The sequence below is a fragment of the Cryptomeria japonica genome, chromosome 2, assembly GCF_030272615.1.
Source record: "Cryptomeria japonica chromosome 2, Sugi_1.0, whole genome shotgun sequence".
NCBI lineage: Eukaryota > Viridiplantae > Streptophyta > Pinopsida > Cupressales > Cupressaceae > Cryptomeria > Cryptomeria japonica.
This window is the reverse complement of record NC_081406.1, coordinates 603,559,264-603,847,621: the sequence shown is the minus strand read 5'-3', so window position 1 is coordinate 603,847,621 and position 288,358 is coordinate 603,559,264. Positions and strand designations below refer to the sequence as shown.

Here is a 288,358-nt window from a genome sequence, read left to right as displayed (position 1 = left end):
TTGGCATCTACTTGCATTACTTCTTCATATTCTTCTGGTTCACCAGAATTCGTTAATAAAATAGAATACAAAGAAGGAGAAAATCTTTCAGGGGGTCTACTTATCCTTGTACAACGTCTAACACTTGCAAGAGTTTGTGGGACAATCTGTTGTTGCAGAGCATCAGGTACCTGTGGCATTTCATTTTCAAGAATCTCATCCAACACTACATATTCTTGTTTGTCCTGTTCATGCTTCTTTTCCTGCATCTGTTCTTTATGCATGACCTTCTCATTGAATATAACATCTCTACTTCTAATTATTTTTTCATTTTCAAAATCCCATAACCGACAGCCATATTCATCTATCCCATATCCAATGAAGGTACATTTCTGAGATTTAGCATCAAGCTTGGTTCTGTTTTCTTTATCAACATGGACAAAAGCTTCGCAACCAAAAGTTTTTAGAAAATAATAATTTACCTTTTTACCAGTCCATGCCTCCTCTTGAATACCACCATCCAAAGGGGTTGAAGGTCCTCTATTTATCAAATAGATAGCAGTATGTATAGCATCTGCCCAAAAATGTAAGGGCAATCCAGCATGCAATCTCATGCTCCTCGCGCGTTCCATGATTGTCCTTTTCATTCTCTCTGACACACCATTTTCCTGTGGAGTTCTTGGAACTGTCTTCTTCTTTTGAATCCCATTTAAGGAGCAGCAATCTTCAAATGCTTTGCTGCAATACTCACCTCCATTATCCGATCTGAGACACTTCAACTTTTTTTTTGTCTAATTCTCAACCAAAGCTTTCCATTTCTTAAAAATTTCAAAAACATCTGATTTTTGTTTTAGGAAATATACCCATGTTTTTCTGGTTGAGTCATCAATAAAAATAACATAATAACAAGAGCCACCAAGAGATGATACCTGAGTCGGTCCCCATACATCTGAATGTACAAGCTCTAACTTCTCACTCTTCTTCTCTTTCCCAACCTTGAGAAATCTGACTCTTTTTTGTTTACCATAAACACAGTTTTCACAGAACTCTAAATCAATCTTCTTTAGTCCTGGCAATAGATTTTTGGAGTGAAGGGTTTTCATTCTTTTCTCACTCATGTGCCCAAGCCTATGGTGCCACATTATCGAATCTGTTCTTGCAACATTTATTGTTGTTGTCCCTGCAGTAACTTTATCTGTAGCAGCTAAGGTAGAGTAAGTGTTACCAGTACACAGATATAATGTGCCTACTTTCGTACCTTTAGCTACTACTAATGATCCTTTAGTGACCTTCCACATACTGTCTGAGAAGGTAACTATGCAACCTTCACTACCTAGTTGCCCTGCCGAAATTAAATTTCTTCTTAAATTAGGAACATGTCTTACCTCCTGCAGAAACCAGTCATTACCATTCTGCAACTTGATCTTTATCTTTCCTTTTCCAACAATTTGATAGGGCTCATCATCACCCAAATATACCTGTCCAAAATCACCTTGAACATAATCTAGAAAATATTTTTTATGGGGTGTAGCATGAAATGAAGCCCCATAATCTATTACCCAGGAATCATTAACATTATCCAAACATAAGATTAAAGCATCTTGTAAAGTATTACTTGCAATATTAGCTTCCTTACTGTCATTTTTATTTTTGTCTCCTTCTTTGTTTTTTCGAGACCAACAGTCTTTCTTTAGATGACCAGGCTTTCTGCAGTACCAGCAATCTTTCTTTCCTCTAGATTGAGAGTGTCCTTTCTTTGACTTCCCTCGTGACTTCTCATTCCCAAGGCCTTTTCCTCTTTCCTTTGATCTTCCTCTGTTATCCACATTCAAAACACTACCCGATGATGTTGGAGTCTCACCCGTGCTTTTCCTTTGCATTTTCTCGCTTAGGATAACACCAACAATATCATCAAATACCAAAGTATTTTTACCAGAGATAGAGTTACTTACAACCATAACCAAGCTATTCCAGCTTTCTGGCAAAGAACATAAAATCAAGAGAGCCCTAACCTCTTCTGCAAAGGTAATTTTTACCGAAGACAATTGACTAGTAATTGTATTAAATTCATTTAAGTGCTCCGCTACAGATCCTCCTTCACTCATTTTCAAATTAAACAAATGCTTCATAAGAAATACCTTATTCGAAGCTGACAGTTTCTCATACAACTTAGCCAATGTTGCCATCAAATCTACAGCCATTTTTGCTTCTGTTATATTGAATGCTACAGACGGTGCAAGGCACAATTGAATGGATCCCAGTGTCTTTCTATCTAAAATGTCCCACTCTTCATCTGACATTGTGGTCACTTTCTTTGCCTTTCCTTCCAATGGCCACCACAAATCCTTTTGATACAGGTAATCCTTCGTCTGCATTTTCCATAACTGATAATTCTAGCAGTTAAACTTTTCGACCTTGAATTTGGAATCCTCTATTGCTCCCACTCAAATCTGAAAGTCCTGCCAATTTACAGAAAACCTCGCTCTGATACCAATTGTTAGGGTTTCAAGTAGATCCGAAGCAAATATGAACTAACAATTATATGCAGATTTAAATACAAAAGATAAAGAAATAAAACAGGACATAGATAACACAGAGATTTAATGTGGTTCACCCAGAATGAGTTACGTCCACCATACACAGTCGTCCAATCTTTCTTATTATCCAACAAAAATAGTACATCAACCTTTACAATGCCTTAAGCATCCCAGTCGCTTATAACATGCATTTTTAGGGTAAAAACAAAGTCGACCTTTTTAGGGTTTTATTACAATGTCAGTTTTCATCAAAAAAATACCCTAAAAAAAATTTCTCGGGGGCTCCCGCCCCCAAACCCCCACTTTTCTCGGGGGCTGCCGCCCCCAAACCCCAGCCCGGCCTCGAACCCCAACGAGGATATGTGCTGAGTGTACAGTACTTTGCTGATTAGTCGCCACATTTTAACAAGAAGTATCTTTCTTCTCAAACTTAGCATTAGAATCAAACTTCTTCTTTTTCTTCTACTTTTCTTCTTTGTAGTCCTAATGGATGTGACCTAGTTTACTGCAATTCTAGAATATGACTTTGGATTTTCCAGGAGATTTCGATCTCCCTTTGGATTTGAACTTATTGCACTTCTCATTCTTCTTGCCTTTTTCCCTATATCTTCCTCAAACATATAGGGCTTCCTTCGAACTAATGGATACCTTCCTCTAGATCTCTTCACCAAGTAGGGCACCCACCACATCTTCAAACTTCAAAACAACAGAAGTACTACCGATAGCCATAACAAGATAATCCCACAAATTGAGCAAAGAACAAAGCAAGATCTAGCATTTCTCCTCTTCGTCCATCTTAACACCAATAGAAACAAATTGAGCCACCAACATATTAAATGCTTCCAGGTGATTTGCAATTCAACCACCCTCTTCCATCTTCAAGGAATATAGTTTCTTCCTCAAGAAAATCTGATTCAATAAGGATTTCGCTTGATACATTTCACCAAGCTTCGTCCATAACTTCTTTGTAGTATTCTCTTCATGGACATTGATTAGAACAAAGTATGAAAGGCACAATCTTATTAGACCCTTGGCTTTTCAGTCCATAACATCATATTAAGTAGTTGTAGTAGGATCTGAAAAATCTTGAGACGTTCGCATCAACAGCATCCCATAGATCTCGATCTATTAATAGATCTTCCATCTTCAACTTTCACATCTCAAAATTATTTCCATTAAATTTCTCTACCTCTATTCTCCCCGATGAACTTGCCATTTGAAAATTTCTGCAACAAGATCAAAAAGTGTCTTTTGCACAAGCTCCCACTCAAATCTGGATTAGTTTAAAAAACTCAACAACCCACAACTGAAACCAAAGGTGATCAAGCTCTGATACCACTTGTAAGAAATTTAAGTAGAGGAACAACTTCCTACACTAACCTTGAGAGGAGGGTAATGCAAAGGCTTTTACAGATCATTACAACAGTTACATAAACTTAACAGAAATAGACACAACAACATGCATACCACAACATAATGATTTACATGGAGAAAACCCTTTCGGGAGAAAAACCCCACACTCTAAACGTCACCCAATATAATATTAAACAATTAAAAACATATTACAATATACTTGCAGAGAAAGCTCTTCACAGGAGTACCACTAATTAGAGATTAAGAGGTAACTCAATAGCCATAAGACTCTTACACAGAACCTCTATCTTACCCACCTCATATATAGGAGATACAATACTAGAAACCATCAAACAGTATTATAAAACCATGGGCTAAAACCACCCAATAAAGTGGAGCCGACCTTATCTCCTATCTAAATGCCCTATCACGTGTCAAAACACACATCAACACATGTCCCTCCCTTTTACAACTCATTTATGAGTTTGATGCATTTTATATTTCCTATTTGAGGAGTACAAACTTCTGGAGGCCATAAATTGTGAACCGTGTGTCTGCTTGATGAAATGTTCAAAGCGTCGGAAAGCTCGCGAAGTGCTCTATCACCTTGCAAACCGCTATGTCATTTACATGAACTTTTTAGGGCATTTTGGAGCCTCTAAAGTCCTCAAAATTAAATTTAAATCTTTCATCGAACCCTTCCCAAATGAAAACTTTCATATCTTCAAAACTAGTTGTGATCTTGCGACAAAACTTTACCGAAATGCTTATCTATCCAATCAAAAGCCTTGGGGAGAATTTCACACTATTTCATGCTCAAATGAAAACTTACTATAAATAGTAACCCCGTGTAAATGCAAGGTTGAGACACCATTTTTATCAACAGAGAGTAGGTGGAGGTTGTAGAGGAGGTGACTATAGAGATCACAAATGACGAGGGGCAAGGAGAGCTAGAGGCAAATAGTGTGGTGAGCCTCGAGGAGGTGCATTATTAGGGTGAGGCCATGGAGATCGACGAGCCTACTAGAGTTGCTCCACAAGGTAGGAAAACAAGAGTGGAGAGAGATCAGCTTGTAGTGGTGTCAATGGTGATACCTCCTAAGTAGAGAAAACTGAGGTAGGGATAGAGGGTGGATGTGGATGTCTAAGCAGCACAAATTTCACTGGACATCAAGAACCTATTAAGACAAATTGATTATTTGCAACACTAGCTAAAGAAGGCCAAGAGATAGGGGGTGAGCTCAACACAAGGGGAGAACCAAGGGGAGAGGATATAGGCATTGGATTCTACATTACAATTATTACAACAAATTTATTAGGTAAGTGCGCAAAGATGGGGGACCAAAAAGTTGTCTTAAGATGCCACTTTTTTAAATCAACAAAGTCTAAACTTCAATGAGAAAATTAAGATAGTTATACTCAAAATGTGAAGATGCAATAAGAACAAGAGTTGTAGTACTTCAAGTCTACTTTCTAAACTACTATTTTTTTTTTAAATGGTGGACATTAAGAGTTTTGAAAAAGGGGAAGCACACGAAGTGGTCCTATCTTTTTAGAAAAAAAATAACACGACACCTAGTGTGCTCCCCCTAAAATGTTCTTTTTTTTTGGAATTTCTAAAATTGCTCCAATGAGAAATTAGCTAACACCATGTAGTTTATGCTAGATTTTTCGGCTAATTTTTTAATGAATATAAGATTTTCTACTAATTTTCGAAGTGCACGCATTTTGAAAAATAGAAATTTGAGGCTTGCTCCCCCCTAAAATTTGTGAAAAATAATCAAAAATCAATTTTTAAATTGTGTAGAATGGAGTTTAGTTTCTAAAAATATAATTTGTTTCAAATTTTGATGAACAAGTAAAAATCTATGCCCAAAATACGACATGTTGATTTTTGACAAAAAACGGACATACTAACAAAAGAAATTAGTGACAAAGATGTTAACATAATCAAAATGTGAAAAGAATTATATGGTTGGATAGTTAAGAGAGATATTAACACTATCATGGTGTTTATTTTTGTTTGCATTGAAACACATGCAAACCTAATTGAGAGGACAAACAAAAATGTGAGAATTTTTTGCATGTTTGCAAAAGAACGCGTCTTAGGTCTAAGAAGGATGTCCTAGCCTTTAGGTTGGATGCCCAAGACAAATCCAAGCCCAAGGCTTGGCTTTTCGCAAGGCAGTTACTTTGGCGCATGCCAAATATGGCAACGCCAAACTCAAAAAATATACTTTATGTTTGTTGCGCGCCACATTTGGCGAGCACCAAATATGGCACACACAAAATGTATTGCATTAACAATTTTTCAATCTCTCTTTCTATCCCTCTCTCTATTCATCAGTGGATTATATACACAAAATATAATAGTTAAGTATAAGTCACAACTATATTTTATGTATATATTGGAAGGATGTTTGAGAGTGCTTTCAAATCTCTAGGAGTTATAATGTAGATTCTAGTTTTTAGAATATTCATATAAATTTTAGTAATCAACATGCTTGTATCAACATTCTCTCTCTCTAGTCTCTCCCTCTCTTTCTATACATTCCAATCTATCTCTCTATCTCTCAACCCGTACCTTCCTTTCTCTCTCTCTGGTATCTCCCTCTCTTTCCTTGCATCTCTCTCTCTCTCTCTCTCTCTCTCTCTCTCTCTCTCTCTCTCTCTCCCTCTCTTTGTATTAACCTCCCTCTCTCACATACTCTCTCTGATCTCTTCCTCTCTTTCCATCAACCTATCTCTCTATATTTCTCTCTCTTATGTCTCTCCCTCTCTTTCCCTCAACTCCTACCTTCCTCTCTCTCTCTCTCATTCCCTCCCTTTCTCCCTCCCTCTCTCTCACTTGGGCTCTCTCTCCCTTTGGTCTCTACTTCTATTTCCATCCCTTCCTCCCTTCCTCCCTTTCTCTTAGGCTCTTCTCTCTCTAGTCTCTCCATCTCTCTCACTTGGGATATCTCTCTTTCCCTCCCTCCCTCTCTCAACCCCTTCATAAAGGGAGGGAGAGACTTGAGAGACAAAATTCCCAAGATAGAGGGAGGGAGAGAGGGAAAGAGAGATATCTAAGAGAGAGAAAGAGGGAGGGAGGGATGTAGGGGTTGAGAGAGAGAGAGAGAGAGAGAGAGAGAGAGAGCTTGAGTGAGAGAAAGGGATGGAAAGAGAGTAAGAGACCACAAAGAGAGAGCCCAAGCAAGAGAGCAAGGATGAAAGGAGGCATTGAGAGATAGAGAGAGGAAGAGACCATACATAGATAGAGCCCGTGTGTGTGTGTGTGTGTGTGTGTGTGTGTGTGTGTGAGAGAGAGAGAGAGAGGGACAGAGGTAGGGCTCTCTCCCTCTCTTTCCCTCAACCCCCCCTCTCTCTCTCTCACACACAAACACACTCACTTGGGCTTTCTCTTTGGTCTCTCCCTCTCTTTTCATCAATCCCCCTTCATCTTTCTCTCACACTCTCTCTCTTAGGTCTCTCCCTCTCTTTGTCTCAACCTCTACCTTCCTCCCTCCATCTATAGTGTCCCTCCTAGATTTACATTTTGATTCATGATTTGTAAAACTTATCTAGACTTGTGATGATATTTTGATGATTATTATGTCTTTATTTCTATGCAGTGGGCATTTATGATACTATAGGGACATGTGTTATATTGATGACTTTTGATGATCTATGTGATGGACGATATGTTATGATTATTTGATGGATGGTATTTCTTGATGGACTTACATGTATTCGAGATTCTTATGTGATTTATATGATTTCATGATATACAACGATGATACTAACCCTACTCCATGATGATGATTTTATAAGATGTGTTTGTATTGGGTGACTATCTTCGTGAAAGGGACGATGCCTTATCACTCATCACAAGCATGATAAGGTGTTGTGAATCTCTTTCACTTGCCTGCTACTATGATGTTGTGTGTGTGTGTGTGTATCTTCTTTTGTGTTTATCGATGGATGCATGATTGCAGGTACTAGACATCGACTCCACCTGGTCTCACAGCTCTGAGTGTGTCCTAATCCCAATGGCAGTTGTTGGAGATGACTTGGTTTTCCCTCACCTACTCATGGTCTAGTATGTTCACCTTGTCAATCTTGTCAGGTGTAAGTGTTGTCCAGTCTTGAGTCAGTATCTCATCCTATCTTTGTGCAAATGGTTGCGTGTGCATGATTTATCATGGATTGGATTAATTATCCTATGGTTGGATGATGTTTATTTAATTAATTAATTAATGTTGAGTAAGTTATTAAAGTTATAATTAATCAATTAATTAATGGATATTTGATTTATTATTATTGAATTTATTAATGTTTGATTTATTAATTAATTATTTTTATTTTGGGTTTAATTGACTATTATTTATTAGTTGATTTATTGGCTATTGTTTTATTTAATTATTTTTATCCTTTTGATTTTATTTATTGTTGATTGATTTATTTTAATTTATTTTAGATATAGTTGTTAAGTTGATTTTGATTAATTAATAATTATAAAAGTATAAAGCCTATTTCTATTTCTACACTCTTAAAAACTAATAATATTATTATTTTGTTTTTACTATGCATGGGAGGTGTAAAAATAAAATAGTTAATTTTACCTACCCTCCTAATTGATTGGGTGAATTTGGAATAATAGGTAAGAAATATAATAAAATATTCTTACCTTGGAACTATACAATATAGGTAAGAAATATTGATTTTTGGATTATTTTGATTGGTTGGGATTTTTGCATAGTTTGCTATGTATTTTCTATTTATTTGAAATTTCTGGATGGCTGTCAGGTTACCAGTTGGCGGGATTTTTTATTGAAGCTTTGAGATTTTGGCTTGGATCTTGGTTTGTATTTGGATTTTGGAAGCTTGGATTGTGGAAGTTCTTCTTCAGTTTTCATCCTTGGATTTGCGATCTCCAGGTTGGAGTTCTTCCATTTTTAGATTTTTTGAAATTTTGTCTTCTCTATGTCTTTCAGTGAAAATGATTTATTTGTGATTGTTGAATGGATGGGGAAAAGAAAGACATTATAGTTTAAATCCTTTGGAATTAAATGAATGAAATGGGGAAGTTGCACATTGCTCCTTATGTTTGAGTGTGATTCTTGAGTTGTTTTGTTTGTGTAAGTGAATGGTGGATAAATGCATATATGTAATTACTTTTTTTATGTGTTTGTAGAATTTTCTTATTGTTATTGAATGTTCATTTCGGTATTGTACTCCTTATGAACTCCTAGTTGTAATAGGGGCTATTTTTTAAGTCTTGAGTGCTTTTGCAACTATGTAAGAGCTCATGAAGCTCTCTGTGACTGTCTGTGGCATATTTCAATCTATTATATTCATGTTTCTAGTGTGTTTGGGTGTTTGGAGTTGCATTTGTTAAGTCCATTTGGCCTATGCAGAGTTAGAGTTATCTCCCATGCACATAGACACTCAAAATGCAGTTGGCCAAGTTGCTTATCCACTAAGTTGCAAACTCATTCCTATGCATTGCATTTAATGCATAAACCCTGTGTATACCCTTTCTTATGCTCATCCTACCTCCTAGTCATGTCCTTGAGGTTGTTTTTGTCTCCTAAGTCAATCTGGGCAATTACTTTACCTTTTGGATCCTTCAAACTTGAGATATTACATACTTTACCAAAAACGCCACCAAATCAACCAAAAATGCCACCATACTAACCAAGAATGTCACCCTATCTACCAAGAATGTTGCTATGCATACCAGAAACACCATTGTTCAGACCCAGAGAGCTGACAAACTGGCCAGGAGGGCTAACCTACAAACTGAGAAAGATGACCTATGTACCCAAAATGCTGACCAATGGACCAAAAATGCTTTGAAATGAACTAGAAACTCTAGGAAATGTCTCAGAAATGCCACCCTACAAACCAGGAATGCCACTATGCATACCAAGAGAGCTAAAGTGCTCCAGAAGGCCCAGAAAGGTCAATTTTAGTGTTGTAAAGTCCTAGTATGGATTGTGTGATGTTCCAAGAGACATGTGAAGTCTGTGTTGAGAAATTTTTATTGGTTCATGATGTTTCATGATGTATTTTATGCTCTGGTAAGTGGGATCATGCCCTACCATTGAGGAGTTTCCTTATGCAAAAGTTCGCTCCAGCAAGAGGTTCTTGCCTTGTTGTTTGAGGATTGTTTCTATGACTCCAATGGGATGTTTTGTACCTCACTGTTGAGGATTTGCAATAGTTTATGATATGCTTATGTTTCATGTTCTTGCTTTTTTACTATGCCTATGAGGCATTTGTGAAGGTCCTATGCTTGTAATGGATCATATGTATGCTCTATGTGCAGTATGTGCTCAGTGATGTTATGCATTCTTGAAGGCCTTCTTGCAAACATTATTTCATGTGTTGTGATGTCATTTTATGTGTTACCTTATGGCTTGGCATATGATTAAGGGGAGTGGGATTCCTTGTAATGATCGAGGTCACGTGAGTTAGGTTGCTTGGCACTTAGACAGTTAGGGCACAATGGGAGTTTTCCTCTTTATAATTCAGTCATAACATTTAATAAATGATTGGGTTTGGGTTTCACCTAATAAGATAATTCTATTTGGTTTGGCCATATGAGATGGCAAGCCAATCTCCTTTGTACTCACATAGGTTGAGATGGCTCCACATGTCTGTTAAGGGATTATTTTCACCCTTCTTTTGTGAGGGTGGCTTGTATGACTATTAGGAGTATGGATTGCTCTTCTTTGTGAGGATAGCATACATGTCTACTATGGGTGCATATTTACCTTCTTTGTGAGGCTATCACATAGGATGTGTGGCTAGTAAGGATGGCCATATTCCCATCTATATGAGGAGAGCATGTGATGACACTCCATTCCTACATGTGACCAGGTCCATATGCCATGATTTATTGTACGCCTCTAGAAGAGTTTCTTGTTGATTTCATCCTTGTGTTTTCATGTGATTATTGTTATGTTGAGTTCATTATGTGCCTCCTCGAGGCACCAAAAGATGGGAGATTTGACACTTTACCTGAGTACTATAAAGAAAGATCATCAATTTTGATCCAACCAACAGAAGCAGTTAACATTGGGACAACAAAACAACCAAAGATTCTACATCCAGCAACTTCTCTGTCAGAGCAAGAAATGCAACAATATATGGAATTATTCAAACGATGGCAAATCAATTTTGCGTGGTCATATACAAACATGCCAGGGTTGGATCCAAATCTTATTATGCATCACTTAAATGTCAGTCTAGGAGCCAAACCAGTTAAATAGAAATTAAGGAAGATGCATCCTCATATCGCTCTCCTGGTCAAAGCAGAACTAAAGAAATTAATGGATGTAGGATTCATCAAACCTGTAGCATATCCTCAATGGGTATCAAACATCATTCTTGTTTACAAACCAGACAAAAGTATCAGAGTATGCACAGACTTCATAGATCTTGATAATGCATGTCCAAAGGATGACTTTCCTTTGCCTAACATTGACATCATTGTAGATTTAACTGTTGGAAACTCCATGTTTTCTCTAATGGATGGTTTCTCTAGATACAATCAGATTAAAATAGCACCTGAAGATCAAGAAAAGATAGCTTTCACATGTCCATGGGGTACTTTATGCTGGAATGTCATGCCTTTTTTACTAAAGAACGCAGGTGCCACATATCAGAGAGCTATGACAATGATATTCCATGACATGATGCATACATTCATGGAAGACTATGTGGATGACATATTGGCCAAATCATACAATAGAGAAGAACATATAGGGATACTGGAAAAGATCTTTGACCGGTTAGAACAGTACAAGCTACGACTAAATCCTAAGAAATGTCCCTTTGGTGTCACTTTTGGCAAGCTATTGGGATACATTGTTTCAGCTAGAGGTATCGAAGTGGATCCAGCTAAGGTCAAAGCAATTATGGAAATGGCATCTCCCAGGAATATCGGTCAACTCAGATCACTCCAAGGAAGACTAGAGTCAATTAGAAGAATTGTTGCTCAACTAGCAGATAAATGTCAACCATTTACTCATCTATTGCACAAAAATGTTAATTTCAAGTGGGACCATCAATGTGAGGACGCATTCAACAAGATCAAGTCTTATCTCATGCAACCACCTGTCCTAATGTCACCAATTCTAGGAAAGTCGTTGTTACTTTATGTATCTACCACCAAAGTATCATTAGGAGTTCTGCTCACACAACAGGATAATGAAGGCAAAGAACAAGCCATTTACTACATCAACAGAACACTAGTGGGATACGAGCTCAACTATTCCCCAACAGAAATAATGTGCTTGGCGGTAGTTTTTGCTTCTCAAAAATTAAGACACTATCTACTATCTTACTCCATCAAGTTGATAGCTAAAATTGATCCATTGAAGTATTTTCTCAGAAAGACAACATTAACAGGAAGATTAGCAAAATGGATCATGATCCTGAGTGAGTTTGATATTGAGTATGTGGACAGAAAAGCTATCAAGGGGCAAGTCATTGCAAACCAACTAGCAGAGGCACCGCTTCAAGATGATCGTCCTTTACATATTGAATTTCTCGATGCTAATATCCTAACGGTCACCACAAAAACATGGAAATTATACTTTGATGATTCATATACACAGCATGGATCAAGAGCAGGTATTATATTCATCACTCCACAAGGTCATACAATTCTGAAAGCGTACAAATTAAGCTTTCCATGCACCAACAATACAGTAGAATATGAAGCTTTGGTTACAGGTATCAAAATGGCTATAGAATGGAACATTACACAACTTCAAGTCTTTGGAGACTCTCAACTCATCATCAATCAAATTAATGACAATTACCAAACAAAGGATGACAAACTCATGCCTTATAAAAAGATGGTAGATGGTTTCAATAAGTATTTTGTAAAAATCACTTTTGTGCAAATTCCAAGGAATGACAACAAAGTAGCAAACGCCATGGCAACACTTGCTTCTTTACTTCAGACCCAGGAAAATCAAGAGCATTACGAATTCTTGGTGGAAGAGTTGTTTTACCCTGCTCATAATTGTCCTGATTCCCAAAATATCTATCACCTTTTTGGGCATGATTCCTCCCGCTATGGCCAAACTTATACATATCTGAAAGATAACACCCTCCCTCCTGACTTGTCAAAAAACCAAAAGAGAAAAATTATTTGAAAATCCTCCCATTATACTCTTGTTGCGGATACCCTTTTTAAACGAGGTTTGGACGGTACTCTTTTAAGTTGTCTCGAGCAACAAGAATATGAGAAGGCCTTAAATGAAGTCCATAACGACATTTGTGGCACTCATTCAAGTGGTCTTACCCTTTTTTTAAAACTCATACACTTGGGCTATTATTGGCCAACTATGGAACGAGATTCTTTTTAGATAGCTAAAACATGCAAACAATGTCAGATTCATGGAAATTTAATTCATGCACCAGTCCAAGAACTTCATGATTTGGTGACATCTTGGCCTTTTTGCCAATGGGGTCTTGATCTAGTAGGAAAGATAAATCCTTCTTCATCCAATGGTCACAAATTTATCCTTGTAGCTACAAAATGGATTGAGGTAGTACCTCTCATCAATATCATAGGAAAACAAATTGTTGCATTTATCTTGAACTACATCATTTGTCGCTATGGAATACCCATGACCATTATCACTGATAATGAGAGACCATTCAAAAATCAAGATGTCCAAGAGCTATGTGAGAAATTCAAAATCCAACAAATTTTTCACACCCTACTATCCACAAGGGAATGAGCAAGCAGAAGCATCAAACAAAACTATTTTGAAAATCCTCAAAAAGATAGTGAATGATGCTGGCAGAGATTAGCATATTCAATTGAACCTTGCTCTATGGGCCTATCGTACTAGTATCCTCACACCAACAAGTGCCACACCTTTCTCTCTTATTTATGGATCAAAAGCAATACTGCCAATAGAAGTAGAGATACCTTCTCTATGAGTGTCGTTAAAAGGTCTTATCCCAGATGAAGAACAACGAGTATCTAGATTGAAAGAGTTAGAATTGATCCATGAACGAAGACAAAATGCCTTTGATCATTTAAAGGTATATCAGCAAAGAATGTGTCGGAGTTATAATCACAAGGTCAAATCATGAGTCTTTCAAGTTGGGGAACTAGTACTAAAGGAAAATTCACGAAACCAGCCAGATCGGGAAAAGAAGGAGAAGTTTGAACCAAACTGGTTAGGTCCGTTTGTGGTCACAACAATATTTAGGTTAGGAGCATATCAACTATCAACATAGGATGGGGATTAGCTCAAGGAAACCATCAATAGCATGCATCTCAAGAATTTTTATGTCTGGAAAAGAAGAAAATCCAAAAACACTGAAAAAGCTGAAAATCCAAAAACACTGAAAAAGCAGAAAATCCAAAAACACTGAAAAAAGCAGAAAATACATAAACAATGAAAACAGTGAAAAAAAAATCAAATGTGAGAAAAAGTGCAATACAAACATGGTGAAAACCTAGCAAACAGGCGCTATCTATCAGCTAGATCTTCCATCTATTGGGTCATGCATCCTTCTGATTGCATTCATTTCCATCAACGTTGTTCATATCCATAATAAAGCCTTTGTACATATGGAGGCATCCCAGGCGATTTATCGCAGTGGTTTGGATCATTGTATATATCATAATAAAATTTGTTTCTAGACTGGGGGCAAAATCCTAAACCTGGTTAGGGGAAAAAAATTTCGATCATTTTGAGCTTAATCAAACAAGTAGAACAATAGTTAGGAAACACTTGTCAAGCGAAAACTGAGACACATCCAACATTGAACATAAGATCAAATTGTCAACCATCAACTATCACATATCAGTCTAAACATGAAAAACACATATCAATCGATGATATCTTTTAATGATTTTAACACTTTGACAATATTGGTTCAATTATATTATCTTGATTTTTCGCTATCATGATTTCTGAGTGACTCCAGGATGTCTTTGACTAGAGGACCAAGGAAGGAACATGATATTTTTCTTGTCTATTGTCTGTAAATTAATCGTTAATATGTAAAAAGTTGTCTCGGGACATGATCATCAGAGTATCATAGAGGACATTTCAAACTTGCATATAGAAATGGTTAATACTGTCTGTTTTACGCGAGCAACACTCAGGTCATCTTGGTTCAATGATACCTCTATGCTTGTGCTAACTTGCAATATCAAAACCCAAGAAAGTAGTGCTCAGGTCATCATGGTTCAATTATACTATTGATGTTTGCACTCACTTCCCACATTTTAAAGGCTCAATGATGAACAAAGCAATGACCACATGACCGGTCTGATCGCCACATTGCATTTCATTTTTCATTTGCATTTTTAAAGTAGATTTGCATTTCATTTTGCATGGGATCACAACACTCATCTTTTCCAAGGCCAAAGACTAACATGGTGTTATCTCTCTTATTACGTGATTGAGTACATTGGACAATAACAAAAATAATCAATTCATTCATCCTGCATGATAAGTTAGTTCATCTCATATAGCCACTGCATACTAAGACATAATTCATATAAAACATCCAATCATTCTTTCATTTAGTTAGATCATTGCATTGCATCCATCTTATCTCAAATCATATAAAGCAAAATCATTGCATTGCATTGCATCCATCTCATATTAACATGCATGAGAAGATCATAAAAATATCATAAACATAGATAGCATTACATTGCACATACATCACATAGTACTTATAAGCTTCACCATACATATTCACATTTGCATAGCATCATATAAGTACTGCATCATCATCTAAGAAACATACATCCATCATCTAGAATCCATAAGCATATATAAAATAAAGCATGCATCATGAAAGTGACTACACAACATTATCATATGTCAAATAGAATGCATCCATCATCTCATAGGTCATGTAGAGCGAATAGGATCGACTGCATATCATATCATCAAAAATATCAATGTCCAAGGTATAATGACATCAAAAAAATATATGAGATGCATCACAAATATACATCACGAGAATCGTCACTATCTCATCACGAAAGGTGTGTACGTGAATGGATCAATGTCTCATATCAGTGTGACCACTAGGACGTGGAGCGAAACTCTATCCTGATGTGGCAGGTCTAGTAACACAAGCTGATACCCTTGTACCTAGGTCCCCACCTGGGGGATCTCTCTGAAGTGGCCCTGTCACTCCTTGACTCTCAAACTGGCTCTGTCCCGATCTCCTGCTCAACTGTGGAAATCCTGGAGCCCTCCGATCAGCAGGAACAACAGTATAGTATAAGGTCTTGTAACACTCAGCCTCTCGGACCACCTGACGCATCATCTTCAAGGCAACCTTCCCTAAACTAGACTCTCCTGACATATGTACCTGTGCCTCGGCCTGTCGACACCTATCCCTAGCTGCATCTCTCTCAACCATGAAAGAAGCCATCTGGACCTCTAGCTAGGCTATCTAAGACTCTCTCTCTCTTCTAGTCGACTCTCTAGATGTTGAACCTAACCCTACAAATTAGTAATTTGAGCCTGTTGCTGATGAGATGACATCCTAATGAGGATTCATCGAGGTGCCTCTTCCTATGGTTGCTCAACTTGTGATACTCCCGTAGGTACCTGCTCAGCCTGGGGAACCTCCTACTCTGGGACCTGATGCCCCTGATCCACTGGACCTGATCTCCTCCATTTGACCACCCGGGTCATCCAATCCGTATATACATCTCTAGCAGATCTAGAACTATTGACTCCTAGTGTGCCTGCCACTGCTCGACCATCTCCCCCATCATCATCTCCTCAATTGAGATCTCCAACACCATGATCTCTTGCATCTCCTCCATATCCATCTTTGTCATCCCCTCCATCTCCACCATCATCTCCTCCCCCACCTCTCTCCCCACCATCCCTCGATCGTCTAGAAGCTCTGCGTCGTGGCCTCTCGTCATCCTCATCTAGAAATAGCTCTGGCTTGTCCAGACATGTCAGCCTAGGAAACCTGTGTGCAGTAAAATATATGATGTACTCATCTCTCATCTCGCTATCTATCATACCTGCAAGATAATCCCAATCCAGTGGCCCCAATGATCGATACTTTGCACATGCCTGGTCATATGAAATAAAGGGCCCCCCAAGTTGCCACATTCAGTCTCCTGTGAGCATAATGAGTTGTACCCTATGGTATCCCTTGTATCCTACCATATTGTCTCAACATCCTCATACAAAGAAATCGCTCGATAACATAGGGTGTCGATCTGATCAAGTATCATGTCAAGAATACATACGACATCTCCACTGCATCCTCAGGCCAGATCTCACAATCTTTGTACGGTCTCTATATCACAGTATCTAGATCATCTAGTGTTCATTGCCAATACTCTAATTTGCCCAGATTTTGCTGGACAATGATGCCTGGATACCCATCAGCATAAGGCTTGCCTACAGGTCTATCTTTGTCAACCAATGGTCCTGTGATAGGAAGGTGCTCCCAGGCCCATATCTAGAGAACGGTCACTCCTGCTGATAATGCAGTCGATCTCTGGTACACAACTCATTGCAGGTCATGATACAAGTGCTCCAGCATGCATGACCCCCATGCAAATCGGGTCCCCTGTGTTACCATCTGCTCATGGAGATGACCTCATCTAATGGATAATCTCTTTGACCTATGATCAGGATAAAGGAAACCTCCAATGAATCCGGCGAGAACAGTGGGTAGTGTGGCATAACCTAGCTCTAACATCTCCTGCCACACAATGTCATATCCGCTATCTCATCATCCTCGAACATTTGGAAAAGTGCATTTGTCCCACCCTGCTCATTGAGATCATAATACATTATCTCACCCATCATAGGGATGCGCAGTATTCGATATGTATCCTCGGGTGTCACTGTCATCTCGCTCGTCGGTAAGTGAAAAGTATTGTGCTCACTATGCCTATGCTCTGCTAAAGTTGTCAATAATCCCCGGTTAATCAAAGGTCGGGGTATGTCAAGAAGGGAAGATAAACCACACCTATCAATGTGGTCTTTCTCCACCTGGCTAAGGCGGGGTATCGACATCCATGTCTTCGGAAGGCACTCCCGAGACTGGAGGACACTAAAGTGCTCCTGCAATCCAATCATCTCATCATATTAGTCTCTCGATTTACCTATCTATCAAATCCATCTATCTATTAGTTTATCTTGCTCACGTGAGATTTTTATCAAATCTCGTTGAGCCCCTATCAATGACGCTCATCTATCATGAGTTCATTATCAATCCTATCTCATCTCACGCGTACATCGAGATAATTAGAATTGATCATCAATTTCATCAATCCGGAGTGTCTAGTTTTATCAATTCGATAGCTAATCAAATCTTACCCTATTGAAATCAAAAATAAAATCAAATAAACAACAATCCAACCTCTTTATCGAACATCGTGACAATTGGGGATCAAATAAACACCAAAAGTTTTTTTTTAAAAATCATCAAAACATCAATCATCTGAATAGTAGATCAGATCATCCAAATTCATCAAAACTTCAATTGCAATAAAAAACTTCAATAATCAAGTCATCTAACGTCGAAATTGGAAAATCAACTCAATCATCTAAACTCAAACACTCAAATCATTTTATCAAATATCAAAACATCGAGACCAAATTGGTCAAAAATCAAGAAAATCATGTTGAAAATTATTTACGAAATCGTGAAAATATTGTCTAAAAATCGAGCAAATAAAAAATCAACCGAAAAATAAAATTAAAAAACTTTTTGGGCCACCCATGGCACCAACAATGGTGCTAAAGGTGCTACCCGTGGCGCCCGCGGTGGTGTCGACGGCGCCAACGGTGGCGGCGCCGTGGTGCCAGCGATGGCATCCGCTACTTTCGTGGTGGCACCACCATGGCACCACCACCCCCTCCCAAGAGCAAAATTTTTTAAAAAATCAAAAAACCAAAAAATGTAATAAATAAATAATTTTTTTGGGATGCGCGTTAATTTTTTTTCAAAAAACCCCAAAAACCCATTTTATAATTCAAAAAACCCATGTCAAAAATGCAAAAAAAAATCAAACCCACGTGGCAAAATGCTAAAAAATGATTTTTTTTCTACAAATGGCTAAATTTTTCAAAAATTGACAAAGCTAGGTTTTCTCGAAGTACGTATCAATGGACCGTAGGTCGGAGGACGCTCATGTCACCGAACTCTCTCAAACCTATGCTGGTGGTACGAGATCGTCATTCCTTCCTCCAGAGCAAGTTTTTCAAACAATTGAAGTGCACAAATGAAGAGTGGGAAAAGGAATTCACCTTTTTAAACTCATAATGGGGCATTTAAGTGGGATTTTCATTCCATTAATTTTTAATCATCTAATCAACTAATCAACTTGGTAAGGCAGCATTTTCAAATTTCTTATCAGGAAATGAATCAGATCGACTCTGAAAATCTCTAAAAATCGAAAAATCATTAAAAATCTACAAATCGTAAAAATTTCAAAAAAATCAAAAAATCACAAAAAATTTTAAAAAAAGAAAGAAAATTATCCGATTCATCTCTCGAGGGGCATCCTCGCATCAATATCTATCAGTCAGCTTCTGGGGCATCATATCGAGGTTTGTCATCTCAAACATCGAAACCACATCATATCGAGATTTATCATCTCAAAATCGAATCAGTATCATATCAAAACCAAATCCGCATCAAAATCAAGATCAAATTTGCATCCTATCAAAATCAATATCAACAACATCATCAATCGAGTTTTATTTGAACCAACACATCCTCACACATCACTTCAACGAGGGGAAAAATGTATACACCTAAAAATGGTCTGAAGATAATTAATTAAATACGCAGTTATTTAATTAATCCCCCTTCCCAATTAATTGAATTCACAAGCAATTTGATTAATTTATCTATTCATGTACTAGTAAACAAATCTACATGATTTATTTATATAGTTCATTTCATATCCCTTTTGATTAATTAATTAATCCTCCCCCCCCCCATTTAAATCAATTCTTCTAATCCCTAATTAAGATTAACGAACTCAAGTTTGTTGAGATTAATTATCATTTTTCTAATTATTTGAATTTCTAAATTCAAATGAGCACATGGCTCCTAACTTTTAACCACCTAACCTAACCATCCCCTAACCTAACTCATTCTATCTAATCCTAGGGTCTAACTAACCCTATCCTATCTTGCACATCCTAACCTCCTTATCCTAACTTCCTATGGTGTGGATATTCTCCCCTTGAGACACATGGCACTTTTGTCACATGTATCCTCCCTTGGATACTTGCCCTCTCATGAGAAAGGCTCCTTGACACTTGTCACCACAGAGTTGACAAGTGTCCCTCCTTCCAACATCTTCTCCAACTTCCTCAATATTGGCCCTTGATATCTTTAGATCATATCTGGACCGTCAATTCCTGTCACCTCAGCTTTGGCCTTGGAATTCCTATAAATACCCCTCATTTTGGAGCAATAAGGATCCCTTGCATTCATAGTTTTAGCATCATTACTATAGGCATTTTCATTTCATTCATCTAGTAATTAGCATTTTGGATTAATCATAGCATGTTAATCTAGTTTCTTATATCATGCATTTCATATCATTTGCATAATCATTCATGATCAAGTAGCTACTCAACTCTTGAGTTGCCACTTTGGAGGTCATTGCTCTACTGAGAGCCAATCAATCCAACACCTTCAAGGTCCTCAAGAATACAGGAAAATGGGACATTCCAAGGAAGGCTTATGGTTTGCAACTTTAATTTAGTTTTCAAATAAGCTTTCCATTATGTTTTATTGTCTCATTATATGGGTATGCCTTTCTATTTACCACATTTTTAGCATCACAGTTTGTAATATGAGGTTGAAAGATTATGACCTTGGAATGTATTAAGATAATGTTATGCCATGTGATCTATATTGTGGAAGTGTTCAATAGGAATGGGTTTGAGTTAGATTATTTATGTGTTAAGAAGGGTTATTACTTGTTCTATTGATTTGTGTATGATCATGTGATTAGTAATATTAATGTGATGATATGTATCTTTAAGAAATGATCTAGTTCCACTTATAGAGTTGGATATGTGATTTCATTGCAAGTTATATTATTCTTGTAAGAATGTGAATGAGAGGCATTGATAGTGTCATAAATGATCTTAGAGATTAAAGTATAATGGAAATTGTAAAAGTGTATTGTTGACATTTCATATGGTATGTGTTAAGAGATGCTATTATGTATGGATTAGATGGAAATGATATAGGTATCTTAGGTGGAATCATGCACTTAGAATAGTTAAGCATTGATGTTATACTTCATGCACTTGTGTATGTTAGTAATCCTATTATTAGGCATTGTGAATCTTAGATTATGATCTAGTACTATTTTATGAAGGGATATGCATTTAGATTCATAATGAATAGAATGGATGTGTAATGATGGGGATTAGGAATGTTTCAATTGGTGCTCTAAAATTAACTTAGTCTATAGGATGTTACTCTTAAACGTAGTGACGTTGAGATACCCTAGGGGAAAATAATGATATAATTTGTTATTTCGCTTGCGTAGTTGTGTTATGATGTTCTATGCTTTGTTGTAATTAGAAAAAGATGTAATTTGTAATGATGCATTTAGTAGATGATGTATTTGCATTAGATGGATGTTATAAATGTATACATTATTTAGTATATGAGATTTAAAAATAAAAAATAAACTGGTTTTAGTTAGATTAGGTGTATTTCTCTGGGGTATTTTGGTGGGCATTACACCATCTCTCTCATTTGGGATCTCTCTATGCCTTAAACCCCCCTCCCTCTCTCTTACTTAAGCTCTCTCTCCCTCTAGTCTCTTCCTCTCTTTCCATCCCTTCCTCCATCTCTCTTAGGCTATCTCTTTGGTCTCTCCCTCTCTTTCCATCCCTTCCACACTCTCACTCAAGATATCTCTCTCTAAAGAGAGAGAGCATTATAGGGAGGGATATAGATAAGATAATTAAGGGGAGGGGTAAGTATTAGCACAGGGAGAGTTGTGTGTGAGAGAGGTTAATTGGGGGAAAGAGAGAATGAGAGAGAGTCGGGGTACATCGAGAGAGGGAGAGGTGTGTGTGTGTGTGTGTGTGTGTGTGAGAGAGAGAGAGAGAGAGAGAGAGAGAGATGGGGGTAATTATGGCTATGAGGTGAGGGTTAAAGAGATGGAGAGAGAGGTCCAAAGAGAAGGTAATTAGTGGGAGGCGGAGAGAGAGAGAGAGAGAGAGAGAGAGCCCTAATTACCCTCTCTCTCAGTCTCTCTCTTCACCTCTCTCCATATCTCTCCCTATCTCCCTTTGTTGATACTTTCCCCTCTCCCTCTCCTACTATCCACTAATTACTCTCTCTCTCTCTCTCTCTAATTACCCTCTCTCTCACCTCTCTCCCCATATGCCTTTATAGATACTTCCCTCTTCTCATCTCGCCCTCCCCCTAGATACTCTCTCTCTCTCTCTCTCTCTCTCTTTGTTGATACTTGCCCCTCTCCCCCTCTCCTCCTACTACCTAATTACCTTCAACTCTCTCCCTTATTCTCTCTTCCCCCCAATTACCCTCTCTATCTCACCTCTATCCCCCTCACCCTTTGCTGATACTTGCCTCTTCCCCTCTCTTCCTCCCCTCTGAATTTTTTTCTAGGGATGGGAGTGAGATGTAGAGAGACAAGTTTAGATCTTAGGGAAGAGAGAGTGAGATAGAGGAGAGAGTGATGAAGAGGTAGAAATATAAGTGTAGAGCTTGAGAGAGAGAGAAGGAATGAGGGATTCAACAAGAGTTAGAGAGATAGCTCTAGAGAGAGATGTATAAATATGGACAAAAAGAGAGGTAGGGAGAAACCGACAAGTGGAGTGATAGGTTTAGATATTAGGAGAGATAGGTAGAGAAAGGAACAAATAGAGGTAACATCATTTACCAAAAGTTATTACACTTATTAATAAAATTCCTAATTTTTTTATTATTAATTACTCATTTAATGTTTCAAGTATTTTGAGATGATTGCTACAAAAAAATCATGAAAGAGGGAATTCAAATGCAAAAGTTGTGAACTTTTGATGTTTCAAAAATGAAGGATGAATTCAAATTAATTATAATTATTTTTTAATACATAATATATAAACTCTACCTATTCCATAGCGTAGAGCTCTGAATCACATTTCCAACACCTATAAAAAATCAAAATTTCAATTAGAAACATAAAAGTTATGCCCATTTTACTAAAATGTGTTTCTCTAAAAAATTAAAAATGGATATCCATTTTGGAAAACATGACATCAAAAGAATGATGTTAGAAAATGGATATTTGTTAATAACAAATATCTATTTTTTATGACATAATTTTTTCCCTCCATTTTTCCCTCGAGTTTGCTTTGGGATTGGCTTGGGTGTGCGAAACCTAGGAAGTCAACACAAAAAATGTGTTTGCAAGTTTTCCTTGATTTTCCAGATTTCGCCCATAACATTTTGGCTGATGACGTTTTTTTTACACAAAATTGATGAAACGGAAAGGACTTTTTAAGGAAATTATCAACTTTCTACCAATACAAATTTTGCCTTATTTTGAATTTAATAAATAATTATTATTTATTTTTTACATACATTATGTCTAAAGTCATGATCGATAGGTTGATTGAAAAAAATCTACAACTTTAAAATGGTTAAATATTTTTCAAATCCGAAAATTTTTCCACATTCTATGCTTCATCTCTTATAGGAATAAAAAAAATAAAATTGAATTTCATGGTTTTTTTACCAAGTTATGGTCCACAAATAAACACATTTTCTTATTTTTTTAAAGTTCTAATAAAAAAATCATAATTAATTATCTACTTACCAAAAAACTACAAATAAATGTGGCACGTTCGGACATGTGTCCTCCACTTATATTGAAAATTTTAGAAAAAAAAATTATGTTTTGTTTGTACTTATGTTTTGCAAACATACACCTACTTTTTATTTTTCCTTGAAATTTTAGTACTACTGCATTTGAATTTCAATTTTTCACCAAATAGATTTAGAGTTTTCCAAAAATAACTAGTATCTTAGAAACTAAATTCAATTTGCTACAAATTTTGTTTTGACATATTTTTCAAATTATGTTAATAACCTATTCAATTTTTTATGTCAAGTTGCCTAACTCTTATTTTCTGAATTTTCATTGCCACATAAAGGTCTACTTTGGACCCCCATGATGTTGCACACACCCACCACATCCCATTTTTTTTTTTGGATATGAATCAAACATAATATTATGAAAAGTTTGATCAAAGTTATCCTCAAGTGAAAGGGTTTTTGAAATGGCCAAACCTTTTTTATGTTAAGATAAATCATGCATGTATTGCATGTTGTTGCAGGATGCATATTCAATTTTCCATGCATTATGATATTTATCATCATATGTGTGTTACTTTCCATACTAACGATGTTTGCAAGAATGTAATTTAGAAGCCCCTCCTAAATCAACAAGAGATTTTATTTCAATAATCATGTGTTACTTGTAGTGGTTTGCAACATTTGCAAAAATGTGTACATTTTGAGAGTATACATGAAATCGAAAAAAAATCTAGTTACATTTAGAAAATACAAGTCAATAACATATGGGGTTAAAGATGGCAAACAATTGAAAATATGTGAGTTAGTCAATATAGATATATTTGTAGTTGAATTTATGAATATTTTTTAGAAGAAACTAGTATATGACTATGTAATGCATACAATGTAGATTTTAAATTTTGACCTTTAATGAGAATGGCATAGATATGTTTAGAGGAATGGAATTAAAATGTTAGATCATGGGGGCTTCAGTTAGTGAACTTGGATTATATCATGTGCGTTCATGGCATACTAAAGAATCCCCCTATTTTTTAAAAATATTACCCTAAACTCCTTTCTTGTCACCCCCTCCTAATACATAGCCCAAATTAAAAACTCCCCTATTTTTATCAGATATTGTATATATCATTTTTTTCTTTAACAATTTTCATACCCCTTTGTATTTCTATCTTATGTTATGATAAATAATTGGATGGGTTTTAAGTGACTTGACGTTGCCAACATGGCCAACATTCAAAGAAGGAGAAGGCTTGTCGGTGAAATTTTGCATCCCATAGACATTAAAAATTCATCTTTCCAACTCATTGATGCACATGTGGATGGACACATTAGAAGGAATGGCCATCGACAAAAAAAAAATGTAAGTTCATGCCAATAAGTAGGATACCATTGGATGCAAATCCTCTTTTCAATCAACCAGTCATTGTAGACAATTTTTCCATTACTTTAACATTCCTATAGTTTCCAATTTTTTAAACATTTAAATAATTTTAATAAAATTATTGCTTCATCTTCGTATTGGTTGATACCATCAATAGTCATTGTAGGGCTGAATTGTCCAAGTAAAAAACAAAATTTCACAATCTCTATAATTTTTCACTTGTGTTTTAATCGAAAATACGAGATATATATTAATGGTTTAAAAGTATGACAAAGTTTGTAAGGATCCTGGAAAGACCTCAGAAATCCAAACAATCATATCAAAACCAACGATTTAGTAGAATCATTGTATAACCCATATACTTTCCCTAAACATAGAAGCAAAACTAGAAAAGTCCCTTACATTTAATATAGCTCGCATGCTTATACATTCTTTAGATTATAAAGCAAGAAACCAAATACTCAAAACATTGTATCTGTGACATGCAAGAAGAAAAAATGAAGGGGAATAGCATCCCTTAGACCTTAATGATGGATTGTTATGGAATGTCTGCCCCTGCCACACCTAGTGTCCCAGCTATGGTTCATCATCAGAAGGCCAAACTTCTTCTTCAATTAATACCCAATGATGCTTAGGTTCATATTTTGTGTCAAACCCTTCCTCATTGATTTATTCCTCAAACTAATCCTTGCCTATGTTGAACTTTAGACCCATAAATTTTTGCACGACTCTCATATGCTTGAGAATTTTCAATCTTATTGCTTCAAACACATTCACAAATGCCCCAGTAAGAATAGGCATCCTGCAAACTTGTTGAACCCCACAATGGTTGAAAAATAGTCCTATGGGAATGAAATTATGAAACATTCATCAATATTAGCAACAACAATTTCAATTTCTCCCAAAACAGTATCGTCGAAGAGCTTTTGACACAAGCACATGGTCGTCACCAAGCTGCGTATCCTGCCTTAATAATCAAAGCTAAGAATACAACAAGGATGTTTGTATTTACTTTGTATCTATAAGAAGTCATGATGAAATCCTCCCCTAGGATTTTTTGACTACATGAATGATGGGGGCGCTGGAATAATTCAAAACACCTAAGAGGCACTTATCTGAAGTTTCCCCAGGAAAAGACATTTGTTGTTTGGTAGAAATCAAGCGGATAGGAGAATCTATATATGCAAAGCAAAAAGATAACAACAAGGGAAAAAGAAGGAATTTAAATGGAATGCAAAAGAGAAGTTGTGAATAAATATATAGAGAAATAACTAGATTCACCTAGAATAATCAAGAAAGAGATCATAAATGCAGAATAAATGTGACATGAGTAGAGGTCTTGGAAGTCTGAAAACATATCCTTTCTATAGGAAAAATAATCTTGTTTGTAGGAAAAATTATCATTCTTAATCAAATTGTATATCATTTGTCCATCGGTATGTGTGAGGGGAAGGTAAGAATGTAAGGAGTTTAGCCAAATATTAAATGAGCAAAACAAATTTTAACGAGAATGAATAAAAGGACTACCTAATTTTGATGGTGTATGCCTCAAAAAAAATTAGGATCTCCAATAACCAAAGTTGGATCGCCTTCAACCTTCACTTTGTCTATGTTTAAGTTAACCGGCTTGGCTATTAAGATTTTCCTCTTAAGTTGTCTTAATGGTTTTATGTCATTGCATTAACTGACCCAGTGCCTAGGCTTGCATTATTTTGTCAGTTCGTATATTTTGCTTCAGTCTTCACGCACATGTTTTTATTTTTCCTAAGTCATTTGTTCATTCGTATTAGTCCCCTATTATGTCCTAGTAACTTCATCTTCAAAGCATGTGCTTTAAGTCACTCCTAAGTCATGGTCTCATTGGGAAGTCATTAGGTTGTCGTAGAAGTCTAAATCATGTTCCATTGATTTGTCGAGCTGATGTGGAAGTCCACATCACAATAAATAAATAAGACAAGTAGCTTTTGGTGGCATTGGTGATATCCTTCTCAAAGTCTCAATGACCTAATGATGCCCACCTGTCAACAAGAAGTTAGCAAAGGTATGATGCCAAAGGTTCGCTGGGAGATTTCTTAGATCCCAGCGACTTGATGATACCAATGTGGACAATGTTCAAAGGTAAACTGATTATTGGTGAGATCTTACAATTAGGGGAGGCTTTGATTCTATCTTGTCAACTCGTCGATGCACATGTGGATGGACACTCAAAAAGAGAAATCTTGTTAGTGAGATCTTGCGCTCAAGGGAGGCTTTGATTCTATCTTGCCAACTTGTAGTTGCACATGTGGGCAGACACTCAAAAAGAGAAAGCTTGTTGATGAGATCTTGAGCATATGGGAGACACTGATTCTATCTTGTTGACTTGTTGATGCACATGTGGATGAACACTCAAAAAGAGAAAGCTTGTAGGTGGGATCTTGTGCTTAGGGAGGCTCTGATTCTACCTTGTTGACTTGTAGATGCACATGTGGATGAACACTAAAAGTGAAAGCTTGTCGGTGAGATTCTATTTTCTAGGGACATTTAAATTTCAACTTGTCAACTCATTGATGCATACATGGATGTATACATCAGAAGAAATGACCATTGGAACAATATTCTTACACATCCTAATGACTTAGCAATGGAGGAGGTTGCTAATCCATGAATGATATGTGGCATTGATGCCATCAAATAGTGCAAATAACAAAATAATGTCAAGAGGAAAATCGATGGGAGAGATTTTTGACTCCCACAATCCACTGATGATGACACATATGGGAAAATTTTGCATCCAATTAAGACAGAAAGAAAGAATGGCATCTCATAATTGGTTTTTAGTAGAATCAAAACTCATTCATGGTGGCTTTAAAATGTTTCAACTACCTAATGATGCCAAGTGTTGCAAAGCCGACCATAGATCAAAAAATTTTAAATTTTACTGACGACTATTGATCAAATCAAATCAATGACAACGTTTTAAAATTGCTCAACTGCTCATTCCAAGGAATAAAATCTCGCACAAAAGATATCAATGGCAAACACATGGTTGATAGATAGTTAATAAAAGCACCAATTCAAGTAGATTTTCTTAATTTTTAGCAAAAAGGTGATAGAAGGCGAAACAAAAGGCAAGCTCGAGCTCCGGAGATTGTGTTGCAAAGAAGATGAAGAAGAATTGTAGATGAGTGAATTTGGACATTGAGTTGGCTTCTTTCCTATTTTCTTGTATTTCTCTATAATTTCTGAAAGTTTGGAGGCTAAATAAATTAAAAACCTTAGCCATAACATTGATTCAATCTTTAGGGTTCCTCCATAAAATTAAGAAACTAGAAAACATATCAACCTCATCCAAAGCCTCTACACTAGAGGGCCCTAAAACCAAAAGAAAAAAGAAGGATTTTAACCTTTGTGATGACCTCATTTCTCAATTTCCAGGGTCTTCTTGAAGACCGAGAACTCTAGGGCATGTAGAGAGATTTCATGACTATCAGGCGAATTGTAAAGAGCTTATATGCCAATAAGAGGTCATAACATTTTTAGATATTTTTACATACAATCAAATAGAGAAGAGCTTAAGTGTAATCCTAAGAGACTAGGGTTGGCTTGATTGGTATTCCCAAATGTCTTTGTAAATGTAGACTTAATTAGAGTAATTGCAAAGTAATACAACCTCAATATAAGGTGCATTCAATCAATTTATGGGAACCTAATTGAAATCAGTAAAGCCACTATTTGTCAAGTGTTTGACATGGAGGATGTAGTAAGTAATGGCATGGTTATCGACCTAGGTAGCTTTAGAGAAGAATACTATAGTGTGGAGGGAATGTATAGGAGAAAGTGGCTACCACTTCACAGGGCCAAGTTGAATAACAGACTTCGAAAGTTTGAGAAAACAGACCTACCACCTTCTAGTGTTGATTTGTTTCATAAGTATTATCAGATGAATTATTATGCTCTATGTCAAGTGCTTGGTTTTGAGGGAAAATTACACTTGCTTGAGGTACTTACAGTGTTAATTTGTGATATCCAAAATGCTATTAAAAATAGACCTTTTGACCATCCTCGTTTTGTAGCAAAAGGTATTCACAATTCCCTAATCACTATCCAAAAGGATAGTTTAGTTGTCACATTTAAATGATATTCCTTATTGATGCATACACTGCTATTTTTTGGACAGAGAAATAAATTTTGGAGCAATAATTTGTGAATTAAGGAGTTTGATGATAATGGAGCAAGGCAATCCATGCAGGTATGGAAATCTATTTGGGATTGTGGTTATATGCATGACCAATATTTATGTTTTAAGGAGCATTTTGTTTGAAAATTGTATGGTTTATAGGGTCATAACCCTCTAAGCCCGTTAGATAAGATCATGAAGTTATTGAGGCCTAAAGGAAGGCAACATGAGATAAAGGTTAAAATAAAGCATAATTGGGTTGATTGGTACATCATAAAGAAGCATACTTACATAAGAATCTATGGATTTGAGGTACAACCACATTTGTTGCCTTTGATGGTTCCTAACATATTAGCATATCTATAAATGATTAGATAAATGTGTGAGGCAGATGCTCCTTTTGATAAGCCACATAAGGGTTATTTTCTCCCTTCTTATATTCATTTTGTAGGTTTTCAAGTTTCTTCATCAAATGGCTTTGCACAAGACATCAACCTATTGGATAGCTATAAGTTACCCCTACATTCAAAGGGCAAGAATTTTGATCCAGAACAATAAATCACGTTTGCAAGAAAATTTGTAGGTTTGAGCACATGCAGTCACACATTTATGCTCAAACAAGAATTAACAAGGAATTCCTCCACTTATGAAGCCACTATAGAAAGGGTTTTAAAAGCATGGATAAAAATCCAAAAGGTTGAGAAAGCAAGAAAGTTGGTTGACCCTACATACAAGGGTGCTTTCTCAAACGAGGATGATAAGGTCATAAGAATGGAGTTATTACTCCAACATGAATCTAGGTTGACATCAAATGTGCCAATCATTTTCCCATCTTCACCCAGTGTCTCATCTATCAAGGTGGAAGGACATAGGGTTGTTTCTCCTTTTACCTCAAAATTTTCTTGGTCCATCAGTAGGAATGGAAGTATCACAAGATGTGAGAGAAAGTGCAGCACTCCAAAAGGAATAGGAAGAGGTTATGCAAAAAATAAAAATGCAAGTGCATGTGCCAGCTTACCAACCCCCAAATGATCAAGATGGAAAAATTGATAAAGTTGTCGATTTCTTAATAGATGAAGTCAGAGCTCTGGCTTCTAAGAAGTTTGTATCTGATGATGATTTCATCAATACAAGTAAGTTCAAAGTATTTATTAATAAATTAAAGGAAGGAAATTGAATGAAAGAACTCTTAACCCCCCTCCCCCCAACATAAAATAGATGAGGATGTCAAACAATTTTGGACGAAGGTCAAGGAAGAAACCAAGGACATGACCCTAGAGAAGGGAAGATAATTTCTAAAAGAAGCAAGATGTATGCTCCTTTCAGGGACAAACATATCCTCTTTCTTTACCTTTGATAATCTCAGAAGATATCAAGATTTGGATATGAAGTTAAGTGATGAAGGAATAGATAAGTTGGGCTATGGTTCAAATATTAGGCCTAGTGACAAAGTTTTGGCTATGTTGTGTTTGTATCCACCTGACAAGAGGCCTATCACCATTGTAGATCACAACAAATTTTGGGGCACTTTATTGTTTATATGTTGGAAGATGTCACTGCAAAACAGGTTGCAAATTTGAATGTAAATATTACATTATTTACTAGGGTTGTAATAGAGAAGTTCACAAATACAAGAGAGGAGTTGGAGAGGAAGAATCATGAGATAAATGAGATATTAAGCACCTCTCCACAACAAGGTCTTCTATTATCTGCACAACATGATGCTACTAAATTGAAGATTGACCTGGTCATTGAGAAGGAAAAGAGGATAGAAGCAAAAAGATGATTGACCAAGGCTCAAGAGGAAACCCAAAGGCTTAGTAATGATCTAATAATTCATAAGTTTAAAATGACTCAGAAATTAACTGAAGCTAAATTTTCATAGTTGCTAGCTCATTTGCAAATAATATGGAATGGGTACCAAGATATTGTTGGTGTTGTCAAAAGACAAAAGAAAGTAGAGCTTGGATTAAAATTGACTCAGAGGTACATAAAGAGAAAGCAACAATTATTAAAAATTTTTGAGCAAAATGGAAGTCATTTTGATAATGATGTTCAATTGAAATTAGTAACTATTATGGATGAGACAAAGGCTATATTGTCAGAGATCGATCTATTTTGAATGAACATCATAAATATCATAGGCATGTACAGAAAGCTTTGAATAAATTCAATAAACTACAAGGCACACAAACACCAACATTTTTCAAGGACATGGGAGAAGATAAAAATGAAGCTAAGTGGAAAGAAGAGCTTGGGAAAGTATTTCTCCATGGGATAATGAATAAAGTGTTTGATGATGCTGAAAAAGTAGAAGAAAACCTCCATAAGCACCTAGAAAGAATGTCACAATTGGAGTACAATGTGAGGATCTTGAATAAACAAAATGCTTTGGCTACTCAAGCTTATGAAGAGCATATTCTGGTTGAGGCTAATTAGATTTTGACACATGTACAAATGGCCCGAAGCTTGTTTGGCTCCTTTATTATTATAAAAATGAATTAAAGGCCATGTGAAAGGGGTTCTAAAAATTCTCTTGGGCGGGTAGAAGTTATTATGTTTGAGATTTTTGATAATAGAAGATAGCTGAAAATTCTTTACTACTTTACAAAATTGTATACACAAATAGATTGAATGAAATAAATTCAAGGAAATTCAAATTGTCTCCTATTTTATGTGTTTACTTATATGAATGGATGTGTCTAGGGTGCATTAATTTGTCTTCACAATCAATTGTGGATGTGTAGTATGAATTGCACGTTTCATTCAAGGAAAGAGTTAAATTTTGCAATTATATTGTAGTAAGGTGGACATATCTTATGGTGATTCTTAAGTAAAGACAACAAATACATGAGTAAGCTTCTACGATTTATCAATTTCTTTATTATTATGCAAACCTGAAATAGGATACAAGTTAATGGTGGAACAGAGGGATAAACAATCTCACATCTACCTTCAACAGTTAACACCTACAATCAACTTGTAATGGGACAACCTAATTGGTCTTATTCAAGTTCATGGAGGGTATTGCCCTGATTTTAAATACATGCAAATATAAAGTCTATAGATTTGTATAGGGTATGCACCATTGAAATTAATGCAACATCGATAATAGTATTGAGAAAGGCAAGTTGTGGGCAAGTTGTCCATCTTTCATGGTGCCAAGCTACTTGATTGATCATGTTCTATCACCTTTAAATATGATTTGAAAACCCCATTGATATCATGAATGGCATATGACATTTCATCAACCCACATACCTACACATGTGCATCGCCATGTAAGACCCAAATTTGTATTGAAATTTCATTTAGAACATATTTTATCTTTTCTCCAATTTCATTTCACTACAAAATATGAATGGTCGATGAAAGAAACTTACACCAATAAGTAGGTAGCAATAAATTGGTTGAGTTATCCCAAACATTCACCTTCGAGAATATTCATTGCACCTGAAGCCAAAAAGTATAAAACAAATATTAAATTTGATGAAAAAAAATATTTTTAACACCTTGTTCAAATTTTTAACAAAATTTTCAAAAAAAATTGTGATCTCTTTCTTCTAATTTGTATGTATCATTCCTAGTATTGTTAGATAAGTTGGTCATTGCTATGACACAATCAAGTTTCATAAAAGCATGATTTGTCAAATCATACTTGTACATGTGTTGCCCCTTTATTCTATTGCACCAGTTATATAATTGAATCTCGATGCCTTCTAGCCTATCCAAAATGTCAATGTCATTATGAAAATCAAACACCCTATTACCATCTTTCCTCTGTATTCTTTGAACCCTTCCAATGTACTAGGTTCCACAAGAAATACATTGTCTTGTACTTCAAGAAACACCTTTTCTTGTAGTACATACAGTGGGAGATATTGAAATGCTCTCAAACAACACCCCACAATTTGATCCAATTCTAAAGCTAATTGAAACGCCCTTTTGTGGGGCCCTCTCATCTTACCTCAAGTAAACCCCATTGCTCACTTTAGTGAACCTATCTTTGGATAGCGTTGGATTTTCATTCAATTGACTAACCAAACAAGCTTTGAGCATATTCTTACCATCAAGCTCTACCACTGGTTTTACTAATTTTTTAATGTTTTCATCAACAATTTCCAGGATTTCATCCAACTAGTGCCTCCACTCACTTTCCATTATTTGTAATTCACCATGATTATGTGCCATTGAAGACATAGATTGAAATATAGAGTTGGAATGAGTTGGTGGAGAGTCATCAACTACTTCATCCATAACTTGGAATGTTGGATAATTTTGGTCCTCGGTCCATGGTTTAACCCACCAAGAATATTTTGTGGGATTCTCCAATTGCATTCCAAGAGATGATAAAATATCTTGTGCATCCATAATCCTATCTTGAGGGCTTCTATAATTTTATCATCTGTAGATATTTAATCATACTCTGATATTTTTTTAACGTTATGTATCCTTTCTTGGCTCAATCTATTCCAGATACTTTCTTGCCTCTTATGAGGTTTAGTAAAATCAAGCCCTTGGGTATATGATTCTACTTCTGCAACTCTATTAAGGGTTCCAAAGACGTGAAGCAAGTCAGTAAGATCACAGCTCATTTTTGCTCCAACCATCCCACCAACTTTGCTAAAGAAGTTCTCACATACATCCAACCTAGTCAAGTGTAAAACACATGGCAAGTGAGAGTATTGAAGTTATGATCTGTTTGTGTTGTCATGGATAATTCCCCTGTTCCATAATCAATGCCATAAATTTCACAACGGATCTTTATTTTAGGTTCTCCCTTTTTCGAATATACATTGAGAGTAAGTTTCTAATTGACAAATTCTTCCATTTGTAGAGTCCTAAAATTGCAGCCCTTGCAATTTTGACTGCATTTGGGTCTTCACCTTAGCGTTTGTGCCCCTTGGCTTGATTGAAGACCTGATTATGCTCATACACATCACAAACATCAAAAACCTTGATTGGCATCCCCTTGGGCACCTTGATCCTGACCCAAAATAGGGTAGGACCAAGGCATGGCACCATGATCCTTCCTAAAATGGGCCCTCTTTAAACCCTTTTTCACATTTCAAATTTGAGCAGAATTTCTCTGTCCATGTCGGCTCATGTCAAAAAATTAGTTAATTTCCTCAACAAGAAAGTATATAAAGAGGATTTCCCCTCTCATTTGAATAACCACAATAATTGAGAAGCATTCAAGCACACAAGAGATCAATCATTCAAGTATTCAAGAGCAATTGAGCATTTTCAATCTTCCTTCAAGCCTTGGAGCAGCAATAAAGTCAAGATTCAAGCATTGAAGTGGAGATCTACATCCTATTTCATGAAACCCTAATTCCATGTGGAGGCAAGCAAAACTTCGCAAGGAGGTATAATAATTCAATTTTCAGTCATAATTCAGCATCTCCCTCAAAAGGAGAACTGTTCCCTTCAGTCATTTCAATTACATTTATCTCAATTTCTTGGTTAATTCCAAAATCGAGGTTTGACCTAAGGCAAACTCCTATTCCCAACCCGTTTCCCTTTCTTTCTGTGTGCAGGAAACATGTGTGCAACTATACTTCTCGGAATAAGATTTAGACATGGAGATGGAACAACCCTTTTTGGTGTGCGGAAAATTTGAAGGACTGTGTTACTGTGTCATAGTCCCTGCTTTTTCAAAGCATTTTCATAGGGTAGATCCGAATCAACTTATATTACTCAGATCTAGGTGCACGAAAAAATCTCGAACCTGTAGCTCATTATTTTCTCAGCTTTGTCTTCAATTTTGGCATGTTACCCTAAATCAGCTTTTCAACTTACAAAAGAGGGAAAAACACATCATAATCAATCAATCCACTTAGTATTTAGTCCTTATCTGATTTGTGACTGAATTTAGTGGATTCCTCCCCTCTTTTGAATGTAAAGGAATTCCTCCTCCAAAAACAAAAATTGATTTGGTGATTTCTCCTTCTATGTTGTAAATTGCCAAATCAAATTTTCCCCTTTACATTTTGGTGAACCTGACTCCTTACACCTTTAATTCTGATTTTTGTCTTCAGATCTAAGTGTGTATGAAATTTTCATTTCAAATTTTCATTTACAAGTTTGATTTCCTTGCAAATTTTTAAAATTTAGAGGTTAAATTCACTAAAACCCTAATTTTTTAATGTCTAAATTGGATTAATTATTTTAGATCTGAATACCCTTCAATTTTACAATTAAAATTTTCATTTACATGTTCAATTTGCATTGAAATTCCAAAAATTAAGTGGTTAATTTCAAAAACCCTAATTTTTAATTTTAAAATTGAACTTGTAGATTGTCCAAATTTTGAATTAATTATTTCAGATTTGAGATTCTTGTTTCAATTTCAAAATTCAAATTTTCACTTCCAAGATTCAATTTCAAAATTTTAAAATTAAGTGGTTAATTTCAAAAATCCCAATTTTATAAATTTTGCAAATAGAGCTTGTAGGTTGTTTAAATTTTGAATTTCCCTCTTCAAACTTGGCTGTCAATTTCAATTCAAATTCAAAATTGTAATCTTGGATCAAATTTCAATTTATAATTTAAATTTTAAAATTATGTTGTTATTTAAACAAACCCTAATTTTTAAATTTCAAATTTATTCCTTCAATTCCCACATTTCAAAATTTAAATTTTAAAAATAGGTGGTTATTTTTAAAAAGCCCTAATTTTAAATTTATTTTTCTCTTTAACAATTTTAATTTTAAAATTTAAAAGGTTATTTTCACAAGGCCCTACTTTTAAAATTCAATCTCTTTTTGATAATTTTAATTTTAAGGTTGTTTTTACATAATCCTAATTTGAAATTTCAATATCCTAGGAGGTTGCATTATTTCTCTTTATTCTTTCAATCAATTTGTTCATTTAATTGAGTAATCATTTTTCCTAGAATTTTGCATTATTCAATTATTTTGAAACTTAGATTTCAAAATGTAAATTTCAAATTTGAAACTTCAAATTTCCAAATTCCCTCCCTTAGTGCATGAGTTTTACTACTATTAGTCCAACCTACAATATCCCTGTGAGAAGAAGTTGTAGAATTAAGGCTTCCCAAGGTTTAATTACCAAGGAGATGGAGCCTAATTTGGATAACTTTTTCAATGAGGATATTGGTGGTTCTTCCAATCCTATGAATGTCCCCGTTTATCCTCATTCTTTAGATAATTCTCATGATGTGGAGGAATCACTAACTAGGGTTTTCATTGACCAATTGGAGAAGATTGACAATCAATTTGAAGATCTTCAACAATGGATGGGTCAACAATACCCGAAAAGTGAAGCTCTCCCATTGATTGAAAGATTAAAAAGAATGGTTCAGAGTGATAAACTTGGTGTTGATATCTTGTGTGGTATTGCTCATATTGTTGATTCTAATATTATGACCATGAAGAGTTGTGCTGAAGTCCTAGGTTATACATAACTTCCTAGTCAACTTAATTACTCCATTCCTTTAGCTACTCCTATGGCTAGTGTTCCCACATTTACATCAAACATCATGGCTACCTCTACACAAAATGTCACACCTAAAAATGTTATTCAAGGGAGAAACTCCTCTTCTTTCATTCCTCCTACCATGAGTCTTCTATTTGTTACCCAATCCTCCCCCATACCAATAACAATATCCCCCCTTATTCTCAACCCCTTCCTTCATTCAACAATGTTATCCCCCCTTCTCAATCCAACATGTCCAATTTCAATCCTTCTACTGAAGCTCCCATCAATAATCTAGCTTAAACAGTGTCTTCATTACAACAACAAATAGCTTCTATGAATCAATCTAAGTATAATGTGCCCACATATGATGTAGTGAGCCCATTATCCAATGACATTGTCGCTATCCCTCCTAAACATGTGGAAGTCCCTCGATTGGAGATTTATAATGGAAAAGATGATCCTTTGACTCATGTTAAAATATTTCAAACTTTGTGTAGGGACTTTTCTCATGACCAAAGATTGTTGGCTAAATTGTTTACTAGAACATTAAGGGATAAAGCTTTGCAATGATATTGTTATTTTCCTCCTTATTATATTACTTCTTTTCAACAATTGGCTAATGCTTTTATTCAACAATTTCACAATAATATTGGTCCTAAAATTACTTTGAATGACTTGATGCATTGTAAGCAAGGAGTGAAAGAAAAAGTGACAGATTTTATTGGCAGATATAAGCATTGTATTCTCTAATTTATTTTCCTATGCCTGATCAAGATATTCAAAAGATTTGTAATGCTAATTTACAAAAATATACTAGGGATAAACTTCTCTTTTCTGAGTTTAATTCCTTTACACAATTATGTGCAGTACTTCACAACTATCATCTTACCATGAGTCAATTGGAATAATCATCTTCTTCAATGGCTCCAAATGATAAAAGTGAAAGTGCTCAACAACCTTTTGCAAAGTTCAAACCAAACAAGGGATTTATCAAATTCAATGACAACAACAACACTCAAGTAGTAGCCACAACAAGCGTGTCACCTTTTTCCAGATACTTTAGGAAATAATTCACTCCTCTTAATGAATCTTTGCATAGTATTATGTTTGAATTGTTACAAAGGAATATGTTGAAACTTCCCCTTATCAAACCAATTGATCCATATAAGACATCCTCACCCTACTTTGATTTTGAATCCTTTAGCCAATACCATCGTCAACTTGGTCGTGACATCGAAAAGTGTTATTCTTTGAGAAGTAAGATTCAAGATTTGATTGATAACAATACAATATATGTGGCTAGTGCGAATGATAAAGGAAATAAATCAATAGCTTCTCCTAATCAAAACCTTCAAATTTTCACTAATCCTTTACCTTCCTATTCCACTAATGTGATTGAGACTGATCATCTTGCCTTCTCTCCCAATGATGTTGGCCTTGAGTCTAATAATATGGTGAACCTTATAGATAAAAAAGAACCCCCTAAGGACTTGTGCATTACATTTGATCCTAGTGAGACTATTAAAGCACTTGATGGCCCATTATATATAATTGTGAAAATCAAAGGCATACCTCCTTGATGAGTGTTTATTGATCCAGCTTGCATGGCTAATGTGATAACTGAAGAATTTCTTTATACTTTGCAATTGCATCAAGTGATATATGATGCTACTGATGTGGTAGTTAAAGTTTTTTATGGCTATCAAACTTCCTATTGATGTTAGCATTAGATGCTTAGATGTTAAATTTTCTATCATTCCTACATTGGATCAATTCTGTGTGAAGTTGGGACATCCTTGGCTCTCTTCCATGAAAGCGATCACTTCTACTATTTATAAGTGTTTGAAATTTCCTCATAATGATAAAATCATAACTGTTAATCATAGCATATATCAACCTACGGTGAGACATGGAGATGTTTGTCTTGATTATTCTTGGTCTGAACAGTTCCAACCTCTTCAACCTCGAAGTGATGATCTCTTTAAGTCATATCAGAAATGGAAAAATGAGATGATTTTGTCATTGAGTAAACCTAGAAATCCAACACTTAGCCTTCCTCTTGTTGATCATATACCTCTTCTTGAGGATACGATTATTCTTCCTCCTAAGGAAAGAAATAATCTTCTCCCCAAAGAGGAATCTATTTCTTCACCTAAGGATAAGACTATCTTTCCTCCTAAGGAAAGCGATATTTTTTTCCTAAGGAAAAATCCATTCCTTCTCCTATGGATTAGTCCACTCTTTCTCCCAAGGATAGAGATGCTCCTACTCCCAAGTGTCAAGCTATTCCTCTTAAGGGTAGTCCCATTTTTTTTCTCATGATGGACTCGGTCTCCTACACCTCCCATTATTCCTTTATATGGTGTGGTTCCGCCTCCTACATCTTACAAAGGGAAGCGATCGACCTCTCCTATTGATCAACCTAAAAGACCTCCTCCTATGCATACTTCTGTAAAAGAAGAAAACAAGCCTATACCTAATGAATCTAAACCTTCACAACCTTCAGCTAGAACTAAACGAAACCATTGTGCGAGAGAACACCAACGGAGACATCGTGCTAGAGCTCGTGAACTTGCTTCCCAAACTATTTCTTCTCCTAAGACATAATTCCATTTTCTCCTAATGGGGATGTTCAACCTAATTCTCCAAGACACAAAATTCTTAAGACAAATGGTGGTTCAAGTTCTATTCCTATTAAAGCTCCTGTTTTTATTGATCTTGATTAAGAAATAGGTGAGAATGTTGTTAATAATGAAAAATGTTGATCCTCATATTTTTTATGATAAATATGAATATGTTGATGTTGAAAATGATTTATCTAAACAATTTTCAAAAGCATTAATCCTAGCTCCCAGTAACAAACAAAGTGACTCATCATTAGAGCATGGTCCTTGTTTGGAACTTGTGATAGCTCCATCTACCGTGCTCAAGGTGGCTCCTCTTGCATATTGTCCAGCTTCCCGAAATAATGATGAGCTAGATTGGGTTGCGGATGACGTGCTTGATTAGCTTCATTAGCACCATAGATTCTCTCTCTCTCCTCTCTTGCTTGTTTGTGACCTTCTATTTGTTGTCCCTAGTGTTGTCTACTTGAGGATGATGCAAAGCATTGAGATCTATTTTGGTCTCTCCCATGTTGACTCAAAAGGCACATGTGTCCCTTGTTTCCATGGTGGTTTTCTCTCTTTGGGGGATGAGGATAATTCTATGCATAATATATATACAAGATATACGTGAGTTATCATAAAAAACATACTGACCCCATAGTTAAGTGAAACCACCCTTTGCTTTTTGTTTTGTGTTTATTATCCTTTGATTTGTCCTCTCTTGGGGGCTTAATTATTGTGATAATGTGCTTGCCTTTTTGGGTGTATCCTACCTCAAAGCAATTTCTCCCGACAAGGCATACATAGTCGCTTTAACGTGCGGGCATACACTCTGCTCAATGATTCTCTCTCTTGCATATCTTGATACTTGAAGTTACTTAGCTTTTGCTTTGTAATTTATGGTATTTTTCTTTTCATGACTCATAGTAAGAGAACCTTACTAGTTGCAGTCATGGTTCTCTCTTTCTCTCTCATGATCTTCCCTTTTACCTTGTCATTGAAGTTGTGAGATCCTAAAGTCCATTGGAGGCTTGGTGTATCTCGCCTCCTTGACGACTTGGTGAAAGTATTTCAATGTGAAGCCTTTGTAATTTACTGAGAGTATGATTGACTTCATACTCTCATTAAAGTGGGGGCTAAATGTAGCGTCCTAAAATTACACCCCTTTCAATTTTAACCGCATTTGGGTCTTCACCTTAGTGTTTGTGCCCCTTGGCCTAATTGAAGACCTGATTATGCTCATACACATTACAAACATCAAAAACCTTGATTGGCACCCCCTTGGGAATGTTGATCCTGACCCAAAATAGGGTAGGACCAGGGCATGGCACCATGGTCCTCCCTAAAATGGGCCCTCTTTAAACCCTTTTTAACATTTCAAATTTGAGCAGATTCCCCTCTTCGTGTCGACTCATGTCAGAAAATTAGTTAATTTTCCAAATGGGCTATATAAAGAGGATTTCCCCTCTCATTTGAACAAACACAAGAATTGAGAAGAATTCAAGCACACAAGAGATCAAGTATTCAAGCATTCAAGAGCAATTAAGCATTTTCAGTTTTCCTTCAAGCCTTGTAGCAACAATAAAGTCAAACTTCAAGCATTGAATTGGAGACTTGCATCCTATTTTATGAAACCCTAATTCCATGTGGAGGCAAGAAAAACTTCACAAGCAGGTATAATCATTCAATTTTCAGTCATAATTCAACATCTCCCTCAAAAGGAGAACATTTCCTTTCAATCATTTCAATTACATTTATCTCAATTTCATGGTTGATTCCAAAACCAAGTTTTGACCTAAGGCAAGCCCCTATTCCCAACCTATTTCCCTTTCTTTCTGTGTGCAAGAAACATGTGTGTAGTTGTACTTCTCAGAATAAGCTTCACACACAGAGATGAAACAACCCTTTTTGGTGTGCGGAAAATTTGGAGGACTATGTTGCCGCATCACGGTCCCTACTTTTTTGGGGTATTTTTGCAAGGTAGATCTAAATTAGCTTATATTACTTAGATCCAGGTGCATGACAAAATCCTCGGCCTGTAGCTCATTATTTTCTCATTTTTGTCTTTAATTTTGACATGTTACCCTAAAACAACATTTCAACTTACAAAAGAGGGAAAAACACATCATAATCAATCAATCCACTTGGTATTCAATCCTTATCTAATTTGTGACTGAATCTAGTGGATTCCTCCCCTCTTTTGAATGTAAAGGAATTCCTCCCCCAAAAATGAAAATTAATTTGGTGATTTCTTCTTCTATGTTGCAAATTTCCAAATCAAAATTTCCCCTTTACACCATTCAAATATTCTCTTTCTTATTCTAAGATGCCAATATATCAGGATCAACAACTATGGTTTGTTCCACTGAATCAAACCCATCTCCAACTCTTGGATAATTATGCATACCTTCCTCCACACTCTATTGTGTTGAGGGTTTGGTGTACTTTCTACTATATTTGACTCTAGCATACCAACATCCATTGTGTCACGTTTCCTCTTAATTCCTATAAGTGTTGTTGTAGCTTTCCTTTTTGGTTCTTTCTTTATATTTAAAGGATGCCCAAGCCAATTGATAAAATCAAAAGGATATTCAATGAGTTCATCATCCACAATTTCATGATGAATGTTAGCAAGTGTATAATCTTTTCAACAAATGACCATGCCAACAACAAAATTTTCTTCACTAGTAACAATTAAATATTCCATATCCACATTTGGATCCATTTGCATTTCAATCCACATGTACCTATTGGTTAAGTAATGGATAAAATTATAATAAAAAAATCAAAAGTTTGGTTATAATATTGCTATGAAATGATGTGTATGTTCATCCTGGTGCATCCATAAGTAAATGAAAAAAGAGAGTAAGTAAAATTTACACATGAAGGGGTTAATTTGGAAATGGGGAAATTAAGAGTCAATGAGGGTGTTTATTTTCCTTGGCAGTTTCCTTGAGGAATTGTTTCTTTTCCTTGGCATTCCAATTGGGGTTACCGAGGCATGATTTATGACATCTTTTGGTTTGAGATAAGTATAAATCAACATTGGTCACCTGGAAAGAATGACATGGCTTTACATGAAACTGCAATTGCATTTCGTAAGATTGCAAATCTCTATTTTGGCGGCAGAGTTTGTCATCTGTGAGGCCACAAAAAGGATGAAAAAAGATTACATTGGAGCTCGATGTGAGCTTGATGAGTTGATTTTTTGCTAGAACTAAAAAATAATTGATTGAATTCTCCAATCGTATCTATTTTTGCAGTCAAAGGTATAAAATGCAGGTTTGAAACATAACAGGTGGTAGATGGATGAAAGGGTCTTATACTTTTGAACAAAATGTCGACGATTTGCCTAGACAAATAGTAGTAGACTCAAGATTTGGGCACACATTTTACAAAGAGATCCTGAAGAGCGATGTTTTGAGATTTGTTTCAATTGTTAGGATATGAAGGCTATAAAGTTGTGATTCCTTCATCAAGTCTGTGTACAAAAATTGGAAAAATCATTTGGTGTTAAGTGTTTGTGTGTATGCACAATCAATCTCAAAGAATTGCCAGAGGATCAAATTGTTTGCCTATTCAACAAAGGGAAAGAGGAGGAGAATATGTTTGTGATAAACATTTTAGGGACAAATTTCTAGGCTAACGGGCATGTACATAATCGAATTGTTTATGAGAACCTGTTCTCCCCCATCGTCCAGATTTTGGGATATGCCATTAATGCCTATGGTATTGTGCATTGCACATTGAAGGAGGAGAATGTTGAAGGTGTCAAGACTGTGCTAGAGACCCTTGAGATTGTGCCAAAATCAAATATCATGCTTAGTTTTTTTTATCTTAATGCAAAAGGCAAAAAGACCAAAATGACTAAAGCATGGAAGTTATTCAAAGTTGGGGTAGGCCAAAAATACAACTTGGATGAGTTTGAGGCCTTCATAAGGGATAATGGTGATCTGTTCCCTGCAGAGATTATAGAAAGGTTGAAAGTGATTGGAAAGGGGATTGGCTATTTGTATCATTGATCCCCCCCGTGTTCCCCCTCTTATTATCTATGTACTTGTTTTTTATTTTTTAATATATGGGAGTTGCCTCCCTATGGCAGTACTTGTGTTAAAAAAAAACCTAGTTTTTTAATATTTTATGTTGTTGTGACAATTTCTTTATCTCTATTTGAGGTCTCCATACTCACTCATGGGTATTTTTTCTTGTATTTTTCTATTGATATTGTTAGATATTGTAAACTGTAATCAATCTTCAATAGCTCTTGGTTACATATCAGATGATGGTTCTTCATCCTAGTTCGCTGATTGTTTTGATAGACAAAATAGTGTTGTCCATGGTCGACATTAATAAGTTAAAACAAATAAATGGAATAATAGTTCAATGGAGGGGACAATAATTTTTCTAAATACCCGATTAAGTATTGTTCCTCAGTCCTCTTCGACTATAAATCTTGATAATGAATTGAAGTTGTGGGTTTCTATGAGGTTTTCTTTGTTAGCATTATGCTATATGTTGTCATTAATATCAAATTCCAATTTTTGTGATGTGTTGTGTTGCAAATCGATATTGGAAGCAGTTCTGGTAGTGCAAACTATGTTTTCAATGGTGGAGTTTCTTGTATCTTTCTCTCTTCAACAATGAGCCTCTTTCTAGGCAGTGAGTCTTTTTGGGTAGTGAGCATCCTAGTAGTGACCCATCCTTTGTAAAAATCACCTTAATTGGTGTTTATATATTGAGAATTAGCATTCTTTGTGGTTTTTCCCTTCTTGGGTTTTCCACGTAAATTTTGGTGTTTCTTGTGTCTAATTTATTTTGTGCACATGCTTTCATGTTTATCTGTTATATAAATTTTGCTAGTTATTCTGAATCTGTGAATTAAGTTTAAAGAGAGATTTTTTACCATCAATTGATTTACCCCCCTCTCAATTGTTCGGATATTCAACATCCTTCCACTTCATTGTTTAGCCACCTCCCATCTTCTAAATGAACACTATTTGACTCGAATAAATATTATCTAAATTCAAATATGCATTTAGTGCATCCAACTTGTCCTCTGTGGTGCCAATTTGTGGCTATGTTGAAATTGTTCTTGCTTTTTACCCCTACTTTTGAGTGAAATACACTTAGCAAAATGAAGCTTGTCGGTGAAATTTTGAGTTCCAATAAAGTTCAAATCTCATCTTGTTGACTTGATAATGCATATGCGGATGCACACATCAGAATGAATTACCATTGACAAAAGCATTTGTTATAGCTAAAGCTTTTGAAATACCTTAATGACCCAAGGAGAAGGTTGCAAGTGACTTGGTTGTAGAAAGGGAAGCCCATGTGGATGTACACATGTGTATAGTAGATGATTCTCGAAATGTCATGATGCTTCTCACACGTTCCAACGACTTAGGAATGGGTGAGGTTGTCTGACCATGTTAGACATGTGGAATCATTGTATGAATTGTTTGACTCTCACAATCCACCGATGACGAAACATGTGGAAGTCCAATGTCCAACCCCTAATTTGATATTTGATGAATAAAAAATACCTAGGAATATTTATATTTGGGATAATAATTTATAAAACCCCTACATCCTTAATATATCTGCAATATCTTGCTTTGGATTTTTGGGATATTAAACCCCCCAATATGGACACAAGTGATATAATATTGTTTGCAGGTGAAGCCCCCGTGTGTTAGATATGCTTAATTATTTATATATGAAGGTTGTTTCTTGTTCATTTTTTTGGTGCCAATTATTATAAAAGATAACATTATGTGAGGAAAGTTCAAGATGGATTGGAGGATGATGAGACATGCTGAAGATTGCATGGACAAGTTCAAAGCTTCCATTGGTGAAGTATATGATTTGGATATTGCATATGAAATAAAGATTAAGGTTTGTTATGATATCACATCTTAACCTTTTGTGCAATATGACGCAGGTTTCTAATTGATTAGATTGTTGCAGAAGTTGTATTATGTTTTGATAAATTTACATCGACGAGTAGTCCATGGATGATGAATTTGTTACTTACTATATTTGATGCTTTTTTTAAAACTTTAGAGACATTGTTGCACTTATGGCTCTTAAGAGAAAGTGTTGGTGGGGTATGGCTCGAAACGTTGGGGCAACTTGAAATGTGAAATAGGAGAATTCCTAGCGTAGACATGCCCACCTGAATGTGTTTGTATTTATGTTTCAACCCCATGACACACAAATAGAAAATAAGGCTACCATGCAAATTTTCATTGCATGCATTTGATGATTTTTGCATCAACAAGAAAATTGTTGCCTTGAAAAAAATGGTTTGAGTATTGAAAATATGAGAGAGGTTACTCTAGAGGGGCCTCACATGACCCTATAGGTTTAGATGGTACATTTGTATGTGACATGGTTTCTGAGATACAACCTATCAAACTTTGACAGTTTTTTGCACTTAAGGCACTTAAGAGAAAGCATCGGTAGGGTATGGCTCGAAGTGTTTGAGTGAGTTGGGAAGAAAAATAGGAGCATTCCTAGAACAAGCTTGCTTACACAAACATGTTGGCGCTAATGGATTAGGCCCATGCCAAACAAAACCAAAGTTATGTGACATTACAACTTTTCATTGCATGCATCTGACAATTTTTTCATCAATGAAAAATAGTTTCCCCAAGAAAATGGGGTTGAGTCTTGAAAATATGAGAGAGGTTATTGTACAAGGGCTTCATGTGATCCTATAGGTTTAGACGATACATTCATATGTGTCACGGTTTCAAAAAAAAACTCATAAAAAGTTTTACTATTTTTACACTTAGGGAACATAAGAGAAAGTGTCAGTAGGGTATGGCCCAAAGCGTTTGGGTGATTTGGGAAGAGAAAAGGAACATTATTATAAAAATACCACCCACTCGGATGTGCTGAAATTGATGGTTTGGGGCCATGATGAATGAAGCCAAAGTTATGCAATAATGCAACTTCTCATTACATGCATCTGGCAATTTTTGTATCAATAGAAAAATTGTTGCCACAAGAAAATGGGTTTGATTTTTGAAAAAATAAGAGAGGTTATTGTAGAGGGCCTCATGTGACCCTTGTAGGTTTAGAAAATACATTCATATGTGCCATATTTTTCAAGGTAAAACCTGTCAAAGTTTGATAGTCTTTTGCACTTAGGGCACTTAAAAGAAAAAGTCAGTAGGATATGGACTAGAACATTCAAGCGAGTTGGTAAGTGAAATAGGAGCATTCCTAGCATAAAAATACCCACCCAAATGTTTTTGTGCTAACAGTTCATGCTCGTGAGAAAAAGAATGAAATATATGCAATATTATATCTTTTCATTAAACAAGATTGACACTTTTTGCAACATTTGGAAACTTGTCATCACAATCAATTGAATAAGAGTCTTCAAAAATTGACAGATTTCATTGTAGAGGGTCCTCACATGACCTTACAAGTTTGAACAAAACTTTATTAGGTTCCACGATTTCCAAGGAATAGCCTGACAAAGTTTGACAATATTTTAGACTTAGGGCACTTGAGAGAAAGTGTTGGTAGGGCATGGGCTGGAAAGTTTAGGCATGTTGGTATCCAAAATAGGAGAATGTATAGCATAAAACCACCCATCCAAATGTGTTGACACTAATGGTTTGTTCTTTTGACAAACAAAATGAAAGTTATGCAATATTGCAACTTTTCATTAAATAAGATTGACATTTTTTGCAACATTTGAAAACTTGTCATCGCGATCAATTGAATAGGAGTCTTCAAAAATTGAGAGAGGTTATTGTAGGGGGGCCTTAGGTGACTCTGAAGGTTCATACAAACTTTTCTTAGGTTCCACAAATTTTGAGAAATAGTCCACCAAAGTTTAACTACATTTTGCACTTAGAGCACTTAAGAGAAAGCGTCAATACAGTGTGGCTTGAAACATTTGAGGAGGTTGGAAAGTGAAAGAGGATCATATCTATTATAAACCTACCCACTTGGATGTGTTGGCGCTAACAGTTTATGCCCACAAAAAAGAAAAGAAAAAAGTTATACAATATTACAAATTTTCATTGAACAAAATTGACACTTCTTACATATTTTTGGCATGAATGAGCTGATAATGAATGTAGGACAAACCTGCTAAACCTAGGAGATCCTTAAAGAATCTAGGACAACCTCGATGAACCTAGTTCATTCATAATGAATGCAGGTCAATCTTAATGAATGTAGGATAGACGTAAAGAACATCAGATAGTCCTAATACAAATGCAAGTGTACAAGTTATTGTAGGAATGGTTAATGATGTACCACCTTGTGGCACTACATCTTGAAATGCATAATGTTTGCATCAAATAATTCAATCTATAATTAGAAATCTATTTACACTTACAAATTTTAAGTATTAATACATAAAATGTTATAAATTCAAATCAACATACCTACACTTGAACACCATAGTACACCTAATCTAGCAAGTTATCCATTAATGCCACATCATTAGGTACACCACCCCGATGACCCTTGCTATTCCCATAACATCTACATTGACAATGCAAACACACATGGGAGGTTGAATCATCTGCATCCTCTACATCACTATTTATTCCAAAGCATACATGGCATTAGTTTGAACACATGTGAGAGCTAGGGGCGCTAGAGCTAGATGGTTGAGTTGTTGCATCATCATCTAAGGTAGGAGGTTCAAATAACTACATGCCATGTTGGATGATGGTGTCAGTCAAGCTAATAATTTCATGCAAATTCTGTATGTCTATACTCTCCTTGACAGATGTTGGAGCCACCACATGGTGAACAGGTTTGCATGCTAGCACTTGGTCTTTGATTTTGATGGTTATCACTTGCCTAATACTTGGTCTATCTTGGGCAGATCCTCCACCTCTGCCCTAAAACTCCCTCATATCGAAGTAATTGGGAATTTGATTAAGGATAAACTCAAAATATAGTTTTCTAAAGAAATAGAGTGGTACCTCATAATTATTACAAGGAGGTTGGTCAAAAACCATCCAACACCTATTCCAAATATTATTTTTTATGGCATCATGGTTACACCAATGTATTGGAATCCTCTTAGAATTTGTGGGAAGAGGTTCATTGGTTCTAGAATCAATAAAAAGAGCACATATTTGTGCTTTTCTTATCTCTTTAATTTTCATAGCATCATATGATTTAATCCCATTGCATAATATTAACAACATAAATCTCTTTATATTTTCTATTGGGTAATTTGATTGGTAATTGTGTCAATATTTGTTAACATTGCTTTGAATGCTATGGTAAGGGATATGTAATGTTGGTTAGCTATTGAAGCCCTGAATCTTGCCACTAACTAAAAAATTATAGCTTTATTTTCTTCTAAATACCCCAATAGATCATTTTGGTTAGCTTGTTAAGGGTTTTTAGGAGGGGTTGGAGGGTTGGCCATCTTAGGGTTTTCCTGAGGCATATTTTCATTCAAAATTTTGTTGAGTATAATGGTTTACATGATTTGCTTCCAATTATTAAAAAAACATGAAATTGACAAAAAAATCAATTTTTGTGAAAATCCAAATGCATATTGAATCTAATGGACAAAAAATGCCTCTTACCTTGATTGTGGTATGCCATATTGGTGGGAGAGTGATATCTCCTCAAAACCCCTTGTGTTTTAAGGAATTTTGAGCAAGTGAAAGATGCAAGGAATCACGAGATATGGGTATGAAAAGATCGGTTTTTTCTTATCAAATAAAACACGATCAGGTTATTTTTATTAAAGAAAACCCAATTGAGTTTTATTTATTTTAAATAAATAACCAAAACCCGATTGAGTTATTTACAATAAACAAAGCTCAATTGGGTTATTTAAAATGAACAAAACTCGATCGTATTTAGGCTTGGATTTTTTGAGCCTTAACATGTACGTGGTTTTTGAATTTTCAAAAACAATGTATATGTTTTGTTTGTGTATGAATTTGCAAAAAATAACCAAAGATCTAGAGCCCAATGAATAACACAAACCAAGAGAGAGAAAGATTGGCATTGACAAACTGTATTTCTCATCAAGATGCAAAAAATGATCAATTGGATAAACCATACAATGAAGATGAGTCTGCATATAAAGGCAAGGCCATATAGATATGTAAACACACAATCATGACATGTGGCCCAATGAGAAACAAGGGTAGGTGAGGGTAGGTAGGAGAAATAATAAAATATTCCACAAGAGGTGGATCGCCCACCGAAGTTGGAATGTGACAACAAGATAAAACCACAAAAGGTGGAATTTCTCCTACAAGCAACTTCCCTATGTGCACACTTCCCTAAGTGTCTTGTATGCAAACTACTATGAGATGCATTATCCTAAGTCAACTTAAGTAAAGTGTAATTATGAGACATAATTTACACCAACAATATGTTTTAGGATTTTTTTTACGAGTGGCCACTAAATTGTCTAGCATCTTGGTACACTTACCTATTTATCACAATTGTTTAATCAATTTTCACAACATTTTCAAAATAATATTTGACCAAAAGCTTGCAGAGGGTTAGAGACCTAGAAGGGAGTCTTAACCCTAGGAATTGGTAGTGGGTAATCCTTGATTTTATGCATAGATGATTGGCACCAGAAGCAAAGTGTTCAACAAGTTTAGATAGAACACTTGTTGGGTACGGTGAAGACTACTAATTTGAATATAATCGATTCCTCGAGATCTCAAGATAAATCAACTTCCATGTAGACTTGTTTTTGGGGTCAAGCTTGATAAAAGTGATATGACGCAACATAGATAGCCTACCCTACGGAAGAAGCAATACCAAGAAGAAAATGTTAACATTGAGGCAAAGGGAGACCAAAAAACTCAAGCCAGACATACACACAAAGTTTCTTATTATTTGAGATAGAGAAGTCTTGAGTTCAAGGTTGAAAGAGGAAAAGAGACGGTTATACATACCAAGGGCCATGTTGAAAAATAGCCTAGACATGCCTAACTTCAACAAAACAAAAATGAATAAACCTTTTAGTGAGATTTTGGACTCCTTCAAGGCGGACCCCATTAGGAGGCCAAGTTTCGGTATTCTAATGTCGTAGTATGTTTTTAGGGGGTGCCTCCCAACAAAATAACCAATAAGAATATGTTGCTCTAGCCATTAACATACAAAATCAAATTCTGGGGTCACTAAAACCACATCTATGGGGGCTCTAGAAGGCATACCTTGTGAAAAACCTTTGGCACAAATTTATGGAGATACTTGCTTAGAAGAGCCATTGTTCACAATTGCCAAATTATCTACACCAACAAAAACTGCTAGGTTGGAATTGGCCAAGACCATTTAAAGCTAATCTAAAAAATCCCACAATAAATGCGATATGATGCAAGGTAATACAACAATGAAGAGTCAAAGTACACAAACAAAAGACAAAAACCCTAAGTGAGATATTTTTCCCTCCTTACTTGAGAATCTAATCTTTAAAAAATATAAATATGCTACTTTAAATGCAACAAAATGATTAAAATGTATCTCTTTTGTAAAATAAAAACTTCACATATATCATTACAAACTTTACTAAAGAAAACATACAATTACTATAATTTTTTTATCAAATTCTTCACTTCTAATAAAAAATTTCTATCCTAAACATTTAGATGGAACTCAGAATGGGCTCAGCATAATCATGGTAAAGCCTAAATGTAAATAAAAAAATTATTTTCAAACATTTAAATGGAACTCATAATGGGCCCACCATGATCACGGTAAAGTGTAAATGTAGATGAAAAAGGGCGTTAAAAAGAGAGACTTAATTTTTTTGGAGCGTTTGAAGACGATCTAGAAAGGCTATTTAAGAACTTAAAACAAGTCATAACATTTACTTGTGGTTTTTTAAATAATTCAAAGAAAGCGTGCTTGGTACGAGCGCGGGACATATTGAATATTGAAGAAAGCCCAGAAATGTAGACGATTCTTCTTCTTCAGTCTCGGCCCCGTTTTCATCCATCCGCATTGGTAAGTTGCATTCAGATACCCCAACATTTTTCGTTTCTTTTTCCTGCAATAATCAAGCTGATTAACTTCCTGGACTACCCCATATTCATTCAACAGTGTGTTTATTGCTCAAGAATTCACACAATGCAAGAAACTAGTTATCTAATATGAATTGTCTCATGTCATTTATTCCGGAGAGTTACCGACAAGATATGCAACCAAGCGAATTCCTTCTCATGGAAATACAATGCATACAATTTTGGAATGATTTATAAAGTTATACAAAACTACTCCCGGCTTAGAAATATTGCTGCATTATCTACTCTAAAGACTAGTGCAAATTACTTTGTGGGGTTGATGTCTGGGCCTACTTTGTTGGAAGAACAATCCACAGGCGAAAGGCTCGATCCATTTTGTTCCTCCCTTCAAATTGACCAACGGGAATGACATACGGAATTCCAATTCCATGGTCACTATTTAGAGGGCCACACAAAGAGGCACATAATGCCTAATTATCCATTATGGATATCTGAGGCAAATAAACATTCAAACGATACATTCAACATTTGTGGGTATGTATATATTTGGGCATCAGAGGCTGTGTTTTGCAAGCGAACCAGTTAAGACTGTAGGGCTGACTGTTGATTAGTAACTTGCAGTTGCTCTGATTGGACGCCAGAGCAGATCAGTTTATCACTTCAAAAATAATAAAAGTATCCGTCTTCTACAAGTTTCACCTGTCAATGCACAAGATATTGTATTCAGTACTTCTTATGGGTTGAAATCTATAATCCATAGAGTTTTTGGGACGGGGATGGCAGGGAACTACAGGATGTGCTTCCACGATGTTAGGTCTTTTGTTTTTGTAAAGTTTTTTCAGGGCTAGGCCCATATGTTCAACTTGTGGGTGTGCCTTTCTACCACCCTCCCCTTTTTTTCTTTTGAATATTGTACTATTTTTTTTTTAACTAATGCACATTTAAATAGGATATATTCATAATTAAAAAAAAAAAATGTAGATACTTCTAATTACTCATGTATAACCTAAGTTGCCAGTTTTGGTTCAGGTTTGTAGACTTGGTTAGTGGATCTAACAATACTTTTTATGGTTGGGTTTGTCTACACAAAAAACATATAAAAATCATACATATATTTGCTTAAAAATAGGAGTCAAGTGTAGAATACTACATAACATCATATAATCAACAAAACCACCGTAAACTCAAATGTCATTTAAAACCTAAATGATAAATGTTATAAAATATTCATTGTTCAAACTTCAAGTTCAATATTAAAATAACAATATCAAGTTCAAGAATCAGTTTTCAGTGTCATATGATTTTCTAAATCATCAATATTATCATCTGCATTACCATTGGATGATGCAGAAACATTTGAAGAACTAAAAGCGGTGCCATTGTCATTCGCACTAAAACTGTTTTTGCTTTTGGACTCCTCAAGTGCAATATGTTGGGAAATGGAAGCATTCAAGTTAGTATGCTTTGGCTCCATATCGTGTAACTTTGTGTCCCTGCCTTGTTGTTTGTGTGAAGAGAGGTATACGTATACGAAGTTCTCTACTCTTTTTGAGTGCAATTTGTTGCACTTTACCAAGTGGATAAAAGAGTATGCTTTCCAATTCCTCTAAGATGTAGATGAACTAGTAACCTATGATGACAAAGTAGAGATATAGAGTTATAGCTATAAACTATATAAAAAACTATAAATAAAACTATAAAGATTAAAGTTTTTCGTTTATTAAACATGCTTGTGATAAAATTTTGGTTGTGAGGGGTTTTTAAGTGTTGGAATTGTTGGTCATGGAAGTGACACCAAGCGTGAGCATCTTTCTTGAACTTATAATGAAAAGCCTCAATGCTTTGACCATTCGAGTCTACAAAAATGATGAACTCACTCGTGATTGCACCTTGCAAATTAGGATTAGGATAGCGTCTATGAAATGCTGCCTTGTACCCTTTGGTGACTTCATATTTCTCTACATGGGTAATTTTCACTGGTACAGAAGGAATAGTTGGTCATTATGTTCCATCTTTCTTCAATAATTTGGTGCATTTGTTTGAAGAAAGTTTTTAAGGTCTCGCTCTTTCTTATTTATGGTAGTCTTCATTTTTTTAATCATTGAGTTGATGTCATCATATATCTCTCCCAAGCAAGGCTTGTCCATGTTTGTATAACTAATCATACTCAAAACAGGCTTGGTGAAACTAAGGATATACTCTACATGATTTCACTAAGAGGCATTTAAGATCATCCTCTTAATATTTGTTGCCCTCTTAGTGTTGCTTTGTCTCTATATGGACCAATTTTGGCTAATAAGTATGTTAGGAAGTGCCTCTAAAACCTTTAGAAGTCGTCTTAGGACTATTGTGTTAGAGGCAAAATGGGTCTTAGTAATCTTTTAAAAAATAGAAGGCAAACTGATAAAAAACAATCTTTAAAGAAGAATTAGAAGACACTATCAAATTATGACTTAAGTAACAATAGCGAAACTAAAAGACAAAATTTTATATTGCTTCATTTATCTTCAATAGCCAATTTTGAAAATGATTTAAATATGCCTTATTACATGTGGTGGTTGGTGATGAACATTTAGATCTCCTTAACCTTTGCATACAATTGTTCGATCCAATCAATTTTGTTCCCAAGCTTTTGTAGCATAATATTGAAAGATTGGATTGCACAAGGTGTCAAAAAGAAGTGAATGGTGCTTCTCAACTAACAACCAAACAACTTTACATTTTTTGCGTTTTATGACATAACAACATTTGGGGTTTGGCTTTCACAATGGCTGTGATTAAGATAATATCAATAAATTGGCCATCCTTCAATGAATCTAGTTTTATTGAGAGTTGAGTTGGCCATTTTTTCCAAAAGGCGTACCTGTTCAAGAAACCACTACCATCCCAATTAAAGATCTCATAGGAGATTGTTAAACCATGTCATGAATCAAGTGGAGATGTTGGACATGCTCCAACGATCTCCCCCTTAGCATTACTCAAGGGAATTTGAACTTGCGACCCCACTCTGATACCAATTGATGAGCACATGCTCATACTGAGGGGGGGAGGGTGAATCGATATAAGACAAAATTTACTTTTTCAAACTAAAAACCACAATAATGTTAATTGCACAATATCATTAACATAAAATCCAATGATTATGCAACACAAGAACACACAATTTTACATGGAAACCCTAATGAAAGAAAACTATGACAAAATGTTGCTTATATAAAACTACTCTTACAAATTTTATAGGCACCAACCTACTGGAGACATCAACTCCCACTTAAATGATTTGTAGGCTCCAACCCACTGGAAACACCAATCCCACTTGTAGAATACGTAGACACCAGCCTACTAGAGACACCAATCCTCAAAATTGAGCATCAACTCAGCAAGAGACACCAATCTCTTCTTTTGGGAAGAACCAACCTCCAACAAAACTAGATTCCACCTACTTGAATGTTGCTTCTTCAACGGATGATAAACATTTTTCTCTCTTTCATATATCTCTCACATAAATCACACATTTATAATTTTCTCATAACTTCTTCATGAACATTTTCATAAACCCTTCAGAGTCTGCAAACAAATCCTTCAAAAATCTGCCCATAGAGTCTTCACAAAGTCTTCACAACTCTGCTCTATTCTCCTCCTTAAATCTGCTCAATTGTTCTCTTCAATATGTTTCATAAATCTGGTCCAACATCTGCTCTTTTACTTAAACCTGTGTGTATATATCATATATTCATGATATATTCTTTGTACTCTCCACAAAACTCTGATCTAGACTGCTGCAGATCTGCTCTAAATACTCTCATTTCTCATTGTTCAAGTTTTATTCCCACTTATCTTTTATTAATACCACTCATATGCCTCTTCACCCAAGAAACATAATCCTTTACAAAGGAGACGTCTATTCTGCTCTGAATCTGCTTATTATTCTTATGATTTTTCATTATAAAACTTGCATCTTTTATCTCCAATACTGATTGCGTTTATACTCAGTGTACTTCTTAATGAATGGAGGTGACTCATTCAAAGAGGGACAACTTCTCAAGGATGGTGACTTCTTTCCCAAGAGAGATGACTTCATGAAATAGGTCGGCCTTTATTTAATTTATCTTTTATTTCCTTAAGGGTCAGCCGTACAAGTATTAAATATTAATTTTGTCTTAGTTTTATCTTATGCCTAGCAAGTCGGCCAGCCTTCAAGCTTCAAATCAGATATATTTGTTCTCCAATATGAGTGCCACCATTTAGCAGTTTGGCCAGTATTTAAATGATAAATGTTCTCCATGAAAACTTTATAACCAACTATTAAGATATAATAAATGTTGCTTTCATGTTCGACCATGCATTATCGAAGGATATAAAGTTAATGTGCTGTATGAGGATCAATTAGTGGCCTTTGGCCATTGCAAGTTCTTCTTCTTGGACCAACAAATTCCATTGTGACATCCGTGACATCTTTCTTGACATTAATGGCACTAAACTTAATAACAATTTTCCATACGCCTTTGATATCAATGACAACAATATTTCCAAAAAAAATATATTGCTTCAATTACCTTCAATAGCTCCAATTTTGAAAATGATTTAAATGTCTTATTACATTTGGTGGTTGGTGATGAACATTTAGATCTCCTTAACCTCTGCATACAATTGTTTGATCTAATCAATTTTGTTCCCAATAATTTGTATCATAAGATTGAAAGAGTGGATTGCACAAGGTGTCAAAAAGAAGTGAATGGAGCTTCTCAACCAGCAACCAATCAGCTCTACAATTTTTTGCATTTTATGACTTGAACAACATTATGGGGTTTGACTATCACAATGGTTGTGATAAAGATAATATTAATAAATTGGCCATCCTTCACCTCTCCTTAATCGACGACTCTCAAAAACATTGCTCCTTTAAGGGACATTGCCATGACAATGTTCAAAGGCCAATTTTCAGTTAGGATTAGGTGTTGTTCATCTTGCATATCATTGTTTTAATGTAATTATGTAAAATTAATATTTATTTGCGGTGCATCTTGTTGATGTGTTTTTTATGACACCTCAAACACAAAATAAAATCCTAAGTATTCTACCCTTGCTTGAACAAGTTTACCTTATATGCTAAACTTCGTGATCAAATAAGGCAACCCCAAGGTTTCTTTAGTTAGGTCTTGACATGCATTGGATAGACTTAGTGAGATGATATGATATGTTGGTATCAAAAAGGGACTTACGTTTATGAATCGTAGCTAGAACTCTTCAAAACTAACTTCTCTTAAACAAAGAAATATTAAAAGGGGAATGGTTTAGATAATCTATGCTAATTCTAAGGACAATGATAATAATGGATGATGCTCGGATAGACAAATTCCTTAAACCAAGCTTTGCTTCACCATGATAACAACAACTACACAAAATTGGTGCAATCTCTAAAGGTAGTGAATGATTTTCATATCATAAACATTCATCCAAATACACAATATTGATGCAATCCAAATGAATATCCATAATTGAACTTAGCAACAATAATTGGGTTCAGGCTAACTATGCACTACAATTTGCAATCAACAAATTACAAATGTTATGAACACCATGGAAACATATCATCGCATTTCTCCATCAAAATCAATGAACTTTAACTAAATTTGAGTAAGTAGAAACCATGCAACATGTAGAAACAACACATAAAGATCCACCATATCTTCAATGAAAATCATATGTTTATTCCAACATAGCCTTGGCATCAATTCCTAGTCTTGTCACTCTACTCTTATTGTCACTACTCTATTTTCTAATTATCAACTCTTAACCTTTACAAATGAGAAGATAAAGCCTTTTATAGACTTTGAATTACAATTCAATGGCCTAGATTGATTTGAAATCAATGGCCGAGATAATTCCATGAAACCCTGATTGGGTTAGATACAACAACCACGACCTTACATTTAATATTTGACCAATGAGATCATTACAACATTTTGGACACATGTCCTTCGTTGAATGTAGACCAATGAGAGATGAGGTTAGGTATATTCAATAATATTTGATGTAGCTCCATTTGTCACTTGCTCCTTCATTAGATGTGTTAGGTTCAATGTATGTGGACATGTCCACGTGACATTACCTGAGTGGTTGAGGTAAATAGGCACCACATCAGCTTGCATTCCTTGTTGTAAACTTTCATCCTTCATTGCAAAGAAGTCTTTGCATCTCTAGCAAAATCTCTTGATACTCAACATCATTTGGCTTTTTGACTGATTGAGATGGTTCATATTCCCAAATTGCATCATCTTGAAATCATTTATGTCACAATGCAAATTCTTGGCATCCTCTTGAATATGTTGATCCTATTGTTTGCACTTGCACTTCCATTTCCATCTTCATGACAATCCTTCTTCTTCATGTTGTAATGTCTTGTGTTTGTTCATCTTGATGTCAACTTTGTTGATGGGGAGGTTGAACTTTCGCCAACGTAGAATAAAATACACCGAGTATATCCTATTCTCTCTTGAATAAGGAAATATTGTATGCCATCTGATTGTCCAAACAAGATAACCTCAAGGTTTCTAGTGTTAGGTCTTGACTGTGCTTAGGATAACTCAGCGTTGATGTGATTTGGTGATAATCACAAAGGGACTAATGTGTCTATTTTCTGGATAAATTTCTTTTACAATCACAACTACAGACAATTTCTCTAGGTTCAGGGCCTTTTAAACATCTGATTTTCAGGATACATGATGCTTTATAAACAACTTATGAAATTGATTTTAAAAGAATTATCAAAAGGCAAGGGTTTAGAAAACTAATCTAATCTACATGAAACAATTCGTAAACCAATAGACAAAACCCTTAAAGCCAAATCCAACTTTGCTAGCATAACACAACTAAGCTCTCAATTCACATTCCATGTTATTTGTTCCCCACTCATCAAACTTTACTCAATCCTTACCTTGACCTAAACAGGTACAATTCGAGGTCACTTCACTTAAACAATATCATGATGCAAAACTTTGAATAAAAAATCGACAACAGCAAAAAAAGAAAAGGGGGGTCCCTGTCGAGGACGGGGTGTGTGTGCAAGGCACAACAATCTCGAACTTGTCTTTCCTTCATTTGTTCACCATCATTGTGAAGTCTTCTTCGTGTCTTGAGCTTTGTCTATAATTGAGCAATCCTCCATATTGTTGAGTCTCTTTGATCTTGGATTTCCTCCAAGGTCAATATAGCATCTTCCATTTGTAATTCTCTTCTTTATCGCCTTTTCGAATGTGTGAATCTTGCCTTGATGTTGTCTTTGATATCATCTTGCCTTGTGTTGTCCTCATTTTTGAATTTTCAAAAATGTGACAACCCTTACAAAATTTTGGTTTAAATGTGTCATTTTTGTCTCCAAGGCATGTTTTATGAGGTGCAAAACTCACATTTGTTAGTTTCAAATCATTGGGGTTTGTCTTTGCCATCATTGTCCAAGTTTTGGTGAGTTTTGGTCTTCATTTTCCTAGCTTTTAGTGCAATTTCGGGTTTTAGAGCAATCACTGCAAGTTTGAGATTTTACTCTTAAGGAACGCTTCCCAAGGCAAAATTTTTGCTTTTTGTTGAACTGGACTGATCTTCGCTCCATCCTTGATTCACATTTCAAATTACATCGTGTTTCGAGTTCGTTTGCTATGTCTTTCCTTCAATTTTGGGTTTTTTCTTCCTAGCTGCAGGTGGGAAATTTTCTTTCTATTGCAGGTTAGGAGTTTCCTTTATGTTTTTGTGTTGTAGGGAAATTTTAAAACAATTACAAGTGCACTTTATTTAAAACTTGTAACTTACTTTTTATTTCCCCCTTGCTTTTTATGTCTTTTTAGTTGTTGTAGGAAGTTTTTGGACAAATTACAATTGAATTCAAAATTACAAGTTTAATGAGAACTTGTAACTTCTCATAAAAGTTCCTACTTTGTGCTTTTAAGTTGTAATGGGAATTTTATTTCCCTATTACAAGTTTTTATGTTTTTATTCCTTTTAAGTTGTAATAGGGGTTTTATTTCCCTATTACAAGTCTTTTATTATTTAAGTTGTGTTTTTTTTTGTTTTAAAAACTTGTAATGGGGATTTTATTTCCCCATTACAAGTTGTTTGCTCTTTCTTTTTGCCATTTCTTCCCTAAAACCCGAAATTGTTCAAGTGAAGGAAAAGTAATGCAATTTAAAACTTGTAAAGGGGTTTTAAAAACCCGATTACATCTTTGGAGTGCACATTTGCTTGTAGTTGGAGAGGAAAAACCCGATCTGCATTCTTGCTCTCACAAATCTGATTTTTGTGGCATTATTCTCTTGAATCCATCTCACATTCTTGCTATGCTGTTGGAGATTGATCGTTGGTGCGATGTTTTTGGGATTCAACGGTTTTGGCAAACACGTTGTGCATAAATGTGGGGATTTTTGGCTCTGTTTTTTGCCATGTAAGCTCCACGTTTTGGGTGCCCATATTCCATCATTGTTTCTACATTTGCAACACGTTTTGCATCCTTCATTCATTGAAGAGTGTTTGACATCAAACGTATCTCTCTTTCCAAGCCGTTTTTTTGTGGAGTTGGATGAATGAAAATCCATTTTTAGCTGACAAGGAATACCAACGTGTTGGCTTCTTCACCTATTTATAAGAGCATTACGGTTTCCACCAAGCTCATTTGTTTTGACCAAGCAAGATTTCGGGTTTTATAAATCTGATTACAAATTGAAGTTTTTTTCCCTCTTCCAAAGTTGTCAAGCTGAAAATGTGTCTTTCCTTGTCACATAAAGTTTGCCATTACCGGTCAAAATCATTCTTTCCGTTTCCCCCTCATGTCAAAACCCCATTTCATCCTTTCATTTCACACCTTCATCCATTTTTCCCAGTTAAGTCTACTTGCAGTCGGAATTTTAAAACTTGATTGCAGTTGTGTCATCACTTGCATTCAGCCTTCCAGAAACCGAAATTGGCCCAAAATGCACTCAAAAACACTTTGAAAATGATTCTTAAAGGTCCAATTACAAGTGCAAACTTGTGGATACCCATTACACATATGAAGTTGCATGTTTGTTCTCCACAATTACAAGTTAATGCACTTGTTTTTCCACACATGTAATGCAGCCTTCTAGAACCCGAAATTCACTTGTGAGCCCATTTTTGCATCAATTTATCCCTTCCCTTGTCAGTCTTGTTTGCACACAAGACCTACCAAATCAATAAATTAAGGCATGGGCCTTATTTTGCAAGCAGATTCCAAGATTGGAGGATGATACAAAGAAAGAACAACAACATGATGGAGCCACACAAGGAGATGGATAAGTGACATGAATGGTTGAGAGCATAGAATGCTTTCAAGACAAAGATAGGCTTCTTACTTCAACCTTGCAAAGAACTTCCCTCCTGAGAAGTCAGTACTACCCCAAGCATGTGAAAGGTTGAAGTTTGCTGGTTAAAGACATAAAGACTATCAAGGGTGCAAGTTCTTGTTCCTGTTCAAGATGTCATTTACCGCGATCATAGAGTATCTTGTAGCAGCATGAAGATTTTCAAAACAAAAGATGATGTAATTAGAGTCGTGTCTTCAGACACATAGAAAGGTTTCAGAATTGTAGTTTTTCTTTTGATAAGTTTACTTGTAAATAAAAAACAATTTTGTAATTGCAAGTTTATCACTTGCACTTTTGTAATTACAAGTAAGCTGATTACAAGTCAATTTAGAATAGGAATTGTAATTTTGAATAAGTCTTAGTTAGTAGTTGGAATGAGTCATGGTAGTTGAGAGAATTTCTCGAGTTAGTTGGGATCCTCCCACCTTTTTCTCAAGGCTCATCTCCTATAAATACTTGAGGGGATCTATTGTAATTGATATCTTTTGGCAATGCAACAGGACTCTGCCAGTTTGTATGTACACTCTAAGACTTTGAGCTTAGTTGTAAATCAGATTGCCGTCAATTAAAAGAGGCAAATTGCTTTCAAAATTTGTGTTGATTCAAGGTGTTATGTGACGACATTTTCTAGAGATTGATTGTGAATTTTGAGGTGTTATACAAGAGGGATTCAAGCTCAATATTGCAGACTTTGAGCTGCTTATTGCGTTTGGAGTTTTAGATTGGTTTTTAAACTTGGTCTTGCAGACTTTGAGATGCGTATCATGTTTGAAGCCAGTGTAGAAAGCTCAAGCAAATGGGGTAACTTGCAGACTTTGTGCTGCTTTTATTTTCTATGTTTGTGCATAAGAGGTGCATCATGTAGTTAGACTTTGAACTGCAACTTACTGTGCTTGGTTACCAGAAAATCATCTAAAAAGGTTGATAGGAGAATAGATAGTTGAAGACTTTGAGCTTTCTTTTTGTTTTCCTGTCCCGGGGAAGTGACGGAGGTCTTTATGCTTTCATGGAAACTTTGCTTCCTTTTATGTTCCAAATCCTACAGAAAGTCTCATTTCTGTATTTGCTGTTATTTATTTCCAATTCCTATTACTTTTCTGTGAAGAGAAAAGATTATAGTTTTTCTTGAAAGAAGAAGAAAGACTGCTGTCTCATCCATATTAGATTAGTTTAGTTTAGTTTGTAGATAGGGGGAGCCTTCCCTAAATTAGGAGAGTATCATACTCACACACTATGGCTGAAACCACAATTTTGCACATCCCCCAGGTGTACAAAATTTTCAACCAACAATTTTTAGCAACTCTGTTGGGGACACAAACGGTTCGAAAGCCTCACGCTTTCGTTTGAAGTCTAGTGTCTTGTTGTTTTCAGAATAACTTTTCTTGGGTTTCTGCTAAACAAGAGATTTGAAATATTTTGTTAATTCTATCTTAGAATCTCTGATATAAATTTGTTGAATCATTACATAGCAGGTTGACCCATCCGAGTCACCATTGGTGACTCTGCTGAGATATGATATGCATCCAAAAGCCTCACGCTTTTGTTTGAAGTATACCAGTATCCTATTCATTGTAATTACATTTTTTCAAGCTTTCACTAAGGACGTGTAAGATGGTTGCTCAAGGTCCCTGGGGGAATGCTTTTGGTTCGTTGAATCTGACTCCACCTTTACATGCTCTTCTTGATGGTTCGAGGAAGAACTTTCCCAAGTTCTTTGCATATGGAAGACAACATCCAGATGAGCACATTGCTGCCTTTTATATTGCATGTGGTGTGCTTGGTCTGGAACATGAAGATGTTTCAGTGAGACTTTTCATTGAGACACTCCAAGGTGCTGCTGCAGATTGATTCTACCACCTTGTGCCACAAACCATCACAAATTGGGCTACACTCAGAACAAAGTTTGAAGAAAGGTTCAAGCTTGTAGAGGACATGCACGCATTGTTAGCTCAATTGACTCAAATGAAAAAGGAGTCACATGAACCCATGTGGGAGTTTGTGGCTAAATTCAACAAGTTGTCTAACAAAATTCCAATTGTTGCGCAGCCTACCACTGAAAATTTGAAGTGCTTCTTCATTAATGCTCAACTGCCTGAGGTATGTTTTCTATTGACAAGGGAAGAGACCTTGCAGCAGCACAAATCTTAGCAATTGATATTGAAGATGATCTTATCCTTGTTGGTAAGATAAAGATAGAGCCAAATGGGTCCAAAGAAATCTCTTCATTGGGATCATGGGCTACCAAGAGAACAGATCCCATGGTGTAGAGGTTGGCTAATGAGCTGGTTGTCCTCAAAAGGCAAATAGCTCAAGGTATATTACTCTTCCCCTTATGAAGAAGACATTCCAATGAGGTCAAATCCAAATAATGCTCATAGTTATGTAGCTAGAAATCAGGACAAGCTTCCTTCATCACCAGAAGGGCTTGCTCTTGAGGCACCACCAACAAATTTTATAAACAATAGATTCAAAGTAAATAAAATTCTAAAAACAATGAATAGATATATAAACTTAACCTTATAAAATTTTAAGCATAGTGATGCATTTGTAGAAAATAAAAAAGAACAAAGCAAGAGAGTTTGTTTCATGCTTGTCAAACAAAAATGCAAGGAAGAAAAATTTACCTCTTTGAAAAATATTCTTCTAGATCTTCTTGGCAGCTACTGGACATTTGCAAATGCATAGGAATAACAATGCAAATGTTGTGGAATTGCTAATGATCAATCTTCAACTCTTTTTGTTGAATGACAAGCAAGAATGAAAGTTTAGCCTTTTGGAATAGCATGTACCTTTTGCAATAAAAATGAGCTAAAATGAGTTTGTTTTTTGTATTTGAAATGCTTGAGTTGGCACTTTTAGGGTTAGGAATTCGTTTTAGTGCAACCAAGTCAAAGTCAAAGGTGAAAAAAAAGCAAAAAAAAACCTGTCAAAAATTTGTTGAATTTGGTGCGATCCAATTGGATTATTCTTGGGTTCATCGTTGATGAACCTGGCTCCTTCACACCATGCCTTGCTGGAATTTGCAAGGGAACCAAACTGGACCATGGATTTGGTTCAAATTGGACTTGGATCCAGCCGGTCCCCTAGTGGATCCAATTGCAAACTATAAAGCATTCATCATATACATCTTAAATCATGTTACTCTACATTAAAGTTGAATTGACAATTCAAATGAGAGTAGACACACAAATTAACAATATTTCATTGCTTTTATTATCAATTTGCATATATATTTAATCTATTATTTATATAACAATTGTTGAACACACTTAATATCATTTGAAATCCAGGGACATTGGTTTTGATCAGATGTCTTGCAAGGTATATGCAAGATTGCAAATCTTTCCTAAAGTTGAGTATCTAAGGGAGAATGCAGATCTAATGGGGACTTCTACAAAAAACTGAACAAAAAACTGAAGAACAATTGACAAATCAAAGAAAATTGCTATATCTATCAACACACTAAATAAACTCCTTGAAGTCGCAACACACTTTCGGTTTATAGAATAAAATCATGGAGAGATGAGAATGTTTGTCTTGCACAACAAAAGAAAGAGGTTGTGTGGCCAAAGGGTGCAAAGTGTAGCACATAAATTTTCTTTCTGTAGCAAAGCGGTCTCTTACATAGCCACTGGAAGCCCATGCACACAGCCAAGATCTCTTGCACGGTAACAAGAATGTCTTGTGTAACATCGAGGATCTCCTGTACAGTGACTAGAAACTCTTGCACAACAATAGGAATGCCTTGTGCATCAGTTGGGATCTTTTGCATAGCAACTATAAATGCTTGCATAACACGAAATCGTCGTGCACCACTAGGAATTTCCTGCATTGCAATTGCACCTCTTCTTTGTACATTCAGAAGCTCATAATTGCAACTGTTCAAACACTCATTTATACCAATTTCAGTTCATTAGTTCATATCATCTCACTTCTAATATAATACTTAAATTACTTCAAGGGCTCCCCACCCCTTTTTTTGTCTGTCTTTAAAATTTTCAATTTTTTTCATGATGGGTGGGTATGGTATGGGATGGTTGGCAATCTCCTACTGATTTTCAGACATTTTTGGACACCCTCGGGGAGTTTTCCTAGCCATTCCTGTGTCCCCAAATGTGCTGGGGATGGGAATGTGTGAAATTCGGATTCCCTAAGGGATGTGTCCCTGTGTGACATTGGTTAAAATATGGGATCCAATTCTGACGAAAGAACTATTAGCTTTACAAATAATATGTATGCCACAGTCACAAAGAAACTCCTTTTTTGAGATGAGTATTCCATCTTTGTTGCAGTAACCGGATCTTCTGTTTCCTATACTTATATATAATATAGCTGTATGCATACCCTTAGTTATTTACTCCTATATTCTGGTTTGAAATGGCATCCTGTCCAGTCTCCATGACTGTACCTGCACATCTCCAGCTGACTATGCTATGCTAGCATATACTGTATACATTAAACATACAGAGTTCTTATATAAAATCAAATCTCTTGAGAATGTAGAGCTTCATCGTTGGATCCTATTACATAGCAATAACTCTCATAATTGGCATATTCATTAATCATCGGTCCATCTCTTCTATCCATTTAGGTTTGAATATAGATGTTGCTTACTTCAGGAATTTGAGTTAAAGAATCTGCAGACACATTATTTATGCCTTATATTAAATTTTCAAATCAAAATCTTGTATTTTGCTTATACACTTTGCTTGCTATTTTCTCAAGTTCGAATGCAATAAAAAACAATATCAAAATTTGTTTGTCTGTCCCAATCATACAGTTCTTTCCAGTAAATATTGCTTTAGTTTTGCTAGAGCTTTACATAAGTGGTAATATATATTGACCATGATAGATTATAATTTCTTGTTATTGATTAATTGCTTGCTTTCAAACGTGACTGGATGCCGATGCTTCATTAGGTTAGCTCCTAGGCAGATGCCTGATGCATGTCATTCCACTGCAAAGGATTTTGAAACATAATGAATTTGGTTTTCACCTCGTTTCCCTTTAAGCATGATATTAGCCCTCCTGTCTGTGAATGGAGTGACTAGAGATGACAGTGCTAAAAGTCGAGGACACATCCTTGGGTGCACTTCAGTGGCTTAGTAATAGTCTTGAAGGCAGTAGTCAATAATAATCTTAATGATTATATTAAATGTTATAACTTATATTTCAAACTGTCAACCTGGATTAATTGCTGAAAGGAGATTCAGAAGACTGCAACAGAGCCCAAGAAATCCATCTGTGGTAAACTCTGTGTTCTCCGGTAGGACTAAGTCTGTCAAACGTCACTTTTGGTTCTGTCATAAAGCCTCAGCAGACTGGCTTTGGGGATAAACCATCCATGCCCATCTTTGATATTTCCATGTTGTGGAAGATTGATCAGTTAGGAGATAGCCATAGCTGTCCTGTATGAGGAAAACTAATATTATGCTATTAAATGATGTGTTAATTTTATCTGTGAATATTCAGCTTGACCAATTAGTGTACCTACTTAAGCTGGGAGGGTTATGTTTAGTGTGACTAGTATGGCATACAAAGAATGTTAAATACATGAATAAAAATAATAGATTCTCATTTCTGCTGTGTTATATTCAAGATATATGAAAGCAGGAACATTAGCATGGTGTTTTATTAATGTCTGGATGCTTCCTGTGTTGCCTGCTGTGAATTACATAGGTACTAAGCTTTCCATAAAATCCTCTACAGTTTTAAATATGTACAATTTTTTGGCTTGCTTAGGATTGATGCATACCATTTCTGAGTGCATTTTAAAATTGAAATACCATCAAGGAAGGCATGAGACAAACAAATGTTTATGCTAGTAAATCGTATGTACATTTTATCCATGAAGTTTCAGTTTGATCTATCACTTTTTATACTAAAGACTGGAGAGTTACACATAGTTTACTGTGAAATAAATATAATGTATAAATAATGTATAATATATGATTCATCATGGTTGATTCTCATTTGTGCTGTGTTACAAACAAAACTTACAAATGCAGGAATACGAATTGACTGATCTTACAATATCTAGATACTTTATGTGTTTCTTGTTGTTTATTATGCAGGTGCTCAACTTTCTATATTATCTTCTACAGGCTTAGGCGTGTACAATGATTTGGCTTGCTTGGGATGGATGCAAAGAAGCTCTAAAAGTATTTCAAATTTGAAATATCTTCATATAGGAATGAATCATTATCCTTTGCAGCAAAAACAGTGGTGGGAGAAGATATTGTTTGATTTATACCACAATACTAAAATTGTTTGTATCTAATTTATGTTCAAGAGATCATCTTGTCCAACAAAGGAGGCTTGGAACTCAATAGAGAATGAACAATAAGTTGCAGTTGCTAAAGATTTTGTCTTAATCATTCCAAATTCTAGTCCTCATCACCAATTTTAAGTGGTACACTTTCAAGAGGGAAGCGGGTGTTAGTAATGGCTCCAGAGAGTTCGTCCTTATTAGCAAATTCATCGCACAAGAGGATAAATGATCAGGAAAGGGCTCGCATAACAGCAAATTTCAGGGCTGCAAAAGCTCTTCTTGAACGTAAGCGACCTCCTCAACCTGCTACTAACCTTGCGTATTATCAGACTCCTCATAAAAAGCTCAGTGCAAGTCCTACTTTGGAAACAACACAGAGACGTTCAACCAGTTCATCCGACTTCAGGTACTGTTTGCTATCAATCAAGTACTTAGACAAATTACAAATTCTTTTTTCCCCATTGTTCAGATAATAGTTATTTAGCTTGTGGAGTTTATCTTGATTACTGCTCATAAATTTGTATGTTGTCATCAGTGTCAGTATCAGCATAAACACAATTTTTATCTGATATTTCTTTTCTTCCATTAATGAATTAAATGATCGTTATCATAAAACGCAGATTTGCTGTGTGCTTTTTTATTTGATTATTCTCTCTGATTAAATCTACTTAAATTTTCGTTGTGCTTCAACTGTGTTTCAATGTTTATATTTTCCAATCTTTCTGATGCTTTCTAGGAATTAGAGGTAAAGCCTGCATTCTGCTACTTATTTACTTCATAGATCAACTGATATTTTTTATTACGGGGATAAGAGAGCTATGTCAAAGACAAATAAATTAATTTCCGGCTAATTTAGGATTGTATATATGTTAATATTTAACCAGTCTAAAGGACATGTTGTATTCTTTATGTTATAGTTTATGATTGTTGGCTCACATAAGTGGTCTAATAGAAATTGTCAGTTGTTTCTTGCGAATTTAGTAGCCAACTGGTTCAACTGTAACAAGTAAAATATATTCCCTTTATTTGATCTGACCATGCCTTTGAGTGAACTGGAACAAAAAGCATCATTCAGCTATTGAATCAAATACTGGCTGGCTAGAACAGACTACAATAATTCCCAATAAGAGAGAGGTTAAGAAGGTTAATCAACTTAAAACACAATGAAAAGCAGTCGGCTCTAATATATGGATGGGTGAAACTGGATTTTGATTCCTGGCAGTACCTCCAAAGGTAACCCAGGTCAGGTTGGAGTCATCATATGTGACTACAAACTCTAGTCTCTATGATCATTAGGGTACCTAGTGGGTCTTGGGATGTAATCTAAAAATGTGGCTTAAGTTATGGGGATTTGCCAAGAGTTATGAATAGACAGAGAAAACATTAATGACTCATTTGGGATTGAGAGTCGAGATGGATTTGTAGATCCTCATGTAGTGCCCCCACCTAAAAATTAAAACTTCAAATTAAATTATTCCGAAATATCAATAATTTATTAAGGCAGTGAAAAGAGATGTAGCTGTGAGAAGCCGCTACAGGACAAAGGAGATTAAAAGTGCTGATAATTGTGGAATTCGTAAGATGATTTGAATAAGACAAATCCTAGTCAACCATAACAGCAAAGACAAAAGGCAATTTCCGTCCTTTATCCCAAGTGCTAGAAGACAAACGTTAAAGGGGAGCCACTAGAAGACAAAAGTTAAAAGGCAGCCACTAAAAGACAATACATAAAAGACAGCTGCTTGGATAAAATTATAGTTGAAAAACTCGGATTCGGCAATAACTCGGCAGGCCCAAAATTTATAAAAACTTGGGAAAAAACCCAACAATAACTAGAACATTTGAAAATATTAAAAATATTCTTAAAAACACACATATATACTGAATTTATAGAACACATCACTGATTTTCATCTTATATAAACAAAATTTGAGTTTAATATATACCATAGACCAAAAACAAGTTCAACCTTTGAATACATATGAACTTCAATTTTTCGTTATCAATGAAAATTGTAAATCGTAAATTTCGTCTACAATTAGAACTCAAAAAGGTTTGTCGCGGTTGTGTAGGTATTGCTGAAGTAGATGATATAGTTGCAATTTCTTCAATAGGAACCTCAACAAGTGCCTCATCCATAGTGAAAGGATCAAGCTATATATGTAAGGAACTTGCCCTTGATGGTTGAGCAACATCGCTTTCTGCCTCCTCATATGCTTCCACTTCTGCTTCCCATTCAACTTCCTCCCTTTCCAAATCAGCTAACTCATCATTAGTTAACTATGGATCCACATCAACATCACCAGGCTCAGCAATCCAATTTGAATATGGATCAACGCCATCAAGGTTAAGGGCTTCATGTGAACCTTGCCATTGTACCTTCTTTTCATGCAACTGAAGGTTGTATAATACATAAACAAGGTCATTCAAACACTTTTGAGTTAATCTATTGTGCTTCTTTGTGTGAATGGCCTCAAAAACACTCTTGCACTCACAACTAGAAGCACTACAAGGTTGAGACTAAGTTATTGATTCGGGTATGGGTGCATGTATGGGTATCGGAACCTAATATGGTGGTATGGCAATTTTTTTTGTCGGGTATGAGTACGGGAATACATATATATATATATATGTTCAAAATTATAAATTGTAAGGACAGTGATACTCATAATTGCCAATAAATAGAATATTTAAATACTTCATATTCATAATTTGCAAAAATTAAAATACATGTTGATCATTCTTATCATGTAAAAAATATAAAGTTTTAGTGTGTTAACTTGTTACCCCTATTTATAAGTGGTGATAGATAAGTAACATTTTTCTAGTAGGGGTTTACTAGTTGTAGGTTACATAACATTGTTGTAGTTGTTGATTGAAGGAATTTTCAAACTTCATACAATAGTTTTTTGGCTAGACATATTTCTATTGCTGATCTTAGTGATTTCGCTGTTTACATATAATTTATGTGGTACTACACCAGTTTGAAGTCGATTGTCAACTCTTTGCCAGATATGAATATCATATGAGAAGTTTCCCTTATGCTTTCATACTCCAATTGGTGTTTATTACTGCATGTTTAGAAGTGTTTAGATTATTTCAGTATTGTATAAGATTAAAAAACCCAAAAAATTGCATATATCAGGTATTGGGTATGCCTTCGATATGCCCAAGTTACTGCCTCAACATTTAGGTTCTGTATGGGTCCTTCATAGGGAACCTAGGTGCCCAGGCAGTACCCTGGTGTACCTAGGGATGAACCAGCATCGAACTCGTACCCAACCAAACCCACGCGCTAACCTGGGTAAAAATAGGACCTAGTAACATAGGGTTGAGATAAAATGCAGATGACAAGTTTTTGAAGATTAGGCATTGTGGCACCATAATCTTCCCACCACAAATCTGCAAGACAATTGCCATTTATAATTTAGTAAAGATTTTAATAAACCTAAAATTAAAATAAATACATTTTTTTTAACCTGGCTGTAGAGTGGATCAACTATGAATGCAAAAATTTGAAGAAAACAATGCCCCCTCGACTTTCTTATAACTTTGCATCTTATGAAGTATGAGGTCTTGAAAGTTCTCATCATCAATTAATCTCTCAATATGTGTTGAGGCAAACAAGAACTTTTGCATCTACTTTGAAAGTAGGGGAGCAATAAAACTTGGGGTTCAAATAGTAGACAACAACATGAATATGTGGAGTTGTCAGTTTCACCTTCAATCACTTATTCAGCATATGGGTTCATATTTGGTCTTGTTTGACCCATACAAATGTTTAATCACATCTTTGGCTTCAATTTGAATGTTATAGCAGTCAATTGTTATGATCAGATTTTATATCAACATAAATTAGCCAGTTTTTATTCTTTAATGATGATTTGTAATGCATTTCATATTATATTGTATTACCCTAGATGGTAGTACCGCTAGTGGCTTCCTCTTACAATTTAATGTAATTGCACACACCACTAAATAAGTGGAAGTAGTTGTGCCTATCATAATTACACTCTATTGAATAAGTGAGAAGTGACTGTGCTTGTGTAATTGCACTCCAATGAATATGCAAGAAGTGATTGTGCTTGTTGTAATTGCTTTCTATTGAAAAAGAAAGAAGTGATTGTGCTTATTGTAATTGCACATTCCTTTGAATAAGTGTGGAGGTATTTTGTTTTAGTTCTTGATTTAGTACACTCCACTGAAGAAGTGTAGACCTAGCTGGGTCTACCACGTTGTCTGCTTAGTTGATTAGATCACTTCTTTTTGCTACATTCTAGTTCATTGGTTGTGGTTCTATATACATATGCTTTCACTTTGACAATCTTGAGAACTGGGTGATCAAAAAGTGATAAGGACACAGAACTGTAGCTTTGATTCAATTGATAACTTTAAATAAATGGGGATGGTTATTGCACCAATTCTTCATGAGTTGAGTAAGTCATTAGTACAAGATGAGGTCAAAAACACATGCTGACAGTAGAACAAAAGAACCATTTTATTTGATGGGTGGACAGATGGCAGAAATAGGAAACTCATCAACTTTTTAGTGGCTTCAGGGGGACAACTAGTATTTTTAAAATCAGTTGATGCCTCCAATGAAATAAAAAATGTAGAGACCTTGTGCAACATGTTGGATGAGGTGGTGATAGAGGTGGCAGTGAAAAATGTCATTCAAATTGTGACTGACAATGCAACTGGATATGTGGCAGTTGGTAAACTTCTAGAGGTGAGGCACTCAACATTATTTTGGAGCCCTTGTGCTGTCTACTGTCACCTATTCTTTGAGGACATATGGAAAATAAGCTGGGTGAAGAATGGGGTTGAAGATGCAAGGAATATCACAATGTACGTCTACAACCACACATTGGTCCTAAATCTTATGAGAGAGCACATTGATGGTAAATATCTCATATGATCAAGAGTCACACACTTTGCTAATAATTTCTTCACCTTGTAGAGCATATTAGCTACAATGCCAAACCTTGAGTGCATATTTGTGAATGAAAGATGGTTGGAGAGTACTTGAGCGCATGTGTGTGAGCGAAAGATGGTTGGAGAGTCCTTATTGTAGGAAGGCTGAAGTAGAGAAGGTCGTGAAGACCATTTTTGATCATAGATTTGCCAAAGTCATGGACGAGATCGTCAATGTAAGTTTTCAAACTTTGATCTCTATTTATTTTTTATTTTCTAATATCAAAATTTGTTGATTTTGTTAAAATTTGAGATTTAGATGTCAGAATCATTGGTTAAAGTTCTATGATTGATGGATTGGTCAAGGAGTCTTTTCGCCCCTTTCTCAACCTTTGGACCAAAGATAAATTTCATTTCTTGCACTATCAAGTTCTATGAGTTCTACTTCTCACACCATGAATGATGAAGAGGGTTAGGAAGAGCCTATAGGGATTGAATATGTGATTAAGTACAAATGTGGGGTGGTGGTGGTGAGGCAACTAGTTCTATTGACAATGCACATTGTAAGTTGCCTTTCCAAATTATTAGAGGATTTTGCTAAGGGTTAGTTTGATAAGAAGTCGCCTTTAAGACAATTAGCAACTAGATAACTTGAATTTTAATGTAGTCTTACAAGAGTTAATGCACATCTTTTTTATGTTACAAGAAAAGGTGTAGGAGTATGTCATGTACTTGTTCCTTTGCCATTGAGTAATAGAGCCTAAGGGGAAACGTAGAATGAACACTAGTGATGTTGCAAACATTGTGGCAGAATTATTTAATGTGCGAAATATGGATGAGGTAAATGATGCCATTGGCAAATTCTTCTTTGCTGATGGCATTCCATTCCATGCGGCTAGCTCTTCTTATTATAATGAGGCTATGGCAAAAATAATAAGAACAAGACCATCATATGTACCACCAGAGGAGACAAAATCGAGAACAACAATCTTAGATACGAATTATTCCAAGATTAGTATTCTTGTGGAGAAAATGAAGGTTACTTGGGTCATGAGTATATGCAGCATAATCATGGATGGGTGGATAGATATTGGCCATTGTCCATTTATCAACATTATGGTCGCATGTACAGAGGATCCTTACTTCCCTACGACTATTGATTGTTCATGGTACTGTCATGATGTTGAGTTTTAGTTCTAAATCCTTAGAGATGCTATTGAGGAGGTTGGGCCAAAGAATGTGGTGCACGTAGTGACAAATGCAACATGTGTGTAAAGCTGCAAGGAAATTGATTGAAGCAGCCTATACGCATATTTAGTGGACTCTTTACTTTGTGTATGCCATAAATAATGCACTCAAGGACATGGGCAAAGTCAGATGGATCAAAGAGTTTGTTATAATGGTAGAGATGTGTAGATGTTTATCTGCAATAACCGTACTTCACATGCACTCTTTAGGATCTTCTCTAAGGAGTTTTTTAAACTTTTACAGACTAGATAAGTATCATACTTCATTTGTTTGGAGAGGGTGCATGAGTTGCAAACGACATTGCAACTAATGGTCATGACAATAGAGTGGAATTGGTGGCTTTTCTAAGTTAGAGTAGTGGAGGAGGGTGAAGGAGGTGGTGAAGAGTGACACTTTTTGGGCTGATGTGAGATACATTTTTTCCATCATCACTCCAATCTTCAAAGTTATTAGATTTGGGGATGCAAATGCACCTAGCCTTGGAGAGATGTATGAGTGGATGTACAAGAGAAATACCCAACATTAGATTTTTACAATGAACCCATTCAACTAATTGTTCAAAGCCAATGAGAGAAGCTCAACACTCCCTTGCACATGTCTGTTTATGCATTGAACCCAAAGTGGTATGTGTAATGGCTTGATAGAGTTGCTCCTATACATGATGCTAAGGTGAAGTTGGGGTTCATGAAAGCCATTCAAAAGATTTATGATTCTATACAGGCTAACATCATTTGTATTGAGTGGAAAAACTTTGCCACTCTTGGGGGATATTTGGAAGAGGCCAAGATGGATAAGGAGACTATGGCATAGGAGGGCAATTCTATGGTGGAATTTGCATGAGTCAATTTTGTTGACAACCACACTAGCCATTCGTTTGCTGTCATAGATTTCTAGTTTTCCTATTGCTAGAAGGAATTGATCTACTTATAATTTCATCCACTTTGTTAAAAGGAATCAACTTACCTCTAGGATGGTAGAGAAGCTTGTAGCTATACATAGTGCCTTGCATCTCATTGATCCCTATACTCTCATATTCAAGAAGAGTCTAGTACCTTGATGGGATGTAGAGTCACATGAGCCAACACAAGATGAAGATGCAACATAAGTAGGGTTGGTTGGTATTGGTTTGGAGGAGCTTGATCTTGAAGCTTCCAATAGTTTCAGTGGTGTGGAATTTGATGCAGACTTTGGGGATGAATGATGATTTGAAGCATTGGGCCATGGCCAATTTGTATTTGGATTTTGAATGTAATCATCATTTTGAATATAATATAAATAAATTAATATTCAGCATATTCATTATTTCATGCAATATATTTTTTGAGTATTTCAAAGTTTCATATGTTATTTCTTGTAGAATTTTTTAAAGCTATTTTTTTAGGTATTATGATTATTTGCACTGTTATTTCTTCATTGTCCCCTTGCTATCCCCAAGTCTAGGCCCTTGGTCCCCTTGTCTTTGAGACCCATCTATGCGTCTCCTCATCCTCCTATGTCAAGACCTCATGGAACATTGGCTAAATCCTTGTGAGTTGATAGGATGGCAGATTGCTTTAAGAAGGTCATCTAGATATTGTCCACAAAGTTGCATGGACACGGATATGGATACAAATATAGATACGACCATTTTTTAAGATCCCCAAAATGGATACGGCTGGATACGACTTTCATAAAAAAGACATACACATTTAGCACAATTTTCTTAGTTATTAGAGGAGATTTTCATTACTTCAAAAGTAATATAGACACATAATTGCTACATAAATAATTATAAGTTGATTTAATAATTTACAATATGCAAAAATAGTAGAGTTGCAGTGGAATACAAATAAAAAAAAAATGGGTCACTGAAATAGAAAAACATTTCATTTGTCTTTCTCATTTGCTGTAGGTTTTGTCGCTGAAATAGAAAAACATTTCATTTTTCTTTCTCATTTGCTGTAGGTTTTGTTTATACAATTTTTTTCTTAAAGAATGCATGAATGAGGTTTTTCTAAATTAAATTTAGGAAGATTTATGTCAAATTAAAAAAAAATCAAATCACATAGAATTCGGCATGGTTGAAAAATCAAGGCTTTTTGGGCACGCATGGGTATAGCATCCGATGTGTATCCGGGCCGTATCGGATATGCATCCTTTTTGGAACTGGGGATACGCATGTCCAGATTGGGACAAAGGAATATCTAGCTACTCTCAAGGAAGTCACTAGATTGGATTAGTGAAACCTAGCAAAAGGAAGATAACATATATATACATACATATATTTGTACATGTATGTATAACACATGCATTATGTCAATACAGCTAATGAAGAGAGAAAATCCATACTGTTATGATATCTCTGTGTGAGATTAATTGTGGTGTATTATAAACTATTCTTACAGGTAAGGTACAAATTAGATTAGAGACCACATCCGTTTTCTTCCTTTTAAACCCTCACAAAGCACACCTGAAAGCGAGAGAATTATCTATTGCTGTTCTAAAAGAAGGCCCATGAATAAAAAAAAAACCAGTAATCGGAAAGTTCTAGAATAAATTGCCTCTGGGATTTTCAGAAACATTGGATACCTCATTCGAGTCTAATTGTTGTGGACTAACCCAGAACTGCAAAAGAATACTTTGATCAAATTGTCAGACCCTGGTTTTTGTTAGCACAAGATGAACACAAAGGAGATGCTAGATTTTGATCTATTCAGATCTATCTGCAGCTCAATAATATCTGGTTGAAGGCCTACTATTACTGCCCACTGCAAGTATCTGTGATAAGCACAATTGTTTGCTGCTATAATGTCACCATTGGAATTTTTAATGGTTCCAATAAGCATAATTACTGGTGTTCCCTTTGACTGCACCGATTTATCTGGATCCCACCATTGGGGCCATTGTTCCTGTGAGAAAAATACGCACACTGCAGACTTGTCCTTGGATCTAATGGATAGTGTTTTAAGGTGTTTTAGTGGTTTAATATTTGTAATGTAATAAATAAAAGCTTCTCTCGCTGGATTCTGGTTTGTGGCCACTGGAAAGAGTTACTATTAATATTTATGTTACTTCTATGGCAGCGCACTCTTCCTACATCTATAAGTAAATATTTCCTTCACTAAATGCTGGTTTCCAATTATGGCTTGTGTTATTCATTTATATTTTACAGTAACTGCTGTAAAGGCCTCATTTTTTTGGGAGCTTGGTCATGACGTCAAAAAACTTCTTGAATTGAACATACATATAAGATAAAGTTAAAAAACTTCCCATGTTTGCACAAGAAGGGTCTCATATTCCCAGAAGGCATGCTTGCTAGACTGTCATCTAAAAACTGATCTTTCACTATATGATATTCTATGGGGTTTCTGTTTGGAATTTTTTGCCATTGAGCCCTATACATCTCATTTTGTGGGGATAGTTTCTGGAGAAGTGGATCTTATAGAGGGCTGTAGAATTTGTGTAATATTGTATACGTGTCAGCAAATATGGTACGAGATGATGGATGAATGTGTGAATTTTCCTTTTTTGGAAAAAGAGGGGTAAAAATTTATTGCATCAAGAAAGACAGTACAAAGCAAAGGGCCAACCGGCCCAGGAAGGAAAAACAATCCAGCTCAGCAACACCAGAGAGACCCTTAAAAGGTCCCACCTAATTCATCAAATTGTTCCTAATAATTCTTTCACATTCTTTGGCATACTCCGGGGGCAGCTGACCCCACTCATGAATATCCCACCCATCTAGGCGATCATAAGCCCACTTAGCTAAACAGTCCGCTGCCCTGTTCCACTCACGAGGGACATAGCAAAACGAAACAAAATCAAAAGATTCCCTCAAACTAAGAATTTGTCTACCTACCAAGGCCATATGCCACTCCATCTTCAATCCTCTGCATATTCAACAATTCCACCACAACTTGAGAATCAGAAACACAAATAATATTTCTCCATCCAAGAGCACATCCCCTTTCTAAAGCCAAGAGAACAACAAGGGCCTCCATAAGGTTATTAGTTTGTATCCCCTTATACACTGAGAAAAGGAAAATCACATTTCCCTCACTATCCCTACCAACTCCTCCAATTCCCATTTGTCTGTGATTTCCCGTGGAAGTCCCATCAGTGTTGATATGAAGAAATCCTGGATGCGGAGGGGACCACTTAACAACTCGTTGGGCCTTCTTTTTACCATGGCGACTCCTAGCCTGTCTTCTTTAAGACAAAGCTCCAAGACCTTGCCCGAAAATATCCAAGCCAAAGTTTCCTGAACCATGTGAATAACTCGCAACCATATTTGTTGCACCAACAAATTCTTATCCTGAAAAATCCTACGGTTTCTCTCTAACCATAATTGCCAAATGATGAAACTTGGCCCGATATCCCAAGTAGTAAGGAGGAAGGGAGACTTAGCTAGAGATTTGCCAAGACTATTCCAAAATTCCACTAGAGAGGTGGCATGAACCCAAACATGCCTCTAGGTTTCCCACCAGAGATGCCAAATCTTCCTAGCAAAAGAACATTGGAAGAAGAGATAGGAGGTACTCTCCTTATTGTTATAACACATAACATAAAATTGAAGGCCTACAAAATCCCCTCCTTTGAAGATTTTCCCAAGTGAGGCATCTGTTTTGCACAACTAACCATAAAAAAAAAACTGCACTTTGGCTAAGACCACCTATTCCAAACCTGCTTCCAGCATTGCACATTCACCTTACCAAAGGTCAACCTATCCAACTCCATATATCCTGAAGCCACTGAAAATTTCCCCTTCAGGCTAGGGCCCCGAGCAAGAGATCCTCACCTTTTAGAGGATTGCACAATCTTCATGCCAGAATCTTAGCAAGATCCTCCCTATCCACAGTCGAACCGACAGGAGGCCACTCATGTGGCTCTTTCCATCTAGCCACCTCTCCTTGTCTCAAATTACAATAGACCTTAAAGTCCTCAACTCTACTCCACCCAACCTCAAGAAAACTATCACAGAGAGGCTGCAAATGCAGGAATCGTGAGAGAATGGGAAGGAAACCATCGGAAGAATCCTTCTAGAACAGAGCTTCAACACCCTTGTTACAAATCCAAAAAAGTCCTTGTTTAACTAACTGAGCTCCTTGCTTAAGGTTATTCCAAATCATGGAACCACTTCCTACCAGATTGTATTGGGGAACATCATTTCCATCCACTCCTCCAAGCTACTTAACATTGAGAATTTTAGCCCATCCCTTATCTTGATTGATGCACCACCTCTAGAAAAGCTTAGCAGCTAAAACCCAACCATTCATACTTGCAAGATGTAAACCCAACCCACCATCCTACATTGGCCTACAAACAAAATCCCACTTGACCAAATTCCCTTTTGAAGAGAGCAAATTACCTGTCCACAAGAATTGCCTAGAGAGGGCCTCAAATTCCTTAATAAAGCTTACAAGAGCAGTTTGCACACATCACTGATAAATAGGAAGAGTCTAAACCACAACCTTTAGGAGTGTCACTCTACCAGCAGATGAGAGCCAACGGTTAGTCCAATGACTAACCTTACGACAAAGCTTATCCAAGATATCTTGCCAAAAATAAGGGAACATCATTTCCATCCACTCCTCCAAGCGATGTGCTGTGAGAGGGATTCCAAGGTAAACCACAGGAAGAATCCCAATTTGGAATCTTAAAATCCTAGCAGTCCTAGCCTAAATGGGAGCAGGGGTATTAAAGAAGAAAATAAAAGTATTCTCTTCATTGATCTTTTGTCCTGAAGCTTTCAAATAAATGTCTAAAGCATTTATGAAGTTGACAACCTCATAAATGTTAGCAACACCCAACAAAGCAGTGTCATCCACAAATTGAAGATGAGAGGAAGGCCATGACCCCAATTCCATCCTTGAATCAACCCTTGCCAAACACGAGACTTGATGAATCTTCCCAAATCTTTCACCATTAAAAGGAATAGATACAGGGAGGGGGGATTACCTTGTCTAAGGCCTCTAGAAGCACCAAACAATTTAGTGGGTTCACTGTTGATGAGAACCGCGAAGGAAGAGGAAGTGATACAGCTCATCACCCAATTGATCCAATCAATTTTGAATCCAAAGGCAGCAAGCACTTTATGCAAAAAACTCCATTTAACTTTGTCATATGCTTTGGCCATATCCAACTTAATGAACACAACCTTCTCCTTATACATAGCCATAGAATGGATAGCTTTTGAAGCTATGATAACCCCATCCAAAATTTGCCTTCCAGCAATAAACCCACCTTGCTCTTCAGATATCATCTTATCAAGCTATGGTTTAAGTCTTTCTGCAATCAGCTTAGTGATGATTTTATAAACCACATTGCACAAAGCTATAGGCCGGAAGAAGTGAGGGAATTAGCTCCTTCCATTTTAGGTATGAGAGCAAGGAATATAGTGTTCATAGCCCTGAGCATCTGCTTGTTTTTGTAAGACTCCTGCACCACCTCCGGGAGATCTAGCTTAATTGTTTTGGATGAATGTGTGAATTTGCTTGTCCTTGTAATATGAGTTATTTTGTTTTTCCTTTTTCCAATATTTAAAGTTGCAAGAAAACTGTTGAGAAATTTGTAGTTATTACTCAGTAAATAAGTTTATTTATTTCGGCACTTGCTTGGAAAATATTTTTACTGCAAACTTGGATAAGATCATAATGTAGCCCCGTTGGTTTTTGTTTGGATCCTGCGTTTATTGACACTGATTACACCATCCTGCCTGATTGCAATGCAAATATTCTACGTTACCCGGGGATGCGTCCCCGGTTTTTTTTCAGGCATCCCCGTCCCGGGAACGTCCCGGGGACACGGGACTCCTAGGGGACGTCCCCATAATCTCTGCATATAGACAGTGAATTTCGACAATGAATTCTATAAGCAATTTGACTTTGACTCTAAATTTGACACAAATTTGCCATGAGAACTCTGCTATTTCTTATATGTTAAGGTTCTATAATGTATATGTGCATGTTTTATCCATGTTTTCATATGAATATTTTAAATTTCCCTATTTTTATATAGCCGTCCCCAAAATTGGCAAAAAAATTACCGTCCCGGAAACACGTACCCCCATCCCCGTCCTGGAAACTCAGGGTAACATAGCAAATATTCTGTCTGTAATCTCAGGAGTCTGCCTGTGGCAATAGTTTTATTTTAAAAATTGTAAAGTAAGTGAGCTTTGATCAGGTGGCATGTCTGACATGCTATGGTTCCCTTTTGAAATCTGTATTTTATATTTCTTTCTATGGGGGTTGTTTTTTGACATAATTCTTAGCAGTTTTACTTTAATTTTGAATATCAAAGCTTTGCAGACTTATTTAAAACATTGCTGTCTGCAGGTGGAACCATTCTCATGAGTTTAAGGAAGTTTTTCATTGTAGAATATATGATAGAGTTTATTAAATATAGAAGTCTTCTAACCATTGGTGTTAATTACGCTTGCAGAAATACAAATACAACTAAGCTTTGTGATTCTTATGATCTCAATAAGCCTCCAAGAGTTCCTCTTGCAGAAATACAAGTGAATACAATGATTTCAGGACAGTTTTGCAAATCTGATGCTGTAGAGTTTCCAAATGTTGAATATATGACTTTAAGCAAACAAACACATAATTCTGCAGCAATTTCAAGTGTTTCAGAAGTGAACAAAAATCACAAAACTTTTCCCTCAGATATTAAATCAGAGTTCTCAGAAAGAGAAAATTTAATTTGGATGCAAAGTTCTATCAGTAAAAACTTTACATTTTCTTCTGAATCATCTTGTGAATCAGCTAGTTTGGAGAACTCAATTTCTTTCTTGGATGCTCTTGATGAAGAATTTGATGATGCTATATTTGAAGAAATTGACGTTCTTTGCAAAAACAGATCAATGTTAAAGCAAGAAGTTGTGTCAGTCAGCCCCCCTGACATATCCAGAGAAAGTGATGCTACCATGCCCTCTGTGAGACTTGATGCTGCATCTGCTAGTTTTACTAATTCATTGAGTTTAGATGGACCCATAGCTGATCGTAAAGATAAACTTATTTCAATGAAGGCTTGTCTTGCAGAAGTAAATTTTGATAATTCAAGTTCGGCAGAAATATCTTCAAATTCTTCTTCACCTTTTGTGCCATCACATGCAGAGAATGCAATATCCGCTGGTGTTAAAATTGAGTGCAAAGAAACACATGAATCACAGCTGGAAATGCTAAAGTTGCTTGTGGATACAAGCATTGAAACTGGATACGCTTGTGAAGCCAGTAATTCTAATGAAGTACAGGAAAATTCCTTGATTGCTCTGAATGAAACATGTCAACTTACGTCAGTCCATGGATCAAGTACATCAACGGATTCACCAAATAAATCAAGTAGTTCAGCTGTTTCATGTGTAACTGCTTCACAAACCTTGCCTACATATTTGCAGTCTTTGAATGACACACAAAGAGAGGCTGCTACAAGTGACATTTCAAAACCTTTGATGATATTGGCAGGGCCAGGAAGTGGAAAGGTACATTCTAAAGTCCCTTTAATTTGTCTTGTTCACTGTGCGGTAAGTTCCTTCTTTTACTTTTACATAATTTTTTGTTTGAACAATTATGCAGACCTCAACAATGGTCGCACGGCTGCTCACATTGTTAAAAGAGGTTTGTAATTTATACATCAAGTGTTTGCTTAAGTTCAACTCACTTTTGTACCATAGCATATCATTAGCTTCTAAGTCTGATCTAAGGCACTCTTCAGAATGTGCATCCGACAAATATACTTGCGATGACTTTCACAAGTGCAGCTGCAAGTGAGATGAGGGAGCGAGTTGGGACAATAGTGGGAAAATCAATTGCAAAGGAGCTTTCTATCTGCACATTCCATTCTTTTTGCTTGCAACTCTGCCGTTTGCATGCTGAAAAGTATGATAACTGCTGTATTTTTTCAATTTATTTTAATAATATTCAAACATTTTCTCATGGATAATTATGTAGCATAGAAAATGACTGGCATCATGTATTCAATCAGTCTGTGTGATACATCTCATGTATGTAACTAAAGCCTGTCTAAGGTACGTAGAGAATCATAAAGACTGCAAACAAAGTATAGCAATGAAACCAAAAAACTAATGTGTTTATGAATAAAAGGTTTCCCTGTTCAAAAAAAAGAAGGGTCCATCATCTTTGATTTTGTAGAAGGAAACGAAGCCAGAAATAGGCATGCTATTTCTTCATTTTTGGTCTCTGACAGGTTGAACTGAAAGTGCACATGCTAGAGTAGTTTTTGGAGCTTCTCTCAAGCTTGTCATACATTTTTCTTCAAACTGAGTATTGAATCACCTGGCACAATTTAATGTATCGTTAGCCAGTGGTTGCAGTAAATATGATAAACTTACATGCAATTATATAGAAGTGTAATCAATTTTATTTCATTCATATTCTAATTTGAGTATTACATATAGAGTAGTTCAATTGTGCCTACCAATTATTAGCGTATTAATCTTTTCAAATACCCATGCGTCTAGTTTTGGGAACCACTTAGCCAATTTCTCATTTTTCTTGGCTTTTCTTGCTTATCTAAATAATGTAATTCTGGATAATTTTACGAGTACCCACAAATTAGGTTAGACTACATTAAATACTAGTTGCCATCCTAGTTTTCATTTTGGATGATTGTTCTTATAGTTTTTTTCTAACTGATTTCAACTAGGGTAATCTTTCCCCCCTTGATCTCCTCCTTGTTATGTATAGAGTATGGCATTGTATTATAATCATAGCAGAAATGGTGTTGTGTTATTGTGTTTGTGTCAAAAGTCTGTCAAATTTCTGTGAAAATCAGTGTGTGTGGATGAATTGTGAGAGAGACAGATTGTGGGGAATTTGATGAGGTCTGTCAGAATTCAGCACCAACACTGAAATATCCCTACTTGTGCAATGGTTGTAAATTTTGAAATGAAATCCCAATAACACTAGGGACAAGTGAAAATTGTAATATTCCTCAGAAAATTCAAAAACAACTTTCAGATTTACTGTAATATTGCATTGACCAATTACAGACTTTCGACAAGTAGTAGTAACAATGAGACCAAATCATCATTACAGCATACAGGTCTTATAACAGCTTTATAGAATAATAACATACAGTTTTCCCTTATGGTTGATTTTAGACTGTGACGGCATTATCAGACTTCAAATAAGAAACCCTGCTGTCCTTGACTGGTTCAGTAGTATTGATCTCCTTTGACTGGAGCGATCCTATAGCCTCTTTATGGCAATAGTTGTTTCTAGGCCTTGCACTAACGACTGGACTGCTGTAGTATCTCCTAGATTGGTGCCCGAGCCTTGTTGAACACAAAGGCAAGGGCAAATTCGTTCCAGTGCCTGTTGAATGTTTCCTTGCCATCTGGTATTTCTTATGAACACAACTATGAATTCCTTCGCCGTGTTAGGTAATCACCGATCTAAGGTCGGCCCAAACAAAATAAATAATTAAAATTATTTAAACAACTAACAAAACACCTCATAGGTCGGCCCAAAGTCGACATAGGGAATTCAACAATTTTATTTGTTTAAAATTCCCAATTTATTAGAAATCATTAAGGCAAAATAAAGGAGATTGGGTTTAATGGAACACCATTGGGGCCCAAGGGCCTTTCCTTACATTGGGATCATCACAGTCCTCCCATCTCTTAATTGCTTGACCTCAAGCAATTTCAGATTGGCATGCTAAAAAATGTCTATCCCTTCCATGTTGCATCTTCTTGTGGTAGTCCTTTCCACTTCACCAAGTATTCTGGAAGCACTTTGTTCCTTAGCCTTTTCTCTCTCACATTCAAGACTGTTTCGAGTTCTAGAATTAATAGCTCTCATAATCAAGTTGTGGTAGATCTATTGAAGGCACAATGTGCTTTCCAAGCACCTTCTTAAGGCATGAGACATGGAATGTATTCTGAATTCTGCTATTAGGGGGTAATTCTAGCTCATAAGCAATTTGTTCCACATTTCTTACTTCCCGCTAAGGTCCGTAGAAGCGTGGTTTCAATTTTTCTGCTTCACTTCCCTTGATTGAAGACTGTTGATAGGGCTGCAACCTCAAAAACACCATGTCCCCCACCTCAAATGACCTTTCGGTTCGATGTTGATACGCATACAACTTTTGTTGATTCTGAGGTCGTTGCAGATTTTCTTTGAGGGACTCCATAATATCTTTGCTCTGCTGGATCAGATCTTTGCACTTGGCACTCTACAATTTGTAAATATCAAATCCATGAATGACAGAGCATCATATCCATAGAGTGCCTTAAAGGGGGTCATACCAATGGACATATGATAAGATGTATTGTAACAATACTCACCTAAGTGCAACCATTTAATCCATGCTGTTTGTTGCCTTGTGACTTAGTTTCTCAAATAACCTTTAATCCATTTATTTACGATTTCAGTTTGTCCATCTGTTTGTGGATGGTAGCTAGTGTTTGGTGTTAACTCTGTCCTTGTCAAACAGAACAGCTCTTGCCAAAAAATAGTAAGGAACTTGCTGTCCCTATCACTCACAATTGTTTTTGGCAAACCATGAAGTTTGAAAATTTCTCTTTAAAACAGATCTGCCACTTGAGGTGCCCGAAAATCTGATGTTATAGCATGAAAACGAGCATACTCAGTGAGTCTATCAACCGATACGTATAAACAATCTTTACCTTGCACCTTTGGCAATCCGGTGATGAAGTCCATGGATATGCTCTCTCATTTCTGATTTGGAATGTGTGGAGGCTGCAATAACCCTGCTGGAAACACATGCTGACATTCCTTGCACTCTCTTACACGGGGTGCTCGAAAATCTGATGTTATAGCATGAAAATGAGCATACTTATTGATTCTATCAACCAATACGTATAAACAATCTTTACCTTGCACCTTTGGCAATCCGGTGATGAAGTCCATGGATATGCTCTCTCATTTCTGATTTGGAATGTGTGGAGATTGCAATAACCCTGCTGGAAACACATGCTGAAATTCCTTGCACTCTCTTACATGCTGCATTACATCCTTTTTAAGGAAAACGTTCCCTCACTTGTTTATATATTTTGTAGAAGCCTGAATGACTAGCAAGTAGGGTGTCATGGCAAGTTTTTAAAATCCTTTCCTTCATTTTTGTTAGGAGTAAGGTGCCATCTACCTTGTAAATTGTATGACACAGTTCAAACATCTCTCAAAATTGTCCTAAGGCACTTAGGATGTATTGGAAAAATAATTTGTAACATTTAATTCTCACCATTGTTTGTAATACATTCATAAAGGGTGATGGGTTACACTAGTAGCGGTAAAAATGGTTGTGAATACAAATATTTAATATTGTTTTCCCCACTTATGGATGTCTAGAATAATAAGATATATAATGACTTAGAAAGTGGAAAAAGAGTGACCTATGGGCTTCTCCAGGTGAGAGTATGGAAGAGGCAACATGTGTTTCTTGGTTTCTAGTCATTTATTACATTTAATGCAATCTTTATCTTGCAAGTATAGGTGTCCATATTGGAGGGAAGGTATTGGAAGCTAAACAAATGTCTTTTTGAGTTTTGTGGAGGCATTCCAAGGGTTTTGGTTGTGAGTAATGAAGAGTCTTCTTTGGGAACCTTTATTGGTGGTTTTGGAGCTCTTGCCATTCTATAAATTCAATCTTTGGGTGTAGATTTTATGTAGAACAATTGGGAACAGTTGAATGTAGTTTTCTCTAGAGGAATGAAGAACAGATGGAAGGCATAAGGAGGTTGTTCACATGTACATCGGTGTTGCTGTGGTGGAGGCAAAGAGGAGAATGGAAGTGATTGTATTGTAAACACTTTTATTGTTTGTAATACAAGCTTATCCTCTCTTCTTGGTGGAGTTTTTTCCCACAAGGGTTTCTCCATGTAAATCTTGTGTTATGTGTGGATGTTATGTTGCTGATTTATGCCTTACCACTATTATCTTATGCTGGTGGCAATCATTATTTATTGCTATTATAAGTTCACATAAGATAGGTTTATTAAGCATGGTTAATAGGCTGTTTTTTTGACATCATAAAGGAGGAGGAGGATCTAATCATGGGTTTTACACAATTAAGACAACTTAATTTTCAGATTTGTATATGAGTTTCAAATTTTCATGTTGCTTCTATCCAAGCCTTGAATCTCATCCTTTGATTAGTTTATTGGATAGAGACTGATCTTCACAATTTTTGGTATTGAACTTGCTTATTTCCCAATAGTTGGTATCAGAGCTGAAGGTTATGGGTTCTGGGTATTCCTTTATTTTTGGTTTCTTAGCATGGAAAGCTTGTGGGAATCATTTAGAAGGAATTAAAGGTTGTTGGAAGACTTTTGGGGCTATGAATGTTCTGTGAGTTAGCTCTATATTGCAGATTTGTGAGATTGGAAACTATGGATATTATCATTGTGATATATGTTTGGCATTTGAAGCTCATGCTTATGGATCTTCATGGAGTTGCTCAAACTTATGGATCTTCATGGAATTTGATAATATGTATGTATCCTTTAATTTGGTGGCTTTGTTCCTTTACCTTATGGTCATGTGTAGTGAGAAGGTGTTCATGTTGGATGAGTATGGATATCCTGGTCACATGGAGATCACTAATTGTTTGGACTACGAAATGAGGTGCTTATGTTGGGTTCATGGATCTAGCCCATGCTTACATGAAAGCTTCGGAAGATAAGCCACTAACCTCTTTGAGAGTTGTGGAGCTGATATGTTTCATATGGTTTAAGTTCCTAGACAACTTTCCTTTCTGTTCTTGGGTTACAGTGATCTTTTGTTTTTAGTTGTTGGGTTTTGTAGATCTGTGGTATTTCCATTGTTCAAATGACATGTATAATGTGAATGTTTGGATTTTTAAATGGAATTCAGATTTACATAGATGGTTTTGCAGGTTTTACATGTTAACTAAATTTTGTTGTATGTAGATCTGTGGTATGATTGGATTCTGTGCATTTTGGATGGAGATAGTTACAGGTTTGCATGGCTGCTTGGAAGGTTTTTATTGATCTATAGTTACTCCTATGTGGGTTTGTTTGGCAAATCAGGTTTAGTGTTGATTTTGGTGTTTGAGTCTTGCAAATCCACATGTTATGCCTGATTATCTTTGTTATGCATGATATCAATGCGAGGTTTATTCTTTCAGCTATTTGAGATTGGAGCACTAATTATGTATTTCTTCTTTGATATGCTTCATATGTGTTGATCTTGTGGATTGTCTGATGAGGATTTAGTTTGGTAGGCCCTTGTTGTTTGTCACCATTATTACATTAGTATTTTGATTGCAGCGAGATGGATTATTTGGAGTACCCAGTATAGTTGATCTTTTGAATCTTAGCAGTAGATTATGGTGCATGAGAAGCTCTATTCACTTTCATTGGACTTTTGGTAATGATGTTGTTCATGATGCCATGTATTACTTTCAATGGGAGCTTTATGCAGTCACATAATGTGTTCTATCTTCTTTGTTTTGAGATTTTGGTTCTAAAACGTCGTGGTTGTAGTGTATTCTGAGCCATGGATAATCTTTGATTAGAAGATGGATGATCTTTTGCAATGGGTGTTGGTGTCATGTGGAGCTCTTGGATTCTGCCTTCAAATTTTTCTTAGAGTATGACATCTTTGGTTCTATTGACAAATGATGTGCGGTTGTATCTTCTTGGGTAGGAGATTGTGGTTTTGACTCTTCCTTTTGGGAGCTCTTGGTTGAGTTCTTTGATTGTGTTCGGGCCATGGAGGATCTTCAGTTAGGAGATGGTTGTCATGATGCCTAAAGAGCTCCAGGGAGAGGTTTGACAATGATGTGGATTCATGATTTGATGATGGATGGTTATGGTGAAATCTTGGTGCCATGGAGTACTCTTGAGTCTTTGGTGTGGTGTTGTTGTTTCTCTATGGTTTTGAGTATTGACCATTTTGGAGCTTCATGATTTTGCAGGATTGCATTTGAAGTTAGCATGGATTGATTAGTTTATGTTCATGGAGACTAGAGAGACTTTGGTGAGGCTATGAGATCTCATGTTTTTGTGTAATGTCCCCTCTTTCTAGTCAATATTAGTATTCAGGATCAGTCTATTAATGAGTCCTTATAGACTGATAGGAGGGATAGAGGACACTGGATTTGGTGATTATTCTCTTGTTTCAGATGGCACTCCAACTTGGTGGAATCAGTTAATAGTTATACTATCACCAAAGTTGCCAGTTTAAAACTACATAAAAATCAAGCAAAACACCTCCTAAAAATGACTTAAGTCTAGAGAGAGAGTGAGGTGCCTTCTTGCTAGACGCCCTTGAGGAGAGAGAGAGTTAATTATGAAAAGGAGGTTTTAAAAAAAAGCAATTGAGTGAGATATTACAAGAATTAAATAATCTCAAGGTTTAAGGGGGTATTTGTGAATATTAATGAAAAGGCAAATTCAAGACATGTTTAATTGGATGCCCCTTTGAAATGTCCCTTAGACAGTCCAGTTGTCATCAAGGGTTAGCCTATAATCAAGGTTCCCATGTGCTAACGTGGTGGAGAAGGAGGCCATTCAGGGTTTTGGTGACCTTCTGAGGAGTATTGGAGGCATTTTGGGAGTTCGGGGACATTCTCCTATTTTTTAGGAGACTGCTAGTTGATTGTTTAACCACCTGGAGGGTTGAGGAGCATAGTAGAGTGGCTTAGGAGTGTTTATCATTGACTTGAGACAATTTTCTATTTTTTAGGAGTTGCCAATTGCTCTGCTATATTTAGACATCACCCGTGGGCTAGCGGCAACACTCAGTTTTCAGTTTGGAGTTCAGGTGATGGATCCAAGAATAAATTTGAAATATTAAAGTTATTACTTATTAGAGCTTTCTGCAAATTTTCTCGACTAAAACTATTTTTCCATTCATGGAGAATGGATCGTAATAAATGTAAAGAAGGAGCATCTCGAATCCAGAGACGAAAAATTCGAACCAAAATTTCCGAATGAATTTTGTAGGGCACTCATATATCTGATATATATTTGGAATGTGGTAATTTATCCTCAAAGTGATTTTAATATAAATTACATTATAAAATAATATAGTGGCCCCCCCATGGCATGCACCCCTAGGTGGGTTAAGTTGTTTTAAAAGGTGGTCATTTAATTAATGATGAAGAAGACCCTTGGAGAGGTTTGAACCTCTTAGGAGGAAAAATAAATTTAATTAAACATTATTAAGATGAAAATGAAACCCTAAAAGGGGCGATTAGGGTTAGAGGTCAATAAAACAACATTTGGAGGCTTCATTCATTCATTCAAGCATTCATTTTTACAGCAGAAAACTTTGGAATCGAGCTCTGAGGAAGAATTTCAGTAGCGGACAGACTTCAAGTTTCATGTTTGACAATTTGTGAAACAAAAATAATTGGAAAAAAATGTTTAAAAAGCTACCTCTTGCAACCAATGGAAGCTTGAAAATGTATGGAAATGATGCTGCAACACTTGTTGAAGCCTCAAAAATCAGTCTTCAACTCCTCCTCTTGGATCTTGGAAGCCAAATTTTGTTCACCCTTTCTTCAACCTGCTCTCATAAAACTTTTGTTTGCAACACAAATGAGGTGAAATGAGTGAATAAAATGTTTTAGAAGTCACTTTTAGGTTATAACTTTCACTTTTTACAAGGCGGAATTGAAAAAAAAAATTAAATTTGCATTATTTTTGGACTTTACGGACCGCCCAGCTGCCCGGGTTCGACCCCGGGTTCGACTGGGTTCGACCAGGGTCGAACCACCTCGGGGTTTTTCGAACCTTGGTCAAACCCAGTTCGAACCGGACCCGGTCGAACCAGGACCCGTACCAGGGGGGCCCAGAGGCAAACCCGGTAACCTAGCTTCTGAGTATGATGACTCTTATGGTTTCGTGTTCTAATTGCTAAATCTGAATTTGCATGTTGCTGTCCTTACAAATCAGTATTCTGATTTTTATATCAGTCATATATATTGTTTTAAAAAAGCATAGTAGTAAATGTCAATTTATTGCACCAAAATTATATAAAACCCTTGCATTCATATTTGGTATCAAAACTCAAGCAAAAACCTTTCAAACAAACTCATTCAAACACAACCAGCAAACCACATAAATCAGAAATTCTGATCAGATTTGGCTGGGGATCTTTCAGTGGTATCATTGCCCACCTGGTTATTAGATGCATTCTTTATTTTGTATCTTGTTTTCTCATGTGAATAAGTGTTGAATATAGAAGTTGTGAGGACTTGTTGAGAAGGAGATGCATGGTTTTATGTATTGTTGTTGTTCTCCTTATTGATGGTCTTAAGCTATGGATATAGTTTTGAGGACTTATTTGGAGAGGTACAGGAAATTGTTTGTGCCTTTGGGCATTATTCCCTTTGTTGTGAGAATGTATGGTTTGATCTACCTTTGACATTGGAGGTTTACAGCTATTGTTGCCATGTTTCATTTGATTGAATGCCAGATGTTGATATCCTTTTAGTATGGGAATGGTGAAGGAAATCCTACATTACACAATCTGGTAAATGTTAGTGTGGGACAATGATATGGTTTGATTTGCAGGTTCTCTCTTCGCTCTTGTTTTTCTTCTTGGATGTTTGTATACACATGGTTGATTGTGAAGAACTCGGGAGAGTTATCGAGACTGATGGTTAGAGAGGTATTGCACCTTTTTTGGTTGTGAGATTTGCAGATCATGTATGTTTCCTTGACACTATGTGATAGAGGAGTTAGCCACATCTTCTATGTGAAGTACTATAGATAGACTTCGTATGCTTTGATCTTTTTCAAATTTCACATTACTCGTGCAGTGGGAGTTTCTGGAAATATAGCTGTTTATCCTTTGTGATATCCTGGTTTGTTGATTCAGTGTGTACAGCCTATTGATTGTAGTGGGATGACTTGAATGTAGACTATTTATATCCATGAAATTGTTTCAATGGTGATGTAGACTTTGTTAGTTGGCCTTGTCTATGGTCATTTGTGCATTGGTGTGTTCCTTTAGAGTTGATATGTTGATGGCATGAAGTTTTATCTATGCTAGTTTACCTTGGTTTAAGGTATAGTTAGCTTGGATGAATTGCGATTTGCTGTGGTTGCTATTCCAAGTTGTATGAGTAAGGCAGTTACTCAGAGCTTTTGTTATCATTTGAATTTGATGCTTATGTTCTTGTAGAGATTGGTGTAGGTTTCAATGACAGTTGACATGGTTCACCTTGGCATGTTCCTTTTTTCTTCCATATGTGGCATGTTGGAGAATGTGAGGGGTTTGTAGTTTGATGGTGGTTGTCATGGTTGCTTTTGCAGGTGTCTTGTTGGAGCATGAGAGTATGGTGAAGATTTAGATGGTACGTGGATGGTTAAGGGATTGTTTTCCCTTGTTTGTGATTCTCCTGAGTGTATTTACAATGTATGATGTCAAGTGGGAGAATGTTAGGATTAAGGTGCCATCTACCTTGTAAATCCTATGACATGGTTCCAACATCCTTGGAAAGTGTCCTAAGGCACTTAGGATGTATTGGGAAAATAATTTGTAATATTTAATTCTCACCATTGCTTGTAATACATTCATAAGGTGTGATGGGTTATACACTAGCAGCGGTAACTGGGTTGTGAAGACAAATATTTAACATTGTGTTGTGCGTTGCACATGCTCCCTGTCGCCGACAAGGTCCCCTTTCCTCTTTCAGTTCTTTTCGCCTTCGCCCTGTTGGGTTTCGCGCAGGGTGGCTCGCATCCTTTTGAGTGTGCCCGTAATCAGTCCATGAGATGATGATGTTATAAACGGAAGCCTATGAATCCGTGAGATCAGTTGAGCCTTCGGGCATGAAATTCCAAGAGACAATTTAAGCTTGAAAAATCGCCTGAGATAGGCGTAGAATCATAGAAACTGGCGAAATCCGCCAAGTAAGGGGATAAAGCGTCTGAAGGTCACATGAGGACCCAAAGTGTCGATTTTCATCAAGGATATAGAAGGACAAAATGCAAAGAGTTAAAACTTTGAAACTACCTCCAAGGCTCGAAAATTGCAAAAGAGGGGAATATTGCCAAAGTGCCGAAGTTGGCAAAATGGCTTCAAAGTGTGAAGTTGGCAAACGTCTCCAAATCGCCGAAATTGGCAAAATGGCTCCAAACGCCGAAGTTTTCAAAATGAGTCAAAACCTCGAAATTTGCATAAGAGGGGAATATTGAGAGTTTCAAAGCTTTCAAAACCCCCGAAAATGCCGAAGTTTTCAAAATGAGTCTAGTTGCCGAAAATCACACAATGAGGGTAAAGCGCAAAACTATAAAGGTTTTCAAAACATTCAAAAACCCCGAAAACGTGTGTAAAGGGGTGGATGAAAGTTTTTTTTTAAAGTTTGCAAAGGGCGCATAAAGCTCGAAAATCACGATTTGAAGGGTAAGTGCAAAAATTAGAAGTTTGAAAAGTGCCATGAAACACCGAAATTGGCAAAATGCCCCAAAACCCCAAAATTCACATTTTTAAGTGAAAATGTGAAAAAAGTAAAAGTTCGCAAAATGACGAAAATCGCATAGGGAGCCAAAATTGTGAAAAGTGGAACTTGTAAACTCCCTCGAAATGCCGAAGTTCGCATTTAGGAGATGAAATGCGAAAAGGTTAAAACCAATTCTTCAAGAACCTCATGAGTGCCGAAAATCTCACTTCCGAGGAATAATGAAAATATTAAAAGTTTGCAATATGCCTCAAAAGCCCGAAATTCGCATTCTAAGGGGATAGTGCGAAAAGTAAAGTTTGAAAACCACCCTCAAATCGCCGAAATTTGCAGTCTAAGCGATAAGTGATGCATGTAAAGTTTCAAAAAACCCTCCAATCGTCGAAAATCGCGATTTGGGAAGATAAGCGATGAAAGTTAGAGGTTTGAAAAGTAAATTCGCAAAGGCCCACCAAATGCCGAAGTTCGCAATTTGAAATTGAAGTGCGAAAATGTAAAAGCTTGCAAAGCCCGCAAAATCCCGAAAATCGCAATATTAAAAGAAAGCGCGATTTTTTAAAAGTTGAAAAAGTGCACAATAACCCTAAAAATCGCATTCAAAGGAAGGCACGATTTTTAAAGGTTCGCAAAAAACACATAAGGCACCCAAATCGCGATTTAGGGGTTAGTTGCGAGAAAATCTTCTAAGTTTGAAAACCCTCTCCATTTGCTGGAGATCGCGTAAGGTAAAATCGCGAAGTTTTATGAACCTTGTGAAGTGAAAAACGCCATAAACACCATTCTCAGCGCCATAGTAATCACGCAAAAGTTTAAAGAGAGAGCTTTAAAACGCCCAGACTCAACGCCATAGAAGAAAACACAGGAGGCAAAAAATCATTAAGGTAAAAAGAATCGCTAATTCTAAATTTCTAAAACTGCACTTCTCTCTCCAAATTTTAGGTACAAAAATCTAGAATAGGGAGTTAAGTGTTAACCATTGAAATTCGAAATTGCAGAACCCTCCCGTTCCAAATTTGCAAGTCGTGAACTTATCTTTTCAGAACGTAAAGCATAAGAAGCATCATTTTTTCAAATCCAAAGGAATTCATTCTTGCAGGGCAGGCTGTGTGAATTCACGCCATTCATTTTCGCTAGGTAAGTGTGCTTCGCCTCTCTTGAAATCATTTGTAATATATGCAAAATCGGATAGATGTATGTTCCTAGTCAGGAGCAATTGAAATCAGAGTCTGTTCCTAGGAATCAGCCAGAAACGCATTTTCAGACTTAGGAAAATTTTAAAGAATCGTCCATTTTGAAAATTGATCCTAAAGTGCCTAAGTATAAATTCGTAGTCGAAAAGCTTCATAAATATTCATGTTTAAATCAATTAAGGTTTTTCGCTAAAAGTGTCATGCTGTCCTTTAAATTCGGTTTTCAAATTGATCCTTGTATGCTGGCATATCCTTTATCTAACCCGCTTTACTTCCTTTATATCGCCTCGTAATCTGCATTCGACTGTGCAGGATAAATGCCTAAATCGGCGGTGGAATCATCAAAGACACCTGCTGCAGCCGAGACATCACGAGCGTCCAAATCAGATATCCCTCGTAGAGTCGAAAGGATGAAGTATCAGTATTAGAGAGGGGGACTGAGGGAATCAAAAGTTCAGAGTGTGTGGGAGAATGTCGGTGATACTGACCTGGGCCAAGTTGATATTCAAGATTTCAGAAACCGAGTTTTCTCCCCTAATGCCTATGGTAGGCCTAGGCGGATGATGGAAAGTGGCATTGCCCAGGCAACAGGATTTCCCCCGGCAGTGCAAAACTATGAGTTAGTAGTAGAGGCTGCTCGACATTACCAACCAAACTCCAGATTAGTGCTCCTCGAGAACATGGTCCTCGCTAACTTCACTCCTGAAGCCATTGGAGACGCATTTGACATTCCCTTCCCGAACAACCCCATAGCAACAACTAAAGATGAAGCACAAGAGGCGTATGATATAAACCCTGCCAAATGCAGAACACTGATAAATGAGGAGTGGTATAAGGAGAGAAGACCTCCAAGCGTCAGGATTGGGAAAAAGACCCCTAGAAGCCACACAACGAGCATGGAGACATGGTCACATTGCTCAGCAGGATTATGGGACTTCCCCAATCCAATTACTTTGAGGAATGGATGTTCTACTTCACAGAATAGGTCTTCGCTGGGAAATCCAAGTTTGACTGGGCCCAGATCATAAGCGACAACATCCACACCCAATTGATCGAACTTGAGGGAAAGAAGTACTTCACTATGACATCTTATTTAGTCTGCATGTTCGCCAAAAACCAACCACTGCTAGGTTTAATCATGAAGGGTGAAATTGGGAATGGGCCTGATCAGGTGAAGGTATATGATTGTTATCCACAACTTCACTATCAGGACATAGCTCAAAGGGAAAAGAACAGCCTTGCTTATGTAGTTGGTTAGTATGAGCGCGTCAATGATGCCTTCACAATGCGCCTGGTCAGGCTGATGCAAGGAGGACTACACATAAGGCTCTCAGAGCAGGCTACTACTCTAGTACAGAGGTATGGTGCTTGGTTCATCCAGTTCCCAAGGTTCTCCTACATCCAGATAGCTGGCTTTGAGGGTTCTCCTTTCCGACTTCCACGATACCCAACCAACAAGATAGTTCTCTTGGAAGTCGCAAGGCAGTCATGTCCGGCGAACAACTTACTCAGAGAGAGGAAGCAGTTTGGATTCGCATTCCCTATGATTATAGGTAACCTTGATGTCCATCTAAAGAACCCAACCCAGGCAGAGGAATCCTTTGCAAAACTGGCATCCTACGGCCTACAAGAGAATTTTCCAAGGAAATACTTTGATCACGACAATCTGGCAAAGAGAGCCTATGGCAGGCGATACAGAGTGTCATGTCCCCTCTTTAGCGCTGTCTAGCAGAGACATGTGAGTTAGCCTATTATGGAGTCTTGTAGGTTGGCAATGGTGGATAGAGACTCAGTTAGGATATTCAGTGTTTGGATTTGGTGTTTCTGGTAGTAGTAGACTAGTTTGGAGCAGTTCCTTGATTTTAGGAGGCAGTTCCTACTTTTTAGGAGGTTGTGACAGCGTCCAGGGTTGGGGTTCCATGAGACCATTCTTTGGTTTCAGTTTCAGGAGATTTGGGTGTGTTTCCTAGTTTCTAGGAGCATCCCTAGATTTTAGGGATGAGACTGCCAGTTGATCCATGATTTCCGACATCAGTCACAGACAGGTGACAGGTTCCGTTTCAGACTTTTGGAGTCATTTGAGCCTTCTGTAGCTATTTGGTTTATATTTTTAATATATTTAAATATTTCCTAAGTTAGCATTTAATTAATTAAATAAGGCTATGTTTATAGCCATTTTGGAGTAATAAGGGGTTTTTGGCTTCATCTGGATGCATATGCCCATGTGTTATAGCTCGTTGGAAAGGTCTTGAACTTTTCTAAATGTTTCCCATTTGTCAGGGACCCTTTTGATGAACGAAATTCTTTTATATTAAAAAAGTGACGTTTTCTCTATACTTGGCAACTAAAAATGAGAAATAAGACTTTATAAGCCTAAGCGCACTTTTCATACACTTTTAGGGTTCGAGCTAGAGGGAAGGAGTTATAAGGAGATGGTAACCTAATTATCAAGCATCTTTTACACATTTCATCTTTGATTTGGAGAATTTGCTTTGGAGAGCGATTCAGCATCTGGGACAAAAACCCCAGGGTCTTGCCTGTCTGGGATGAAGCCCCCAGCACATTGTTTATTTGGTTCTTGCATTCAATTTTCAGTGCCTTAGAGTTGGTACGACATCTTTTCTGGAGGATTCAGTGAACAAAGTTAGGGTTCAGCGTGGGGATTGGGGTTTCCAGCTTGGCATCACCTAACAGCCGTACGACTGTACCTTGCAGCCATTTCTCTTCCCACATGGAGCTATGTAAGAGCTTTGGATGTTTGCCGCAACTTCCTTCTTGATTTCAGTATTCACTCTTCATCCAGGTTGGACTCATTGCTTATTGTAATCTTCTTGGAATTGTTTGGAATCACTATCTGGACAATTATTTGATTTAAATAAATCAGAAATCTGCTTGGTACGATTCTAATTTGGCTGTGTATGAACATTTATTTCCAGTACTCTTTTCATGTACTTGTTCTTCAATTATTACTTGCTGAAAAACTATCAAAAACACAAAAATAAACAAACCTTCTGTAACTTCTGTCTATTCTCTAAAACCATCAAAGGAAACACAGGAAAATATAGTTTATTAATTTAAAAACTAGAGCTGATCAGCAAGGGGATCCATCAGGGATCTTTCACAGAGCAAAAGAATCAGTTGAAGATTATTGGAAGAACTGCTCTGATGACTATGATGTCTGAAGGCACAAATATTCGAGGCTGAGTGTGCAGCAAATGCGACTCTATGAATACCGTCGGGTCCCATATCAACTAACAGATTCAGGAAATTGCCTACAAGTCTAGGAATTTGAGGCGGTAAGACATCTTTTGCTAGGCATTGATTGGTCGCAAGATCCAATCATTGATTTCAAGGCGGTTATGGCAGCCCCAGGAAGATATATTGACTAGTGGTTGCACCAGCAAATTGAGTGACTGATTCATGAGGGAGTCCAGTTCACCTACCACTTGATGGGTAACTTTGATTCTCAGTCCTCCGAAGATGAGGGAACATCCAGTGCACCAAAGGAAGAGGTTGAAAAGACTGAAAAAAGGAAGAAGGCTAAGGCTAGCATAGGAACTCGGACATCCAAAAGAACAAGAAGGGAAAAGATCCCTATTAGGAGACCCGAGGTCACTTCATCATCAAAAGACCCTAGTTCGTTTGATGATGTAGTTGAACTAGATTATATACCCACTCTGCCTTCCTAGAGTGATATTGACACATTTGGAGCTGATGATCCTCCTGCACCCGACATGCTGGATGCCGAGCTAAGAGCCGTTGAATTTGCCGGACCTGATAATCAAGTTGAGGAAGGAGAGATTCCATCCAGTCAGGGGATTGAATTGCATGAACCCACCCAATAGAGCCGCCATGAATTGCAGCTCCATAATACTACCAAGGATGACTCCATTGTTGAAGGAAAGCAAATGACGGATGAGACCCGCGAGCCTGAAAAGACTGAGGAACAACCATCACATGAAAATACTAGGTAGTTGTTCAGTGAAGTGGGAGAGAATCCGGCTGCAAGCAAGGAACTTGACACTTCCTCCACTCCTCCTATAACAGAACACCTGCAAATATGCGTTGAGCCGACTGAAAACATTAAAGAACAGAGTGCCAATTTAACCATAGCATCAACCCAGACTGTACCTCAAGAATGGTTAATTGCTCGAGATCAACGCAAGGCCGCCACCAAGCCACCCATCGATTTGGAGGACATCTTCTCGCGCATAGACCAAGCCAAGGTGAAGGGGAAGAAAAAGCCCAAGGCGTATTCCAGGATAACCAAAGATGAGCAAAGGAACCGTACGCTTCATATCGCCACCCTGCTTGTAGATAAGCCAGCAGATCAGATTACATTGGTTGATTATAGCATCACGATTGCCCCCATCGGACGAGCCACTAAGGAGCAGGAAAGGGAGGAATTCAAGGATTCCGTACAAAACGTGCTCAGACAACTCGAAGAAATAACCGCTGAAAAGAACATGTATCGAGCTCGTGCTGAATAGGCTGAAGGGTACACTAATCAACTCCTGAGACCATTGCATAATGCTTCCGAATCCCACATTCCCCCTACAACATTGGCATAGAGAACCACGACAGAATTTGAAGGAGTACGGGATACTACCAAGGCCGTCAAGGAATGGATGCAAGGCCTTAAGGAAAGAGGAGAACAAATTATTGAAGAGGTAAAAGAAATGGCCCACCATCGAGAGACCATTTTGGTCAAGCTGCTCGAGGTAAAACGGGAATGCCTCAGAATCCATGAGCTAGCTGCTACAACCCTGCCTCTTGTAAGAGCTCTTTTCTGGACCCAAACACAGATCCCTACTCTCCGCCATCCTGGACCCCCATGATATCAACCTTTTCAAAGAATGGTACTGGTTACTATGAAGAATGAGACAAAGGAGATCATTGACAAAGAGCAGGATGCATGCGATGGAATTCTGAACAACATGCAAGAACTTGGCAAGACAATCCTCCGATCCATGGTTTTGGGGTGGAAGAATGATCTGTCCGATGACGTGATGCCACCAGACTGGGAGAAAAGATTGAGAACAGACAGGATCGCCTACTCGGCAGAGGACCTTGGTTTTGCCGGTCAACTGCATTCGGACATATTGTGTTTTGAGTGCAATCGGTCCAGCTGGCAGGATGGTTAGAGGCATGTAGACCGTTATCTAGAGGGCATGTAGTATAAGATTCGTCATCCCCCTATGCCTCCGTTCAGTTTACTATTCCAATTGTGCATCAGGTTCCAGGAGTGTGTTCGTGAAGAACGTGGAGCAGGTCGGGACCTTTGGAAAGAATATTTGCATGGCGAAGATGAATTCTTGGCAAAAGGACATGAAATTGAAAAAGAAAAAGTGCTTTCTTAGAATGCATTTTTTCCTTTTAAATTTTGAAAAGTGCACTTTTTGGCCAAAGGGTCATATTTGACTTCCAAGTCAACTGTAATCTTTAAAAACTTTGTGAATGTGCACTTTTTGAATTATTTTGGATAAGTTTTAATTACCTTTTTAGGTAGTTATTGCTCCCATTTGGGGTAGTTGCTGATATTTACCCTCCATTTATGGGTATGGGTACCTTTTGTAAGGATGAATCTGGGCCACTTGTTTAGATTAGATCTTGGCCTTTCATCTATTTTTGGAAGCCTATTTAAAGGGACTGGTTTTCCCTCATTTTGTAAGAAGTTCATGGATTGTTGCTGAAGCTCTGGCGAAATTTACAGGATTTAATGCAAAGTTAAGACTGTTGCAATTTCATTGTGAGTGCATGGTCTCCTTCACCAATTTGAATTATTCAGTTATGTTTCTTTCATTTTTATAGCATTTTCTAGATAAACATCTGATAGAATCCTCGTTGTTCATACCATTAGGGACTGATTGATTGTCATTCCTTTTGCATGGTTAATCTGAACCGTCCCATATGCTTAGTTCGGTTATTGAATACTCATTGAATGAATGTTAAAGTTCTGAAGTTGTGTTTAATAGCATGAAAACTCTATTTTCCTTGAAGATCGCATTGGATTCATACAAATATTGTGCTTAAATGGCTGATAGTGTTTAATCTAGTTATTTGGAGGTGTCTGTCTGCTTTTCTTGAATATGCTATCTTAGTTAAATAGTTCTGTTCTCTGTATCTCTTTTTCCCTATCCCTGCTTTTTTCCTTTTTTTAACCAAGAAACCCTTGCAGTCCAGCTGAAATAGTATCATCCAACCGAAACCAACTAAGAACAAGACTGTTAGAATTTTAGGGAACTCATCTAGCAATTATCCATATCACCGTAAGTCCCCTTTGTGTTTCCAGCAAAACACACCAAACCACTGAGTAATCCTGCAGTCAAGACCTGACAATCGAAACCTTGAGGTTATCTCCTTTGATCAAACACAAAAACAGCATAAGGGATTTCCTTATCCCAAGAGAGGATAGGATACTCAGCGAGTACATTCTATTCTGCGTTGGCTGGATGAAATCGCAAGTCCTGCGATTTTAGATACGTCAACACATTGTTTTCCCCACTTATGGATGTCTAGAATAAGATATTTAATGACTTAGACAATGGAAAAGGAGTGACCTATGGGCTTCTCCAAGTGGGAATATGGAAGAGGCAACATGTGTCTCTTGGTGTGGCGGCTGGTCTCATATGTGTCAATTGCATACAGCCATTGACATCCCAAAACTACTTCCATTTCCATGCCAAGTACATAAAAATCATCCTCCAATTTATATTCTTGCATTGCCAACTTCATGTGGGATACCTTCCGAGTACATGAGAAAACTATTCCACTAGCTACCTTACATCAAACTTGTTGATGAGTTTTTTAGGACACTTCAAACACAAAATAAAATACTAAGTATTCTATTTTCTCTTGAACAAAGAAACCTCATATGTTAAATGATATGATCAAATAAGGCAACTCCAAGGTTTACAATGTGAACAATCAACTTTAGTTTTGGATAGACTCAGGATATATCATGTGACAATGTTGGTAATCACAAAGGGACTTATGTTTTGCTGAAATGTGGAATCTAACTTAACTCACTTGGAAAAATAAAGACAAAAGATGAAAGAATAAGGAAATCTAAGCTAACACCTAACAATGCAAGAAATGATTGCTAACTTGATGAAACCAAACCAAGCTTTGTTTTGCCATGAGGAAGCAACTACACAAAGATGGTGCAATCTCCTAAGGGTAAGCGAATGATTTTCATATCACTTATGCGCATCAACACCATGAACAATGAGCATAAAGCAATTGAAGTCAAGTTTTCAATTGAGTTTAGACTAACAATGCATTGCAATTTGCAATCAACAAATTCTAAATGGTATTAACATATGGGCTTCACCATTAATCAACAATGAGATTTTTCATTCAACTAATAAACTTCACGCAAACAAATCTAAACTTGAGAAGTAGAAACCATGCAATATGTTGAAGCAACACACAAAATCCACCATATCTTCAATCTTTGGCAACAATCTCTGTCTTCTCCTACTTTGCTGCTACTTGCTTCCTAATTATAAACTTCTAACTATTAACCTTTACAAACGAGAAGGTAATGTCTTATTTAGACATCCCAATTACAATGAAGGGCGAGGATTGATTTGAAATCAATGGCCAAGATAATTTAAGACAAACACTAATTAGGGTTAGTGATAAATTGATAACTAACTCCTCTTCGACCAATGAGAAAATTACTATTTTGTGGACACATGTCCCTCTTTGAATTCGGACCAATGAGAAAATTGAGTTGTTACATTGAATTCAATGCCTTTTGGATGTTTTGTTGTTGATGAATTAGGTTCAATGCACTTGGACATATCAATGTGGCATCCCTTATTAGTTGATGATGAATAAGTGCCACCTCAGCATGCATATCTCTTGATACCCAACGTTTCCAATTCCTCATGCTTGGGAATTCACCTCCTTGAATGTTCTTGACCTTGACCTTGGGATCTTGGATTTCCGAAGGAAATTCAAGATTGGTGTAAAATCTCATCATTATCATTGTGATGTTTTGAATATCTTGACCTCCTCATTGCATTGCTAATTTTTTATCATTCATTCACCGACATCTTTGAAGGTGTTGATTTTCTTGTTGTAATTGTACTTTCTTCATCCTGTAAAGTTCTTCTCTCTTCAAAGTATTGATCTTAATCTTGTGATGAGGAGTCTTCGTTCTCCAGTTGCAATGTTGATGAATGTTGGGGTGTTCTTCATTATGCCAAGCAACTTCTGATTTCGATGTCTTTGATGTAGAAATTCCCATGTCTTCATGCTGATTGCAAACCTTGACATCCTCTTGAATATGTCAATGTTGTTTTTTTCGATCTTGTTGAGATGTTCTTTGATCTTGCTAACATTGTGAAGCTCTCCCATCTCCATCACTAGCCATTGCAATCATTCCTCGTATCAAAACCTCAAAAGAGAAAGAACACTTTAGATCATGAAAGAAAGATGAAACCATATGAATTTTATCATTAGCGATTATCAAAATATGCTCCTTAATTTTTTGATTTGAATTGTATTTGTGAATTGATGTCAAATAATGGATTCACATCCCCCTTATATAGGCATTCTAAGTCAAGGTCGCACCCTTTCACAAGAAGGCCGACTTTGCATTTTATTTGAAATGTGTCTCATTCATGGAATGTCAACTTGATATTTTCTTCTCCCTTGGGTGCATATGAGACCTAGGTTTGCACTGGTGGGTTTTAGTAGTTGTGCACAAACTTAACCTTGGGTGCATTCTACATGTTTGCTTGCACAAATTAGTATATGGGTGGGTTTTAGTAGTGTGCTTGCACAACTTTGATCTTACCTTTCACTTCCGCACATATTGGGTGCATTTGTCATATGTGCATGCACAATTGAGTGCACTTTGAGAAGAACAAATCCACAACTTAGGTTGGATTTTGAGGGACTTTATGTATCAGGTATTGAATGCTAGTAGGATGTACTTAGGTGAGAAATGTTACTCTTCAAACACATCTCTAACTTAATCCTATATCAACATGTCAAGTATGCACCTACACAAGTAGGCGCAATTGAGGGGTCCTTGTGCACAAAATGCACGGGCACATTTTCATGATGTTCATGAAATGTCTTGCTTGGAGGGTGCATTTCACAGTGTTTGGGAATTCCTTCTTGGACAGGATTTGATGGTAGTCGTGTATAAAGGACAAAGGTCAGAATTTGTAGGTGGTTGCACATTGCCGAAGGTCAACATTTCTTGTAAGTGGTGCACTAATCTCAAGGTCGAAAATCCACCAATGCCATGCATTGATCAAGGGAGGACTTTCACTATGTGCATGTATTGAAGATCAAGATCAAGGACGAGTTTAGTGAGTAGTCATGTACAAGTTGCAAGGTTGGGTTTTCAAGTTGTTCATGCACTACAATCACCAAGGTCGTAAATTAGTAGTGGTCATGTATAGATCCTCAAGGTCAAAAACTAGACATGTTCTTGCATTGAACTAAGGGCGAATCTTGCAAGTGATCATGCATTGATTGAAAGAGTGAAACTTGAGAGCGCTAAGTGTGAATGTTAAATGTAATATTGGGAAAAATTGAAAGGGGACCTTGCAATTCCACCGCCAAAATAATCAAAGCACCTCTTACCTCTTCATGATTCATTCTCAACAACATCTTGTATTTTGACAACTATTACCAAATTGACAGCATTTTACAAATCTTGACAACTTTTGACAACTTGATAAGATTTTGCAACATTTAATATTGAAAACTTATAGCAATTTTAGCAATTTTGACAAGATTTTACAACTTCACCTTCACTCCTCGACTTAGACATTTGTTCATGAATTCCGGACTTGATCACACTAAAGACAAGGCTTTGCAATCTTAAGACACACTAAAGGTTGCTCAACACCCCTAACTTGGACTGTAAAGACAAACCTTTTTCACAAGTAGAGGTTAAAGACTATGACTATTGCCAAGGTAAAACAACTTAAACTAAAACACTGAGATGGAAAGCGAAAAGTGGGGGTCCCCATTTGCAATGGGGTGATGTGTTAAAACATCACAATAAAACCCTTCAATTGGAATTGTATTTAGCCCAAGTCTCTTGACCACTTCCTCATTAACATAATTGTAAGTGGCTCCACTATCAATGAGGATGACTACCCTTTGTCCTTTCATGACTCCTTTTATGCGGAATGCACTATAACATGGTTCACCCGTGAGAGTTGCAAGGGTGGCTCCTGTTGGCCCTTCAACTTTTTTTGTTTCATTTTTAGAACCAGCACCTTCACTTTTTGTATCTTCATTAGAAATTACCTGTGTGTAGTGCACTTACCCCTTACCTAAACATTGATGTCTGGGTTGCCATGGTTCTTTTCATGTGAAATGTAATGTCCCCTGCTAGGATTGCCTGTTTAGCATGCATCATTATACATTATTATGCACTATTATGCCTTAATTCAGATTATTATTCTAGAGACAATTAATTGTTCGCAATACAATCAATAATTATTATATTTATGACTCATCCTTACTTCTTTCCTAACCCTAATGGAGGATGGGCGCATACCCCAATTAATGCAGATTACAATTTATAATAATTCTGATCCTTGATCGATCTGCTCTTCCAGCACTAATCAATCTCTTCTTTTTTTCAGTTTTTTTTCTTAATACCTTTTCATTTTCTTTTTTCCCAGTTCCATGCTGGGAACGTCTCTTTATAGTCTTGCACAATCAATGTAAAGACATGATCCCTCCAAAGCTCATACATATTTAGGGAGAGGTGTCTGTTGTTAGTAGTGATGGGTAAAGAAACAGTCAGCAGGGACAGCGATTTGTCTTTATTAATGACTAAGGTAAAACGCACCCCTTCCCTTATCACATTTGTTAATGCTAACCATTTCTAGTTTCTAACCAATCAGATAATATATATTTTAAATTAAATAAATAACAAGTGTCATTGATCAAATGCAATTAAATATTATTAACATCTTGATTAAATAGGCAACAATCATCATTGATCAAATACAGTTAAATATTATTATTAATCAACCATTATATTATCAAAAACATATCAAACTGAAACAGAGACATGACATGAAACTCAATTTTCTCCTCCTTAGCTCCCTTCTGGTTACATCCATATGTCCTGTCTTTGCTGTTGGCACCTTCGGGGGTATTGTATATCTTTGGAAAGGCCTTTTGGACTGCGTGGGAGGAGCTGACTTCTTACCACTGGAACTGTCCCTTACAATTGAATCAGCTAAATTAAGAGTTGTTGTGATAGCCTCAAGGAAAGTTGTGGGGTTTAATGCTTTGAGTAACCCTCTGAATGGCTTAGCTAATCCTTTTGAAAAGAGAACCACGAGTCTCCTATCCATCACATCAGGCACCATGACCACAAGTCTTTGAAACTCAGCTACATAATCCTCCATTTTTCCTTCTTGTTTCAATTGTGCTAAGTTTTTGAAATGAACTTCTGGGGCTGTCCTATCAAACCTCTCAATCAATTTTTGACTGAATTCTTCTATTGTGGAAATCGAATCATGTCCTTGAGGCACTAATCCATGGTACCACCGTTCATGTGCACCCCCTTTCAAGTGTAGGGTGGCAAACTTGATGGCCTCTTCCTCTGTCATAGGGTTCAATGAATAATAAGTATCAAGCTTTTGTAACCATGACCTTGCTGTTGGACTACTTGTCCCATCAAAATTAGGAATGGTGATCTTTCCCATTCGATGCTGGATGTCCTTCTTTTCATCATACCCTCTCATCCTCTGTCCACCTTTTGATTTCAGTTCACAATACTTAGCACAGGTCATATTTTTCTTGATTGCTTCACTCAAAGAATTATATTCGGTTAAGAGGCAATCCTTTTCATTGGTCTAATCTGGTTGACTTTCTCCAACCTCCTTATTAGTCAAGAATATAGCCCTAAATGATCTAGTATTAGCGGAAGTCCTTGCTCCATCAGCAACAGTTTTTCCTTCTTTAGATTTTCTTCCTTCACTCTTATCGTTTGCAGGCCTATCACCATTTTGATTGTGAGGGAGTCCTCTCAATAGCTGGGTCACTTCTCTTAATGTTTCAGAGATACTGAGATGAAGCTCCTCAAACCTCTTAAAGAAAGCCCTTGACTCTTTGTCAATTGGATCACTCATACTGGTACCTTTTCTTTTCTCCCTTTGCTGGTACCTCAACTCTCTTTCGCTCATCAATCAAGCCCACGACTGGCAGGATTTAAGCTCTGATACCAATGAAATATCTGTTGATTTTAGTCTTTTAGATTAATTCAATACTCAGAAAATAGGAATTTAACTTAATTTCCAGATTATATGAATTGCTGTTAGTACTTAGGAATTTCCAGAATTAAGTAAAAGTTAAGAAATGAACAAAATGAACACACAACACACAAGTACCCTGGGAAAACCTCCTAGGAGGAAAAACCCAGCAAGAAAGATCCTCAGATCTGATTATGCCTTAAATACAATATTCTGATTACAACACTTATCTCTGATTGCTGTCCAAACAGCAAGTTGCCAAGGTGATGTAGAGTGATGCCCTAGTTGTAGATGATCAAGACATCCACCAGCAGAAGATAACTTCGATAGGCTGAAGCAGCATGTAGCTAAATGTTCTTGCAGTTCACCAAGGAGCAGATTCACCAAGTGTAGGAGGGCAGATCACATTTAGGAGCAGAGCAGATCGCATTGTATGTGTGATATATAGAATGTATTTACTTCATTTGATGAACTCATATATATATCTTCCTCTAGGTATAAACCTCTAAAGTCGGCTTAGCATAAAATAACCTTTTATTTTATTTATTATTATTCCTTAGCATGTTTTTATAAAGCCACATCCAGTGGTGTGAGGATAGGGTCTGCCCTATTTTATGTTGGTGTGAGAAAGAGGGCCCAGCCCTAAGAGTGGCGTGTGGGAGGAGAAGGGCCCAGCCTTAAGAGTGGTGTGTGAGAAGGGAGAGAAGGGCCCAGCCCTTGGCAGATTCTAATGTTGCCTTAAGGCAATTGGAATCCACATTCTACCTAGTTACAATCAACAATATCCCTACTTGTGCAATGGTTGTAAATTTTGAAATGAAATCCTAGTAACACTAGGGACAAGTGAAAATTGTAATATTCCGTAGAAAATTCAAAAACAACTTTCATATTTATTGTAATATTGCATTCACTAATTACAAACTTTCGACAACTAGTTTGAACAATGAGTCCAAATCATCATTAAAACATACATGTCTTATAACAGCTTTATAGAATAATAACTTATAGTTTTCCCTTATGCTTGATTTTAGACTTTGATGACATTATCAGATGACATTATCAGACTGCAAATAACAAACCTTGCTTTCCCTGACTGGTTCGGTAGTATTGATCTCCTTTGACTGGAGTGATCCTATAGCCTCTTGATGGCAATGGTTGTTTCCAGGCCTTGCACTATCGACTGGACTGCTGTAGTATCTCCTACGGCTTAGACCCATTGTAATCTCCTAGGCTGGTGCGCAAGCCCTATCGAAAACAAAGGCGAGGGCAAATTTGTTCTAGTGCTTGTTGAATGCTTCCTTGCCATTTGGTATTTCTTACGAACACACCTATGGCTTCCTTATAGTGCGACACCAACTCTGCTTTCAGTATCTTCCTGACTGTTATATAGTCTTGCGGTGTGTCGCACCTTGTCAATCAAATTCCAAGCATGCCCAAATGAAATGAGCACATTCAATATATAGGGAGCCATTGCTGTGTTAGGTAGCCACCGACCTAAGGTCGGCCCAAACAAAATAAATAATTAAAATTATTTAAACAACTATCAAAACACATCACAGGTTGGCCCAAATTCGACATAGGGAATTTCAAAAATGTTATTTTTTTAAAATTCCTTATTTATTAGAAATCGTTAAGGTAAAATAAAGGAGATTGGGTGTTATAGAACACCGTTGGGGCCCAAGGGCTTTCCTTAAATTCGGGATCATCACAAACACTTGATTCATTCCTTTATGTGGTGTCACTTGCCCTGAGGTCAAAAGGGTTTCCAGTCTTTATGAATATGCACCCTTATTGATTTTTTTATAACTTTTAATTTCAATCCATGATATGATCTCTTGTTGTTGGAATACTGACATGTACTTGCATTTTTTTTGCCCCGTATGAAATCTTTGCACCAACTCTGGGATGGCTTAATTGTAGGCAAACAACAATCACAACAGATTTTCTGCTGCTTTTTGGTAAAGGAATTTTATTTTGGGTGTGCTTATCCATTAACAAAGGGCAATGTAAAACAGTTGTTAATGTTGGGCTAGTGCTAACCCATGGATAGAATTTGAGTAAACAGTTTTTTAGGATTTAACAAATTTAAGCAAAGCTAAACATGTGCACTATGGATTCTAGCGAATATCCTCAACTCCTGAAGTTTGCTTGAATGAAATTCGCTTCATCTCTTCAAAACGTGAAGTTCGCTCTAGATCCTTCAAACATGAAGTTCACCTTCATAGGGAATTCACTCCATTTTCTCAAATCATGAAATTCGCCCTCAACCTATAACTCATGAAGTGCATTTTGTATAAAGTTCGTTCCTTTTTATTTGATTCATGAAGTTCGTTTGAATGAAATTCGCTCCCAATCATCAACTCATGAAGTGGACTCGTATGAACTTCGCTCCAAATGTCCCAAACATGAAATTCGCTCCAAGATGGCAACTCATGAAGTTGCAAAATCCGCTCCAAAGTGGCAACTCATGAAGTTGCAAAATCCGCTCTAAGGGGGGTGCACATGAAGTCTTATTTCCATTGCCTTGTTTGCTAAGCTTGCTTGTCTTTTCCAAACATGAAATCCGCTTCAAACTCTTCAAACCTGAAGTTCGCTCCAATGCTTTAACTCATGAAGTTGCTTCAAACATGAAATCCGCTCCAAAAGTCTCAAACCTGAAGTTCGCTTCAATATTCCAACTCATGAAGTTGCTTCAAGCATGAAATCTGCTCCAACTTGTGAGATCATGAAGTTCGCTTGCAAAACCCAACTCATGAAGTATGAATTTCGCTCCAAAGTGCAAAGTCCTGAAGTTGTAAATTTCGCTCCAAGATGGCAACTCATGAAGTTGCAATCTTCGCTCCAAAGTAGCAACTCATGAAGTTGCAAAATTCGCTCCAACTTGTGAAGTCATGAAGTAGGAATTTCGCTCTTGCTGCTCAACTCATGAAGTAAGGATTTCGCTCCACTTTTGCAACTCATGAAGTTCATGTTCAAATTTGCTTCATTCCTTTGATTTTCATCTTTACCTACGAAGGCTTGAAGATGTAATTTGCTCCAATCTCTCTATTCATGAATTTCGCTCCTAAAGTCCAACTCATGAAGTTCAAGTTCGCTCCAAGGGGTGAAATCATGAAGCTCACTCCAAAACATGAAGTCATGAAGCTCGCTTGGTATTAAATCCATTCGAGATGATCATCCTTCATTTCTTATTCAACTTCGGTCATGTAGACTTGCTTGTGTATGCTCATAGGTGAAATTCGCTCCAAGGATGCAAGTCATGAAGTTCAAATTTCGCTCCAAGAAGGCAGCTCACGAAGTTAAAGATTTCACTTGGCATTGTTTGATCATGGAGTAGGCGCCTAAAAATTTCTTTCACTCTTCCACTTTCAATATGAAGAATTTCGCTCCAAAATCCTTATTCATGAAGTTCGCTCCAAAGTAGCAACTCATGAAGTTCGCTCCAATATGCTAACTCCTGAAGTTCGCTTGTGAATGCTTGAACATGAAGTGAGCAATTCTAAATTTCCTTCATCTCCTTATCTTCCATCTCGTTTATGAAGCCTCGAAGGTAAAATTCGCTCCAATACCCCAACTCATGAAGTTTGCTTGAGATCATCTACTCATGAAGTTAGGAATTCGCTCCAAAAGGTGAAGTCATGAAGTGTGAATTTTGATTCAAATGGTGAACTCATGAAGTTTGTTCTTGAGTGTTTGATCATGAAGTAGGCAATTTCCTTCATTCCTCCACTTCCAACATGAAGAAGCTCGCTCCAAATCTCTCAAGCATGAAATTCACTCCAGAAGTCTCACTCATGAAATTCGCTCCATATCCTTCAAACATGAAGTTCGCTTCAAAAGGGTGAGTCATGAAGTTAAAACCTAGAGAAGACTTAGAGATGAGGCGGGATACAAATGAGCTTATTTATCACTTCATTGTACAAGATTTCAATCCTTGGAATAATTCATTCAATTGCTCAAACTCATACTTACACCAATTCTTAAGCAAAAGACTCAAGAGAAAATTAAAACAATTGGAGCTTACCTACAACCTTGAACTCTTGGATTGACGCTATCAGCAATTTTATTCAACTCTTTAGCTAGACTCTTGATTAACCGGCATGACATGCAAACCCTATAAACTTACTCACTTACTTCATATTTCACACAAGGCTATTCACTTGACTCCTGGCCATTTTGAGCACCCATGCTTCTCTAATGTAAAGGCTAATAGCAAAAGACCCAACTAACAACTAAGCAAGCAGAAAAAAAGTGGGTGTCCCCATTTGCAATGGGGCGATGTGTGAATAGCTCACAACAATAAGTATCTATATTTAGTTCATGCCTTCCATGAATTAAGGCAATCTTGGGCTTTTGTATCTTTGACATGTCCACGCTTTTAGGTTATTTTTAAGTTTCAAGCTAGAATATAGATTGATTGACTACGTTTTCTATTAATGCTTTGCATTTGATAAACAGGGGCTGTGATGGTAGACATAAGAGATCTATGTACCATACTAAATCAGTTTGACTAATATCCAAACTCTGTCACCACAATTTATTGTTTCAATTTTTGTTTTCAGATGGAGAATGGGTGCATTACTGCCTGGAGATGCACCATTATATCATCTCACAAAATTGATATTTTCCTTAGACCAGCTATGAATCCATTTTTAATATCTTTGAACTAATTGCTCAACACTTTTCTGGAAGAAAATGAATTTGCAGGTTTTTTTTAGCATGGAGCTAGAGATAGAGGACATATTTATCTTTAGAGGTGTGGCCTACCAGAAGATTCTTTCAACGTTTTAAATAGTGTGGATTGAAGTTTTATGTTATTATTTTTGTTTGCAGTTACAAAATAAGCAGATTTATAAGTAAGTTTTTAAGTAATAATCTCATGCATGGTTGATCACCTCCCTTTTTAGAGTATAGATGCTATCAACCATAACTAGGATGGGAAAAAGAAAAGAAGTTTTTCTAGGTGTTTGTATTAGTTGATTTCATTTGACATTGGGTGCTAGAAGCAGACGGCAATGACTTTACAGGTCTTCGCTGTTTTGTTCTATAGCTTCTTTTCTTTGTATGTTATTGGTTTATAAATCTTGTTTGCTTTATAAATTCTCTTATTTTTTGTTTTCATTATGTTACTTCAGTTTTATACTTGTGGTTCTTGTGCTCTCTGTTGATTTGGTTATCTTTCTATCTGAAGTGCAATCTCATTAACATGTCATTGGTTGTTACTGGGAATTAACACATACTTTACATGAGTTAGTTCAAATGAGAATATTTTTATTTATAAATTTGCAGTAAGCTCAAGATTTGGCTCATAAAGCTAAGTGTTAAATTCTTTTCTTATTTATATGCAGATTTTATTTCTCTCACATGTGTTTACAATTGCAACAGGCTTGGACGTACATCTGATTTCCTGATATATGGTCACAGCCAACAAAGAAATGCAGTTATTGAGGCTGTCCGATTATTTACAATTGAGGATCAAACAAACCAAGTTACAGAGAGTATTAACCAAGGAATGTGCATTGATGTGAAAAGAAATCTAGAATCAATGAAACACAAGTCAAAAAAGTGGCAACAATTTGTTACCCAGGTGAGTTATAGCCAAGTCATGAAAATTTTCATGACTGATTGCCTGTTTTGTGCTCAAGAAATTAAGCTTTTTGAATCTGAAGGATATCTGGAACTGAAAATTGGAAGTGTTTATTTTTTGTTCTGAGGGTTGCTCCACACCTATTTTGGAAATTTAGAGGTGCTAAGGAAAGTTGTATGCCTAGAGTGAGGAAGGGGTTAGTGGAGGTATAAAGTAGGTCATTTTCTTTTGGGAATGATCTTACTGCCCAATGTTCTAGATCACATTGGGATATAGCTGAGTGGAGGGTAATTTCTAGATCATGTATGATTAAAAACTTTTTTAATGATTCATTGAGTCTTTGTTATTGGAATGGAACAGGGATCATTCTACATGGCACATGCAAGTTATCTTTGAATTTTCTCTAGATTTTGTATAGGGCTGTATCTCATGTAAGGCATTGCTGTTGCATCAAATCAAATTCGTAACCACAAAACATATAAATAAAATATACCAGCAGTCATTCATTTATACAATAGGAGTATTACATGATGTTACTTTTTTATCCATAAATATGCATTTGTATTACTCCTAAAAATCAAATGGATAGCATAATACCAAATTAGAGCTATAATACGGTAATGGAGAACATTAAGCAAAAAATTAGAATCTTCTACTCTTTAAATCAGTAAAACATCAGTTAAACATAACATTGTAAACCGAACCTCACCCGTCCCTTCTCTATAATTTGAAACGGAAGAGAGTGAGAGAGCATCATCAGAACAAATTTTATTTTCCTTTTCTTCTTTTTTACTACCAAGTAGCCCCCTCTTCCCTTTTCTATGTGGAAAATGAGGCTTTTCCAAAGTTTACTGTTGCTGTTATATTTTTTTAATTTACTTTTTGTTTGACAAATGGCAATCAAGAGCCTTTAGTACTTAAGGCTTTTTCAATGAAAAATATTACTTTTACATAATCGCTGCCCCACCTTCATAATTTCACTTTTTCTTATTGTTTTTTCATTTTCTTTAAAAAACATTTTGTGCCTTTTTAAGTAATATAAGGTACTAAGTGTACCTTCTAAAGATAGTGTTAATAATAATATTTTATTTCCCTTTTTTTTAAGCTTTAATTATCTCTCTTTGGTTTTTTTAAATACCCTTACTAAATATTTAATATTATTTAATAATAATATTAATTGTTTATTTATTTATTGATAATACTTTTAATTTTAAAATATAAAACTATTTAATAATAATATTGATTTTAATTTTGATAAATAAGTAAAAATGGAATATTATTATTTATCCTTTTACAATTTAGTATGCAAACTCGAATAATGACACTATGTGCTTGTGTATGCAGAATTTTTACCCATGTTGTCCTTGAATGGCTATACTCCTTTTTTTGGTGATACTCTCTCTTTGGCGAGAGTGGCAAAACTCATCCAGTCACACTCCAATGACAAGAATAAATTTAGTCTGTTTTTAAATAAAATCTGAACTAGGTTAATCACTCTCAATATTGAAATTTCTATATAACTGATAAGCAGTAGGTATTTTCCACAGCAAGTCAAACTATGATATTGCTATCAGGGTTCAACTGTATAGTTTTTGAGTCAAACTCATTGACCCATGTTTCATGAGTAGTGGGTGATCATTGCATTGTATTTTACTTCCATGATTTTTTTTTGTAATTTGATCTTGAATTATTGAATTCCATTTATACTTCTGGTTGTTGAGTCAACCTTAATTCCGAGCAATGCTACTATGATTAAAATAGACATATATGTTCTCTAAATTCATTTTTTATGCTTGTAGTGCATTATATAAGTCTATTTTGTGTATTGATGGAAGAGCATTTGGGTCCATGAGCAATCTTGCATCACCCAAAAATATTTATATTTTCTTTGCTGTTGTTTTTCTTATTTTGTTTGCATGCAAGAATAGATGATGCGATTTTTGAAGATTGGTGGATGATTCATGGCCAAGTGATTGTTTCACCTTGTTAAAAGGCCAATTGTGTGCTCACATTTTGAATTTGAGGAAGATTTGACTAAAATTGTGGAAGTTATGCCATTGTGGAATTTTCCTAGTATTTGGAATGTCACGTTTCAAATTTGAGGAAGATTCAGCTAAATTTTTGAAGTTGTCATTGCAGGATTTTCCTAGTGTCTAGGATGTCATGTTTTACATTTGAGGAAGCTTCGAGCAAAACTATGAAACTTATGTAATTGTGGAACTTTCCTATGCTTTAGGATATTTTGCTGTTGCAGAAGTTTTCATGCGATGTGGATATTATCCATATATACCCAAATCTTTGCAACATGTGGATTCTGTATCTCCGCGGTTTCCTTGAAATGACCTGCTATTGTGAAACTTCTCATGCAATGTGGATATTATCCACATGACCCCCTAAATTTCTACAATAGGTTTATTTTCCCTCAATATGAAGAAATTGTGGAACTTTCAAGCGACCAGGATATATCCTTGTACCCCTTGAATTTTTGCAACTATTGCTAGAGTACAAATTTTTGCTAGAAACAAAAAGGTGATAGTTTTAACCGCCTACACAGTGTCCTATCACTACCAGTACTATATTTGTAAGCTATGAATAAGGATCTTGAGCTCTTTTAGAGCTAGTTTTTGATAGACTTCTTTTGCAAGAATAAATTAGAGAGAAGTTAATGAGTGTTTGCAGATTGAAGTGGATTTCTAGGTGAATGCTAAGGAAACTGTTTTGTTCAAATATATATGACTGTAAGGTTTATTGCCAAGGCATGCAAAAACCCATGTTTTTTGCTGAACTACTATGTAATGAAAATCTAATACTCCTGCTGTAATACTGTAATGTTTTAGCTGCAAGTCATTAAAAGATATTCAAAATTGTTGTTTGTAAGTTTCATTTTGTTGCCTGATTCAGTAGCATGAAAGAGCCCTTGGATATGGAGCCACACCAAGTGGTATTAGAGTGAGGTTCTTTGAGATTGTGGAAGTGCTAAGAAAGGGACCTTAAGGAGATTCTTGGAGGAGGAGTGAGGAAGAAGAACTTGTAACTGCAAAGGATCTACAAACATGGCACAGAGGAAGGAAAAATAATTGGATGATTATATTTATGAATATACACATATATACAGGTTTACAAGACAATGTTCTAAAAAAAGAACAAATCGTTTAAGTGAAACTAAAAAGCTAAAAAGCAAAAAAACTAAAAAGCTAAAAAGCAAAAAAACTAAAAAGCTAACTCTGTCTTCTAATAAAAGAAGTAGTAGTTAAACTTAATTAAACAAACTGAAAGAATTAAATGACAAACTAAATGACTATTAATAGAACAAAAGGTAACTAACTAAAAAGAATTAATTATTCTAATACCCTCCCTTAATGGTCATTGTATCAACTAAATACCCTACGAAAGACACTGCAGGTCTTTTGATCACAAACACAAGCACACTTTACTGCTGTGGGGAGCCTCCCAAGATCTAATAAGTGTTAATGACCAGGAATAGCTGATTCCGTTAGACTGATGTAACCCTCACATGTGAATTATAGAACCGTCATATGCGAATTTCAGAAACGAAAAAACCTGAGACCACGATTTTGAGGAAAAATCGACAAACTCTCCAAAGAGGAACATTCACGATTTTAGCAAAAACCACAAAAACTTTTGCAGAAGAGTACTGAGCACTGTTTGCTTCAGCAACTTTAAAACAAACTGCAAGATACTATGACTACAAATGTTCGCCCTAGCAACTCCAGGTGCGACCCAAAATAGATTGCAATAAAGCATGACTTTTGTGGAAAAAACCGTCAAACCCTAAAACAAGAACCCTCCAAAAGAGAATTCACAATTTTTGAGAACAAAATTGACAAACCCATAAATTTGAGGTTACAAATCATTGTTTTTGTGGAAAAAAGGTGAAACCCAGATAACCAAAATCCCACACAAACTTCACGAATTAGAGATGATTTTTGAGGAAAAAATTGAAAAAACCAATGGACAATTTTTCAAGAAAAAATCCTGAAAACCCTTAGACAATTTTTCAAGAAAAACTCGTGAAAACCCTTAGACAAAAATCGTGAAAACCTACAAACAATTTTTGAGGGAAAAGTCATGAAAATCTAGAATAATTTTTTAAGGGAAAAAATTTGTAAACCCCAGAAATAATTTTTAAGGAAAAAATTATTAAAACCCAACAAACAATTTTTGAGGAAAGAAAAATTGTGAAAACCTTGCCATGATTTTTTTAAGGTAAAAAAACCATAAAACCTAGAAAAATATTTTTTGTGGAAAAAATTAATAAAACCATTTTTAAGGGACAAAAATTATAATACCCAACAAATAGATAAAAAAAAATTATATAAAAAACATTTTCTACAAAACCTCAGCTGAGCCAAGAAATAGACCAGAATATCCCAACGCATAGAAGAAATTTTGAAAAAACATGAACCAAAAAAAACTTGTCATGCGTAGGCCAAGAAAAAGCCAAATGCGGGAATAAAAACGTTGCCTGGAAAAATTGCACGGAGAAAAAAAAGATCCTGATGCAAGCCTCATGTGCAGGAAATAGTCCCGACATGGGTCGGACGCACACTGTTGTGAAAGAGAAAATCGCACCCACACACAACACGATGTAAGACCTTTGTGTGGGTAAACAAACAAGTGCGAGATCGTGTGGAAACGCACAAAGCCGATCTTCAGAACTGCTGCAAGAAAGATAGAGATGCAGTCATTAAAAAAGTGCGGCACACACAACACCCATGACCTTCCTGATGCAGGCTTCAAATGGTCTGACGTGAAAAAATCAGCAGAGAGAAACAACGTAGGAGCAAAGAAAAATCCACGATCAGACACAACCCACAGAAATATGCCCTCAAAAATCAAAGAGTGACGCTTGCGATTTTGCTGTCAAATCCCTTGATTTTTGTTCAAAAGATTCTTAAAAAACAAGCCAAAAAAAACCCTCGAATTTTTTTTATAAAAAAAACGAAACAATTTTTTTTTGGAAATAAATTCCAGGTAGAGGCTTACAAATTTTTTTTATTAAAGAATTTTCCAAATCCTAAAAAATCCCATCGACCCGCTCTGATACCATGAAAAGTAATTGGATGATTATATTTACGAATATGCAACGTATATATAGATGTTTACAAGACGGTGTTCTAAAAAAGGAACAAACCGTTTAAGTGAAACTAAAAAGCTAAAAGGTGAAATAACTAAAAAGCTAAGTCTGTCTTCTAATAAAAGAATTAGTAGTTAAAGTTAATTAAACAAACTAAAAGAATTAAATGATGAATGAAATGACCATTAATAGAAGAAAAGCTACTTAAGTAAAAAGAATTAATTATTCTAATAAGGAAGAGGCATTCCACGAGTTGGGGACACAACACTTGTAGAGATGTTAAGAGACATGACAGCTAAATTGGATGCAATGAAGAGAACACATTACAGAGGAGTACCCAAATAGAAAAGGATACAAAGCACAAGGAAGAATTGACATGAAGAACACAACACATGTTTGAAGTTGCTTGTGTCAACATGCACCACTAAAGGTATCTTTGAGCCATCCACATGCTAACTAGGAATATGAGCACACAAACATAATGCGAAGAAGAGGGAAGTAAAATTACAAAATATGGTGAGCAATGACAAATATATCTAAATAATGTATTTGTCTCACATATTAGGTGGTATCTCTTTTAAGTTTTGTGTAATCCCAATATAGGTTCTGTTATCGTGAACAAGAATAACTTCTTGACATACCTGATTTGTTTTGACATGATTCATCTTATGAGTATACTTAATGTTTAACTTCCCTTCTCTATAGATTCTTGAACTTTATGTTGGAATGTAATGCCTCTTTGCTCATGATATCCATGGGTATGATGGGAAGTAGATTTAATTTATGTACAAGACATGCATAGTAGGAGAACAAGGATTAAAATATAAATCATGATAGGACATCCCTAATTACATATTATCCTTATCTCAACAAGGGCTAGAGAAATAGTCAATGAAAGCATAAGCCAAATTTGTAATGGAAGTGTAAAATAAACAAGACCCATCACACCATTGCAAAGCTTTACCATTTGAGTATAATCTAAACTCATTGGTAATTAAAAATGTCATCATATATATGTTCATAATTAGTTAGTAGAAATGATGTCTCATGCAAAGAGGTATTTGTAGACCCATCATAGTCATCATGTAATAAATCCTCACTAACGCTCATAGTATCATTATTCAATATAGGAAAGCGTCTATGCAAGAGGCTAATGAAATATTATCAATGTTTGGCCTTAACATGGGCTGACTTTGTATGTGAAAAGTTATAATGAATATTCATAGGGGTTTCATGAGATGTGGAAGAATATCATAATAAAATACACCATTATGTATAAAAGAAAATAATATATTCAAAGAACATGGCTCTATAGGGATAAAATCACGATGACATGTAGAAAAGTATTATAAGTTTCAATTATGGCATGAGATGTACCTTCATCATATGGTGTGTCATATTTAGTAATGGAAGGTATGAGCGTGAAGTGGATCATTTGAACGAGAGGTTCTCAAAGGTAAATTGCAATTTGAATCAAGCTCACTACCATCAATATCCATAGAAGAAGTATGGAACATAAGATATCATGAAATGAAGTAAGAGTAACCAATAGAGAAGGGAAAGTAATGACCAGATCTCTAAATAAAGAAAAAGACATGTGATATAATGCTTCCAAAGCGACCCTACTTGTGCTATAGAATGTCACTTTGTTAGAAAACTCGTGGAATCACCTAGACTTGGCACAACTTGTGAGTCCAAGATGAAACTGTGCCGAGTCTTTGTAGATTTATTGTCAAGTTTCAGCAAAGTCTAGTAGAAAACTCAACAAATCTTTGAAAACTCTCTTGAAGTGTTGAAACGAAGGCATAATTTATTGGTTTGAGGGTCATATGACTTATGTAATCTTATAATTATGACAAATTGATGATCATAGTAGACTTATGTGTTCAAAAAATTCAATATATATTTTTATGTGTATTTATGTTTTTTTTACCAAGTTTTGTTGATATTTTGTTAGGTCTCGAGTCTAAATCAAAATTTTGATTGTTAAGTATGTATTGAGTCCAAGTTTTTCCTCTATGAATTTGAAAGCCAATCAAGAAAATGAATGACACGTCACAAATTGTGTACATGTTATTTTTAGTAATTGAAGCTAGAACAGATGCCAAGGATAGAAGACAATAAGAAGCCATAATTTAAAATTAGGAGTCCATCCAACAATATGGGTTTCACAAGAATAGGCAATAAAGGCTCAAATTCCAAACAAAAAGGAAGGAGTTTACGTCAATCCTTGGAAATATATACAAATAATTGAAAACAACAATCCTCGGTAAATGCTTATGTGAATGTTTATGCAAAACAATATTCCTTTTAGTGCACCGATTGAGGTGCGTAAATTTGAATATTATGTAAATATTGCTTGAGAGTAGGAAATGATCTTGGAAGACTAAATGAATGTATTGGATGCCTTTAAATATAAGGACATAGCAACACTGTGCAAATTTGTATTTTGTCAGCCCTAGATGGGAAGGGTTAAGGTGGAGAAGTGGTCAATTTTGAATCAATATTCTTAAATTAGGGCAGGCCGAGTTCATGATTATGAGAACAGCGTTTTGTAATCGTGAACTAATCCCAAAACATGAAATGGGTTAAATCATGGCTGATAACATGTGCATGGAGATGAGTGTAAACATAGGTGTAATAAACAAGTGGATGGGGCAAATGTATAAGGGTGTGTGAATATGTGTATCGGGATGAGTGTAATTGCATCTGAATTTGTGTTATGGGTAGGTGGATAACATAGGGTAATGGATCCAACTTTGCACAACATTATGCCATTGGTCAATATGTCTATGTATCAAAGCACTCCCCTCAAAGTAGGCACTAAACTAAATTGTAAATGGCTTGGATATGGAAATTTTGCCATTACAATATCATTTATAGCTGGTTCAGGTTTATTTATTATTTTATATTATTATTTATTAAAATTTAGTGTTAATGTAAGTCCCAAAACTATGGAATTATTAATTTTCAGCTGTTACACAGAAAAAGTAACACTAACAAGTTACATGTTTATGATGTCCATATTTTAACTTAAATTATGGTCAAACATTAGCTGTGTTTTTAGCTCTGAAGATGATGCCAGTATTCTAATCTATGGTGTGTCTCATGCTAAAATTCATTGATATTATAGAAAGTAAGATTTGCTGATACTGGTGTATTAATGATATTTGTTAGAAATTGAGTTTTTAGGCTTCAGATGTGTCTTAGCTGGGTAGTGTGGTTTATCATGTTTTTAATTCATCTAAGCAATAAGTCAAATTTATTTGAATATTTTCAAATTTGATTTTGTTGATATACTATATCATGTGAGTTTAGTAGTTTATATAAATTGAACATTCTATGTCATGCAATTAATTCCAAGCCTTTAAAATCCTAATCTACGGCATTTTGTGCTTTATAAGGCCAAAGCTGCTGGTAGAAATCCCGAAGACTATGAGAGGATGGGTGACAAAACTGGGGTAAGTTTTCTTAAAGTTCGCTTTATATTTTATAATTTTCAGATTTTCTTGAATTAGACTACAAAATATTTCGTAATGATCTTATTTTAATTGCAATTTGCTTGAAGCAGGCTTCTATTCTCAGACATTACAATGCTACATTGACAGCTTGTAATGCTCTAGATTACCATGATTTCATCAGTGGTGCAGTGAAACTTCTTACTAATCACAAAGAAGGTAGATTGTTCATAACGTTTGTTGTGATTGTTGAGTTATAAATATAAGCATTTTATGCTGTTTTGAAGTGTATAGTTGAAATAAATCCGTTTGACATAACTTACAAGGACTAATGATTTTTTGGTATCATTAATAAAAAAATTATATTTTTTTTTAACACCAAGGTGTTTTTTTTCTTTTGAATGAAATCAGAATAATAGTTTGAAGGAAACAATTTAGCAGTGTCTGTCTGAGTTTTGGGGACAGTGATGGATGACAGTGGAAAGGGGTTTCAGGGATGGAAAAACGGTTCTGGAGTTTTGTGAAAAGTGGGAAATGACTATTAAAGTAAGATATAAACTTAATATTTGAATTTTAAAAAATATAAAAAAATAAAAAAATAATAAAAATAAGCTTAAAAAACTAAAATTTGCTGAAATTATAAAGTTTGTTGCTCTTCATACTGGTTGCCAAACTAAATCCAACTGGGCCTTTATCCTTCAAGACAAGATATATTTTCTCCACATTCACAGGACAGTGACTTTGCGTTTAAGAGAATTGCTAAATTTTCCTACTTAAAGTTTGTATTGTTTTTCCTTTTTCCAAAATTCTTATGGTCAACCCTTTTCCCTAGTTTGTTCAATCGCTCCTAAGTGATCAATTTCTTACCCACTATGGCATCTTTTTATACATTTTACTTTTCTATCCTTACATTTACTCTTCTCTATCTTTTTTACCTTACTTGTGATCCCCTTAATTCTACATCACTCTTTTTCATTCAATGATTGCTACATACTTCCTCCATGGTTTTTAATAATTGTTGTGGCATTTTAATTTGCCACTTTTAGAACAGCACAATATAGAAGAACATATAGGTGTGTAGCTTTCTTCAAATTTGTAGGGGAAACTTCCTTGTAAATAAAACTGAAAATAAACCCTAGAACTATTGGGGTTTATTGGAGTACGCAATACAAACAAACTTATACTTATAGTAAAACCCATTGTGTTGGTATTTGGTAAAGGGACAAGGCTTTCAACACTTCCGTACAAGAAAAAATATTTTATTTCATGTGTGATATGGAAAATCTAATCCATGGAAAGTGAAAATTCACCTTTTCTAGCTAAAAGCAAAGACTAGAAGAAGATTAGTCAAAACAAGAAATCGAATTAGAATAACACATACATATCAGCATATTGAATGAAATGAATTGCAAAGAAAGTTACAACTACATACTTTATTGAAAACAACAATACAAATCTTGCAATGTTCACCCGAGTTATACAATTTACCTAGTATAGGATTACACAAAGACAACTTTGAACAATAATCTTAGGAGCAAGTAGGCATAAAGTTTCTTATTTATGTCTTTTTTTTGCATTTGATTTATTCAAGAAAAACAGAAAGCAAATTGAAATGTCTACATGATAAATAGTTTGCTTGCAATCAAAGCGAGCCCAAAATATATAATCTAAAATCAAAAACCTAATTTTTTTAAAACTAAGATCTTTGAAGGTTGAGCTCTAGTAGGATTTTGGTCTTGGCTTTATTGGCGCTAGTTTGCATCTACTTGATGTCATATTGCTTCATTGTAAGATACGATTTGACATTGCTTTTCTACATTTATTCCAATGTCTTCTAGATTACCATGCCTACAAGCATTGTCTGCTCATTATAAATGGCCTTAACCTTCTATAACTGTACAATTGCTACTAGTGTTGAAGGTTTGATGGTGTATGGCAATGGCTCCCCCTATTAAGAATCCCAAAAAGTTTGTACCCAAGGTGTTCCACGAAGTACATCCATTGAAACACTTTCATAAATGGTTCTTCGCATTCCAAAGTTTGATGGTGCATATTGTTGGTGTGAAAATTTTAATTGGATAGGGTATTTTGTAAGAAGGGTACCCCCAAAAACATGCTCAAAGACTCACTGGTGGTCAACGATTGGGTCTTGCATGGGATTTGCATCGATGGTGTACAAAACCTTACCAAGGGTGTTTTTTCTTTTTTTGATTTTTTAAGCTAGCTGTACAAAGGTTATGTCAAGAATGGTCCTTGGTATTCTTATGCATCTTTGTTGGTCTTTACAAATTGGACTAAAAATTTCATTGTTTTAAACAAGAAAACCTTGTGTGTTCTTGTTTGGGTGGATTTTCTTGAGTTTCCTTTGTTCTGTTGGAATTTCTTCACCAAGATAGCCTCTTCCCTAGGCAATGTTATTTGTGCTGAACTTGAAAAATCCTAAATGGCTCGACCCCAAAAGAGGATCGTGTTGATGATGATCTCCCCAATGATCTAAAGGACACATTTGACACATAGATTGGCCAAATATGGCACTTAATGTGTACTCTATATGAAGATGTCAAATACTTGTTATTGCTGTCAATTTTTTGATCACAAGATCCAAGAGTGTCCTTTGGTTACTCCCCATAACAAACTCACCACTTGACCAACTATTGATAACCAACCTATAAAAAAAGATAAATGTTGATCAATTGTAGTTGGTTTTAAATCCAAGAGTAATAGCGATGGTGGAGCTCCGTCTAAGTCTTTTGTCGACAATGGTGGCCACTTGCTAAAAAATCAAGGAGGTATAGTTTCAAAACCTTGGGACTTGGGAAAATATTTTATTCTTTCTCATGGGGAGACATCTCAAGGGGGCAAATAAGTCAAAAAGTAAAGGCCTTCTTGTAGAGGAACAATTATTGGCTTGAAATTTTGTCCAGGCAAGTCAAAAGGTAAAGGCCTTTTTGAAGAGGAACAAGTACTGACATATATTGAAGAGAAAGCAAAAGAAGGCCAAGTTGCAGGGAAACTAGCTATAGGTGGTCATCCTTTTCTAAAGACTAAGAAAGGATCAGAGGACTCTCCATCACCTTTCAGTCTTGAACCTATAGAGGGCCATCCATTCTTGTTTGTACCTCAAGAACTTGTGGCCAATAAGAGAGAAAATGGATCGTTGGAAACTACATTTCATAGTGAGGGTAGAGAGGTTGTTGAGCACAAGGTTGAAAAACTCAGTGTGTTTTACAGACTCGTGAGTACTTACGAGCCATAGTTGGCCGTGAGTCATTCGCGTAAAAACTCGGGAACGAGTATTTCAAAAAAGCACAGTGAGTTTAACCCTAATAAATCGCAAAAATTGCAATAAATCGCCACTAAAATAAAAAAGAAAATTTAATTTTCAAAAACCTAAATTTCAAATGCAATTTCGTGTGTTTCCAAGCTGCGACAAGAGGATATATTTTTGACACGAAAAGGGCATGATGTCAGGCAAGCAATCCCGACTTGTATAGCACGAAATCAAGGTTTTAATGGATTTCTTGATACCAAAGATCTGGCAGTAGCCTATGATTTGGCTTACAAAAATATTTGTTTGGCTTTGCTTTTATAATATTTTGAATTTCCTGTATGCTTTGATCGATGCCATACTAAAAGATTAAATTAATTGATCATTGGTTTTATTTTAAAAATAAAAATAAAAATAACTATAAACTATAAAGTATAAATATTAGACTTAATAATTATTAATTTATTTTTAAAAATATATGGAAAAAAATATAATTATGATTTAAATAGTATTCTATCAATATATGCTTATTCCAATATAATTAAAAAAAAATTAAAGACATTGGTTTTATATAAATGTGTGTTTTGGAAGAATATTTTAAGAAAATGTATTTTAAAATGTTCGATAAAGTTGCCGAGTCATTGCCGAGTTTTCCCCCGAGTTTTTTGAATTTTTTTGGCTTGCCGAGTCATTGGCGAGTCCGAGTTTTTTAACTATGGTTGAGCAAGACGTAGCTAGATGTATCTATGCTAATCGATTGCATTTAATGTGGTTCACTCACCTTATTGACAAAAATGGTGAGATCAATTAATGAGGCTCCAAAGGGTTCAAGGGCACAAGTTATGAGAAGGTGTGTACTACCTTATTGGATAGAGAGGTGAAACATGTAGAGGATTCTGTAATGTCCCCTACTTGATCTATTTCAATATGCTAAAATTGATTGATATTCTTCAATTAGTTATTAACAAGTTCTTATTTATTTTCCTCATTAATGATTAATTTCACTATTCATAGTTTTTAATACAGATATTAGACCCTGCCACTACTTCAGTTTTAAGGGAGAAGGGTCTATGTATGTTACCAAAGCGCTTAGAGACCAAATACAACAGGTTCCCTCAAAGTTTACAAATCCAAGCCCTTACCTATCTTGGGTCTATACCCTCAAGGCTTATGGTTCGCCGATCCCCACCCTATCTTGGGACTTAACCTATTGCTTGGATTTAGACTGCCCCTCTTTGGAACATCTCATTCCCATCTTCTTAAATACTGACAGTAATAACATGATTTAGACTATAAGGATACTAATTTCTTATGTATTATGAATATATATGAAATTAAGTAGGACTGTCATACATATTGCAGTCCATATTAATATTACTATTAATTCTGCATAATAACATTATCAGGTTTCATATATTAAGCATACATACTCAACTGATCCCCATGCATACCACCAAGAACAAAGATGTGACTGCTTGTAACTTAATAACAGTTCTGATCTTATCAATCCATTTTGATGTTATTGGATGCTTTGATTCCTTTCCTTTATATCTCTCAATGTGAGGGAGAGGTTACACCTCTTCATCATGCATGCCCTTTGGCAAGAGACACACCCTTTTACCATTAGCACCTTTTGAAAGAGTGCAACTCTTCATTATTTCTGCCCTTTGAAAGGGACATAACCTTTCATAATTAGATCTGCACTTCTCATTTAAATCAGATCCGCACTTCTCATTTTTCAAATTTTCCCCCCCTCAAATGAGTTTCTCTTCTCCCTTTTATATCTCATGTTTGAGGAAGTCACAACTTATCATTTCATGCCTTTTGACCTTTCATTAACTTTAATCAAATTTTAATTACATTTAATGATATCTTTTATATTTTAATTTTATTTTTTTTATTTATTCTTTTGTATTTTAATTTTATTATTATTTATTATTAAATTAGATTTCAAAGTAGGGACATTACAGATTCCTTAAAGGCCATCAAGGATTCATGGGTTGAAACAAGGGTGCCCATTGTATTGGGTGGATGGAAAGATGCAAAAACTCACCCATTGATCAATGTTATTGTAGTGTCCCCTAAAAGGGCAATGTTTTTGAAAGCAATGGATTGTGTAGGGAAGGTGAAGGACGGTGCATTTTTTGCTAACATTCTTTGCCAAGCCATTGAGGAAGTTGGCCCTTAAAATGTTGTTTAAATTGTGATAGACAATGCTGAAAATGTGGGGTTGTTGGGTTATTGGTTGAGGAGCGCTATCCACACATTTTTTGGACACCTTTTGCTGTCCACTCACTCAACCTAATGCTGCAAAAGATTGGCAACAAGGTTGAATGGCTCAAACAGTTGTATGCTAATGTCGATGAGATCCAAAAATGTTCATCACCAACAACCATGTCACAAGGTATTGTTGTGCATTTTGCCCACACATCCTTGTCATGGACAAGGGACCCCCTGTGTTTGAGTTTAGTTTGGCCGATAGAGTTAGGGGGGCCAGGATAGAGGTCGCGTCTGCATTCACCATTCAGTATCCCGACTTTGCAAATGGCCTCCAAGCGCCAAAGAAAGAGCAATGATGCCCAAATAAACCCTTCAAATCATGCGAATGCCAAAGAAATGCTGATAAGGTCCCCTTGCAGAGTGACCATGCACAAAATCATTAAGGCGTCAAAACGCAAAGGGGAAAATTGCGATTTTCCCTACATTCGCCGATCTAAATCCCGACTTTGCAATGGGTCTGAACACTCGAAAATCTCATTAAGCTTCAAAATTGCGCAATTCAACTATTAAGGCCAAAAATCATAAAGAGTCTGACTTGCGCGAAGTGAGCCGAAAATCGTAAAGTCCAAATGAAATCTCAAGTTCACGTGAAATCTTCATTTGGCCGAAAATGATAAAGAGTCTAAATCACGCAAATTGGCTCATTTGCTTGAGAGATCTTAAAGAGTTTAAAATTGTGCCTCTCAGGCCCTCGAAACAACTAAGGCTCCCAAAATCGGCCTAAAATACCTAAATGCGAAGTTCAAGAGCTCTCAAATCGGCTCAAAATACCTAAATGCGAAGTTCAAGAGCTCTCAAATCGGCTCAAGCGGCCGAAATATGAAGAGGGGCTCTCAAATTGACTCATAAGGCTGAAAATCAAAACAATAAAAGTTCTAAGGCCAAAATCGACCTCTAAGCCCGAAGTGCAATTCGAATCTCGCAAAACACCATCTAAGAGCCGAAATAAAGCTTCAAACTCGAAATCGTGCAGAAGGAGTTGTTTGGCTAAAAAACAGTTAATCTCGCAAAAGGGAGCTTTCAGGGCCAAAAATGTTCTAAAATACGAATCGCGTGATTTCATTAGGAAGCACGAGGTCATAGGGAAAAGTAAAAATTGGAGTGGATGCCTCTGCAAATGCCTTGCGAACCCGAAACAAACCCCCAAAACTAGAGTCAAGCCTAAAATCACAAGAGAGGGTCATTTAGCCGAAAATCATATAAAAGTAAAAATCGCACATAAATGTCCATTTAGGCCGAATACCTCTAAGTCACACATTTCGGGCTTTTGGGCCGAAATTGGCAAACAGCTAAAACTCGCAAAAGGCTTCAAAGGGCCAAAATTCGCCAAATCAATCCTCAAAGCCAAAAATTCCAAAAAGAAGCTAGTTGCGCAAACCTCCCAAGTAGCCTGAATTTCAAATGAAGGTGTTTTAAGATATTTCAAAATTGCGCAAAAGGTGTCAAAAGCCTGAGTTTTCAAAGATGAACATTTAAGCCAACAAAGGTTAAAGGACGTTTCTCACAAAATTCACCAATGAGCCGAAAATGGCCGAAAAAGAACTTAAGTCAGATAAAGATCGCACACCCCCCATTTAGGTCGAAATCATTACAAAATGCTTCACAAGTCGCACATATAACCTCTAAGGCCGAAATGCAAGTTTGATAAAGCTCTCCAAAATCGGCCTTCAGACGAAAATAACAAAAATAAGAAAATCACGAACTGGCAAAAGAGAGGATAAAAGCCGAAAAGCAATGAAAGCTCGCAATATAGTCCAAAATGCCGAAAAGAAGAGAAAATAACAAAGTTCTCTCGTTTGTATTCAAAAGCCCAAATTTCATTCTAAAGCAAGGAGGCGTTTAAAATAGAGGAGTAAAGTCGTGTAATGTGTCCCAAATGGCGGAATTTGCAAAATGTTCCTGGGGATCAAGTTTGCATTTCAATTCAAATGATCGGGTTGTTTTAGAGTGAACACCTTTCATCTGCATCAAAACAAAGCCCAACGTCACTTTATAATTTGGTGTTTGTTAAATTGATCTATTGAATTTTTTAGAGTGTTTAATGCGGATCACAATTGATTGTTTGGAGGTCAACGACGTCGTTGGGAAGAACCAGGAGAAAGCTTGAAACGTCAAGGAGCCTTGATCGTGACCAACGCCTTGAAGCAAAAATGGAGGAGCGCAGGATCAAAGCGACAACCCCAAGCGCTGCCAATGAAGAACGCACCTCAGAAAGATAAAGACGAAGCACAAAGAAGCACGCCACCACCTGAACCATAGAGTTGAAGTCCATCAACGAGATTGAGGACAAAGAACACACAAAATGTTCAAAATATGCATTCTTCGAAGGATACGCCGCTGGATTTAATTCCAGCAGTTCAGTTTTTAAAGAACTGAAATTGTTTAATGTAAAGATGCCCGTGGGTCCCACTCAAGGCATTTTGAAACAAAGGGGAAACAGGTCAGTTGTGTCTAACTACCAAATTGACCGAATTAAAGCCAAATAGTGGTAGGTAATTGGATAGTGGTTGCGTGGATAATTGAGAATTGAGTTGGCATGGGTTAAAGCTACCAGCTTCTGGAGGGCAAATAAGGGCCTCTGGATGCAGTCCATCCTGGCCGTCGGTTTAGTTTGTAAATTCTATAAAAGGCAGGGGCCTTTCTTTTGTAAAGGGTTAGATAGTTAGATTCTAGTTAGATTGTTAAGAGTTAGAAGTAGTTGCAATTTTCAAATTAGGAGCAGCATAGAAATGCTGCTGAAATTGTTGTAATGGCAGCTGAAGCAAATATATGAACATTGAAATATGGTGTTTGTTGTCTTTGTTTTCTTTTGTTTGCATGGTTTTTTTCAGCTAGTTAGAATTAGAGTTCCACAATTTTAATGGCAAAATGTGGAGGGGTATTTGATGCATTTCAGGTTCATACCATTGGGGGCCTGCTGATTGTAGGTCACCGTGCATGGTTAGTCTGAACCCAAACTGTGCTTAGTTCAATTGTAGGTGTTCGTCTTAGGCTGCGCCAGAATTGGGTGCCTGAATGAGTGTCTCCGGTCTGAAATCCTTCATTCCTAGGAGATTGCACTGTTCTTGCCTAGTTGTGAGGATGTCTCTGGCGAAACAAGAATCTGTTAATGGAAATATGTCTACCCGCTACACTATTCATTCTTATCGTTGTCCTTAGGTCTCTTGAACCCTTCTCTTTTTTTCTTTTATTCCTCAATCTGAGAATTGCAGCAGACCAACTTGTTGCAAAATGTAAGGCCCCTTGTGCTCCTAGCAAAACATATTGACCGTTGAGTTATCCTGCAGTCAAGAACTGACATTTGGAACCTTGAGGTTGTCCTCTTTGATCAACTAAAAGCAGCATTAGGGCTTCCTTATACAAGAGAGGATAGGATACTCAATAAGAACATTTTATTCTGTGTTGGCCAGATAGAGTTGCAGCGATGCGACTTTAGACACGTCAACAGGTATATTTAGACAATTCTCATGATTGGAGTTGTTGAAGGTAAGCTAAATAATAAATATGTTTAGTAAACTTTTTAATTTAATGTTAATTTAAATTTTTTATTATTTTGATTTTGAAATAGGTTGGTGAGACTCATTTTGCCTTCAACACAATATTGTCCAGATCACTTGTGAAGGTTCGTGAGGCACTATCTAGCATGGTAAACAACCCTAATTGGAGCATATTGAGGTAACACAACACTACAAGGGCAGCAAGCATTAAAAAAAGATATTAGATGACATTTGGTGGGATTGTGTTGAGTACCTCCTAACCTTCACCAAGCCTATATTGAACATGATCCATTATACTGACATGTATAGGCCTTGTTTGGGTGAGGTATATGATGGCATCGACTCAATGATTGACAAGATGAAAGTCATCATAAATGAAAAAGAGCAAGATCTTGAAGAAGCATTCTTCATAGAACTACAATAAATCATGGTTGAAAGATGGAACAAAATGACCACTCCATTGCATCTTCTTGCTTTTGCATTGAGTCCCAAGTCTTATAGTCCACAATTCCTTATTGGCACAAGAGTTGCCCCATATAGAGATCTTGAAGTTGCTCAAGGGTATAAGGCAACACTTTGTAGACTCTTTCACTGTGACATGCAGGCTGTAGTGAGGGCTGAATTCATGAGTTTTGCAAGCACAAATGATCGTGGTCTTGATGCCCTTTGGGACAAGTATAGGGTTTGATGCTCATAGTTGGTGGTACTTCCATGGAGAATCATACCAGCACCTACATCCTGTTGCCATCAGAATTTTATTGCAAGATAGTTCTTAGTTTTATAAAAAAATCTTTTATCTTGCTTTTAAGTTTACTGTTTTTTTATTTATTTTAATTTTATTTATAATTCTTAACTCTCTAATTTCAAAATCTTGATAGGTTGCTAGTTCATCTTCCTCTGAGAGGAATTGGATCATATACTCCATCCACTCAATAAAGTGCAATAGACTACACTCCAATAAGGTAGAGTACTTGGTGTTTGTGCATTCAAACTTGTGGCTCCTCTCACACAAAGAAAATTCCGACAAACAAGGGGAGATAAATCAGTGGGATATTGAGCTAGTGCATGCTAAGTTGGATGCTTCAGTTTCTCACCTTGCTGCACTTGGAGCTGATCACGAGACTGTGAATGCTAGTACAATTGCCAATGCTAGTGCTAGTGCCAGTGCTAGCGACACTATTTGTGGTTCTTCTAATTTACCATAGCATATGGAGGATGATGATATTTTTGATGACCCATATGATATTTGATCAGTGATGGCTGATTGTTGACACTTGTCATTATTATTTTTGAAGTAAAACATTAATATGGTGGTGTATTTTGCTATGTTATTTGAACTAAAACTTTAATATATATCATTACAATCTAGTTTTGACTATTAATATGGTGGTGTATTTTGCTATTTTATTTGTCTATTAGCGTAGTGGTGTATTTTGAACTTAATTACTGCTGCATATATGTATATATTGATTTTAATATGTTTTTGTATGGACAAAACCAAAGCGAAGCCAACCCCAAAAAACATTTTGCCCAAACCCGTGAACCGAACTCTCGAATCTGAACCCGAGCCTATATCAAGACCGGCAACCTTGATTTAGATTGATCCTTACTTTGGACTCATGCCTCATTAACGTGTGATAATTCATGATCCTGATTACTTGAGTTTTAAGTGGTTGATACTAAAAGAGCATTTATCTTAGTGTTACTGACCATTCTAAAGGGAATAGTTTATTGGTTGTCACAATTTCTTGCCTATATGGTGACATTCTGTCATGTTCTATTGTCTGGACAGTATTGGAGGAATGTCATAAATCATGGACAGCCATTTTGGTGGATGAGTTTCAGGATACAAGCAGCATGCAGTACTGTTTCTTGAAGTTGCTTTCTTCCCATAATCACATTACTGTTGTTGGAGATGATGACCAGGTATATTCAGCTACATGTTTTTGGATTAGTTGTGATGTGGCTGAGTTTTAGATCACTTCATATTAACATCTCTCTTTGCCTATAGGCTATGAGTAATTTTTTTTTTCTTGGAAAATATTAGGACACATTGAAGTGATGTAAAAGTTTATTTATTTATGTTGGATGTAGTCAATTTTCAGCTTCAATGGAGCTGATATATCTGGATTTGATTCTTTTCGCAAAGACTTTCCTTGTCTCAAGGAGGTACTGAAAATTACTTTTTGTCAAATAATTGCAGAAATTTCCTTGTTAGGTTCGGTCAGCAAAAAAAATAATGAATTCAGATTAGTTCCTTTCTGCTCTATGTAGCTTATGCAGGCCAAAACCATAAGTTCTATAAAAATTTGTGAGTTTGGTTCATGCAGGTCAGACTGCATCAGAATTATCGTTCCACACGCTGTATTGTTGAGGCTGCATCCTCTCTTATTGAGAACAATGTGAAACGCTGCTCGTCCAAACATGTATTTACGGATAATGTTTCTGGTGACAAGGTAGTCTTAAACATACAACACACATCTATTCTATGGGTCTATTATGAAATTAAGACTTTTATTTGTTGTTTATGTAATCATTTCATTTTGATCCATGGAATTTTGTGCAATCTACCTTTCTTTTGCGTAGATCATGATAAAGGAGTGCCGAACTGAGGATGCACAATGTGCATTTGTTGTTGATAAGATATTGATGGAAACTTCAGGGAACACTAGAAATGAACATTGTTTTGACAATATTGCTATCCTATACCGTCGGCAGGTAAATTGTCTGCTTTTGGAACTAACAATCCAATAGACTTCTCATTTGATTGTTATCAAGATGTTTTTGTTAATGTTGCTATTTATCTAGTTAATGGATCCTTTATCAGATGCATATACTTTTTCAAGTTGTATATGAAAACAATATTTTCTTTAATTTGGCAGGTTTCAGGAAAGCTGTTCCAGTCATGTTTTCGTACTCGTAAGATTCCGTTCAATGTACATGGAGTAGCTTTTTATCGGAAAAAGGTGCACAATAATGCTGTTTTGAAATTTAAAAGCATTTGGTTTTGCTGAAAATTCTATTTTACAGTTATGAAAATGCATGAAAATTATATTCTTAAAGTAAGTTGCTGGTTAAGGTTTGGCAGTTTGTCAAATTTTTCCCATCTTTGGAATGGCTGCGTTTGGCTGAATTAGAAAAATGGACGGAGAGAAGCTGCAATTAATTTACTTAGAACCTTCCATGCTTCTTACTTCCATTGAAATACATAATGCATATGTATAGGATTTTCATATCCTATTATTTAGGAAACAATATTCCTAAATAGCCTGAGTTGTTTTAACAACTCAACATACGACCACTAACCAAATAACGTATTAAACAAACTATATAATTAATAATTCTAACAAATATGTGAACACTAACAATAGTTTTCCCAACATTCCCCCCCTTAGTGTGAACATGGTAAGAACTCACACTCCACCTGCAGTAAGCCCAACTCTTTAGGCTCAGGATCTTGATTCAAACTAAAGGCATCTCCCATCAACCTTTTATGCTTTTCACATAGGCTTACCACAAACTTGGACATGAACGGGAACCCACCAACTGTCCACCTCGTGCTGTTTTCTGGATCCTCCCACAAACCCTTTCAAGATCCATGAACTGCATTACATTAGTACTTTTGTTCATTACACTATTTTACACTAGGGAAGTTATATAGAAATCTGAAAAACCCATACTAGAAAACATTTCACATTACATTCCATAAGAACACAATGTTCTTAATTGTAGCCACTGTTATTGATTGCTGCCACTCGATCTCGAACAGCACAAACAACTGCCACTGCCACTAGAAGCTGCCCTTGACTTAGTCATTTTGGCGTGAACTGGGAATGGAACATTTGTTATTATTCCCCCTTCCCCCCCACAATGTGAAATCTCCACTTATTCACACAACATACTGAAAAGAATAGAAAATGAAATGCCACTAGAGCTGATAAGCGGCCCCGTCGTTGGTGACTAACTAAAGGACATTGATTGTCCTCCTACCTCATGTGCCTCTGACCTCCAGTAGATTTGCTAATAATTTAGCAAATTTGGTTCATAGGCTCAAAGTTACAATTCCTCCCTCACAAGATGGATGTCGCGCACAAGCTTAACTCAAGCTACAAATAATACTCACTGCTGCAATACTCCTATAATGCCAAAATACATAAGAAAATATCGACCAGTAATAAAGTGTAGCCCTCATACATGACCTGATTGCAGCCAAGGGATATGGGATTGACCAAATTCTTTGAAAGAGAATTAAACAACAAAATATTCAACTCCACCAGAGATTGCAACGCTCCACAAACCTGTGAACAATATGAATGCGAGCCAAAGAGATCTGCTACCAAAGAAAAATATTGTTGATATAGAGGCCATGATTGGAGAAGCATTACTTCTTTCACAGATCAGATCACAAACTGCTAGTGGAGACGATTGGCATACAGTTCTGATGGAAACCCACCATTGACCAATGAATGGCTGTAGAGACTAATATTGTGATCCAATGAAAATCGTTGGCCTTCAGAAATGAATTGAAGATTAATGAGGCTGCAGATTACAAGCGAGGTAGGGATGAGCCGACAAAGAGCTCATGCGACATTGAAAACAAGGTAGGCCAAAGCAATGCAATGCCTTAAACAAATATCAAAGGAAATCGATGACACAAATGATCAAACAAATATCATTTACCATAAGTGCATCCGCCTCATCTACCTCACATCGATTAGCATTCAATAAAACTATCCCGCCTTCTTTAGTGATGAGTAGGCTTCTAGCACGACTTCTTTATTGTGCATTCAGGAAGCCATAGACAAGAAAGATCTACGGTCAAGCTTCTCTCAAAAGAGCACTGATTGCTCATATCGTGCTCCATGATGCTAACCACTGCAATCTCAAAGGCAAGACATTCTCTGACAGTGTGCGTTCAAGCTAGAAATTGTTGCACGCAGCTCGATGTGTTCAATACACTGAAACCAAGACAATTAAAAACCAACGCCACGGCTTTGCCTTGCAATGGAGATTTCCCTGGTCAAATGGAAAGACTAAGATATCTAACCTACGATGAATTTGGAAATAGATTGTGCCAATCTAGTAAACAAAATAAAATAGGCTACATACAGAAATAAGCCTCAACTCTAATGGAAGGAATACAGAACTTCCACAAATTGCCAAGATCAGATATTATGGGCTACAATGTGGGCATTTTAAAAGCCAAAATTCTCTCCTTGTCATAAGCACAAAACCTGGCTCTGAATAACAAATTAGAAAATATGGACAGAGAGAAGCTGCAATTATTTTACTTAGAACATTCCGTGTTTCTTACTTCCATTCAAATACATAATGCATATTTATAGGATTTTCATATCCTATAATTTAGGATACAATATTCCTAAATAGGCTGAGTTGTTTTAACAACTCAACGTATGATCACTAACCAAATAACCTATTAAACAAACTATGTAATTAATAATTCTAACAAATATGTGAACACTAACAATAGTTTTCCCAACAGGCTGTACTACTAATATATATATATATATATAAAATACTTAGGATCAATTGATAATAATACCTTTCAATTCCACACTGTTTCAATTGCGACTTATGGCCTTTAGTTTGGTGAAGAATTCATATATAGTGTCAAAGGAATTAAACTGATGAGCGCGCTCTCTCTCTCTCTCTCTCTATATATATATATATATATATGCACAAAATATACAAAATTAAATATAAAATATAGATGATAATTTATAGTTCACTGTCAGTCATCAAATATTAAAGATATAAAAATCGTTTTTATCAGTGCTACTGCATAAGGAAAATTTATATTTAGATTGCTCTTTATGGAGAGCATCAACATTATTAGTTGTCTCATTAGAACCACAAAGAGCGCCAACATCACTCCCAATAGCTGCTTTTGTTTTGTGTATTGCGAATGACTTAGAAGTCACTTTTTAGGGTTACTTAGGGTTTACTTTTTAATTTTTTTCTTCCCCCATAGAAATTACCTTTTTATGTACTGTTGGGCGTGTTCTCTCTTGGCTTTTGGATTTGGCTTGTGTTTTAGGACTGAGCGAATACTTGCGAGGACTCGTGGGACTGTAAGTCCTAACACTTGGAATGTGATTTCTTGCATAGCTATGATCGCCTATAGTATTTTGATTAAATTTAAGGGCATCTGAATTTGCAGCATTTGACCAATGGCTGTAATCAACTGCTATTGTGATTGCATAAACTGTTGCATCATTTGTTGCTGTCCATGTGCTAGATCATTCAATATATATTCCACACTTGTAGCATTGTATCTCCTCTTCGTCTTATTTGGAGGACTCTCGTTACCTGAACCACCACCAAATTCCATTGATTCAACTTCTGCTTCAACTATAGGTGGCTGCCTTGTTGCCAATGCTATTGAAAATGTCTCCTCTTTTGGATATGGATTGGCTAACTGAAATTGTTTTCTCTTTTGTTCTCTCTGCTACCATTGACCCTGTCATCGATTTACATAACTCTTAAGGTTGATAGGTGTTGGTTGAAAATTTTGTACACCTGGGGAAATATACAAAATTGTGGCTTCAACCACAGTGTGTGAGTAAAACTCTCCTAATTAAGGGAAGGCTCCCCCTATCTATATCTAATCTAAAACTAAACAGGATGAAACAACAGTTTTTCTTCTTTCTTCAAGAAAGCCAATATCCTTTTCTCTTCATAGAAAAGTGATAGCAAGTTAACTTAAAACAGTAAATATAGAAATGAGACCTTTTTGTGGGATTTTTGGAACATAAAGGGAAGCAAAGTTTCCATGAAGGCACTCCATCACTTCCCCCGGATGGGAAAACAAAAAGAAAGCTCAAAGTCTTCAACTATCTATTCTCCTATCAACCATTTTAGATGATTTTCTGCTAACTAAGCACAATATTTAGCAACTCAAAGTCTAACTACATGATGCACTTCACCTTACATGCACAAGTCTTAAAAATAGAAGTAGCACAAAGTCTACAAGCTATCTTTCCACTTTAGCTTTCCACACTAGTTTCAAATATGATAAGCAACTCAAAGTCTGCAAGACCAAATCTGAAAACCAAACATATAACTCTAAATACAATTAGCAGCTCAAAGTCTGCAAGATTGAATTTAAATCCCTCTTTCACAATAGAACAAAACTCACAATCAACTCTAGAAAATGTCGTCACATAACAATTTGAATTGGCACAAAGTCTCAACACAACTTGCCTCTTTTATTGAAAACAATCTGATTTACATCTAAGCTCAAAGTCTTAGAGTGCACATACAAACTTGTAGAATTTTGTTGCACTGCCAAAAAGATAAAGATTACAATAGACCCCTCAAGTATTTATAGAAGAGGAGTCATAAGAAAAAGGTGGGAAGATCCCAACTAACTTGAGAAATTCTTTCAACGACCAAGACTTATTCAATAACTAACTATGACTTATTCCAACTACAATCCTAATTGAACACAACTTGTAGTAGCTTTACATGTAATTACAAAAGTGCAAGTAATGAGTTAACTTGCAATTACAAAGTTTTTTTTTTAACATGTAACTTGTCAAAACAAAATTACAAATGCATAACTAAAACTATTCCATGTGTCTAAAGACGCGACTCTAATTGCATCATCCTTTGTCTGTGATGATCTTCATGTCGCTTCAAGATGCTGGAACTTGAAGTATTCTGGATTGGTAAAGACATCTTGAACCGGAACGGGAACTTGCATCCTTGTCTTCTTGCTTGGGGTAGTACTATCTTTTCAGGAGGGAAAGGGTTGCCTTCCTCTTTTCATGTCGTGACCATCTTTGTCTTGAAAGCATTTTATGCTCTCAACCATGAATTGTTGTTGTATCTCTTCTTTGTATCATCCTCCATTCTTGAAATCTGCTTGCAAAATAAGGCTCATGCCTTAATCCATTGATTTGATAGATCGTGTGTGCAAACCGGATTGACAAGGGAAGAGATAAATTGATGCAAAAATGGGCTTACAAGTGAATTTCGTGTTTTGGAAGCTGCATTACATGTGTGGGATAAACAAGAGCATTAACTTGCAATTGTGGAGAACAAACATGCAACTTCATATGTGTAATGGGTAACTACAAGTTTGCACTTGTAATTGGACCTTTAAAACTCATTTACAAGTGTTTTTTGAGTGCATTTTGAACCAATTTCGGGTTCTGGATGGCTGACTGCAGGTAGACTTTAAATGGGGAAAATGAATGAAGGTGTGAAATAAGTGGATGAAATGGTGGGAATAGGGATATCTTGATATGAGGGAAATGAAGCTTATGACCAAAAACAACAAGTGTGGATGGTTATGAATGGATTTTTGAAGAACTTTTCCAAGTTGATCTAATACAAAATGGGAAGAACTTTTACTTGTAATCAAGTTTTAAAATCCGATTTTGGAAGAATGGGTATTTTTCATCTTTGAAACTTGGAATTTCAACAAAAAATGGTTAAAATATTACAACCAAAGGGGTAGATCAACTATTTTCATCTTACATTCAATCGGGTTTTTAAATCCCGAATGCAAGTAAAGAGGGAAAATGGAGAAAGACAATGCAATTTGCAAATTGCTTTGCAAACTTGGAACAAAGGGGAAAATCTCTGACAAAACCGATTTTAGGCAAGAACAAAACAAAACATATAACTATCATGAAGAGAAAGAATCTCTTATAGACAAAAGAAGAAGATTCAAACCCTAGCCACGTTTTTGAAAAAATGCCATATGTATCAAAATGCCCATTGAAAGCATGAAGAATCGGTCAAGTAAAGCACCCAACCTCCACGCCTAGGCAAGACAAGCCAAAATGATTTAGGAAAGACAAGATTCGTGGCACTTGAATGAGGCAAATCATGGCATTTTTCAAAAATGTTTTTTCTGTTAAAACACCATAAAACCAGCGATAATGTCTTCCAAATGGCATGAAGAGAGTTGGAAAATGCATGAAAATAGAAAGGAATCCAAAACGCCTTCCTCCTTCTAAGATTTCTCCACAAAAATCGGTGGAAATTGTCAACAAAATCCTCCAATATTGCTGGTCGGGTTTTTGGGAAAGAACAACAAGTTTCATTTTACATGTAATAGTGAAAATCGGGTTTTAATTCCCATATCACAAGTTTAAAATGTTAATTTTCTCTCAACGAGGCAAAATCGGGTTTTAGAAATCCAATTGCAAGTTTAAAATTCCTCAATTTACACTTTATGGAGAAAATCGGGTTTTTTGGGCACAATAGCAAGTTTAAAATTGTCACTTTATTTCATTTCTAAGCAAAATCGGGTTTTGGAGAGAGATATGCAAGTTATAAATATAAATTGTAAAGGGAAAGTAAAATCCCTACAACAAGTTTTAATAAATCAACACATGTAATAGGGGAATAAAATCCCCATTACAAGCAAAAGACATTAAAATAGGGGTTTTTCAAAAGAATCACAAGTGATTTTTAAATATGTAATTTAAAATTAACTTGTAACTTATCCAAAAAATCCCTATCATGACTTAAAAAGCCAAAAGGCATCAAGGGGGAAATAAAAACTAAGTTACAAGTTCTTTTTTCAATAAAGTGCACTTTTAACTAGCCAAAAATTTCTCTACAAAGACCAAAACAAAGGAAATCTTTAAAACTTGCAATTCAAGGAAAATTTCCCACCTCCAGTCAGGGAGAAAAAACCCGAAATTGAAGGAAAGACATAGCAAATGAACCTAGAATGCGATGAAATTTGAAACATGGTTTGAGGATGGACTGAGGATTAAGCCAGTCCAAGGAATAGGCGAAATTTTGCATCGGGAAGTGTGCCATAGAGTAAAATTTTCATTTTTTGACAATTTTTTTATGTAATGGTCCTTCATTTTTGAAAACAAAAATGAGTACAACAATAGGATTTTAGCTTTGATACCACTATAATATCGTGTGCCAAATATGTCTTGAAAATTTTCTAATGTTTTTCGCAAAATTTAGATAATAGACATTATGCCAAACAATTCGCATGTATGTTGGTTATAGTTTTAGTTTGCAATTGTTGCTGATTTCTCCCAAGAAATTTTGGTCCAATCAATCACATTTCAATTCAACGTGTTTTCTGCTTATAACTTCATGATTTGGCAATATTTTGAGGGCTGACATATACATTCCAAGCGTACAATCTAAAGCTACAATGTCTAAACCTTATAATAGAGAATTCCAATTGTCAGTAACAATTTCTTTTATCTGCAAACGGATTACAAATTGATACTAAAATAATGTTGTAATATTAATGAAATCTTTGACCTTTAATAGCAGATTACAAGGTTTATTGGAGCGGCAGTATTAGATTTACCATTCATAAATAATAAGAGTCCACAATGGAGTCCATGAGAGGCCTGTAGACATGTTATCGATGCCTAAAATGACTTGGAATTTTCTGCTGTCGCTTTATGTTGACGGGAACTGAGAATCCTCTACCCAGAATAGCCACAGCCTTCAATAGGGGTCACATCAGTCTAGAGCAACTTTTGCACCCAAAAATAACACATTTAGCCATGCCTAGCAGGATTCTATAATTGCAGGTTCAAATACTCAGAAATATTCCAGCAACCTTGCTTATCTTCATGCTTGAGGTTATCTGTAGCCAGCAGTAAAATATTAAATCCCTCATACACCTCTACAAAATGTTTCCTTGAATTGAATACACCTCAGAAGCCAACACCATTCCCACAGATGAATTGACTAAACCTCACACCAATCTGGATGATGTTTAGCAGCTAAACTAAACCTTATGCCAACCTGGATGATATCTGGCGGCCAAATTAGAAACTCATCCCAAAGACATTATCACCTAGCATAAAGGGTTCAATTTAAGATTCTAAAAGCCATGCTGCCTCCAATCACATTATTATTTTATTGGCCATGATTGTCATTATCTTCAGCTTGATTTCCACAATCCATGAAAATGTTGCTGAATGTTTCTGGATTTGATTGTGATCCGAAACGTTGATGCTAATATGTCAATATACAATCAAATCCAGAAACATTGAGCAACATTATCTTCTGCTTCCAAACATTGCCTTTGACTTCATATATAATTTATTCTTCAACCCTGATCGAGTTTGTAATATCTTGAGAAATGATGCCCATGTTATGTGACAAAATACTGCATGTTGTCCCAAGTTTTGGATTTTCAAAAATTTGACAACCCCTATGAATTTTACTCAATGTTTACTGCTACAATTGATAAATTAAATATAGGAAATAATATTGTACATGAATGCATACTAGACACGGCAATAAAATATATATTTATTCGCACATGAATTATTACAGGGAAGAAGACCAGAGATGGTCGGCCAAGGATTACAATAGATTTGATTATTCCCTTCTGCCTTCCTTGGCTGTACACAACATATTTAAAGAACTTGACGGTTGTCAAGAAGTACACAACCATTGACCAACTGACACATAACTACCCAAGAGTGACAACCCACTTAATACAATTAATTAATACACTGTAGGGTAACCAAAATTATTTAACATAACAATATGCGTTTTATGCTAACTGCATTATCCCCCCCAAAAGAAAAAGTCATCTTCTAGATAACAAGAAAAACATCAAGTAATATTTGAGAAGACTCTTGACAGACAATAACTTGGACTAGACAACCCCATCTTGTAGTGTACCCCAAATGGGGGTTTGGGGGTAGCACCCCTCGCAGGGTCCCGGGGCAATGCCCATGGCGCGCTCCTTGTCGCGATACAAGGTAGGGTCGAGGGGAAGGGCCCTCGCCGCCAACACCAAATTAAGACCTTCAAAATTGCATGGAACTCCACGACGGACATCTTTTTTCTGATTTTTTAAGACGCCAGAACCATTGTTGATGAAGCCAGAGAAGAGCTTTAACCAACGTATGCAACATGTTGTGAAGAAACCACTCTGCTGTACAGATCGATGACATTGAGAGGATTGTATGACATACGACATGATGAGAACTCCACACACTGGCTGAGGTTGACGACGTTTGGCTGATTGGTGTTCCCGTACAGTTTGTAGACTTTGTCGTACGATGCGAAAGAAATGCTCTGGCCGTACGGTGTGGACAATATGCTTTGCTTGTACGAGATGGAGCATCATTTGACGGTGTGGACAATATGCTTTGCTTGTACGAGATGAAGTATCATTTGTAGGGTGTGGACAATATGATCTGTCTGTACATGATGGAATTGACATGTGGCAATAACTCCTTAGAACTTTGACCTTGGTATCCAGAAGAACATCAGACAGGAGCATCAACTATAGCTTGCTTGATTTCTTCGAAGGCTTTCCTTGTTGGTGCTATCCATTCCATCTTAGCATCCTTTTTTAACATCTCATTCAAAGGTTTGATTATCTCGACAAAGCCTGTGATAAACTTTCTAACAAAATTGATCTTCTCGAAAAAAAATCTCAACTCTTTTTGACTAGCAGGCAGACTAATTCTTGAAATTGCCTCTATACACTCAGGATCAATCAGGATTCCCTTCTCTGTGATCAGGTGTCCCAACAACTTGCCCTCGGTGACCTTGAATATACATTTCTTTGAATTTAAGGAAATCCCATACCTTTGACATCTCTGAAATACCTTCCTTAGGTCTTCTACATGGTCTTCTCTCTTCTTCGAGAACACTCTTAGATCATCCATGTAAATGATTATGCATTTTCCAATTAGGTCTTTGAAGGCGATGTCCATGGCCCTTTGAAATGTGGCCCCTACATTAATTAGCCCAAAGGACATTCTTTTATAGGCAGAGGTTCCCTATTTCGTTGTAAATGTTTTTTTTTCTATCTTCAAATTCAACCAACACTTGATTGTATCTTGAATACCCGTCCAAAAAGGACATCATTTGTGATCCATTGACGATTTGTACGACCTCATCAAGCGATGGTAATGGGTAATTGTCTTTATCTGAGGCTCGATTTAAGTTTCGGAATTCAACACATAGTCTAATTTCTCCATTTTTCTTTCTGACTGGGACTAGGTTGGCGACCCACGTTGAGTGGCGCATTGGAAATATGATCCTTGCTGATAAAAACTTGTTGACTTCTTGATAGATGAGAGTTTCCAACAGTGGATGAACTGGCCTTTGGTGTTGTTTGAATGGCTTACTTACTGGCTTGAGGGGAATTGTATGCACAATGATGGAAGTATCATAAGTTTTCAAATCTTCATAACTCCACGCTATGACAACGACAAACTGTCTAATGTTCTGGATTATACCAGCTCTTTCTTCTGGTGTACAAGCTTTGCCTATGCATACATTCTTGATCTCATCTTTGGTTCCCAAATTTATCTTTTCGTATTGATCCCCTTCAATCTTTTGTCTCTTTGCTCCATTGATCTGATCTTGATCAAATATATTTTCCAACTGTATCATTCCTCTGGGAATGGTGTTTGTCTTTAAATTCAAAACTCCATCATCATCAAACTCAGTTTCTTCTATTCCTTCATCTCCATCAATTATTTGTGTTGCAAATACATTTGAGCTTGTCGAAAATTCAAGAATGTGATCATCATCATTGAACACTTGGAAGTTTGTAACATTGTTAGGAATTGATGGTATTAGTGATAACTCCATTGCTAATTGGTTTATACCATTCATGGCAAGCAGCTCCAAAGAACTGGCTTCTTGTGCCAAAGAATTCGCAACCTGATTGTTTGACCGGTTCACGAACTGAATATTGAAAGCATCAAAGCCCTCAATAAGATCCCACACTCTATTCCGGTAACGAATCAATCTTTTATCGTGGCAAATGTATTGTTTTCTCACTTGCTCTACAACTACTTCTGAATCTCCAAAAGCTCGTAAACTTTTGGCTCCTTTCTTTAGGGCTAGCAGTAATTCGTGAACCAATGATTCATATTTTTTGACATTATTCGTGCAGGGAAATTCCAGCCTATGAGCCTCAAGGTATATTTCTCCTTGTGGACTAGTTAATTCAAAACCAGCTCCAACTCCTTTCTTTGAGCGAGATCCATTAAACCTTAAGGTCCAAACTTGTTCTGTTGATTGAGAGGATGATTGAGCTAGTGTATCAGTAATGTTGTGCTCATATCCACTTTCAACATTTTTAACTTCACTCTCCTGAGAATTATGTTCCTGAGAATAATGTTCCTGAGGATCTTGTTTCTGAGAATCTTGTTTTTGATCCTTTTCCTTATTCTCAATTTTACTTTCTTCTTCAATTTCTTTAGGATCTTCAAATTGTTGAAGCTTCTGACGAGTTTCTTTTATGGTTTTGTGGCACATTTTACATGTGAATTCTGAATGGGACGTGTCGTGGATGCGACACCAGTTGGTCAACAGCAGCTCATGAATTCTTCTCTTCAATTCTACTTTTTGGCCTACACTTATCCAAATGAAGTCCTTAAAGCTTTCAAATAGCCTTTTGTCTTTGTTTTGATCATCTTGTGTGACTACTATTGCTGGTTTCGACACTATTTTAGCTTTCTTTTTGCTGGGTCGTGCATGTAACACTAAGATTTCTTCCACCCTAGGTTTATAGGAACCTAAGTCTATCTCGAGAAACAATATTTCATTGTTTTCTCCATATTCTGTAATCATCGGTTTGAGTTTCGGCATACTATCGATCTTTATCTGATTCGAGACTCCTTTCCATGGCTGCCACATATGAGAAAAGTCCATGGAAATGTATCCGTTCAACCTCCGTGATCAGTCTTTGCTTAAAAGTATGCCGTAGCCATTAGGGATATTGACGAATGAAATGCCAATATAACTTTGCACTCTAGGATCAGCTGCTAGCTGCATGTGAATATTATTTAATTCTCCAACCACAGGGACTTTTGTTTTGTCTAATTGAGTGACTTTCTTATTGGTCCGTGTAGGTATTACTCCCAATCTTTCGCACATGGCGATAGGCATCACGGTGCTAGAAGCACCGGGGTCTACTAAGCAATTATGTACAAGTTTTCCAAATATTTTGATTGATAGTAAGAATGGAGCGGGCTCGTCCTTTCCTTGGTAAAAGACCACCAGATGTTCTACTTGATTGCCGACATCTTGATTCTTTCCCTCTTGTCTCCTTTGGACAGGTTCTTGTTTTTGTGAAGTCTGTGGGAGCTCATTTGTCAAAATTTCTTCTTGGAATATATCTGTATCCTGAAGAACTTCTTCTGGCGTGATATCTTCTTGTTTTGAATTTCTTGACGATATTTGGACCATTCCTACAAAATTAGGAGGCTGTTGTTGTGGAGCATCAATCGACATTTCTTCTATGTCTTGAATAACATTTGTGCTCGTCGGAGCATTCGATACATTTCTATTTGGCATGTTTTGTGAAGTGCTCCTTGGGGCAATAACTTCAATTAGAGTGTTTAGGAGTGTTTCTTGAATCTCTGGAATTTTCATCAGCTCGATCAAGGGTAAGTTGACCTTTATTTTCTTAAATTCTTTTAGCACACATGAGCTTAATTTCTTCAACTCTTCTCTGGAACGATCTTGTGCCTGTGCTTGTGGATGTCCAACCTGAGGAGCTGTTTGTCGCCTTTGTTCGACTTGTGGTACAGTCACTTGTCTCATCCCATTTGTTTGGACATTTTGCTGACGATATTCAGGTGAATCTTTTGGAAGAGACGACACATTGGTAGCATTTGGATTTGGTGAGGTCTAAAAATTATTCGGAGGTATGGATGTGGTTAAAGGTTCATTTTGGCGGACATTCCTCTGATACACCTTGAGTGGATTTCTAGACGTCTGCTGAAACACTCGCACTTCCCTAGTTCCTTCTACTAACACGCTGTTATTCAATGGGGGAAAACTATATCCATTAATTTAATTGGTTGGTTCGGTGGGATCTGAATTTGTGATCCAACTTGGTATCGTGGCGTCTCCACTGGGCCATTTGCAGATGTAGGTGGGAATCTTGATTAGGGTGGTACAACGTATATTCTCTAACATTCTCAAAAACAAGGGCTTGGTCGTATCTTGGCGCAGGGACCAACTCATATCCTGTCACTGGAGGATCCTCTGCATTTCTTTTCTCATTTTAAAAAATATCTGCTGCTACATGAAACTTGTGACAATTCAATTTACAGTGCTGATTAGTGTTGTGCAATCTGCACCATTTTGATAATGTTGCTTCGGCCAGGAACATTTTGTCTGCGGGACGATTGTCAGCGACAGGTTGACTATCTAAGGGAGACGACACGGTACTGTTGTTGGGTTCAGTATTCCATGTTTTCTTTTGGAATCCTTGATTGTTATTTCGGAATCCTTGATTGTTATTCCGAAATCCTTGATTATTCCCTTGATAATTTTGATTATCTCTTTGGTATCTTGAAGAACTTTGACCTTGGTAATTCCCTTGAGTTGATTGATAATTCCTTCGCATGCTTTGTATTTGATTATTTTGATTTCTCAAATATGTGACCTCAGTTGACAATTTCCTAACTTGGTCAATCAATTTTTTCATTTCATCCTTCTCTTCTTGAGTTTGGATTGATATCGTTGCATTTTGAAGATATACTGGTTGTGAGGGTGGTGCTTGAGAAATAGGCCCTCCCGGGTGGAGAACTAATTGATTATTTGGAGTAGGAACCAGATTCATCACAGGAGTATGCTGAACCAATGGTCGATTGATATCTTGAATTTGATTTTGGGTAGCAGGATTTCCCAAATAATTGAGTGGCTTTGAAGTAGTACCTACTCCCAAATCATTGCTAATTGTAACTGCTGCAGCATATGCATCCTTTAAATTTGCTGGGGCTGGATTCTTTGATTTTACAAACTAGTGGTAAGACAGTCTAAGGCTATGTAATATACTCGTAGTGTTGCAACATTGTCCAAGTTGTAAGGATCTCACAACCTTGTGGAATCTGTTGTTGAATGTGTTGATCGATTCATGTGGCTGTCTCTTCACTTCCACAAATTACCGATATAAATCTATCGGTAAAATTGGTGCCCTAAATTTTTCTAAGAAAGCATCTTTCATTTGTTGCCAATTGCGGATAGACTCAGCCGACAGGTGGATATACCAATACGAGGCTTCCTCATCGAAAGTATACGGGGACAATCTACAGGCGACATACTCTTCTTGGACATCTCTATTCTGGAGGAGATCTTCAAAATTTTTAATATGTTCATCTGCAGTGCGGCTTAGGTCACCACTACGAAACTTGGAACAAAACTGGAATTGAAACCTTTGGGGCAGGTGTTTGAAACAATCTGGAAATATCTTCTTCAACAGGTATCTCTTCTCTTGATGAACCTTCTTCTTCACTTGTCACGACTGCTCTTTTTCTTTGCTTGATATTGGTAGAAGATTCTAATTCTACAAACTTTTTGGATGAGCTCGAAGCTGATCTTAGGACTCTTTGGAATTTGTCTGGTGAGGAAGAATTTGTGCGATCCAGTGTGACTTTGCTTAATCTTGTTGAGGTGGTGTGGGAACAGGTTGAGGAGTTGGCTCAATGGTTTGCGGTGGTAGTAGACGTTGTTCTCTTCGAATTTCAGTGTCAATGTGATCAACAATTTCTTCTTCTTCCTCAGGAATAAAGAACATACAACGCCAATCAGGATGATTTCTTTTTACTTCCCATGCTAGAGTGTACAATTCTATGATGAGGTTTTCTTGCTCGTTTGAGACTCAAGTCCGGTTGCACTACTAGCTCAGGATCTCTACTTGGTTCAGGCAAAATGATTGGAAGTCCCATTTTTCATCATTTCTCTGACTGAGTGGCTGATTTCAGGGAAAATCGTCGTATATCTCTATGAATCTGCTGTTGAAGGGCCAAAAATCTTTGTTCATTCAAATCCTTTTCGATTTTTGCTTCAATTTGCCGACCTTTCTCTTCTTCAGCGTGGTCTATCTTTGACTTCCAAGCAAGCGAACATAACTGATTGGTAATGTTCATCTGGTGTAGTCCTGGTTCTGGTTGCTCAAAAGGTATTTCAAAAGGAAACTCATGTTGCAACACCATACTGCTTCATGCTTACTATTTCAACTTGGAAAAAGTTCTGGATAACTCTTGATATGATCTCAAGCTGACAATGATCATGCCCTCCTAGCGCCAATTTATGTTGGTGTATGTTTAATCATATACCAAACAGTAGAATAAAATATCCAAGGATACTCTATCCTCTCTTGAACAAAATCACTACTTGTGCCAAGATTGCGAGAAAGACCACAAGGCAACTGGAAGGTCTATATGTACGAACGAGCTACTTTGTGTGGATAGCTTCTTGGGTAGTGTGTGCTGAAATACAAGGGGGACTTACGCTTGAGAATTAGTATCATTCACAAGCTGGACTTAGGCGAATTTATCAATAAATGCTCTTTATTTTTGGATTTTCTGATTTGGGATTAAAAAATAAAAGATAAAAAGGATAAGGGTTTATGAAGTCTAACTACTGCTAAGAACTCAAGAGACGGTGTAGATTGGGTGAAACCAATAAACAACACTTTGTTTCGCCACACTTAGGACAACTATGCAAAGCATGTGCAATCTTCTAAGGTTGTGCTCGAGATTTTCACACTTATGAGTAATACCAACAATTCAACAATATTACTCAAAGTAGAAGTTAAGCATCCACATCAAAAGCTCAGGCTAACTTTACACATTGAATGAAAATCATCCATCTAAAAAAAGTATGAGAAAAATTTCACTAATCTAAACTATCAATCTTTTATTCATCTAACAACTACAAAGCAAATTACTTAAAGCAAATCTATTTTTAAGTGTTGAAGAAAATATGCAACCATGCATCAACTTGATAACAATAAGACTTCAAAACAATACTGATAATGAACTTTTTATTATCCAAGTAGCTCTCCACACTGAAATGAAATGAGAGAATGTGTTTATATAGAGTTTTTGAAAAAAAAAATGAATGGCCGAGATCAATCTAAGATCAACGGTCGAGATTAAGACAACCTAACCCTAATTAGGGTTTCCCAAAGTAAAATTAACATCTAGTGCATGTAAGACAAGTGGCACAAGGTGCTATCTTTTAGGATTGCACCCCCTTCTCCTGTTGAGAGGCAGAAAGTTCAATGAACTTGGACACAATCTGATCAATCTCTTCTATTGTGAGAGGTACGGTGGGGTTGTACAGTGAAGGCGAGATGTACGTTGGTATAACCGTACGGTGGACTTCAGTGGGTGTGCGGTGGAGGGGTTGATCTTTCGTAAGTAATGAACTCTAAATATTAGGAATCCTTTATGCATGTAAATAAGATTAACAGATATGCAAGTGGAGAAAGTAAACAATGATGATATTCAAGATTTGCCAGATTCGGAACAAGTACATAGAACAAAATAGGGTGAGGGTTGAATCTCACCGAAACTGCAAATACAAAATAGGGAGGTTCTTTCACCTCCGAAATAACGGATAACAGAATTCCAACAAGAATTCGCACAATAGAGAAAAATACCAAAATTCGCATACTAACACAAATGATAGACTCAGCCATAAATATGGGCTCTGGGAAATTTCCCGAAGGGTTACAAATGGGCCGACACGACCAGACTAAGACTTGACTAATCTAATTAAATAAAGGGCTCGAAAGATTTGTTATTAAATTTGGGGCCTTACAATAAAGTAATTAAATTTATTATTTAATTATGTCGAGGACATCACACAAAGAATCAACTGAAATACCCAGAAGATGCGCAAACTTCAGTTGTATGAGTGACCCCAATGCATGTATGGAGGTTAGAATTCGCTGAATGTCAAGAGGGGAGAAGGTTTCCCACAAGTCACATTCAGAAATAAATTAACACAACATATATGAGAGAAGAGCCACAAAACATACACCTATGATGAAGGTAAGAAAACATACACAGCATACATAAGTTGAAGAAAGGCAATAATAGCAATTTCAATTCATTCGAAGGCCAATGGCCAAACTTATAGTTGCAAAATGTAGAATAATACAAGAGAAGTGAAAGAGCATGGAATAGCTCAAGCTAGCAGGGAGAGAACCCTTTACAATGAGGCTTAACAACCTTTATATAGAAAATTGGTTACAAGAGTGATCATGATCCCTATGTGTGCAGGGAATTGTCAGTCTGGGAGTGCAGGGAAGTGCATGCATTTGACTTCTGTACATGCAAGCAACCTAGCCATACAGTGAAAATATAACCTTGAGAAGGGTGGATTGACTGACCGTCCAAAGTCAGAGCATGCAAACATGACATAAGTTACCACAACAAGCATGGCCCCATACCTCTCTTGATGGAAATCCTGCCAAAATCATTAAATGCACCCCTATGGCTCCACAAAAGAAGGTGTACAAGTCACAAAAGTCGTTAGTGCATTTAAAGCTTTGAGTGTTAATCACGCCATCCAGAAGTGATGCAAGCCGGAAAGAAGTCCGAGGACTTCAGAAAGTCGGGTTCCTGAAGTGGGGAAGACAAGGAAGGAACTACGGAACCTCGCAGTTCCGGAGAAGAGGGAAAGGTAGCGAGGAAGGGACTTCGGAATCTTGGGGTTCCGAAGTTCCGGGAAGGGGAAGGAGACAAAGAGAAAAGAACCTCGGAACCTCGGGGTTCCAGAGTTCCAGACAAAGAAAGGAAAAGGCGAAGGAGGGAACTTCGGAACCACAGGGTTCCGGAGTTCCGGGGAAGGGAAGGAGAGGCAGCAAGGAACTTTAGAACCTCAAGGCTTCGGAGTTCCGGGAAAAGAAAAGGGAAAGGGAAAGGAACTTCGGAACCTCGGGGTGCTGGAGTTCCGGGAAATAGGGAAAAAGGGGGCTAAGGAAAGGGAGGAACTTCAGAACCTCGGGGTTCCGGAGCTCTTGGAAAAAGAGAGAAGGCAAAGGCAAGGAACTTCGGAACCTCGGGGTTCCGGAGTTCCGGAGTTTCGAGGAAGGAGGTTCCAGAGTTCCGAGGAAGGAATGGAGACAAGGAAAGGAAAAGGCCAAGGGAAGGAACTTCGGAACCTCGGGGTTCCGGAGAGAAGAAAGGGAAGGCTAAGGAAGGAACCTCAGATCCTCAGGGTTCCGGAGTTCCGAGGAAGGGAAGAAGACAAGGAGGGAACTTCGGAACCTCGGGGTTTCGGAGTTCCGGAGGAAAGAAAGAGAAGCTAAGGAAAGAACTTCCTCCAGGCAAGACAACACTTCACAATTCCTAATTCCATTGCTTTTCTCCTTGATCAACTGGGGCAGCGCCAGTCTATGGATTGTATCTCTGATCGGTTCTCACTGATGCACCAAGGTTGTCATAAAATGACAACATTTTTGGCGACCTCTGCGGGATGCTTGCTTGATTAGCATGAATTCCAGAAGCCTTGAGCATCCATTGGGCACAGAGTCACAACTGCAAGAAAGAAGAAAAATCTCTCCTCTATAACTCGCAAAGGATCAAGATCAGCCATTCTGAAGGGGAACAACCTGTGCTTGTGCACTTCTTGGAAAACAAGAAACCTAACTGATAATTACATCGTTACAGTAAGAGGCAACTGATGCTTTTGCCTTTGTCAAAGAGGAACATTCACCATCTAGCTGCAATGGTTGAAATCTCTTGTATGCATACATTAGATCACACATACTACTCATGTGGTGAAAGAACACTTCACCATTTACCTTGCCACCATAGGGAAGCCATAGAAAATAGCCACCTGAAACATCCGTGGATGCATGAAGCATACACATAGTAGCAAGGGAGGAATTTTCTAGGAGTCGGCTTGCATCAAAAGAACTACTCCTTGCAAAAGAGAAGGCATCTCTATTGTACAAGGGGGCATCATTTTTTTCACAATAGCCGATCTCCTTTTGGTGTGAGTTGAAACCAAAGGAAAAGGCCTCAAACTCACATGGTGATGAAAAGTGTACCATATCTCCATCTTAGCCTACACAATGGGGCTCTTCAGGCGCATCAAATTGAAAACTTTGAAGCTCGGGTATATTGTCAAGTTGAGTAACAAAAAGACCGTCGGCATGACCAACATGTTGTTGCTCAACGTCGTTGAACTTTGCATGTTGGTCCCAAGTGAAACATTCAAGCTCAGGCACATCATCCCTAATGCCAAAAGAAACATCTTCACCTTGAACGAAGACCTCATATTCAACATCATCACTTTCAGGGATAGGGGAGAACCAACATACATCATAATCACATGTGCTGATATCCAACTCATTAGCACAAATCTCAGGTTTATGAGACACCTCACAAGAATATCTAAAATCTTCAGATTGTCTCTTTGTTTTTGTTTCCTCCTCCAGGCAACATAATGCAACAACCTGAGGTTCATGGCACGATCCATCCGTCATGCAATCTACAACAAAACCATTACCCCTTGTGCCCTCCTCAAGACTACCATGTTGCTCCAGAGCTACCACTGGGGAAGGTGTAGACATATCCTTCTCCTCATGATCAATAAAGAAAGGAAGATTGACAAATGAGAGGACAATGTCCTCTTTACCTTCACGCTCCTCATGCTCAATGTCTTGCTCCTGCAATTGATTGTTCTCAATATCCTCCTGCAGCATTGTCGATTCCTCCTCCTTTAGAGCATATGAAGACTCACCAATGGCTGATTGAACCCCTTTTGTCATGAGGAGCATGGGAACCATCTGTCCTCCATACAATAGGTCCCCCCTTAAAAAGGGAGATAGCATTAGGAAAGGGCCTAGGTGGTGGGGTATTTTGCAAAACGCACTGAGGAGAAGGTTCTTGTATAACAACAGCTGGAGCTTCCTTGAAACCTGGAACTTTAAAACTAGGGGGGGGAGTTGAAGGCTTTGGAGGTCTGCCCTGCCCGAAGCTTGGGATTTCAAACTTAGGAACCCTTGGAGCAGAAACCTCCTCCTATATGAGCTGCATCTCTATGGCTGCTAGTTGCTTAATTTCGTCCTTCCTAGCAGAGGCAAGCTACCTTGCAAGGAACTCCTTATGTTCTCTTTGGGCTCCCATTTGTTGTTGCTGAAGCTGAGCTTGATAAGCAAGTTGATCCTGTCGTAAATCCCACTCCTGTTGTCTCTTCAACTCCTCCAACTGCTTGGTGAAATCAAGGAACACACTTTTGATTTCTGCAATTTGCCTTTTTTTGTCATCTTGGGGCTAGTTGGGCTGCCAAGAAGGTTGAGCAGGGGTGGGTGGGTGGCAAGCATTAGGAAAGTACCCACCTATTGCTGAAGTGAAGTTGTCTGGGTTGAAACTAGGAGCAGTCCTAGTTCGGTCCTGTTGGTAAGGAGGAGAAAAATGACTGACATTCTCATAGAATGGGGGTGAATAGAAGTTACACCCATGATATGAACTCATTTTAAAGCATTTGAAAGAGATGGAGCTTGTTTATCAAAATGCCCAAAGAGAGCCGACAGACCCTCTCAACCAGAGACTGATAACATACCACAGATTCACCAAATGATTGCAGAGTCGCCAGGTGCTTGAAAGATGTTGCCTCCAAAGGCTTGACGAATCGAAGAACACACCGAATCTTCAGTTGGATTGGGTTTAGGATTGCATGACCTCAGAACCTCGGGGTTTCGGAGTTAAGAACTTAGGCACCTCGGAACCTGGGGGTTCTGGGGAATTGGACCTGCAAACTTCGAAACTTGGGGGTGCTGGACTTCCAGGGAAGGAACTTCGCATGAACAAGAACTGGACTTGTTGAGCAGAGTCGCCAAGTGCTTGAGAGATGACTCCCTCTAAAGGCTGAGACACTAAGAACAACACTGAATCCTTAGCATGTACGTCGAAATTAAGTGCCATTGGGCATGTCAAAAACTGTTATCACAATCTTGTACCCTTTTGAGCTATCAACTTAGCAACCTTGTGAAACATGGAAACAACTCTGAAGTGTGAGGCCTTGCGTAAGGGGGTTGAATCTCCGGAGAAGGCCGACTGCCTTCTCAATCCAGGTGCAGGTGTTGAACCAACTCAACACTTCAAAACTTACTCCTAAGCCTATCTTAACAACTTGCAAAGGAAAAGAGAAGAGAGAAATACTTAAAATAAAAGAGGTGATGCACCAAGAAGAGATTGTTTCTTTTCCTACCCGAAATGACACAAAGAATCGACTGAAATACCCAGGAGATGCACAAACTTCAGTTGTATGAGTGACCCCAATGCATGTATAGAGGTTAGAATTCGCTGAATGTCAAGAGGGGAGAAGGTTTCCCACAAGTCACATTCAGAAATAAATTAACACAACATATATGAGAGAAGAGCCACAAAACATACACCTATGATGAAGGTAAGAAAACATACACATCATACATAAGTTGAAGAAAGGCAATAATAGCAATTTCAATTCATTTGGAGGCCAATGGCCAAGCTTACAGTTGCAAAATGCAAAAAAATACAAGAGAAGTGAAAGAGCATGGAATAGATCAAGCCAGTAGGGAGAGAACCCTTTACAATGAGGCTTAACAACCTTTATATAGAAAATGGTTACAAGAGTGATCATGACCCCTGTGTGTGTAGGGAAATGTCAGTCTGGGAGTGTAGGGAAGTGCATGCACTTGACTTCTGTACATGCAAGCAACCTAGCCATACCTTGAAAATGCAACCCTGAGAAGGGTGGATTGACGGACCCTCCAAAGTCAGAGCATGCAAACATGACATAAGTTACCACAACAAGCATGGCCCCGTACCTCTCCTGATGGAAATCCTGCCAAAATCATTAAATGCACCATTGTGGCTCCACAAAAGAAGGTGAACAAGTCACAAAAGTCGTCGGAGCATTTAAAGCTTTGAGTGTTGATCACAGCATCCGAAAGTGTTGCAAGCCGGAAAGAAGTCCGAGGACTTCGGAAACTCGGGTTCCCGAAGTGGGGAAGACAAGGAAGGAACTTCAGAACCTCGGGGTTCCGGGGAAGCGGAAGGAGAACTTCGGAACCTCGGGGTTCCGGAGAAGCAGAAGGAGAACTTCGGAACTTTAGAGTTTTGGAGAAGACGGAAAGGCAGCAAGGAAGGGACTTCAAAACCTCGAGGTTCCAGGAAGGGGAAGGAGACAAAGAGAAAAGAATTTCGGAACCTCGGGTTTCCGGAGTTCTGGGAAAATAAAAGGGCAAAGAAAAGGAACTTCGGAACCTCGGGGTTCCGGAATTCCGGGAAGGGGAAGGAGACAAAGAGAAAAGAACTTCGGAACCTCGGGGTTCCAGAGTTCCGGAGATTGAAAGGAAAGGGAAAGGAACTTTGCCAAGTTTATGCAAATCCCGTCCTTCACAAAATTTGGGAACAATGGGTGTAATGTCCCCATTTTGCGAGCATCAGAGTTTGTAAGAATTAGCCTATCATTTGACCCTCGTAGGCTAATAATTATTGATAGAGGGCCTCGTGTGGCAGTTACTTGGTGATTAGAGACATTACTCTTCAGCTGGATTCAGGTTTTGGCCTTTGCACAGGTTTTTTGACTCAGATTGGCACACTTACTATTTATAGTAAGTTACTATTTTGGGAGAGTCAGGGTTCCTATTAATAGAAAGACACCTGAGCAGAGCTTATTGGCAGTGTCAACCTTGATTGGGCCTTTACAGCTATTTCTAGACTCAGTTCCACATACTTACTATTTATAGTAAGTCACTATTCAGGGTTTCTATTTTTAGACAGGCATCCAATCACATGGAGAGCAGGGAGAGTCGACTCCTGGCTCAGACGGTTTAGCAATCAGACAAGTACATCAAGAGATATTAAAGTTTAAGTGACTTAAGTGATTTATTTAATATTTTAATATTATTATAAAGTTCTAAAGTAACTTTATAATAATAAAGTCACTTTAATATAATAAAGTGCGTTAAGTGAATAATTTAATGTGGGAATAAATCTTTTATCCCACATTGGCCAGGAAGGTGTTTGAGCTGTCTTAAGGAAAGAATAAAAGGAAAGGCAAGAGTTCATTCTCAGCATCCAGTTGATGAATAGTATTTTGATTGATTTTTTTATTTGTGGAGCCTAGGGCTTTCGCAATTTTCTTCTTTGATCATAGGAAACGAAAACTTCCTATTGATAGTAATTTTGAAGGTGTGAAATAACACCTGAATTATTGCAGTTGTGGGAAAGAATACTTCAGTTCTTTCATTTGTGCAAATTGGTGAATTTTTCTACAAGGGTTTGAAGTTTATTGTTGGAGAACATTTATAATTGGTTGTGAATTGTCCTTCTTTGGCACATGGAGTTATATCATTCTTGTTGGGAGAGATTATCAACAAATTATTCAGGGTTTTAAGAGCAGATTGCAAGTTTGTTCTTGCTGCTACAGTGCGCATGAACAGTGCACGTGAACAGTGCGCGTGAACAGTGCGCATAAACAGTGCGCGTGAACAGTGCCACGCTACAGTATTTTGCTTGATTCCGATTGCAACTTTCATCTCCATCATTAAGCATCACTATTATCAGGTTCCTCTTGCAACTATTAGTAGCTAGTATTGAAATATTAGGCATATAATTTTGCTGTTGTAAGTGATAACTTAGAATCAGATTTGGAATTGATGTAGTCTTTTTGTAAGCCAATTAGTCTTGGCAAATCCATAGCAGCATTGTACTTAGGAATGAATTCAATAAAGAAGATATATGTTGCATGCCAGTTGTTTGTCGAAATGTCAGTTGGCTGTAGGTATGCATTCCATATCTAGTTTTCATGTATATGCATTAAAAATACCAAAAAGAACTGCACTCGCATACTAGTTCATTGTAAGAGGTATTGTCAACATCATTGGTGAACTTCCTAAATTTCTTGGCAACTTTCAAAGTGTATCAAACAATCTGAAATACAAAAATCAGAATAGAGAAAGACAGCATACAAAGTGTTTGACAATATTCCTTGAGCCAAAATCAGTCAGTTTGGGCAAGGGATATTACAATGGGGTATTGCAGTGCTGCATATGTGAGTTGGTTGGGATGGACTCATTCCAATGCAATGAAGTTAGTCAGGAAATAACGTTGATTCCTTGAGATTATTTTAATAGTTATCTTAGTTTCTTTTATCAGTAATATATATTTTCTATTTGTATTTTGATGGAAAGATTTCTGTATGAAATACTATTGCTATATTGAATAATGCTTTGCTGTCTGCAGAAGAATGCTAACTGATATTATTTTCCGAGGCAATAAAATTTGTAAGATGTGATATTTGCTTTTACATAACAGTATAATTGTTTTTCTACAAGTGGGCTTTGCCTGCATTTCTATTTTATATTGCATAATATCTCTGTCTGATACCTCCATTTAGTTGAAATCAAATATTCTTGGGAAAAAGATAAACTAAGGTTTTACATGATATTTTTAAACTGGGCATGAGGTTGTCATTGAGGCATTTATTCTAGATTTCTTGTTTGAATAGGTAATCAAAGCTGTTATTGCTATGCTCCAAACTGCTTTTCATACATTTGGAGATGCTCCATATCGCCGTGTCTTCAAAGCATTATACCCAGGAGCTAAGGAAGATCAAAAGAGAGTGAGTATTATCATGTCTACCGTTTTGTGTATCAAAGATATAATTGCTGAAGTTTGTAATATTTCCCTAAATGTAATTTTAGGCATTAATGATGCTAGGTATGTATTCTATGGGTTTTAATAAATATGTATGATATTGATATGAATTTTGTAATTTTCTGTGGCTACAGGCTGTTGACTACGTGGAGAAAGTTGCAAAGAGTACTAAATGTGGATTTTTTGCAGCTGCTCATGATATCTTTACTGCAAAGGTTTCTGGCATGTTTAACAGGTTGTTTCTTTTATTAAAAGTTCAAGAAAATCATTTAGGGTGAAGAATTGCTTGAAATAATTGTTAAAAACATTTATCGTTTAGTTGATGTATTTCTTGTTTCCATCCCATTCCTCCAATTTTGGTGTAGCAAAGATAAATCATTTTGGGTTGCATGAATTTTTTTTGGGAATTATGAGGTAGGAAAAAGAGAATATAGTTTTATGACCATAAAGCATTTGGTCAATATACACTCACACTTGAGAAAGTTCCTAAAGATCTTTCACATTCAATGTCTGAAGTTTTTTCTCCAAGATTTGTGTCATTACACATTGATCAACAACATGATATGGGAAGAATATAGAAAAATCTACTGATAGAATATGTCCTTAAGGGTTGAGTTTAATTGATGGTTTAGATTCTTTGTTGGTCAATGTGAAGGAGGTGAGAGATCATATTTTAGTATTGAAACATGCCATGATGGATAGAGTCTCAACCCACAAGCGTTTCATGGAGAAGGTCAAATTAACCACAACGCTTGGGTTGTTGAAATTGATAAAAATGGGTGTGCTGAAGAGTGCAAAAGAAGAATGTTCTTTTAGCTGGTCAAAACAGAACAAATTTTTGGTTCAGCTTCTTTAGGACATTGTTATTGCATTGTTCATATGTTTTCAATATGAAATGAGGCAAAGGAATTAAGTTGACATGACTCCATTTCCGTGTGCAACCTTTTGTCTTCAGCTTATTATGGATAAATTATGTCCATAAGTAATGATTGTTCCTATTCCCCAAGTTGTTGGGCTTTGTTGGCTCTATATTACAAGGAGCAAGGATAAAGGTTTATGTTGAGGATATTTAGTAGCAGCTCCATCTAGCTAAAGGGATAAAATTTGAATGGCTTAGCTAAGGATATTTAGACGCAGGAATGAGTAGGAGACTGGTTCTAGTGTTGAATCTGACAATTTTTTTGGTTTGGAATTACCATCCGTCCTAGAATTAGAGATGCCACCAGGATTATCTGTGCTATACTGCATCATATTAAAGATCAAATTGTGTAATGTCCCCTTCCTAATTGGCCATGAAATCACAATTGCAACAACTTAGGGTTAGGGTTTTATCTTATCAAATAAATATTTTTTCGATGATGCGATCCTGAATTCGAATTCGATAATTGTCAGTCTGGTCTTTATGCTGTTCCTTCATTCTATTTATCTCTTATTCAATGGAATGATGATGTCTGATGAACTGATCTGCTCTTATCGGTCAGTGTTTTTGATCCTTGGTTCAATCTAAAATTCCTTTATTTTCTTAATTAGAATTGTTTCTCCTTCGATCTGCTGAGTGTCTTCTTTGGTGTGATTGTGCTTGTGTGTTTTCTTCCTCCTCAAATGAGACCTTCTTCCCTTAATTTCTTCCATTGTAAGGGAGAAGTCACACCCCTTCATCATGCCTTCCCTTGGCAAGGGTCACAACCTTCCACAATTACCATTCTATCAAAGGGTCACAACCTTTTATCATTTCTATCCTCAAAAGTCACTTAATTTCTGCCGATTCCTTTCTGTTGTGACGTTTTCACACATTGCTCCATTACAAATGGGGACCCCCATTTTTTCGCTTATTAGTTACGGTTTTCTAGTTAGCTGTCATAGCTTGGCATCACTGTCTTAGTCTTTAACCTTTTAGTGAGGGAAGGTTAGTCTAGCTTGTTGGGATATGATGGGTCAGGGTCAAAGTTGTTGATGTTGTCATAGAGCAAGAAATAATGTCAATGTTGTTAAAAGTTGTTAGAATATTGCAAGGACGTTGTCTAAAATGGTAAGGCGCTAGGGTTGATTTTGTCTAAGTGTTGAGTGTTAGTCTTGATGAGCTAGCAATGTTGTGAAAGTAGGTATGTACTATATGCCCAAGGTTAGATGCATACAAGACGGAATGGACGAACCTATGATGAGATTGATTAAATGGAGAGAGACCACCTTGACACCTTGTGCAAGCACAGGTGTATTTTGTGCTCACCTTGTGCAAGAATAACCTCAATGTGTGCCCGAGCTCATCTATCCCCTAGCATGCTTGAACGACCTTGCTCAAGGCAATGAATTTGATCAAGACATTACAAAGTTTGAAAACAAAGTTGAAACAAATGGCTAATTATAAGGCTGAGTGCATAGTGCAAGCTCACATGCACAATGCACCCTAGGTTGTGCATGAGTAGAAGCAAAGTGCACCCAAGATCATGAATCTCAAACTCACAACCATGTGAGCCAATAACCATCCCAAATACATTCGAATAACAAGGATAATCCAAGAAATATGAAGTAAAAGGCAGCAAATTTGATTAAGAAGCCAGGAGTTTGATATCAATTTCTCAAAATTTTTGCTAAGTGTGTGCTTGAGTGCATTGTGGAAGCCTCCATGCATTATGCGCTCCTATTTGTGCACCTCCACATGCACTATGCACTCCTAGCTGCATTCGGCACTCAAAAAGGAAGGTAAGGAGTCAGGTCAGTGTGAAACCAGCACAAAGGAAATGTAGCAAACTTCGCTCAGCAACAGTACTCAAACTCAGATATAAAACACAAAAATCAGACAAGCAGATGAAGAAGATCAGAATTAAAGATCCTAAAATGCTAACCTAATTTGCAGGGCAGAAGGGATTTTGTTGAATTAAGTGATGAATTTTGTTGAGAGAGGGACATTTGACTTATATTTATACATATTCATGGTGCAAAACAAAACTTAGCCGACTTGATCAAAGCAAAAAGCAAAGTAAACAAATCAGTATAGGGCCGACTTGTGCAAACACCTATGCAATATGTGGTTAGGAGGAATTTGTTCAAGTATTGTATAGGGTGCATTGTGCACTCGTACATGCAATATGCATTCTTGATGATCCATAAGACACTTTTGAACCCACTCAAAAAATAGAGGCTAAAGTCGGCCCTTTTGAGTGAAAATTTAAATGTAAAACAAACAATTATCCATCACAGCCCACCTAATAGGAATTAAAATAATTTAATTTTAAGTACTTAAAGTTGCAAGTCGGTCAAATGGAGAAGAAATAAATTCAAGGGGTATAGAATCATATAAAACAAGGTGAAATTCACCCATTCAAATGGCAATCAAGTCCGATTCGCAGTAAATCATCAGCAGAGAAGACCTACAGCTAAATCAGAGGTAGATCATAGCGAATTTCAATCAGATCTGATGCGAGTTTAACTGAAGGCTGATTTCCATATATTACTGGGCTTGTTTTGGAGCAAATACTAGCAAATCTTAATGTAATTAGCCTAGAACTGATTGTGATTTTCGGGATGGAGATCAGGCATTCTGATTTGAGTGAATTCTACTATCTTGGATTTCCGAAGCTAGTACACCAAACAACGAACCTCAATGAGGGAAATCAAGATGAGAGAATTCAGGATTAAGGATGTAAATATAACACAAGGATGAAGTTCCCAAGTGCTAGGAAGATGAAAATGTAAGTGTGATCAAGTTAGATAGTTTCAGAAGAGTTAATCAAAGTTAGAAAGTTGACTTGATCAAGATGATGCAATTTGGGAATATGATCATCACCACGTCACACCAGGCAATCGAAAATGTTGAGTATCAAGAGATATTGTTCAACCATATACACTTGCGATGATCTACAAGGAATAAGCTAAGGTGGCATCCTCATCATCATTCAACCAATCAAAGGGTTCCACATCAACTCGTCCAAGTTTGATGTATTTGACTCATCCTATGAAGGCACAAAGTTTGAGATACCTAACCTCGATTCCTATTGGTTTGAATTCAAAGAATGGACATGTGTCCAACTCAATGTAATGATCTCATTGGTCAAGAAAGAATTTGATGTAACAAACCCTAATTAGGGTTTTATTGTTAGATCTTGGCCATTGATTTGAAAATCGATCCGAGCCATTCATTGTAAGGAGACCTCTATATAAGGCTCAACCTTCTCATTTGTAAAGGTTAATAGACATTAAATAGTTAATAGCTAGACAATAGTAGTTAGAAGTAGAAGTAGAGTAGGCGAAGGAAAGAAGGAATTGTTGCCAAGACTTGTGGAAATAAATTTGAATTTATTGAAGTTATGGTGGATTTCTATGTGTAATTTCTACATGTTGCATGGTTTCTTGTTACTTCTTAAAGTTAATTAGAGTTCATTGATTATGGTGGATGCTTATGAAGATATTGTGATGAATTCCTTGGTTCATACTTTTTGTAGTTTGCTGATTGTAAGATTGTCATGTCCCCTCTTTAGCTCTGTCTAGCAGAGTCATGTGAGTTAGCCTATTATGGAGTCTTGTAGGTTGGCAATGGTGGATAGAGACCCAGTCAGGATATTCAGTGTTTGGATTTGGTGTTCTTGGCAGTAGTAGACCAGTTTGGAGCAGTTCCTTGATTTTAGGAGGCAGTTCCTACATTTTAGGAGGCAGTTCCTACTTTCTAGGAGGTTGTGACAACGTCCAGGGTTGGGGTTCCATGAGACCATTCCTTGGTTTCAGTTTCAGGAGATTTGGGTGTGTTTCCTAGTTTCTAGGAGCATCCCTAGATTTTAGGGATGAGACTGCCAGTTGATCCATGATTTCCGACATCAATCACAGACAGGTGACAGGTTCCATTTCAGACTTTTGGAGTCATTTGAGCCTTTTGCAGCTATTTGGGTTATATTTTAAATATATTTAAATATTTCCTAAGTTAGCATTTAATTAATTAAATAAGGCTATGTTTATAGCCATTTTGGAGTAATAAGGGGTTTTTGGCTTCATCTGGATGCATATGCCCATGTGTTATAGCTCTTTGGAAAGGTCTTGAACTTTTCTAAATGTTTCCCATTTGTCAGGGACCTTTTTGATGAACGAAATTCTTTTATATTAAAAAAGTGGCGTTTTCTCTATGCTTGGCGACTAAAAATGAGAAATAAGACTTTATAAGCCTAAGCGCACTTTTCATACACTTTTAGGGTTCGAGCTAGAGGGAAGGAGTTATAAGGAGATGGTAACCTAATTATCAAGGATCTTTTACACATTTGCATCTTTGATTTGGAGAATTTGCTCTGGAGAGCGATTCAACATTTGGGATGAAAACCCCAGGGTCTTGCTTGTCTGGGACGTAGCCCCCAACACAGTAGTTTTTGGTTCTAGCATTCAGTTTCAGTGCCTTGGAGTTGGTACGACAACTTTCTGGAGGATTCAGTGGACAGAGTTAGGGTTTAGCGTGGAGGTTGGGGTTTCCATCTTGGCATCACCTAACAGCCGTATGGCTGTACCTTGCAGCCATTTCTCTTCCCATGTGGAGCTATGTAAGAGCCTTGGACATTTGCAACAGCTTCATTCTTGATTGCAGTATTCACTCTTTATCCAGGTTGGAATCATTGTTATTGTAATCTTCTTGGAATTGTTTGGAATCACTATCTGGATAATTATTTGATTTAAATAATCAGAAATCTGCTTGGTATGATTCTGATTTGTCTGTGTATGAACATTTATTTCCAGTACTCTTTTCATGTACTTGTTCTTCAATTATTACTTGCTGAAAAACTATCAAAAATAAAAAAATAAACAAACCTTTTGCAACTTTTGTCTATTCTCTAAAACCATTAAAGGAAACACAGGAAAATATAGTTTATTAGTTTAAAAACTACAGCAGATCAGCAAGGGGATCCATCAAGGATCTTTCAAAGATACAACGTAAAGTTAGCCTGAGCCTAATCATTGTGCTAAGTTCGATTGTGGATGCTTGTTCAAGTTGTGCCAACATTGGGCATATGGATGATGTATTTGCAATGTGAAAATCTTCCATTTCCTTAGAAGTTTGCATCAAGTTTGCGTAGTTATTGTCCTCATGGCCAAACAAATCTTGGTTTAAGGGAGTTTGTCTATCTAAGTAACATTGATCGTCATCATTGATCTTAGGAGTAGTGTAGTCTTTCTAAACCCTTATCTCTTTTGCCTTTATTTTTCAAGCAAGTTAGCATAGATTCCAAGTTCCAGCGAGAGTTCATAAACGTAAGACCCCTTGTGATTCCAGCAAAATCATATCATATTCACTGAGTCTATCCCAAGTAATTAGGTCACATAGTTCTCATTGTAAACGTTGGAGTTTCCTTATTTGATCACATCATTCAGCATATAAGGTTTCTTTGTTCAAGAGAGGATACAATACCTTGGTATTTTATTCTGTGTTCGAGGTGCACAAAAAAAACACATCAACACTTTCTTCTTCCATTAACCTTCCTTAATTCCTATCCTCCATTCTTTCTTCCTTTAGTATTGTTTGGATGAATTATCTTTTGTTTCCCCTTCTCAAATGAAATGATCTCCCCTTTATACCTCCTATTTGAGGGAGTCACAACTCTTCATTTCATACCCTATAACCATTCATTAAACTCAATTAAATTTTATTTATATTATGTTCTATTTTTGTTCTTTTATATTTTAATTTTATTGTTATTATTTAATAAATTATTAATAAATCCTATTTCAATAAGGGGACATTACAAATTGAGCCTCATGTTGGCTGACCATTTGCTTCAATGGTATTGTTATGGCTGTATCAGAATAAACATTAATTATGAATATTCAATGGACAATATCTTGATATCAAGACATGGAAAGGTAGAAGAATCTAATAAATAAAAGGAGGGGTGTATATTCTATCTCTCTGATCTTTCCCTTGTGGCACCTATTCCTTGAATTTTCTTTATGGTTGACATTAGAGGCATGAAATTTTCTTATGCTCAAACTCTTAAATTGTTCTTTTATTTGCATCATATGGCTGCAGCTTTAGTAATCAATGTGTTACTATGTGGGGTTATGGTAAGAAAAGTTTATACTATCAAGGGTTTTACTTGTTTGAAGCTGACATTGTGTTTATTAGGAGACTTACAAAGTTTTCTTATAGGATGCCAGGGGTCCAGGGGACTCTTCTTCTTGATCAATCTCCTTATAATTTCTTTTTAACTTTATTTTCAAAATGATATGCAATTTGGAAACTTAAAATCCTTAATATTTTATTTCTTATTTAGTATTCTCCTTTATTTGGTTCTCAATGCTAACCTTTTTATATTTTCTATTCAGACGACAACTTGCTCAAGGTCGTAGAGTGCTTTTTATTATTCAGACTATTCAAAAACTTGTACACAAGGTAGGTTTTCGTTTGCTATTTTTCATGATTTTTGTCAAGTAGCTTGTAAACTAAGTTCTATTTTTGTTTTAGATTAAGTCAGAATGGCTTGAGAAATATCATGGCTGGTGACATTGTAGTTAACTGCTTCTTAGGGATCTTGTGAGAAACAATTTAATATTATTGTTGATATGGACAGGAAAAATCTTTGTCAGCAGTTGTAACATCAGCAGTTAATTTTATACCTCAGGTTTGGCAAACTTGAAATGATATTCAATTCTTGTTCAATGAAAAGAAAAGTGAAATTTGCTATATTACCATGAAGATGACAAATTGATTGTAAGACAATTTGAAGGATCTTTAAAGTCTTGTTGGGCACTCTATAGACAAGTTTTTTAATTTGAACACTAGCTAAATTGTATCAATGATAACTTCGAGATTCATAATATTCAATGCATAATATTTGTCTCTTGAATACATTAGAACAAAGACATAAAATAGTTGAATTGATGATGCAATGTTTTTTGTTTTTTCTCTTGATCCTAATAGATAAATTTTTTTTAGAATTGTTGATAATATATACAAAAGGGGCTTCACAGGTTAATTTTAGTGCAGCACACAGTGATTTTAAGTTTTACTAACAGACATCAACTCTTACTGCTACACATGTTTGATAAATTAGAGGATGGTAAATAAAAACAGAAAGATGGTTAAAGATGCCTATGTGAACATTAAATGCCATCATGCATGATAAAAACTACCATTAGAACCCCAAATCTACTTGGGAACTATGTCTCGGTTGATTTCTATGGGGCGTAAGAATGCCATTAAGAACTTACAGGTTACTTAGTAGACAAATTTGACTAGCTAACTTGAGAGTTACGTTGAAAGTTGAATGGAAATGTAAAGACAAATGTTGAAGCACCTGTACACATTCGATGTAAGCAGGGGATAGCAAATAAATCTGTTCTATTGAATGAGAACATGGTAAAATAAATATCAAAACTTATGATGGACTAGAAACAAAAAAATGTGTATTCCAATGAACCCAATCCAAAGAGCATTGTGAATGTATTTTTGGTGAATAGAATCTATCCACTTTATGACTTGATAACTAACAAGACTTCTAAAATTATAGAGCGCATACCTATGTGTCATAAGATTGAGCAAGTGCTAGAGCCATTTGTATTCTAACTTGTTTGGTGCCGTAGTGCTTCTTGATGAGCATGTTTATGCTACAAACTCTCCAAATTTTGAAGATGTCATTCATTCAATTAGAGTTGATGCTCATTCTTTTATGCTTGGACTCATGGTGCTTTAAAAAGTGCTCTGGAATTTGCAGTGTGATTCACTTTGGACTAAGGTTCTATTGTGAAGTTTACAGTTTGCAAAAGAGCCTTTGTTAGTGACTTTGAAGTGAAGATGATGATGCACTGTACATATGTTAAAAGAATATTAATCCAAGATTAACTACTTAACATTGAACCATAAGCAACACAAAATAAAGTAACAAAATGAAAGACTATCATACTACAACAAATTTGAGTGAAGGTCTGTGAAGTGGGGAAATTGTTTGATGGAGACAAATCCACATGTATCAATGAATATGACACCTTGAAATCTTCCAACAATCTTTCTGCTACAAAAAATAAGAGAATTTCAAATAATAAGATAATTGTGTACCACACTTAAGAAACGGAAAGATAATCTCTATTTTATAAGGGTGGAAATAGGAGCTATGTGTGCAACTCTAAGCTTCTATATTTGTCACCTTGTATTAGTGTGCGCCTATGGGTTTTAGTTCTCATCACAAGAGGTGAGCAAACATGTGTGCAGAGAAAAGAAGTTATATTCTAATATTCCTTGCAAAGTGTTACACCCCTATGAAACTTTCAGTGTCTAGGTCTTTTTTTTTACTTATTGAAAATTAGGGTTCTATTAAGGGGACAAAAGTGCCCAGAAACCCCATTTCAATTAAACTAGATTAAACATAATTAATAAGCATTGCCAGCATTTTCACATTAACCCTTCAAGGAGATATGTTCCTTAGGGAAAATAACTGGAAGTACCCTAGTTATGGGTCCTAGTAGAGTTGAAAGTACGTACCTTAATTTCTGCTTGTCCAAATCTGCAAAACCAGGTTAGGAGATGCTATGAATTATTTAAGTAATTAACATATAAGTAAGTAAATTCAGAATTAACTATAAACTAAAATTAAGGTAGCAGTGTCAAAGACTAAATTATAGATTAGGAATAATGGGAAAATATACTAATGTAGGGTGTTTGATCAACAGTTTCCCATACTCAATACTACCATGTAGGGTGAACCCATAGCATTTCTCCCTTCCCAGTGATCTTGTAGGGTGCCCTATAGCAGTTCTCCCTACCAATTTATCAGATAGGGTGCCCTCCAGCAGTTCTCCCCACTTAATGATCTTGTAGGGTGCCCTATAGTAGTTCTCCCTACCCATTTATCAGGTAGGGTGCCCTATAGCAGTTCTCCCCACTTAATGATCTTGTAGGGTGCCCTATAGCAGTTCTCCCTACCCATTTATCAGGTAGGGTGCCCTCCAGCAGTTCTCCCCACTTAATGATCTCGTAGGGTGCCCTATAGCAGTTCTCCCTACCCATTTATCAGGTAGGGTGCCCTATAATAGTTCACCCCACTTAATGATCTTGTAGGGTGCCCTATAGCAGTTCTCCCTACCCATTTATCAGGTAGGGTGCCCTCCAGCAGTTCTCCCTACCCATTTATCAGGTAGGGTGCCCTCCTGCAGTTCTCCCTACCCATTTATCAGGTGGGGTGCCCTCCAGCAGTTCTCCCTACTTCTCAGGGATGATTTTAATTCACATTTTCATTAATAATCATTTTATTATCAACATTCAAGTCTTATTGTCATTCTGGTTATTTCACCAGTTAACTCCCAACATGTAATTTGATTTAGTTATATCAATTACTATAGGATACTAGATTATGCAAATATTTAGTTTGCTGAATATTTCCAGTTTATTGTCTGTATTAACAATTCACAGAGTTGCTGTTCATTTATTTGCAGAAGTTAATACTATTAATAGATTAATCCTATATAGGAGTGAATTACAGTGAACCAGTTAATTATTCTCAGAATTAATATATTTGCTGCTAGCTGATTCAGTCATATAATTTATTATTTGTATTTGAATGTGCATTAGGTTACATTATATAATTACCCATGATTATCCAGAGTGTGTTATTGATTAGACTACTGAAGTTTTTCCAGAATTTAATATTTTCAGTATGCAGATGTTATTAGTGAATTGATCATATAGTCATATATATTTTCTTGAGTGAACCGATTATTATTTTCCAGAATTACCGTAATTACTGCAGATTTTATTTATGTTGGCATTCCCAACATCGTGGGGTTCATATAAATATTATTAGAAATAATACAATGTTTATCATATACGTAATATGAAATATTGCAATTTAGATGAATCGTAAATGCATGTGCATAGAGAGGATTCGTACCTGAGACATATGTAGTTACCTTAGGCGTGGTGTATTCTTATTTTCTAAATCTTCCCTTTATATCTCTCAATTTGAGGGAGAGGTCACACCTCTTCATCATGTACATGCCCTTTGGCAAGAGACATACCCTTTCACCATTAGCACCTTTTGAAAGAGTGCAACTCTTCATTATTTCTGCCCTTTGAAAGGGACATAACCTTTCATAATCAGGTCTGCACTTCTTATTTAAATCAGATGTGCACTTCTTCTTTCCAAATTCTTCCCCTCTCAAATGAGTTTCTCTTCTCCCTTTTAAATCTCACGTTTGAGGGAGTCACATCTTATCATTTCATGCCTTTTGACCTTTCATTAGCTTTAATCAAATTTAATTATATTTAATTATATTCTTTATATTTTAATTTTAATTTTTATATTTATTCTTTTGTATTTTAATTTTTAATTATTTATTATTAAATTATATTTCAAAGTAGGGACATTACAGAGATGAACACATAGTAGTTTTTGTCTATTACAACTAGATAACTAGACCATAGAAAAGGTAGTTAACTTGAACAACTGAAAATAGGCATAGCTGTGCCAAGATGCTAACACTAACCGTAAACAATAGAGTACAAAAAACTGTAGTATGCAGCCCTGTTTCCTCCAAATTTTTTGCACCCTTTTTCTATTAAGTTCTCAAAGTTTTAATGCTCAAGAATTATGTCAAGCAGTTGGGTAACATACTGATTTGTTCACCTTAGTTCTGCATTATATCCTCCTAAGCATTTTACGAAACACTTGTATTCGTGTGAGGGTAATATGTATACCGTTTATTGATATCTCAGATAATTGTCTTAAGTATTAAAATCAGCCTTCAGTGAGATAAAGCTCAGAAGCTTATTACATGTGTTGCCATTACATTTCCATTCTAGAGTTAACAAAGATATATTGCTATTCTGATTCAAAAAATTTCATCACTGGAAGATCCAAATACCAAAACTCTTGACCTTAATTGCAGCAATGAAGCAATGAAATAAGACAGGGGATTATGTATCAGTTCTAAGCATTCAAAATGCACAACAGCAATAAGTCTCTGCTTAACCACTGTAATTAGGGCCAATCTTCAATGAGTGAACAACAAGCACAAATTCACTCTTCTGAAAAAATTAAAACAATTCTTCAAATCTCAAGGTGAAATCTGTGCAACAACTCAGCATCAATACTTGATATTAGGAAATGATGTGGCCAGCTGAAGAGTTCTCACCCAAACAATTGTCACACATTCAGCAACAAATACATTCCAAAGGCTGCAAATTGTATCTTAAGTTTTGAATGATATTGATTACAACAGCAGAAAACAGGAGATTGAAATACAGATTCCTTAAATTCCAAGTTGACTTCCTTGTGGGACCCTTAGATAGCCACATGAGCATGGAGGAAGCTTCAAAAACTTAATGGAAGCAAATCGACTTCATATTGCAGCTTATTAAACCATGTCCCAGCATCCTTTGAAATTTCAAAACCAAAACAAGGCTTTAGCAGCAGGAAAATACCTTTGAATTGAATTGTAGGATGGTGGCACGTATAATAAGTCGCTTCTCCTGGTTTTTTCAGTAGCTGGCTAAGAATCAAGCCACTGGTCTTTTGTCTTATACAGTACACAAATTAATCTAATGAGTACCACGTCTTCTGGAAGAAACCCATGAGCTACGAAACTTCAAATCGATCCATCTAATTAATCTTATGCCCTCAGCAAAACTCATGACTTCTCTTTTTTGTGTTTTTAATGCTTTGCTGGCTCCTTCCTTGTCTCTTGTACTTTGTCCTTACCCTCCCAGCAAGTCCCAAACTTAGGAAGCAGTGAATAAGACAAATTCTAAGAAAAATTCCAAGTGCCCCTATTTTCTTCACGTTTCATTTATATACTGCACCTTTATCTTTTGTCAACCAGCAGATTCTATAGGCTTCGTGCCATCTTCAAAAGAACGCCAACAAGACAATTATGAAGATCATTATTATTAAAATAAACCTTGACTTTTTTCAGCTTTTGTAGTTTTCTGAACTTTGTCTTTTTCTAAATTTTCTCATGCAATTTTTTTTATTTGAATCGCCAACTTGTAGCTGAAGACCCTTAGCAGCATACGTTTTGCACATGACCATGTCACAATACTAGCAAAAATCGATGCCCTTTTTGACTCAAAACTTGAATAATTATTAAATAATTCCTTTCGTTTAAACAACGCCCAGCAAAGGAGAAAAGCACACAAGCACTCAGCTGGAATAAACTTCACCAAAGTGGGACTGCAAACTGGCAATTGAGATAAGAAATCTTCAAATCCAAGCTACGATTTTCTTAAGCCTTGAAAGCACAGGCTTATACTCGGTTCGAATCCCATGACATCAACTGGGGTGGATCTGTCATCACCGTAGTTGATCTTCTTCAGAAGGGTTTCCATCCTCAAAAGGATGAAACAATAAACCTCAATCCCCAAGGGTTCTAGAGAGAAAATATCATAATCTTCAACATCCCAAATGAGCTCCCCAAATGCCTTATACATTTTCCAGCCAACTTTTGGAAAGAATGATTTAAAAATTAACTTTATTTAACTAAACTCCCTTTTTACTCTAAAAATGACATTTTTATTAAATTAATGAAAATTTGACATTTAAGGTCCTTGTTAAAAGTGCTCATGATGTAAAATTTTTCGCTCAGTTATAGCATGCTATGACACTAAGGTGCTTGTAAAATAATTTAATATAATTTTAGCATTCTTAGTAAAAATAATTAAAATAAACCATTAGTGCACCAAATTAGTGAAAGTTTTTGAAATACATCAAAATTGAAATCTGATCACATTGGAGTAATCTCGATGAAGAAAAAAGACAAAGGGATTCCAAATTTCATTTTATTTCTCTTTATTTGGGTGTTGGATTCCAAAAGGAGTTTGCAAGTTAAAGGCCCCTGAAAAAGCTCATTTTTGGCATTAAGTGATATTTGTTGGAGAACTGAGATTTGTAGCAGCTCGCTCAGCTTATGCCGATTATTCTCTGAGGACGAAACCCATTAGAGAATTGTAAATTTGACGGAAACCCAGTTCACTGGTGAGGGGAATGTAATTTTGGGTTTGTAATTGTGCTTAATTGGGTCAATTTTGGACATATTGCAGCCATGGATTTGTAGGCTTATCATTTTGGCTAGGGTTGAAGTTTCCAGGTTGCTAGAATCAAACCAAGAAGAGTCAAGAGGACTCCTAAAGTTTTTGCTGATTAAAATTCGCTCATGGCAGGCCCAGGTTTCAGTATTTAATCATTGGGGCTGATGGCTTTCATTCCAAAATCCATCGGCTACCTTGAGGAAGCAATCGTTCCTTCCTATGAGGTTCGGCTTTGCTTTAGGCTGTTTGGAATGTGATTGTGCTCAGAATTGAATATCAAAATTTAATGACAGCAAACAGAGGGTTATTTATCCTTCAATCAGTCCCCTTTGCTGTATGCTACATCATGAATATGGGAGCCAGTATCGAGAGCTTCTCGTCCCTCATTTGGAGTCGTTTTGAGGCATCACCTTGGTTATTTTGATCGGTGAAATCACTGAAAAGTCAGAACTGTCCTACTGCTGTTGTAACCCAGATTTATATGCAACTAAGTCATCATTTCATCTATTCACTTGTCTTCATTTGGATGGCTTATACTCAGGTATGATTATATCAATTCCACTTTGTAAATCTTTAATTTGGAAAGTAATTAAAGTGCTGGTCTGATATAATTTCCAGATTGCTATATTTGGTTCCTCTATGCATGTAATTGTTCTATATTGCATTTACTTTTAGTCTAATATCACACTATCATTGCAAAAACAAAACACTATTCAAACAAACCAAACCAAACATCAGAATCCTCTGAATATGAGGCTCAGACTGTCAATTCTGATTTATGCCTAATGTGATATTATTTCTTTGAGATTGTCTTGTCAAAGTTTAATGCAATCATTATTTATCATTTTCTATACATTTCTGTTTGAGTTGGCAATGAGCAAACACCCCAAAAATATAAACACTGTTCAGAAAATCAGATAACAGTGAGTTGTATGCCAAGTGTTTGATGAAATGTCAAACATCTAAAATTGAGAAAAACAGATCAGAATTAGCAGGGGTTCTTACATGTAAAATAAAACCATCATCTAAACGAGTATGTTGCCAAATAAATTCCTCTAACTCATCAATGCAAATCGAATAGGGATGGTGAGAGATGACACCCTTGCTTGACCCCAATATTACTCTTCAAAAAGTTAGAGAGACTATGAGAAGTATGGAACTGACCTTAATTGTGTCATAATATCTCCAAATACTAGTAATTAGAGTGTCGAGAATGCCTATATGTCTCAAGTTCAGGAAGAGTCGATGTCTTGAAATTGAGTCAAAGTAATTTTTGAAGTCCACAAAACAACAAGTCTTTATAAATAGAGTAAATGGTCAGTTGGGACCATTATTGAGGAAAAATTGAACACGCCAACTAATTAAAGAGCATGGCAAGGGAAAAGGTAGGGGAATCCACACCATATTTGATGAACTCAGCTTGGAGACCATCACAATTGGTTGCTTTGTTGGTGTTTAACTTCAAAATAAGTCTCTTAATAGAATAAGTGGAGAAGGCAACAGAGGATGGCATAGGAGTTGGGGTAGTGGCTGTAGGATGCTTAGGAACATCAGAGGGAATTAGCATATAGGACCCATACATCAAAGCTGATGTTAGAAATGGTGTTTTTTCTTGGGAGAGGAGCATTCTAACAGGCCTTTGGTGAGTGTTGGAGATCAACAAGTATCGCAAGTTGTGTAGATGCAAGAAACTTTTTTTTCTTACATTAGAGAAGATAATGATACACCCTATGGAGGTTGAGTACAGAGGCAGGGTCAACTACTAGGAAAATTTTGAAGCATCTAATGTAGGTATTTATGCTTATTGTAATACCATTGGTTCGTAGGGTATAGTCTGTGGCGGGAAGGGGATTTGGAGTATCGTGTGGCGTGGGGACAAGAGTCAAGGGTAGTGTCTTGGATGGCTTGACATAACAATTGATACAAGAATTCAATGTTGAGATGAGGGAGGGAATAGAGCACAGACATGAGAAGGGAATGATGGACAACATAATCAATTGTGTAATCATTATTGAAGTGGATTGTGGTATGTGTAATGCCAGGGGCAAGTTTGGAGGGTATGGGGCAAAGGGGTGAGAACCAATATGGAGGGTGAGAGTCAACATGGCATGGTTAGCAAAGGGGAGTTGAGGAAGACCAAGAATGTTGAAATTTGGGGGATGAGGGATCTATTGTTGAGATCATATTCTCTGATGCTTGCACCATTGCCATAGAGAAAACAAGTGAATCAACTTTTTTTGGTGAAGTAAGGAAAAGCTCATGTAGAAAAATTCAACCCTTCTCTCATATCTTCTTGTTCACACTTCTAGATTGCTCCCTAAGTAGGTTTCACTCTTGCGTTGAACATCTTGGTGTACTATTATTTAATAAGATATTTTGTGTCAGAACTTGGTTATATCTGTTCTTTGCAATACTGTGAGCGAGTAAGCACGGGGATATTGTGATATTAAGATCAAAAATATATTTCAAGACTGATTGTGATGATGTTGGGGTTTCAGTAGAGCTCTTTGACAATAATAATCCTTTTTTGGCCTAGGAGTGGTTCATGTAGATCTGACTAGATAACCTACAGGTTATGTTGAACATGCAATGGATTTGTGAAGACAAATGTCAAAGCCATTACATCTTCAATTGACATAGGGATAGCAAATAAAGTTCTTCAATTTAATGAGAACAAGATAAGATATCTATTGCACAATGCTGGACTAGAATTCAAAACTATGCCTTCACTTGGAATGAATCTAAAGTTGTTTGAATGTTGCTTTTTAAAGGAGAATTACAATTGAGTGCACAAGAATTGTGAGGAGCATACAAAATCAATTGTAATATGAAATGGTTTAAAATTTGCATGTTGATCTGTCACAATCTCTCTAGGTGTTAAAGATGTCAGTTGCTTGGTTACTTGAAGAGCATACCACTTTGGTGTATACAAGAAACAATTATACAGAGCCTAAGTTAGTACACATTTTGATTAACACAAAGATCCAGCTTCCATAAAAACCTAGGCAAGATTGAAGCTTATCACTATTGATCAATGTTAATTATGAAAAGTAAACTCTACAATTTGAATGTGATTCTGGAAATATTAACTTTCCACTTGATACTAGATTTGAATACGATATTGCTTTGTACCTTTAAATGTCAACTAGGATTCCCATATAGGTTGAGCTTTACTTGAATTGCATGCTTATCAATCCATTAGACCAGTGTTATGTATCATTATATTCTTATTAGTCATTTCCAATAAACTGAAGTGGAAGTTGATTTTATTCTTGAAATCTTTTAATCTAACAGCATGATTAAAAGTAAATTTCGAAATATTTATGGAATTGCATTTGCTTTGTCTTGTTTAGGAGAATAAATGTACAATGAGATCAGGTTGGGTCTTACTATGTTACACTTATTATTTTATTTTTCAGAAATTTCAATTTGAGAAACGAGCTATTGTGGATGAAGATGGTGGAAAATTATTGAACGAAGATGAGGATCCAAGATCGGTATGCTTTTTAGTGCAGATAAAATAACAATCATTGATCAAAATTGCAATAGAGTGTATTGAAAATTTGAAGGTGAATTTAAGAATATGTCCATTATGAAGGTAAAAGAAGATATCTCTAAAAAAGATGTATAATTATTTCCTTTAGAAAGGTGCCACTGCTACATGATCTATTGAATTATGGCCTTCATAATGTTTCTATGTTTTACTACCGAAAGATAATCGGGTGGTTTCAACTCTAGGGATGTGGACATGTGAGTTTTCAACTTTTTATTGACTCACGTGTAAAGATGAAAGAAATTATCTTTGACATTTTATATCAAATATTTTAGTTAAAGCTTAGAAACCAAGTATGAAACCCCAAATAAGACTTTTCGTTGGGATTCAGATATTGGGCATTTGGTCGGCAAATGCTAAACCATAGATATTGATTTGTAACATCCTTTTTAATTTTTTAAAAAAAAAATCAAGGCATCCTTCACTGTGCTTGATTTACCTTAGCCTCAGCCAATGCTAGAAAAAAGTACACTTATTGCAAAGGTTTTAAATTTCAAAGTTTATCTAAAAATTGCATTGGACTAATTTAACTTTATGCAGTATGGCTAGTCTTTTATTTACTTTATTCTCGTTTAGGTGATTAATCTTTAGAAAACACAAAATACAAAAGTTGTTTTTAGGTGCCATCTTACTAGGTGATGTTTCTTGTCATTGGCAATAGAATTGGTAGGCTTGTTGACTAGATTTTGTCTTCTAGATTGACATTCACTTGATTGTTTCTCGATATTATGTAGGTGGGGCGACCATGCAGTACTTTAGCAATACTCCTTCTGTTGCCCATTTTTCCTTTAAGCTGATTGCTTGTGTTTCTTGGGACTCTTTTCTTAAGGTATTCCATCTTAAATGATTGAGATTGACTTTCCTTATCCTGTTTTAAACATATATTTCATACTCCATCTGTTTATCATCCATTACAAGTTGATAATTAATCTTTAAAATTTTTGTATAGTCTTTCTATTCCTTGAATTGTGTGACCAGGAATATCTTGCATCTGCCACTTGCACGTTATTTTGTTTCTGAGTATGTTTGAATTGCAACAGTTTCATGTGTATGTCTGTCTTTATGTGAATTTTTTGATGTTGCCACCAAACTTGTGCTACATCTAATGATCCTTAGGGTTTGTCAGACTTGGTGTTGCTGAATTTTTTTGTAGAGTTCTCTTGGGAATGGATGCCCCAAATAAGGACTGAGCTAGGATTCAAGATTGTTAAATTTGAACCCTCTATACATAGTTTGTTGTATTTGTGATGGAGCTTTGATCAAAATTCTGAGTAACTGCTGCATCAATTTTAATAACTCGTCTAATAATATAATAACATATCATTATTTCCATTTTAATAACTCATCTAGATGCTGCAGACTAGCATTGAGAAATTGGAATATGACTAATAAGACATATCCATAACACATGTGATTGGTACAGATCTTGAAAGGCTGCCATCCATGTAGATAAACATCTCAACATTTTGACGAGCACTCAATTATACTGAGAGGGGCGGGGTGTGTGTGTGTGAATCAATATAACAACAATCTTTTAGTTTTTCAACTTAATACCATAAACATATCAATTGTGCAATATCATTCACATAAGATGCAATAATTGCACAAATCAAGAACACAAGATTTATGTTGAAACCCTTATGGGAGAAAACCATGGCAAAATATTTGTTTTTATAAATTTGTGTTACAAATTTCATAGGCACCAAGCCACAAGAGATACAAATCCCCTTTTGATAATTCGTAGGCACCAACCCTTTGGAGACAGTAATCCCCACAATTGGTAGGTACCAACTCCCACAACTGAGCACCAACTCAGCAAGAGACAACAATCTCTTCTAAATTGGAAGCCACCAACCTCTCCAATATCTGCCCCACAAGTTCACTTATGTTTGCTCCAAATCTGCCTTATTTCTTTGCTCAAGCTCACCTTATATCCTTGCTCTGAATTTGTCTTATATATCTGGTCAAGGTCTTGTTGTGACCATTTCACACATCGCCCCATTAAAATGGGGACCCCCTCTTTTTGCTCGGTTTTGCCTGTTTCTCTCTCTGCTTTTAGGGTTTTGGGTTAGTGAGTCAGTCGTCTGGATTAGGGTCAAGCCTTAGGGTTTCCATTTTGATCATTTTAAGCCAGAGTCTAGTACAATTTTGAGAGATTGTTGAGCTTCCTCTCGTAGGATGCAATTTTGAAATGGGGTAAATTCGTCAGAGGTTGAGTAGGTTGGTCTAGGTTCAGTCGGAATTTTGAATATAAATCCAAATTTTGCCTAAGTGTTGATGGAATTGTGGAATTTTGTCTGATTGAATGATTTTGACCAAATTTTGAAAATTCTGATAATTGATTCCAGACATTGGAAGAGTCTTATTGTTGCCTTGTCAAGTGTTTAAAACTCTAAAATCATGATATTTTGGCCTGTGGAAGCAAAATCGCTCCTATCCCTCAGCCAGGGACCAGGGCGAAAATGATATTTTAGGCATCCTGGTTATTAATTTGTTTCATTTGTCTTGTGCAGGGTCGCCAGGAGATGCGTTTGAACGCGAATTGAGACCTTTGAGGATTTTGAGATTTGAAAGTGGCGAATTTTTTGGAGTTTTAGGACAAATCGCTCCTGTCCCTCAGTCAGGGACCAGGGCGAAATGTCTTGTCTGAACCATTCTGACTTCATTTTGATCAAGCTAAAGTGTTAAGGACATGATGAAAGGTGAAATCAACATGATGGAGCGTCCAGACTTAGTCATTTGCAACGAAAATTGAACATTTGCCCTCAGGGACAAAAATCGCTCCTGTCCCTCACTGAAGGACCGGAGCTTGTTTCTCAAAATTTCACTGACCTTGCAGGATCAAGACGATTTTTGGATTGGAAGATATAAAGGGGGGCATGTTCTGTCCATTGAATATAATTTGAAGAAATTTGCAAACAAGGAAATGTGCTAGAAGGACAAAATCGCTTCTGTCCCTCACTGAAGGACCGGAGCTTGAAATCCAAAATTGCCTTGTCCTTGAAAGATTTGAATGATTTCGCGATTTGAGGAAAACAAAAGAAGTACATCTTATCAGTTGAATATAACTTGAAAGTACCATAGTGAGGAAAATTGGCCCTAGAAGCAAAATCGCTCCTGTCCCTCTGCCAGGGACCAGGGCGAATTTTAGTGATAGCTCCCGTCCCTCTCCAAGGGACCAGAGCGATTTTTCTTATAAGACAAGTTTTGGGCGAAGATCAAGTGAGTGTTAAGTTTGAGGCAAGCAAAGGAGGCGTAACGAATCCATTGAAGATAATTTGAAGATTGCAAGACGCCAAGTGAAGCTCATATTGTCCTAGACGCTCCTGTCCCTCTCCAAGGGACCAGAGCGATTTCTTCCTTAGACAAATTTCTCGCCAAGTTGAGACGAATTCCATGTCAAAGGTGAATGAAGGAGAACATAACGAGCCCATTGAAAATAAGTTTGAAGGTTGGCAAAGCACGAATAAACTTATGAGTGAAAGTTCGCTCCTGTCCCTCAGCCAGGGACCAGGGCGAAATCAAGGTTATTTAATATTCCTTCCAAGTTTAAATCACTCCAGACTAAGGTACAAGGGGGCAATGATGTTTGGAACGCCTCGAAGAGAAATGAAGTTGCAAAGACCGCATAATGTGATGAAACTACCCAAGTTCGCTCCTGTCCCTCTCCAAGGAACCAGGGCGAAATAGTCAAATATGCTTAAACTTTGAAGGCCACTTTCGTTTCATACGTTCAAGAAGGAATAAAGGACACCATTTCACGCCTTGAAGACAATTTGATATCAATAGGATGAAGGATTTGCACCATAGACTAAAGTTCGCTCCTGTCCTTTAGTCAAGGACCAGGGCGATATTCATTAAACTAGTCATTTCCTTCAAAAAACGATAGCAAGGCAAGGTCGCACAAGGTCGAAAATGTCTTTGAGAAGATGATAAGCAAGGAACCAAACATCAAAAGGTGACCAACTTGAGGAAAGAAGCAAGTTCGCTCCTGTCCTTCAGTCAAGGACCAGGGCGATATTCATAAAATCAATCATTCTTTCCAAAGATCACATCAAAGCAAAGTTACACAAGGTTGAAAATGTCATTTAAAATGTGATGAACAAGGAGTTAAGTTTAAAAGATGACAAATTTGAGCTAGAATGTCAAGATCGCTCCCGTCCCTCACTAAGGAACCAGGGCGATATTCACTCAAAATATTAAATTTGCTTTGTAAAGGACAAGTGAGTATGCGTGGAATGAAAGAATAAAGTTGTTACTTGCCTTGTGATATAAATTAGTGATTAAGGAGGCAAAGACCAAGGAGTAAATGCAAGATCGCTCCTGTCCCTCAGTTAGGGACCAGGGCGATAATGATCTTAAAAGGCATTCATCTACAAAATTGAATAGATCAAGCTCGAGATTCCCAATGTAGATGCCAGTTTCAACGTAGAGGAAGTGATTTTAAACGTAAAGGACGAGAAATTCAAGAGCAAAATGCTAGATCGCTCCTGTCCCTCTCCCAGGGACGAGAGCGATGTGGTTTGTACCCCTTACATCTCCCATATTTTGGCGCTAACATCATGTTCAAATCATATTAAATGCTAAAATTCGCTAAAATTTGAAATATTCAATTAAAATGGACATTTAATAAGTGCACACAAGACATTTAATTAATTAATTTTGCCTTAAAAAAATCGAAACTATTAAATACGAAGGCATTAAATTAATTAATTATTATTTTAAATGAATAAATTGGGGCGCTTGGGTTTTTTTTTCATATTTAAAAAAGTCGGCCTTGATTTTTATTTAAAATTTGTGCTTATTTTGCCTTATTTCCAAAAGTCGGCCTATGTGCAATTAGAGGGTGAGCGCCTATATAATGAAGATGTGATATCTCATTTCAAACCATCATTTTATCATCCTTTCATTTGCGATTTGGAAGACAAGGAGAAGTGCGAAATTCCATCCAAGGAGAGTGCGCATTTGGTTTGAAGTGAAGCGAATTTGCCATCATCACGTTGAAGATCCCTAAGGTTGGCGAAGTTACTAAGGAAGGTGTTCGCTTGAGGAAGATCACGTTGAAATCTTCAAAACTCCAATTTTTGTCTAGACAAATCGCCTTATTTTGCATTTTTAGAGTTAGCTCGCAAGAGAGGTGTTACGATGGCGACCCCGAAGGCGGGAGCATCCACCAGTCGTCCAGCTCTTATGAAAGAAGATCAAAAGAACGAAGAACTGGAGACCAAGATCGTGTCTAAGTGGAGCAACATTGGAGATACCAACTTGGGCAACTTCAGTACGAAGAAGTTTCGAGAGGCCCCTTATATTGGCAAGCCATCACCTGTCGCCAGGAGGATAATTGAAAGTGGCATCATTAAGGCGGCCGGCTTCCCTCCAGCAGTCCCGTGCCATGAGTTGATGATCGAGTGTGCTCGCCATTATGATCCTCAGTCCAGAACGATCGTGTCCAAGGAAGGAGATACTTTTGCTTATCTTTCAGAGGAGGCTATAAGTGAAGCTCTTCACCTACCAAAACATAAAGATATGATTTATAAAAGCTTAGAAGGAGCCAAGTCCATGTACGAAGATGATCCAGATGCTTGCCTAAGCATCATCAACAAGAATTGGTTGCTTAAGAGTCGTCCTCGCCTGAGCAAGATCCCGAACACACCACATAGGATCGATTTCCAGGAGGAGTACAGAGATTTGATAACAATGCTCAACCGAGTCACAGGAGCCCCTCAAGCCTTCTATTTCGAGAAGTGGATGTTCTACTTCATCCAAGTGATAGTTCAGGGAAAAGGAACAATTCATTGGGCTAGAATGATTAGCCATTGCTTGGACGTACAGTTAAGGAGACTGAAGGCTACCAAATCATTCCACATGAGTTCATACGTCATATATGCCTTGATCAGGAGCTTTGAATATGCAGGACTACCTCACAGAGGATTGATTGGAAGAGGACCTGGTGAGGTCAGAGTTTGTGATTCCTATGTCCACTTGCATCATCCACCAGGAAGTAACTACAAGTTAGTTAATGATACCTTCACGATGAACATCACCAGGACGTTGCAAGGCGGGATTCACAATAGGCTATCACAGGATGCACAAGAGCTAGTAAAGAGGTACGGTGCTTGGTTTATCCAATTTCCGAAATTTACTGATATTAGACTTCATGGATGTCCTTCACCTCCATACATGTTGCCGAGATATCCGACAGACAGAATAGTGTTACTTGAAGTAACTAGACAGTTGGCAGCTTATGCGAAGGCATTCAGACACAGACATGGAAATGGAGTTCCTGTACCTATCATATTAGGAAATTCAGTTGAGGTATGTCCTAATGCTCTAGCCATGGATGACGCAGAGAAGGAGTTAGCTTTGTATTCATTTTCATTCTTTGCCTTAAGAGAGAGCTTTGATCCACATGGATATATAGAAGAGACAGTCGGTAGGAAATATAAGCATGAGTTTCAAATAGAAGATTTTATGATGAATCTCTTAGATGATCTTGAAGTGAAAAGGAAAATGCATTCCAGATTACCTTTGGACTTCATCAGGAAATGCAAAATTTACAGAGTGGCCGACCAAGCTCAAGACAGTGGCAGACATCTTCAATCATCTTATGATCGAGAAAGCAAATCAGTGAGGCTAGATTGGAATGAACCTGAGGTTGTGGATCTAGATGCCTTGTTGGCTCCAGTCTTGTCTTGTACTCGCAGATGGGTTGATGTGCAGCATCAAAAGTTGAGAGAGCAGGGCATAGCTATGACTTTCACTTTGGAGGAGAGACCAGTTGAAGGTGGGGCAAGTGTAAGCGAAGGTAATCCTAATCCCAGAAATACAAGTGAAGGCAACCTTCGAAGCGCAAGTGAAGGCAATCTCCATCCTAGAGGCTCGAAGAGGAAAGAAAGACCTGAGAAAAGGGAATCCTCCAAGAAGAAGCAAGAGGCCAACCGAGATCGTTCATCCGGCACATCTTCTCGACAGGAGAAGAGGACATTTGAGATAGAGGAATCCATGGAATCAATGGTACAGAATGATAAAGAAGGACAGGCACCTCGAAGGTCACCAGGTGGATCTCTCCAAGATAATGAGTTGCATGAAGATAGGGAAGATAACGAAGTGACATCTCCTCCCAGAAAAGAAGAATTGCTTAAGGAGATTCAGGTTAAAGAAACAAGATCTGCCATCCCAGATTGGTTAAAGGAAAGATTAACGAAGGTAATTGTGGTCGAGGATGAGGACAATGTGATTGATTTGGAGAGTCTCGTTGGACATTCCCAGGAAGTGACAGAGAAGAGGAAGGCTACTAAGATGTCCAAGATGATTAGAGATGAGACTGGATCCAGAATATTGCAGATAGCTACACCGGCCGTGGACAAGTATGAAGGTGAGATCCTTGCAGAAGAATATGATGTAGAGACATTTGAGCTTGGTCCACTCACAGCCGAGCAGACACTAGATGATGCCACCGATTCATTTGAGGCATTGAAAGATAAGCTTAGGGAAGAAATGGAGAAAAATAGAAAGCTTGAGAGAGAGGTTGGTGCATGGAGAACATACTTCAGCCATCTCAATCAACCTTTGGGACGTCAGGATCCAGCAAGATCACCCGTACAGGCACTTCCCCTTCAATCAATTGGTGAGGCAGAGAGAGTCAGGAGTTTAGTCCAGCTTATGAGCTCATGGATTGACAAATCTCATACAGTCGCCATGGAATTTGCAACAAGGATGATGCAGACCATTCACCGAGCTATTCAGGTTCTTGAGATTATCCACAACTTGATGATAACGGTAGCCGCTTTTGCTCATACTAAAGATGTTATCATTCCTGTCTTGCAAGTAATCAGACAAACATCAAGGAAGGTCCTGGCACAGGAAAAGATAATGGATGGAGGACCTCATAGTTTGCTTCAATGGTCAACCTTACTCCAGATGAAGGAAGTTCTCTTCGAGGACATCAGTACTAGGTGCAATCATGTTGAGGAGGTTATCCACCCGATCCAGGACAGAGTATTTGAGGTACTACGTACCATTCTTGGCAGGAGGATCGAAGTTGAGATAGATGTGGATTTACAGGAATTGGAGGATAAAGTCAAAGTCATCTTTTGCAAGGATGCTAATGTTATCACAGATGAGCAACGGGACCGGATGTTTGCTACCATGCTCTTGATTGAGAAGACTAAGGAACTTGAACCTGGTTGGGACGCTGCTCTTCTCCAGGCATTTGATCAGGTCATCCACTTAGAAGAACGAATGAAGAATCTTCCCGAGATTCCCATTGCTGAGATCGAAGGAATCGTATCTAGATTCATTACATATGCTAAAAAGGAGCATTGGAAAGGGAATAAGATTCTAGATGAGAGGTTGCTATAGATGACATGGTGCCTTAATTGTCATTGGTCTATGTCTCCTAGATTTTTGTGCCAAATTTAATATTTGGCTATGCATTTAATGTTGTGGAATAAAAGGCGAACTTTTGTAATAAAACCCTAATTAGGGTTTAGGTGTCATAATCTTGGCCATTGATCTTCTTTCGATCTGGACCGTTCATTGTAATTGAGGATGCTATATATACCCTCATTTCTTTTCATTTTAAAACTAGAACTAGAAAAATTAGAGATTAAGGAGAAATTAGAGAGATTAAAAGCAAGTTGTTTTTGTAGCAAGATTGAGCTTTGAGGGAGGAATTTCAAACAATTGTTGTACATGATGGCTTTGAGATAAATAAAATATTGAAATTATGGTGTTTTATTGCAATTCTCGTGGTTATCTTCATGGTTGTTCATTTTCTTGAATCATTCTCAATCAAAGTAGTGTGTTAATTCGAAGGACAAAGTGTTGGACTTGATCGTCGGTGAGATTCACTTTCCAAACCACTAGCTTCTTGCTGATTGTAGGAACGCCTTGCGTGGTCGACTGGAGATATTTGAATCGCTTAAACCTTCAATCATTGTTGTATCTTGGATATGTACCTTCGTGATAGTGTCCTTGATACTTGATGTATTGAAAAATCATTTGTTACCTTAGAAGATCGCATCAATCTCAATTGAGTTGTTAATTTATGGCAATATTGAAGTTGGTAGAATCTTGCCAAGTCTCGTCTACATGGAGTCATTCTTAGGGTTAGACTAGATTAGATCCCTTGCAAACCCTCCCCTTTGATATTTTTTGAGAGCTTGTTTAGTTTAGAAAATTCTTCGGAAATATAAGGCCCCTTGATGACACAGCAATCACAACGACCACTGGTGCTTATCCACACGTAGAGACCCTACTTACAAGAACATTGGAGTCATCCTAACCGATCCTTCTTGCGATATCTTCAGCAGTTAGAGACTTTATTCAAGAGAGGATAAGATGCCTTTGGGTATTTTATTCTGTGTATGATTGTGTACAAAATACACGTCAATAGGTCTGTAATGAAGTCTGCTCCAAAATGATGCAATTTCTGATCTAAATTCTCCCTTAATCTTGCTCCAAATCTGCTATAAATTGGCAATAATGACTGCTCCAAGATTGCCTTGTATCTCTGTTTAATTGCTGATATGAATCGCCTCAATAGACTGATATATATTGCCTCTATATGCTGCAATGGTTCGCCTTTATAACTTCTCTAAGTCTGCTATAAAGTTTCCTCAAAAGTTCTGCTATAAATCTCCTTAAATCTGCTCAAAAACTTTCTATATGTCGGCTGACAAAGTCTTGTGTAATTCTGCTCTTAAATCTGCTATTAATAGGAAAGATATTGACAAATAAACCTGAAACCTTGTTCTTTTTATACCTTTGCAAAATGTCTCTTCAACCAAGAGATGCACCCTTCCAAGTAGGTCCGGCCCAAACAGCATTAAATATATTTTATTTTATTTAAACTTCCTCTCAAGAAGTGGGTGCCAAAACTAGGAGGGGTTGGCCCTTTTTGAAATTAATTTAAATGCAATTAAATACCCACAATCTTGGGTCAGCCAGCATAATAGGACATGGGTTGGTTCTCACAAATAAGTGTAAATTTAATTATTTAAAGCAATTTAAAATGTCTAAGTCAGGCGCCAATGTAGAGGGGGTCGGCGCAAAATAAAATTAATTTAATTTGACTGTCTTTTACACAATAAATATATCTTGTTTATATTTAATGGTGCTGTGCATAAAACTTCTGCATTGATCTTCCTTAAGCAGCAACATGATGTCCTTAGATTTTTCCTTTGACATCAATGACAATAAATCTTCTTATCTTTGACATCAATGATAATATGTCCACCAATCTCCCCCTTTGTCATTGATGTGAACCTTGCAATCAAACTAAACTTAATGCTCCCCTTGTCTCTATTGCTCCCCCTTTCTATATCTCCCCTTTTAAAATCAATGGCAATGGGATGTTCAATACTCTCACAAAGTGTCTGCCTCTTTTTATAATCCTTCATTTTGACATCAATATCATTTTCTTTTTTCTAATAACTCTCCCACTTTCTGAAAGTTAATGGTAAGAAGATCCCCGGTACCCTTATACATTAGTTGATCTTTCCTTTGAATTGTCTTTTCCACAGAGCTGAAAGACAATATAATGAATAGCTCCCCATGCATTCGTGCCTCCTCAAATTTGTGCATGAAGTGCATTTTGCACAATCATAGATTCTTTCTTCTCATTATATTTCTCTTGTTTCCTTCTCCATACTTTTTTAAACATTACCTTTTGTTTGTTCATGGTATCCTTCTGAATTTGTCTAGGTTCTATAAGACAACTTCTACAAAATCTTGCTTTATACCAATAGTTGTTGTATTTGTAGCTAGTGGCATTATAGTCTACGAATGGAACAAAAGAGTTATAGTTCCTATTTGTTCATCCATAAGAACTCTTTTTGTTCCAACCATAATTATATCTTATACGAGTTCTACAATTTCTTGCCTTGTGATCAAACTGATTGCATGAAAAACAATAACCATAAAAAAAGCTTTGGAACCTCATGATATGTCACTATTTTGTTGGGAAGGACTTTCTAAATTGTTCTTGTTAATCTTTGGATGACTATAACAACAATATTTTACTTTTTCAAACTTGATACCATAAGCATATTGATTTCACAATATCATTCACGTAAGATGCAACAATTACGCAACACATGAAGAACACGAGATTTATGTGGAAACCCTTACGGGAGAAACGCACGGCAAAATATTTGCTTGTATAAACTTGTCTTAAAAATTTCATTGGCAACAACCCATAGGAGACACCAATCCCCTCTTGATGATTTGTAGGCACCAATCCCCACAAATTGTAAGCACCAACCTACTGGAGGAACCCACTCACACAACTGAGCACCTACTCAGCAAGAGACACCAATCTCTTCTAAATTGGAAGGCACCGACCTCTCCAATATCTGCTTTATAACTTCACTTATGTCTGCTCCAATTCTACCTTAATATTTGCTCTAAATCTGCCTTATATCTCTGCTCCTAATATCCCTTATATCTTTGCTCAAGGTCTGCAATAAAGTCTGCTTCAAAGTGATGCAATTTCTGATCCAAATTCTGCCTTAATTTTTGTTCCAAATTTCCTGTAAATCTGTAATAATGAATGCTGCAGTATTGCCTTATATCTCTGCTCAAATGCTGATATGAAGCACCTCAATCGACTGATATATATTGCCTTTATATGCTGGTATGATTTGCCTCTATAACTTCTCTAAGTCTGCTATAAAGTTTCCTCAAAACTTCTGCTATAAATCTGCTGACAAACTTCCTATATGTTTGCTGACAAAGTCTGATATAATTATTCTCTTAAATCTTCTATGAATAGGAAAGATATTCATTAGTTGCTTGACAAATAAACTTCAAACGTTCTTTTTATACCTTGCAAAATGTCTCTTCGACCAAGAGATGCAACCTTCCAACAAGGTGCCTACTGCCAATTTAATGTTTGATTTTCATTTCAACTTCTGCAATTGTAACTTCTGGGTTTTGTATGGGTTTGAAAGTGTGCTTGAAAACTATGAAGCTATATCCTCAGAACCACATTTATAATTCTGGCAGCAGGTTTTAAATTTGATACTTTTGTGGAAATATAATCAGTGATATCTGTATATGCCATACAATACAAATACCTGTTATGTAATTGTTGTCACAAAAGCTTGTACCCTTGCTGAGATATGAATTCAGCAACCTCGTGAAACTTGGAAACAACCCCGAAGTGTGGGACCTTGTGCAAGGGGTTGAATCTCTAGACAAGGCCGACTTCCTCCTCAATCCAAGTGCAGGTGTTTGTTGATGTGTATTTTACGCACATAACAATATAGAATAAATTGCCAAGGTAATTTACCCTCTCTTCAACAAAATCACCTCAGATGCTAGGAATGAGATCAACTAAAATGATTCCAAGGTTTCTACATGTCAGGTCTTGACGAGTGGGTAACTCAATGGTCGATGTGAATTGCTGTGTTCACTTGGGGACTTACGCAAATGTTTGGATTATCATGAATGATGCGGAATAGGTGTGCTGACAACTTAAGATTTATCAATATGGCTCTGGATTCGCTTCTTACTAAAAAAAAGGGGCAAAAGGAATAGGGTTCAGGAAATCTATTCTAAGCCTAGGAATGTAGGAAATGATGAATGAATTTAGTGGAATCAAACCAGGCAAGGTCTCACAATCAGGTATTGACACAAGCTTAGTGCAATCGTCTAAAGTATACTTAAAGATTTTCAGGCTATCACCATCAAACGTTGACACCATCCAAGTTGATGCTTGTCAAGGGACACGTAATAGTTGAGGTTAAGCTTACTTAAACTCCAGTTGACCACACAAGGCGCACTTACCAGCGACAAGAGGCTAGCGGTATGGATTAAGGATTTCACACAAATAAATTCAACAAATTTTTCACTCAATCTAACATACATGAAAATAAATTCTAATCTAAATTCTAATCTAACTTGGAGGAATTGAGAACCATGAATGCAAATACAACACTTGAAGAGCAAAATCACCCACAATTGAGCAATGATTATGATTCAAATAGCTGCAACATATACCAACAATTCTACAAAAACTCTCACTTACAAATGAGAGACAAGGAGGCATATATAGAGTCTCTTAAAAAATGGATGAGCAAGATTGATCCAAGATCAATGACCGAGATCATGCCAACAAAACCCTAGAATTGCCCTAATTAGGGTTTACATAAAAAATGGTGCCAACAATATATGGCCCAATGAAAAAATACCTAGTCATCAAATAGGGAATCTTTTAGAAGATTCCTCCCTGCATCTCTCTCTCTCCTAGCATAATCCAAGAATCTAGCCAATACTGAATCTAATTCCTCCATGGAAATGCTAGGCAAGGTATCCTGTTGTAAATCAATCACGTCCAGTGAATTTGAGCAAGCATTCAAAGTGTTCTCCCATTGTGGCATGAGCTTTTGCGAACTATGAACATGAATCAACAAAGAGACCAAGTCGTCTATCTGACTCTTCTTCAAAGAGTCCAACTGGCAAAAATACATAAATTTCATCTTGTCTCTTAATTCGGCTAAGTGTAAAGTGTAAACCACTAGCATCACTAACATCAACACCCAATAATTCCTCAATTGAGGCAAGGATCTTCATCTAAATGTCCTGAATCAATCTTTCCATCTCCATACAACTCAACTGGGCATTCTCATAAGTTGATTTCTTCACGGCTAATGAACAATACCAGTCATGGAAATCGTATCTGTCTCCACTGTGCACAATGTTCTCGCTGACCAAGGTGGAATTAGGAATCTTCCTCAAAGCCTGGAGGCGTGGAATAGTCTTGTCTTGAAAAGGCCAGAATTCTTCCCAAACTCCCTCCAAATACTGGATTATGAATACGAGCCCTGTTGTCCTGTCATATGCATGGACAAACTGAGTAAGGAAATCATTTGCTTGCTTTCTTGTGCTCTCAATCCACTTTTCCACCTCCGAGAGTGGACCTCTTGCTGCCTCACAGTGTGAATGCATTCTATGGTCAACTGCGATAGGGGAAATAAGGGTGGGATCTTCACGCCTTATCCCTGCAATATACTCTCAAAGTTTGATATTCTCTTCTCTGTACCTTTCTTTCTCCGCAATCTCTCTTTCTAACCTTGCATCGATTGCCTTGAGGTTTTCACCAACCTCCTGAAATTCTTGCTTTCTGGATGTACTACCAAGGGCAACTGAAGTGATTTGGAAATCCATAAGAGTAGCAATGTCCGCTGTCACGCCTGCAATAGGAACAACAATCTGCACAATCCACATTCCTGTCTCATCTCTAGCTATATGCGACGAAATCTCCGCTCTCTTGGGTTCTTTCTCCTTAGCACTCCTAGCTAGGTAGTCATCAATGTCGTCAATAGGTTGTACCTCTATCATTTGTTTACTTTTCTCCATACTTCTCATCAGCCATTCAGGAATAGCGGCCATCTCCATACCATCATCGAGACATATTTCTCAATCAAGTCCTCTCAATGCCTAGATAATATCATCATTATCATCAAGATTATTCCTGGTCCAATCATTTACCTCATTTCTTAAACTAACTTGCAAAAGGACAGTAAGTGATCCCGACTGATAATCATTATCATTAGGAGGTGTAGATGTCGCTGTAGCATGAAATTCTTTAGCATTCCCTGGTAGTATCACTGTGTTGGAACACTGCTGAGTCTCCTTGTTCTGTTTTGTTACTTCAATCACTTCGATTGATGAGACACTGAGAGGGGGTGAAGGAATGATAAGTGGAGGAATGATAATCTTCCGTTTCTTCTTCACCTCTTCAATCTTCTTCCCTCTGGCCTTGACTTCTCCTGGCGTGTTCTTCCTTCTCTTGGGAGCTTGACTCTCTTCGTCTGCATGAATCCTGACATCACTGATAGTCCTCTGATATTCCTCGGAAGTAGATTCTTCTGGCTTCATCCTTTCATAAGTGAAGGGAACACCCATGTCAACTAACTTATTCATCTATATATCTACCCATGTACAGGAGAAACTCAAGACCTTTCTCATCAATATATTTAGGTCAATCTCTTCGGACTCTGACCAATTAGGCAATATGATTGCCTTCTTCATTTCACTCTCATACTATGGATGCGTATGATCTCTGTCATCTAATACATGATCAGGAATGAGGAAAAGTCCACACTTTCTCATGAAATCCACTGACGTCCTGGACCACATTCTCCTCTTCACTGCTTGCTCGTCCATCAGGTTGGCCCAATAATCTTCTATGTCAACTTTGTGAATGAACTTCTCTCTCCTGATCCTTCCAACCTTCTTGTCTCGATCAAATCTTTCTCTTTTCTTGTATGTAGCAAATCGATAGAATGCAAGCTCCTCACTCGCAGTGCTGGCGGCTATGGCGGACTGGCAAACCTCTGATGTCTTCCCAATTGAAATAGGGAATGTCATGCCTGTCCTGTGCTTCTCTCTCTGAATGACATCGAACTCTAGAAGCTGTCTCACCACTTCCAACAATATCATTATGTCGGTCGGATACCTAGGAAGTCTATAGGGTTCGGATTGAAACCCACGAATCCTAAGGTATATGAAAGTGGGAAACTGAATATACCATGATCCATATTTTTCTATTAACTCTGTTGCCTCTTTGGACAATCTTCTGTGGATTCCGCGTTGCAGCATCTGTGTGATATACATAGTGAATGCATCATTCACTCTCTTATAGTCTTGAATTCTATACATGCTCAGCTAGGGGTAGCATTCATGACTCCTCAATTACCCTTGCCCATTCCCGACTTCACCTTTGCATATTAATCCTCTGTATGAAACAAACTGTGCAAGCAGGTATACCGGGTAAGAAGTCATGGCGAATGACTTGGACCGCTCTACATTCCTCAACTGAAAGTCCAGGTTGTCACTTATAATCTTGGACCAATTTACTAATGTTCCTCTAAGACAATCCTGGATGAAGTTGAACTTCCATCCATCGAATATTGCTCCCTACGACATCCCCATCACTCTGTTGAGTAGGAATATCAAATCACTATACTCCTCCTTGAAGTCTACGCACATGAGTGTCTTGGGAGCCTTGGAATGATGAGAACTAGGCTCAATCATCCACTCTTTGTTTGTCAAATTTTTGCATACACCCATCTTCTTCATGTATCTTTCTTCATATTCATCCTTGGTCACATCCTTCATGTCTGTTCCGCATGGAATTCTGAACACCTCTGTAATAGCATCCTCAACAAGGTAGGCAATGACAACGCCTTTAGGAGTCTTGATCATTCTTGTGAGCGGATCGTAAGATCGTGCACACTCCAGGATAAGCTCACTGCACTGTATGGACTTGTCGTGACCATTTCACACATCGCCTCATCAGGCTGGGGACCCCCTTCTTTTTCTTTGGGTTTTGCTTTCCCTTAGTTGGTTTTTCTCTCTGCTTGCTGGGTTTTGAGTGAGTGAGTGGTTGCCTGGGCTGGCTTGATTAGGGCTAATCTCTGAAAGATCGTTTTAGGGTTTATTCCAAGCTGAGTTTGGCCTAGTTTTTGGAGGTCGTTAGTTGTTTGCTTGGGACCTTAAGTTTGCCTTAATGAAGTATTTCCTTTCAGGAGAACCAGGATGGTGAGATTGAAGAGCAGGGTGAATAGGTCTAAGGTCAGGGTAGGTCCAGTTTGATGGTTTTCTTGTTAGAGTCTTGTTTGCTTCCAGGTCTGAGTCGATTGAGCAAAGTCAGTGATTAGAGGGAGATCGGAGTGGTTATTTCAGAAACTGATGAGTGAATGCACCTGATGATGATTGAAAGAGTTTTGCAGGAAGGAAATGAAATGAACCAAGGTGAGGAACTAGCCAAGAATATGATTTTCGCTCCTGACCCTTCCAAAGGGTCCAGAGCGAAATTCATGAAAGCTCTCATTTTTACTTGGCTAAAGGCAGGATCTTGATGGGGATGCGTGAAGAAAGGTTTATGTTCGCCTCTCAAGGAGAATTAGAGTTCAAAAGGTCAAGAATCAAGCTAAAATCTTGATTTTCGCTCCTGACCCTTCCAAAGGGTCCAGAGCGAAAATCCTTGTGGACCACCTTTTCTTCTCAGTTTTGGCTAAGTGTTGCTTTCTAGGGCACGCTTGAGGGTGAATTGATTTGATCTTGCCTTGAGATGGAGTTGGTGGATTTTTGAAGAACAAGATTTTGACCTAAAGGAGAATTTCGCTCCTGACCCTTCCAAAGGGTCCAGAGTGAAATTCATCATAAACCTTGATTCTTGCCTTGAATGGGTTAGAAACCTTGTTCTTAATGTGGAGAATGATCTAATTTTGCCTTGTGAGGTGGTTTGAAGCTTGAAAAATGAACAATCTGGCCTGGAATGAGATTTTCGCTCCTGACCCTTCCAAAGGGTCTAGAGCGAAAATCTTCCTAAAGCTCATTTCATCCTAAGTTTGGCTAATTTTTGATTTGCAGGGTATCTTGGAAGGAAGCTTGGACATTCTTATTGCCTTTGAAAGGTTTGAAAGCATTGAAAATGAAGGATTTTAGACCAAAAAGGGAAATTTCGCTCCTGACCCTTCCAAAGGGTCCAGAGCGAAATTCCTAAAAGCTCTTACTTTTGCAATGAAGGAAGTCAAGTTTTTGATTTGTTATGGCATGGATGGAAGAAAAATAACTTGCTTTTTCCTCTTGAGGTCGTTTTGAAAGGGAGAAATGAAGGATTTAGCCCAAGAAGTGTTTTTTGCTCTTGACCCTTCCAAAGGGTCCAGAGCGAAAATCTCTCTAAGAGACATTCCTTGCCTTATTTGGCCTAGTTTTGGTGTCCAAGACATGATGAGAAGAAGAATGAACATGTTGGAATCCTTGGGGATGTTTAGAAGTTGTGAAAATGAAGGATTCTAGCTAGGAAAGGAAATTTTGCTTCTAACCCTTCCAAAGGGTCCAAGGCGAAATTCCTTATAAACCTATCTTTTGACCTTTCTTGGACATGGAACCTTATTTCTATGGTAATGAAGGATGAAATCCTACCTTGCAAAGAAGTTTCAAGTTTAAAAAATAATGATTTTGGGTCAAAAATGAAAATTTTGCTCCTGACCCTTCCAAAGGGTCCAGAGCGAATTTTCTCAAAACTTCTTTCGCTATCAAGTTTTTGCTAGGTCAAGTGTGGGATAAGGCAAAATCAAGAGGAAGTTGCCCTAAAGAGTGACTTTAAGTTGCTAGAGACCATGGAAGATGAAGGAATTGAGCCTAGAAGTGATTTTCACTCCTGATCCTTCCAAAGGGTTGAGAGCGAAAATCCTTAAAAACATCTTTTCTTCCAAATTTTGAGCAAAACCAAGCTTGGACAAGGGTGTGAGAAGACATTTGGATTGCCTTATAATGGATTTTCGTTGCCAAGAATGCAAATTTTGAAGCCTCTGACCGTTCCAAAGGGTCCAGAGCGAAATTTCTAAGATGCCCCTTTTTCCTTGCAAATCAAGACAAGATTTTGGTTTTTTATACCCTAGAGAGGAGTGAGACAAGATGTTCTATGCCTTGGAGGAGATTTGAAGTTGAAAGGATGGCAAAATAGCCCTAAAACAAGATTTTCGCTCCTGACCCTTCCAAAGGGTCCAGAGCGAAAATCCTAAAACCTACTTATTCCTTTCAAACTTATGCTAAGACAAGACTAGACTAAGGTAAGAAATTCCCTTGAGATTGCCTTTGAGTGGATGTTTGTTTCCAAAAGTGATGATTTTAGGCCAAAGGAGGAAATTCGCTCCTGACCCTTCCAAAGGGTCCACGGTGAAAATCCTAAAATCTCCTATTTTGTCTTGCAAAAACAAATCAAACTTGGATTGGGTGAAAGAAGAAAACTATTTCCTAGCCTTGTGAGGTGGATTGATGTTGGAATGATGAAAAATGAGCTACAAGCAAAGAAATTCGCTCTTGACCCTTCCAAAGGGTCCAGAGCGAAAAACACTAAAGTCACCTTTTCCTTCAAGGTTTGAGTAAAACTAGGCCTAGATTATAGTGAAAGAAGCTATTTAGAATGCCTTGGAGAGATTTGGACCTTCAAAAAATGTGAATTTTGAGCTCAAGAGAGAATTTCGCTCCTAACCCTTCCAAAGGGTCCAGTGTGAAATTCTAGATAAGTCCTGTCCCTGGCTAGGTTGTTGAGCAAAATTGACCTTTTTGGCCTTGTGAAGATCAAACCAATGCTAGTAAGTTGAGAAGGGGGTTCAAACTGAGTGAATTTTAATGAATTAAAGTGAAGGAGATTAGAAAATTGGCCTGAGAGATGAATTTCGCTCCTGATCCTTCCAAAGGGTCCAGAGCGAAATTCCTAAAAAGCAGTGTTTCCTTCAAAATCTTGTTGAGCCAACTTAGTGGTTGAAATGTATAGACCCTGGAGATTGCCTTGGAGAAGGTTAATGATCAAGCAAAGATGAATTTTGACCTAAAAAGAGAAAATCGCTCCTGACCCTTCCAAAGGGTCCAGGGTGAAATCCTCAAAAACACCTATTTTTCATCTTTGTTAGATTGAGTCAAGGGCAAATTGCAAAATTGTGAAGACAAGGACATGGGAGATTGCAAATCTAGGTTGTGAAGATTTTGATTCATGAAGTGAACAAGCCTAGATGAGGGGTTCAAATAAGCCTTGAAAGGATTTAGACCTACATCACTTTGGGTATTTTAATACCTAAAGAATGAAGATTCATTAAGCCTTAATCAAGCTTTAACATTCCTAAGCTAGCCCATAATTTTTCACTAAATTAGCCTATTACAAGACATGTGGGAGGCTGAAACAAGTTCGCATGAATTAAGGCATTTATAATTTATTTAATTAATTTCTAAGCCTTAAAATAAATGAAAAAAATTCACCTTGAAGCTTTGGAATTAATTTTAAAAATAAAAAATTATGGTTGAGCGCTAATACTCATTATTTTGCCTTTATTTGCGAAGTCGGCCATCCTTTAAGAGGGGTTTTATTTCATTTTATTCCTTATTTGCCAAGTCGGCCTCAAGGAGAATCAAGGTGAGCGCCCTATATAAGGGAGGTGTATTGTGACAAATTCAAATCATTCATTCATTGTTCTCATGCGAACTTGAAGAGCAGATCTAGAGGAGTGAATTCTAGCTAAGTTGGAGGCGAATTTCTTGCTAGTTGGACATTAATTTCCAGAATTTGCCAAGTATTTGAAGGCTAGTAGAAGGCGAAATTCTTTGGAAGGCTGATTGGAGCATAATTCATCCAAAGGAAGACCAGAAATTCAGATCAAACATCCTTGCCCAGCAAATTCATCATCTTCCTTCTTTCATTTTTCAATGTTGATAGCTAAAATTTAAGAAAGAGGTATGAAGAATCAGATTTTTGAAGTTTTTATTCAAGATTTAGTTTGATTTTGCATAGTAATCCTTTGAAGAATCTAAGTCTTGTACAATCTGATTTTAATTTAATTTGAAAATTCATAATTCTTAGATTTATCATTATTTTCAAATTAATAGTTAGTTATTTCCTTGAAAGGTCTTAAATCTCCTGTAATGAAGACATTATGCTCAAACCCTAATTTTAAGCTTTTGTGTAGGTATCAAATGACGACCCCCAAAGCCGGAGGATCTACTACTCGATAGGCTCTCATCGAGGAGGATCAGAGGAATGATGAATTGGAGACCAGGATCGTGTCCAAGTGGAGCAATATCGGAGACACCAACCTAGGAAACTTCAATGTGAAGAAGTTTCGGGAAGCGCCCTACATCGGCAAGCCGTCACCTGTTGCAAAGAAGATAATTGAGAGTGGCATCATCAAAGCTGCAGGTTTCCCTCCCGCAGTCAAGTGTCAGGAGTTGATGATTGAGTGTGCCCGACACTATGATTCGCACTCAAGGACGATCGTAGCCGAAGATGGAACTATCTTAGGCTATCTTTTGGAGGAAGCTATAAGTGAAAATTTTCATCTCCCGGAACATAGAGACATGGTCTACAAAAGTCTAGAAGGAGCTAGGTCTATCTATGAGGATGATCCTGATTCCTGCTTGAACTTCATTAACAAGAATTGGCTACTCAAGAGCAGACCTCGCCTAAACAAGATTCCCAATACACCGCACAAAATCGACTTCCAAGAAGAATTCAAGGATTTGATAACCTTACTCAATCGGGTCACAGGTGCCTCTCAAGCTTTCTTCTTTGACAAATGGATGTTCTTCTTCATACAACTGATTGTCCAAGTAAAGGGAATGCTCAATTGGGCTAGAATCATTAGCAACAACCTGGATGTACAGTTGAGAAAACTAAGGCCTACCAAGTCATTTCACATGAGTTCATATGTTGTATATGTTGGCGGCAATATTGTACATGGAAATAAAACTAGTTAATTAAGTTGTAATTGTGTTGGTTAGTTGGCAACCGAGGGGTGGCAGTTGCGGTGTGACGGTTGGCGCTCGCACCCCCTCGGTCTCTTTATATACTTCCGAATGTAACTTATGAAAGAAGGAACGATTAGGATTGGAATAACATCTCCTATATTGCATCTGATATCTATGGCATTATTATCCTGCATTACGTGTTTTATCTGTGTGCTTTAAGTTATTCACCCGAGAGGGCAAACATTTGGCGCTACTGCCTAGACGTACTCATGAACGGAAGCCGCGGATGGCTCACGAACACGATGGGCCTACCCGTCGGTGAGATTAACCTAGAGGTCGACGACGCGCAAACGGAACAATCGTTGTGGGACGCATAGCGTGATGGCAAGAGGTGAAGGGGAAATTGAACCCTGTAATAATCTCGGCACAATGTTGAGATAAATTGTGGCTGAAAGGAAAAATAATAAAAGTTTCTTTTGTACATGGCGTGTGCTTGCTATGTATGGAAGTGATTTATGCCCAATATATTAAATAAAGATAGAAATAAAAAAGCAGAAACGAATGAGTGGGAGGCCGCGCAGAGGGCCTTGATTCTATAGCAACAAGTAGAACGTAGACGGAGGCTGAGGCAACTTGCCGAAGGATGACCTGCCGAAGGGTGGCCCGAGGGGAACCAAGGAGGTGTCACGGAGGGTGCAGAAGCCTACGGAAATTTCTACGCGTCGCTAGAACACTGTAGGGTGCGGAGCCACGAAGAGTTTCTAGAGGAAACAAGGTTATGGAGAGATCTAGTCGAAGAGACCCGAGATCGGTTCAAAAACTTATCCCTTACACCACAAAGTGAAGATCACCAACGGAGTGGGCGTGGGTGAGAGCGAAGGGGAGGGCAACTGTACGGGTGTAGGTGCCACACACGACAGGCAAAACACCGTACGTCCAGTAGCCCACGCAGGACACACCACTGGCGCCGCCGGAGGAAGCAGCGCAGGGCCACAGACATAGGCACAACCACCCCCAGGAAGACGACCTGGGATGGCGAGTAAACAAAAATTGCCAAAGTTCACAAGGGACGGCAAGGAAGACCCCTTACGACATTGCCGTACATGTGAAACCATTTGGTCCGCCAACGGAGTGACAGACCAGGATGACTGGGTACAACAGTTCCTAGCCACGTTACGTGGAGTGGCCATAGACTGGTACTCAGATATGGACAAGGCCAAAGTCGGCACATGGCCAGATCTGAAGAAGGAGTTTTGGATAGAGTTCCGAATCCTAAGAGATGACAACGAAATAGTCACTGAGATCTATGGAACGAAGTAGAACAAAAACGAGACTGTCTGAGCCTATAGTCGGCGGCTGAAAGAACTATTGGGAAAAATGGAGAATCAACTAGTCGATGGGTTGAAAAAGCGATGGTTCGTGGAGGGACTAAAGCATTCCCTTTGAAAGAAGATGAAAATCGCTCCATCTACATCGTACGAAGATGCATACAATAGAGCGATGGATCTCGAGAGCGAGACCATGACATCGAAGAAAAAGAAGAAGGATAGCTCGTCCGAAGAGGATGACTCGTCACAGGAAAGCAGCAGCAACAGCGAGGTTGGCAAACGGGTGCAAGTGCTTCGGAAAGACATGGAGCGAATGAGGAGGGAATTCAAAACAATGAGAAGCACCAGTCGGACCGAAGGGGACATATGGTGCACTGAGTGCAAAGAGGAGGGGCACACAAAGGGTACTTGCCAGAAGAAGGCATTCTGCGAGATTTGCCAAGTGATGGGACACTCCACCAAGGAGTGCCCATACAACATGAAAACCCAAAGTACGCAAATGAGCCAAGTGTTGTTCACGGAGCAAGCCACAACATCCGCACCAGCGGGTACGACCCAACAAACCAACACAATGGCATCATCTGGAGGTTACCGGGACAACAGACGTGGCGACGAAAGGAATAGCAACAATAACAATAACGGAAGGCGTATCCAGTATGACGCCAAGGGCCGGCCAATTATCCAATGTAGGGCCTATAATCAGTGGGGGCACTTCGCCCGTGATTGCACGAGGGAAGCCACCCCTCAGTACCTCTGTCGATGGTGTGGGCCAGGCGACCATGAGGATGCAAATTGCCCACAGGCAGGGGTCAATCTCCTCAACATTGAGAAGGCTGAGAAGACTGGTGAGAAAGAAGTACTGGCGATCACTAGCACGCAAATGAAAAAGGCCACTTATCCCGACCCCCGTATGGAGAAGGAGAGATTACGGGAGGCAAAGGCCAATATTGAACGAGAGATGACGGCCGAACGACGGGACAACGAGGTGGCAAGTACATCATCTCGTACGGAAGCGGAAAATAACATCATTGGGCAAGTACTGCAGATGGAAGTACCTATAAGGGTAAAGGACCTTGTAGGAACAATGCCACAGTTAAGAACCACCATTTTTAGTTCCATACAAACCACTATGCAGGCACCTTTGCGTGCCACACGGGCGGAAGTTCCGGTCAGCCCCTCGGTTGACCCAATGTTGTTGGCCTTAAATAGTGGTCGACATCCTGTTGTAGTAGAGATGGTAATTCTCGAGGCTATCCTCAAAGACACCATCGTGGACGGAGGATCGGGGGTGAATGTACTGCCAAAGGATATGTGGAAGAAGCTGGGGAAGCCAACACTATGGCCACCCACGTTCAACTTGGTAGGTGCAGACCAACACGACATCAAGCCACTCGGCACCTTGATGGCCCAGCCGGTCACCATCGGCACGCAACCTTTCATACTAGATTTTGTGGTAATCCCACTCAAGAAGAAGGGGTACGATGCCATCTTAGGCAGAGGGTGGCTGGTTACAGCAAAGGTGAACCACGATTGGAAAAGAACACCCTTTCTATGGAGAAAGGGGGGCGGAAGTACACCATTGATCTGAGGACCCAGGTTGTTGACGAGGAACTGGCATCATCTTCAGAATCGGAGGATGAAGGAAAAGGTGACCTGAGGGATGAAGGACGGGGCTGCAGGGAGCCCAACGACGAAGGGATTCTCAAACTAGGAGAGTGCTCCGAGGATGAGACAGGGTCATTGAACGGGCTCTTCCATTGGTAGATGGAGGATTATGAAATGTTCCAGAGCTACAGGCTCGAAGTAGAGGAACCAGTGCAAGTAACAGAGGGGGTGTACCTGCTGGAATACAGAGAGTACTGGAAGGGAGACGCCCCAAACCTCGGTGACGTAGATAATCCGAAGATCAATTGTGTCGGCAATGACTGGAACGCTGTGTGGGAGGCCGCAGCCTTCAAAATCTTTATTCTTCTTCTTCTTCTTATGTACGGGAAGGAGACCGTGGTCCTTGTAGAATTTGTGGTTCCAGGTCTTCGGATGGCCATCGAAAATAGACTTGCCACCAACGGGTCCAAATTGAAACCCTACCACAAGAAGCGCGCAGGGGACCTGAGAGGTCGGAAGGACACCCAAGAGTTTGGAGCGGGACCCGATAGGATGGAAGGAGACTCGAGAGGTCGGGGAGGCGACTCAAGAGGCACAGGACCATAGCAGGAGACTCTCGGGCAAGGAAAACCGAGAAGGATGAAGGGCGATCCCAGAGATAGGGGACCCGAGCCGACGACTCTCTAGACAACTAAATTAGGAGATCAAAAAAAAAAAAAAACCGTACGGTTGTACGACAGGTGACCGTACGGTCAAAAAAAATGAAAAAAAATAAAATGGAACCACCGTACGACGGGACCACCGGCGGTGACCATCGTGCGGTGGTAACACCGATGACGACCACCGTGCGGTGGTAACACCGATGGCGACCACCGTGCGGTGGTAACACCGACGGTGACCAGCATGCAATGGGCCACCAGCGGTGGTAACATCGACGGTGACCACCGTGCTGTGGACCACCGATAGTGGGACCACTGTACGGTGGACACCGGCGGTGGTAACCACTGTCGTGCGGTGCAACCCGGAACACTCCCGCACCACGCAGGCCATGCAAAGGAAAAAAAAAGACGCAGCCGCACAACCACCCAGCCGCACAAACACACACGCAGCCGCTTCGTCATCAGTGGTCACTGTACGGTTGAACTGTGTTGGGCGTGCGGAAAGAGGACCGTACGGTGTGCACAGTTGAGCATGTTGTCCGTACGCTGGAGGTGTGTCCGTATGGTAAGGAGGGTGTCGATAGCACGGGAAGGTGGCCGCACGATTGGAGGTGTCAGTGCTGTTGTTGACTGTATGGGGAGGTTGTATGGCCGGGGTGCCATCGGGGACATTACGGTGAAAGAAAAAAACAAAACGACGACGACCAGATTGAAACATTATTCGATGACATCTGGAGCCTGGACACTGAAAATATTGGAGTGTAGAAGAAGGGTTTTGACATCATAAAATATCACAGAAATGATGGCGCTGCCCCTCGACCCGGCTGGGGCGCTACCCCAGACCTCGCGGGGGCGCTGCCCCTCGACCCCGCTGGGGCGCTGCCCCAGACCCTGCGGGGGCGCTGCCCCAAACCTCAGTTTTTTTTTGAGCTATAGTACACTTGTTGGAGTTGGGCGAAGGGCATTAGAGATGTCACGGTAAGTGTTGTGGTTGTTCGTACTATGAGAAAGAAGCCTGCAGCTAAGCATTGGCGGGGAAGCCATAAGCCGTAGAGGGAGACAGATTTGGAGGTTGGGAACAAACAGAGTTTGAGGGAAGGCATTGCAGGTCCGTGCAGTTGTATGACACCAGGGAGTTATTCAGTTCAGTTATTAGCCTTTGGGGAGTGTGATGGAGGATTTGAGGTGTTTGCTAGCCTTTGTCCCAAAGGGTTGTGGCCACCTCCAGGTAGGAATGGTACGCTTGAGGAACTTGGAGTATGTCTCGGCTGGACGTGAGGTTGCCTTGGTGGATGTAGAGAGGGCTCGGGAGGAGTTGACCACCAGGTTGGAGGCAGTACTAGCGTGAGACATAGCCCAGCGTACCCAGGAGTTGGATGCCGAGAGGGCAGCGCGTGTGGCTATCGAGGACAAATTGGCTAGGGAGACAATATCATTTGAGTAGCAGTTGGTGGAGGTTGAGACTGAAAAGCATGTTTTGCAGACAAGTTTGGTTTAGGTACAGGAGGGTTGTGATGTCAAAGGAAGCACTAATGGTGAAATCCGCACTTGAGCATCGGATGGTAGCAGAAAAGGGTTTTTAGGCGAGGACGCAGCAAGTGTATAAGTTTCGGGCTCGACTAGCGTTAGTAGTTCTGTTTAATGTCATTTCTATTTTGTAATAAGTCGTCCGGAGATGACTTCTTTTCTTTTGGGGGGGATGATGTTGGCGGCAATATTGTACACGAAAATAAAACTAGTTAATTAAGTTGTAATTGTGTTGGTTAGTTGGCAACCGAGGGGTGGCAGTTGTGGTGCGATGGTTGGCGCTCGCACCCCCTCGATCTCTTTATATACTTCCGAATGTAACTTATGAAAGAAGGAATGATTAGGACTGGAATAACATTTCTTATATTACATCTGATATCTATGGCATTATTATCCTGCATTACGTGTTTTATCTGTGTGCTTTAAGTTATTCACCCGAGAGGGCAAACAGTATATGCCTTGATCAGAGGTTTTGAGTATGCAGGACTACCTCACAGAGGAGTTGTTGGAAGAGGACCCGGAGAAATAAGAGTTTGTGATTCTTATGTTCAATTACATCATCCGCCGAGAAGTGACTACAAGCTAGTCAATGACACCTTCACGATGAATATTACCAGGATATTGCAAGGTGGGATTCACAATCGACTGTCTCTGGACGCACAAGAGCTCGTGAAGAAGCATGGTGCATGGTTCATTCAGTTTCCAAAATTCACATACATCAGAGTTCATGGGTGTCCTTCACCTCCCTACATGTTACCAAGATATCCTATAGACAGGATAGTACTATTTGAGGTGACTAGACAGTTGGTAGCTTATGCGAAGGCATCCAGACACAAGCATGGAAATGGAATTCCCGTGCGCATCATACTAAGGAACTCAGTTGAAGTGTGTCCTAATACTCAAGCCGCGGAAGATGCAAAGAAGGAATTATCTCTATACTCATTCACATCCTTTGCCTCGAGAGAGAATTTTGATCCTCATGGTCGTATAGAAGAAACAGTCGGGAAGAAGTACAAGCATGAGTTTCAGGTGGAGGATTTTTGGATGAATGTCCAAGATGATGTAGAGGTCAAAAGAAAGACGTATTCCAGGTTACCCTTGGATCTCATCAGGAAATGCAAAATTTATAGGGTAGCCGATCAAGCCCAAGATAATGGTAGATACCTCCAGTCATCCTATGAGAAGGAAGATAAAGAAGTGAAAATAGATTGGAATGAGCCCGAGGTTTTAGACCTAAGAGCTTTGATGGCTCCCGTTTTATCTTGCACTCGCAGATGGGTGGATGTACAACATCAAAAGTTGAAGGAGCAGAATGTATCTATGACATTCACCTTGGAAGGAAGACCAGAAGAAGGAGAGGCAAGTGTGAGTGAGAATACTTCTCATTCCAAAGGCTCAAAGAGGAAAGAAGGACCTGAGAAGAGAGAACCTTCCAAGAAGAAGCAAAAAATAAATCCTGATCGCCCACCAAGCACATCTTCTAGGCATGAAAAAGAAGCAAGTCAAGGAGAAGATTAGAGGTAGATAGTATATGAATTTGATGAGTCTATGGAATCCATGGTACAAAATGATAAACAAGGAAAAGGACAGACACCTCAGCATTCATCAAGTCAATCTCCCCAAGTTGGTGCTAATGAGGAACATGAAGAAAAGAATGATGATGAAGCAACATCTCCTTTCCGGGAAGATAGACCTCTACCCAAAGAAATACAATTGAGGGAAACGAGATTTGCCATTCCGGATTGGTTGAAAGAGAGGCTGACAAGGGTAGTTGTGGTTGAAGAGGAAGAACATGTATTTGACTTGGAAAGTCTTATAGGAAATTCTCATGAAGTAATAGAGAAGAAGAAAGCCACAAAGATGTCAAAGGTAATTAGAGATGAGACAGGATCCAGAAAAGTGTAGATAGCTACACCAGTGGTGGATAAATATGAGGATGAGATTCTAGCAGAAGAATATGATCTAGAAACATTTGATCTTGGTCCACTTACCACTGAGCAAGCTATGGAAGAAGCAACTGATTCACTGAAAACACTCAAAGACAAACTCAAAGAGGAAGTGGAAAAGAATAAGAAGCTTGAAAAGGAGGTCAGTGCTTGGAGGAATTATTTTAGCCATCTTAACCAGCCTTTGAGATGACAGGATCCAGCAATATTATCTCCTTTACATGCACTTCCTCTTGAATCGATAAGTGAGGCAGAAAGGGTGAAGAGCCTAGTTCAACTCATGAGTTCTTGGATTGATGAATCTCACAAGGTAGCCGTTGAATTTGCAACAAGAATGATGAAGACAGTTCATCGAGGTATCCAGGTCCTTGAGATTATCCATAATCTAATGATAACTGTGGCTGCATTCACTCACACTAGAGATGTTATCATCCCAGTCTTACAAGTGATAAGAGAAACACCAAGACGGATTCTAACGCAAGAAAATATAATGGATGGAGGAACCCATAGCCTCCTGCAGTGGTCAGCTCTGCTCCAGATGAAGGAAGTCCTTTTTGAAGACGTCAACACTAGATGCAGCCGAGTTGAAGGCATCATCCATCCAATGCAAGACAAGGTGTTTGACGTGTTGTGTACCATCCTTGACAGGCGGATTGAGATCGAGACAGATGTGGACATCCAAGAGTTGGAGGACAAAATCAAGGTCATCTTTTGCAAGGAAGAAAACATTGTCACAGAAAGGCAATGAGATCAAATGTATGCTACTATGTTCCTGATTGAGAAGACCAAAGAACTTGAGCCTGGATGGGAGACGACTCTTCTCACTGCTTTTGATCAAGTCCTTCACTTGGAAGAACGAATGAAGAATCTTCTTGAGATTCCCATTACTGAGATTGAGGGAATTGTGTCTAGATTCATTGAATATGCTAGAAAAGAGCATAGGAAAGGGAACAAAGTTCTAGATGAAAAGTTGTTATAGGATGATGTGGCAACTTAATTCCTATTGGTTATGTCTCTTCGGTATTTGTGCCAATTTTTTATTGGCTATGGATTAATAATGTTTATTTAAATGGGGACTTTTTTTTAACAAACCCTAATTAGGGTTTAGGTGTCAAAATCTCAGCCATCGATCTTCTTTTGATCCGAGCCGTTTATTGTATTTGAGAATGCTATATAAGCCTTCACTCATTTCATTTTAAAGAGTTAGAGACAGAGAGAAAGAAAAGTTAGAAACTTGGAGAGAGATAAGTTTAATTTTGTTAGTAGCAAATTTGAGTAGTGAAGAGAGAAAGTTGAACAATTGTTGTTTATTTGGCTATGAGATAAATGAAATATTGAAGTTATGGTGTTTTGTTGCAATCCTTGTGGCTATCTTCATGGTTGTTTATCTTCTTGAATCACTCTTAGTAGAAATATCATTTAGATTTTAAGTTTGAAGGATGAATGTTGTGCCTGATCTTTGATAAGACTCACATTCCAAACCACTAGCTTCTTATTGATTGTAAGAACGCCTTGTGTGGTCAACTGGAAACATTGAAATTGATTAAGAGTTCAATTATCATTGGAAGTATTGGTACGTATTTCCCTGATAGTATCTATCTCCTTGTTGATTTGAAAATCATTGAATACCCTTAGAAGATTGCACCAATTCCAGTGGAGTTGTAATCCTTTGGCGATACTGAAATTGGTAGAATCTTATCAAAACCAGTCTTCATCAAGTCATTCTTAGGATTAGTTTAAGTATCTCTTCCTTGAAACCCTTATCTTTTGATCTATTTTTTGAAAATCTGTTACTGTTAGGAAAATCCTGTTTCCTCATTTGGAAAGATAGTAACACGGACAAGCTTTCTTTGAAAGTACGTAAGGCCCCTTGAAGAAACAACAAACACAACGACCACTGGTGCTTATCCGCGAGTAGAGATCCTACAAAGCAGAACCTTGAAGTCCTTCTGATTGATCCTTTTTGCGATATCTTTAGCATTCAAAGACTTTACTCAAGAGAGGATAAGATACATCTGGGTATTTTATTCTGTGTTTGGTCATGTACAAAATACACATCAACAGGACTATGGAAATCCAGTGGCATGGAAAATGCCACTCTTCATTATATTTGCATATGTTGGGGAAGGAACTTGATCTCTGATTCCGAACATCCGCCGTTGCATCTAGTCGATGTCTAGGAAATGCATGTTTGTATCTGTGATCTCCTTCCATCTAGATGAAATCTTAAGCTCTGGATAAAATCCAGTCTCCAGTATCTTCAATAGGTCTTTCCTTTCCTTATATCCAGATTTCAACATCGCACCTGTACGAAGCTTGAAGTTAGACTTAGGAAAATAAATAATGCTCTTAATAAAATTCTTGACTTTCTAAAGATTTTAGCTAATTAGAGCATGGAGTCAGGAAAATAATCCATACACTTGGTAAATTTTAACAATTAAGTTCAAAACGTGACAACTTAAGGCATGGAAACCTTTCATAAAATTCACTGATACCTTCTTATGCTTAGAAAATATGCAAGCTAAAATGCAAAGAAGTATACCAGATTAATGATGACTAAGGAAAGGAGTGAAAGGTTGTGAATTCACACAAAGTATGTTTGAAGACACCTTCCGCAGTCAACAATTCTGAAGACAACCTGAAAATCAGACTTTTAAAACATGTTGTAATCTTAAAAAATGTGCATAAACTCAATAAAAATCAGTTTCAATGATGAAAACAATCATATTTGGGAATGTAAGTGTGGCTGGTAAAAAATTAATTTCTGAGGACAAGTCTGAAAATTGATTATTTCAGACTTACCAACACCTTGCAAAGTATTTAAAAATCCCTGAAAAATGATGAAAAATGGCTAAGGAATCAGCTCCAAGCGAAATCGCCAAAATGGTTAGGTGGCTGGAAATGAAATTTTTTGAAGACAACTACCTAACAATGGAGTTTTCAGACCTGCAACAGCGATAAGATGGTCTAAAAATGCACAGAAAACTCCACAAAATACCTCCAAATGCAAATCGCCTAAGTTGGAATTGGCTGGGTAATAAAATATTAAAAATTTAAGTTTGAAAATGAATGGTAGCCATTAATGGAGGTCAAATCTGAAGCAAACCTCAGATTTGAAGCGAATCAGCGAGCTGGAAATGATGGCAGCCACCAAGCATGCACGGAAATCCACCAAAATGTGGCACAAATCACTCTTCAAACAAAATCGAAATTTTCCCAACTATGGCGCCATTCTCAAAATTCTAAAAATATCATCAATGGCAGCCCGGGTCTGAAACAACAAGCAAAAAATGGAGGAAAATATCGCCCATGTCTCCAAACACAAAATCACCACCCTTCACCAAAAATCGCCAAACTTGGAAAATCGAAAATTTGGAAATGGTCTTCAATGGCAGCAAGGGGAATGGATCAGCAAGCTGGAAAAAATGGAGGAGGAAAGAATCCTCAACCCAACACTTCACTTCAACACTTTGCTAAAATTCACCCAACTTGGAGAAAAATTGCCTTTCATGGAGACACCTAGCAGATTTAATAACAAAATAATGCTAAGGCTCCTTTCTTATACTTGCTTTTACCTCTCACTTTCACCACACAAGCAATGTGGGATAAAACACTTGCTTAAATACTTGCTTGGTAAAAAACTAACTTGCTTCTAGAAAGTTAAAATATTAAATGTTTATTGCAAGTTATTTAATTTTGCTTTTAAAATTTTAAATAATCATTAATCATTATTTAAAAACAATTAAAAATGGGGCTCATTTATTAAATATTGCAATTTAAGTCCAATTTAACCTCCAGGGGAAAATCGACTTGGGTTGGGATTGAAAAATCCCTTAAAAAATCATTAAAGTGTCAAAAATTTCCCCACAAGGGAAAATCGACCTTAGCTTGGATAAAAATCCATGCTCAAATTCATCAAAATGCACACAAAACACTCCAGGGGAAAATTGATGGCAGTCTGGACTGAAAATCCATACTCCAAACTCACTTTACTTGCAAAAATCACTCCCTAGTGGAAAATCGACCTCTGTCTGGATGAAAATCCGGACTCAAAACTCATCAAAATGCTCTTAGTGAAAAATTGACCTGGGTCTGGATTGAGAGTCTGCACAAAAATCCGCACTAACTTGTCACAAAACATCCTAGTGGAAAATCGACCCAGGCATGGAATCATCCTCAATGTTGTCCGCACTATATTCCACACTCCTGGTGGAAAATCGATGGCAGTCTGGAAAAATCTTGACACTTAGCCAAATTTTAGCACTTCCAGGGGAAAATCGATCCAGGTATGGATAAACAACGGTGGAAAATAATATCCAGTATGGATTTCAAGGGAAATCCATGTGTAGTGTGGATTTTGAGTGGGGGAATGGGGTGGGTAGTCTGGAATGTGAGGGGAAAAGCACCTCTAGTTATGGAATTTGACCCTCTAACCCTTGGAATGTGGATTTCCCTTAGGAATTTATCAATTTAACCACTCAAAATCACTTAGAAACTCCAAAATTAGATTGGACTTGGGCAAACTTTCCAAAAATATGAGCGAAACGCTAGGAAATTATCGGGATAAAGTGCGAAATCAATTTAAATAATATCTTAGGAGCGAGAAAACAACTCCAAAAGGTCTTGGAATACCTTGGCACTTTAAAATCACTGATGCGCGTGTTTAAAAACATGTTAACGCGCAAAAGGTCAAACACTTAGACAAAACTTAGAATCATTAAAATATCAATGTTTGCAACATGATCCTATAACTTCAAAAACCCTAGACGACACTAGGCATGATCAAAACTCCAAGACTCGGGCACGAGAAACACAAAATTGCCCACTAAACAGCCAAAACCCTAACTTAACAACGTAGAAAGCCGGAAAAGAGGGGGTCCCCGTTAGCAATGGGGCGATGTGTGAAAAGGTCACAATAGTGTTGAACCAACTCAACACTCCAAATTCTACCTCTATACCTATTTTAATAGCTTGTAGATGATGCACCAAGATAAGTGATGTTCCTCTCCGCACCCTGAATTGACACAAAGAATCAATCAAAATACCCTGGAGATGTACAAACTTCAGTTGCATGAATGCCCCCAATGGATCTATGGAGGTTAGAATTTGCTAAATGTCAAAAGGGGAGAAAGTTTCCCAAGAGTCGCACTCTAAAAACAAGTTAACACAACATATGTGAGAGAATGCCACAAAACACACACTTATCATGAAGGTAATAAAACGTAGACAACATGCATAAGTCGAACAGAGGCAAGAATAATGATTTCAATTCATGCTCAGGCAAATGGCCAAACTTACAATTCTAGAAATACAAGAAATATGCAATCTTCAAGAGAAATGAAAGAGAAGAAAGTAGCTCAAGCCAGTAGGGAGAGAACCTTTTACAATGAGGCTTAACAACTTATATATAGCAAACTGGTTGTAGAGAAGAGAACAATTGTCAAAGAGGGGAAGCCTTGACCCTAGTGTACGTAGAGGAATGTCGGTTTTGGAAGATAGGGAAGTGCACAGATCTGACATGGTTGCACATGCATGAAACCCATCCATACCCCTACAAGGCAATCCCAAGAAGAAAAGACTTCTAGAAGGTAGATTGCTTGACATTCCAAAGTCAGAGTATGCAGACTTGACATGAAGGTAATCAAGTAACCATAAATAAGCATGGCCTTGGACTCCACTTGATGGCAATCCTGCAAAAAACATTAAATGCGCCCATGTAGCTCCATGAATAAAAGTAGACGCAGGAGTTGGTGGAGCATTAAGAGTATTGAGTGTTGATCATGCCATCTTGAAGTGTTGATGTCATTGGAGGTTGGACATCGAGCCTCAAGAAAACGCTGCAAGGGAGAGGAGGTGGGAACCTCAGAGTCCAAAGGGAAGAGAGGGAGGAGAAAGGAGGACTTCGGATTTCAAGGTTCGGGGAGACAGGATACCTCTTCCCAAAAGGGAAGGGGTAGACTAGTTCCTAAATCTCGAAATCCAAAAGGAAAGGGAAGGCCGTGTTGCAAGGTTTGGGGAAACGGGATACCTCTTCCCAAAAAGGGAAGGGGTAGATGGGTTTCGTAAATCCCAAAATATGGAAAGGAAGGGAAGGTTGGGTTTTGGTGTTCAGGGAGATGGGATACCTCTTCCCAAAAAGGGAAGGGTTGACTAGTTCCCTGAATCTCGAAATTTGTAAAGGAATGGAATGTCGGGTTTCGGGGTTCAGGGAGACGGGATACAGACCGGTTCCTTGAATTTTGAAATTTGGGAAAGAAGGGAAGGTCAAGTTTTGGGGTTCGGGGAGATGAGGTACCTCTTCGAAAAAAGGGAAGGGGTAGACCGATTTGCTAAATTCTGAAATCTAGAAGGAAGGGAAGGCCTGGTTTTTGGGGTTTGGGGAGACAAGATACCTCTTCCTTAAAAGGGAAGGGGTAGACTTGTTCGCTGAATTCCGAAATTCGGAAAGGAAGGGAAGGCTAGGTTTCGGGGTTTCGGGAGATGGGATACCTCTTCTCAAAAAGGGAAGGGGTGGACCGGTTCCCTGAATCTCGAAATCTGGAAAGGAAGGGAGGGAGAGAGGAACAATGGACTCCAAGCTACGAAGGCAAGACGCAAGGGTGAAGGGAGAAGGCTTGAAGTCCGCCTCATGATTAAAGAACACTTGAGCATTTTCTTGATCCCCTGACTTGCTGCTTGATCAATTGCGGTAGAACTGGTCCATGTAACATATCTTTGATTGGTTCTCACTGATGGAGCAAGGGTTTCATTAAATGACCACAATAATAGTTGCTGTAAAACATAACATAGTGATGGCAAGCTTCTTACCTATTTTTTAGTCTAGGATTTGAGTTTCCCCCATAGCCACACAACCACAACTCAACCTTGACTTGGCAGTCCTAGTGATTCTGAAGTTGGCAGGACTCAAGCAGGTTCAATACGAACTATGCCAGAGACAAAATAATTCAAACAAAGATTAGATAGAAAGTAAATAAATCAACAATTCAAACATGATCCTTCCGTGTGAATACATTTTAAGAAGAATTTTCAAATCAAAGATTGATGCTTTGGTTTAAAATGATAGACAAGAAATAGTTGGTACACATTGCTAGCAAAGTTCAAAGGAAAGCTAGCAAGATTAGATAATTGTTATTTCCATAAGATTCTTGGTTTCACACAACAACCATTTGGTGCATATGTGTTAGTTCATTGATTGGCAACCCTCTCTGATCATGTGCTAATAATGTTAATAGTGTGAAAAGAAAAATGTGAATACCACCCATGTCTTTGTTTCTAACTTAAGTGTTAAAAAATATAAAAACAATAATGTGATTATGAGCTCTTTGTCTCACACCCTTCAGGTGATTGTTTGGTAGGATGGCATAGTTGAAAGTATTTTGATTCTTTTGAGGGATGTATATGTTATGGTAAGTCTTTCAAGCGAAATGGAGTTTATAAAAGATAAAGCAACATACAATGCTTGCACTCGGTCTGGTAAGGGGATATGTGCTTCCGTTTTTCTTTGATTCATTAGACAACAATGCAAATCTGGAACAATAGATTCCTTGAATTGTGAAGTTGGGTCAACTACATTTAAACTTCTAGACATTCGCTAGCAGCCTAGCACTTTCTATCCTTCTAGCAGCAACTGTTTAAGGAAAGATCCATAACTGTAGAAGGATATGCATTGAAGGAGGTATGTAAGGACTATGATCCCCAATGTGCAAGTAGTTGGAAGGGAAGGTTACATTGGAAAATATGGCGTTTTCTGTATTTTTCATGCCTAATGAAATACTCTAGGAGTGGAGAAATATTTTGTGAAAATTTGTATCTCTTTAAATATCTTGATATACATCTCATCCCTTTCTTGATAAAAGGAATTGTGTATAAATTTACTAGATAAATGCTTTTAATTTTCAAGAGATTAACTTTTCAACTTCATGATAACCAAAAAAGAGGAAGAGTCAACAAGATGTTATAGAGATTCGGAGGTACGAAACAAAAGGGAAAGGAATTATTTTAATGTCCATGAATAACCAAGAAATATCAAAGGGACTAGAATGTACATTTGGTTTAATGGCAAATAACTAGGGCCCAAAGGGCCCCAAATTTTGAAGCAAAGACAATGAAGCAATAAAGTCAAGAAAAACAACGAAATAGATAAACACGGTTTAAATTGAAAAGATAATTGACAAACTAGTAAGTGTATGAAGTGTGAGGGAAGATCTTGCATAGTAGTGATAGCATATGAAGAACCAGGATGAGGAACCAAAAACCTTAGGTACTAGTATTTTGGGATTTGTAGGAGCCAATGACATTGTCATCGATCATTATAGGAATACCAATGAGGAGTGAGAATATTCATTGGGGAAAGTTTTGTCAAGAGGTTGGGCTTGAAAATTCTAGGAAGAAATCGTTTTTGCATAGAATATCTCCTAAGTCCTAACACTCAAAAAAAAAAAAAAGAACTATCGGTGGTTGAGAAGAAATTGATAATGTGGGATTATCTTGGAATATGTGCTATGAAAAAGGGGTGTTAGAGGGTCCTTGACATCGAGAAGAGATAGAGCCCTTATTAATCATAATTAGAGCAAAAGTGTTGAGGAGTGTTAATTGTAGTAGATCATAGGGATGGGTGATGTTGGACCAATTTATCTCCATCTATAAATGAATCTATAGTATCCAAAGGGCACCTAACACTAGCAACATTTGTGATGGGTTGAATGAAATGATCAATCTAGTAGATCTTGGGCCATTGGGAAGAGATATGCAATTAAATGTTTGAACATCACAAAGAAATGAGATTTCATAGTAAATCAGACATTAGAAAATAAAATGGTCCTTAGACTCAACCTCTTGGAAAAAACACAAATAGCAAATCCTTTCACTTTGTAAAATATGATGGTCTGTATTATATAAAGTTGGTGGGAGCACACTTGTAACTAGCCATGAGATAAATGATGTTGAAGATGCTTTCGACAAATAATAGTCTCATGAACAATCTATAAGAGGTTCTCATTATAGATAGCCAATTGGGGGATGAGATAGTTGAGATGAGGTCTAGGTACCTTTGATGTATTGGCAATAAATGTCATCTTTGATGGATTAGTTGAGCACCTTTCTTTGAAAGAAGGTGACACAAATCACATAAGGAGTACTTGAGAGGAGGAAACCTATCAAAAGAAATGTCAATAGATTGGAAGAACAAATGGACCTTGAAGAACCAGCATTGCCACATCTAGAGGGACCCATACATGAATCTCGTTTGAGGAAGTCAACAACAAATGACTTCAATAGGGCAAAGCAAGACCACCATGGATCTAAGCTTGCGCATAATCCAAGTGAGTTTGAAGATATTCTTGAGATGAAGTGGTTGGGTGGATATCATGGTTCAGATAATGCAATGAGGAACAATCCATTTGCATTGGATCATATGCTTCAATATTTGTTTTAAACCCCTCAACCTAAGCCATGTCGCAAGATCCCAAGTGAATGCCCCAAATCTCAAAACCATCATTATCATGGGCTTAATCAATACATTGAAGAGGTGCATCTTCAATGGAATATCGTAGAAATGTACCTAAAAGCATGGCACTCAAGCATAGAGAGCAAGACACATCCCTTGCAAAGAGGAGAATGAGAGGCACACCACAAAGAAAGAGGACTAGTAAACCGAACTTCTAGATGGTAATAAGAAGTGGTGTATCTCGATTGGGCGCTATTTGTGGAAGGAATGAAACATGGAAAGAGCATCCTCGTTGGTGTTGAAGGCATGGCCATAGATTTACTATAGTGAAATTGTTTTATTCATGAAATTGGAAGATTTGATTCTATATATATATTTTTATAAAAATGGTATTTAAAAAGAAATGCAGTTTCAGTTTAGGAAAATGCTTGTGATAGCATCAGAAATGGTTGTAGGAATGCCGAGAATTGGTGGTATTTACATTAATTAAAATATTCTGGTTAATATAATCTAAGCCACTTGTTCTTTTTTTGTTTTTGTTTTGAGATAATGAAGTAACAAAGTCTTTCATTGATGTAAATAGAATGCAAAAGTGTGCACTCCTTTTTGCTTATTTTACTATTGAATTCCTAATTTTCTTCTCTCCAAATCATGTGGGCAATTCACTTTTTCCCAATGTTCCATAGTGACGCGTCTCCCCCAAAAATCATTGAGTTTCCGAGACAGGGACGTCCCTTGGACGGGGGGATGCGTCCAGGACGTCTGTCTGCCGCACCTCCACCTTTGCCATGACTCCCAGCCAAAAAGGAGATGTTTCTTGCATTCACCAGTGTAGGAGAGATGTCTCTCAGGGAAGAGATGCCATGGGGAGACGCGTAGACGTCTCTTGAATGCCTAGACGTCCCTCGATTGGGCAAGAAATGCCCAGACGTCTCCTGCAATGGAAAAGTAAGAAGTCCGTTTTTTAAACAAAATAACAATAAAAACAACAAAAAACGTAACCTTAAAATGCCTAAAGCTCATAAAAGAGACTTTTAGTCTCATTTCAGTCATTTGCAACCACAAAAAAGTAAAAAACATTTGATTTAATCTAGCTTGGAAACTAGGAAATTGAATCTCAGGAATCAAGAGGTGGATGGTGGACTGCATTTTGAATCAGCAAGCTTGGAAGAGGATTAGAGGAAGAAGCTTCTTCATTCTTGCTGCAAGATTGAATGTATGCATTTGTCATTCTAAATTCTTTCAAAAGAAAATTTGTTCATTGGTCAAAATTTTTAATTCAAGAATCAAATTGCAGCCATTAGAAACAAAGAAATTCAGAAAAAAAAAACTTAGAAACTGAAAAATTGTTGTTTGCTTGAAGTTGAATATTAATAATCAGCATCATTATCACTATTATACTATTAGAAACATTTCTTTGAAAAAAAATTTGTTTGCTTGAAAAGTTTCCAAGCTTTTTTTTAACATTGTTTGTTGTAGCATCATTATCATTGTCACAAAGAGCTCTAACACCATGAGTGAGGATGAGGAGGTTGAAATTCATAGTGAAAAGGAATCATCTGATGAACCTAGCATAGAATGGGGGGTTAGGCAAGTCAAACTGAAACAAGTTCTGATGGTAGTGGAAATTTCAGCTGCCCTATTGAAATCCTCAAAAAATGAGCGAAGGGCAAATCCAAAGTCACCCTTAAAACAATTTGCATCTAAGGTACTAGCGAAGCTTGGGACAGATGTGTAATCTTGAATGGTTTGGCAGTATTACTATAACTAATGCTCACTTCCTTCTTGTTCGAGGCAAAGGTGTAGAAGTATGCAACAAGGTGCATAAAAACTTGAAGTACAGGACTGAAATATTGAAGTTATGGTGTTGCAATGAAGATGAAGTACTTATGTCATGTACTTTGCCACATAGGAGTAGGGGTGATCAGATTTTTGTGGTTTCTTCTTCTACTTTGTAAACTCAAAGCCCACCAATTCCATCCAGTTTAAGGGGCAGTAGAGGCTAGGGGAAAACGTAAGATGACTGGTCCATCTTCACAACCATTGGCTGATTTATTTAAATACGCAGGCAAAGGATGAGGCAGAAGATGCCATTGGCAAACTCTTCTTTGCCAATGGCATTCCATTCCACATGGCCTGCTCTCCTTATTATAAGGAAGCTGTTGTAAATATAAGGACGGGACCATCATAAGTGCAACTTGGTGGGACTAGATTGAGGACAACAATCTTGGATCAAAACCGTTCCAAGAGTAATATTTTGAAGAAGAAGATGAAGAGAACGTGGGTCACAAGTGGTTGCAATAGTCATGGATGGGTGGATAGACATTAGGCATCATCCACTCATCAATATCGTGGTTACATCTATAGTGGGCCCTTATTTCCTTAGGGCTATTGATTGTTCAGGGTATAGCAAGGATGCTCATTTTTAGTTCCAGATCCTCAAGGATCCTATAGAGGAAGTTTGGTCACAAAATATAGTGTAGGTAGTGATAGATTGGGCCCATGTGTGTAGAGCAACATGAAAGATGATTGAGGCAGCCTATAGACATATTTGGTGGAGTCCTTGTTGTGTGCATGCCATGAATAATGCACACAAGGACATGGGTAAAATCAGATGGATCAAATCAATTGTTAGTGATGCTAGAGATGTGTAGATGTTTATCTGCAACCACAATACTTCACATGTACTCTTTAGGACCTTCTCCAAGAAGGAATTCCTAAAACTTGTAGAGGCTTTGTATGCATTATACTCTATTCTCTTGGAGAGGATGCTTGAGTTGCAAGAGGCATTGCAACTAATGGTTATGATAGCAAAATGGAATAGGTGGCCTGAGTCGAAGACACAACAGGGGTTGAGGGTGAAGGAGGTGGTGAAGAATGATCTCTTTTGGGCTGATGCCAAATATATTGTGTCCATCATTGCTCTAGTTTTCACAGTTATTAGATTTGGGGATTCCAATGCACCTTCCCTTGGAGAGGTGTATGAGTGCATTGATTCTATGCTTAGTCAAATGAAGGTTGTTGTGCGTGAAAACCCTACATTGCAATTCTGCAATGAGCATATTCAGCCAATCATTCATCATAGATGGGAGAAGCTCAACACTCCCTTACACATGACTGCCTATGCATTGAACCCGAAGTGGTACGTGCAAAGGCTAGGCAAAATTACACCTACAGAGGATCCTGAAGTGAAAGAAGGATTCATTAATGCAATTGACAAAATATATATTCCTACATAGGCTAGCCAGATTCGTGTTGAGTGGACAAAATTTGCCACTCTATGGGGATATTTAGAGGCAGAAAAGATAGATCTCGAGATTATGTCACTAGAGGATCCCAACTTACGGTGGACTATGCATGGGCGTAAACTTTTGATAGCTACTCTAGCCATTCGTTTGCTGTCCCAGGTTTCTAGTTCTTGTGCTGTTGAGAGAAATTGGTCTACTTACTACTTCATCCACTCCGTTAAGGGGAACATGCTTACTTCTAGGTAGGCGGAGAAGCTTGTGGCGGTACATAGTGCATTGCGTTGCATTGACAGCAACACATCTATGTACAAGGAGAGTCCAACAGTCAGATGGGATGTAGAGCCAGAAGAGCCAACATAGATTGATGATGATGCTACACAGACAGGGCTGGTTGGTATTGGTATAAATGATCTTGAGAATGTGGGGTCCAGCAATTTGAGTGATGAGGAGATTAAGGAGTTTGGTGAGGAGCTTGGGGATGATTAGAGTCATTAGACTCTACTTCTAGAGTTTATACTTCTAGTATACTGTATTTACTATTTAGTATTTTGTTTTTGAAGTTTGAAGTGTGAACATTGTTGAATCTTGATAACTTGATCAGTTGATTGTAATTTTGTGAACATTGGATTGTGATTAAGATGATTATGAAATGATTTTTTTTTGAAAATTCTTGTTCTAATGTCTATATTTGATATTTTGAAATTTGTTATTTGAATACTAGACTCTAGTTATTATGTTGTACATCTTTATCTTTTTAAAACTAATTTTCCAAGTACTATATGTATTATGTCAACACTGCTCCTCAAAACTTGTCCCCCCGTCCCCCTGAGGAAACGTTCCCAAACCCCATGGAACTATGCTTTTTCCAAATCCTGCTTTCAATACTATTGTTGGATCTCATGTAAGAAGGTTTTTGAGCCTGAGGGAATTTTTTTTCAGTTGAAACTAACCCTAATTTTCATTTGATGGCCCCCTTCTATTGGGCTAATGTGCTATCTATGTAATGTCCCCACTTTGGAATACAATTAATTGGTAAATAATAATAAAAAAATTAAAATTAAAAAGAATAAAAATAAAACTAAAAATTAAAATATAAAAGAATATAATTAAATATAATTAAAATTTAATTAAGTTAATGAATGGTCAAAAGAGATGGAATGAAAAGTTGTGACTCCCTCAAACATGAGATATAAAAGGGGGAAGAGAACATCATTTGAGGGGGGATAATTTCAGAATTAGATGTGTAGATATTATTTAAATAAAAGTGTAGATCTGATTGTGGAAAGTTGTGTTCCTTTCAAAGGGCAGAAATAATTAAGAGTTGCACTCTTTCAAAGGGTGCTAATGATGAAAGGGTGTGCCTCTTGCCAAAGGGCATACACGATGATGAGGTGTGACCCCTCCCCCTCATTGAGAGATATAAAGGAAAGGAATCAAAGCATCCAGTGAGAACACCATCACTATCAATCAGATCAGATCAGAACTGTTATTAAGTTACAGCCAGTAACATCCTTGTTCTTGGTGATATGCATGGGAATGTGCTTAATATATGAAGTCTGATGATATTCTTATACAGAATTTAATAGTAATATTAATATAGACTGCAATATGAATGACAGTCATACTTAATTCAATCTACATTCATAATAGGGGACATTACAATCTGCAAGCAATAGAACATTCTTCTTGCTGCTCTAGCAAGTATATCAAATTGTGTTCCTGAGAAACTCTCACAAAAGGACTTACCTTCCAATTATACACTGATCATATTATTTTCAAATATCAATGATACATTTGAAGGAATGGTCCAGTGAATGGTAGACAAAGGAGCTGACATGGCACTGTTCCAGCAGTGTATCTCACTCCTCTCTCATTTCCAATTGCAGAAGGAGAATTAGTTTCTTCAAAATTGTGTAAAGTATCGACTTGAGTTTTTGAGTCTGCCAACTATAAGCACATCGAAAGTAGATCACTAGCCATTCAGAAGAAATGCACCATTTTGCAGATACAAACACAGGTGTTTGCCCATCTTCAATCTCAACATGTGACCCTGCACTCAAACTAGGACTGCAATTCTAACTTTCAAGAATACATTGCTAGGAATCCGTAAACTGATGCTATTCACATTGGCCTGCAGATGACAGGGAAAACAAATCTACTTTGAATGCAGTCATCTACCTTATATCTTGGTGGATACCCTTACATTCTAATTTTGTTATTATAGTTCTTTTATAACACAATTGTATAATCATACTGTTGCTAGTCTTTTCTTTTAAAGTGGACATACAATAGCTATCCAGGTTTCTCTTATGCACTCTTGCCTAAGGGCTTTGCCAAGGAATTTTATAGATTGCAATTTTCCTTATCAATAGCAAATGCTAAAATTTCCTGAATGTTATTTCTGTCTTAAATTGTGTTTGCATTTGAATTTATATTTTGGATATGGTTGATACAAAATATGTACTTCAGTTCAGCATTTTGTTGATCATAACCAAGGTTGATATCATTCAGGTTCTTGATTATCTACTAGATGATGTTTCTGATTTCTTGTCCAATCATTTTAACTCCTTGGAGAAAGATGGGGAGGAGGAAACAAAAAAAGCTGATCAAGAAGGCTGCATGAAAGTCCTCAAAAACTTTCTTGATTATTTGTCTACAAGGGAAATGGACAACTTTAAACAGCGAAGGAAACACAATCAAAATTCTGTAACTTTGACAACGATGCATCAGGTTACAATTTTTCTGGCTGTGTGATGACTTAATTACTAATTATATCCTTTTAATGAGCTATATCCACTCATTAGGTCTTGAGATTCAATTGTATAATTTTGCAAATAGCTAAAAATTCATCGATTTTGTGCAGTCAAAAGGCTTGGAATGGGACACGGTGTTCATTGTGAAGGTGAAACAAGAAAACATCATGATCCTTCTTTTGTCTTTTATACATGACTATTGATTAGATTATTTTTCTGCTTTTATTTATTCTTTGGATTTTTTGACTTTCAGAAAAGGAATTTTTGCATAAAATTTCAATTTGGTCATGCTCATCTTGTATACTGCATTTTTTAATTATTAAGTTTTACATTTTTATGGATAAAAAACAGCCCAATTTTGCCATCTTTTTTGTGAGAGAATCAAGTATAAGTGTAATATAAGATTATTATACAAAATCGTTTCGTTTAACGTTCATAAGATAAAGGAGCAATGAACAACTGTAACTTACTTTATTTCTGAGATATAGAGTACTTAAATTCTGAGATATAAATCAGCTCTAAACCTGATGTTCAGTTGGAGTGATTGCTTGTATTTTGAGAATGAAAATTCTCTCCCTAAAGGAACTATAAAAAATTTCTGTAACATTGTGCTAGAATTTTCTGTAGAATTATCCTCTCTTGGTTAAGGTCATGGTTTAAAAATTTAGCATTACACTGCTTGCTATTGGTTGAATTTTGAAACCTGCCAGTCCAAGAACACTTGAGGGTTTCCTATTAAATGGTTTTCTTAAACTATCCTATTGCTTTAAAAGAGCATTTAATCTGAGCGATTGGATGTTCAAACTCCTAGGCTCCTGAATGGCTGCAGGGACAATAAGGGGAGTCTTTGTAGAGAAACTAGTAGTCCAACTAATGAAAAATCTGCTAATAAAGCATGATCATGATCATTATGAATCAGTTAAATTTGTTGACCAATAAAATATCTAGAAATCTGGTCAGGCTCAACTTGTATGTTTTAGTGATACAAACTGTAGAGATATGGATCACACGGGAGGCGGTTAGTCCCTTGTCATGAAGCCCGAGGGGAGCGTTGACCATTTTGCCAACATTAACAACTCCCTTCTTGCCGATATAAATAAGATTATCAAAATTTATATGTCCAAATCTTTTGTGCCACAACCAAGATTCATGAAGTAGACTCAAACAACAAGTTTCATTCTTAGCATCATCAAGAATATATAAATTGTTCATTGCCCTACTTGCATCAGCATTATGAACACCATCTTTACTAATTTTGCAGCAATTAGAACTAAAAGTTAAGCTATGACTTGGATAACACAATTGACTAACACTGAGCAAATTATGTTTTAAGCCTTCTACAAATAACACATTCTCAACTTTAGTTTTTCCATCATTCAACATAAGAGTACCTTTTTCAGCTACCCTTGTAGATGAATTTCCATCATACCTTACCTTTCCACCATTGGATTTCTTGAGAGTCAAGAACTACTCTCATCTCGAGTCATGTGTCTGGAGCAACCACTATCCACCTACCAAATATCTCTCTCATTATGTGTAAGAAGAGTTTTTTGCACAATCATAGACTTTGTTTCAACCTCTTTCTCTTTCTTCCTCCACACTTTGGTTTCCTTAGCATTGTTCTTAACATCTTTCTTTGAGAAATCTGCCTTGCCATTCTTCCAAAACCTTTCACTATGTCCAATGTTATTACATTTGTAAGAAACAAAATTTCAACTCCTCAAAGGGGTAAAACATTTTTGATTCACAATTCTGAAATCATTTCTAAAAGACATTCTACAATTTATTGCCTTGTGTCCAAAGTAATTACAAGCATAATAGTACCCATGAAAGAAAGAATGATTAAACTTGGTTAAGAGTTCTTGTCTATTACTGGTGGGTTGCTATGTTTTTTGTAGAAGAAATCTTTGAGCCATCACCATTCAGAGTCTGCTGTTCATCTTTTGAAAACTTAGAGCTTTGACCTTCTTCAAGGCCAACTCCACCTTTATTTGAAGACTGTTTTTGAGAAGCTAGTAGATTCCAATGATAGTGTTGATGATTTGCCTGATTTCCCAAGAGAAACAATTTTAGCTTCCAATTTATCACAGTTTTCTTCCTTCAACTTAATCTGATTTTTTAGATCTTCGTGAACCTTCTTAGCTTCTTCAATCTAGATTTTCAGGTCATCTATGAGCTTCTTAGCATCATCAAGCGCATGTGATTTTCTGATTTTTTCTTCACTTTCTTCTTTGAGTAGCAACTTCAGATTTAGAGTTTTCTTCTTAAAATTTTAATCTCACTAAGAGCACCTAAACAATTATTGTTCTAGATCCACTTCTCCATCTTTTTCATCAAAAATATCTTCATCTTCTTGATTTTCAGCGTGAGTTTCTTCTAGAGCCTTAAAGAAACTCTCATCACTTTGAGATTCCTCATCACCTCCTTTAGATGAATCACTTTCCTCTTTTGAATATACTCTTTTTGGATTTCCATGTTGTTGACGTGGATGAAATCGCATTGCTGCAAACTCCATACGGCCAACGCAGAATAGAATAGCCGACTGATTATCCTACTCTCTCTTGAGATAAGGAAGTCTCTAATGCTGTTTTCTAAGTTTGATCAAAGGAGACTACCTCAAGGTTTCTTTTGTCAGGTCTTGACTGCGGGATCTCTCAGTGGCTTGATGTGTTTATGCTGGAAACACAAGGGGGCTTACGTTTGATTGGTAATTCCATATACGAATTCCCAGGGACCTCTTTTGGTTTTCTTTCTTGTCAGGTGATGTTGGTTAATTTGAAGCTGATTTAGCAAGACTGCAGATTTCTAAAAAAAAGGGGGATAAAATTGGGAGGAAAGAAAGGAAGGGTAGGGAGAAAGAGAACGGTAAATGTTAACTAGGACAACAGATTTACTCAAGCAGACAGACACCTCCGGGAAACCAAATCAAGCATCATCAGTCATTCAGACACAATGTTTGCATAAACTCAGTGCAATCTTCAAAGGAGAAACCAGATTTTCATATTATCAAATACAATATTAGAACTTCTACATTCATGATATGTGTACATTTGATAATCGAACTGAATCATAAAATAGCCCAGATTAACCATACCATTAGAGGATAGCTGATTGCTTTTTTCCTTTCTGCATGGTTAATCTGGGCTATTTTATGATTCAGTTCGATTATCAAATGTACACATATCATGAATGTAGAAGTTCTAATATTGTAAAGACCTTAAGATTTTTTGAATAACCAAACTATCATCAACTTTCTCACCAAGACCCTTAAGAGAATTCACCACTTCATCTACTCTTAGAAAATAGGTTGCAACATTTTCTTCTTCTTTCATTTTCAAACTTTCAAATTCCATCCTGTGAGTTTGAAGCTTGACTTTCTTCACCTTTTCATCTCCTTTATAGGCATTCTTGAGTTTATCCCACATAGCTTGAGTAGTATCACAGTGCATGACTTTAAGAAATTCAGATTCTGTAAATCCACATAGTATTGCTTTCAAAGGCTCGCTTTTCATCAGCAATGGATGGAGGATTTTGAGGAACTGTATAGGTTGTCACCACGCAATTCCAGACATCCAAAACAAGAGACATCAAGTATGCTTGCATTCTGACACACCTAAAAGCGCAGTTAGAGCCATCAAAAGGAGGAGCTTTATTCATTGCAAGAGCTTCGAGTGCATTCATCTTAGTGTGCTAACATGATCAACCTTCAAGCTTTTAAGCTTTAACAAGAGTCACTGGCTCTGATACCAATTGGGAAGCACACAAGAAATATTGAGAAGGGGGGTGAATCAATATTTGAAGGAAATTAAAACTTTACAATCAATATGTAGTCAAAACAGATTCTAAGAACAACCAACAAGAAGATAACACAAGTGTTTGTCATGGAAACCCTTTTGGGTAAAAAGCCACGGCATCAAAGAATTCTCTTCACTTCAATATAATGGGCTACAACCCAGATTACATAAGTGAGCTACAACTCACTAAGAACATTCACTTTCCAAGAGCACCAACTCTTGATTGCAGAGGCACCAACCTCTATAAGAGCACCAACTCTGAATTGAAAGAGGCACCAACCTCTTAATATTGAAGCACTTGCTTTCAATTCCAGAATATGCTGTGAACAACATCCTTCAAAAACAAGCCAATGATATGGGTCAACAAATTTCACAAAAATTGCTTCTCAAACATAGCAACAACATAAGCCTTCAAATCTTTCCTCTTTCTAGCAGTCAGGAAATTCTTCTTTAAAATCACTTCCACCCAGTCATACAAGAAACCATGTTTTTCACAAAAAATGATAAGCAAATTTTGCTCAGATAATTTCAATATCAAGTAACACGCCCTTTCCAGCAAACACCCCAACACGTATATACACACAATCCGTTGCTTCATATATTTTTCAAAATCAATAACCCATATTGCTTCAGCCCCTTTATTTTTATACGATGGCATCAAAACCATTGTCAATGAAGAGTCTTTGTTTTTTTTTGACTTTTCAAAGAATATGCTACTATGCATTACACACTCATATCACTTATCATTGACCTTCCATAAAAAGAAACGATTCCAGGCAAAGGTGTTTTTACTAACAAAAAGACGTTTCATCCCCACATTTTTTAAAAACACTTTTTATTAATTTCTGACTCCATCATTCTTGGCATAAACATTTGAATGATAATAATTTTTTTTAAAAGCTTGCCCTTCCAAAACATTAGAATGGTAACAACAATGTATATCGCAAGAACTCTCTACACCGAAAAAGAAATCGCACCAAAAAAAAAACACCAACATCAAATTCGCACAACTTCAGAAAAGTAATATACGTTTTCAAAAATGGCTGCCACTCTTAATGCATCCACTATAGCCAAAATGTTTTTTTATTTCAAAAACATTGGCATGCCCAAACGTTGTTTTCTATAAGAAAAACATAAGTCTTTCCAATACAAAAATAGCCTCCACGAATCTGTCTGAAATAAATCATTTTGTGTGGATTTCAATATGCTTCTGGCAAGAAATGGCACATCACCATACCGCGATTTACCGAAAAAATATTTTCTGAAGCAGCTAGACCTTGTTAGAAGAAATACACTAAATATGGCGTATGTATCGGAGTCTCATGACAATGATAAATAAAGATTCAAATGCCAGCTGTAGCCTTCAAACAAACATAAAAGAAAAGTCGGCTTGTACAATAAACTCCCAAAAACATTCGACATGCTACAATTTAATTATATTAATAGCTTATTTGACTATTCAAGGGATGACATGGCATAAAATTTGGCCGAGCAACTGACAAATGTACAAGTAGTCACCCACATTGCTTAATCAGACACAAAAGTAGGTGAGGTTGACAGCCAAGCACCTCAAGCAACCAAGGAAGTAGCTGGAGCAAGCAGGCAAGGAGCTGAAACAGGAAAGCAGGTAGCTGAAGCAGCTCAACCAAGCAAGTAGACAGATCAACCAGAGAAACAAACAACTCAATTTGACCATATTTTATAAAGAGTATCTTGACAAGCTCAAACAATTCTCTTGGATGTCCTAAATAGTCTTATGTACTGTTGTGCGAATTGCACACCCATCCCCGTCTTGGACAGGGACCCCCCCGATTTGTGCCTTTCTGTCTTTGCGGAAGAGGAAGGGGATATGAAGGGTCAAGTGCCGCTAAAACCAAATTCGGCCTCTAGGGGCTGTTGTGACGTATTCACACATTGCCCCATAAATGGGACCCCTGCTTTTTGCTTTTTGGGGTTTGTTTTTCTAGTTTTTTTTTAAGGTTTTGTTTGTTAGCCTTTGCATGATGAGTGCTGTAAGGGGAGTCGCTAGGATGGCAGGCTCTGCTTGAGCCAGGGTGAGTCAATAGGGCCCCAGAATTAGGGTTTCTTTGAGAGTCTTCCTTAGGGCTTGGTTTTGCTCTTGTTGCTCATTGTGTCTTGCTTGGTGAATGAATATCATCCTTGAAGGTTTGAGTTAGGTCAAGTTGGTGAGTGATGGAGTCTGGAATGTCATCTTGATCTTCAAATGCCCTGAAATTTGGCTAAGTCTGGAATGTCCTGATCCTGAAATTTGACTAAGTCTGGAAAACTGAGGAATCCTCCAAAAACTGGAATTTGCAATATAACTCTTGGAGGTTCGAAACCACTCTCAAACATCCTGAAAGTATATATGGAATATAACTTAAAGTATAAGAAAGAAGAAAGATATAAGGAAATAAGGAAATGTCACTTATACTTGCAAAAATGCCCATAAGGTTCGAAAATGCTAAAAGTTGCAAAAACTGGCTAGAGGTCAGAAATTGCAAAAAGTTGCAAAAATGCCCATAAGGTCCGAAATTCACTTAAGTTGCAAAAAGTGCCAAAAGGTCTGAAATTGCAAAAAGTTGCAAAAAGTGCCAAAAGGTCCGGAAATTGCAAAAAGTTGCAAAAAGTGCCATAAGGTCTGAAATTCACAAAAGTTGCAAAAATGCCCATAAGATCCGAAATTCACTTAAGTTGCAAAAAGTGCCAAAAGGTCCGAAATTGCAAAAAGTTGCAAAAAGTGTCATAAGGTCCGAAATTCACTTAAGTTGCAAAAAGTGCCAAAAGGTCCGAAATTGCAAAAAGTTGCAAAAAGTGCCATAAGGTCCGAAATTCACTTAAGTTACAAAAAGTGCCAAAAGGTCCGAAATTCACTTAAGTTGCAAAAAGTGCCCAAAGGGCCGAATTTGGGCCTTTAAGTGAAAATTTAAAAAGTGAAAAAGTTGGCAAAAGTTCCCAAAGGGCCGAATTTGGGCCTTTAAGTGAAAATCTGAAAAGTGAAAAGTTGGCAAAAATCCCCCAAATGGCCAAATTCGGACCTTTAAGCCAAAATGTTAAAAAGTGAAAGTTGGCAAAACACTCCAAAATCCCAAAGTTTGCAAAAGTGCCCAAAATCCCGAAATTCACCATTAAAGGGTGAAAATGTCAAAGTTTTTCGAACGCCCCTCTTGCCCGAAATTGCCAGGAAGAACTAAATTCGCGGAAGGAGTAAAAGCATTAAAACTTGGGAAATTTTCAAATGACCCTCTAGGCGTTAAATTTTAATATTTGTTAAATTAAATTAATTAATTTTTCAAATTGATTTATTGAAATAAAATTGATCGTTCGCAGTTCGCAGGACATCATTAGAGAACCAGGAGAAAGACTTGAAACACAAATCGAAGAAGGATCATAATCAAGGCCAGGTGCTGAAAACTGGAAAAGAAAAAAGATGTGGGAATGTGCTGCAGGAGTGCGAGAGCAACCAAACATTGGGAACTGTGCCGCTGAACAAAGATGAAGTCCACCATCGAGACCAAAGACCAAAGAACACTCTGAATGCTGCAAGTTCATGCCTTCTCGAGAAAAAGCACACAGCTGGATTTAAGTCCAGAAATTCAGTTTTAAAACTGAAACGGCTTTATTGTAAACTGCCTATGGGTCCTGCGCAAGATATTTTTGTGGATAACTATTCCCAACCACCAAGAAGATTGGATAGACTCAAATTGAAGCCAAATAGTGGCAGGTAGTTGAGATAGTTGCTGGTTGGATAACTGAGAATTTAATGGGCATGGGTTAAGGCTGCCAGCTTTTGGATGGCAAGTTGCAGCCCTTGGATGCAGTCCATCCTAGCCTTCAATTCAAAATTGTAATATCTATAAAAGGCAGAGGCCTTTCTTTTGTAAAGGGTTAGATGGTTAGGTAGTTAGAGATTGTTAGATAGTTAGATAGTTAGATTTAAGAGTTAGAATAGGTTAGATCTTAGCAGTGGCACAGAGATGTTGCAGAAATTGTTGTAATAGGCAGCTGAAATCAATTTATAGACATTGAATTGGTGTTTATTGTCTTGTTTTCATCCTGTTTGCATGGTTTCTCTCAGCATTTTAGATAGATCTTTCTATTTTGGGTGTGCAGGTATTTGATAGATTCAGGCTCATATCACTGAGGATATACTGATTGTGTATCCTTTTGTGTGGTTAACCTGAGCCTTCTATTGTGCTTAGTTCAATTGTAGGTGTCCGTCTGAGTTGCGCCAGAATTGGGTGCTTAGCCGTGCGTCTCTAGTCTGAAAATCTTCCAATTCCCTTTGAAAATTGCACCGTTCCTGAAAGGTTGTGAGCTATTCTGGCCAAACAGGAATTGGTTATGTTGAATTCATCTACCCACATACCCGTGTTGTTAGTTTCAGATCTCCTAACCCTTTCCTTTTGCTCTTTATTACCAAATTCGAGAATCACAGTAGACTAGCTTATTGTCTATTTCAACGTAAGCCCCCCTTGTGTCTCCAGCATAAACACATCAAACCACTGAGAAATCCCGCAGTCAAGACCTGACAAAAGAAACCTTGAGGTTGTCCCCTTTGATCAAATATTAAAAAATAGCATTAGGGACTTCCTTATCTCAAGAGAGGATAGGATACTCAGCAGGTTATTCTATTCTGTGTTGGCCGTATGGAGTTTGCAGCAATGCGATTTCAGACACATCAACATGTACCAATATCAATTTTCCTTCATTATACAAGGGAGGGAACTTAGTAGGAGATCTAACATGCTGCCCCTATGCTCTCGTGATGCATGATACGTGGAATTCATTGTGCATTCTACTGTGATTTAGTAACTCCAGATCATTGGTCACCTTACCAATCCTCCGTGTGATCTTGTATGGTGGATGGAAATGGGGCTTGAGCTTCTTAGCTCCACTTTTCTTGATAGAAGATTGCCTTTATGGCTGAAGCCTCAGGAAAACCATATCACCTATCTCCAAAGTCTTGTTTGTATGGTATTGGTTTGCATATAATTTTTGCTTGTTTTGAGCATTCTAGAGTTTTTCTTTCAAAACATTCAATACATCTCTACTCTATGCAACCGAGTCTTGGGCCCCTTCTACTCTACTATCAACAACAAGATGGCCCATAAAGGAAAGGGCATCATAACCATATAATGCTCTAAGAGGTGTCATACTGATTGACATATGGTGTGTTGTGTAGTAGTACTCACCCATATAAAGCTTCTTAACCGAAGCTGTTCGCTACTTTGCTACACAATTTCTCAAGTATCCTTCAATCCACTTGTTAAGAATTTTTTTTTCCTTGTCTGTTTGTGGATGATAGCTGGTACTAGGAATCAATTTACTACCTATCAAACAAAAGAGCTCTTGACAAAATGAATTGAAGAATCAGCTATTCCTGTCACGATATTCTAGGCAAACCATGTAGCCCAAAAATCTCCTTGAAGAGCAAATCAGCAATCTGTGGGGCCTTATACTCAAATGGAATGGCGAAAAACCGAGTATATTTGGTGAGTCTTGTAGGTATTGTAACATTGTTGATGACCAACCAAGTGTGTATCATGGGCATCTCTCAAGACCTTACTCTTAAATTATGATTGAGGGACTACATAAGTCTTGTCCTTGTAGACAATGAAATCATCCACCACTTGAAACCTATCATCCTATAATCTGGCCTCAAGGATCTCATTTGTGAAGTTATTGTTTGCATACTCAGTTATTATCAATGTCTTGTAATCACCAGTAATCTCGGATATAGAAAGTAGGTAAGGCTTCCTAGATAAAGCATCAGGTACTACATTATTCTTGCATTTCAGATATTCTATTTCCAAGTCATAAGCTTGAAGCTTACATCTTTTTGTTGTTTTTCGTTTAAGTCCATCTAGTTGAGGAAAAACCTCAAACTATTGTGATCTGTATTGACCACAAATCTGCCACAAACTAAGTACTGCGGAAATTTGGCTAATGCATGCATAATAGGCAACAACTCTTTGTCATAGATGGAAAACTTGTGTTCTAGATCTCTTAACCTCCAACGTATAAATGTAATGGGATGCCCCTTCGGCATCTAAACAACTAATATTCTTTCTCCTGATGTGTCAGACTCAAGAACAAACGGAATTGAGAAATTTGGGAGAGCGAGTATTGGGCACAAACTCATCACTTCCATGAGTTTCTTGAAGGTGGTGTGAGCTGTTTTGGATCATTTGAATGCACCTTTCTAAGTCAACTTTGTCAATGGAGTAGCAAATTTTGAAAATTCCTTCGCAAAATTTTATAATAACTACAAAGTCCCAAGAAACCTCTCAACTAGTGTCAATGAAAAGGGTGGTGGCCAATGATTGATAGCTTGAATCTTCTCTTGATCCACTGTCGTGTTCTCACCCAGAACAGATCACAAACTGTGTCATGATGCCCCGCCGAGAGAAAATAAAGATAACAGAAACCAAAATAAAATAACATATAATAATCACAGCCCCTATTTATACTACATTCAGGGATTAAAATATCAAGGGAGGCCGACCCCATCAAGGAAGTTAAGGCCGACCAATAAAAGGAAGAAGTAATTGCTAATATCAACATTTCGAAGGCCGACCCAGCATTAAAGTGAGATAAAAATAAATAACATAAAAAATAATAAAATCAATTATATAGGGAGTGGCTGACCTCACTTTGAAAGGATACATCTCTTCCAAATGAAAGGGTATGACCCTACCAATAGAAGATATAAATAGGAGAGCTACTTGGAGGAAGAATATATTATTGGATCTAACAGCAGATATAAGCAGAGATAAATCCTAAAAGCAGTAAGCAATGAGCAGCAACAATAATATATTAAATGCAGAGATCGTCCTAAATAGGAGAGAGCGAATTAAATAATGCAACAATCAGTTACTACACAGCAATAGTATATAGGCACCGAACCATGAAGGAAGGCAATCGATCCAATTAGCATCGGTGCTCATAAAGAGCAAATCCTTCCAGAAGATATCAAGCATCAAGGAATCATTTCAAAAGGAACATTGATCCTCATAAGAGAGAAAACTATATCCAGTGATCCAATTAATAGATCGAACCATTCAGCATCCAAGAAGGAAATTTGCATCGAGTCAGATCTGTCTAAATTGCATCAGCAGACTGAGGTTATATAACCTGCAATAATCTTATGTTCTACAATTATAGTAGTATGAAATAGTGGAATCAATAATTGTTATGTGATAATGTGAAATACGTAGTCTAAATCGTAATCTATCTACAATCATGTGGAGAAGAAATGCAAGGAAGGGGAGCAGATATGAGGTCACCATCTAGCTAGACCATCCCATAATGGATGTCCAATGTGCCTACCACTTGGAGCCAAGAGTGTAAGTGCTCGCTCTTGGGCTTAGTTAGGAGGATTCGAGCACCCTATTGTGATTTCCTTACCAACCTCTATGATGGTTGAATGTTGGAGGAATGACAAGTCATAAGAGGATGAATAAGGAGACATGAATAGGGAGGGAAGATACAAGCACCCTACTAGGTAAACCACCCTATGCCGGATGTCCAATGTCCCTGCCACTTGGGTCCTAGAGGGTGAGTGTTTGCACTTGGGTTTAGTGTGAGGATTGCTTTGGGCCAACCTATCAAGCTCCCTCATTCAAACCTTATTGTGATTGAATACTAAAAATAAATATAGATGTGGTGACATCAATAGGGAGGGCAGACACAACCATCCAGCTAGGTAGACCAACCCATGATGCATGTCCAATGTGCTTGGCGCTTGTGGCCAAGGGGGATGATTTATAGCATATACGCTCGTGGGCTTAGTGTGAGGATTGCTTCGCAACTTATCGTGCTCCCACATTCAAACCTATCGTGATGAATATAGATGTGACACGACTTATCTAATGAATTATGATGATTATACATGATTATACTCATGTGTGATTGCTAACCCTGATAGAAATAATTAGTCTTATAAATTATATTTTCCAATATTATCTAATATGGTTGTAGGATCTTAACTAGATTTATCTTGATAAAGACGTTTTATTGGTAAAGGTTGTTAAGTTTTTGGTGATCAGATTATATTTAAAAATTATTTGCCAATGAATTAGTTTCACCTCTTAGGATAGTATCAACACAGTTCAAACTATGAGTTTGATCTGCCTTATTAATGATGATCTGCTGGTATACAGAGAAATCACGCCACAATGGGGGAACTCAATCTGATTGTAGTTTGTGTAATGCAAATTGGGAGATGACAGAGATTTCACACAACAAAGAACATGATCTGCAGTGAAGTACGTAATCTGTCTGGGCCTTCAATTCGATGTATAGCTAAAACGACCTGCTGTTAGTGCTGGATAAATCCTATATGCTAGATGTGTAGATGTATTTATATTCTCTTTTATCTTCTAATCATCGATCTGCAATGGAGGGAGAGACCGATTCTATATATATAATAAGATTGCCTTTCCAGTCATCATGACTTTCTTCAATCATCACCTCTCCCCCCTTAGATCAGTTTTGTATAGATCAACACGTCTAATGATGAATAGTTAGTTAATGTGTTTATCATTGAATCGATTCTCATGTTAACTGATTCATTTATAATATATTTCAATTATTATTTTATTCTAACTAATTGGTGACACTAAATTATCTAAGGCCGATTAGACCAATGTAGACGGTTAGTTGACTAAGTCGACTTAGAAAGATACTGACCAAAGCTATCATTTCAACACTCCCTCTTAGCTAGGGAGGAATCCTTCTCAAGATATGAGTCACATAGTGACATCCACCATGGCTACTCCCAGAGGGTGGATCCATCATGGCTACACCCATGCGTGGAAAAACAAATGAACACAACTACCATGGCTACTCTCATGGATGGTGAATGAATAGGTATCAGCTCACCCTGATAAAAAACATCATGGCTTATTTATAGACATCACCTCATGTGATATCCACCATTATGGCTTATCCACGGATATCACCTCACGTGATATCCACCATAAATATCTCTTCAAGTGATATCCACCATTATGGCTTATCCATAGATATCACCTCACATGATATCCACAATTATGGCATATCCATAGATATCACCTCACAAGATATCAACCATTATTGTAAGATCGTCACCTCACAATAATGGTAAGATGTACAAGTGTTTATCATTGTCAGATCGTCATCTCACAATGATATTCACCATGGCTCGTCTAGAGGGTAAACACACAAGTACAAGAAAAATCACCACAGACTCTCTCACGTGGTGTTGTCATGGCGTCACACACATGACATCCACCATGAACCATATGAGAGGTTGGAAATAAGGGCTTACACCTCAAGTCTCTCTCAAGGAGAAATGCATTAACAAGAGCTTACACTTTAAACATCTTTTGAAGATAAGAATACATTAGTATATATATAAACAAATATAAACAAATCAATGATGCTGAGGCTTCATTCTCCACCATACCAAGCTTACCTTGAAAGTACACAAACTTTATTCTAGAAAGGGGTTTGGTGAGAATGTCTGCCATTTGCTCATTAGTACTAATGTATCTCAACTGAATAGAATTCCTTTCCACCATGTCTCTAACATAGTGATACTTGATCTCCACATGCCATAATGATACTAATCACTAGAAAAAAACACCTTGGCATGGTCCACTCCCTCTGAACCAATATGACCAAGATCCTTGGATATCAATCGAAGCACATCCTCTTAGCTGCTCGCTTTGTCAGGGAAGCATCCCTTGCTCACATGGTCCCAATCATGGAAGATATCTTGCTTCAGGAGACTCTCATCATCTGGTATGATCCTCATATGGCTGGAAGTGCTAGATCCAAAGCCACCATGGATCTACTGTCATAAGATCGAGCCCTAGACAGGAATATGACCATCCTAAGATGTAGAACAAAATCTCCTTGCAGTGCGCTCCCTCTCACAGGAAGAGCCTTCTTGTCTCATCTTGCTTCGCAACCCTAGATGCTATCATTACTTGCACAAATGCCTCTATGGCTCTCACAAGTGAATTGTTGCACTTCGGTAGGTAAATATTTGTTTTATAAAAAATTGGAAATGCAAAATCTTAGAATCTCCACTGAAGTCCTTTGCATATTCTTCCTGAATTTCAATCTCTTCATCACAAATAGAACTTCAAAAACTCTATAACCTGAAAAGCAACAGGCTGTGATTGTAAAGATGTCCAGTATGTAAGGGACGAGTTTCTCATAGTAAATTGAAAAACAAGATATCCAAATGCAGCTAGTCATAAGCGGACATCTGCTGACAATGTTGTTTCACAAATAACACGCATAATGTAATTGCATGAACTAATAACTACATATGAAATTCATGAACATTATTCAACCATAAAACTTATCTCTTTCAAATCATAATATGAATCCATCTGCATCGTTTTGTGAAGAGTCTCACCAACATCTGCAATGGAAGCTTGAGGCATAGTCTTGGTTGGACATGTCATTGCGTAGTGACCATATTTGTCACATCTAAAGCATTGGATTTCTGAAATATCCTTCCTTTTGAAATGCCCTTTCTTACCTTTCTTCTTCAAGGAGAGAGAGGCAAGGGCATGAATATCTTCATTTGTAGAACTTTGACCAATGCCTCTTGTGATCAATCTTGACTCTTCTTGAATCCAGTCTATCTTCAATCAATCAAACTTAGGAAGTTTTGATCATGCGCTTATCCCTTGATTAAATGAATCCCATGAAGAAGGGAGACCATTGAGTGCCAACGTGGTTAACTTTTTGCTCTCTATAGTATGTCCAATGGTAGAGAGTTGATCTCTTTGTTTTGTAATCCTCATGAAGTATGAGGTGATGGATTCGCCTTTTGTCATTTTTACATGGTGAAGTTGTTGCTTTAGTGCAAGAGCTCGGCTTGTGTTGTTTATCTCATACATCTTTTCTAATGTTTTGAACATGTCATATGCCATCTCCAACTTGGAAATAATTGGCACAATGTGATCTTTCACAGAGTCAACCAACATCTTCGTTCTTTTGTGGTTCTTTCTCTTCCATTTAAGCTTCTCATGCTCTTTGGTTGGTTCCGGTATGGCTTTCTTCACGGATTTGTCTAATTCGTTTTCACCCAAGGCAAGCATAATTCTAAACTTCCAAGATATGAAGTTTGATGCTCCTTCAAGTCTGTCTTCAACTCTAATTTCATTCACCATCTTGACGTTGATAGAAGGAGATGAACTTGAAGATAATAATAGAAGATAATTTTTCTTATATAAATCTGATCTGATCTTTGCTCAAGCCTGCTTTGATACCCTGTTAAGTTTTTGGTGATCAGATTATATTTAAAAATTATTTGCCAATGAATTAGTTTCACCTCTTAGGATAGTATCAACACAGTTCAAACTATGAGTTCGATCTGCCCTATTATTGATGATCTGCTGGTATACACAGAAATCACGCCACAATGGGGGAACTCAATCTGATTGTAGTTTGTGTAATGCAGACTGGGAGATGACAGAGATTTCACAGAACAAAGAACACGATCTGCAGTGAAGTACGTAATCTGCCTGGGCCTTCAATTCGATGTTAGCTAAAACGACCTGCTGTTAGTGCTGGATAAATCCTATATGCGAGATGTGTAGATGTATTTATATTCTTTTTTATCTTCTAATCATTGATCTACAATAGAGGGAGAGATCGATTCTCTATATATAATAAGATTGCCTTTCCAATCATCACGACTTTCTTTAAACATCACGTCTCCCCCTTTAGATTGGTTTTGTATAGATCAACACGTCTAATGATGAATAGTTAGTTAATGTGTTTATCATTGAATCGATTCTCATGCTAACCGATTCATTTATAATATATTTCAGTTATTATTTTATTCTAACTAATCGGTGACACTAAATTATCTAAGGCCGATTAGGCCAATGTAGACGGTTAGTTGACTAAGTCGACTTAGAAAGATATTGACCGAAGCTATCATTTCAACAAAGGTATGATCCCTAACTATCCTACATTTCTTTTTTTTGTTGTCGTCAAGGTATCCCCGTGGCCCCAACCCAACGCTCCCCGACCTCACCCTGGTTCAGGCAAGGGGCGAGACTAATCCCTGTGGCCACGGTGCCATCAAGACCGCCCCCAAGTGTCCGTGGCAGAATAACTCCAGGAGAGAGAGTCGAACCCAAGACCCCAGGGAGCAAACCCGAGACTTAAGACCAACTACTCTAACCCGTGGGGGCAACTATCCTACATTTCTTATTTTAATGGAATTTGTGATTTTAGGGCAAGATCTAGGGTCCCCCCGAAAAGGGGACATTAAATCCATCTGTACTCCCCACACATTGATAATGTATCCAAAGAATAAAATTTCAATCTTCTTGAACTCACACTTGGATTCCTTTGCAAAGAAAGTCTTCTTCTCAAGGATTCCCAATATTGTATCCAAGTGTTGTAAGTGCTCTTCCAAAGTCTTGTTGTACGCAGGATGTTGGAAATGTTGTCATTGATGTCAAAGTGAGATTTTTGGAAATATTGTCATTGATGATGAAGGATTTTGATGTCAGAGTTTGGGAGATTGTTTGTTATATTGGCTTTGATTGGAGGCTGACTCATAGCATTTTATTATGATTTAGTTTTATAGGGCCGACCTATGTGGTTTATGTAATTAATTTAGGCACCCAAAGGGGCATAAAAAGGTGAAGCGTGTTTGTAAGTATGATATATGAGAACACATTTGACCATACGAATACAAATCACAACAAATTTAATGGAGAGTATATTTAATACAAGGTAGATTTTGTGAATTGTGAAAGTGTAGAAAAATACGTTCATCATTTGTTGAAGAAGCAACATCCAGAAGGTGAAATTTTGTAGAAGAGGTTGGTGCTTCCTAAAAGAATAGATTATTGTCTCTTGCTGAGTTGGTGCTCAGTTGTGGAGATTGGTGTCTCGAATAGGGTTGTGCTTATGAATTTTGTAAGTGGGGTTTGGTGTATCCAGGGGATTGGTGCTTGCAAATATTGTAAGATCATTTTATTTTTGTTGCTCCTAGATTAGGACAGTAGATCCAAGTACTCATCTGTGGTTTTCCCCTAAAAGGCTTTCCACATAAATCTTGGTTTCTTATTTGTGTGGATCCTTTGTGCTTGCTATTATTGTGGTTGTTCAATTTTAAATAAGTAAAAGTTTGTTGTATATTGATTCACCTCCACCCCCGCTCTCAATATAAGTGTGTACTCATCAATTGGTATCAGATAAGGTTACTTCAAAAATAGTCTAACTACTAGAAGGTAGATCTAGGAAGCATACATGGCTAGTCAAGAAGATTCGTCCTCAAATAGAGCCTTATTGTTCAATGAGTCAAATGCATTGAAAGCCTATTTTGCGAGAAAGTTGAGGAAAGGATTTGGCAAACACAAAGTTAAGGTACCATTTAAATGTTTTAATTGTAGTAAAATAGAACATTTTTCTACTAAGTGTCCATATGTAGAAAAGGATGATTGTAATGATAAAGGAGATTATAACAAGAAGAAAGAGAGTAGACATCATCAATTGAAAAGGGGGAACTTCCACGAACACAAGAAAAGTTTGTAGTCCAAGAGGGACAACAACTCATCTAAAAGAGTGATGAAAGTTTCTCAAACAGTGATAGAGTAGAAACTTTGTTCATGGCTATAGAAATAAGGGTTGATGTCATGAATGATGAAGAGAACTGTGTGAAAAAAAAAGGTTGATTTAGAAAAGGAAGAAGATCCTGAAATTGATGGATAAATGCATCTCGAGGAAGAACACAATTGTGCTCTAAGTGAGTTCAAGAAGCTTAAAAAAAGAATTTGAAACTAAGATTGCATCTGTAAAAATTTGAAGAGAACTGTGATTCAAAATAATTAATGTCACAAAGCCTTGAGGAACTAGAAAAGATCATCATCAGCCTTGAGATTCAATTAGAAGAGGCAAAGAGGATAGAAGAGGTGGTGACAACCCAATTGGAGACAAAGGAAGAAGACTATGAGAAATTGGAGTCTAAAATTGTTACCTTGAGGAAGTAACTAGAGAAAACAAATGCTTTGCTAAACAGAAGCTCAGATTTTGAGAGTATTACTGAGATTCTAGATGATATTATTAACTGTCAAAGGTTACCATTCATTAAAACTGGTCTTTGCTATGAATAAAATCATAAGAAGATTGAGGAAGACCAGAAGTGAAAGGCTACAAAACCACCAATGAAGACAAATTTGGAAAGCCTAAAGCTACATAGATGCACTGAAGGGTATTGTCATGAATGAAAGGAATAGGAAGAAAGAAGATGATGTTCCTTAGAAAGACAGCAAGCCAAGACAACCTCACATGAGTAGGCTCTAAAATTCCTTCTTTGGTTATTATTTTTTCTGTAATCATTTTTGTGATAAGGTAGAAAAGTGGTGGGGCAAATACAAAAAATAATTGCGTGGAACAAAAACAATAGTTATTTTGGCTTCTTAAGTAGAAATTACAATTCATTGGCTCCTTTGTTGGATTACAATGTCATCATATGTTATAAGTGCAACAACGTTGGGCATATAGGACGTTTTTGTAGAAGTGGTTTCGTGGAACCTCGTAGACAAAAAAGAAAGTGGATACCCTTGGTAAGTAAATCAAATAACCTACAAAAAGTTTGGAAAAGAATCGATGCTCAAGCAACTTCATAAGGGAGAAGAGCAGGTTTTACACTTTAAAGGAAGTAAATGGATGTAGTATAAAATTTGGAGATAATGGTATAGCAAGGATAATTGGACAAGGTACACTTATTCGTGATAATGGAAAAATACAAACATAAAATGTCTTGTATGCTGACGGATTGAAGCATAATCTTTTGATTGTTAATGAAATGTGTGATCAAGGACACACCCTTACATTTTATGCTCAAGGTTGTAAAATCAGGAAGGCAAGTACAAAAAAATTAATTGCAGAGGCAAATAGAATAGCAAATAACCTGTACAACCTTTCAAGGGAGAAAGATGTTATATAGGACAAAGAGATGAAAGTTGGTTATGGTATGGAAGAATGAGCCATATGAACTTTTGATAATCAGACATTGTATAAGTCAATGTTTGGTAGCCTATTATATGTGACAACATCAAGGCCAAACATTATGCAAGAGAGACTCATGTGGAAGTAGTGAAATAAATATTTAAATATCTAAAGGGCATTTTGGACTTTAGTTTGTCATATCTCAGAGGTGAAGATTTCAATTAAAAAACATATACATATGTAGATTGGGTAGGCACAGTTTGATGATAGCAATAGTGTCATGTTGTAAACAAGTACTTTGGATGAAGTACACATTGAAAGATGGTAAGTTAGCAAAACATCTCAAGTTGGACTATCTCAAGCATAAATTCTAAGTGTTAAAGGAGAAGCACAAACTCAAGGGGAGCTACTGATTGTTTTATCTTTCAACTGAAAAAAACACACACAAACACACTTATACTGAGAGCGGGAGGGGTGTGAATCATTATAAGACCAACTTTTCAATTTATAACTTTAGCGATCATAAAACAATAATCAAAGCATCCACACAATTAAAATCTAACAATAGAGGACACAATATGCACACATGATTTTACGTGGAAACTCTTATAGGAGAAAACCACAGAAAAATATTGTTTTTATAGAAAACTCCTACTTACAACTTTGTAGGCACCAACCCACATGAGACACCAATCCCCTCAATTGAGCACTACTCAGTGAGAGACACCGATCTCTTTGAGTGAGAGGCTCCAACCTCTTGAACTTTCAAAGTAGAAGGCACCAACCTTCAAAAAGCAAACTGATTATGATGTTTTGGATCTGGCCTAGATCCCTTCAAGGAGTTCAACAAAAAATTTGCCCAGTCCTTAACACAAATCTGCCTTGAATTTTTGCTCTTCAATCTTCACTCAAATCTGCAATATTATCTTCAAAAATATGTTCACAAATCTGAAATAACTTCACAATAAGCCTTTATGAATCTTGCATAAATTCACCATAGATGCTCCACAAGCGTGAGATAAATAAATCTCATAAATTCGGCTCTCTAAATCTGCTCTAGAAATATGGATGATATACAATGGATGGGTATGTAAATGATCCTCTACAATCCTTTATTATACCCATGAAGTGCCTCTTCAAATGAATGGTTATGAACGGTTATCTCCTTTCACTAGGGTGGCTAACATAAACATTTTAATTTTCTTTTCCAAGGTTGGCTAACACCTAAGATATATTTATTATTTTTTGATTTAAAAACCCTTGTACAAGGTGAGTGATAGGCTCTAGGGGGCTGTGCCTTGTAGAGTGGGCATAAAAAGTTAATATAAACAAATATTTTAAATCCTTTTAACTAAGGTAGGCTCTTGAAGGGGGGCATCCAATATTTGATTTGCAATTTTATTTATTATTTTCTGCTCTTAGGTGCGGGTCAGCCCATGTAGATAGGAATATAGATTTTCTATGCAAATGAAAACTCCATAAAGGGTGCAACAAATTTTGGCATAAATTAATTTCTTCATCCATGATTCTGCTTGTTGGCCCTTGTACATTGTTGTGCTCGCATACACACCCCCTCTGTGACAGGGGACCCTCGGTGTTGCCCTTCTGCCTATTGGAGGCAGAGAATGAAGAGAGGGTGATGTTTTGCCTTCAAAATCAAATAAGCCTGCATATACCGATCAAAAGAAACAAATTGATATCAGGCCAGGGTCAAAGTCGTAAGTCAAACTACAAGGCGAATGATAACACAATGATACCGAGTCCTTGCCAAATACCTTGAATTCGCCAACAAAATCTCAAACTTGTGTTCAAGCAATGAGGATTCTATACAAACCATGTCTCCCTCCGCAACCAAGGAATGCCTTGAAATTTGGGCTTGGTCAAAATGCCAACGTAGAATGAGGTTTGAACCTTTTTTATGCATCACATCCTTTGTATGCAAAACTGCGATTTTTGTATGGTGCTTTGAATTCGCGGATACAACACCGAATGTGAGGTTGTAGAAGCAAAGGAGAAACATATGATTCAGAATGCTCGAAGTATCCAGAATAATGTCATAGAACAAAATCGCGCCTTGGTCATTTCATGCCAGTAAGTGATCCCGAAACATAAGAAGGCCGAACTTCAGCGTTTTCCAGCCCATGATCATGTATTTCATCTCATTTTTCTTCTTAAATCGCCGAAAGGAATCCCGAGTGAGGTTGCGATTTGAGTTGGGGCACACAGGACCAAGGACCGTGGTGTTTTGAATCAAAATCCTTTTATCATTTCATCTTAAAAGGCCGAAGTTTTTACCGAAGATGGTCATACCCATAGTTGAACTACTCGCGACTCGGCTCGACTCGCCAAGCCCCTGGGAAAAAAACTCGGCGAAAACTCGGGAAAAACTCGGAAAAACTCGGCGAAAAACTCGGCAACTTAAAAACACGCTTAAACTTAGTAAAAAATGCATTTTTTTTGCAATTTTTAATGAGAAGATGCATCCAAAGAGTCAATAAATGATAACACAAAAGAAACAAGCTGATTCTAGATATATTTAAATGCAAAGTGTCTACAAAATCGCATCCTCATGAGGAATGCTGATGGCTGGAAGCCTGAAGCAAAATAGTAAATTACTAAATAGTTTTTGTAAAACCAAAAGTAAATACATCATCACAAATTACAATTACAACTTCCTCTTCCCAGCTCTAGCAAAAACATGGGGAGAGGTAGAACTAGAGGGTCTAGACTGTCTAGTCGTATAAGTCTGCTGTGGGACTGGGCGTGACTGTGCCTCCTCGCTCGGTATGGTTGATTGAGACTCATTCTCCATCCTGGATGAAGCTATGTCTCCACCTGCCTCTGGCACTGGCAATGAATCCTCATCCTCATCCTCATCCTCATCCTCCTCAATGTCATCCAGCCTGAAACCAAATCCACCCCCCTCCTCCATAGCCTGCCTCTCCAAATCAGTGATGTCAGTGTCGGAAAACAATGGAGGCTGCTCCTGTGATGTCCAATCACTGTAAGGATCTATATCATCCAAGTCAATTGGACCACCTTCTAGTTCCTCTACCTTCTTTACGCGCAATCGAAGATTATATTGCACGTAGACAAGGTCATTGAGCCGTTTCTGCGCTAACTTGCTCCTCTTCTTCGTGTGGATTGCTTCAAACAAGCTCCAATTGCGCTCACAATTGGATGAACTGCAAGGCTGACATAAGACTCTGAGGGCAAATTTTTTGAGATGTGGGGTGTTTCCACCCCAATTTTGCCACCAAGCATCTGCAAAATAAATAAAATGGAAAAGTTAGAAAGCAAAGAGAAAAGAGAAAACATAATTTATCAATCATTTTAGTCTTTAGATCCCAAAATCCAAATGGCAAATGTTATACCTGGGGTTTGAGTGGTTCTTCCTCTCCTAGCCAGCTCTGAAGAGAATAGCTTACCCCTTCCTCCCTCATAATTTTGGAGCTCACTCACAATGAGGTCTCTCTCCTCAACATCAGGTACCATCCTCTCAATGCATGTACTGAGGCCCTCCATGACTTCTCCATTCGAATCTGAGTAAGAACCCCCGAACCTAAAACGAGGGTTGAGGAAGTACCCTGCTGCATGAATGGGTTGGTGGAGCTGATTGTTCCACCTCCTATCAACAATTTCCCAAATGGGATCAAATTTGAGCCTATCCCCCTTGTAGTAATTTTTGATAGACTCTTTGGCCCTATCCATGGCCTCATAAAGATATCCCATTGGGGTTTTATCTTCATCCACCAAGCGAAGAACTCGAACCAAGGGCTCTGACACCTACAATTGAAAAATACAAATTACAAAAAGATCAAAATTTAAATAATGAAGTTACAAATTAGTAATGAGAGACTTGAATCAAAAATAACTAAAATTTAAAAATTAAAGTTTTGAAGTAACAACCTTCACAATCTCTGCAGCCCTTTGTGCAAATTGGTTGTCGAAGACTATGCATGCGACAGCCTCTCCTTCAGGCTTCTTTGAATAAGGTGAGTTAAGCCATTCTCCACTCACAAACATTTGTTTCAAAGAAGTCAATGCAGCAAGAATGCTTTGCAACGTCAAGAAAATCGTTGCAAACCTTGTGACACCAGCTCTCACCAAATCTTTCCCTTGCGTGTGTTGTCTCATCAAATTTAGGACCCAAGGGTGATTGTAGATATATTTAGTGATCCTCCTTGCATCTTCCACAACTGGAGTCACCCACTCAAGTTTTCCTATGTCCTCCAAAAGAAGGTCAAGGACATGTGCTGCACAAGGTGTCCAAAAAAGAGTGGGGTGCCTCTCTTGGAGGATTCTTCCTGCAAAAGAAGAATTTATTCTTAAGAAATATGCAACCAAGTAAAACAAAGCCCACAACAAATGAGAATATTGCTAATGCCTAAAGGTGATAATTCAAAAGGATTCTACCTGCTGACACATATGCTGCTGCATTATCTGTGATGATTTGCACCACATTCTCTACCCCCACCTCCATGATGACACGCTCCAACATTCCAGCCAATGCTTCTGCATTTTTCACCTTGTTGGAGGCATCGACAGATTTCAAGAACACTACATTGTCCTTGCAAGCGACCAAAAAATTGATGATGGTGCGGTTCTTGCCATCTGTCCACCCATCAGAAAGAATGGTGCAGCCATAATTTGCCCAATCAATTTTTTGATCCTCCATCACTTCTCTTGCCCTAGCAACTGCATTTGTGAGCAACCTGTAAATGCAAAGTGAAATTAGGTATTAGTACACAATTTTGATTTAATAAACAAGAAATCTAAAAAATAATTAAAAATGAAATCAAGTGGACTATGTAGTAATTTACTAACCTCCCACTCAAATCCCTGCGAGAAGGGGCCTTGTACCCCTTTCCTGAAACTGTCATAGCAGTCACCAAATTCAACCAATAAGCATTCTCCGCCACATTGAATGCAATGTTGTTGAAGTACCAAAAATCAGCAACTGCAATGTCAGTTTTCTCATGTACCTCCTTATTCCATCCACTAGCCTCTAATGATGGTTGTCCTCCAGGTGTGTTTCTGGGCACAAAATAATCACCTATCGAACCTGATCGTTGTGATGGAAGTGGAACAGGGCCCCGGCCAGGTACTCTACTAGAGGAAGCAGAAGCAATGGGTGAGCTGATGGTCGGTTTGCGGATACGTGGGCCACGCCGAGAGCCCAGTATGCCCTCAAGTGCTTCTTCTTCCTCTTCAAGGTCAATAGAAACACCTTGAGATTCAGCTATGGCTGATCTCATGGCTAGTTTTGCCCTCTCCCTTTGCAGTTTCTTCTCTTCCCCAGCTGCAAGTAGGGCATTCATTTGTCTTTTTATTTCTTCATTGGTCCCAGGGCATGCTCTAGCATCATGCCTATCTATTCCTGCAAGGTGGTATTTGAGGCGGTTGATGCCTCCATGAAGTATTCTCTCACACTGTATGCATATAATTGACCCAGGATCGGGTCCCTCATAGGCATACCTCCATGCCCCATCTCTAGCACCTCTAGGACGGGTGCCTATAAATCCAGATGGGCATGGATCTAGTGGCCATTGCTCCCTTGCCATGATTAATGCTTACTTAACCTACACATACAAAGTGCAAAAAAAAATTAACATTTTAGTTAAACAATTTAGCACTAAGCAAACTATCTACATTAGTTTAAATAAATTTAGACATCATTCGAAGTTTTTTTAAAAAAAAAGTAGGGTTTGAATTTTTTTTTGAAAACTAGATTCTTCAAAAAAATTGTGAAAATTCAACAAGAATTGTGTTAAATCTTGTGTAAATAACTTAGAAATGATTTAGACTACCTAGGAATCATTTGTAATCAATCTAAATGCAACAAAAAATAAACAAATTGTTTTAAAAAAGCATAGAAAAAAAAATTAAAAAACTTACTTGGAATCTGATTTTCCCTTCAAATCCCCTTCAAATCCCCTTCAAATCCACTTGGAATCACTCAATAACCACCCCAAATCACCTTCCAAGCCTTCCAAATGAGTTTCCCCCTTCTCAGCCCAAAACACAATTGAAAAACAAAAAAACAAATTTGTTTTAAGCCGTTTTCGGCTGTATACAAAACACGGGCGAGTTTTTATCAAAAACTCGCCGAGTTTTTGGCAAAAACTCGCCAAAAACTCTGCGAGTTTTTGCCAAAAACTCTGCGAGTTTCCTGGCGAGTAGAAGTCGTTACTACTCGCCAGGGGCAAAAACTCGGCGAGTTTTTGTGACTCGCCGAGTATTCGGCGAGTTTGTCATCTATGGTCATACCTGTGATTGTGGTGTGTAAAGCAAATCAAAGCACACAATATAAAGTTCGAAATTATAACATCGTATATTTTGAAAGTTCGTATATTTTGCAAATGATCTTAAAATCATCGAGAATTTTCCAATCAAATGCTGAAAAGCACCGAATGACAAGTGAAATAACAAGCAAGAGGGAATTTTAAAAAAAAAGTTTGCATTTTTCTTTAAAAAGCTGAAATTTCCCCTTACATGCAAAATGAAAGTTGAAAGAATAAAGGAAAAGGGAAAGTTCGCATTTTCCCCTTAAAGGCCAAAAATATCCCAAAACGTAAATTTTAAAGGAAAGAATAAATAAAGTTCAAACTTTATTTCTTCAAAGAGAAATCAATTCGCCTTTCTTTTTGCCTCTAAAAGTCGATAATATGCCGAAAACATAGAGCCTCAACATGAATAAAAATTGAAGCATTTAAAGGAGGCATTTCAAAAATGCTATCGACACTTTTCCTCAAAAAGCCAAATTCCTTCCCTTATCGGCTAAATTGTGATTTTGCAAATAAAGGAGGGGGCGAAATCACGTAAAAATAAAAGGGCATTTAAACTCGCAATTTGGCTTGCAAAGCCGAGTTTTTCCCTCAAGAGGCTAAGTGGTGTGATCATTTTGTTAGAGCGAAGGCCAACGTCGCCTTGAAAGCATTTAATATTTGTCAAAATTATTTAATTTTTCAAGGTGATTGATTCAATTTGAATTCGCTTTTGTAGATCGATGCCGCTACAAGGGCTAAGGTGGCAACCAAAAGCGTAAATTGAAGACAGGATCACAATTGAGCCGGGTGATGAAGATGATGACGCACAAAGACTACCACAGGGCGGTGTCAATGAAGGACATGTTGGGGGGTAGTGATGCAAGAGCATCCAAGAGACCACATGAGACCAAGAAGATTAAAAGCATGAATGAAGACCCCAAAGCATCCTTGAAAGTGAATTGGAATGTTTTGAAGCCAATAATGGCCATTTGTAATGACCAATATGATTTTAAAGTAAAAAATCCTAAAGGTCCTGATAAAGGCCTTAGGACCAAAAATGCTATGTAAATGGGCAAATGATGCCTAGGAGTCTAGATAGATTGAATAGGGTTCTAATATGCTTTAATGGTCATATCATGTCAAAATAATTTGATTAGGATAGGTTTTAGTTGATGAAATGCTTTAGAAATAAAGTTAGAAATTCAAATTTTGAATTTTAATGGCTAGTTACAGTTTTGGAGGGAAAGTGGTTTATGAGTTGTTTTGTCACTCTAATCACTCAAACTAATTGGATTTCAGTTTGGGAAGTTAGAGGAAGGATTTATAAAGCTTTGTAATGCCATTTTGGCTGGGTTGGATGTACTGTACGGACATAGTACGGACAGAACAGTAAAATCAATAAAAACTAGTCTTTTCTTGCTTTTCCTTTGATTTTATTGATGGTTTATTGATTGGGAAGTGTTGTATGTTCATGGTGGAGGCTAAAGGAATTTAGGAATCAGTATTAAACATTGTTTTGAATGATTTTATAGAAGGTTTTGATCAGATATTATCATTTTGTGTTGGCTGTCCTAAATTTTCTGAGTGTTTCATTGGCATTGAAGGCCCAAAATGCAATTTGGAGCCCTTCTATGGATGTAAGAATCTGATTCTCATAGGAGAGGCTCTGCCTAACATGTATAATACATTTCTAACCCTTATAACTTGCTGGAGACGTGAAGTTGCAGGTGTACACCATGGGTTTTGACTGGGAAAATACATGGTTTTGATGCCATAGTTGTAGCAGCAGAAGATCTACCTTAAGGAGGTAGTATTTTTATGTGAAACAGCGTTAGTGGATGGTAAATGCATGGTGAATATTGAAGGAGAAGTTCTGGAAGTGAGTTTTGGGGTTTGAACAAGAAGGCCCTCGTTTGTAAGCCATTTTAAGGAGGGTTTCGGTGTTTGGGTATTTAGGAGTGCAACCAAGACTTAAAACCTTGAAAATCCTTGGATTGGGAGCCCAACTAAAGACTGTACAAAAGGGTTTAATCTGGTTGTGAGTTTGGAGGGTACTTCCTTCACAAAGTGGACCTAATTAGCCCTCTTGGGGAATGAGGACAGCGGTTTTTTGAAGGCTTTGTTCCAAAACAGCCATAGGCAATATTTTGGGAGTTGATAGAGGTTTATATTGTGCATCTAAATCAGTCATAACATTGGTCCATGTTTTCGGAAATGTGTGTGAAAAGAGCCAAAAACAGCCCAGCAGGCTACTAGGAAACTAGGCCTAGTGAAGGGCTAGATTTGGGTTTTGATAGCAATTGAAGGTTTGATGGTTTGAAAACCTTTGGAACATGTTAAGTGAAGTTTTTTGAAGTGTGTGGAGGCAGGGGAAACACCTGATTAAGGTGAAGACAAGTTTTGAGCCTATTGAGGCATATTGAGCATTAGAAACACCATAGGAGTGTTGGGGTTTGGGTCCATATTCCACTTTAGTTTACAAGATTGCAACTAGATCCTCTAGCCTCTGCATCAGGTAGAGGCAACCACAACACGAAAGGACCAAGAAGATGATATTTCAAGTTTGTGGAGAGCAGTGGTATACACAAAATGCTACAAATATATGCACACTCAGAAACCACTCAAATTGCATAGTAGAGAATATCAAAAAATGAATTTGTAAAAACTGAACTGTTTTAATGTAAATAATTACCCGTGGGCCCCATTAATGCACTTAAAATGAAGGGACACATGTCAGTTTATCCCGGCTACCTTATTGACCAAATTAATGTAGAACAGTGGCCAATAGCAGAGAAAATGTTTGGAAGTGGCAACTGGGAAGTTATGGAAGTTACTAGGCATGGGTTCAAGCTGGCAGGCTTCTAGAAGGAAGATTGTAGCCTTTGGATGCAGTCAATCTTGGCCCTTGATCTAAAATGTAAAATCTATAAAAGGCCAGTGCCTCTCTTTGTAAAGGGTTAGAATTTGTTAGAGTTTGTAGGTTACTAGAAGGTTAGATAGTTAGATTTTAGCAGCTTAGAATAGAATAGGATTGCTGAGCAGGAATTGTTGTAATGGCAACTGAAGCAAATATATGAACATTGAAATATGGTGTTTGTTATTTTTGTTTTCTTCTGTTCGCATGGTTTCTCTTCATCTGATTAACTAGGTAGAGTTCAATGGTTTTAATAGCGAGGTGTGAGGGTATTTGATGAGGTTTCCGGTTCATACCATTGGGGGTTTGTTGATTGCAGGTCATTGTGTATGGTTAGTTTGAACCCAAAACTGTGCTTAGTTCAACTGTGGGTATTTGTTTCAAGCTGTGCCAGAATTGGGTGCCTGGATGAATCTCCATAGTTTGAAAGTCCATTTATCCTTTGGAATTTGCACTGTTCTTGTCGAGTTGTGAGGGTGTCTCTGGCAAAACAAGAATTTGTTTATGGAAATCTATCTACCCGTAGCACCAATTGCTACCATCACTGTACTTAGGTCTCCTAAACCCTTCTCTTTTGCTTTTATTTTCCAGCTTGAGAATCACAACATCGTTAGATGCGAGCCAGCTTGTTGTAACTGTAAGCCCCCTTGTGTTACCGGCAAAACACATCATCGCTGAGTTATCCTGCAGTCGAGACTTGACATTTGGAACCTTGAGATTGTCCCCTTTGATCATCTAAAACAGCATTAGGGATTTCCTTATTCAAGAGAGGATAGGATACTCAACATTCTATTCTGTGTTGACCGGAAGGAGTTGATAATCCGACTTTAGCCATGTCAACAAACATCAATGGCAATAAACCAACATTAAACTTGTAGATTTCTTGATGGTATGCTTTCAAAAGATAGCTCAAAGAACAATTAGTTGGTGGATTTCAAAAGAGGGAAATTTATAGGAAAAGGGATATTGATTCCATTGATGTCATAGGGAGAATTATAGAAAGGGGGAGATTCTTTGTGAGAGTACTTGACATCTCTTTTCCATTGATGTCAAATATGGAGAGTTACAAAAAGGGGAAGCATTGTAGAAAGAGGGAGAATTATGCTCTTGTTGTGTTCACAAATGATTAATTCTTTGCAAGGTTGCCATCAATGACGAAAGGGGAGATTGTTGGAAATGTTGTCATTGATTTCAAAATTGTGTTTTGGTCAAGAAGGCAGATTGTTAGAAATATGGTCATTGATGTTAGAGTGAGATTGTTAGAAATGTTGTCATTGATAACAAAGGTTGTTGATGTCAAAGTTTGGGGGATTGTTTGTTATATTGGATTTCATTGGAAGCTGACTTATTATTTTGAAAGAGTTGTAATTGGAGGTCGAATCATGGAATTTTATTATGATTTAATTTTATAGGGCTGACCTATGTGTTTTATGTAATTAATTTTGGTGCCCAAAGGGGCATGAAAATGTGAAGTGTGTTTGTAAGTATGATGTGTCAGAAAATGTTTTATCATTTGATTACAGAGGAGAACAGATTTAATGCAGAGAAAATTTAATACAAAGAAGATTTTCTGAAGTTGGAAAGTGCAGAAGAATAAGTTCATCATTCATTGAAGAAGCAACATCTAGAAGGTGAAATTTTGTAGGAGAGGTTGGTGCCTCCTAAAATAAGAGACTGGTGTCTTTTGGTGAGTTGGTGCTCAGTTGTTAGGATTGGTGTCTCTAACACGTTTGTGCTTGCATATTCTGTAAGTGGGGATTGGTGTCTTTAGTGGGCTGGTGCCAGCAAATATTGTAAGATCTTCTTATTTTTGTTGTGGCTGGATTTGGAAAAAGATCCAAAGCATTTAGATACTTTATCATTTGGTGACCGTTGGAAATATTGTCATTGATATCAAGAAGATATTCATTATCTTTATGAATGAAAGAGACTTTTAGAATTGATGTCAAAGTTTGAGAAGATAAAGTTGTCATTGATGTCAAAAAGGTGGCATGAAGTGACTACAAGAAATAGTCTATAGAATGATAAAGCTTATGATAAAAAATGTGCCATGATATGGAAATCCATGTGACATGATCTCTGAGGGTACTGTGGTTTACAATAGTAAAAATGTGTGTTAAACAGGTCAACCATTTGTAAAACGTGTGAGATGGTTCACGGGACATGAGCTTTCAACTAAGAAGACAATGAGCAGCAATCTAAGTGTGGATAGCAGTTTACCTATAAGATGCAAAGTCAGAAAAAGTAGAAATGTTATTAAAGAAAACAAAGACAGTAATTGTAATTGCAATGATTTATATAATAACGTTATAAGACAGCAATCATCATTTGAATAGAAGCAGCAAACTAAACATACAATCAGCAATCAGCAAATTAATCTTTTTTATTATAAACAATGATATGGTTCAGAATTAATATTGTTTACTATAAACATTGAGCAAGTTCAGAATTAATAGACAAAGCATCTAATGAAGTCAATCTCTGCCAAAGATAATTTATTATGGTAGAAACATACAGTCACACAGCCAATGATAATTATAAGACAAAGTCAAATAAAACAGAAAATGAAATAAGACAAGATTCCAAATAAGACAAATTTGTCTTATTTACCTTGTATTTTTCATGAAAGGAAAACAGTGATTCATATAATGAAATGTCATAAAGAGGTACGATTTTGATTAGAAGACTATTCTTCAAAAGGTGCGATCTCTTAAAGTGCCTCATAATTATTTATGGTGGGCCTTAAGATGTGTGATTCTTATTAAAGGATTAAATGTTAACAAACGAAAATAGTTTAAGATGATTAATCAAGGAGGTGCGATTATTTAAAGAGAAGAAATTTGTTTTAAAGATATGTGACTGGTTTGGAGAAGACCCTTAATTTATGAAGAGGCATGCCTTTTAAAAGGCTTATTTTGGAAGGCATAAATTCATGATGATGAATGGAGATAGGAGTGAGATATATATGTTTCTAAATGTAATATCTTATGGGTATTGAGAAGAGTTAGAGTTGAAGGAGTGTGGAGATAGATACAAAACCATAATATCTATAAAGACCATCCAAGAAGAATAAAAATGGAATTCATAACATATTAAATGCTGTTCATTCAAGAAGAGAAATAATGAAATGAAAATATTTATGCTTGAGCAGATCTAGTATAGAAAAGGACATTGAAAAGTACTCATTAGTAAATTTTTGAAGGATTCATGTGCAGACTTATATGAAGAATTGTCTGCAGTATATATCAAGAATATGTGCAGGCATATATATATGAGAAATTACATCCATTATTGAGAGGATTGGCTGCAGATTATACAAGGGGATTGTTAGACGTTTCATAAGCAGATTTGAAGGAGATATGAGAACAGCATTATAGCAGACTTGTAAAGAGAGTCTTGTGGCAGATTTATGATTATCCATCATCCGTTGAAGAAGTAATCAAGGTGTTGGTGCCTCTAGTGAGTTGGTGGTCACGAAGTAATCAAGGGTTTGGTGCCTCTAGTGAGTTGATGCTCACAAACTAATTAGGGGGTTGGTGCCTACAAGTCTTTGTAAAAGAAGAATTATATAAAAGTATTAATTTGTCGTGGTTTCGCATAAGGGTTTCCATGTAAATCTTGCATTCCATTGTGTTCTTACTTGTATCTATGGTTGATTAAGCTTTATGAAGTACTTCTTTTATATCTAATCAAGTTTGAAAAGTAAAAGTTTGCTGATATATTGATTTACCCCCCCCCTTCCCTCTCAATATATTCGTGTGCTCTTCAATGATCATTCGTCATCTTAAGAAATACTTTTTTTTAAAGAAAAATTTGTCTAATAGGGGTTTAGTTGGGTATAAAAACCCTTTTTGATCCCATATTTCTTCAGTGTTGGCTTCCCCTAGAAATTCAACAAACCTAAAAGGCATAGATGGATTAAAATCTTCACATTTCTATCAATCTTTGTCCAATCTTCTACTATCATACTGAAGAGCTTGTTTTTTGACACATTTAATTGATCCTTTTCCACATGTTGATCTTCCATCTTAATCTTCTAGGGTTCAAAGTTCTGGCCATCAAAGCAGACTTGTAAAGAGAGTCTTGTGGCAGATTTATGATTATCCATCATCCGTCGAAGAAGTAATTAAGGGGTTGGTGCCTCTAGTGAGTTGGTGGTCACAAAGTAATCAAGGGTTTGGTGCCTCTAGTGAGTTGATGCTCACAAACTAATCAGGGGGTTGGTGCCTACAAGTCTTTGTAAAGGAAGAATTATATAAATGCATTAATTTGTTGTGGTTTCGCATTAGGGTTTCCATGTAAATCTTGCATTCCATTGTGTTCTTACTTGTATCTATGGTTGATTAAGCTTTATGAAGTACTGCTATTATATCTAATCAAGTTTGAAAAGTAAAAGTTTGCTGATATATTGGTTTACTCCCCTCTTCCCTCTTAGTATATTCGTGTGCTCTTCAGTGACCATTCTTCATCTTAAGATATACTCCTTTTTAAAGAAAAGTTTTTCTACTAGGGACTTAGCTGGGTACAAAAACCCTTTCTTATCCCATATTTCTTCAGTGCTGGCTTCCCCTAGAAATTCAACAAACCTAAAAGGCACAAATGGATTAAAATCTTCACCTTTCTATCAATCTTTGTCCGATCTTCTACTATCATACTGAAGAGCTTGTTTTTACACATTTAATTGATCCTTCTCCACATGTTGATCTTCCATCTTAATGTTCTAGAAATCTCTTTTTCTATCCTTGAAATGTTTGCCATTTTCCTTTGCAGATAAGATTTGTGTAATCAATGTTCGTTGCTAGGAGAGGGCTTATCATAGAGCCAATATGCCTGCGATCTCAAGTTTTGGCCATCAAATCTCTTTTTCTATCCTTGAAATGTTTGCCATTTTCCTTTGCAGATAAGATTTGTGTAATCAATGTTCGTTGCCAGGAGAGGGCTTATCATAGAGCCAATATGCCTGCGATCTCAAAGAAGTAACTAATTCACAGCTTTGATACCAAATGAAGAGAAATGATACTGATAAATTTATCCAACTAGAAACAATGCAAATAGAATCTTAAATGCATTAAAAAGAAATTATGGTGCAATCATGATATAATAAGATATTTTACTTTGGAAAATTCTTCTTGGGGAACCCTACAATACAACACTCATTGTATTAACTCAACCATTCATAAAACATTGAGTTATTTCTCACTAATGCTTAATGTTAAATCATGTGTGAGTATTTATAATAATATCGGCATAGAAAACTGCCAAGCAATATTATAATACAATGGGTGTCAAACCACAGGCTGACAAACAACCTATGTGGACCCAATTTTTTGGGGCTTCGACTAGCAAATTCTTACACAACGGGTAAAAAAGTAAAACGTGAGGAATAGGTCAATTGATTGACTTTAATACCCCAAGGCAAGGAGTGCTACAAGGCAATTGGATACATGAATGGTTCATTTCAAAATTGTTAAATCAACGATGATGAGAATAATTTACATGGCTGTTAAGATTGTGGAGGGAGGACAGATTACAATATTCTTTCATTTTCGGCATAGCGAATTTGCAAACAAATTGAAGAAGTGAATGAAAAAAGGGACATGTTCATGTGCACTTACTATTTATTCTATTACTACTAAAGTACATAATGTTGAAGAAGGAGAAACCAGGAATAAGGTCAAGGGGTGTACAATCTACGAGAGGTGTAAAGCATACAAAGTTTAGGACACATATCTATCGTTTCATTTTGCTGTCCTTTTCTCTGTGAGATAGCTTGCAAATATATTTTCTGAAGTTTTAACATAGTCTTTCTTATCATGACAAGTTTTGGTGACCATGAATGGTTATTGTGCTTGTAATTCAGTTGTTGGTGAGTTTCATATCATGAATTACCTTTGAAAATATTTTCTTTGGACGACAATGTATAATCAAACTATGATCCTTGATTTCAAACATACACAAATAAATATTGTAGTATATATACAAAAAGGAAGTTTTGAATTTAGAAATCTGATATAATAATTTTAAGTAAACTGAAAAACTAAGATAAGTTTAATATTAATACAAGAATTTAAAGGAATACATTTTACTCATAGGCAAATGCTTGTTGTCTAGCCTCATTGTGTGATCATTAGAAAAATTTGAATGCAAACCAACAATAATATTCTCAAATTTCAGTTGTATCATATTGTTATCATGCAAAATGTAACATGAGTCAAATGATTCTTAGTTGTCAAGACCTTCAATCCTTTGTCTAAGTGCATATCATTCAATAGTTATCATTGCTCTTTTCGTCTTCTCATTGGATGGGTATTAGTAGCGGCATATCATCTAGTACTGATTTGATGATCTTAAAACTTAAGTTTTTTTCAAATGAAATTTTATAATGCTGCAGGCTAATGATTCAGAGATACCCTTGCTACATGAATCGATGGGCTCAGTAAAGAATGGAGCAACCTCTCTTGAGGTAAAAGTTTTTGAATTTGTGCAGATAAAATATTATTGAAAATCTTAAGCTTACCCAATGCTATCTATATTCTTATGCTTTGAAGGAGGAGAGGCGATTGTTCTATGTGGCAATGACTCGTGCTCGGAAAAAGCTATACATTTTATATGTTGTTGTAGACTCAAATTGGCAGGTTTGCATTATATTCTTAATCATTAACTCAAGGTTTATAACTTTTTCTCTTTTCAGTATTTTTCTGATGTGTAAATGGAGAACTATATTGGAATTCATATTGAAGGTAGAAGAAACAGAGAACTATTTGAATGGCAATCATAAATAAATTGATATTGATTATTAGTTAACATGGTGCAGTTGCTTCAGCCCTCTAGATTCTTGAAAGAACTACCTCTCCATCTTGTTGATATTGAGGTTGGTATCTTCAACAATGATGTTTTTCAATTATGTATACTGGAATCTTAATTTATTGTTTTATATTTATATCTACAATTGGTTGAATAACCTTGCAACCTTGTATATTGTACAGATAAAATAAATAAATATAGTCAATGTTTAGAATTAATTTAGGTATTATCTTTTTATCTCATTAGATGTGCACCAATTGAAATCGACTCTTGATCATATTATGAACCATAAATGTTCTTGTATTAATAATTCTTGGAAACTATTTACACGCCAACTTGCTATTTAATTAATGTTTGATGTGCATTTATGTGAGAGGTGGGATATGTTGTCATATATTTGCTATTTATTCTATTTTTTCTTTCCATTTAGTTTTTCTCAAAGAAGAAAACATCTGCAAAAAGTCGCGATTATACCCGATTAATCGGGAGTTGGGGAGTTTGCCGATTTCCCCCCCCCCCAAAATCAGATTTAATCGGTCAACGCTGAGTCACGATTTTTCTGAAAAAATTGCCAAAAAAACGTGAAAAAACCCAATTTAAATGCAAAAAAAAACACGGAAAAAAATAGGTAACCCTAAACTGAGTGAAAATGATGGAAATTGCTGTGGTTAGCATCTATTTTTCACGATTACAGAGCAGACAAGAGTCAAGGGCAGACAAAAATTATTTTTTGCAAGTCGTTTGCTGAATTTCGGCCAGGAATTTCGACCATGAAACTATTCTGTGCAAGTCGAGGGCTATTGTTTTAAACTTTTAATATTTAATATCTCGATTTTTATTTTCTGTGTTTTATGTTTATTTTAATTTTTTGCTTTTTCTAATAAAATTTATATCTTCATATTTCAATTATTATTATTTTTTTGATCGGTAAAAGGCCTAAGCCATAATTTTATTAATTTTTAAAACCTAATACAACCTGGCTCACTAGGGGTACCGGTAGGGAAGAGCCGGGTGGAGAAAACCTCCGGTCTTGCCCCATAAAAGAATATACAATCAGTTGTTTCTTTACAATTCCGAGGAATATACATTCCTCAAGCCAACCATTATTTGGCTAATTAGTTACAAATCATGTCTGTACAAGGAACTGTCATAAATTTGAGCTTATGAAGCAGCAGGATGGAAAGCCCTTGTCCGGCTGTCCCCATTAAGGCACTGTGATGTTCTTTGTTTTGTCCTTCCCATGGAAACTAAACTTTTGAATCCAGAGTTCATAGTATCAATAGTTTGTGACCTTGCCCCTAAACACCATCAACCTAAGCTCTGCCTTAGGAATCAACACAATGTGCGACTCCATTGATGTTAGCTACTACAGATCAAAGAAATTTCGCAAGAAGCAAAGGCCGACCATCCTGTTTAATAGCCTAAGACGGTGCGGATAATTAATGGTGATGAAATCTCACGTTAAGTGAGAAGTCCCTCGAGAAGTACGGGTGATGATGGAGATCTACTTGATCTAGCCGTCTCACCAAGAAATCATTAGCTGCCAGCTGCACATGTTAAAGCTAATATCGAGGGTACTCATTATCAAGACCTCTACTTGTAGAAGTGGGTTTCATATACTTCCATTATTAATTAAGGGGCCATTGCCTATTAAAGTAAGATCATTTCTCTAAGAATCACTTTTCTTCCAATGTTTTAGTCCAATACTAACCAACCCCCAGAAATGCAAGAAACACGACCACACCGAAGCGATCGCTATTATTTACGATTTAGAGTCTTCTCTTATAAAGCCTTTGAAAGGGACTAAAGCCCATCCTATGTTGCCATTAAAATGTTTATTAGGTCTAAACACATTTCAAGAAACTATAAATAATGATTGCCTAATCTACTTCCTTTTCTTAAATAAATACCTTAGAGGAGACCTTTATTCAACGTGTCAAATTCTGCCATATTTTTAATTTCAACCTTAGTAGACTTACTTTAAGTTGGCAAATTTCGGTCCATCCCGTATATATGTGTATGTGTCTATATAAATGTAATTATATACCTTCTATAAGAACCGAGCCATAGATAATAAAAACCGCCTATAATCCACTTAGGCTAGCTAAGTTGTTAATAGTTAGGATGACTATTTATATACAAAGGTTGAGTCATCCCTTGTTAATACGAATAGCAATCTTCTAAACCCTTTTCTGAATAAATCTTTATTATTGTCAGTTATCCTAGTTTTACTGATTTTCTACAATTCCCCTGTTCTCCCAAATCTTGATCCTACCAAGGATTTAAGAATTCCATCAATCAACCTCCCTACATAATGATGATCCCATCGACCCCCATATTTGCTAGTTCATCTGCACGAGAGTTGCTCTCCTTGAATGATTGGACTAAATGAAGGGCTCTTGTTAGAATTGCATTAAGCTTCCAGTTTGGCATAGATAGTTTTCTTCAAGCATTAATCACAATTGCATAATCTCCTTCAATGGCTAATTTCTCCACCTTCTTGTTTTTACATAAGAGAAGCCCTTCCACAAGGGCCACCAACTCAGCCATGTTATTAGTTTCAAAACCAATTGGTTTTGCAAACCTTGCCACCTCAATTCCATTTTGAATTATGAAGACAACCCCCTATACCTGCCTGACCAGGGTTACCACGAGATGCACCATTGAAGTTGAGCTCGAAACATCCATTCTTAGGAGGCTGCCACCTACATTCTTCCCTCTTTCGTTTATTTTCCTTAGCTCCAGACCCAACATAGGGGGGAATCTTGAGCCCAATCCATCTGCCCATCATCTTCTCATCCCAGTAAGTCATTTTGGCTGTCATTTTTTGCTGACTCCTCTGCTGAAAAATACTCCATTTGATTTGCCTTAGCCTTGAGAGGGCATTTATGAGATAAGTCCCAAGGCTCTCTACACTGGAAGCACAGTTTCTTCTTTCGAAGTTCATTCAAGGTTTCACTGTCTAGTCCTTTTGATCCTTCTTTGGGTTTGTTATACTCTTTCTGAAATGGTTTTTTGTCTTTGTCCTTGCGGTAGGAAGAATCTGTTGAATGGTATTTCCCTTTGTATACCAAAGGGGCTAAGTCTCGTGCCTTTTTAGTTGCTTCTGCTAAGGTGAGTGGATCATGTCCCTTCACCCAACCACGTAATGGATCAGCAAGCCCATCACAAAATAACACCACCAATCTCTTAGGAGAGATATCAGTAACAAGTACAGACAAACGCTGAAACTCGGCGATGTAAGCATCCACTGAACCTGACTGTTTTAACTGTGCTAGCTCCTTGAAATGTAACTCGGGATCCCTAGTGTCAAATCTCTCAATCAATCTTTCTGTGAATTCTTCATAGGATGTAATAGGATTATGCCCCAGAGTCACCATGCCATGATGCCACCATTCATGCGCAACGCCGTCCAAATGCATAGCCGCATACTTGATAGCCTCCTCCTCAGGCATAGGATTAAGCTGCAAGTATGTATCTACCTTCTGCACCCAAGCTCGTGCGGTCATCTTCCCTGAAGCATCATAATAAGGCAAGGAAAGTTTTCCAACTTTCTTTCTCAGCTCAAAATTCTGATTCCTCCCTCCTGCTCTAGGCATATGTCTCATCCTCAAGTCCATATAATCTCTGAGGGAAATGTCTGCCTGAAACTCGGGTCCACTGGCCTCCCAGTCCCTCCTGAACTGACCCTGTAACTCCGTAATCTGCGGTTCGTTCACTGGTTGAACCGGATCCCTAGGTGGGAAGGTGGGTAGAAGAGGTCTCGAGCTCGCTGTTCGAGCTGGGCGTGCAACGTGTCTAAAGTTATCCGCCTCATTCCCATTGTTGCCGTGTCCATTATTACCATTAATGTTATTCTCAGGGCCATTGTTGTTGCCTCGACCTCCATTATTATCATTGCCCCTATTGTTATCGTTTCCCCCATTGTTATTGTTTCCATTGTTGGCATCACCTGGATTAATATTGATGCCCATCTGTCGAGCCATAAGCTGCAACATCATGTCCATTCGCCTATTCTGCTCCTGCTGCATACGTTGCCCTTGCTCTAACGTACCCAGTAACTGTCTGAACATTACCTCCCCCTGATCTGGAACGGTATTCCTATCATCTCGGTCACCCATACTGCTGTCCTGATCAAAGAATATTTCCTCTATGTCTGTATGACTAGATTCTATGTCCACCTGCACGGATGAACTAGAGTGCTCGCTCTGTGAGTTCAAATTTCTGTTTTGTCTTGCTTTGGTATGGCGAAAGTTATAAGGCCCCTGTTGCATGCTTAAACATGCATGCTAAGCATGTTTTTTAATTCATTAATTTCTGATTTTAGTGTGTTGATATTTTGTCAAACACTTTTCCCTCTATCTGGCTATTCCAAAGTCTCTGTAAGACCTCCACAGGATGGCAGGACTTATAGCTCTGATACCACTGTAATGGGCACCCCTTGTTCGGCACTAAATTTATGTCCCTTTTACTTAGTGTAATTTTGCCAAACAGTTGGCTTGCAAGCTGACTATTGGATTTTTTGGGTTCTTGTTTTGCAATAGGATAAATTGGATAAACCGATATATTATTGTAAAGCTTTCAAAGTTTATTCAATATAAAAACAACCAGACATATCAAATACCAAAAACAAGAAGATTAATGCTGATGGTATTTATTTAATTCCAACTTCAAGCATACAAATCAGATTTGAAGAACATTACAGACCATATGATAATAAACAAATTCAAACCTGAACTCCACAAGTATAGAACCTGCTGAAACACTGTTCACACACTGTAGCTGCACTATTCACGGCACTGTAGCATTTTTACTATTCATGTGACACTGTAGCAAAACACTATTCACGCGGCACTGTAGCAAAAACACTATTCACGCTGTACTGTAGCAAAAACACTATTCACGCGGTACTGTAGCAAAATCACTATCTTCAAATCTGCACTTTCAAACCCCTGTAAAAACTTCATGCGAGAGCACCAGATGAAGCCCAATGTGTTTCCTGAATGAAAACACCATTAATCCTCCTGACTGTGTCTTTCAACAGCGAAGAGAATGCTAGCAAAGAGGGATTCCGTCCTCCAAGCCCAATAATCAGATCTCTACGAAATCCAGCAGCATAACATTAATCTCATCCCAGCATACCCCAAAAGAGAGCTCTCAACCTCCATTTATTTCTTCTTCCCGGATGCAAAACACTTCATTTCCTCAATGTGGGATAATACATTTTAGAATAAAATATTATTTCCCACAATGTACACATTAAAGGGAACTTTTAATATTTTAAACATTACTTTATATTCCCAACCTTATAATATAACGATAAAGTTAAATATTTAATTTAACTTTACACTTTATCGTTAAATATTAAAACATTGTTGATAATCTCTTTAAATCATTGTCGCCTTCAAACATTTTTACTGATAATTATGCCAACCAGGGAAACACTAAAAATTTCAAGTCACTGCTTGGGGACTAACTTACTATAAATAGTAAGTGTCTAGAAACCCTGTCAGAGCAGCACCGATTGGCCTGAAACTGAAAACACCTAGGCCAAAACACCTCAGGATCCCACCAATGTCCTTGTTAGCCTTCGGGACCATGTCAGAATAGGCTAACGACACCCCATATCATGTTGCGCTAAAAAGGGGACATTACAGCAACACCATCTACAAACTACTTACCAAGACCATTGCAAATAGAATTCAAAAGTTGCTTCCTTCGTTAATTAGTAAAGAGCAAATGGGCTTCGTCCCTGGAAGGTCTATATATGATGGGGTTATCATAGCCCAAAAAGCCATTCATTCTATTCAGCAGAATGGAGAGCCAAGTATGCTAATTAAATTAGACATTAAGAAAGCCTATGACAAGGTAGAATGGCATTTTCTGTGCAAATGTTTAAAAGCCTTTGGTTTTGCTAGACAATGGATCAACCTAATATTTGAATGTATCATCACTCCAAAAATGTCAATCCTTGTAAATGGTACCCCAGAAGTTTTTTCAGCATTTCTAGAGGTTTGATACAAGGAGATCCCATATCTCCCTTCTTATTCATTATTATGGTAGAATCCTTAGGTAGATCAATTACAAATGCTAGAGAAAGGAATATTGTTAAGGGTATCAAAATTACTAGTGAGTTAGCTTCTACCACACATCAACAATTTGTTGATGACACCATGCTATGTGGCCATGGAGATAGACAAGAAGCACAAGCATTTAAAATATTCTTGAATCCAATACTAAGGCCTCACGATAGGAAATTAGCAAAGAAAAATCAGAATTGTTTTTCTTCAATACGGATTTGAACAAAGAAAATATGATATGCAAAACTCAAAACTTTAAAAGGGGCAATCTGCCATCTAAATATTTGGGGCTGCCCCTTGATTAAGGATGTAGAACCACAAAATTACGGGATCAGATGGTGTCTCGAATAAAGAAGAAAATAGAATCCTGGAAAGGTAAATGGCTCTCCTTTGCAGGAAGAGCAGCTATGTTAAAATTAGTACTGTCTGCCATGCCAATCTATCAATTGTCTTGTATGAATGTCCCTACGGCAAAGAAGGAGGAACTGAACAAACACCTGAAAACTTTCTTCTGGCAAGGAACCGGGGAAAAAAAGAAAATCTCACTATTGGCTTGGGATAAGGTTTGTTGGCCTAAGGAGGAAGGGGGTGCTGGAATCAAAAGTATTAAGGAACAAAGTAAGGCTTTAGGAGATAAATTAGTTTGGAGAATGTACAAAAACTAACTTAAAATTGGTTAAAATCCTAAGCTACAAATACCTGAATAGCAATGATCCTACTAGTATTTTTAGGATTGCATCCCCTCCAAGGGGTTCGCGTATATGGAACTTTATGTTAGAATGCAGAAGCATTATTACTGAGAAATTAACCAGGAATCTAGGCAATGGAGAACAAGCCGTGTTCTAGTCTGACTCTTAGGGTGGTCTTACAACTGTATAAAGACTTACCAACTTCAAGACCTCTAAAACCCTCTTAGAAACTCTATGGGGCAAAAATGTTAGGGATTACATTGAACTTAAGGATGGGGAAATTACTAAAGGATGGAAATGGAAATACTTATCTAACATTAACATCCTCGATTGGGAAAGAGATGAGCTCACGAGGATCCTCAAAAATAGGAATATAACCTTTCACTCTAGGGTTGATAGTCTGGTTTGGGATGGCTCAAAGTCTGGAGACTACAATACTAAGGATGGGTATAACTCCCCTGTTAGTAGACATTTAAGGCCCAAGTCTAATATACCACTAGAACTCTGTTGGGACAAGAATCGTTCACCTAAGGCTGGTATGTTTTCATGGCTGGCTTTATAGAACCGTGTCCTAACAACTGACAGGTTCAGAAAAATGGGTGATGAAGGACCAAGTAGATGCCCGGATATTGATCATATATTACTGACTTGTAGGTTCTCTAACCATTGCTGGATGTGGCTTTGCAACAAGTTCGGATGGAGCTCAGCTTTGCCCAACTCCATCTTGAGAATGTTCCAAGCTTGGCTTGTCATAAAGAAGTGTTGTTTGTATGACAGCCTATGTATAGTGGCACCGTCCATTGTTATCTGGGAGCTATGGAAAGAACGGAATAGATGGGTATTTAAGGACAAGCAGATGACTTGGGAACATATTTCAATTATTATTAATGGATATATTAAATTTTAAAAGTTAAATAATGAATATATTATAATTAAAATCTAATTTAAATATTTTAAAATATTATTATTATTATTATTTTTTTATGTTTATTTTAATGTTTTTGCTTTTTCTAATTAAATTTATATCTTCATATTTAATATTTAAACCATGTTTACTTGTTATTTAATTTTATTTTTTACCTAATATGTTAAAATTTAATATTTTAAAATATTTAAATGAGATTTTAATTATAATATATTCTTTATTTAACATTTAAAATTTAATATGTCTATTAATAATAATTGAATTAAATTTTTAAATATATTATATTATAACTTAAAAAATTTATTATAATGTATTTAAACTTAATATAATAGTGTTATATTTTTATTGATTTATTTCTTATATTTAAAAAAAATAAATTTATAAAGGCAAATTTAATCACGAATATTTTTTCGAACTTTTTCCCCGTGCCAAATTTCATCCGAATTTAATGGCTGTTGAACATGAACTCGAACTCAAACCTTGTGACATAAGGTGGGAAGGTGATGGCATTCGACTGGTTGCAAGTCGAGGGCACTTGCTTATTTTTTCACTAAATACATTTCGCAAAAGCATTATTTAGGTTTCTATATTTTTTTATTATCAAAATTTAGTGTATTAAAATTTGTTGTTATGAATAAATGCTTACTAGCAATAATGCATAATGCAGCTTATTAAATGGAACCCATTCATTGAGACCCTTATCATACTGAAAAGGAACTACGCCTATCCATCTAATGTTCATCCTATATATATTTCAATACAAGTAAGCAATAGCACACTATTATTTTTCAGGGATGAGAGTATGCATAAAATCTATTAGAAACCTCCAATTTCATCTTACATTGAAAACTTTAAAGTGTGACTGTTCTTATATGAACCTTCCATGTATTATACATGCATTATCTTTTTGGTATTATGTTATAACTTTTAATAGGCCTTGTTCATTTTATTATTGAGGACAACAAAAGCTAAGTCCTTGCATCTTAATACTTGGATATAGGCAAAACCATCATCGTTATAATTGTTAACATAGAATCATAGATAAGCCTACACTATGCTTAATGGGATTCAAATGTGCAACCAACAAATAGAGTTGTAAAAACAGAGCTTAGAGTATCTTCAACTTGAACAAATAAAAAGGTGTACAGATCTTATTTTAGATGAAACAATGGAAGACTACATGTTCATATGCCTCAACCTCTAAAAACAACAAAAAATGTTGTGTTTATCCTCCTAAGATCTAAGGCAGCTTGTGTTGATTTTTTCCTATACTAAATAAATAGGTCAATTGCAATTCTTAAGAGGAATTGATATTATAGACATAAATCAGATCTGATAGCTTAGCTGAAACAACTCCATTTCTATGGTGTGGTACCTTGCGACGTGTTCCAAGAAGCTTTTAGCAAAATCTATAAACAAACGTATGAATGAGAGTTGAACAAAATGTTGGTGTCTGGCATTCATAAATGTGTTCATATCATACTATAAAGACTCAAAATCAACTTGGACTCATTTGGCTGATTTTTTACTCCAACTCAAACTTAGCTAAGACTATGCAAATTGAGAAATCAAGAAACAATAAAATGTAAGGATTTTTTAAGGGCTTAAAGCTTTTATTTGCTCCATCTACAGTTATTTCCAGTTTAAGTCTCCCTTTTCTTTGTTAGTCTCCACCATTCCTAAGAATTGAACTGTGCACCAAATGCAAACAGCTCATGTGTGCACAAGCAAACGTTTGCATGACTTGTACCAAAATGGTAGAGATAGGGCACATGAACTACTAGTTTGGCAATTTTTACAGCCACATTTGATCATGTTTGGCACATTTGCACAATAAAGGCATCATTTCTAGTTGCAAGCAAAATGAATGACATTTTATAGTCGATTTTCAAAGGTTTTTTTACAATAGCGGGTGACCTCATGAAGGGAATTACAAACACAGAAATTTCAAATAGGAGAATATTTTTGCTTCAAGAGGGCACAGTTTTTCTTAAGAAGAACCCATTTGCAAAAGGTCATGTTTTCGCTAAACAACTAGGGCAGACAACCAGAAGGTTGAGCTTGGATTTGAAGGACTCACCCAAGCTTGCTCACCTTCGGACTTGGCTAGGCCTGATTGCCTCAAGACTCACCAAGTCTAGCAAGTTTTGAGTGAATCCTGTAATTATGGTTCTTATTAATGATTTCTAAACTACCATAGATCTATGGATCAATAGCTTATTGTTTATCTATGTAAAAACTTACAAGAAGTGGTCTATGTTGTAAAAGTAATGAGAAAAACCAAAGAAGCATTAATCGTTTGGGGAATTAATTGTCAAAACAAAAGTATAAGATTTTTTGAAAAAATCGGATTTACAAAAAAAAGGTAAAAATCTATAGAAAAACAATAAAAAACTACTTTTTAAAAAAATATTTAAGGGCATTTTTATAGCATAGAGATATCATAGGCAAATAAAATAGACACTGCAACACATGAATTGTAGAAAATAGATTTTCATTGTTTATATTCATATAGTTATCGTTGATTACATTGCACAAAACATACCACAAGATAAATAAAATCTAGATAGTGATAGATGTCAAAATGTCGATTACAATATAGTTTGTGACTTTGAACAAAATCAACCTGTAAACTAAGTACAAAATTCCAAAAAATCAACACAAGCTGCCATAGATCTTAGGAGGATAAACAGAGCATTTTTTGTTGTTTACTAGATAGTGATAGATCTATAAACTAGATAGTGATAGATCTATAGAGAAAATCAACACAAGCTGCCACAACTTGTGTTTATCTTAGGTATAGGAAAAAAAAAAAAAAAACTTGCCACAGAAATCAGAAAAAAATTGAAAACCATAAAATTTTTGGACCAAAAAAATTGTAATCTGTAAAAGAAATGACAATTTAATTGCAGTTTTTGTGGCAATGAATCATTTGACTGGTTTATTCAAGAAACCAATTTTTTAAAAGGATAAGAGATTGATAAACACACAGAAAAGACTGAGGGGGGGAAGTGAATCGGTATTTTAAACTTTTATAATTTCAGCAAACTCAAAAACAATCAACATATAGATAATAAACTGTAAAGATAACACAAGACGAGAGCTCTGATTTTTCTCGTGGAAAACCCTTTTGGCTAAAAAACCATGGCTTAAAATTTCTTTCATAAACTGCACAAACTCTAAGATACAAAAACATAAGGTTGAAGTTCATTGGCCAAGGACACAAAGATCATTAAGGATGCAAATTCTCATTCCGGTTCAAGATGCCTTCATTGATCCAGAATACTTCAAGTTCTAGCATCCTGAAGCGACATGAAGATCATCACAGACAAAGGATGATGCAGTTAGAGTCGTGTCTTTAGACACATGGAATAGTTTTAGTTATGCATTTGTAATTTTGTTTTGACAAGTTACATGTAAAAAAATAAAAAATCTTTGTAATTGCAAGTTAACTCATTACTTGCACTTTTGTAATTACATGTAAAGCAACTACAAGTTGTGTTCAATTAGGACTGTAGTTGGAATAAGTCATAGTTAGTTATTGTATAAGTCTTGGTGGTTGAAAGAATTTGTCAAGTTAGTTGGGATCTTCCCACCTTTTTCTCATGACTCCTCTCCTATAAATACTTGAGGGGGTCTATTGTAATTTTTATCTTTTGGCAATGCAACAAAATTCTGCCAGTTTGTATGTGCACTCTAAGACTTTGAGCTTAGATGTAAATCAGATTGCTTTCAATAAAAGAGGCAAGTTGTGTTGAGGCTTTGTGCCAATTCAAGTTGTTATGTGACTACATTTTCTAGAGTTGATTGTGAGTTTTGTTCTATTGTGAAAGAGGATTTAAATTCAATCTTGCAGACTTTGAGCTGCTAATTGTATTTAGAGTTACATGTCTGGTTTTCAGGTTTGGTCTTTCAGACTTTGAGCTGCTTATCATATCTGAAACTAGTGTGGAAAACTAAAATGGGAAGATAGCTTGTAGACTTTGTGCTACTTCTATTTTTAAGACTTGTGCATATAAGGTGAAGTGCGTCATGTAGTTAGACTTTGAGCTGCTACATATTGTGCTTAGTTAGCAGAAAATCATCTAAAAATGTTGATAGGGGAATAGATAGTTGAAGACTTTGAGCTTTCTTTTTGATTTCCTGTCCCGGGGAAGTGACGGAGGTCTTTGTGCCTTCATGGAAACTTTGTTTCCCTTTATGTTCCAAAAATCCTACAAAAAAGTCTTATTTTTGTATTTACTGTTTTAAGTTAACTTGTTGTCACTTTTCTGTGAAGAGAAAATGATATTGGCTTTCTTGAAGAAAGAAGAAAGACCATATTAGATTAGTTTAGTTTGTAGATAGGGGGAGCCTTCCCTTAATTAGGAGAGTTTTACTCACACACTGTGGTTGAAGCCACAATTTTGTATATTTTCTCAGGTGTACAAAATTTTCAACCAACACTAACTTCAAACACACAGTACACGCACAACGCTGAAAACCCTTTTTAATTAATATTCACTTGCAATATTTAAATCAGAGATCAAAACGATAGTAATTTTCAAAACTTTCTTTAGTTACTGCAATATCGCCTCCTAGAACAAGGCGCACACCCCGAAAGTCCCATGTAGCTGATACTTTTCAATCTCAAATTTAAAAAAGAACACAATACTTCTGCCTTTTTTGAACATACCAACCAACGATTGAGACCCCACACAAAAAGAAACGTCTAGGGGAAGAGCACCAGTAGTTGAGCACCCTAACTTCACGTTTCTAAAAATCCTAGGTGAAAATTTCAAATCACTCCCAATTTTTTACAATAGCTTACTTGGCAAGTCCCCTGCTTATAACTAAGTTTTCAACACCACATCATCAAGTATGGTGCCACATCAGCATGCTTTTTGCCAAGGTGTCCAAAACAGCCCCCCCAAAAAGTGAGACCAATAGGCGTGCAAAAGAGGCCCCAATAGTTGTGCAGCTGATATTGCATCCCCTGATTGGTTACTTTTTACAATATTTGTACATTTCCTAACAACTATTGATACATTTCCTAGCAAAAATTGATATTTTATGTTTCAAACAATAGTTTTATTTGTTCAATTTTTGGAACAAAAGTTAAAAGTTATCAACAACCTTCACAACAATTGATACATGCTCAACTAATGGTACTCTTCCCCTGCATGCTTTTTCTTCTAACATACTCCCCAAACAGAAAAATTCGTAGCATAGAAAGTTTTCAACCCACTACACGGAGTTAGAAAAGAATTTCAATCGCCAATCCCAGCATTAAAAGAATTGTTCATATATGACATGCCACATACGCACACACTCCCGCCGTAAAGAAAACGGAGCTATTTTTGAGAGCACGATAATAAACTTAGATGCCGTTTTCGCTTCTCACTCCACAAAGTCGCAACCGGCACTGAGAAGAATATAGTCGGGCACACAAAAAAACGCACCATAAAGCAAATTTTGAATTAGCCGATACTAATGATTTTTAAATCTTCTACCAAGCACATTACTTTTAAAAAAAAAAAATATACATTCACAGCAGTTTAAAAAAAACATATCGCACTGCTTACTATAAGATTAAAATCCCACTCCAGTTCGTAGCATTTATGAGAGATAAATTGTCTGAGATATCTCAGAAACCACGACCTTGCAACAGCGATCATTACCGCACTTAATTTGACAAAAGAGAATATTGGTCAGGCCTGAGAAGAAACGGCACCACCACGACAAGGGGAAACAAAAATTAACGACGCATAGCTCCCTTAAAATAAGACTCAGCGCATAACCATACCTCAAAGAATTAAATCGATTCCCATCAAAAAAATATTAAACTTTTGACTTTTCAAGACTGACATGGCATAACTTGACTCAGCAGCTGACGTCTAGACAAGTAAGCTTGCAGGCAGCTGAAGTAGGCACACAGCCAGCTGATGCAGACACACAGGCAGCACAAGCTAGTAGGCAACTAGCTCAAACAGACAGGCAAGGAGCTCAAGCTGATAAGCAGGCAGCTCAATTAAACTTAGAATAAACTTGACATCTGTGTCACAATTTATTGTGATAAATTCATGGTTTTAATTATGGTTAGAGCCAACTTGCTATTGACAGCTGAATCAGACAAAGAAGCTTTGCTGGATTGGAACATCTGAGACTATATTGAAGCAAGCAAGTATTGTAATGGAGTAAAATACAGGTATTAATGTGTGGAAGATAAACCAGGAACTGCTTGTGGAAAGAGCTAATCTCGGTCACAGGCTGCCTCAAATCACTACAACACTCTATCAGTCATTGTGAAATTGCTAGGGCCTGAAGAAGTAATTTTGTGAGGAAGTAAAACATAGATGTCAACAGTATATCTGAATAGATAACGGTCAAGGTTGTATGATTGATAGAAAAGTAAAGCCAGCAGTTTGATGATGCTTTTACATTTATGTGCTTTGTCTGGTCACATGGTATGCCTCCACAATTTGCATTGATTTACATCTTGAAGAAAGCACAGTTTTATAAGAGTATTGAGTTCATTATTTCTATATACATTAATATTTTCAACAGCAATTGCCAAGAGAATTGTTAGAAGAAATTTGTGTTTCTCTACTTGAGAAGTATAACATTTGGATCAAATTACTATAATAAAGTTAATTCTTATACTTTATTAGCAGTGTTTGTTGCTTCTGTCTGGTAATACTAGTCTTGAATATGTTCTTAATACTTTAGTGTGGTATGCATCTTTCAGGCCGAATCAGCAAATTCAAGGACAATTTCAGAGTCATGCCAGCTAGCGGGAAAATCCAATGATGATGAAAGTTTGAACAGACAAGAATTTAAAGCTCGGAAAGATGATCTAGCTTCAAACAGAGCTGTCAAAATTGAGAATAATATTTATAATCAGTGTTTATCGTCCAATATAGATGAAGAAAAAGATTCAAAACTTATTTTATTAAATGAAGAATTCAATGCAGGAAATGGATTTCTAAAAGGGTGAGTATAGTGGACCTTACCAATGAAGAGATACTGTCGCTGCTAAAATATAAGTTGATTAAAGGAAAGTAAGAATTACTTTATCTTAGAAGTATCCTGCTTGTCACTTCTCTTCTCTTTCAGACTGTGACTATAAAACATTAATGAAATATTCATGGTAATTCTGTCAGCTTTAATTTTGAGGCGAGGTCTACTGTGGCAGCATTATTCCATACATGGGCTAAGAAGCGGGCATTTCATGATCCAAAGAGATTGCTTGACAAGGTTATATTGATTTGCAAAGATTTGGAATTGGATCATCACAATGAATGATAGCTGAGATAGGTTCAATGTATAATTAGTTTATATGGTTTTCCTAAATTTTGAGAAAAATATTTTGAAAGTGATTTTTAAAATGAAATGGTACTTTTCAGGTTGGATTTGTGATAGATGAAAGAATACGGAGTAAGACTTCAAAGAATAAGGTTTCTAACATCCGTATCTTCTTAATGTAATGTGATTTGAGAAGTATGATATTTTCTCTTTTGATGTTCTTCAGGGAAAGAAAATAGTTGTGGTTCATATTTGTGAAAATTCTGCACTGAAATTTCGTTTTAGAAATTAAAATCATATTTTGCCACTTCAACTTCTGCATTGTTTATTTCTATTTGGGTTGTGGTACGAATTACCTTCGGTTACATGTATAGGATGTTTTGCGAGCTCTTAAGTGCTGCTTGAAAGATAACGAAGCCTTTTCTTATGCTGAACATGTAAGTCACAAAATATAGTGTTCATATTTATTTTGATATATAGCATCGATATTTTCTGTAATTCTTTGACAATTTGGTCATTTCAAGTCAAATATTGTCACACTTTCATCCCACAGACTTCATAATATAGTGGCTGTAATAGGTATTGAGATGGGAGAAGATGCATCCAGATGAGAAGTATCTGCTACAAGCAGAACGCCAGGTATTGTGACTTGGGTCTCCCTTATTGGGTACTTTTTGTTTTTTCATGTTCCTACTTTTGATTTATTGGAATAGGATAAATGGATTTCTAGAGGCATGCTTTTTATTTTCATGTTGATTTTTCTTACAATGTAGAAATTTAGAAATGAACAAATAGTAGCACAAACCTTTATTCAAATGATCTTATGAAAATTCTAACCCGGAAAATTTCTGTCATAAGATTAAAATTGAATTAGAACTTTTGAGAAGATAGCCCCTTTGGTTTTCTCATCGATAAGTATTGATCTCGAATTCTTAAACATGCAGTACGAACATAGTAATATACATTTTGATGAAATTCTTGACCAAATGAATCCTGTTAGGAAAGCAGCCAAAATCTAGAAAATGTGAGGGTTTTTTACTATGTTACCCAATGTTCTCGGGACAGGGATGGCAGGGGACGAGGGGAGGTGTTTTGGGATGGGGATTGGAGGGAGCCATTTTTGGGGGACGGCTAGGGGACAGCTATTAAAAACTAGGGAAAATTGTGATGTGTATTTGTTTTTCAGAGTGCAATAGGTAAATGTTATTATATTTTTCCAAACCTCTCGAAAATTTCTTTGATAAGTATCTAGAAAACTTGGACAAGCATTCCTTTCAACCTTAGAAATCAGATATATGTAGGAAGGTTTCATGAGGGTTGTTTTTTTCAATATGCTGGCCATCTTTGATTAAATTGGGAAATTAATGTGTCATGACCCTTCCAAATTAGGTGAGCTCCCAGCGCTTCAATTATTAAAGGTTTTAAAAAAAATCACATTAATATGTATATATTTAATCAATGAATATTTAAATATAAAATAAAGCTATAATTTCAAATTTGAATTTGGGAATCCAAATCAGGGCCCTTGGGACCTATTTTCTAGCCTAGTTTAAAATTAGGTTATTGGTCATTTGGAGGACACCTTTTGGATAATTGACATATGTTGTTACAACTAATTGTCTTGCTCCAATAGGGACAAAAACCTCTGTTCAGAGTGGCTTGAGGTTAGGACGATAGCCCTACCTCATTTATCAGACCATCTATGTGTTTTATGATTACAAAATTCTTATCGATAACTTGTAGAGTGCTGATTGTCATTTTCAATCATTTCACAGGTGAGTGAGAAGTCTACGTTCGGATTGGAGTGGCACACCATTCTGAGTCATCTAAGATAGAAAAGGAACAGATTGCACAGCACTAGATCTAGGGTGAATTCGAAAGATAGACCGAACTGTATTTGCAACCAACACTTAGGTGCCCAGATTTGAGTTTAATCTCCAGATTTGATTCTTCTAGATGTTGATTTTGAAAGCAATTCTGTGATCAGGTTGTGAGAACTAGTCATCCTACAATCACGTGCCTAGAATTTAGTCTTATTGACAAATTTGGATCCATAACGGGAGGGTGATTTGAGTGAACCTGCAGCTTCACAATCTCATGCGCAGAATTGAGTATCATAACCATATCTAGTGAAGGGCAGTTAGCGAACTTCAACCTGGTTCTTTGCATTCATAACTCAGGAACTATCATTTGTTGAATTGTTGAAGCTTGAGGGTTTCACACCTCAAACTAGGAAGGATGGCATTGATGCGAAGTCAATTTCCAGACTTAGGTGGTGAGAACTCGTGTTCACTCAATTACTTAGCACTAGGCAAGTTATTGACTTGAATGCAGATTAGATCTGAGAGGATATGACTTTCAGGCATTACAGGCATGGTGTCATAAGCACCCAGCTGCACGTTCGGACAAGTTGAAACAGTTTAGGTGATTTTCCCTAATTGAGGAGAGTGTACATCAACAAAGTTTGTAAATTTTTTGTATCTTGTTCAGATCTTATAATAATATCAACTAAATCAGTGTTCATATATGTCTATAATTATTATTGCACGACAATTATATATGTAAACATATATATGTCTGTTTGTGTGTGTATATACATATATATGCACATAGTTTGTACACTCGGAATTGGAGAGTACGCAGCAAGTCCAAAATTACATTTTAACTTGCATTTTAATCAGCCTTGACATGTTTTAACTTGCATTTTGACCTACCCTGACATGTTTTAATCCACATTCACAGGTTTCAATTCCGCATCACTATTTATTACCTCGGAATTGTGTGAAACCTGACGAGTTTACATCTTAAATCTGGCACTTTTTCCTTTGCAACTCGTCTGTAGAGACTCGCAAGTTAAACTTGTGTTTACTTGCCCAGCTAAAAGATCTGCGATTACTCGGCAACTCGGCGAGTACTTGTTGAGTTTTCCATCCATGCATATATGTGTACACACACATGCTGTGCAATTTCTGTTTTTGAAATTGTGGTTAAGCTGGTCTACAAACTCTGAAACACAACTGAAGGGTGCCTGACTGTGTTATTGTTTTCCAGCTTACAATTAATTTTTTGGAATTGATTCAAAGAATAATTCAAATTCCTCTTTTGTTTTCTCTTTTTCTTGGCAAGGATCTCTTTTATGAGACTATTGTCAAGCATAGTTGCAAAGGCTTATGGACCAATTGACACAATTGGATAATATGCCTTGGATTTTTCAATAACAAACAAGGTATAAAACAAACTCAGGATGATACTTCTTGCTCAGATCAGGATAACCAAGGCTCTTTAAACAACACTTGGCACTTTTGTTAAACCCAAGTTTGATGGATTCCATAGAGATGTTGATTCCTTGTCCAGTGGGGCGCATGCTCATGGTTTTCGCTTTTCTTGCTATAGCGGAGTTTTATTGGTTTTGTAGAGATGTCGACTCCTTGGCTTTTCTATGTTTGTTGTTAAAGCCAAGTTTAATTGTTTTTGTAGAGATTGCAACTCCCTTTCTTTGGAAGGAAAATATTTTACTTGGCAACCATGTTGTACAGTGGATGTAATCTTCTTGACTTCTTATTCAGTAATATAAGATTCATTTATTCAAAATTTTAACCTAAATGATTTTGAATAACGACATCACCTTGCATGCAGAATTGCAGTTGAACCGTGACACCATATTTTATCGTGCTAAGTGATTTATATTATGTAAACGACGTGTCTTGAGTTTTTAAAATGATTTCTTCGAGAGCCCTTTATTACTTCGACATAACCTTATTTTGGTCTGCAGCGGGAATCTCTCACATGTACCTATTGTTGGTTCCCTCAACTTAAGATTTACCTCATTTTTTTTGTGGTTGTGCTGCTGATGGATGCAAGCATGTTACGTATCTTGTTTGTAATTTTATGATCTGCAATGCCATTGTGTGCATTCTAACTTTCAAAAATATTTTTATATACGTTAATAGGTTATAGATTATATTTCAGTTTTTGGGATGGGAACAAGAGGGGACATGTTTTTGGTATAGCAGTAGATGTGAGGTCTTTTATAAAAAATGATAATAAGTGACAACTAAAAAATAAGAAAAAACTAAAAATACAGGTAATTTTAAATATTCATATGATATAACATTTACCTTTTTATTATATAATCATATTATACAATATTAAAGTTGAATCGATATTTCAAATGAATTGATGTACAAGTTAACAAAATTTCTATGACTATTGGAGTTCTCATTATCAATATCGACAAAATGGAAAGGTTGAAAGGCTATAACTAAAAAATGATCAAGTATAGAGAACTAGAACTATTGCTACTATGCCTCTGCCTCATCTTTGCCTAAATCGAAATTATAGTTTGAATCCGAGTCATTCCTATGCCTCCTCATTGTCAATTTCCGAGGTATCTGTGGGATGAATATACACGATGTGACTAGAGTCTGATATTACTTAGGAGTTTGTTGATCTTGAAGTTTGAAGGCATCAGGCATGGCCACCAACTTTTTTGTTCATTAAGAGGAAACTTATTTGCCCTAATCAAGTAGGTGAAGCTATATGGACCAATTTTTCTTTGCAGCAAAAGAATTTACAATGCATGACAAGAAATGAGTGCCAAGCATCCTCAACTTGCCCACCAATAAGGTTGATTTGAGCTAATGTAGCTCTATTTGTCCTTAGCTTTGTTTTGCTAAATGTTAGACTTTGAAGATTGATAAGGTTAGCTTTATTTTTCCAACCCTGGCCATTCCTGGACGTTTCATGATGTTTTTGGCACATTTTAAGGATGCTTGCCATCAGAGGACAGGGTTAGGGAGTGGATTGAAGACATTTCCGAAGTGTGCCTGCATCCCCAAAATGTCTTGGGTATGCTGATGTCCAAAAAGCCCCAGGGATGCAACCACATGAAAAGTAGGTTATATATGTATTTGTTGCCTTCAAAAGCTTTTGCCGCTGCTAAATATCTCGTTCAATATCATCTATGAAAGATTTGGATATCCCCTATGAAAAGGACATTAATCACATCGCATTAGAACAAAAACCAAAGTTGGAGTTCATAATACTATTCTTTATCTCCCAATCCTAGCAAAAACTATCTTCTGCACGAGTAAAACATCATCCTTTAATATAGTCCCATATTTCTTTTTTTTGCATTGTATAAATGATTTTACTGTCTAGACCATTAGGAAGATAAATCGACGAGTAATAATACAGTGACACTGAATAAGGTAAAACTGATCTGAGATTTAAAAAACTTTCAAGACTCACATCTTTGAAATGAATTCAAGGTATCTTTTAGATCTTCTAACGGTAATTGGTTTTATCTATTGTTTGAGCTTTGAGGGAAATTGTTTCATGCCTTTCGCACATCTCGCTATATATTTCTTTTGAGAGATACTGCTTGACAGAATTTTAAATTTTGCTATATTTCGTAGAGCATTAATATCCTTAAATATCCATTACCTGATATTATCCAATGAACGTGAAATGACATCTCGTTTGTCGCACGCTTACAGGAGCATTTTCAAAAACAGGGCTGTGAACGAATCATGGATTCAACTGCTGCAACCCCTAAGCAGGTTTGCTTCTTGAAATCATGTTACATAGAACTATCATGTGATCGAATAAGTTTCAGAAATATATGATATCAGTATAGATTGTTGGTGGCTATTTATGATCTGGTAGACTGTTGAAAAGTGTTGCATATAATAGTTGGGTTGGTGTTAATTGTTAGCGGTAAGGGAATTGTAAAGTAATTTTCTGATTTTTTTCAAATATTATTTTAGGTTTTTTTAAAAATAAAAATTATATACGTTTGAAAGTACTTTTCTATAATTCATGTAATGTGTAATTTAAAAAATTGATTTTCTTAATATCCATGCATATGTTTAAGGATGTATTATCCATCTTGAATAATGATTGAGTTTTATATAATATAAATTAATTTAATTATAGTAGATTTTTTATTTGAATTTTTTTCACATTATTTTATTGTCACGATGTTCTTATTAGTAGTAGTTGTTGTAGGGAATATTATTATATCATTAATCAAATATTTTGTATCAATCAAAATGATTATTATTTTTGTTTCTGAAATAAATTTAATTTTTATAAAATTGAGATATATATTTTTAAATTTAATATATTATAAAATTTATTTAAAAAATTTAGTATAATAAGAATGGATTTTTAAGAATGAAAGATTTAAAATTTATATTAGATTTCTTTATATTTAAAAATTGAATTTCTATTTTAAATATTTTTTTAATTTATAATGTTGTAAATTAAGTGTTTTTTCTCTAGAGAAATATAAATATAAATATTTTTTAATTTTTCAGAAAATAAAATCAATTGGCTATTTTACAAGGACTTGATTTAATCCAATTAATATATTTATTTTATAATTGCAAATTTATATTATTCTTTTGAAATAAATCTATTTTTAAATACTTTTTGAAAATCATAATTTTTAAAAAATATTTTGATTTATACAAAATAATTTAATTATTTTTAAAAATAAATTTAAATATTTTTTATTTAAAAAATTAAAAATAACTGTTTACCATTTTTATTTTAATGTTATATTAGACAATCTAATAATTATAGTAAAATAATATAATATTAAACTAATAATTAATAATTAAGTTTAAGAATATTTTTATTACTATAATTATAATTATAATTAAAGAGATTTTTAATTAAATTAAGATTATATTTATAAGAAAAATATATATTTTTACTATAATACATTATATTGTAATAATTAATATTATTTTATTGAAATGAGAAATACATTGAATATTATATAAATATAATTAAAATAATATAGTTTAACAATAACAATAATTTAAATTTATAATACTAAAAAATTATAACAAATATTTTTATTACAATATAATGAATGTATAATTATACTAATCAAGAATTACAACAAATATATTTATTACAGTACTATAAAAACAACTACTATCATTAGGTAACACTTGTTTTAAAACATATCTACATTACTATTATACAAATTAATTTTGATTCTTTGTTAAGGTTTATACACGGTTTGTGAGGTGGAAATTTTGTATTCCATAAAATAAATGTTTTTATATAGTATATGTGTTGTTTGGTCACTGTTGATGCAGAAGCTCTAATATTTTTCAATCTTAAAAAGTACAACTAAGATTGACTGTACTGTTATATAGTTTAAGATGTGTTACAAAGTACAAAATGATAAGAATGGAGATCTCTTATAAACCAACCATTCTGCAAAAGACTGATTTACTGAGTGCAATAGCACAAAATGGTTTTTCTTGAACATTCAAGTTTGTAGCCTGATCAAGTTTTAATTCTCTTAAGTCATAAATATGGGATACGTTTATTCTGGTTCTAAAATGATGGTATGGATTGATTAACACACGCTAACATGCGCTAACACACTGTATGAAAGGTCTGTTTTGGAGCCATAAATATGTAACAACACTTGAACAGATTCATAGATAGTTGTTTCCTAAATCAGCTCTGTCGAATTGTTACAGATATCATATCTTCAAAAACTTGGGTGTTCGATCACCCCAACTTCTCGTCTGCATGCATCTCGTTTAATCGAACAATACAAATCGCTTTAAAACTCCAGGTAAATGTTGCAGCAGGTTAGAAGCCCAGGATTTAAGACTTCACCTCTTCCTCCTATTTTTCCAAATCTAAACATATTTTGTGACCTTCTAAATCGTTTGTGTGCTTGTAGTGCAGAACCGCAGAAACAGAGTTGGAACGAAAAGCAGTTCTCTTCTTAACTGTTGTACCAAATCAATTATTTTCGTCGGCTGTAAAATTTGTACAAATAAGGACCTTGAAGGCTTCTTAAAAGTGGTGAATGTTTAGAAGAAGTTATTGTTACAAGCTGAATTCTCCATATGCCTGAAAGCAATTAATTATTAATGAAATTTGTTATAAATAAATTAGTTGTTTGTTTGAAGATATTTCTAGAGATTAAGTAGAGAGAGTCTAGAATCTCATTATTTGTCGTTGATGGAGACCATCATTGATAAATTTGTTATATTAGATGCCTTCATTGCTGAATGCATGATTATAAGTAAAATTCTAAGTTTTTATTAAGAATATCTTTATCTATGATAAAAGAATATTCGGGCTCACAAGCAAATCATATATCATCAAAAATATATTTTCATCTTTATTTCATGTTTTGCATTCTTGATGTAGGTTGAAGCTTCACGAGTATATTTTGGAGTGTTTGAAAGATAAGATGTTTGTATTTATCAATACTTGGCTTCCCTTTCAAAAATCAAAGACAAACTACTAGACCAATACGAGTTCGATTTCAGCCATGAGCTAGGAAGAGGAACTATTTGTACTCTCTAGTGTCCCATTTCTTTGTCAATAGGCCCTTGGTCTGCTGGTGAAGTTGAAAGGTTCTTAATGAGCCCACCAAGGATCAAGTCTTGTTGAGTGCAAGGCTTTGACATAAAAAACGGGCGAGGGATCATGATTAATAAGATTTTAAGACTATTATATTATAATGGTTGAAGGGATTCATTAGAGTATTATAAGTTGAAAATCAATTAATATTTTCAATTTATATTCACATGGAAGTTTTCATAAATAATTTAACCTTTAGCATTCCATTCTTTTCTTAATCTTCCAATTCGGGTACCTAAATAGAGGGAAACAGTAGTGAATTTTGAGATAATAATTTAAAACTATTTAGTTTCTCAAAGAGCATGACTTGGTTCTTATTTTTATTACTTTTTAAAAGATATTACAAGTTGTAAGTATATTTTAGCAAACTTTTAGAATCATTTAATGAGGAATTTCAGGTAAATTCAGAGGAAATTCAAAAGACAATTGGAGGGAAGTGAAAGTGTATGGGTGCCTTTTTGAGATTCATGACGAGGGCTAGAATCTCTATAATTTGCAGCCTTCAATGGTGTTTAGAGTCAACAATCAATAACAAGGAGGTTGGAGGCAATTTGTAGGCTTCTCCTAGAAATTGTTTAGGGATGAGTGTAGGCAATTTGCTTGCGAAGAGGAGAAAGGTAGATGGAAAAGAATATTTTTAGTGTGTTGGAGGTGTTCAAGGCAGCCACGAGAGATGTCAAATGAAGAAAAATATCAAACTTGAAATGAGGAGTGATGCCAAGAAGGTGCAAAGGCTTTAATGTTTAAATATTTGTAGGCATGAATTGCCTAGAATCATTCTTTTTAAATTTTTTTTTTTTCTCTTGTTGAATGATTTTGAAAGTTTGGTTCCATGGTGTTTTGGATGGGATATTAAGGTTGCAAGATTGGGTAGTTTGATAAGACCCCCAAATCTCGGTTGCATCAAATGGTATCAAAGCTAGAGATCTTGAGTGTGTAAATAGATTGCCGGATGTGAGGCAATCTACACTAGGACCTTGGGTTGGATGAAATTTGTATGAGAGCATGTTGGTTATCCTCCAACAAGGATTAAAGCAGGGAAGAAGGTGTACACAATTCCTCCACTAGGATAGAGGGGGTAGAGGAAGTGAAAGGTGTGTTTATTAGAAATCTTTGTTGGGTAGAGGATAGGTGTGTATGTGAGCTTTGTTGTAGGTTGGAAATTTTATGTGAAGATGAAACAGAGGAATGATTTGGGGTTGGTTGTGGGCAATCCCTTAGGAATTAAAGTCCTTGTCAAGAGATAAAGAATGTACATGGCTAGAGAGGGGTATGGTGAGAGGTTTGAGGGAGACTAGAGCAAAAATAGAAAAGAGAAGAGGGGAAGAAAATGTGGGTATGGAGGAGGCCCATTATTTTTCTAACAAAGATATATTTTAAAATGGAATTGTTATGTAGGTGAAGATGAAATATGAAATATTACAACAATATGGCTTAATGATAACATGAACAGAGAAAAAGTGAAGATGTAGAGATTGAGGATGAGAAAGAGGTGAGTGCAACAATAGATGAGATTCCTTTGGAGGACATACAATTATTTTAAAGTGTACCCAAGAGTAAAGATTTTGTAACATTGCTAGAGAAAGAGGTAATGCACAACATTTTTCATGATGTTGAAGAAGAAAATTGATTTTATGAAGATGCAATTATTTTAGTAAATAGTGAGAAAAATGATATTGTGGTGATAATGGAGGAAGAGGTAAAACAATACTTTCTTGATGAAAGATGATTTGAATGTTGAGAAGCATGATGTAGTGAATACAGAGATAGAAAAGAAATCGAATACACATATGGATTTTGTTAGTGTTGATTTATATGTAGAGAAAGAAATGTATGGTGTTGCAAGAAATAGTACAAATACGAGTTGGTGGAGGTTGCTAGAATATGGTGGGTTGAATCCCATGAGAGAAGAGAAGATTGAGAATTGCTATTAGCAGAGGAGGTTAGACTGTGTTGGATTAGATTCCATGTTGAGGAAGATAAATGTAGAGTAGATATAATGGAGAAGGATGGCAAATGTTCTAGCTAGTTTCAAGAGGTGAAGGAAAAAAACTTGTTATGATCCTAATGCAATGATGGAGTTTTTTGCATGTTGTTCACAACTTGAAAGGATAGTTCTATCCAACTCCATTTTGTGAGCCCATGCTTACAAAATTATAAACAATATGTGAGCCCATGCTTATGTATTCAACACCACGATTTCATATATTTAAACAATAGAGGAGATTGTTCCAATTAGACCATTATATGATTATTAACATATTTTCTATATTAAATCATCAATGAAAAACTATTACAATAGTCAATACACATTTGACTTCAAGTTAGAGCAATAATTAAACAAAAGGGATACAATTCACACCATTTATAGCAGTGGATTTCTACTAATAAAAGGTTATTCATAATCAATTATTCAAGATTACATATAAGGATATCAAGGGTCTTGACTAATATGTTTTGTACAAGCACAAAATGATAGTACCACACTCATAAGGGAGAAAAACCCTTGCATGCCCCCCAAGCTACTACAAACCCTAATGGTAGTTCAACACCACCCAACAATGTGGAACCCTAATGACCTTCCCTTTGAACTAGGAGACAACTAACTAGGTAGTCTAACAACACATAAACCAAAGACAAAGGTTTGAAGTTACACATACTATACACATCACATATATAAAAAATCAAAACATACAAGAGATATATTCAATTTCTAATGAAGCATACACATGGGATGTTACCCACCATACAAGATGCAATCACAACATATTTTTAAGAAGGTAGATTAATGAAGCATGTAACACGACATCACATGATCTAATGTACAAGAAAGAAGGGGGAGTTGTGATAGGAACAAGAAATGGAGTGCCATAATTGACATCGACCATTTGGAGGCTAAGTAGTATGCCCCCATCTGATGGAGGTCATCAACACTAGTGTAAAAGTACAAGCCATCCCAATATCTATGGTCTAAAAATAAAAAAACTGTCTTTCTTGTCCTTCATGATCCTTTTCATTTATTGTCTTGGACATATAAAGTGTCTCGTGGTTGTCTTGTATCAATGTAAAAATGTATTAACCCTGTTTATTTTAAATAATGTGTTACCTTAATCTCTCCTTGCATTTGCCTCGCTTAACATACAAAAAAATGGATGTGATAGTCCACTCCAATGTAGCTTATAGCCCTTATCTCCGATTGTTTTATGGTCACATACACATAAAACACGTGATGTGGAAAATGAGGTTTAAGTAAGACACACATAATCCCAATGCAACAAACAAATGTGGAGGTTAAATTCTTAATTTTTATTGGAATGTGTGATTTTGTAAGCTTCAACAAAATAATTGTGGAAGCTCAAATCTTTCCAAACATTCAAAATTTGAAGCAATACCCTTTTGAAACCAATGGAATGCAAAACACTCTTTTGCAATCACATTAAGCTTTAGGGAGAATCTTTGCATGGTTTTAGTGTAAAACTCAAATATTTCAAAATGAAATGAAATGTATTGTTGAGTTAATCTCAATTATTTGAACAATTCACCCAAATAATTTTTGTACAAAATGGAATGCTAATACATCCATGTAAGGTGGGCATGATAAATGCATAAATTTTCAACACAAAATGCATAGGCAAACAAGGGGAAGATATCTTCAATACAATTCTCACAGTTGAACAACTTCATGGTTTTTGTTTTTCTACAAAACCTTCAAACTTTTCTTCCACAACCTAATGACAATCACCATAAATAGTAGGCCAAAAATTCATACTCAACCAAGAGGAAAAGATAAGGAAAATAGAGGAACAAAATGTAGCTAAAACTCCCTTGCTTGATGCAATGTCCCAATTTTAAATGCCATGAAATGTGCTTTTTTCCTTTTCTTTTATTGAAAATACTTTTTTTTTCTTCTAAAAATCACACTTTTAATACAAAGTATTTTATTAGATTTTTTTTTAGTTTTACAATGCATGTTTATTTGAATTTAAATTCCACAAATGGAAAAAAAAAAGGCATGTTGTGCATAAAATAGTGATACAAAATACTTTTTTGTGAAAGCTATATAAATACATTGAGACTTCATTCAAGATTTTAGCATACACAATTGGAATCTATATTATTGGGACTCTCTTTTGATTGAACATATTGTTTCATTATTTCACAAGTTCGACATAAAATACATCCAAAACACATATAATATTATAGTTCAATCCATTACTAACAAAAAAAAAGAAGTTTTTCAAAACAAAACAACTATAGAAAGTACCATCATTGGTTGCGACAATTTGGTTGTCTGTTAAGTTGAACAAACTATGTCATTCAAAACAACTGTTTCTGCCGCTAGGCCAACGACTCTCCCATCGTCCACTGTCACTGTTGCTGCCCCAATGACTCAACCTTTGCTTGTAGCTTGCTTGTTTGACCTGCATGGTGTTTACAACTCTCTACTTGTTGCACTCGTTCCTTCCGAGACTCCTCAATTTATGGGTTCTCTTGGCCTCCTGGTTGGGTCTAATGCTCAAGATGGTGGCTTGTCCAAGGCAGGGGTCCCCCTCTTGGGCCTTTTTCTACAGCTGGGTGGAACTTTTCTTTTGTTGTCAGATTCGCTGCTATTCATCTTTCTCTCATTCTCTTCCTTGTGTCAAGACCTATTCTATTGTGGTTTCTGGTCAAGATGTGGTTGAGAATGTTGGTTTCTACCAATGTTGTGGGTTGGTGTGCAGATTTGTTGGGTTCTGGCCTTCCCTCTCAGATCTTCATTGTTGGGTGAGTGACTCTTGGAAGCCTTTGGTTGTCGGCCCCATTGATCTTTACCCTTGTGCTAAGGGTTTTTCTTATTCGTTCTTTTGCTTTCTCTAATGATTGGGATTTGGTGCTGAGTAAGTTGTGGGCTTGGGGAGTTAAATCTTTCTCAATTAAACCCTTGACAACTTCTTTTAACTCTCTTATTAAACCACTCAATGTGCGGGTAGTGTGGTTTCATTTTCCCAATCTTCCCCATTTATGGGAGCTTTCTTGTTATGAGGCCATTTGCATTTCTATCAGACACTTTTTGAAGGTGGATGATACCACATCCTTTATGCGTCATTCGACTTTTGCTTGAATACTTATTGACATTGACATATCTATTCCACTCCCTAGGGATGTGGTTCTTATGGTTGGGGATAGGCCATGGACTCAATCATTGGATTATGAGGGCCTCACCTTTCACTATTGTAGATGCTTCTCAACTGGCCACTTAGCTACTAATTGTTTTGTCTCATGCTATAAAGGTTCTACGAAGTGGTGGAAAGATTCGAATGAAGTACATTTGACTTTTGATGCCTTTTATTCTTATGACTCTTCAAATATCGATGACGACTCCTTGCGGGATGACGTTGTGCCACTTACTGTTGTTGTGGCCTTTGCTGACCCACTGGATCCTACTCCTACTATTGAGGCTTGCTTTAGCATTGAGGTTTTTACTCCTGCTACTCATGTTCTGCAACAACAGTCTTCTGTAGGGGTACATCATCAATTTTCTTTAGGTTCTATTTTGTAGCAACAATTTGTTAGACACAATGCACCACTAAGAGGGGGGTGAATCAGTGGTTCTCAATCTTTACCCTTTAACTGTCCAATGTGTGTATAGCGGTTATTAGATCTAACTCAATGTAGACTTACCGGTTAGTGGGGAGACTAATCACAAATGCATTCACACATAAAGGGATATCCCATAGCACCAACATATACGAGGAAAACCCAAAATGGGAAATACCTCGGTGAGAAATGTTGTTGGAGACTTTTTCTCCAATCTAACCTCACAATGAACTTCTGATTACAATGTTTAGGGCACCCACCCAAGGAGCACCAACCTTTGATTTTAGGGCACCAACCCAAGGAGCACCAACCTCTGATTTAGGGCACCAACCCAATGAGCTACAACCCCTGCATCGAGCTCCAAGTTAGTGTATACAAAACATAATCATTTACAAGTTAATAGCCTTGTTACAAATGGATTTTGTAACACTTCTGCAAATCTCTCTATTGGATCTCTTGTCCAGTTAACTATCAGTTCTCTCTCTGCCGGTTCTCTCTTCTGGTTGTCTCTTCTCTTTGTTGCTCTGCTGCTCTTCACCGGTACTACTCTCTGTCTATTCTATGTTTGCTCGCTTTGTAGTCTTCTACACTTCTTCTCTACCGGTATGGACACTACCGATTTTTTGCTTCCAGTTGAACACTTCAACCTGGTTCTCCCTCACACTCAGTCTCTTCTCCATCTCCTTGATGAGCACTTGACTGATTTATTTTTACATGCAACAAACTCCCTTATCCAACGACAATACTCTCTCCTATAACAACCCCCTACAATGATTTTGGCTTGCATATTTATAACCTGGTTTTCCCACCAAAAGCCAATTCAAAGTTCAAGCAGTTAGGGTTTCCTCAACAACCTCAAGGCAAACAAAATCCAATCAGATCTCATCTACACATTTTCTAAACTTACTGCCATTAACGTACCTTTCAATACACGTTTTCTAAACTTAGCAAACATGGTCCTGTATATCGACCTGCATCTGTCAAAATGCCATAAATATCTCAGTTGTTTCCTTCTCGAAGTCGTCCTGCAATCTTGCTTTGATTCAGGTGCCAACAACTCCCTGATCTTTCTCTGTCGTTCATTCTTCCTCGAGCCGCACTCTTCTGATTCGATCCAAAAAGCACGGGCTCCATATTAAATGCTCAAGTGTAGAAACACCTATCCCTACATGACACTTCACCGACCTCTGTGAGGTTGCCACTTGATCTCCACATGGCATCGGTGTCGACATCCACCTCTTCTTGAACAACTGTGTCTGTATGGATTGGATCACCAACAAACTCCATTACTAGGTTCATCTACCGACTTACTAACCTTGCCGGTTAAACCCTCAAACCGGTCTGTCATCAAGCTTGCACTTTGCTTCTCTTCTGGTGGAACACTCAACCGGTCAACAGTCTTGCTAACCTACCTTATGCACATCTTCATCAGATGGGAAGTCTTCGAATCTTCACCTTGTCCATATTACCGGTGGACTTACATATTGGTAAACACTCTTGATGACACCATGTCATCAACCTTCAACAAACTCCATCTTCAATCCGACCATTTTCCTCTACCTACATCTGCTTAGCCTTGCCTTCTTCATCATCAAACCAGACATCATCTCAACCGGTTTGTCAAAGTGACAAACCAATTACTCTTCATCTGTCCTAGCAACTCATCAAGCCATCTCTGTTGGTCCAGTGCATATCCCTGATTTCATGCACTTGAGGCATTCCTTTGATTCACTGGTAGATCGGGTGTGAGACTTCAAACATCCACCTTTACCTCTCCTTCCTTATCTCAGAGAACTATGATGCACATTATACATAATAGGAGATAAGCTCCACTTACCGGTGGAAGTGAGTCCTTGTCATTTATATCCTGCAATGCACTCATGTCGCTTCCCTGTTTGTGCAGCATATCTTCAAACATGCACATGTGATCTGGTGTGGGCATATTGATTGTCATTCATCTCTTCACATGGTGACTGCATCTTTATCCATTGGGAGTCCTGTTGTTCTGCATCCACACAACATACCGATGACCTATAAATCCTTCTTCTCCTGTGTTGATGTGATTCAGGTAACATTCCGACTCTTCATCACAATCAACATCCAAGCATCCTGCTCATTGTCAACGCATCACTTACCAGTTGACATACTCTCCTCACCAGTGATAGATTGTATCGATAACTAGTCCATTTCATCCACACAAGTCAAACACTAACTTGTGTATCGGTGACTCTAGTGATCATTCATCTGAATGACATTCTCTCCTTTACCTTATCGGTATTCTGCAACACAAGGTGATATCAAGGAATCTTAACATGTACTCATTCATGACAGTGTTGCACATACATCTCTTATACCGGTAGTTATCCTATACCGGTTGACATCAATGACAATGCAATGCCAACAATCTCCCCCTTTGGCATTGATGTCAACTCATGTAGTATTCGACATACTACATAGTCTTTCTCCTCCTTTGTGTGATCCAAATCTTCTCCTTTGTATAATCCATGGATTCTCACATATGTAGTATGCGGTATACTACAAAATCCTTCTCCCCCTTTGACAACAATGACAAAGGGTACTGTCAGGATATCATTCCTCCTTGTATCTACTGGGCACTGGCAAAAATATTTCTCCTCCTTTTTCTTTACCGGATGCATGTCTTCTTATGATACCAATTGTTATACCAATTGTTATCTTTGCTCAAGGAGCAGCATCTGAGATGGAGGATTCAACCATCAACTGACACCAATTGAGTATGCAAATTTGAGACCATTTGTTAAAGCACTCAATTGCAGAAGGATGTGTCAGTGAATACTACATACCTGTCGGTTAGACTACATCACCTCCCATTGATCCGAAATTTCTTTAGAATCAAATGTGATTGTATTATAAATACAACCAACCATATGACAAGTAGATACCCTTAACCATGATATTCTCCTGGGTATTCCTACAACAATTTCCATCATCTGCAGTCTAGGTAGTCAATATCCTCACAAGTTCAAGCATGTCAGCTCTGCTTCAAAAACAGTTGAACTCCCCCCGAGTCATACATCTCAGGTCCTCATCTCCGTTCAGGTCCAGTATCGAGGCTCCTATAATCTCCATATACCGATTGAGCTGCGCAACTGTGATCATCTGATGATCTTTCAGCTCCATTATATCCACCACAACCTATGCCATGATCCTGGATGTACACAATGCCATACAATGCCATCATCAAGTCATAAATCAAACCAGTTAGCCCAAAAACATGCATGCCTGCATGATCAACAACCGGGCCACCATATGTCTTTCAGGTCTTCATCAATACCACCTGAGACATAGAAACCTTATTCCATGTTACCAAGGCTAATGCAATGATCTCCAACCTTATTGTGTTACATAACCTGCAAGTACATGTTAGCATTCATGTCGGTAACATCCTGCACATACCAGTTTCCTGTATCGGTCCATCATCACTACTAGAGCACCTTCCTGCAACTTTAGAAATTTTGTGTCAGGGTGCATTTGATTTCAATTGATAATCTCCATCCATTGACACATGCAGTAGTGATCCAACTCTGATCTGTAGGTGCGTAGCCAAGGCAGCCACTACACACACTTATCTTCTTATTTCCATCCTTCATATCGACGACATCTTGTTCTTCCAAGTGTCCTTCTTCACTGAGAGGGTGAACAATAAGTTCAGTGTATTCCTCCCCCTAAGATATTTCATGTCGTCTAGGCTTTAGGAGATATCACCTGTGCATTGAATGTACAGTGCCGGTTCATGGTTGCATCCTCTTGCCTCTTCCTCCATACCTGCTTGGTCTCATTCTTCTTCCCATTTTCAGTCTTGGGAGCAGGTCTTACCTTCTTTTGCTGATGGGTCCTTTCATTTCTGGACTCTGCATCATGATCGGAGATAGTGCTATAGTAGCACACATCATCCTTCCCAAATTCATGATAGGGGAATCTCTTAACATGTCGGTTTGACCATATTCTTCTGGTCATGTTGCTATGATTGGCAACCAAAACCGGTGGGCCTCTAGGTCCTGTAGGGACATTTCTCTGTTGGTTCCATGCAGGTCTCTGACTTCCATATGCTCTGGATCCATTTCTCTGTCGAGCATAGCTACTATATTGGTCTCCAAATGACTACAAGTTCCTCTTCCTGCATTCAAACTCTCTATGGCCAATTCTATTGTAGTTATAACAAACAATATTTGCATAACTGGGAGACAAGATATGCATGTATCTACTCCTGGATACATTTTGCTCATATGCATGATGTCTATGAGATCCTAGATTATTCCTTCTAGATCTCTTTCTACATTCTTTTTCCCTATGGCCATGACCATTACATGCAAAGCAATAACCAGTAAAAGATGGCATATGACTTACAAATCTATTCTGCCATACATGGGGAGATCTTACTGGTTTAGCATCTCCATTTTTGCTTCTTCAAGGATGGATCCTAGGTTGTCCATTCTGTGTAGCTCTTCCATCTGATCTCTTCTTGTCTCACACTTGCTTTGTCCTGTGGGCGGTAGAAATTCCTTGTGTTCTACCGGTAGGAGGTCTTCTTTTTTGTCTTCTCATGTTCCTTCTTCTGGTGAAGCTGTCTTGTCCCATTTTCCGTTTTCCTTTGGGATCTGCATTGTTCCTCCTTCTTGCAACACTGGTCTTTATTCTTGTCTGCAAGTCCTCACTGGTTGTATTTAGATCAACCTTCTTACAGGGAGCATTTTTAACTGTGAAGGTTTGTCCCTTGTTTTCTCCATTTGAGGAGAGAAATAGAATATAGTTGTGGGGGACATTCTTGCTAGTTGAGCATTCACCGGTACTACTTCCTAAACCTTTAGTGTCCTTGGAATGCTTTTGCTTCTTCAACATCTTGTCCAAGGCATCACTACTGCTATCAAACCAGATTCTTACCTTGAGCTCATCATGACACTTCTCGAGGTCATTTCGGATAATCTTTATTTCTCTAGGCAACTTATGATTTTCTTTATCTATTTCTTCTAGCATAGAGACTAGATCACTGCACCGACACTCCTTGGTGTCTCCTTCTTGGGACTTGAACTCTGAGATGCATTTCTTAGACTCTTCAAGACATTTTGTCAACTGGTTCCGCTCCACAATATAAACATTCTTGAATAGCTTGTATTAATTTCTTACTCTTCTGAGTTCTTCAAGTGCATTTACAAGCTCTCCTTCAAGATCAACTTCTTCTTCATCTTCTTTTTCACCTTCATTATCACTGCCAAACACATCTCGCTAGTAGGAGTGCTCTGCATGATCATTCTCTGATGTGTGCCTCTCATCTTTTGATTCTTGAGCCATGAAGAGGTGGGTTCCTTCTTCATCAATGCTACGGTTGCTAGTAGAGCCGCCTTCATCATCTGCAGATTCATGAGATGCATTTCTCATCTTATCATCACAAGCCAGTTCTACAGTAGTGAGATCATTTCCACAGATCTTCTTCAATCTCTCCCATAAGCTTTTTGCCGATCTGCATCTGTCCACCTGTGAGGAGACATCATCTGTTAACCCACTAAATATAGCATTAATGGCTTCTTTATTGCACTTAGATCTTCTTTCTACTTCAGGACCAGTGGGAGGACTAGCTTTACTAGGACAACCATTTACAACAAACATCCACACATCAAACCTTAGAGAGGAAAGGTAGACTTCCATTCTACAACTCCAAATAGAATAGTTTGAATCATAAAAAATCAGAGTAGGGATTGACACTAAACAAACCATTTTATCCTTAAGCCAGAATCTACCCAAGCTGGAGAAAGCTCATCTAATTGGGAACCTAGGCTCTGATACCAATTGTTAGACACAATGCACCATTAAGAGGGGGGTGAATCAGTGGTTCTCAATCTTTTCCCTTTAACTATCCTATGTGTGTATACCAGTTATTAGATCTAACTCAATGTAGACTTACCGGTTAGTGGGGAGACTAATCACAAATGCATTCACACATAAAGGGACATCCCATAACACCAGCAATACGAGGAAAACCCAAGATGGAAAAACCTCGGTGAGAAATACTGCTGAAGACTACTGATCCAATCCAACATCACAATGAACTTTTGATTACAATGTTTAGGGCACCAACCCAAGGAGCACCAACCCAAGGAGCTACAACCCCTGCACTGAGCTCCAACTGAGTGTATACAAAACATAATCATTTACAAGTTAATAACCTTGTTACAAATGGATTTTGTAACACTTCTACAAATCTCTCTGTTGGATCTCTTGTCCAGTTTACTGTCGGTTCTCTCTTCTAGTTGTCTCTTCTCTTTGCTGCTCTACTTCTCTTCACTGGTATTACTCTCTGCTAGTTCTATGCTTGCCCGCTCTGTAGTCTTGTGCACTTCTTCTCTGCCGGTGTGGACACTACAGGTTTTCTGTTGCCGGTTGAACACTTCAACCTAGTTCTCCCTCACACTTAGTGTCTTCTCTATCTCCTTGATGAGCACTTGACTGATCTATTTTTGCATGCAACAACACTCCCTCATTCAACGACAATACTCTCTCCTACAACAACCCCCTACAATGATTTTGGCTTGCATATAGATAACTTGGTTTTCCTGCCAAAAGCCAATTCAAAGTTCAAGCGATTAGGGTTTCCTCATCAATCTTGAGGAAAACCAAATCCAATCAGATCTCATTCGATTTGATCTCCCAGACAGCTGTCAGCACATCACCGCCATTAACGTGCCTTTTAATACACGTTTTCTAAACTTAGCAAACATGGTCCTATATATCAACCTGCATCTATCAAAACGACATAAATATCTCAGTTGTTTCCTTCTCGAA

At 37.0% G+C, this 288,358-nt stretch overlaps 2 protein-coding genes across 6 annotated transcripts; one reads left to right on the top strand and one right to left on the bottom strand.

Moving 5' to 3' along the window:
- The first annotated feature begins 51,074 nt into the window (after positions 1 to 51,074).
- Positions 51,075 to 275,670, top strand: LOC131062991 (ATP-dependent DNA helicase SRS2-like protein At4g25120). Of its 5 annotated transcripts, none has more exons than XM_057996739.2 (31): positions 51,076 to 51,260; positions 66,753 to 67,325; positions 80,501 to 81,542; positions 81,637 to 81,678; positions 81,776 to 81,939; positions 111,306 to 111,507; positions 120,010 to 120,066; positions 120,177 to 120,282; positions 130,901 to 131,034; positions 131,203 to 131,277; positions 131,439 to 131,564; positions 131,695 to 131,826; positions 131,991 to 132,074; positions 156,364 to 156,477; positions 156,647 to 156,747; positions 163,806 to 163,872; positions 164,051 to 164,101; positions 173,916 to 173,993; positions 217,577 to 217,795; positions 217,929 to 217,967; positions 252,166 to 252,237; positions 252,323 to 252,409; positions 252,589 to 252,645; positions 267,000 to 267,244; positions 267,415 to 267,508; positions 267,658 to 267,708; positions 267,931 to 267,993; positions 268,136 to 268,195; positions 273,055 to 273,117; positions 275,065 to 275,162; positions 275,274 to 275,670. In XM_057996739.2, the coding sequence occupies exons 2-30, from the start codon at positions 67,093 to 67,095 to the stop codon at positions 275,152 to 275,154; spliced, it is 3,948 nt and encodes a 1,315-aa protein (XP_057852722.2). In that variant the 5' UTR covers positions 51,076 to 51,260; positions 66,753 to 67,092; the 3' UTR covers positions 275,155 to 275,162; positions 275,274 to 275,670. The 5 variants fall into 5 exon arrangements, 4 of the variants coding, with proteins under 4 accessions (XP_057852723.2, XP_057852722.2, XP_057852721.2 ...); XM_057996738.2 differs by having other exon boundaries at positions 66,723 to 67,325; positions 275,279 to 275,670; XM_057996736.2 differs by having other exon boundaries at positions 66,723 to 67,325.
- LOC131873665 (uncharacterized) lies at positions 238,922 to 240,329 on the bottom strand. Its single transcript, XM_059216770.1, has 2 exons — positions 239,966 to 240,329; positions 238,922 to 239,855 (listed from the first exon to the last, which is right to left on the bottom strand). The coding sequence occupies exons 1-2, from the start codon at positions 240,321 to 240,323 to the stop codon at positions 239,257 to 239,259; spliced, it is 957 nt and encodes a 318-aa protein (XP_059072753.1). The 5' UTR covers positions 240,324 to 240,329; the 3' UTR covers positions 238,922 to 239,256.
- Positions 275,671 to 288,358: the final 12,688 nt, after the last annotated feature.

Bases quoted from the DNA above. Each gene is read 5' to 3' on its own strand.
- LOC131062991 (XM_057996739.2), top strand. From the start codon at position 67,093: ATGGCTCCAGAGAGTTCGTCCTTATTAGCAAATTCATCGCACAAGAGG. The intron at 67,326-80,500 runs GTACTGTTTGCT...TTACGCTTGCAG, and splicing joins ACCAGTTCATCCGACTTCAG to AAATACAAATACAACTAAGC. The intron at 156,478-156,646 runs GTGAGTATTATC...CTGTGGCTACAG, and splicing joins CTAAGGAAGATCAAAAGAGA to GCTGTTGACTACGTGGAGAA.
- LOC131873665 (XM_059216770.1), bottom strand. From the start codon at position 240,323: ATGGGATATCTTTATGAGGCCATGGATAGGGCCAAAGAGTCTATCAAA. The intron at 239,856-239,965 runs GTATAACATTTG...TTTATTTTGCAG, and splicing joins AAGAACCACTCAAACCCCAG to ATGCTTGGTGGCAAAATTGG.